This window comes from Mesoplodon mirus (assembly GCF_964341445.2).
Source record: "Mesoplodon mirus genome assembly, chromosome: 3".
Taxonomy (NCBI): domain Eukaryota; kingdom Metazoa; phylum Chordata; class Mammalia; order Artiodactyla; family Ziphiidae; genus Mesoplodon; species Mesoplodon mirus.
Window position 1 is genome coordinate 151899829 of NC_138978.1, and position 253667 is coordinate 152153495.

Here is a 253667-nt window from a genome sequence, read left to right on the forward strand (position 1 = left end):
CCTGAGTTCCACGCAAACGCAGCCTCCTTGGTTATCTATTTGCACTGGGGGCTGGAGGGATGGGGGAAGAGTCCAAAAGCCATCTCATGTGCAGAGCTCAGCTCAGCCTGGAAGAGGGTTTTTCCAGTGAAATGAGATTCAGTTACACCCAAAGTGAGAAAGAAAAGGCCCAGATAGATGAGGTTAAGACAGGTGCTCAACAGCTGTTCTAAAAGATTACTCTGCTACATCACACACAAACACATGCATGCACACACACACACACACACACACACACACACACACCCCATAGCTCCACTACAGAAAGTGTCGCTTAGCATCATCTCACAAACCAGGACCAGCCAGCTTGTGTGGGACCTCTCCTCCCTCCTTCTCTGCCCAATACATAGACCCAGAGACCGGAGTCGCAGATGGCTCAGGCCAGACCCAAGGGGGCTTGCGGTTCTTGCCCTCTCATAATAATTCCTGTTTTGAGCTAAGCTTCACAGTCATTCAGCCACGCAGGCCAGAGCAGTGGAAGAATTTGTCTTGCCAAAAAAAAAGCTAATGGGAGGTGAAATGGCATTAATGACAGTATAGTGTCTAGACAGGAGGCACTGGTCCGGAACTCTCTGCCCTGGTCAGGCCTCTCCTTGCCCAGCCTGAGAGCCACACACAAAGGGCATTGGTAACTTGGGCCCCCTTCAGCAAGGGCTCCAGAGATCAGGGTGAGGGTCTAGAGGAGAGCTTTCCCCAGTTGCAGCTGGGAGAGCCATCTTCAGATGGCTGGGGGCAGAAGAGAATGGTTCTCAGAAGGGCCTGTGAGCTATAGGGAGGTAGGTTTCCACTCAAAGGGAGAAAATTGTCTAACAGTCAAAGCTGGCTAATGATAACACAGTCTTCTTGTAAGGCGGTGAGAACTCTGTCACAATACATATTCAAACAGTACAGCATAGTGTTTGGGAGCTTAAGCCATGGATACATCTGGCTTCAATTCCTGACTGTCATTTACTCATTGTGTGATTTTGAGAATGTAACTTGAAACTGTTTGTTCACTGGTACATAAGCATAATAATTACCTCCTCAAATTTTGAGGCATATGTGAGGTTGGTGCATGTAAAGTAGAGTACCTCACAATAGTAAGCACTTGATAAATTTCAGCCAGAACTATTCTTATATGTAATAACAAGCAAAAACTAGGTGGCTACCAGTTGGGGGATGCCAACAAAGAGAGTCTCAGAATGGTTGGGGATGGAGTAGATAATCTCTGAGATCCCTTCCAACTCAAAGGATATACAGATCCACTCATTCATTTTTTTTCTTTTCCTTTTTCTCATTCAACAAATGAAACTACTCTGTGACAGAAACTATACTAGACCCTGAATAGACAAAGATCAGAGGATGCCTCACCCTCTTCCTTCCCTCTGAGAGCTCTTTAATCATTTCTTGCCTTAAAGCCCTCCCCAGCTGGTCAGAAGGATGAGATGTTGGCATGCAACACACACACACACACACACACACACACACACACACACACACCACCACACTGCTTTGCCCTCACCAACCTGACAAACACTGAGTCCTACACAAAGCACAGATGTTTCTACACTTGGCTTTTCATTCCTGTAGCTAGCTCTGGCTCATATGCCACCTCACAGGCTGTCTCTGGACCCTCCTGATGGCCCAGCCATGGCAGTAAGAACTCTCTGCCACAAACTGGTTCACCAGATACCTATTCCTTGGGTAAACAAGCAAACAAAGGGCTGCAGACCTCCACCATTACAAATGTGACCCTGGTTTGCAGGGACTCTCATTCCACTAGGAATAAGTATCTGTTCCAAGAGAACAAACCGTAGCCCCTCCATGGATCAGGAGCTACATTATATCTTAATTAGGAGGAAATCTGAGGCAATTATCTGAATTAACCAACATGGTCTAAAGCAGCCAACAGGTCCCCCTAGATTATGGTACAAGTCAGGAGCTCAGGGTTGGTTCCTGCTTTTGGAATGCTGGGCATTTAACAATGGCAGTAACCAGCTTGGTTTTGGTGAGAGGATGTGGCTGAGCTATGCCAAGCCTTCAGCCTGGCCACCACGGCCACTCTGTTCACAAGTCCACTGAGCAAACCCTGGGGGTGCTGAGGGAGAACCCTAACTAACATCCACAAAGTGGACCACCTTGTCCACCTGGCTACCAGTAGGAGCTTGGTAAAATCCACACGGAACACAAATAGTTTCATATTCTGTGCCCATTCTAAGAGGCCTGTCCACACATCTTTTTTCTAAACTTCCTTGTCACGAATTCTTGAATCTTATCCCTTCCGAGTTTGTGACCATCTGGCCAAACCATTAGTAAAGCACATGAATCAGTGAGAGACTTACCTCAGGCCATCTCTCTTTCCAAGTAAACTAGTCAACAAGTTGTCCTGCTCAAAGCACTCCCACTGGGCCGCATCTGTTCCCCATTTCAGGGGCACTCCAGAAAGAGCTCCAGCGCCAGGGGAGTTCCCTTCGGGTGGGTGTCAGTGTATCAGGCAGAGTTCTGAAGAGCAGTCTGGGCTGTTCTCCCCCTCAGTCACCTCCTCTTGAGGCCACAGGTGTCGACTGAGGAAGGGGTGGCAGAGCGGCAGTGGGCACCCTCAGAGCGTGAGTGACTTGTGACGAGAACTTAGATGCGCCACTGGTATTGGCGCAGTCCTGCCATTACCACCTGTACCTGATTACGTGCGGAGCGCCTCTGGGAAGCCTGAATTTATGACTTGTCAACCGTGATGAGTAGCTTTGGTTGCAAGGTCATGTGGTACCCAGTGGTCGGAGATGTAGTCTATCAGGGCTGACAACAAGCCAAAACTATTTCTCAAAAGAATAGTGAGCTGACAGAGTGTGCTTGTTCCCAAAGCCTCAGGACCTCCACTGGGATTGTGCTACTGAGTTTGCCACAGGTTCCACAGAGCATCCCAAAACTGGTCCCCAAAATCCAGAGACCGGCTCCGAGTCAAGATGGAGTAACAGAGTCAGGATTTACCCTCCCACCTTAAACAACCAAAAACCAGAAAAAATATATGGAACAAGTGTTTATAAGACATGACAGGGCTTCCCTGGTGGTGCAGTGGTTAAGAATCCGCCTGCCAATGCAGGGGACACGGGTTCGAGCCCTGGTCCGGGAAGATCCCACAGGCCACGGAGCAACTAAGCCCGTGAGCCACAACTACTGAGCCCACGTGCCGAGAGCCCGTGCTCTGCAACTAAGAGTAGCCCCTACTCGCCACAACTAGAGAAAGCCCGCGCACAGCAACAAAGACCCAAACACAGCCAAAAATAAATTAAAAAAATAAATAAATTTATAAATAAATAATAAATTTTAAAAATTAAAAAAAAAAGACATGGCATACCAGGCAATGAAGGGCAATGATCTCTTTGAAATGGGAAATAAATACGGTCATCCCTATAATTGCCCCAGCTCACTACCTTAAGAGAATCTCCAGGCCACAAGCGGGGAGAGGGAACCCAGATGGATCCTGATGGGCTTCCTGAGTTAAGGAGCTGATGCTGAGAGTACAAGGCAGGTAGAATTCATAGGACAGAAAACTGGAGAGAAAAGAGCTGCACAGAGGGAGAACTCTGGAGATCTAAAGCAAATCCCCTTCAGGTACTCAGCTGAGTGCTGATCAGCACGTACATATGAGGAACCTCTTCAAGGCTGGGGGAAGAATAAACCGAGGATTAAAGGGAACAGTGCTGAGCCCTCCCACAAGCTGGGAATAGTGCTGGTTCCTACAGGCCAGACCGGAAAAGCCCATGATTCATGAGCATTGAAGAGAGTACATAAAAGCATCTTGCCTCAGTATCTAGAGATGATTGCTTAGTTTTCTCAGTTGACATTTTGGGCTGTATTGCTTTATTGTATACAAAGCAATATACAATATTGTGCTTTATTGTACAATAATTCTAAATATTATATATCTTATAACAGAGCCTCAAATACATGAAGCAAAAACTAACAGAACTGTAAGGAGAAATTGACAAGCCCACAATTAGAGATTTTCATACCCCCTCTTAATAACTGATAGAACAAGTCAGATAATTAGCAAGGATATAGAAGATTTGAACAACCCTATCGGCCAACTTGACCTAATCCACAATTACAGAACACTCCACCCAACCACAACCAAGCATTGATCAAGTAAACAGGAAACTGTTATCGAGAGAGATTATCTTCTGGGCCATAAATAAAACTCAATACATTTAAAAGGATTTAAGTCATGCCAAGTATGTTCTCTGACCTCAATAGAAATAAATTAGAAATCAATACAGAAAAATTCCTAGAAAATCCCTAAATATTTGAGAATGAAACAACACACCTCTAAATAATCCTTGTGCCAAAGAAAAAGAAAACTAGGAAGTATTTTGAATTGAATGAATATAAAAACACAACTTATCAAAATCATTGGTTTCAGGATAGTGGGACTTACATGATTTTTATTATTAATCATAACAACTAAAATTTGTTGAGCAGTTACCATTATGTGCCAGGCATATGTAAGACCTTTACATATATTATCTCATTTAATCCCTATAAAATTTTCATATTACTAGGGTACTATTATTATTCCCATTTTATACATGAAGAAACAAAGGCTTAGAGAAACTAAAAATAATCATTGGGGTGCTGCTAAAGCAGTATTACGGGGGAATATACAGCACTAAACACATAGCTCAAAAAAGAAGAAAGGTTGGGGACTTACCCGCATGGTCCACTGGTTAAGACTCCAAGCTTCCACTGCAGGGGGCGCAGGTTTGATCTCTGGTCAGGGAACTAAGATCCCACATGCCTCACGATGCGGCCTAAAAAATAAAAAAATAAAAAACTCAGAATGAAAAAACAAATAGAAGAAGAAAGGTTTTACATCCATGCTCCAAGCTTACTTCTAACACATGATCTGCCTGTATCTGCCCCACAAGAGTAGGTGCTCTGAGGACTGCATCATGGATTGTATCCATCCTTAGTCTACAGACCCTAACACAGCGCCTGGTCCACCACAGGCCTCCAGAAACATGACTTGACCAAAATTCCACCCTCACTGGTCTCCCTATCGCAGGAGCTAGGAGAATGCCTCTGGACCTAGGCCTTCTATTCTGTTCCATCTGGAATAAACAAAATTCTGGCCCCATAACATGGCCCAGGGAGCCTCTGAGGACTGGCGATGGGCCCGTTCCCAAGCCTAGTCTGTGAGGGAAGACAGAGCCAGCCACCCTGACCCTTGAAAATCCACCGAGCTTTCCCACCACAGGGCTTTTGCACCTGCTGTTCCCTCTTCCCCTGGCTCTTCCTGTGTCTGGCTCTTTCTCACCGTTTTGGTTTCAGTTCATATCCTCAGAAGGGCCTTCTGTGCCCGTTACCTATAACCCCATCTTTTAGTATCATCACTGGGATTTTGTTTTGGATAACCACCCCTCCCCCAGTGGATCCAGTCCTGGTGAAGCTATCAATCAAGGTGGCTTGATCTCCCTTGGCCAAAGAGTTGAGGACTTTCTGTCCCTGGACTCACAACAAGAGAACACTGTTGGGGGACCTCTCTCCCAAAGGCTACCCCTGAAGAGACTGTCTATTGGTGCCACAAAATAACCCTGGTTCCTGTGCCTTCCCTTATTCTTTCTCTCTTTTACTCTTTCCCTTGATCCTGTGAATTCCTCTTATCCTTCCAGAAATTTCCTTTTGCTGAGTCAGCTTCTACTGCTCGCAGTAAAGAACCCTGACACTAGTGTCCCATCCTCAGTCATTACCTGTTTATTCCTCTTACAGCATTTTCCAAAATCCAAAATGATTTTTTTAAATGTGTTGACATGTTTATCGTCTGTCTCTGCCACTAGAATGTAAGCTCCATGTCAGGAGGAGCCTTTTCTGTCTTGCTCCCTGCTGTCCCCCAGCACCTAGCCCGAGGCTGAGGCTGGCACAGGCAGAGCCTCCAGAGGAAGGCAGGGCCACACCGCGGCCTGTGTCTCACTGCCAGGCCCCGAGGCCCACTGGCTAGACCACCAGCTCCGAGCTGTGTGAAAGGGGGCAGGAGAGGGCCATGGGAACCCCTGAGTGAGCTCCCACCTTTGAGTCAGATTCGAATTCTGAGCGGCAGATTCCAAGACCAGATCTCTCTTCCCCTCCCCCTTTGATCTCTACCAATCCTTGGTAAATCTTGAGCAGTGTCTTCTAAATCTTTAATTACAAGAAAATTGCAACCCAACCAGTGAACACAGGAACAGTGTTGATAAATATTTTAAATTGCTACAGCAGCAGATCTGAAGGGATTAAGAAAAGATATATTGGAGTGGCAGTTATTAAATACTAAATCCCAGTAAATGTTACCGAGCAGATACATAATGCAAACTCCTGACAGCAGCTCTGTTGCTGACAAGACAGGAGAGATATCTGTTCGGGGCCATGGTGTTGGGGGAGGGAGAGGCCCTCCCTGCCTGTGGCAGGGGTGTCAGGGGAGAGGACAGCATGGACTTAGCTCCCTTCCTCCCAGAGGTGTGCCCTGCCTCGCACACCCTCAGTGCCACTGTGTCCATGAAGGGGCAGTGTATGGTGTGGCCAGAAGGACAGGGAGAGTGACTAGTCTCCAGGATGGTTGTCCCTCAAGCCACCCCAGCCCTGACTCTTCCTGAGGCTCTGGAACTGGACCATTTGGGCTGTCACCACCACACAACCCTTCAGAAGGAAGGAAGCCTACACCCCTTCATTCATTCAATTCTCTCCCTAACCACTAATTCACCATTCACCTATCCCCCGACTATTCCTTAATAGATTCATTCATTTATTCATACATTCACTAGTTCATGCATTCTTTCACACATTTATTCAGTTACTCATGCATACACGAATTTACTTATTAGTTACTCACTCACTGGTCAAACATTTATTGAGCACTTGATATAGCTGGGGAGATACAGAGCTAAGCAAGACCCAGCCCTCACCCTCAAGATCTGAGAGCCTAGTTTTGGGGGATGGGTGGAGACCAGAAAGATAAAAATATGGCAATATAGTAGACTCCTGGCATTTGTAGATTCCATACTTGCAGTTTGACTATTCAATAAACAACCACAAATGTCTGTGAGTGTCAGAGATGTGCACTGTTGTTGAGACACAGATTTGAATTACACATGCACTGAGGCTGGTGTGTGGGAACGAGGAAGGTACGTGAAATGGTCTGGAGAAGCAAGCAGGGAAGCCTTCCTGTAGGAGGTGATGTTTAGGCACCATCTATATGTCAGGTAATTTGCTGTATGGCTTTCTTACTTATCATAACAATCCCCCAGACCATCTTAAAGATTAGAAAATCAGAGATCAGCTTGTCCAAGGTCACAGTGGTAGTGACAGAATAGAATTAGAACCAGAGACTACCTGACTCCAAAGCCAATGCACTTTCTACTACACTCACTGCTTTCCAGGGGGCCTAGCCAGGCACCCACCTACAGTGAAGAAGAGTGGGAAAATCTCCTCCCACTAAGAACAGCAAGACAAGTTTATTTTGTTTATTTACTTGAGATATAATTTATATTCAGTAAAATGCATGGATCTCAAGTGTACAGTTCAGTAAGCTTAGACAGAGGTATACAACCATGTAACCAATACCTAAGTCAAGACATAAAATATTCCCAACACCCCAGAAAGTTCCTACCAGCAGCCACCACTGTTCTAATTTCTCTCACCATAAATTGATTTTGCCAGTTCTTGAACTTCATATAAATGGACTTAAATGTATAAATGGCTTCTTTCCCTTAACATAATAAGAGAAAGTTTTAAAAAGGAACTTTTTAAAGGAGTTAAGGGGAATCCCTCAGAAATATCCAACACAATGAAGTGACATATTACCAAGTTCTGACTGAACTGTAGAAAAGGCTAGATTGGTTGGCACTTCCCAGGCCACTCAAAATCCCTAGTTCCATTTGCTTGCCTCAATCGTCTGCGGGGTGGGTATTAACCACAGAAGTTCAGGGGTCAGGCCCCCAACATTCTGGGAGCGTCTGACCCTCCTGGGCCTGTCCTCTTACCTCTTCTCAAGGTGTAAGCACCTGGGGCACACTTGGGCTGCGCTGGCCATCTGCTCTTCTTCTGCCCTGGGCCTCAGCAGTCACCCCAGCTTCCTGGGTAAGAAGGGCTCATTCCTATCTGGCCTCCAGATTACTTCCCTGCATTTTAGGCTGTCCTCTACTTGCCTGGCCACACCTTCCTCGTGTCTCCATGAAGCAGGAATCTAGACTGTTTCAGGGATTCCTACCCTTTCCCTAGAGGTTCTGGGCGCCATCTTGGTTCCGGCTTTCTAGGTGCCGAGCAGCCTCTACAGTGGACGCCATCTTTTCAAGGGGCTTCCGGCATCGCATCAGCTTCTCTGTGAGTCGGAACTTGCCTCGTGCCTCTCGTCTCCGTCAAAGCTGTGTTCTCTTTCTGGAGGCTCACCAGGTCCCCGTCTGCCATGTGAACAGTGTTTCTCTTAAAGAGCAGGGAACACAGAAATGGCTTGACTCATGCAAAGAACAAGTTAGCTCAGGGAACCAACCCTGTTGATTGTGGGTATGACATCCAGGTGTTCCCCAGAGAGAAGCAGAACATTCCCCAAAGCTGCTCGATTATACTTTCACCATCTGGAAAAATTACTTTTATATGTGACAACTGGATAGCAAAATTTTCTGATACAGGGTGACTGGGAAAGGCAGGGGCGGTTCTGGGGGGGATGGATTCCCCAAGTGTCTACAACTACAGAGACCCCAGATGTGGTCAGGACTGGGTCAGATGAGGAATGGGGGCAATGACCTTGGGGCCTCTTGAATGCTCCACTGTCTTCCCCTACAAAGGGCTGTGGCTGAGTCAGAGCTGCTGGGGATGACTGAATCTTTTAAACTGATGTCCTAGACATCTCAGCAGTAATTATCTCCAGCTTAGGCTGTCTCTACCCGAGGCAGCTCAGTATTAATGTGCCCTGTGGCAGCCTTCCAAGAGCCCCTCGCAAAGAACTCAGGCTTTGTCTCACCAATTATCTGCCTGTGCTGCTCATCCCAGAAGGAAGGAGGGGCTGGGGCTGAGTAGCATCTCTCTTCCAGAGTCCGTTCATCAGTCAGTCAACAGCCATTAAGGAGCCCTTCTGAGGCAAATGCCTATTTCATTCACTCTGATCTTTAACCACCTTCTCTCTCAGACTATTTCCTAGTTGTCTCCTTCTCTTTCTCTCTGAGTCATTCATTCAACAAAGATGACTTTAGAGCCCGATTTTCTGGGTTTTGCCCCAGCTCTTCCACTTACTAGTTCTGTGATCTTGGGCAAACCGTACCTCGGTATCAATTACCCACTCATGGAGTTATTGCAGAGAGCAGATGAGTTAAATGTGTAACCTGCTTTGGAGGGTTTCTGGCACATAGCACTGTAGATGTATTTGCTATTATAATCATCATTACTAGGTTCCAGGCATAGCACTAGCTCTGGAGATAAACAGTGACCAACAAAGAAATTCCACCTGCCCTCATGGACCTTACATCTTAGCAGGGAGCCGCATCTTATGATTGTGACAAGTGAAAGGAAGTAGAAGTACACGGGCTGGGAGAGATGTAATGGGGGTGGCACCTGAGCTGAGCTCTACCCTCCCCAAGGAAGCCTCATTGAGTTGACTTCAGAGGATGGTGGAAGTTGGCTGGACAAACAGTTGGGGGGCCTGAGGTGGGGAGGAGCATCTGAGGAAGTGAAAGGCCTATGTTAATGGAGTTCTCAAAGAGCAGGGCAGGGAGGAGATGAAGAACCTGAGGTAATCAGGAGACGTTGATGTAGGCCACGTAAAATTAGAGTCAACACCAAAGGCATGAATCACAAAATAAATAATTGATAAGCTGGACTTCACTAAAAATAAAAACTTCTGCCCTGTGAAAGGCAAATCAAGAGAATGAGAATACAAGCCACAAACTGGAAGAAACTATCTGCAAAGGATATATCTGATAATGGAGTGTTATCCAAAATATACAAAGAACTCTTAAAACTCAACAATAAGAAAATAAATAATCTAATTGAAAGATGGGCAAAAGAGCTGAACAGACACCTTACCAAAGAAGATATACAGATGGCAAAGAAGCACATTAAAAATTACTCTGGGGAGGGCTTCCCTGGTGGCGCAGTGGCTGAGAGTCCGCCTGCCGATGCAGGGGACACAGGTTCGTGCCCCGGTCCGGGAAGATCCCACATGCCGCGGAGCGGCTAGGCCCGTGAGCCATGGCCACTGAGCCTGCGCGTTCTGGAGCCTGTGCTCCGCGGAGGGAGGAGCCGCAGCACTGAGAGGCCTGCGTACCGTCAAAATAAAATAAAATAAACAAATAAAAATTACCCTGGGGAATTCCCTGGTGGTCCATTGGTTAAGACTCTGTGCTTGCACTGCAGAGGGCACGGGTTCAATCCCTGGTCGGGGAACTAAGATCCCACATGCCGCGCTGTACAGCCAAATAAATAAATTAAAAAAAAAAAAGTTACTCTATGTCATGCTAATTAAAACAATGAAATATCACTACACACTACACATTAGAATGGAAAATACTGACAACACCAAATACTGGCAAGGATGTGAAGCAATAGGAACTCTCATTCATTGCTAGTAGGAATGCAAAATGGTGTAGCTGCTTTGGAAGACAGTCGGCAGTTTCTTACAAAACTAAATTTATTCTTACCATGTGATCTAGCAATCTCACTACTTGGTAACCAAAGGAGTTAAAAACTTACATTTACACATAAATTTGCACACAGATGTTTATAGCAGCTTTATTCATAATTGCCAAAACTTGGAAGCAAACAAGATATCCTTCAATAGGTGAATGGATAAATTGTGATCCATCCAGACACTGGAATATAAATCAGTGCTTTAAAAAAAAAAGTGGGGCTTCCCTGGTGGCGCAGTGGTTGAGAATCCGCCTGCCGGTGCAGGGGACACGGGTTTGTGCCCCGGTCTGGGAAGATCCCACATGCCGCGGAGCGGCTAGGCCTGTGAGCCATGGCCGCTGAGCCTGCGCGTCCGGAGCCTGTGCTCTGCAACGGGAGAGGCCACAGCAGTGAGAGGCCCGCGTATCGCAAAAAAAAAAAAAAAAAAAGTTAATATAGTACAACTCAGTTGTTCTCAACCGGGGGTGATTTTGTTCCTCAGGGAATATTAGCAATATCTGGAGCCATTTTTGGTTATCATAACTGCAACTACTCATCCTACAATGTGCAGGACAGCTCCCACAACAAAGAGTTTTCTAGCACAAAAGTTGATAGTAGCAAGATGGAGAAACCCTGGTGTGACTGAATGTACCATGTATGTCTAAGGCAAGAGCATCATCATATAAAAGTAAGTTCTGTGTCTCCGTTTAAATGGTAATATTCTGGTGGTGAGAATTCTCAAGCATTGAGAGGAGTTGGGTTAGTGCAACCTCTCAGAAGAATCATTTAATGATATGTATATCAAGGTCCTTAAAATGTTCACTCTTAGATCCAGTAATTGACTTTGTAGAATTTATTTGTGGTAGAAAATCTTAATTCAGAGATATACACAAATATTTATACGGAAGGATGTTCATTGCAGCTTTATAATGGTGAAAAATGGAAACAAATATCCAACCATTGCATATATATTATGCAATATATTGTATTGCATCACAGAATAATATATGTAGAACTGAAAATTATGTTTGTAAAGATTATTTAATAACAGCGAAATGCTCATTATGTTAACTGAAAAACAAGAATATAAAAATTTTGATACATATATGCTATAGGGAAATGTATCAAAACATTAATCATGGTTATATCTAGAGAGTAGGATCACAGCTAGGTTTTGTTTTCTTAATTTTAAGAAATATTTTCCAATTTTTCTACAATGAAACATGTATTACTTTTATAATTAGGAAAAATTAATACCAAAAATGAATCCTAAAGTCAGAATTGAGGACAGTGTAGATTTATTCAGTTATCCAAAAATAAATATATACATCAAGAACCTTCCATGTACCAGACATCGTGAACAAAAGACAAGGCCCCTGCCCTCGTTGGGCTTCTAGTAGAGAAGGGGAAGCAGCCTGGAGTTTCCAACCAGTTTCAAATTCACCCTCATAGAAATCCTTTAAAAATACTTCATTATTAATAGTTAAATATCTACCATTTATTGAGAGATTATTGTAGAAGTATTAGATGTCTTACAGTTTGGATCTCATGATCTCTGCACAACACCCCAGAGAAATATGGTCAAGTCTTGATCAAGGTCACGTGGCTGTTGGCAGTGGCCAGGATTCAAACCAGACCCATTTATGCTGTGAACAAATTACCTGTCTAATCTGCTCCCTTCCTCAGTGGCTGAGCATTTGTGAGCCTGAACCAGGTGAGGTGGCAAATGGGGGTCTCCAAGGAGATTTTAGAAAGGGACATGCAAAGTAGGCCACAGACCAGGTATCAGGCTAACGGGCCAAGGGTCGGTTGTTTGTAGTGTCAGGGAAGGCGGCAGAGCCAGGGGTCAGCGACACTGTCACAGCGGTGCTTGAAGCATCCCATGGGAAGGAAGGATGAAAATCTCCCTCTTCCTTGGTGATGGAGAAGCCCAGGACAGGTGGGAGTGGAGAGACTGGGAAGCCCCAGCAGAGAAGCTACTGGCTTGGGATCACCGGGTTAACATTGTGAACTGAATTAAGTAACAAGAGTGGATGCCTGGAGTGAAGCAACTTGGCTGGTTTGTGCCCAGGACAGAGGGGATGGTATCTGCACTTCCAACAGCTGGCTGACCGGGTAAAACGCTCCCCTCAAAGCCCAGGTCACTGCAGTTGGCGGGGGCGTCCTGGTGCCTTCAGTGGCAGAGGCAGAAGTGGAGAAATACCAGGCAGCCTGAGCTGATTTCCAATCACAGTCTGGCTCCTTGGTTCAGATATTTTGTCCTGAGAGGCAGAGAAACTTCCAGGAAAAAGCCCCAGGCTAGGAACCCAGAGGCCTGAGTTGGAACCCCAGGTGGACCTCATGTCAAAGGACCAGACCTTGTCACACAACCCCCTGAGCGCCCATGTCCTCAACTGCAGACAGAGAATCACAGAGCCCTCCCTGCCCCTCCCGAAGAAGCCAGTTCTCTTGGGGCCTTAGTGTCCCCTTCTGTACAGGGGAGGTGATAACAGCACCTCCTTCTCCCGAAGTAACACATAACACCCGCCCTGAGAAAAAGCCTGGCGCAGAGGGACTTTGCTGCTACTGCTGTTTTTAGGCTAATTTGAGATAGATGTGGAAGTACTTTGAGAAACACAAAGCACTCCATGTTCAAATAAAAGGCGTTATTTCCATTCTTCCTTCTTCCCACCTGGGTCCTCAAAACATCCCTCTCACACCAGGCAGCTGCATTACTGACCGGTACAATCATCTCAAAACCTGCCTTGAGCTCCCTCCTGCCCCATGTTCTCCCTAATCTGACCACCCCTTCACCTGGCTGACTCAGACCCCCTCCCCCTGGCTGACTCAGACCCCCTCCCCCTGGCTGACTCTGAACCCCCTCCCCCTGGCTGACTCAGACCCCCTCCCCCTGGCTGACTTGCTCCTGCCTGGCCCACAAAGCCCCGCTCTGCTTCCTCTGCCCTGGAAGCCTTCCCTGACACCCCCAGACTGGGCCAGGGGCTCTTTCTCTGGGCTTTGCCAGCACCTGTGCTGACTCCCAGCTGAACATGCTGTAATTTTCTGTTTTCACCTTTTGTTTTGTTTTGTCTTTTTTTTAGTCTCTTGCCCTCACCAATTCCCCTCCCCTCCCCTCCCCACTCCCGACCCCCACCACTATGAGCTTCCTGTGCACAGACAGGTGTCCAAGGTGTCTTTGTGTCCCTGGAATCTGGCGAAGTCTCGGCATATGATTGTAGGCTCAGCAAATGTGTATGTATTTGAATGAATGGGTAAATAATGTAATGTATATGAAATCACTCTTGACAGTCTTAAGAATGATTATTTTTAATAGTTCATTCCACAAATACTCATTGATCACCTGCTATTCTTTGCAAGACCTTTCCTAGGTGCCTTAGGCAAGGCACATGAGTCCCTGCCCTCAAGGAGTTTGCAGGGGAATGTGGGAGAAGCCCTAGTGTAACTTTATTCCCTACAAACTACAATAGCATATATATATTAGCATAAAGATGTGCTATGAAACAGGCCCAGGCGACATGTGGAAGTACATTGAGGAACAGCTCTGTGGGGTGGGGGTGGGGGGCTTCGGGAAGGCTTTCTGAAGGAGGGGGTGGCTTGAGCGCTGCCTGTCAAGGAGCCTCTGCAAAGCCTGTGGCAGGACCCAACCCTCCCCCAGCCCTGGCCCATTCAGTTTCACAGCCTGGCCCTGCCTCTCTGAGGGCGGCCAGCCCCCCTCAGCTCCCTGAGGCAGCCACCCACAGACCACAGGGAGCCCTTGCTTGAGACCTCTGAAGCGCCCCCTCTGGCCAGGGCCTCAAGGCCAGCAGAGGCAGAAGTTGGTGGAACAAGGCTTTGGAGATACCAAACCCCGGCCCTGCCACTCACTGCTGTGTGGCCTGACATGTTGACTTTACCCAAGGCTCAGTTTGCTCATGCATAAAATGAGGACAACAATTGTAACTAGTGAGATGGTGACACAAATGAAACAATACATATAAAGAACCTGAAAATTAAAAAAAAAAAACTCTATAAATGTAACCTCTTTTTACCTCTAGGATCCATCAAACTGCAGTACTTCTCAGGCAGGGTGGGTCTCTGGGCCTAATGGGTGTGTCACTCAGACATCTTACAGGCCCTGCCCCTCCCTCTGGTCTTCAGGTTTTTCCTGGGATCCCAGGGAAATGATGCAGGTTAGTAAAGCCCAGACCTCCTAAATTTTACAGGTATATTTAAGAATCTCTCCCATCAGCTGGGTCAAGAATTAGCCTGTAATTAGACTGTCGATGTCTGAAAAGAGAGAATGGTCCCGTCTGAGCCTCTGACCCTGTGAAGCACAAGAGGGCAGGCAGAATTACCCCAGATGAGGAAACCAGGTCTGGAGAAGGGAAATGACTTGGCCAAGGTCACACAGGGAGCTAGCAGCAGAGTCCAAACCAAATCTACTCCTGCTTCTACCACGTAGAATTACTATCTGACAGGCTTGATGCCAGGGCTGGAGGCCCCAGCAAACACAAGTCACACCTACAGCCACCCTACCTAACTCAGGGATTGGTTAGGTTTGGGGGAGATACTTCTGGGAGCTAATCAGAAATGTCTAAAACCCTCAGCAAATAGATCTAGCTCTTAGCTCTGCAACTTAAAAGCCCTGAGACCTTGAGCATGTCCCTTTCCCTCTCTTGGTCCCCCCCTTCCTCCTTGTGGAATGAGGCAATTTTCCTTGAAGTCCCCAAGATGCCTTGTCCCCTGACTCTCCGGGGCTCCCAGCATTCAGCAGAGGGGGTGTAAGGCCAAATCTCCAGCCTTGACCTCATTGTCTTTCAAAGGACACAAGCCTTAGGAGTATCTGGCATTCATCCTACTCCCTGCCCCACCCCCTTCCTCTGCCTCCTGCTTCCCAGATGGATCTGTCCCTAGTCCCCTGGTTGTCAGTGCTGCAGCTGGCTGGCGGGGAGGGAAGGAAGAGGCCGGATTCATAACAGCCTTGCCTGTATCTACCAAGTAGATAGATACCCCACCCCACCCCCTTCACTCTGCAAACGTATCATCTCCAGTCACGCCTCTCCTCCCTGCACCCCATTCCCCAACCGCAGGAGCCTAACAGATTCCCAGGTCAACAGCTCTTTGCAGCTGGACCCTTTGCTGGGGGGATGGGAGCCCTCTGAGCTGCACATCTCAGGGAGAAGACGACTTGGGCCTCTGGTAACTGGGTCTCCCCTCTGTTCCATTTGTCCCTGTGCACGAGGTTGGTAGCAACAGTCACAAGTCACCTTGCCTGACACATTAAGGAGGACGCAGAAGCCCAGGAACGTTCAACGGCTTGCTCAAGTTCAGGGTAGGAGCAGGAGGGGGAAGCCGCTCACTCAGTGTCTGGGAGGCACCTGGCCAGGACACCAGGCCTCCCCTGTACCCACCCCACTCCCGCCATAGCCTCACCCAGTATGGTGGTTGGGTAGATATGGGGGAGGTGAACTCCATCTTCTAACTCAGTTTGCTGCGCGGATTCAGAGAGAACTCCAATTTCAAAACTGCCGGTGAGGAGTGGCAAACGGGGAAAAGATAAATCAAAGACCACACACACTAAAGAAAGGAGGCTTCAGACCCACTGATACACTCCCCCGGCCCCCTGCCAGCTCCCAGAGCCTGATACAACACCCTCTCCTACTGAATCTTTAATTAAAAGAACCAGGCTTACATGGGGATGGGTGTCAAGCTACATAATTAATCTGCACCAGAGACTGCCCCTCCTGGAGGGCTCAAACAGATCAAAGCTCCATCTGCGGAGCACACACTCTCCAGGGGAGCCAGAAGCAAAAAAAAGATTCGGAAAACCAAAAAAATAGATGAGGAAAGAGAGGAGACTTGGGAGTGAGGGAGTGTTTGAGGAATGCTGGACAAGGAGGGCACAGGGCTCCAGGCCACTCTTGTTCCCTCGTGTCTCTCTTCACCCCCGGCCTCAGTGACAGGACAGTTGGTGTCCTCAGCTCCAGGTCACTGCAGCGAGCCCCCTGTCTCTGTGCACCTGACCCAAATGAAGATCCCTCTTATGACTTCCTTTCATCTCTGTTCCCAGTAACTTACAACCCTCCCTGACCACCCACCTTCTCTTTCAGGCTTCCTAGCCTTTGCAAATCTGCCTGGAGCATCCTTGGGTTGGGTTTCTGTCACTGGCAATCAAGAGTCTAACATAAGAGAATGCTCACCTGGGGGCGTGGAGCAGAATGGATAGTTAAGTGTGTGGACTTTGGAGGGAAACTGCCAAATTCAAATCCTTATGCCACCGTTTGCTAGCTGTGTGACCCTGGGCAAGTCATTTAACTTCTCTGTGCCTCAGTTTACTCATCTGTCAAATTGGGTTGTAACAGTACCCAACTCACAGAGTTGTCATTAATGAGTTAATATCTGTAAATATCGGATTAGAAGGATACACCACGTAAGCACAGGCCGTTATTACTGCTATGACCACACCCCACTGGACTGACAGGCAAGGGCTCCTTTCCAAAGTATGTATGTGAGTTACTCATTCAGCCAGATGGGCCATGCCTGGTTCTGTAACCCAGGAGCATCCCCTTGTGTGTTGTCCTCCAAGGCCACATCTAAGAGTGGGAGGATTGGACCACCAATGGGGGAGGAGTTAAGTGAGAGAGGACTGCGGACAGAGAGAGAGGGGAGGGTTGGGGAACAAGGGAGTATGCACGTGGGACATCTAGGAAGTCCTGTCTTCCATGTGGTACCAGGAAAGGGACAGCCGCAGGCTCTGCAGAGGACAGGGCTGAGCTCTGGTCTCAGCGATCCTTGCAGGGGGACTTCTAGCCCCCTGAATGCGGCCTCCTATCCCCACAGCAGCTGGTTTCCTCCTAAAAAGTCTTAAGTCAAATATACCTCGCCACCAGAAGATTAATTTCTCTTCAGAGCCCCGCTTTGGTCTATTGGAGGTATTCACATTCCTCCGGCTCTCATAACTTCACTCTGTCTCACAAGAGCTCAGACTCCTGGCCTTATTTTGCAAATAGAGCATTTGTCTCCCATCCTTTACCTTACAAATTACTTACAAATTTGCTCCTCGAACTGAGCAAAAACATTTTAATCTGCCCTGTATAGGAAGGGAGGGAGGCAAGTGGGGAATGGGGTAGGATGAGGGATAATTAAATACATTCTGCTACGACATGAAAGAAGGAACAGCATAAAGCTTTTTTTAAAAAATTAATTTATTTAGGGCTTCCCTGGTGGCGCAGTGGTTGAGAGTCCGCCTGCCGATGCAGGGGACACGGGTTCGTGCCCCAGTCCGAGAAGATCCCACATGCCGCAGAGCGGCTGGGCCCGTGAGCCATGGCCGCTGAGCTTGCACGTCCGGAGCCTGTGCTCCGCAACGGGAGAGGCCACAACAGTGAGAGGCCCGCGTACCACAAAAACAAACAAACAAAAAATTAATTAATTTATTTAGGCTGCATTGGGTTTTCGTTGCTGCGCGCGGGCTTTCTCTAGTTGCGGCCAGTGGGGGCTCCTCTTCGTTGCGGTGTGCGGGCTTCTTATTGCAGTGGCTTCACTTGCTGCAGAGCACAGGCTCTAGGCGCTCAGGGTTCAGTAGTTGTGGCACGCGGGCTCTAAAGCGCAGGCTAAGTAGTTGTGGCGCACGGGCTTAGTTGCTCCGCAGCATATGGGATCTTCCCGGACCAGGGCTCGAACCCGTGTCCCCTGCTTTGGCAGGCGGATTCTTAACCACTGCACCACGAGGGAAGTCCCATGAAGCTTTTTTTTTTTTGCGGTACGCGGGCCTCTCACTGCTGTGGCCTCTTTCGTTGCGGAGCACAGGCTCCGGACGCGCAGGCCCAGCGGTCATGGCTCACGGGCCCAGCCGCTCGGTGGCATGCGGGATCCTCCCAGACCGGGGCACGAACCCGTGTCCCCTGCATCGGCAGGCGGACTCTCAACCACTGCGCCACCAGGGAAGCCCCCTTTGTTTTTTTTTTTTGGCCATAAAGCATTTTTAATGTGCTGCTTTTCCCAGTGAATTAACACAAACAATCCCTCTCTCCTATCTGGTACTCAGTAAATAAGACAGAATGACTGTCTTTCCTTGCTCTGATAAGTCGTAAAGTCCATGCAGCCAAGTCAGCAGTAAACCTAGTTTATATGCAGTTTTTGTTTTGGGACCCCAGGCCAAGGTAAAGAAAATATTTGTTGAAAAGAAGTGAGAATGTTCATTCACTGTCTGTGTTTGGTAGGGGGAGGGTCTACCTGGCTTGGTGTTGGGAACTGAAGGGTGGCCTCCCTCTCCTCCAAATGCAGTTCTCTGGTTTCCAGACAAACCAGGGTTAGGCTACCCATCCTTATGTGGGACCCTACAGGCAGCTCCAGTGAATGACCGCGATGTGGGACCTCATTCCAGCTGAGCACAAAAGTGTGCAGGAAAGAAGGGGAGATGCGGGCAGGACAGGTTCTGGCCTCAGTTGGGCCCTGCTCTACTCATTACAGATATTTCAGGCTCTCCCTAGTGCTGTGACCGGTCTGTCTGTCCTTGGTTCCACAGGGGAATCGCACGCAGATCCTGGTTACTACTTGTACATTGAGCATGCTGGGAGGTTCTAGGGACAATAATTTCTGAGTAAATTACCTAAGTGCAGAGGGTCTAACATGGGAGCTAGGAGAGCACAGAGCAGGGACAGGAAGTGGGAATAAGTGACTTGTGCATTAATCACAAAGCAATCAGTGGATGACAAGGGGCCCTGGAGCCACTGGGTCTGTCCAGCTGGACTCGACAGAGGGAAAGGTCACACTTGCTCCATCCATCACCAAGACACCCACATACCTGGCTTCCATGTGCCCAGGCCTCCTGTTTCTGCCTCAGCAGAGATGCTGCTCTGACCTGGCTCATTGTCCTTGATCCTCTGGTCCACCCCAGCATTCACATGCCCTGCCACACCTGGCACAGGCCACGGGGTCCCCTTGGCCAGCACAGTGCAGAGGAGGGCATGGCTTTGGCCAGTTAACCTTTAGGAAGCCGTTTTGGGGGTTGGCCCTCCTCAGCTCCCGAAGTCTGCACCCTCCTCTTCCTACACCTTGTATCTTCCTGGGTGTCACGTGGCAGGGAGAGAGGGCACATTCCCCACTGCTCTGCCACCAACTCACTCTGCTGATCCTCCCCAGCTTCCTCCTTCTCCTGTCAGGTCCATCCCTACCCCTCAGTCCCGCAGAGCACAGAGGACCCTGCTGGAGGGAGCTCCTTGCCTGCCTTCCCCGGCTCCTCTCTGGCTGTGCCCTAACCTCTTGGTTCCCAGGTTCAGATCAATTTGTTTCTGACATTATTTTCATGGCAAGTGTGCTAAGCCTTAAAGGGCATTTCCATTTGAACGGGAGCACTGTCACTGCCCAGATGTGACACTTGGCAGTGGATCTCAGCAGTGGTGACGGTTTGGGGGAGGAAAGAGTCTTGACTATAAGGGCTGGTTCATGGTTCAAATCCACAGCTCTGGATTCAGACCCTGGATTTCAATCTGGCACAACAACTTCCTAGCTGTACAACCTTTGGGCCAGTCATCTAACCTCTTCTAGTTCCTCAACAGTAACAGGTATAAACATACCCACCTCACAGATCAAGGAGAGGATTTAATAAGTGTATATTTTAAGAACCTGGTACAAGTTTGAAACTGTTCCCCTTTGCATGGTAAGGCTGGTGCTTCTGGCATTGGAGGGGGGTGAGGGGAGGTGAATCAAATTGTCCTCTGAAGCTGAATGCCAGGAGGGCAGGTTATTTTAAAGGTACTTGGCCCCAAATATCTATAGCACAGCACTGCTCTGGATTTTCACCATTATAGTCATTTTTCAGGGTAAGCATCATCGTTCCCCTAGGGTCCTCTTTTGAAATGTGAAAACCCTTGGGAAGTCAAAGTCACTAATACTGTACTGTGAGAAGTTTAATCAGATGATTTTGTTTATTTCATTGGAGAAAACACAGGGTGCCCTGCAGCTCAGAATCCAGAAGAAGCAAGGATTGTCCCAGCTGTGCAAGGCACATTATGTGCCAGGACCTGAGCCAGGCACTCGCTTACCCATGACCTCATTCCACTCTCACGACAACTCTCGGAGGTAGTTATTGTAAAACGGTAATTTTTTAAAAAGGTAACATCAAGATCTTGTACAAATATAAAATTAACACATGTCAATGATATCATTTAACTCATCAATTAATGAGGGATCTAGTAAGATGTTACAACTGCTCAAAAGAGAATCCAAAGCGCAGATGTACATAAGCCATCAGGAATGCTTGCAATTAATTTACTTAACAGACACAACACTGGTCAATATCCACAGGGCAATAATCGACTGCATCTCCACTGGATACAATTTGTATTTTTATTGGCAAAATCATTTGCACTATGATCAGTTTTCTACAATTTACAGAGTGGTAAAAGAGCTCAAAGACAATGGAAGGTAAAGATAATCCAAAGAGAAACTAGACAGGACACCCAATAACCTTTTTTGCCCATTTCAAAGTCTTTCACAACTTTTCCTAACATGATGACTATCCTCCTTTCATGACAAAGCAGAAACGACAGAGACGGGCACAGAAAGTGGAAAGGGAAAAGCCATCTAGTGCCAGCCCCATCGGAGTGCTGAGGAAGTCCATGACAAAGATGTCACATCTGGGATGAAATTAGGAAAATAAGAATGAGATAACTTTCGCATAAAGCTATAAGATTTTATTCAAAGGACCATCCTTTATTAGAGATTATCTCCTTCACACATTTGTGGCATTAAAATGTACTTTCCTTTATGAAAGGATGGCAGTAATATATGGTAGCAGTAGTTGTTCTTTTTTTTTTTTTTTTAATTTATTTATTTGGCTGCACTGGGTCTTAGTTACGGCACACGGGATCTTCGTTGCGGCACGCAGGATCTTTTAGTTGTGGCATGCGGGCTCTTAGTTGTGGCATGCATGTGGGATCTAGTCCCCTGACCAAGGATCGAACCCTGGCCCCCTGCATTGGGAGTGCGGAGTCTTAACCACTGGACCACCAGGGAAGTCCCGAGTAGTTGTCCTTTTTTTAATGTACGTGTTTGATGAAATAAAGGCTGGCAACCCTATGTAAGTCCCCATCTTAAAACAAAAATGTCATTTTTATCGCTGTGTTTTATTTTTAATTCCATTCATCTGTGATAGCCAAAATTCTGGAAACGCTGATCCTGTTCACAATTCTGAAATTTTGTGCTGTAGGTAAATTCCTTAGAGGATGATTTCTGAGCAATACTACCGAGGTCCCCTAACCTATTAGAGTTCTCCTTGTAGTGGAGGATGGGAAGCTGATTTGGACAGGGCATCCAGATATGAGGCTGAATAGAGAAGAAAGAAGAAAATGATGACCCATGGTCTGACTCCCAGGGATGCCAGAGGGAGGTTAAGATGGAGTCGAGCTAGAAAGTCACCTTCCCTGGTGCTGGCCTCAGAATTCGTCCTGTGCGTTGTGCTGCAGGCCTGCCAGCAGCCTTTACCTACACCATCCTCCCTGCCCGTAGCAGAGAAGTTTTTGAGGCTCAATAAAACCCGGCCTATGCTGGATGTGGTCCAGGAAGGATAGACAACAGGGCTTGGGACCACCTCCCTTCTGAGAGCCCACCCTAAGGCCTAGGGTATAGGGATGTAAGCAAAGTCAGGAAGGAGAGGGGTTACAGTCTGAAGCCAACGACTGACTAGACCTGGAGGACTGGAACAGAGATTTCCCGGCATGTTAGATATTGACAGTTGCAGCCTGGTTTTCAACTTCTCCGTATCAGGAGTTTCCTTGGCAAAGCCCTGCTGCCTCCCCCACATTTGCCTGCCCCACTGCTACAAGTCAGAAACAGCAGAGGCACTGCTCTGAAAGGCACGGTGCTGCCCGCCGGAGAGCAAGACGCCCTGGCGGCCCCTCCCCAAAGATCAGGGAGGGCAGGCGCTGGAGTTTGGGGTTTCATTCCCATCACCGTCCAGAGGGGAAGGTGGGTTGAGTCTGAAAGAGGATCCACAGACACAAGCATTCTGTGTTAAGTGCCTGCTTTCTGCTGGACTCACGGCAGAGAAAGAGAGCAGAGGGAAGGAGACAGTTCCTGAAGGTTTTCTTAAAAAGTGCATTTAAACTTAAGACTATAGTGCACCTGAACAGCTGGATTGGAAAATGGGTTGTTTAGCTCTGCAGTCGGTGTCAGGGCCCACTGGCTGAGAGAGAATAAAAGCTGTTTGAGTTTGTAAACTGCCAGGGCTATGAACCAAGGCAAAGGGCCTCTAGGGAGCGGGGACTCAGCGACCTCTTCTCTCCATTTCCACACATCATGGGGAATGACAGCACTGAGCTAAGGAACCATTGCCAGGGGCCTGGGCTGGTAGAACAACAGGCAGTGGTCCTGCTCTAGAGTTTTCCTGTTCTCAGCTCTGCCTTTAAGGAATCACAGCCCCAGAATTCCAGAATCTCAGATCCAGAGGGGACCAGAGATTGCACAGAATGCCCGCTTCAGCTCCCTGGACAGATGGTCCCCTAGCAGAGATGCCCAGTGCCCCAGGGAATGCTCACAACTCCTCTGCCCCGATGTCTGCCAGCTCAGATGGGTAGGATATTTCCTTCCTGTGTGTGCTGAAACCCACATCCCTTCCACCAACCAGCATGGTGGGTATATCCCTTAAATGGGAATGGCCCCTCAGATGACCTGACCCACAGGTCACAGACTACCCAAATTCACCTGCAGGCATTCTTTTCTTGGCCTAACCAGTGCTTAAAACTCTTTTGTTAAATCCAATATTTACTCCAGCCCCTGCACTCCCTGTTGTCCTCTGGCCCAGCCACTTTCCTTTTCTGTGAGACCCGGCTGGTCTCCAGAGGTACACTATGGGTTTTTGCAGTGACCATATGTGAAGAGCCTCCTTGGTCTAGTGTTCATTCCCTTCCTTTATAAATTAGCCTCTTCCCATCCAGAGCTACACTCACCCCAGGGATTTCCTTCCTCTTGTCCTGCCCTTATCTCCATCTTGTGACCTTTATTAATATAAAACCAACCAAACCAGCAGAGCAATTTTACTATTCTTTTTCCTGTGCAAGTGTATTTAAGTCAGTGGTTCCAATCAGCAGCAGTATCACCTCTACCCTACCTTCTGGGATTTGGGGAAACTGGGGGTGTTATCACAATGACTGGGGCAATTAATGCTTGGGGGCCAGAGATGCCAAGTATCCTTCTGTGCAAGGGGTAGTCCCATTAAAAAAAAAAAAAAAAAAAAAAAGCCCTCATGGAGAAACACTGATTTAAATGGAACTGGCTTAATTTTTCCCCTATATCTTTTATTTAACTTCTTTCTCTATGCTTCTTTAAAGTGGGGATAACTTATTTCATTCACAGAACACTACATTTCCTTCATAGGGTTGTTGTGAAGATTACACAAGATAAAACAAAACAGATGCCTGACACATCTGAGAATGTAATAAATGTTAGTGATGATGGCTGATTTTAAAAATTGAGTGGTGAGACAAGAACAGGTGTGTCTACCCATGGATCTGGAGTGTAGTCCTACTAGAATAGCTAGTCTGCCATTAACCAACCATGTAATTCTGACCATGGCATTTCTCCTCTCCAAACAATGAGGGGTTGTGTAGATTTCTGGAGACCTGTTCTTCCCAAATATTCTATGGTTCTGTGTTACTAATAAGATGCATGACATACCCTTTTGATTTTCTTTCAGGCTTTCCTAGTCTGGGCCAGCACTCCCAGGAACAATGTTGAAAGCTGATCTGAGGTTATATTTCCTCCTACATCAGATTAAAGGACAAAGAAGACAGGTAAAGAAGAAACAGTGTGTACAGGACAGATACACACGGGATAGCATTTCTTCCCTGAAGTCTGTGATATTTTGAGGGAGGCTGTTGGCTGGTGGCCTCAACTTTTTCCAGTTGTCTCCCTCCCTCAAATGGAGAAAGAGCTTTCTCTCCAGAAAACATCCTTTTGTGCTGATCACTAGACTCTCACCACAAAGGGATTCAGGGAAGCAGCTTCTGAGGCTCAGCAGTGAGGTAGAGGCTCAGAAATAGATCCCCCCACCCTCCCTTCCCGCCTGCTAGAAGGAAGGCTGACCATGATTGGAGGCAAGAGGACATCAAAGGGAAAAAACAGCGGTTCAGCTCATTTGAATAAACCAGGAAGAAGGGAACTGCAATAGCTTATTATTGAGAGAATAATTCGTACCTAGGTTACATATAGTGTGAGGAGATGGAGCATGGATGGTAGAAATTAACAAAATAAAAATCAGAAATATAATCTTCTTTGTGCGTGGTGTGGAGTTAGAGTACCACTTACTCCAAGTTTCTTACTTCAGATTTCCCTCCTGGATATTTGAGGAATCTTACAAATGATTCCTCCAAGCACCAGGAAGAAGAATATTCAAATAAGACTTGAACCTAGGGGGTTATCCTCAGGCAGATTCAAGTATGCTGTTTTAATGGCAAAGGGACCTTCCTCTTAGATTTTATAGATTGCTGGGGCCCTCTGGTGGAAGATAAAGGTTACATCTGCTGGTTAAAGGCCACAGATTTGCTTGGTCGCTCACGTTTGAGGAAGCTGCAGCCCCCAGTTCTGAGGTAAGCAAGAGAAAGAGGAAATATCAGGTGCTAAGTACCTCACAGGCGTTACTTCATTTGTTCCTTAACACTCTGTTTTCTAGGTCAGGGAGCTGAGGCTCAAAGACCCTAAGTGAGCTGCCTGAGGTCACCTGCTAAATAGCTAACTGGCAATTCTAATTCAATGCCAAGGATTCCAGAAATCCTGATGGTCACAAATGTTTTAAATATACACCACACACACACACACACACACACACAGAAGAAAAAGAACACAGATGCTGTTATCCCCAGAATGTGTCCCATATTTAGGTAACAGCTTTATCCAGTTTTAAGCCATGTACTTTGCTGGAGTTTGAATTAAGGTTTTTCAATACAGTGCACCAGAAGTTTCATGTTTCTTTAAATTGATTTGAATACATGGTTTATTTCCCACTTTTTTTTTTTTTTTTTTTTTTTTTTTGCGGTACGCGGGCCTCCCACCGCTGTGGCCTCTCCCGTTGCGGAGCACAGGCTCCGGACGCGCAGGCTCAGCGGTCGTGGCTCACGGGCCCAGCCGCTCCGCGGCATGTGGGATCTTCCCGGATCGGGGCACAAACCCACATCCCCTGCATCGGCAGGCGGACTCTCAACCACTGCGCCACCAGGGAAGCCCCCAACTTTTTCTTTTAAAGGTCAATGATGAAGGGGGAAGAGCCACAGAGGGAGAGGAAGCAAGATGGGGCTACCCAGACCAAATGTGTTAATTAGCCAAGCAATGCTTCATATCATTTCCCCTCTTTGGGTGTTGAAGAAAATGATCTTTAAGGACACGTTAACCTAAAAGATTTTTTTTGCACACCTTGCCCTAAACCTGAAATGACTGCTTATTCCTCTCTCCCTTCTTTTCTCCACCCCTGAAAGGTTTTCTGTGTATGTGTGTGGCAGAAACATTTGAGTATCTAACTGAAATCTAGGAGTCTAGTAGGACAAAGCAAAAATCCATTCTTATACTCATGACCTTGCCCCCAGCAACTGCCCACTGTTCCTCTCCCTCCCAAAACTTTCTATTATAATTACAGACTACAGCAGTGGTTCTCAGAATGTGGTTCCTAGACCAGCAAAACCAGCATCACTTGGGAACATGACAGAAACGCAGGGGCTTGGGCCCACCCACACATACTGGCCAGAACCTCTGGAACGAGGCCTAGCAATCTGCTGGCAAAGCCCTCCAGGTGATTATGGTGCTTGCTAAGGATTGAGAGCTACTGCTCGAGAACAGGGCTCTTAACCTAGGGTCCACAGAGAGTGTTAAGGGGTCTGAAAAAGTTCCTTGGGTTTGCATATAAAATTTTACATATGTATTTACCCTTCCTCTGGAGACAGGATCCACAGCAGCCACCTCTTGACCCCAAACAAGTTATGGACTACTTACGACCCTACAACTCTGTTTATGGTAAACATCCTCCGGCTTGCGCCCACAAACTCTTCTCTTTCCTCCACTTCTTTACCTTAAAAGATACCTGGCTTTCCCCAAAGAATCTTAGTGGTCATTTTCCCACACCTCATCTACCTTCAGTACAGGAGATGGGCCTCCCCTGTACTGCACCCCGACCATTATCCCTCTGCACGTAAGTCTCTGCTCTTTTAAGACTTAAACGTATTCTTCTCTTTTCTCCTCCTTTATTATGTCATCTGCTGACCTTCCAGATACCTTCCCTCATTCATTATAGACTTTGGGTTCCTATAGTCCTGCCATCATCCTGGGTGATATCATCATATGAATGAATGATTCATCCAACACCCTAGCCTCACAGGACTGTCACTGACACATCAACATCAAAGAATTTCACCCCCATAACACTTCAACCACTCACTCTGTGCCACGCCTGGGACTTGCCCTTACCTGGGATTGTACCAGACGGCTAAGGCTGAGTTACAGTGTGGTAACAAATCCCCAAATCTTGTGGTTTCCAATCAAACGTCTGTGTCTCTGCCCACTGCAGGCCAGCTGCAGCTCTGCTCCCTGTTCTCGCCCATCTTGGAGCCAGGCTGAAGCAGCAGCCCCCATCCTGGGGTGCACTAGCCTTGTGCTGAGAGGAAGCAGCAGACTGGCCCCCTCAATGGTCCCCAAATCTCTCCTCAGAAGTAACATGCTTCATTTCCACTCACATTTCATTGACAAGCCTGCTGCGAGAGAGGCAGGAAGCTCAGTCCTCTCCAAGGCCTGGTGGAGAGAAGAGGCAGACGTCTTTGAAGTCTTACTAGGACATCAATCTCTCTCAGAACGTGGCAACCTGTCTCTTCTGCTCTCGGTCCACTCCTACTATGCCATTCTTCCAATTTCATTAAGGCTTTCCATTTCCTATCAGCCCCCTCCTGGAAACAGTGAGAGTAGATACCCTGAACACTTAGTCAGTGCTGACTTGACATCTGTTATCCCGTGAGGTATCTGGGGCTTAGAGAAGCTACATAACCTGTCTTCACTTTCTTCTCATGATTGTCTTCTAGATTAGAACCATCACTTCAACTATTAGGGAAACCAAAGGACCAGGCAGAATTGCAAGCCCAGGTGGGGCACATGAATGTGTAGTAACAGCAGACTGCAAGTTGTGTGATTTTCCTCCTGCAGCACTCAGCAGCTGGACCTACTGGTTCTCAACCAGGGGCGATTCGCTCCTTAAGTGACATTTGCCAATGTCTGGAGACATTTTTGATGATCATAATTGGTTGGGCAGGGAGTGCTACTGGCTGCTGGCATCTAGTGAGTAGAGGCCAAGGATGCTGTTCAACATCTTACAGTGCACAGGATACCCCTCCCCACAACAAAGAATTTTCCAACCCAAAATGTCAACAGTGCTGAGGTTGAGAAACCCAGGTCTAGAGACGGGGTAGTCTCAGGCACTTGTCTTGCAGAAGTTTCCTACTCTGTTCTCTCTCCTGTTCTCCAGAGTATCGGTTTCAGACCTTCTCCATTCTCTTCAAACTCTTATCCCAACTACATCCTCTATCATATTCAACTCTCTCCTTCCATGCTTTCAGCTACAGTCTTCTCAGATGCCATTGTTTCCTCACCTAAAGGCCCTTGCGTGTCTCCTCTTATCTGTGACATTCCTCCCCACCTCTTCAAACTCCTATCCTGCCTTTAGATCTGTTTCTCATTTCTTCAAGGAGGTTGTTCCTAAACCCTTGATTAAATGAGGCCCCTCTTCTATATTTCTCATAGCAGCATGTATTTTTCCAACATAGTTCTTCACATAATAGTATGTGCTTAACTAGTTAGTTTCCCTAAGCCATGAGAGCAGGGTCCACATTCATCATCTTCACCACTGTATCCCCAGTGCCTAGAAAGTATAAGATACGTAATAGATACTTAATATTTACAGCCCAGGGCTTTCCTGAGTTCCTTTTCCATTTGAATCTCCTCAATGCACAAAATCAACACATCCAACTCATGATTTTTTTCCTACCTCATCACCACCACCAAAAATCTACACTTTTACCCATATTCTTTATCTCAATGAATGGCACCACCATCCACCAACTGTCCAAACCATCCTTAACACCTCCCTTTCCCTCACATCCACATTCATTCATGAAGTCTGTCACTTCCACCTTGATTTCTCTCAAACCCATGCACTTCTTTTGGGTTTTTGTCTCAGACACAATGGTTTTAACTGCTGACTCTTCACTTCTTAGTTGCCTTGGACATATTAATTTTGCTAAGCCTTAAATACCTCCTGGGATAATAGATGCCAAGTCAGCACATACTAAGTGTTCAGTAAATGTTACCTATTATTCTTTCCAGTTCCACTGCTTCGGAGTATCATCATTTCCAGCCGAGATTGCTGCCACAGCCTAATTGTTCTCCCTGCCTCTGATCTAGCCAGCACTCCAGTCTCTTATCAACAATGCAGCCAGAATGATCTTTCAGAAATGCAAATGAGATCATGTCACACTCCTGCTTAAAATCCTTTGATGGCTATCCACTGCCTTCGGGATAAGGTTCAAACTTGTTAGCTTGGCTTATCACATCTTCATTACCCAGCCCCTCCAACACTCCAGTCCCATCTCTCGACACTTCTCCAGTCACATCGTTTGCTCCAGTTATGCGGAACAACTTTATGTTCCCAAACAAGCCATTCTCTTACCTGCAGTACTTTCATTACTGCTTCCTCAGCCCATGTGGAAACTGTCTTGTCCCTAACTTGACTGGTAGACTGTTAGGCAACTTGAGGGAGTTTCCTTATTCACTGTGGTATTCCCAGTACCAAGCAGGCTCTGGCTCCTATTATCCCTTAATAACTTTATTGAACGAATTTAACTCTTATCCTTTATTTTGAAGAGAAAGCAAAAGGAAAACATTAATCAAGTGAATTTAGGGTTGGAGATGTACATAGCAAGATTATCCCTGTATCCCCAAACCTGTAATGACCTGAAATCTTTCTAATAGCACTAATGCTTTTTATACCTTTAGAGGTTGGATTTGAGCAAATTCTAGCAATCACTGGCTAGGCGTTCGTCTGCTAATGACAGATTAGCTCAGTTACTAGTTTCAGCTTGCCTTCTTCTAGCCTCAAGACTACATTCAGTAAGGATGATAAATCTGCAGTACCAGGAATTAAGGTGAGCAGGATACAAAACCCAGGAAACAAAACATGGTATACAGTTGTTATTATTAAAAAGTAACTTTTGGGGGCTTCCCTGGTGGCGCAGTGGTTGGGAGTCCGCCTGCCGATGCAGGGGACAGGGGTTTGTGCCCCGGTCCGGGAGGATCCCGCATGCCGCGGAGCGGCTGGGCCCGTGAGCCATGGCCGCTGAGCCTGCGCGTCCGGAGCCTGTGCTCCGCAACGGGAGAGGCCACAACAGTGAGAGGCTCGCGTACAGCAACAACAACAACAAAAAAGTAACTTTTGGGACTTCCCTGGCGGCGCAGTGGTTAAGAATCTGCCTGCCAGTGCAGGGGACACGGGTTCGATCCCTGGTCCAGGAAGATCCCACATGCTGCAGAGCACCTAAGCCAATGTGCCACAATTACTGAGCCTGCGCTCTAGAGCCGTCAGCCACAACTACTGAGCCCACGTGCCTAAAGCCTGTGCTCCACAACTATAGAAGCCACCGCAATGAGAAGCCTGCACACCGCAACGAAGAGTAGCCGCTGCTCGCCACAACTAGATGAAGCCGTGTGCAGCAACAAAGACCCAATGAAGCCAAAAAATAAATTTTAAAAAATAATAACTTTTTTTAAGAAGTCACAAAACATGGGAATGGTTGTGTGGACACAGAAGCTGGCCTCATCCTTGTCGCTAATGCTCCTCTTGCTTTTTTTGTTTTCATTTTTAAAATGCCATCCCTACTATTTCCACTCTCCCACCCCACCCCCAGGCCTCCTCATACAGGTGTATACTACCTATCTCTAGGGGGATATCATTTGTATGGCAGCGCCCAAAAGTTGTGCGGTGAGCACCAATCTGTGCCTACTATGTCACAGCCGTAAGCTCAGGACAACTGACCAGATGCTTTACCCACCTTAATGGCCTCAGCTACCAGGGAATGATCTTTTGAAAAGCATGTGCGTATTTTGTGACAAGCCCTCAGTACCTTTCACACTAGTCCCAATTCAAAAACACAACAAAACAGAACCCTGCACTTGGCACCTCTTCATAAACTCAGTAGAGGCAAATCCATTCTCACCATTTGAAATCTCTTCAGTAGCAAAGAGGGTGGTGGACAGGTTGATATATTCATGGGTTCAGAAGAGTTTGGCAGTCTTGGGCCAAGAAGAGGGCTTGCCTTAAATCATTCTAGACATGCAGGTGCTACTGTATCTTCTCTAATTCTCAAGGGCTCTAGTGGGGGAAACTCGACAACTCGCTGCCTTAGCTCAATGCTAAAAATACTCTGCAAAATTTTGAGGTTTCCTTCAAGATTGGGAGCCTAAAAATGAAATACAGCAATTACTCTAATAGTTAACTGTGTGTATGTTGATTGGAGGTGGGGGGGATTAAAAGTTGTTGTTTTTGAGTACAATAACTTCTATTTATTCTCTTCATTCCTGTCAGACCAAAGACGATATAAAGACAGAAGACAAGATTTTGCTATATACAAAAACAATTACATATTTCCCCAATAATGACACGAAATGGCAAAATGAAAAATATTTAATACACAAAAAAGCACAACAGAATCAACAGATATTAAAAGCATTATATAGTGCAAACACCAAAAAGATACAGAGCTATTAACTTAGTGGTGCTTATAAAGATTAGGCAAGAACTCATGAAAATATCTCCTTTTCTCATTTGGTGGGCTGGTCACTATTCAGTTATTTTAAATTGCCTTTTTCTTCCCATTTTATGAAACCACATTTGCTACTCCTATTAATTATGACTACCTAATCAGATATGTTATTTGGAAAATTGCATGCTTTCTGTATACCGACTGCATTTTATGCCATCTACTCAAGTGCATGTAAGACAGAATTTTTTATACCAAGACCATAGCAAGGCAGTTGTAGCTACTAGCCAAATCTACACACACACTTCTCTCAGAACCTAGAGGCAGAACTCTTCTAGACAAGAGCTCATGTCAAGCAAAGGATATCTGAGCTAGAGGCATGGGTAAAAGGAAGCAATATAGGCTCTGCTAGGCAGGCACAAAGGGGAGTTCGTGTTCAGCTTCCAGGACATGAGGTATTCTGAATATATACCCCAGAGCTTGGTCTACCAAAAGCGTAACAACTTCTAATATCTTATTCAAGGCAATTAGAGGTTCTATTGTGCTCCCACACTTAATCCCCACAACAAACTATGAGGTAGAAAGAGTAGTATGTGGACTCATTTTACAGATGAGAAAAATTGAGGCTTAAGAAGGTCAAGACTGGGACTCACCATGGTGGAATAATCTTACTCCTTATCTCTATCCAAGAGGCACTTAACAGCTCCTAGCTATAGACTAGGAGAGAGTTCTATTCAAGAGGCTGCCTTGCCAAGTGCTGAGGAAGCCAGAAACATTTCATTCCTCCTTTAAAACATGTTCTATAACTTTCTAAAGGGGGAAAGAAAAAACCAAAGGAGACATTTTGATTCGTTATGAAAAAGGAAGTGGAAAAAATGAGGCAAACTGTAGCGAACAAAATGTACACATTGCTATATTTAAAATGGATAACCAACATGGACCTAATGTATAGCACAGGGAACTCTGCTCAATGTCATGTGGCAGCCTGGATGGGAGGGGACTTTGAGGGAGAATGGGTACATGTGTATCTATGACTGAGTCACTTTGCTGTGCACCTGAAACTATCACAACTTTGTTAATGGCTATACTCCAATATAAAATAAAAAGTTTAAAAATAAATAAATAAAATGGATAACCAACAAAGACCTATTGTATAGCACAGGGAACTCTGCTCAGTATTATATAACAACCTAAATGGGAAAAGACTTTGAGAAAGAACAGATACATGTACAACTGAATCACTTTGCTGTACACCTGAAACACATTGTTAATCACTTATACTCCAAAATAAAAGAGTTAAAAATTAATAATAATCTTCCTGTAGGAAGAGGACAGGCTGACCTCAATTTCTAAATGCTGAGACAATAGGGGAGCTAAATCCCCTGTTGCCCCATCATACACACAAATCCTCAACTACCATTGTTTTGTACTAGTTGGTAGTTCTGATGTCACATCTTTCCTTCTTATTGCTAGAATTTACCACCTAACTCTGCAAGAGAAACAATCCCCAGGACTGGCTGGAAAAGAGGAACCTTATCTAAAGATACTGTAGTTACAACCACCCAAGGGGTAATACAGAAGGCCTTTGGTATAAAAGCAATATCCAGAAGGAGATAATAACTTTGAACTCCAAGAAAAAAGAGCAACAGGATGGAAGGAAGGAAGGGGAAATGTCTGACATCAAAGTACTTACTGTTTAAAAAAAACACAAAAAACAAAAATGCCTTAGGATAAGAAATTAGATGCTCTAATAAACTGTTATAATAATGTCAATTTGCCAAATTACAGCAAATATTCGAGAAAGGAGTTGCTCTGACAGCACTATTTGGCCCTTTTTAGGATCCTTGACCCATCCTGCCCCAAGAAATGAGGAGTTCTACTTGCTGTGCCATGTTCCCAGAAGACATTTAATAAAGATCCTGAATGAAGGAAAACAATCTGAAGAAGCAGCATCTTGGATTTCAGATAAGCTACCAAGATATACTAACTACCTCTTTCTGCAGATACACTTCTTTCTCTGTAACATTTCAGTCATTGAAAAGGCTCTTGAAAGAAGTACAGTAAACCCAAGTGTAGGTTTATTATAATATGTTCTTTAACAATGCCACATTCACCAATAGTAGAATTATTTGGGATTGCACTTTCATTGCATTAAAAGATCTCAAAATGCTAATAGGACATTCTCCCATAGGAGAGAAGAGATCTGTGGCTCTTAAAGAAAGAATATAGCAATGGCAAACAAGGAAAGCCCTGTCAACAAAAGGATATCTCAAGGCCATCTGAAAAACTGTCTTCAGATTAGGTCTGGGGAGCTATCTGAACCACTACCTCAGATAATCCTCATTTCCAGTTTAGCTTTAGGGTCCTCTATATTCCTCCTCAGCTAATCACAAATCTGGAAAATTCCAGCAAAGTAATCTCGGCATAGCGTATGGCAGTGCAAAATTTCAGACATTTGTAAACACTGTACATGCTACTTTTGGCACAGGGGAGAGCTTGCAGGTTCCTTTATCTTTGAAGTACAGATTGTAAACACAGCCAGTCCACAGACATTTTTAGCAAAAGCTTTAACAGTCTTGATAGTGTGTGCACACATGTACACCCATGAATGGAAGATCTGTCAAAATGAATTCTTTAGGACACGGGCCTGAATAATTTAAGCAGATATCTGGCTAAATGGAAAACAACAGATTCACAGTATCTAAAATCATACACTTTCAGAAGTTCATATAACTCTCTGTAGGAAAAAAATCAAACAGCTGGTTAACAGGTTTCCTCCTTTCTAAAGAAAACCAAGAGGTAACACTACAATAGCTTTGTAGAATGCGAGATCTTAACATTTACTAATTTCTCAGCAACTGTCAAAGGAGCCAACATTGCATCAAACTGACATTACAAAAGTTTACACATGATCCTGACCTTTAAAAATAAATTCTTACAAACAAAATAACGTCCCACAAAGCATTACATACATCTAAATATACATAAATTATTATTAAAACACAACTGAATATTTCAAATGCTTGGCAGTGATTCAATCTTATATTATACAACTTCATGGCAGTTTGGAAGCTGGCCTGGCTGGACACTGACCACTGTTCAAGCCTAGGATTGGGAACCTATGATATTCCATAGATGGACTGTGAAGAAATGCTTATCAGTTTAAAGCCTTGATCTACGATTTTTATAAAGTCTGATTGAAGTATTAAATACAAAAGCCTACCAAATATTATAATTACGGTGCAAGTAAAATGAGCTAACAATAAGAGATGGAAGACATTTTTAGCTATAATCTAGAAATTCACTGCTTTTCTAAGGATTTGTCATTTCTGCACTGAACATTTTGTCTGGGATAACAGTGTCATAAATATTAATTTATATAACTAAAATAAGAAATCTGATGCTAATGTGGGATGATTTCATTAATCACAAGTCTATGGCGTGATGCAGCAGAAACAATAAACTCCACTGACACCTACTTTAACAGATCCATTCCTCACAATTAAGATTTCAACCCAAGCATGGCTTACCTATAACTAGGAAGACCATAATAATTTCATGTCCAAAAGAAGACATTTGTGAATGAAAGGGGAGCAACAGAGATGAACTGGATAGGATGCTGAAAAATAGGGGTAAACTGGCACTGTCTCCAGAAAACCAGAGTACACAGTCACCCTAACTACAAAATAAATGGCAGTGTTTGGAAGTCAAGGGTTTCATCATTGCATAGCAGTAAACTCTGAAGTCTTCAAATACAAACCATGTCTTGCTTATCTGTACCGCAGTGACATTGAAAAAAAGAACAAAATCAAAAACAGATCAAGAAGATGGCTTAGGGCTTCCCTGGTGGCGCAGTGGTTGAGAGTCCGCCTGCCGATGCGGGGGACACGGGTTCGTGCCCCGGTCTGGGAAGATCCCACATGCTGCGGAGTGGCTAGGCCCGTGAGCCATGGCTGCTGAGCCTGCGCATCCGGAGCCTGTGCTCCGCACTGGGAGAGGCCACAACAGTGAGAGGCCCGAGTAACGCAAAAAAAAAAAAAAAGATGGCTTAAAGATTCTTGCGGGTAAAGAATTGCTCTGATAGTCCTACTTGGCCCTTTTTAGGATCCCTGACCCATCCTACCCCAAGAAGCAAGGAGTTCTACTCGCTGTGCTATGCTCCCAGATGACATTTAATAAAGATCCTGGATGACGGAAAAAAATCTGCAGATGCAGCATCTTAGATTTCAGATAAGCTACCAAGAAACACTACCTACCTCTTTCTACAGATACACTTCTTTCTCTTTAATATTTCAGTCATTCAAAAGGCTCTTGATAGAAGTACAGTAAACCCAAGTGTACATTTATTGTAATACTTTCAGCTCAAATGCGCAGCTTAAGATCTCCTAAGTAAAGTACTTACTGCTAATGGGGACAGTAAAAACCTAGGTGACCCAAGGGGAAAAGAAAGTAAGTAGAGTAACACAAGAGGATTCTGTGCTAGGCAAGGATGCACCAAATTAGCATCAAACATCTACACACAAACAAAAATTTTAAATTTTTTCTCAAGTTTTCTAAAAAACTGCAACTTTACAAGGAATCAGAGGGTACAAGTGCGGATCCCAGCTCTCCCTGCTCCTTCTTTGAGTTATCACTTGCAAAAGCAATTAACTGGCAAAAATAAAACAAAATCGAGGGCTATCAAACTATTATGAAGAGAGTAATGGCGGGGGGGAATTAGGGTAGAAAATTATTTAACTTTCTAAATATTTAGAGCATTTACCATAGTCTAACAAAACACTGAACAGTCTAACAAAACACTGAACTTGAAGAACTGGTTCTACTTACTGGGGTGAAAAAACCCTTGTCCCTAATGCCTGGAGAGAGCCAGAGACCTGAGTTTCATTCCCCAAGAAGAAAAAATCCTGGAGAAAAGAGTTCAGGTTCCTCTGCCATCTTTACTTGTCTTCTCAATGGGAGGAGTAACTTATCTGATTATATAAGAGAGCTTGACATTTACTGTGCCTTTTCTCTTTGGGGAGAAAGGGTTAAAGTCTCTGTTCTCTCTGAAGTCCTATTTTGGCTGCAACTCATATTCTCCAACAATATTTTAAGGTTATTAGTTGTTCCAAATTCAATAAGCACCACCATTTAACAAATAATTAGAAGGAAGCAAGTATGGTTTAAAGGTTTACTACAAGAGACAGATTCTAGTAATAGCTCTATCACTAGCTGTGACTTTCAGCAATCATTTATCCTTTCAGCCTCATGTGCAAAATAAAAGGCGTTGAGTAGATGAGTACATTCTGACTTTAAAGTTCTATGAGTTTAACAAAACTTCTCTAGAAATTAAATACAGTGCTAAACAAAGGGATCTTGTTCTACTTCTTGTACCTGAAAGCACCCTTCCTTCTAGGGCACGGCAGGGCTTCCAAAAGTGTCGTTTGTGAACTTGCACCAGCTTCTCAGAAACACTTGTTCAAATGGAAATCCCTGGCCCAGACCTCAGGGATCAAAGAGTCTGTGTGTGCGCGCGCACTCCTGTGAGTGTATGCACGTGTGTGTGTTTGGGGCTGGGGGTTGAGATGGGGGGGGTATAACAAGCAACACAGGTGATTCTTATGAGCCTTAACATTGATAATTCTAGGGCCTTGGTTTTCAAAATGACTACATTCATACCGGTACCCAGGCATATACCAAGATTTTTTCCACAGGGAAAGCAGACAAGAATATCTGTAAAGAAAACAACTTAAAGATCTTCAATTTCCATATGTATTATCCTAAGATTTACGTGATCAGATAAGGCCTCTTCAGAGCTATCATTTCTCTTTAATTACTTTCCTTTTCACAACTGCTATACTATTTTCAGAAGAAAGGCTGCCTCTCACCCATCTAAAATCTTACTATGGGGCATTGCCTCAGAATGTAAAAAAACCTCAGAGGCATCAAACAAAGACAAAAAACCCCTAGCGGACTCCCAAGAGACAGGAGGAAAGAGTAAAGCAAAGAGAGCTTTGGTTAAAAACTGTGTGCCTTATCTTTTTTAGAACTGTCGCTGAGAAGAGGTTGTGCCATAGATGTATATAATACATTTAACTGAATTAAAAATAAAGTCAAAAACTTTGACTGAAAATGAAATCTGATTTGGCTGATTAGTTTTATAATGAGGATAGGCTTTGTCAGTTTATATGACCTGACTTTTTCTATAAATTCAATCAGCTAAATCTACAGCTCCAAGGTTTGGGCAAAAATATCTTTAAAGGACATCTACAATATACTGGATGATACATCCTCTCTAAGTACTTAAATTTATTTTAAAAATTTGGAAGTCAAATTAAACATGTGCAAAAGGAAAACTAATCAAAGGTGAGAGCCATGAAATAGTGGAGCAACTGCCTGGAAAGTGGCACAAGAGAATATTCTGAGGTGACAGAAATGTCCTATTAGAAGGGAACACTTTGCTAATTATACCTCAATTTTTAAACTATGCAAAAAGTCATATATACTTTTTCAAAATTCTTTTTGAGGTACATTAGCAAAAATGTTTGCTACCACTGTTCTAGGCACTTTACAAAAATATTGGTTCCTGTGAACAATGCAACATAAAGTGATCTGCTTTATACATAAATTACTTATGTTTTTTCATTGTTAGCTTTAATATTTTTCTAATAGCCATCTTGGATTTTGAGGCCTAAGAACATTCCCTAACAGAAAAGAAGAGTAAGGAATAAAATTAACTAAAGAAATGATTAATCTTCAAGTAATTTGATAAATGAAAGAATGAATGTATTTCTATTTGTACTGGTAGTTGCTCCCTCCCAGATCCCCATCTTTTTTTTTTTTAAATAACTTTCTTTTTTTGATATCTTTTTTTCTTTTTTTAAATATTTACTTATATTTTTGGATGCACCAGGTGGGAATCTTCGCTGTGGCATGCAGGATCTAGTTCTCCCACCAGGGATCAAACCAGGCCCCCTGCATTGGGAGCGTGGAGTCTTAACCTCTGGACCACCAGGGAAGTGCCAGATCCTCATCTTTGAAGACAGAATGAAGTGATTAACTTCTCTTTTAATGTTAATGGTGTCTCCAAATTGATAATCTAGTTCGAAGGAACTTATTATCAAATTCCATATAAGTTTAGAAGCAAAAATATGTCCTAGAGTACAAATGTTTCCATGAATAAATGAAAGTATGAAATGGGTCACACTGAGTAGAGATGCTCAATACTGACATTTTGATACATGACCAGGCCCTGTTAATATCTGTCTGCAATTCACTGATTCAGCTATGCTATAAAAACCTTAATAACCAACTGAATCTCCTTCTTGCAAATAGGACATGAAGCCCCAGCCTTCTTTAATCTTCTGGCACAATGAAAACAAGTGACAAGATGGCCTGTCCTCCCATGAATTATGTTCCCGTCTCGTGGTCTTTTCTCACATAGACTACATGGCTTCAAGAGATTCTGGCAATCCTCCATGTTTTCTGTACCTGTTCTCTGCTCATAAAGGTTATCTGATTGTTCTCCCATGCTTGATATGGTCTCTTGGCTTTCAGAACTGTGAGCCAAATCCAAGAATTCCACTGAGTTGCAGGGGCCAAAAAGTTTGGAGTTTTCTTCCTTTACAAATATATCTTTAGGTCTAACAACTGGAGCTGATATGGTTCTTCTGCAGTCAGGAACATCAATTCCTTCATTTTCTTGCTTCTCAGGTATGGCAGTGATATCAGACGTGGAGAGAGAATGGGTTAACTTAGAACAATCTGAATACCAATCCTTCCTCAAGGCCCAGCAACGAAAACAGTACCTCTTGCTTGGAGAGTTAAATTTCTTGCACTCAGTACACTGCCACTCATCCTACAAAGACAAGTGCAGCCAATTAATACTCACTCAGTGGAGAACATGATGCTGAGAAAAAGGGAAAGTAGGCCAAATTCTCATCATCTCACACTAAGCTCGTAAGAATCCAGACATTCCACACCAGTGGTCTAGCTTAGAACTTGAACAAAGTCTATAGCTACGTGTAAATAAGTCTTGAGAAGTTTTACAATGATAGTGACATAATTGCCATTTCAAGCCAAAATTTGATGTAGCTAATCTTTTTTAAAAAGTTAAATCATTTTAGCTTTCTATTTAGTCTGGGTAGAAGTTACATTGTTTGCTTTTCCCCACTGCCTTCTTTTTAGGTCGTTTTTCTTTGTATAACTTACTCTTTTATTGAGCAAGAGGCTAAAGAATGAAGAAAAGATAATACTCTGTCATTCTTTCCTACTAATTAAGAAATGTTATAAAATTTGTCAAAAAGGAAGCTAAAATTAAAATGAAATTTGAAGACTACTACATTTACTCATGCTCTCTCACTGCTCTCAGGATCATAGGTAGCTAATTGTATGCCTAAATCACATTCTCTGAAAAATGAATGTTCTTGGCCTTGAACGCCAAGTAATTTTTTTCCTACTTCTCCATGTTCAAATTAGGAGATACCAGAGCTCAATGAATTTCAAATGCCTTTCTTAATTCAAAGGTAGCTACCTGGAACAAGTCAAGAGTATTTAATGTGGATAATTGCCTGGCTTTGACAGGATCAATGACTTGACACATGCTGACTTGATTACTTTCAGAACGAAGGCCAAGCACTTCAAGTTTAGAAGTCATAACTCAACTGCCTATACTGAGAGGCAGGGACACAACCATTTGTTAAACTGGGATGTTCTCCAGAGAGCCTCAGAACATTCTTGCCAGTTTAAGATCCTCAGATCTCATCTGAAATGCTATACAAATACCCAAACGAACTTCAAAGATTTGGAATTCATAATTGATGGTGTGTCACAGTCTAATTGGCATCACTTTTCTTTTTTAGTAGTACATACAATAATAGAGCTTATTAAATTCCATGGCATCTCTGAATTGATGAAATATTGTCTATTTGCTTAATAGGTTTTCTGGGCCCAAGTAGCCTCAAAAGTCTGATTAAGATGGAAACACTTATCTCTGCTACTTGTATTATGGTCAAGAACACTTAATGGACCAATATATCCCACCTTATTACTTAGCTATGCACAAATAATTTGCAATGAATTACCATAATGGTTAGCAGTGGTGGGGTGTGAGCTAGGGGGAAGGATCAACACTAGAGACAACCTAAAATTTTTATAACCTTGAACAGCAAAATGTAAAATCCCCTCCTTATCCTTCCCCCCACCACACTTCTTCCCACAGTGAGTTAGCTGAGGGAAGTACTAAAAGGGAAATGGGGAACTAGCATGAAAAGAGAAAAGCAAGGTATACATTTGAATCTAAACCTGAGTTGCCAATTGGTGACAAATCCACACCTGCTATCTAACAGCTTAATACTCAATATTCATTTATCAGCCCTCCATTAATAGAAACCTGTGTGGAAATTAAGCCATTTTCCATTTGTTTCTATTTAAGAAAGCACTGAAAGTATTATACTTGACCAAGAATTTTAGATAGCTTATAGGCCTATCTTTGGGATTACAGAAAGGTGTTTAGTGGGAAAAGCAGTACAGGACTATTTTGAATAACTGTGTATCCACTGCATAATGTCCAAAGAGTTTTGAAAGCAGGGAGAAAGGCACACAGAGAGGCATTTAAGTCAACCCTTTTCAAGGCAGGGAGAGGATTAGATCAACTCATCCCCTTCTCTTCTCAAATTCCAATAAAAATCTAACAAGATGTAAAGAAACCAATACCTCTTAACACCTAGGAAAGGTAGATAGAAATGGGGGATATGGCATTCTTCAACACAAGTGAACTGCTGGAACATTAACATCTGAAGATGTGGGTGGTGTAAAACAGCTCTTTTACTAGAAACTCATACCTCAGAGGTAACTTCTATATCAGTATCATCACTTATGGACTTAGAGTCCTCAAAGTCATCATTTTTTCCCACTTCAATCACCTGAGAAAGCAAAGACATCTCATTAGCAAGGTTTACCTATTTTAGATGAGGTCATTACCTGAGAGCAAAAAAAACAGAAGAGCTTCAGTTTAAAACTCACATTCTTCTCCCAACACTAGCACTTAAAAAGGAGACAGCTTATATATGAGACATGATTCTGTACATACCTAGTTGACATTTCAGTAGAATAAAGCACCCAGAGGGGTTACCAAATATCTTTGGCATTCAGAAGAGAGAGGGTTCCCAAATTTATGCATTTAAATAAACAATATCAGAGTATAAATTATTGAATGGGGAAAATTTTTATCTTGAGAATCTATGTAGGCATTCACAAGAATAAAACAGGATTACATGAGAAAATGGAAGTAAAAAGCACCTTATAAAACGGGAAAATTAGATGTGAAGAATGAAAACAAAGTACCTTTTACTTTTCATATTCAAAAGTAAAACTAGTTATGTGATACTCTTGACTGTCCTATAAAAACATGCCCATGGACCAGGAAAAAAAGTCAAGAAATATGGGAAGTGTCTTTTAAATTAAAAAATTTTAAATTCTAAAAATTAAAATCCCAGTTTTGTGATCCAATGAATGGAATGAAACCAATTATGATACAATTATGAACCACTGTATAGCAACTTTCTCACAAAAGTTCAAGTATTTTAAGTCCCTTCTCTCTCTATAGAAGTTTCCAATGTCACCTCTGTCTTCATTCTAATCACTTGTACTCCCTCCTAATGCTACCAAAAAATAACTAGCTCAACAAAGACCAAGCATCTACCTGCCTCCCACAAACATATCAGGATATCCTTCAGGGACCCAAATTACTATGAAAAACCTTTAAATTAAAAGAATGACCCAATTTAGGTCTGGTTTTTGCAGTATTTATTCAATGGATATTTACTGTGAATCTCATCCGAGTCAGCACTGGACCTGCTGCTCAATACTTTTTGAGACTTGAGCATATGCCCTTATGACTCTTTAACTTGGTGTGCTTACACCATGTGTACTATGAATTTTAACTCTCTTCCTTCCTCCTATTTAAACTCTAAAATATGTAGGAAGAGCTCATCTTTCTAGTTCCATTTAGGTATAAAGCAGGTATGGAAACTATTGAGAAGTCTAAGAAATAAAGATTTTTTTTTGCCCTACAGAATGTTGTGGCCATTGAGAACTTTGCCTTGTTAGCAAAGCAAGGTCTCCAGAAGAAAAAACTCCACAATGAGAGATTAGACAAGCAGGAAAAGGGTACCTTATTGCTTCTAACAAACTAGGAGCTTTACCCATGAAGGCCTATCCTATTTTTAGGACAGGCTTAGTTAACTTAATATAAATCTTGAAACTGGATATAGGAAAAGTATTAAAAAATAAAAAGGGGGGGATTACATGAGTCATTTGTTCTACAAAGCAGCACAGGGTCAGGTCACCAGATCTGAAAAGATTATACTATATGCGTGTAAATCCAATCAATGTGAAATTTTTCCACAACATACCTTTTTGTCTCTCACCTTCCCTACTTCTTCACTTGTTTGTTCAGGATCAGTAGCTTCAACTTTTATTCCAACACCAAACTGCTCTGATACTGACTCATTCAAAAACCACAGGTCATCTGTGGTGTCTGAAACAATGGCAGTACCTATATCCTAATATAAAGAAAACAAACATGAGTTTTTGTAGTCAGAGGTTTATTAGAGATGTTGACCCACGTAAATGAAGCCAAAACTCAATGTCCTCACACATCTCCAAAGAAGGCCTAGCCTTTCTTCTACAGATATGTATTCATTCAACAAATATCTACTTGGCAACTACTACGTATAAACCAATGGGTGGATATAAGAGCACCTGGCAAGGAATCTTCTATTTTAACAGTAAATCAGCCATTAACACCAGAGAAACAGCACTAAAGTGCTTAAAAGCTAAAAACTCGTAGTTGCTCAACTAAATAGAATCTATCCCCTACACTCCGTTCTGAGGACCTAGAAAACTTCTATTAATTGCGGCATATTCTTTCCTGTAATAGTCAGTGATGTTTACCAAAGAAATATGAGAAATACTGATGGTAACTCAAACCTCCTGTCTTCTTTCTGAACTTTTTTTTTTTTATTTTGAGGTAAAGTTGGTATATAACACTTCTTTCTTAATTCTTAAACAACTTTAAATATAACTTTCTTTCTACATTCATCAACGGACATTTTATGACGTGTGTTTTCTACAATATTCATAAGAGACAACTTATTACTTTGCCATTATTATACGTCCATTCACTTACTGAACAAATACTCACTAATTGCCTATCATGCGTCAGATACTGCCTATTGCTTCTATCTAGTCAACAGAATAGAGTGGTCAATAATACAAAAGCTCTGGACCTGTATTTCAATGGGGTCAAACAGACAACAGACACATAAACAAAATAAAATAATAGTTTTACAAAGTGAGAAGTAAAATGGAGAATATAAAAGAGCAGAATGGTGATAGCTTGAATTAGGCTGTGACAGTGAAAGTAATAAAAAATGGACAGTTAGATTTCAGGTATGTTTTAGAAAAAGAGTTGATAGCCTGAATGTGGTATATGAGAGAGAAAGAAATCAATGATATCCCTTGATACTTGGCTGGAATAACTGGGTGGAAGGCAGACTTATGAAAAAGGAAACGCTGAATAGGAGTGTTGGTTTAAAAAAAAAATCAAGAGTTCTGTTTTGAACATGTTAAATGTCAAATCATCTAAGTGTTGAGTAGGCAGCTGGATATGGAAGCTGGGCATTGAGGAGAGAGGTCAGCACTGAAGATACAGATTTGGGCAACACGTGCATAGAGATGGTACTTAAAAGTCATGGCACTGAATGGGAATTCTTAGAGGATGTAACGTATGGTTCGAGAGTAACCAAGAATGTTACTCTTTCAAAAGGAAAAAAAAGTTCCTCTTCAGATGTGAAATTCACCTGATTTGTCTGTAAGTCAGTTGAGCCATTACTTCTAGGTGTATAGTTATTTCTCAAGTTTCCTAAAAACCACCAAGGCAAGCCAGCTACATCCCACTCCTCAAACCCGAGGTCCAGTCTTGATGTCTCATCTTGGGTTAAATTTGCTACCAAGTCTTCATCTACAAAAGTCAAATGAAAAGGATGGTAACTATGTACACAACACTTAAGAATCAAGACTCTCTTTATAATACTTACAATCTCTTGTGTAAGACAGGTAAAAAGAAATTCCTCTTCCCAGTAAGAAAGAATCAGAAGTCAAGTACCTCTCTCAGTGGCAGAGCCCAAATCTCCTTCCCCCCGTTTTAGGCTTCATTAGCAAATAATGACACTAGAGATCATTCATCAAGGAATATAAACTCTGAAAGCATCCAAACAATGACATTGTTCTATTAATAAAAGGATTTCTAAATGGTCATTTATTGGCAATTTAAACATCCCTACCACTGTAATAACTAAAGAATGACTTGCTCTAGTACATGATACCTGACAATGGCTTGGTTCAGTGGACTGCAAGTGATGATGGCATAGTGGCCCAACCCTTGAGATAGAAACAAGGCGGTACAGACCATAATGGGCAATCACAAGGTTGCTAGGGCAGTCTCACTGGTACCACATATTTTCAGACATTTCTCAACAATTCATATGTTTTCATAGGTAACAACCACTATGAAGCACTGAACTCTAGGCTGTCCAAATAAATATATACGTATGTCCTTTCTGGATCAATAGGCTCTTTTGGAGTTAAGATATCTAAAATTTAGAAATACTGCAAATCCAAAACATATTAAGGGCCCACATGTTCTCAATAAAAGATCTCATGTTATACATCTAGACGATATTCAAGGGAGTTACAAACACAAGTTTGTTGCTACCACATGAAATTCTTTTCCTTCTTTCCCGTGTCCAATCTTTTTCGTTGTGCTTTTACTCTTTTCCTACTTTCTTACTCTCCTCTACCTCTTCCCAATGCCCTAGACATGCCAATGGCAACCAAAGGCATTTAAATGTGCTAAGACACATACGGTTGAAAAAATGTCGGCAATAAATGGATCCCTGCTAAAACAAAAGGTTACCCTCTCTACTTACAAATTATATTGTTCTTGCCTATTAAAAGGCACACCTGTGCTCAGGGAAACTTCAACTATCTTTTTCTTACTCATTGCTGAAATTATGCGAAACCTAATTCCTGAGAGGGTGCCATATTAAAGTTATCTTCAACTATTCAAGCTCTATAACTTCTTGGGAAGGGAATGAAAAGAGGCCATTCTTTCCACATATAAATATCCTGTCCTTTCTACATGCACACCTCCCTGAAAATACTAAGCTATTTCTTCTCAAAATTTTCATCACAAACTTCATAGAGTCTCTTGAATTGACTGTTCTTATATTCTAAACAGCCTTTTGAGTAGAAAATAAGACAGGACCTGTATTTAAAGAAACAAAATTACACATTTAATACCATGCAGACTGCAATAAGCTCCAACATAACTAGATAGTCCAAAATTCAGTTTATATTCAAATGCAATTTGAAAAAGACAATCCAGCATGATAAACAGATTAAATTTTAATTTAATCATTTAAAATAATTTCAGCAGCATAATTTTCTGGGATGTTACTAGAGGTCTAACCTGCCAATTTTGCAAGTGTGAGTCAGGTACCTATACTAGAAACCATCGTGCCATAAAATACCTTTGAGAAATTTATGATTTTACATTATCTTTGCAGGAAAATTTTTAGGAAATGCTTTATAAAGTAGGGTTTGGGGAAAACTTCCAAAATGTTGACCAACTCACTTAACCTGACCATACTATATCTAATATGAATGGCAAAGATCTAATGACGACCATCCAAGGGCAAAGGATGTACTAGGCTTCTTATGTCTCATTCTTGGCTGTGAGATATTAAGTATATTTTACCATCTTTGCAAACTTCAAAAAATCTATGAAAATTGGCCTTTGCCTCAAGAAGACAAATAAAAGTAAAAATTCTAACCAGATCAAATGTATAATAGGGATGCCAAGATTTAAAAGACCAAGGCAGCTGAGTTACCAGGTGGCAAACTGATAAATGTGTGGCTATCTTCTGTTAGCATGCTAGCTAAAGGAAGGGTCTTGCTCCAGCCAGTCATCACACGTTGCTAAAAAAGAACTACCACCTTCTTCAAAGTTAACAGTGGTGACTAGGGTAAAAAAAAAAAAAAAAAAAAAAGGTTTTCAGAAAAGAATGAAAAATAAGTATGACATATGCCCCCACTACTTCACATACAAAGAGACAGCATTACTATTTTTTGAGTTCTCTATAACGGTCTTAATTACTGCTAGTGCTTAATATGGATAGATGCCATTTCTAAAAGTCACCACTGGGACTTCCCTGGTGGTCCAGTGGTTAAGAATCTGCCTTGCAATGCAGGGGATGCCGGTTCGACCCCTGGTGGGGGAACTAAGATCCCAAATGCCACGGGGCAACTAAGCCCGTGCGCTGCAAATACTGAGCCCACGTGCCACAACTACAGAGCCCACGAGCTCTGGAGCCTGCGCGCCACAACTACTGAACCTGCGCACTCTGGAGTTCGTGCACCACAACAAGAGAGCTCGCGTGCCACAACTAATAAGCCTGTGCACCACAACTAGAGAGAAGCCTGCGCACCGCAACAAAGAGCCCACACACCGCAATGAAAGATCCCGCATGCTGCTGCAACTAAGACCCAATGCAGCCAATAAATAAATAAATAAACATTAATAAAAAATAAAAGTCACCACCAAAAAAAAAAGAGAGAGAGAGAGAAACAGAGAGAAAGAAGAAAGGTCTACATAGCCTTAATCCAAAACTTACCTTCTCTAGAATTTCTGCATTTATGCTGTGAGGTAAGCAGTGCGGGAATATTGCCTTCTTCAGTTCTTTTCCTGGAATTGGAACCTTCCTCTACACTTTGCTGAAAAGAAGGGAAAGGTGTCTCTCAGTGCAGTAGAAATGACTGTGACCAGGGGATGTAGCAGTTCCATTCTGGCTCACCAGTTAGTGTGCGACACAATGGGTTACGCACAAGAAAGGAAAACTCTGGAGTTCACAACAGTCATCAAATAAAGGCAACCTCTCCTCAACCCACTGTGGGGAAAAAAAATCTGCACAAAAGGCCAAAATCTACTGTTAAAAACAGGCTATCAATATAAAGCCTCTAGCCTACACAAAATTAGGCATAATTCAGAAAAAAAACATATACCAAGATGATCATAAAGTTTTCCCAGGTTTGGGGAAGCTTTAAGAAATGGCCTGACCTGAACTTAACTGCAACAAGCCTGTTAAAATTTAATAAAGCAATTTACTCAGACACCTACATACCTACACCATCACACACACAGGCACATACAAACCCTAAGAAAATGCAACTGGAAGAACTGAAGATCAGAAGTGCTACATCCCAAGGAAAGATTCAGAGACTGGAACTCTGTTATGGGCAGAACAGAGAAGGTTCACTCTGTCCCTAGTCTGTGAACTCCCAAGAACCTTTCTTGTTAAATTCTTACCGCATTCAGGGAAAGGTCTTGGGAGTCCAAGATCATAGGTACAGAGAAGGGGCCACTCTGTACAACAAAAGAAGTCACCGTGTGGTGATTTTACCTTCAGTTGGTCTTGACTTGGAATATCCATACTGTGATCCTGTGCGAGAGCGAGAGTCTGAGCAGCATCTGGATAGCAAGTAAAACAAAAGGAAAACCTTCCCTGGTAATAACCATTCTTTCCACACCAAAAGGACCTCAGCAAACAACCCTGGAGCCAGGTTTGGTCCCTAAAGATGATTCTGACCGGCCAAGGCTTTCATCCAAAAGGAAAGGAAAAATGAAAACTAATAAAAATGGCATAGATCAAGAGAGGCTATATTCAAAATATATTACCAAAATATAATCTGAAGAAAAATCAAAAATGACTAAAAAATGTTCTTCCATAGCACGCTTTCAAATTCAATACAGAAAGTGATTCCAAGCACGGAATAATGGAGAGTATTTTATCATCTATTCCTATAGGTGTATTTCCAAATTTGCCTAACTTGTTAACAATAAGAAAAAAAATTTGGCTTTTTAATTTAGTTTTTATTTTCAAGTGTTAAAGCTATACAGTATTATGAAATCTAAAAATCTGGGATTTTTCCCACTTGCTTTATGACACAATAGCATCCTCATGCATTCTAAGTGTCAATGATGATTTCACAGTTTAAATTCCCATCACCTGAATATAGATTAGTTTTTTTAATCAACCAGTCTTATTTTTCCCAGTTTCTATAGACATTTCCTAAGAAGGAAGAAGAAGTAGATAAAAGTTTTTCTCAAGGCCAATAAAAAGAAGCAAAGGAAAGAATAACCTGAAAGAATTTCTTAGATAGAGAAAAACGTATTTCAAGCCCTTGAAAATTTTTCAAGCAGAAAAGAAGATGAAAACTTAGCTACAGGAAAAAAAAGATGCAGAAAATGTAATAACCTGGATCACTCATTATATGAGGCTATTTGTAACTATATGCTCCCAAGTAAGTCTATCATGGATTGGGTTCATCAGCTACTATCAGGTCCAGAAATAAGACACTTATGGAAAATGCCATCCTCATCCAATAAAGACTGCCAGAGAAAGAATACAGATCCTACAACTGGTCTGACAATTGAGCTGTTTGGCACAAAGCAAACACTTTCAAAACTGTAATTATAAAGAGCATTATTTCTAGAAGCATTTTTATAGATAAAATAGAGATACTGAGAGTTTCTTTCAAGAGCCAGCATTTTCTGACCACAGCAATCTTTCAAGATCAATTAATATACAATGCAGTGAAGCATTTCTTTAATAAAGTAATTTGATTACTATCATTTCTAGTTCTATGTACTACCTTAGGTTAAAACTATTTGAAGCAAAAAGAAATTATCAGAGAAAACTATAATGTACGAGGAAATTTTAAAATAGATACAAAATTTGTCATATATATTTCATTTTATTAAAATACATGTGGAAATTTGGAGAAATGATTTATAAAGAACCACCTTCATTTCTTCAATCGTCAAAATAAAAGGTTTATCTCATTTGCAAAGGTATAAGACAGTTGATATGGAAGGTGCTTTTCTCATTTGTCCTTTCAAATAAAACACATGCAACCCAATTTATGAAGATCAGCAGATGGCCAACCATAAGCACTAATTTAAGTTCAAGTCCAGAACAGACAACCACTCAAAATTACTTTGGGACAATTTCCTGGTTTTGATCACTGCACTAAGGTTATGTAAGATGTTACCATTTGGGGAATCTGGGTAAAGAGTATATGCAACTCTTTTTAATACCTTCATAACACTTTTGTAAGTGAAATTATTTCAAAGTGATAAAGAACAAAGAAAATGTTTCAAAGATTTAATGTTCAGATTTTTTAAATGTGTTAAAAAAATTAATTGAGGCAAATTCTGTTACAAGCAAGGGTTAAAGAGACATCAATGTGTGGCACAAAGGAAAGAGCAAGGACTGGACAGTCACAAATATCTGCTCTATCCCTTATCAGTGGCATCTCATCTTGGACAAGTTACTCATTCTATTAAAAAAAAAAAAAAAGCCCTTAGTTTCTTCACCTCCAGACCTTCCTCACAGGGTTGTTACGAGGATAAACTGAAATGTTTGCTACAAAAATGTTCACTTTAATATATGGCATGTTAAATTCTGCTGAGGAAGTGCAAGAAAGAAAATGAGAGAGAGAAAAAGTGAAAATTATACCCACTCTAGATATTCAGAGAACACATCAATCAGAAAGCAAATTTTAGTCAAAGAATAGATAAGCAAATATAAAATTATCTGTGTATTTCAAGGCTGTAGTGACTATCCCTGGAAAACCATACTATTTCACAAGTGACTGAATTTCAAAAAAACGCTGTATCATTTGCAAGGCCTTCCCTCTCAAACAGAAATTTACAGCTGGGTGAAGTGGGCAGGCAAATGGCTCAGTGAAACCAAGAGGCTTCAAAATTCACTGTAAGTTCAAACTCACATTTCAATATGAGAGCAAAGTCTCTTTGCTCTCACTTTAAAGAGTAAGTCTTTATTAGGAATGGATTTTTTTCAAACTATTTGTTTCAGTAAGCTATTGAAAAATAATCTATCTAAAGGGATTACAAACTTGGGCTTTCTTCAAAGGACAACGTTACCTAAAATCTAATTTGAAACTCACAAAATGGCTTCATGTAGGAATGGAGAAAGAAGGAAGTTTCACTATTTGGAAATGAGTGAGAGGGTTACATTTTAGTTGTATCCAGTTTATTCGCTTATCTCTAACACACCATACTTCAGACCCCAAAGCAGCCAGTTTCCTGCACATAACTAATAAACTAAACTCAAAGGGTAGTATTTAAAAGATATAAAATCGAGCAAAAGGTTAGACAAATTGGCATTCAAATAACAGAAAGCTAAAACCTTTAGGTGAAAAGTTCCTGGGGGGATCTTTATAAGATGGATCAGGGTGACACCACATAAGCCCACAGAATCTTAACATCACTGAAAGAGGGATAGGTAGACCTTACAGGGCTCTGATGTGATGCAACAGATGTATAAAGCACCACCTATGAAACTTTCTCAACAGAACATTTAACCTTGAATCTATCCAAGCACTATTTGTTTACCAAAAACAGAAGAGATAGAGAAACATGTTAAACAACATCACAAGGATACAATCTGCAAACTAGAATGTGGGAAATTCTACAAGACAAATGATCTATTTCTTCAACAAATAAATGACATAACAAAAGGAGGGTTAAGTTTTATAGATTAAAAATACTTAACAGACATATCAGCCAAATGCAAAGTGTGGACTTTGTCTGGATCCTGATTTGAATAAGCCAAATGTAAAAAGACATTTCTGAAATAATGGGTTAATCATGCATGAACTGGCTATTGGATAGTATTATGGAGTTACTGTTTATTTTGTTTATTATTATTAATTTTGTTGGGTGTAATAATGGCATTGTAGTTGTGTTTGAAGGAAAAAAGTCCTTATCTGTTAGAGATTTTTTAAAAGCCTGTGTAGATGAAGCAAATATGGCAAAACATTAATAATTACTACATCTAAGAGGTGGGCATTAATTATACTAATCTCTATTTTTACTATATTTGAAAATTTTCACAATGAAAAGTCAAATAGCACAGTAGTAACATTCTGTGTGACAGGTATCCCTCCCAGTCATGCCAAGACAGCATTCAATTTCCATCTTGATCCTCCTTGTTTTCCCATGATTTGCCCCCTTGAACTCAAAATTGTGATAAAGACTGAAGAAATATAATGAGACATACCTGTAGTAGCAGTAGCTAAAGTGACAAGATTCTTTCTTAGCATATCATAGAGAGGGCTGTCAAAGAGATAAAATTAAAAATTAATCCCATGGTTTTCCATTAACATGGCATCTCCCAACATTCTCTATAACATATGAAGAGGCAGAATTTTTCCCCCAAAATAGATTTTATTAAATTATTTAAGTATCAACATGTTAATACCCAAGCCCTTGTGTTACTCTGCCCCCATTTTAAAAAACTAATTTACGTTTTATTTCATAAGCTAACAGTAACCCAAGTGGGGAGATTTCCTTCAAGACGACTTCCTTCTAAGAATTAAGTTTTACGTTTTATTGGGGAATGGAGGTGGGAGTCTTAGAAGAAACAGTCATCACAAAACTATAGAGAGAATGAGAACAATGACTTCTCAACTACTAATTAGCTTTTGACTAATTAGTCAATTGACTATGTAAGTTAATAACCATACACCCTGTGCAGCTGGAGAATGCCATGCAACAGGTCAGAATAGCTCTAATATGATTCTTATGAAGCCCATCGTTAACCTCAAACTGCCCAGCAATTCTACATTTCTCTCATCAGCTCACTCTTCCTCTCTCTATAACAACTGTTTCACAAAATCCTAATCCTGCCACATCAATCTCCCTCCTACCTAGGCCTTTACACATGATGTTCAATCTGCCAGAAGCTCTCCTTCAACCAGCTCCCTCCAACTGACTAATTATCCTTCAGCTCTCAACTCAAATATCACTTCCTCAAGGAACCTTTCTTCCACCCCTAAGATCCTAAATCCCATCCTCCAACACAGCCTCATGTACCTCTTTTTTTTTTTTTTTTTTTTAACAAATTTATTTATTTATTTTTGGCTGCATTGGGTCTTTGTTGCTGTGTGTGGGCTTTTCTCTAGTTGTGGCGAGCGGGGGCTACTCTTCGTTGCAGTGCGCTGCCTTCTCACTGCAGTGGCTTCTCTTGCAGAGCACGGGCTCTAGGCACGCGGACTTCAGTAGCTGTGGCAAGTGGGCTCAGTAGTTGTGGCTCACGGGGTCTAGAGTGCAGGCTCAGTAGTCGTGGCGCACGGGCTCAGCTGCTCCGCAGCACGTGGGATCTTCCCCGACCAGGGCTTGAACCTGTGTCCCCTGCACTGGCAGGCGGATTCTCAACCACCGTGCCACCAGGGAAGCCCTCATGTACCTCTTTTATGTAACACTTACCATAATACAATTTGACCAGGTATCGAGGTGCTAATTCGATTAAGATGGGGAAGAGGGTCTACTGTCTCACTCTACTCTTTAAGCTCCATAAAATTAGACACTGTGCTGCTCACTACTATGTTCTCAGTGCCTCACAATCACCTGATATATGTAGGCCCAACAAATATTTCGTGGACTAAAAGATTAAATAACCATTAATAACCTATGGAGATTAAGTGGTTAGGTATAAGCACCCCGAAAAGATAAACCAACCCTCACTCTTTTTACCTTGGATCTTTCACAGAGAAGCTCTGACGACCCAGTAGCTCTCCCAAAAGATCTCCACCACAATATACCATATGCTGCTCCTGCTGATCATAAAGCTGCTTCACCATTATATACTGGCCTAGGTAGTGCATGACCTACATGGGAATAACATACTATGAAGAGATCTGTCCAGCTGCTGCCCAAAACACAAATTAAATGAGGAGATAAGGTAAGTTAGTTTGCTAAAGAGGTAACATATAATGAACATGACTGTCAGTGCTTGTGTAAGGGGTCCTACAAAAGGACAGTGGCCCCCAGTTACTCGATTCATCTACTTATTATCATTCTGGACACTATCAGACCCTTACTTTTTAGAATAAAAATGTACCAGTCTGATAATGAGAAAAAGTGGTGAATTTACTTAGTATCCCCTTAATGTTCTCACCAGTCCAAGTAAAGGGGTCTGTTCTATTACTAGAAGTAATAAACTTTAAATGTGCCTGGATCATAAAAATATTTTCCAAGTCCAGGGGCACATAACTACTATAGGCTTTGATGTATGATCACTTAAGTCTTTTTGGCAAATGAAGTACAATGGTAATAAGCCATCAGCGCTGTAAGTGCATAAAACAGAATTTAAGTGTTTATCAAATAAAAATTTAGTCTACCTGACCTTTTTCACAGAGTTCACAAAATGGAAGGGAACACACACAAGTTCTTGATTCAAAATTTTTATGTTATCCAATTTTCCTCCAGCTGATAGATTTTTTAAAATTGCTTAATAGTTAAGTTCACTTAATGATAGTAGTAATTTTATCACAGATCACAAACGGACCAAAGCAGCTATCTTTATCTTTAGGCCCTGACTTCCCAAGAATTATTAGATATTTGCACAAAAATTTTCCCAATACTGTTTCCATTATATTGAAGCAATGATGCTCTTAGGCTCCCATCCATCCCAGGCAGCATGTCCCAATATTAATGGAGCTCTCATATCTAATCAAATATCTAGAGAAAAATAAGATGAGAAAGAACATCTACTATAAGAAAAAGGAGGACGGTTTGTTTGTTTGTTTGTTTTTGGCTATGCCATGCGGCATGCGGGATCTTAGTTCCTCAACCGGGATCGAACCTGTGCCCCCTGCATTGAGAGCGTGGAGTCTTAACCACTGGACCACCGGGGATGTCCTGGAAGTTTTATATTTATGTCTGTCCAACTTCCAGAAAAAAATAAATCCACTACAAGTATACAAAATAAGATCTTCAAAAACACTACCTCTGAATTTTTATATACTACTATTCTCATTATACCATACTGCCTCAATGCACATACTGATAACCAATATTTAAAAATAAAAAACTAGGAAATTCCTCTTTATGCACCAAGTAGTGTCAAGATTCATAATAAAGAGCTTACTGTGTAAACTGACTCCATCCAACATTTCCCCCCATAAAACATATGTGATTAACTCTGTCTTAATTCAGGCAAACTCTGCCATGCTACTGAAGGAGATAGCATAATGCATTATAACAACTTTATTGATATAAAAATCCACACTTTAATAACAGCTTGGAGAAAAGTCTTACCAGAATTTTAGATACAAAGTCCAAAATGACAAACTTAATTTAAAATGATAAAAGAAATATGAGTATTCTAGAAAATCTGAAATGCCTCCAGGTTTGTTTCCTTGAGAGGTAGAATGACTCAGGAGCATAGCATTGCTAACAGCTTTTATGAAAAGTCAAAAAGAAGCTTGAGAATTTTGTTTCCTCTGTTTAAGAAGGGTTCGATCTTCACCCTACTAAATCCAAGCAGTTCAAAGAGATTAACATTTTAATACTGAGTCTTCTCCACTTAAAGAATTCAATTTGTTTCTGTGTTAAAAGAAAACTTTAGAAACTAAATAAGTTATTTAAATGCATGTTTAAAATAACTCACAGTGCTCAAAAGAGTATTTGACAGATTTAAAATGAAAAACTACTGCATTTAATTCCTGCCTCACAGCATATCTTGTAAATCACAGACAGTGTCTTTTTTTTTTTTTCATTTTTTTTTTTGGCCACACCATGCGGCTTGCTGGATCTTAGTTCCCCAACCAGGAATCGAACCCGTGCCCCCTGCAGTGGAAGCACAGAGTCCTAACTGCTGGACCGCCAGGGAAGTCCCTCGATGGTCTTTAAAATAGAACAAAAGTTGCCTCTCCAGTACCACAGGAATAGAACTTCCTTTCTTAGGCCTGATTTCAGAACTATACATTCATAAGCTTCTATTATACTTCTCAGCTTTTCTTTAAGCTGAGAATTTTCTTTGATGGCTTACCTCTTTAACAGTGAACATTTCACCCTGTGCACCTGCTGCCTGCAAAATCTTCAGAAGTGGCAGTTTTGGTCGTACCTGATATAAACATAAAATAAATTTGCTATTTACATTTCAATTAGACTGGTTTCTGAACCCCAGGGGAAAAACAAATCTCCTTAAACTTTTTTTTTAACAAACCCTGGTTCATACTTAGCATCTAATAACTACAGAAGATCAGTTTATTACTTGTTAACTTCCTGAAAAATCACGTTTTCAAAAGACAACACGTTCACACCCACTAGGATGGCTATAATAACAGGAAAAAAGGAAAGAAAAAAAATAACCAGTGTTGGCGAGGATGTAAAGAAACTGGAACCCTTGTGCACTGCTAGGGGGAATGTAAAATGGTGCAGCTACTGTGAAAAACGGTTTGGCAGTTACTCAAAGAGTTAAGCATAGAATTACCATATGACCCAGCCGTTCCACTCCTAGGTATATATCCAAAAGAACCGAAACCAGGGACTCAAACAAATACTTGTACACCACTGTTCATAGCAGCATTATTCATAATAGCCAAAAGATGGAAACAACCTAAATACCATTGACAGACGAATGGATAAACAAGATGTGGTATATACATACAAGGAATAGTGACTTTGTTTGCCATCTCTTGACTCTGATTATAGAGTCTGTCTTTAGTCACAGAATTTAATTTTTTTCATTTTATATGATCAAATTTGTCTCTCTCATCCTCTTACAGCCTCCTTGGTTTTGTCTTTTTTTTTTTTAATATTTATTTATTTGGTTGCGCTGGTTGTGGCAGGCGGGCTACTTAGTTGTGGCATGCGAACTCTTAGTTGCGGCATGCATATGGGATCTAGTTCCCTGACCAGGGATCAAACCTGGGCCCCCTGCATTGGGAGCTTGGAGCCTTAGCCACTGCACCAGCAGGGAAGTCCCTCCTTGGTTTTGTCTTATTCAAAGTCTCTCTTATTCTAAAGTTTCAAAATACTTCCTAAATTTTCTTCTAATATTTTTTATCATTTCACTTTTTACATTTAAATCTTTATCCCTCTGGAATTTGTTTTTGTACAAGGTTTGAGGTCTTCATTTGCTTCCTTTCAGGGATGGCCAATTAAGTCAAAACCATTTATTACATAAGCCACATTTTCCCCCATCAAATCAAATTCCACCTTTATCATAAATTAAGGTACATAATATATATATGGTGCAATGTTTATGAAACCACAAAACAAAATTATGTATTTTATGTTACAGGAAAAGATCTGGAACGAGACACACCAAATTGATAATAGTGTTATCTCAGGGGGAAGGGACTTAGGCAGAAGAAGGGAGGAGATGGTCAAAGGAGTCTCTACAGATAAATACTTTATAAATACATGATAAAGATTAAATTTTTTATAAGAATACACTTACTATATTTACAATTTAAAACTGACTTTTAAAGAAAACAAACTATATACAATGAAGTGAGAAGGAAGACAAATATATAACTTGGCCCCAAATCCTCCACTAGCCATCCATACCCTAAAACAGGATAGGTGTTTAAAATGTGCCATTTTGAGCAATCTGTAACCTCCAAATATTTATTTAATCAATGATCAATTCAAATTTATGAGCATTGATACTGTTTACTAGTTTCCCTAATATGACATTTAAAAAAGGAATCTTTTCCGTTCTGAATGAAATCCTACCGTCAGTGAAGTCAGTTACATGACCCAATTTAATTTTTTAAAAACTTAAAAGAAAAATAGAAATGCCTAAAAATAAGTTACCTGATTGGTTTGTTCTGGAGAGATCCTGCAAGCACTGTCGGATGTTGAACAATGGGCAGAGGTGGAAAATGTTGTCATTTTGGCAGTGGTGAAGTGAAGTCTGCTGATAAATCTAAAAGGAAAAAAATTGTAAAATCTCTTCTAAAGTAGAAAATTCTCTTTAGGATTTATAAAAAAAAGCAACCAGCAGAAGTAAAAGAAACACATATATCACAGCACCCTACACAAGTGCAATATACCCATGCTGCGGTTCTTGTTACCCTTCTGATCACTTTCTAGTTCAGATCCTGCAAAAAACTGAAGAGCTTCACTAAGAGTAAGAACCATCTATTCTTCCCTCAAGTGAAGCCTGCAAGAGAAACAGGTTCAGGCATGCTCCAACCTCTACACTGATGATAATGAGTAAACTGTTTTAGCTGAAAGTGAAATTTGCAAGCATTATCTCCCCAGTTCTCTGGTATCTCCTCCTCTCTTGGACAGTGCTCAAGAGCACCCCCTAGGAGACAGATGCAGGGCTGGGGGAATTACCAAGATTAAGTAATAGATTTAAAGACTCCAAGAGCACCAAGGAAAACCTCTGCAACATGTTGCAACATGTCTTGGCAAGAGACCACAGGAAAGTCAGAGTCAAAATATTCAGTATCAGTTAAAGCAGCTTTTAAAATGTGCCAAGCCCAAAGAGTAAATACCTAAATACCTATAAAGAGTAAATACCTAAATACCTATAAAATGGGTTAAACCAAGGTGGACATACATCATCAAAGGAAAGATATAGCATGAACTGAAATAAAGAGTAAGGTTTAATTAAAGTTTTTTACCTTTTAACTTTTGTCCTTAAAAAAAAAAAGCTATAGAGAAGGAAAATAAATTTTTAAATAAACTTGAGTTTACCTTCAGAACTTTTTCTAGTAAAAAGGTGACAAAAGTCAGTGAAATTTATAAATTAAAAAATCAACAGAGTCTGGGGACTTCTCTGGCGGTCCAGTGATTAAGACTTCGCCTTTCAATGAGGGGGCTGTGGGTTCGATCCCTGGTCGGGGAGCTAAGATCCCACATGCCTCCCCATCAAAAATCCAAAACATAAAACAGAAGCAATATTGTAACAAATTCAATAAAGACTTAAAAAAAAAAAACTGGTCCACACCGTAAAAAAAAAAAAAAATCAACAGAGTCTGGTTTACAGATAACAAGATTCCTCACTCTTCTGAAAAGACTTACTAAGGACAACAAAGTATAAATTCAACCCTCCTTCTGAGATAGGAAGGGGGCAGGGCACAACTGTTAGGTAAACTGTTAGGTAAAACACTGACTGAAACCGCCCACCCTGGCCAAGCAAAGCAGTAACAATTTGCATGAGTTATTTTAGGACAGGAGATCCTTGGTAAGGAACTACCAAGCCACCACCAACCGGAATAATATGGGAAAGGTCAAAAGGAGAGAGGAGACGCCAGTCCACATGTCCTACTAACCTCCTAGAATCCTCCTCGCTGGAATCCATCTTGGCTGAGCAGTTGCGCGCCACCAAGAAACGACCCTGAGTCAAAATGATTGGCCAACCCGGAAACTAATCCCATCACCATAAAACCCAAGACTGGGCCTCCCTGGTGGCGCAGTGGTTGAGAGTCCGCCTGCCGATGCAGGGGATACGGGTTCGTGCCCCGGTCTGGGAGGATCCCATATGCCGCGGAGCGGCTGGGCCCGTGAGCCATGGCCGCTGGGCCTGCGCATCCGGAGCCTGTGCTCCGCAACGGGAGAGGCCACAACAGTGAGAGGCCCGCATACCGCAAAAAAAAAAAAAAAAAAAAAAAAAAAAAAACCCAAGACTGAAAGCCACTCGTGGCAGAGCAGTCCTCCTGGGTTCCCTTACCCTCCTACTCTGCCTGGGCGCCCCTTTCCAATGAAGTCTCTTGCTTTGTCAGCACGTGTGTCTCCTCAGACAATTCATTTCTGAGTGTTAGACAACAGCCCACTCTCGGGCCCTGAAAGGGGTCCCCCCTTCCTGCAACACAACCTTTGAAACAATGACACAGCCTAAGAACATGACATAAACTGATTAGAACCAACTAGATCCAAGATGGAGGACAAGTCGACTTCCACTAGACCTTGAGCCTCAGTATACACTCACTGTAACACATCAGCAAGCTAAATTACACCCCCACAGGTACCATGACAGTTCCAAGGCCGACCATAAAGGTCAGAAAGTAGGTGGTGGCCCAATTCCTGAAAATCCCCACCCCTTCCCCAAAATAGCTGGAATACTCCTCCCACTCATTAGCCTATGATATTACCCACCCCTATAAAAACTGACAACCCCATACCCTGCTGCCTCTCTCACCTTCTGAGATGGCCCACACTCTCTCTCTACGGAGTGTGTTTCTCCCTGAATAAATCATCTTTCATTTTACTACGGCTTGCTCTTGAATTCTTTACTGCGCAAAGCCAAGAACCCATACTCGGACTTGCCTGAGACCTGGGACGTGACCATCCTCTCATGCCCCACTCTCTTTCCTGCAACACTTCTATCAGCTTCCCTTGCTACAAAATGGGAAGTCAAACAGGATACAAGCATAACTTATAGGGTTTTTTGGTAAATTTATTTATTTGTTTGTTTGTTTATTTTTTGGCTGCGCTGAGTCTTCGTTGCTACTCGTGGGCTTTCTCTAGTTGTGGCGAGCGGGGGCTACTCTTCGTTGCGGTGCGTGGGTTTCTCATTGTGGTGGCTTCTCTTGTTGTGGAGCACAGGCTCTAAGTGCTTGGGCTTCAGTAGCTGTGGCACACAGGCTCAGTAGTTGTGGCGCACGGGCTTAGTTGCTCTGTGGCATGTGGGATCTTCCTGGACCAGGGCTCGAACCTGTGTCCCCTGCACTGGCAGGCAGATTCTTAACCACTGTGCCAAGAGGGAAGTCCCATAACTTGTCATTTTAAAGCAGCTAGCTTTTAACTGGCATTTCAAACCTTATTTTTAAAAAAACAAAAACAAAACTCATCTTGAGAACAAACCTATGGACACCAAGGGGGGAAAGCAGCGGGGGGGTGGGGGTGGTGATGGGATGAATTGGGCGATTGGGGTTGACATGTATACACTGATGTGTATAAAATGGATGACTAATAAGAACCTGCTGTATAAAAACATAAATAAACTAAACTTCAAAAATTAAACAAAAACAAAAACAAAAAACATCTCATCTCCCTAAACTTGCTAGTGCTATAGTCTCCCCCATCTCATTAAATGGCAGCTCCATCCTTCCAGTTGCTCACGTCAATGACCGTGAAGCTATCTTCGATTCCTTTTTTTCCTCACACTTCACACCCAGTCTATGAATAAATTCTGAAGCTCTATCTTCAATATATATCCAAAATCAAAGCATTTCTCACTACCTCCGTTATTACTACACTAACCAACCTGCCCGTCTCTGAACTGCCTTAGCTCCTAAAGGTTTTCTTGCTTCCACCCTTGCCCCTCTGGCTCTTAACCTCCTCCTTTTGTCTTTGCTCAAAATGTCATTTTATCAATGAGGCCACACATTTTAAAAACTGCAACTCCCAACCCCCAGTATTCCCTATCTCCTTCCCTGCTTTATTCTTCTTTTCTTCACTGTCCTTGTTACCAACCAACACACTATATACATTTTAATTTTTATCATGTAAAACATAAGCTGTAAGTGGGAAGGGATTTCTATTTATTTGTTCATTAATATAACCCCAGTGCCTAAACTGTCAATTATGTACATAGTAGAACAACAAGATGGATACAAATATTAATAATAGTTTGGACAGTTTCCAAAAATGGCCCCCAATAAACCACATCTCCCAACTGGCTACTCTACCGGACACCACACAAAAAGGCCACGTGGAGAGGCTCAGTCACCCAGCTGAGCTCAGCTTTCCAACCATACCCTCCAAAGTATCACACATTTTGGGACATTCCAGCCTCAGGTGACACCTAACTCCAGCTGCATGAGAGACTACAAGTGAGACCACCAGAACCAACGCATAGAATGGCATGTTCATCCCACAGAACTCAGCACATAGCATCATAAGAAATAAATGGCAAAGACTTATATAGAGCTTAATCTGTACCAGCACATATATTAATCCGTTTAATACTTAACTAATCCTATGATGTAGGCACTATTATTATCCTTACTTTATAAATGAAGCAAGAGAAGCACAGGGACATTATTTGCCCAAGATCACACAATTAGTAAACTGCTGAAGTCAAGATTTTAAACTCAGAACAGCTCTGAAGTCCCCACTTAGCAATATTTTTTTCCCATTAGACTTCAAGTACACAGAATTAATCACAATTCTTTCCTTCGATACACACTCTCATTGTTCATCCACACATGGCCCACTTTTACTTGAGTTTTCTTAATAATGCAATAAACATCCACAAACTAGGACTCTGGCAACAGTCTATATTTACCCATAAGATCCCCCTCCCATTCCCCTGACTCCTCCCAACAATCATCCTGAATTCTGTTTTGATTTTCTTCCCTTCCTTTTTATGTACTTTACTCCACCAAAATGGAATCCTAAAAAGTACATATGTTCATTTTAGCTGCTTTTAACTCACAAAAAGGAAGTATGTTGTATGTAATTTTAGGAATTTTTGTTTCACTAAAATAAATTCCTACTTTCGTGTCACCTGAGTTCCTTCATATAACAAAGTTTACCATTTTTAAAAATTTTATTGAATAGTTGATTTACAATGTTGTGCTTAATTTCTGCTGCACAGCAAAATGACTTGGTTATACATATATAAATTCTTTTTCATATTCTTTTCCATTATGGTTTATCACAGGATACTGAATACAGTTCCCTGTGCTATACAGTAGGACCTTGTTGTTTATCCATCCTATATATAATAATTTGCATCTGCTAATCCCAAACTCCCAGTCCTTCCCTTCCCTATCCCATTACCATTTTTAAATTTACAATTCAGTGACATGAAGTACATTCACAATGTTGTACACCATCACCACTATCCATCTCCAGAACTTCTTCATCACTGCAAACTGAAACTCTGTACTCATAAAACAATAACTCACTATCCCCTCTCTCCAGACCCTGGTAACCACTACCCAACTTTCTGTCTCTATGAATATGCCCATTCTAGGTACCTCATATAAATGAAATCATACAATATTTGTCCTTGTGTCTGGCTTATTTCATTTAGCATAATGTTTTCAATGTTCATCCATGTCATAGCATATTTTATGCTTTATTTACTTTGCTGTATATTTCCAGTGTGTAATGGACATTTGAGTTGTTTCTAGGCTTTCACTATCATGAATAGTACTATTAACGTTCTTCTACATGTGCCAAAAAGTATCTCGTGGGCATATCTACAAGACAGATTGCTGGGTTATGGCACATATGAATATTCAACTTTAGGATCTGACACCAAACTGTCCTCAAAGTGTTTGCACCAACTTATAATCCTATCAGCAATGTATAAGATACCCTGTGAATCTACCTCCTTTCCAACATCTGATGTCCTAAGACTTTTTAATTTTTCCCAATCAAATAGGTATGGGCTTGGTCTACAGTTCCCTGATCACTAATGATGCTATCTCTTTACATGCTTATCAGCCATATGTGTTCCCTCTTCTGTGAAATGTGTTGTCTTTTACACACTTTTCTAATTGATCTTGTTATACTTACTGATTCGTAATAGTTCTTTACATATTTTTAATATTAACCCTTTGTCAATTGGATGTCTTGCAAATATCTTCTCCCAATTTTTAATGTCCTTTCCATTTTCTAGAAGGTGGAAAAATCTTTTTGAGCAAAAAGTTAATTTTAATGAAGTCAAATTTATATTTATCAATCTTCTATTTTTTAGTCAATGATCTCTGCCTGGCTTAAACAATCTTTTACTCTCCAAGGTCTCATTTTCACCTAGACTTTCTACTAAGATTTGTGTGTGGGGGGGAGGGGGATGTCTACTAAAACTTTTTTTTTTTACGTATTTTTTTTTCTTTAATTAATTGCACACTTTGATCCACACTTTTTTTTTTTTTTTTTTTTTGCGGTACGCGGGCCTCTCACCGTTGCGGCCTCTCCCATTGCGGAGCACAGGCTCCGGAAGCGCAGGCTCAGCGGCCATGGCTCACTGACCCGGCCCCTCCGCGGCATGTGGGATCCTCCCGGACCGGGGCACGAACCCATATCCCCTGCATCAGCAGGCGGACTCTCAACCACCGCGCCACCAGGGAAGCCCTCTACTAAAACTTTTAATTTTTTTTTTTTTGGCAGTACGCGGGCCTCTCACTGTTGTGGCCTCTCCCGTTGCGGAGTACAGGCTCTGGACGCGCAGGCCCAGCGGCCATGGCTCACGGGCCCAGCCGCTCCGTGGCATGTGGGATCTCCCCGGACCGGGGCACGAACCCGCGTCCCCTGCATCGGCAGGCGGACTCTCAACCACTGCGCCACCAGGGAAGCCCTTAAATTTTTGTTTATGACATTTAAACCCTTAATCCGTCTATAGTTGACTTTTTTCTTTTTAGAGGTCAGTTTTATTCTCTTTCTATATGGATGGCCATTTTTTTCCCAGCTCAATTCATTGAACATGACCTTGACTGACAGCCACCTTTGTCGTGTATCAACACGCATAAGTGTTTATGAGTTTTCTATTCTAGTCTACTGGTTTGATCTTCCTGTCTATACAATTTGACACTTTTTTTTTAAATTTATTTTTTAAAGTTTTCTTGGCTGCGTTGGGTCTTCATTGCTGCACGCAGGCTTTTCTCTAGTTGCAGCAAGCGGGGGCTACTCTTTGTTGTGGTGCGCAGGCTTCTCACTGCAGTGGCTTCTCTTATTGCAGAGCACAGGCTTTAGGTGCGTGGGCTTCAGTAGTTGTGGCTCGCCGTCTCTAAAGCACAGGCTCAGTAGTTGTGACTCACAGGCTTAGTTGCTCGGCAATATGTGGGATCTTCCCGGACCAGGGCTTGAACCTGTGTCCCCTGCGTTGGCAGGCAGATTCTTAACCACTGCTCCACCAGGGCAGCCCCTGATACTATCTTAATTCTTATATCTTATCAGGATTCTTGCTATCCCACAGGGCAAGTTTTCCCCTCCCGTTCCTTTTTAGAAGTGACCAGCTATTCTTGGGGCCTTAACTCTTCTATATAAAATTTAGCATCATCAAGTTCCATGAAAATCCCTGTTGGGATTATGAATGAAATTACATTTAATATATAGATCAAACTGTTTTTCAATTCATTAACATGACATATTCTTCTATTAAGATCTTATTTAATATCTCTTAGAAAAGTTGTACAATTTTCCATTTAGAGGTCTAGCACATTTGTGTTAGACTGATTTCTAAAGTTGATATTGGTACTACTGTGATGCCTTCTCTTTCATTGTTTTTTAGTGGTTTTTGCATACATACAGAAATACAAGTGACTTTCAATAATCTTAAATCCAGTCACCTGCTAAACTTACATAATTATTTTTAATAATTTGTCTGTGGATCCTTCTGTTTTCTATGTAAATGACCATATCACCTGCAGATAAAATTTTATTCCTTCCTTTCCAATTCCTGTGCCTCTAATTTCTTCTACTCGTCTTACATTACTGCTTAGGACTGTCAATACAATGTTGAGTACACACGGTATCAGGCATTTTTGTCTCTGATTTTAAAGGGAGTGCTTCTAATGTTTCCCTACATAACATGTTTTCTCTATCTTTTTCTTATGGCTATTCTTTATCATTTTGGAAGGGTTCCTTTTGCTCCTCATTAAGAATATATCATGGGGACCTCCCTAGTGGCACAGTGGATAAGACCCCGAGTTCCCAATGCAGGGGGGTCAGGGAACCAGATCCCATATACATGCTGCAACTAAGACTTCGAATGACACAACTAAGGAGCTCACCTGCCGCAACTAAGACCCAGTGCAACCAAATAAATAAATAAAGTTTTTTTTAATGTGGTTAAAAAAAAACTTAAAAAAAAAGAATATATCATGGGCATACACACTACTACATACAAAATAGATAACAAGGCCCTACTGTATAGCACAGGGAACTATACTCAGTATTTTGTAATAACCAGTAAGGGAAAAGAATCTGAAAAAGAATATATATATAACTGAATCACTGTGTTGTACACCTGAAACTAACACAACATTGTAAATCAACTATACTTCAACAAAATTTTTTCAAAAAAGGATTGTATCATGGAAGAGTGATTTAGAAAATGCTTTTTCTGCACCTATTAAAATGATCATGATTTTTTTGGTTTTTTAATCTATTAATGTGATAAATTTTGAATTTCACTTATGGATTTTCTAATATAGAAATCCTCGCACACCTGAGATAAATCCAACTTGGTTTTGGATATTATCCTTTTTTGCATACTGTTGGTTTTGATTTGCTAATATTTTGTTTAGGTTCTAAAGTCTCTACTAGTGAATGAAATAAGTCTGTTATTTTCCACTGTCAAGTTTTTGTCTCATTTGGATGTCAGGGTTAGCTGGCAAATAGTCCCTATTTGTCTACTGCCTGAAAAAAAATTCTATAACAAAATTGAGATGTTGTAGTCTTTGAAAGATTTCTGACCTCACCTATAAAACTTATAAAACCCAGTGCTTTCTTCATGGAAAGATGAAGTATGTATGTATGTATGTATTTATGGCTGCGTTAGGTCTTCGCTGCTGTGCGCAGTCTTTCTCTAGCTGCAGCAAGCAAGGGCTACTCTTCGTTGTGGTGCATGGGCTTCTCATTGTGGTGGTTTCTCTTTGGTGCAGAGCACAGGCTCTAGGTGCGTGGGCTTCAGTAGTTGTGGCACGCAGGCTCAGCAGTTGTGGCTCACAGGCTCTAGAGTGCAGGCTCAGTAGTTGTGGCACACGGGCTTAGTTGCTCCATAGCATCCTGGAGCAGGGCTCAAACCCGTGTCCCCTGCATTGGCAGGCAGATTCTTAACCACTGCGCCACCAGGGAAGTCCTGTGGGAAGATTTTTAATTGCTGCTTTAGCTTAGTAAATATTAGATTATTCAAGCTTTTTTCTTCTTCCATTTTGTCTAAGTCTTCAAAATTGCTGGCATATAGTTGATAGTATTCTTTTAATCTTTATTTAGTGTACAGTTGCATCCTTCTTTCCATTCGTGATACTGTTTAACGTATCTTATTACTTCTTCTACTTTAAAAAATTTATTCTGTTCATTTCCTGATTATTATAAATTAGACACTTAGTTTACTCCTTTTATAATTGAATATTTAAGGCTAAAAATTCCTTCCCCCTCCTACGCCAGCACTACTTTTTTTATTAAGCTCATAGGTTTTGATACATAAAGTCTTCATTCTCATTCAGCTGTAGGTATTTTTAAATTTCCATAATTTATTTAATCCATGAATTATATAGCTATGCCTATGCATACTGTATTTCTCAAATGTATGTTTTTGTGATTAACCACTAATTTAGCAACACAGTGAGAAAGATCACCCTCTGCATAAAACTTGATCTTTGAAATTGTTACGGCTTTCACCATGGTCTAGTTGATGATCAATTCCATACTAAATGCGTGCAAAACTCTATGTTCATTAGGTTAAGCTTGTTGGTTTTTTACAATCTTCTATTTCTACCAATTTGTCAGCTTGACATACAATTAATTAAGAGATGTAATGAAATCTCCCACCATGATGGTGGATTTCTCCATTGATCCCAGTGTAGTTCTACCAATCTCACTTGATCTGTTGTAAGGATTTTTAATCAGAGGCATTCATGCTTTAAACTGCTATATCTTCTTGGTGAGTGATTAATATATAGTGATTATAATTATGTAGTGTTTCTTTCCATCCCAATTAAGACATTCTGTCTTAAAGTATATTTTATCTTGTATTAGTATGGTCATGCCAACTTTCTTTTAGTTAGTACTTCCAGGTATGTATTTCCCCAGTCTTTTAATTTCAATTTTTGCGTGCCCTTGTAAAAAGCATATATCTGGATTTTGAGTTTTTTAATCCAATTTTTCAATTTTTATCTTTGGTGAATTTAGTCCATTTATTGTAATTGATATAAATCTGTCTCTATCATCTTTTTTCTTTCCCTTTTTTTTTTTTTAAGAACAAGTTTTGGAATTTCCAAAGAGTTCTTTTTTTTTTTTTTTTAAATATTTACTTATTATTTGGTTGCACTGGGCGGGCGCCCTAGTTGTGGCTCATCAGCTCTGTAGTTGCAGCACGTGGGCTCCTTTGTTGTGGCATGCAAACTCTTAGTTGTGGCACGCATGTGGGATCTAGTTCCCTGACCAGGGATGGAACCTGGGCTCCCTGCATTGGGAGCATGGAGTCTTAACCACTGTGCCACCAGGGAAGTCTCCCCCACTTTTTTTTTTTAATATTTATTTATTTATTTGGCTGCACCGGGTCTTAGTTGTGGAACTTGGGATCTTTCAGTTGTGGCATGCGGGATCTAGTTCCCTGACCAGGGATCGAACCCCGGCCCCTGCACTGGGAGCTCCGAGTCTTAACCGCTGGACCACCAGGGAAGTCCCTGTCTCTACCATCTGAATTTAGCATTCCAGTTTGTCCTAGTCTTCCTTTTACCTTTCTTAAAATTGTATCTCTGTCTCCCTGCTAATAAGATATGAACTTTAGCACGATATCACTTGGACTTTAAATTCTGGAGTAGATATCTTTTTCTCTCTCTTGAATTTTCCTTTTCTTTTTTTTTCCCCCCTTTGGCCTTAGCCTTTACAACAATAAATGATAACAAGGTATCTGATTACCTTTATTTCATATATCTCTTGTAACATTTTCTGGATTTGAATCTCTCAGTACTTCACCTAGAACTGTCTTCAATGTGGGCCTTTAGGTGGCAATGCTTCCAATACTTCATATGCCTGAAAATATCTGTATCATCCCCTCCTATTTAAATAAATGTGGTTAGGTGTAAAACTCTAAGTTTCCCTACAAAACCCTAAAAACACTCTTTTGTCTTCTTGCATTTAGCGATGTTCTTCAAAACTCTGATGTCAATTCAATTTTTGCTCCTTTGTGTGTGATCTGTTCTTCCTGAGGCTCCTACAATTTTCTTTTGCTGTGATACACTTAAATTTCACTATAATGTGTCTAGAAGTGAGTTTTTCCTGACCTCTTATTTTTAGCACTCTAAGAAACCCTCCCATCTGGGGACTTTCTTTTTCCTTTTTAATTCTAAAAGAGAACAATTTTTCCATTATTTCTTCAATACTTCCTCCTTTTTATTTCTCTAAGATTCCTATTATTCAGATGTGAGTACCTCTACATCTATTCTCCTTCATTTATATATTTTTTTCTTTGTCCTTTTCTCGTTTGTTCTGGGAGATTTCCTCAATCTAGAATTCTAATTCATTCAATTGTATCCATTCTGTTACATCCATCTGATGTGATGTGCTTTATTTCAACCACTATATTTTTCAAGCCTACTATTTCTGCTTGGTTCTATCAGCCTCTGCTTATTCTTGTTTCAAGTTGTTAATATCCCTACTTCTTCTAGAATGATTATCAGTCTAACTTTAAACTTTTTAAAAATTTTATTTATTTTATTTATTTATTTTTGGCTGCATTGGGTCTTCGTTGCTGCGCGCAGGCTTTCTCTAGTTGCGGCGCGCAGGCTTTCTCTAGTTGCGGCGAGCAAGGGCTACTCATTGTGGTGGCTTCTCTTGTTGTGCAGCACGGGCTCTAGGCGCACGGGCTTCAGTAGTTGTAGCATGCAGGCTCAGTAGTTGTGGCACACAGGCTCAGCAGTCATGGCGCATGGGCTTCAGTAGTTGTAGCATGCAGGCTCAGTAGTTGTGGCACACAGGCTCAGTAGTCATGGCGCATGGGCTTAGCTGCTCCGCAGCATGTGGGAGCTTCCTGGACCAGGGCTCGAACCTGTGTCCCCTGCATTGGCAGGCAGATTCTTAACCACTAAGCCACCAGGGAAGCCCTAACTTTAAACTCTTGATCCATCTGTTCTATTATTTATGTTCCAATGAAGCCTATATATTGTTCTCCTCTTGAAATACCTGTGCTCTTCAACACTGTTATTTTTCCCTAGAGGACAGCAGCTATTCTCATAGGCAAAGCATAAGGGAAAAGACCAAATTCCAGCCAAAATCAGCCACAGGAAGCTGGAGTAAGGTAGGAAATGAACACTAAAGTAGAAAATCCCAAGCACCAGATAACCACAATCACTATCCATCCCATACAATCACTGCTCAGACCAAGGATTCACCTTTTGTTCCCCAGGGAGATACAGCATTATGATAGGGATTTGGGGAGACCTAAGAATTAAGAAGGTAACGGACAGGGCTTCCCTGGTGGCGCAGTGGTTGAGAGTCCACCTGCCGGTGCAGGGAACACGGGTTCGTGCCCCGGTCTGGGAAGATCCCACATGCCGCGGAGCAGCTGGGCCCGTTAGCCATGGCCGCTGAGCCTGCGCGTCCGGAGCCTGTGCTCCGCAACGGGAGAAGGCCACAACAGTGAGAGGCCCGCGTACCGCAAAAAAAAAAAAAAAAAAAAAAGAAGGTAAAGGACAGAGAAGTGACTGCCTAAAGTCAGTCATCACTTGTTTTTTTTCTCAGCTCCTCCTCACAAGTATATGCTTCTGTAATGCCCTGATTTACTCTTAAGGAGAGCTGGACTAGGGCTGAGTCACAGCAAGTGTAGAAAAAGGTAATTCCAAGGTAATGAGGCAGAAGAGCAACTAGAGCAGTATTCCAATAGTTCCCTTCTTCCACAGTTTTATTCTCCTACAGCTATGCCTGGCTGACTCCTGTCCTAGGCCAAAGACCCACCCTCCTCCAACCCCCACCTCCACCCCACAAAGCAGTTCAAAAAAGTCCACATCACCCATTTGTTTCTCACAGTATTTTCCTTTTATAGTCCCTCTAGGGATGATTTGAGAGAAAGGAGTCAGCAGTCATGCTAGTTCAGCATCTTAGTAGGAATAAGACTTGACCGCTTGGCAGCTCTGAAGAATTTAAACCTCAATAAGGGTTTAACATCTGGTAGAAAGTGTTGTGCCATTAAAAAGATACTGATATAAGGGCCATAGAAGTCCAGAGCAGGACAAATTACTTTTGATTGCAAGGCAGAGGAGGAATGAGAGGGAATGGCAATAGCAGTGGGAGGACTTTAAAATGGGAGAACACTGGAAAGAATAGGAGAGAAAAATATCATGAGGAAAGGAATTGTTCTCGGATATATGTGAGAAATGAAGTCAGTTGATGGGCTCTGAACCCAAAGCAAGATCTTGTCCCTTTTCCACCTGGAATCTGTTTTGAGTGCAACACAGTTAGATACTGTTAGTCTCTCCTTAGTACAGAAAACTGAGGCTTAAAGAAGTCAAATAACTTGCCCAAGGCTAAAGCTTATTCTTTTACTTTCAGTTTCTCAAACCAGAAAGTTAGAGTCATCTTGATCTCTCCCTCTTCCCCCATTATCACATCATCAAACTTTATGGATTTTAACTCCTAAATCTTTCAAAACCATGCCCTCTCTTCATCTTCACCACCAATTCCCCAAATCAAAAAATTATTTCTTGCCTGTGTCACTGCAATAGACACTTAACTGTCTCTCTAACCCCACTTCAACCCAAACTCCACACTACAGCCAGAAGGATTAAAAAACCAAAATAAAATAAACAATCCTACCCTGCCAGGCCTTGCTCCACTGCTTGCTACTCTTCGAAAAATAAAGAGCCTAGGCCCTCAGCACCTTGCCAGTCTTTCCAACTTACACTGCTCTTCCCCACACTCCCTGCACCTCATACACACTGATCTTTTAGTTTCTCAAAGCGGGCCTTTGTACACATTGTTCCTTCATTTTGAACACAGTTCTGTACAAGACTGACTCATCCTAAACCTTCCAGTCTCCAGTTAAATGTCATCTCCTCAACAATCATTAATAGGTGTTAAAACCATATAAGTGAAAGATTGGGGGAAGGGGGGACTTAAAAACACATTGAGCAGGCTTACAGCATTTGACCCACTGACCAAATTTATCTCTAGAAAGAGCAGCATTCACACATCGTGTACTTCAACAGGAAGCACCCAGTACCTCCTATGAAGTATTCTTGGCCCCCCACCCCCAATCCAAATCTAATCAAGCTTCTAGATCTAACTAATATGTGTTTGTAGGGGGAAAAAATGGAGGGTGGAGGAATAAGTAAACAATACTAAAAGCAGGCAATTAGCCAAATCCAGAATGTAGGAAATTCTATAGGGTCTTGGGTGCAGCATTATTGTTGAAGTGGACAGACTGTTATAGAGACTTAAAAAACACAACCCTAATACAATGTGTGGACCTTGTTCAAGTCCTAATTCAAACAAGCCATCTGTAAAATGTAATTTTTTCCTAAACAATCAGGAAATTTTGAATTATGTACTAGGTATTAGATACTATTAAGAAGCTGTAAATGGTAGTAGAAAGGCACTGTGGTAAATTTTTTTTAAATCCTAACCTGATAAGAGCTACATCCTGACATATTTAAAGGTAACTAAAATGACACATCTGTGAAACTTTAAAATATTTCATTAAAAAGGTGGGAGGGACTTCCCTGGTGCCACAGTGGTTGGGAGTCCACCTGCCGGTGCGGAGGACACGGGTTCGGGCCCCCCCGGGAGGATCCCACATGCCTCGGGGCAACTGAGCCCATGCACCACAACGACTGAGCCTGCGTGCCACAACTGCTGGAGCCCACGTGCCTAGAGCCCGTGCTCCTCAGCAGGAGAGGCCGCCGCAATGAGAATCCCATGCACCGCAACGAAGAGTAGCCCCCACTCGCCGCAACTGGAGAAAGCCTGCACGCAGCAACGAAGACCCAATGCAGCCAAAAATAAAAAATAAATAAATTAATTAATTAATTAAAAAATAATAATAATAAATAAAAAGGTGGGAAAATAGAAAAAACAATATTAAATTAAAACAAGAGGTTTTAATTACCTTATTGAATGGTACACAGCAAATGTGTAAGAAATGACAAAAATTCCATGTGTTTATCTATTGTATCTTGAAAAAACTAGTAATCTTGGAAATACTATTCCAGTTACCTCCTTGGTCAAGGCTTTTCTGACTCCCCAAAGGAAGCTGATGACACCAGAGCACCTCTATTAAAACACTCACAACATTATATTTATGTTTTTATGTGTGTCCCCTACTGGACTGAAATCACAGAGAGCAGGTACAGTCTTATACATCTCTCAATGATAACAGAAGAGTGGTTTTTACCCTACACTTAGTCCAAAAGACTCCTACACCTCATCTTCAAATCTCTATCTCTGAAGATAACTGTGATTTAAAGACTAATTAAAATAAAAGCTTCTTGTCAGAAGTCAGCAGAACTAATCATTCTTATCAATTCTTTAAAGCCCTAAGGACCTCTACTAAACACAAGTCTGATTGTCTTTCAACTAAATATGTAAAAGTAATAAAACCAACTGTTTTCTTTTAAAAAAAAGAAACTACCATTCAGATGTTGTTTTAGTTCTTACCAGGTCTGTTACACATCTAAAAAGGTGAAGTGTGTAGCAAGAGTATGCTCCAGCAGTTTGCAAAACAAACAATATGCTAGGAAACAACCTAAAAATCCATCAATGGGGAGCTGGTTAAAGAAATTCATGTATAACCCTATAATTTAATACTACACAAGCCCTTAAAAGAAAATATTATATGTATACTTTATGGAAAGCTGTCCCTGATGTTATTTGAAAAATTTAAGGTACACAACAGTAGACACAAAATGACCCCACTGTTGTTTAAAAATGCGAATATGTGTGGAAAAAGTCAGGAAGGACACAATACCAAGCAGTTAAGGGTAGCTAGCTTGAGGAGGGGACAGGTTAGGGACACGTTAATGGACAATTAACTTTACACACTTCTGTACTGCGTGCTTTTTTTTTTCCTTTTTAACAACAGGCAAGTAGTATTTTAGTTTTTTTAAAAACTTTAAAATAAAAAATTGTGATCCTGACCGTACTGTGAAACAAAATATTCCGAAATAAATACTTCTAAACTAAATTAACTTTTCATAGCAGGAATGTATGAGGAGGGAGGGGACTAAACCCAAACTGAGATGTAGTAAAATTTAATACCAAAAGGTACCAAGTTATCTTTGATACTTTTTCCCCGTGCCCACATCCCAAAGCATGGAGCAGCTTCGTAACTAATAGATCTTCCCGGATGAAGAAAAAGAGAAGCAGCATTTTCTCCGGGTGTCGCTTTAAAACAGTGGTTTTCAAACTTGAGGGTGTACAAGAATCAATTGAGAAATGTGCTGATTAAAATACATATTCCCGAGCCCCAGCTCCTGGTATTCGGTTAGGGGAAGTCTGGGTGTGGCCCCCAAATGAGCATTCTTCAAACAAGCATTCAAGTGCCTCTGAGACAGATGGTCCGCAGCCCTGAAGATTACTACCTTAAAATCTTGAAGACACCTCAAGGTCACTCTCTCCGCCTCCCTCTTTCCCACCTTTCCTCCAAAGTGCCTCAGTCATCCTCATATTTTGCGTCCAATTAAGCATCGTCCATCTATTTCGATTTGGTTTGTAACTTGTTGGCCGACCTACATCACGTCACTCCACCTCCATTTTTGTCCTCTGCTGATTCTCATCTTATAACCCTTCCTCCACCAGCCCTTCTTCCGCCCTGTGCGACCGTCCCCACGCCGCCACCCACGCCTCTAGCTCCTCCCGCCGGCCACCCCGGCTCCGGGGCCTGCAGAACTGGCCGTGCCGCGCCCGCTCCCCACTCTCCACTTCCCACCCCCGGCCTCCCGGCACCCCGCCGACTAAACCCAAAAGCCACACCTTACGGCCTCTCCATTAGTCGCTCCCCCGCAGAGCCCGGGGGGGAGGGGGCGTCAGTCACAGGCCCTAAGGCCTCAGCAGCATTTTGAAACGGCGAGTAGTGAGGGCGCAACTTCCGGCCTCGCCAACCCATCTCCCATAAGAGCTTCCGGTGAGGCCTCCAGAAACCATAGATGGCCAACTGGATGGCTAGAGAGGCAGAAGGCTGAGCCGTCCCTACCATAGAGTAGGTCCAGTCCGGGGAAAGAGAGTCGCAGGTCCTGGACCACTAAGAGTTGTGAGGTTTCAACAGAGAACATTTGAGGAAATTGCAGGGTCTTGTGATATTCATAGACATGTCCTGGAAGATCAAAAAACAGGGAGGGGAGAAAGCTAAAAGCATAATCAGAGGCCACCTTTTCAGCTCTTCAGAAAGCTGAAAAGCCACTCTCTCTGTTTCTCAGTGTTAACTTATTCATTCTTACTCCCCAGAGGTGGCTGGAGCGGAGAAACAGCATCCTACTGTTGTCGCTAATTGGGTGAGAATAAGCCTAGTATATACACGAATCACTACAAGAAATACTAAAAGAGAGATGCAAAGGACAATGAGGTGGGGCTTGTTTGGATCACACAGCCAGGTCATCTAGCCCGCTTTCTCCCAATACAAAAGTATCTTCAAACCTCTCAGGCAGGCTGTCTTCAACCTCTGCCAGTGCCAACTGGCATGACCTCCCACCAATACCTCATTTCGTTTATTTTAGGATGATTCTAGGTGTTAGAGGAATTTCTGGGCTGAAATACGTTATTTTGCCATTTCTCTTGGTTTCAGTTCCGCAGTTTGGAGAAGAGTAAGGCTTTATTCTTTCCAATATAAGTACTATTGGGTTTTTTTGAAGACAGTTATCATGTCCCATCTCTAACCCTCTCCTTTGTTTTTCTGCAGGCTGAAAATCCCCTCAGAACCTTCAACTATTTATTTGCCATGGCTTCAAGCCCCCTTGCCACCCTTCTGAACAAGTACATCTTTGTCCTATTTAAAATGTGGCTCCCAGAACCAGATATACACCCATGCAAAATAAAATGGGGCAATGACCTCTCTTAATTTGCACATTGCACCTTGCTCTATTTCTGGCATAACCTCCGATTTAAGTGGAGATCCAGAGTTCGGTAAATGAGCTGAAGAATTAATTCTTTTTTCACAGTTGCTCCCAGAGAGCTTTTTTGGGTGAACCACTGTCAACTATTTCTCCTCTCTTTTTCTGCAATTAATTTGAATCTTTGAAAAAATCCCAAACAGGAGTTTGTTTTCTATCTTTTAAATAGTACCTTGTTACTTTAGGTCCTTTCCTACTGTCTCCTGGACTCTTGGAATTGTGATCCTGTCATGCAATTCAGTTTGTCAACAAGTATTTGTTGAATATCTGCTGTGTGCCAAGCACCAGTGTAGAGGATTCTAAAACAAGTGACACCTGGAATCTGCCTAGAGGAGTCCTCAGACTGTCCAGGTAAAGAGAATGTGATAAATGCAATGATGAGCTGCAGTTAGCCTTGCCTGGAGAGTCAGGAGAGATTAGCTCTTTCACTTCTGCATTTTGCAAATTGTTGATTAACATATCTAACTTATTTTCATTTAAAGCCTTGGTAAATATGTTGAATAGGACATGATTAAGAATAGAGCTTTTCCCCTCATGGTTGACTCTGATTCATGATTAATTGTTCCTCTTCCAGGGTTATTCTTAAACCAATTATCCCACCTACTAGAGGTCAACATCTGGAAACATTCATCTGACCTTTCCCAAGGAGTTCATAAAACCTCATTAAATGACTTGCTATCATGAAAACAAATCATAACTATAGTATTTCTTCTACCAGTCAAGTAATCTTCCCAAAAAAGAAAATGAAATTGGCTTAACAAGCTCATAACTGACTCAGTGATCACCGCTTCCTTCTCTAAGAACTGTGCTCACAAACCATTTATTCAATAAAGAAACAGGAAATCTGGGTTTAGTCTAGCTATTCTAGAAAGGAGAAAGTTACACAGGTCTTCAGTTTCCCGATCTGTAACATAAAATGGCTGAATCAGATGACTTTTCTAAGGCCCATTGCAGCTTTAAAGGAATTAGAAGCCAATGTTATTGGTCTAGAGCCTTTCTTAAAAGTTATAAAGAGTGGGCTTCCCTGGTGGTGCAGTGGCTGGGAATCTGCTTGCCAATGCAGAGGACACAGGTTCGAGCCCTGGTCTGGGAAGATCCCACATGCATGGGGCAACTGGACCCGTTCGCCCCAACTACTGAAGCCTGCGCACCTAGAGCCTGTTCTCCAAAACGAGAGAGGCCACCACAGTGAGAAGCCCGCGCACCGCAAAGAAAAGTAGCCCCCTCTCACTGCAGCTAGAGAAGGCCCTCATGCAGCAACAAAGACCCAATGCAGCCAAAAATAAATAAATTTTAAAAAAAGTTATAAGGAGTTACTTCAGACATACAAAAAGGTATAGTGAAGAATATGATTTCCTTTTCCCCACCATTCTTCCTATAGAACAATACTTTACCTATACAAAAAAGTTCCCCGCAGTCCCTTCTCCGATGGCATCTCCCTCCTTCAACTGCAGAGGGAACCATTATCCTGAGTTTGGTACTTTCCCCTGCCATGCATTTCTTTAGACTTTTAGGTTATATACCTGTATATATTCCTTTCAAATATTTTATGCTTTAAAATTTTTAAAAATTTGTCTTCATGTTTGTCCCTCAGCACATTGTCTGTGTCCTAATCTCCTTTTCTCATAAAGACATCAGCCATATTGGATTAGGGCCCACCTGTATGACCTCATTTTCCCTTAATCATCTCTATAAAGAGCCTATTTGCAAATAGAGTGACATTCTGAGGTACTGGGGCTTAGAACTTCAACATATGAATTTTGAGAGGACACAATTCAGCCCCTAACAGTAATGAATGCACCACCATTTTTTTAATCCCATCTCTTCCTTTGACAAATATTTAGGTGTTTCCTATTGTTTGCTCTACAAACAATGCTGCTATCAACATTCTTGTATGTGTCTCCCTGTGTACTTTAGGGAGTAGAATTATTGGGTAATATACACATTACCAACTCAATTAGATCCTGATAAAGTGTTTCCAAGTGGTTGTAGAAGTATACACTCCTGAAAGGAGTGTTACAAGGTTTCTGTTGCTTCACATTTTCGCCAACACTTGTATAATAACCAAGTTTTAAAAAAATAGATGTGAAATGATTTCTCGTGGTGGTTTGATTTATGTGTCCATGATTATTAGTAAGTTTGAGTATTTTTTCATATTTATTGACTATTCATCTATAAATTGTCCATATCTTTTGCCCATTTTTCTATTGGTTTGTCTTTTTCTTATTGATTTATGAGTTCCCTATATAATCTGGATATTAATCCTTCTTAATTATATGTATTACAAATAACATCTTCAAATCTGTAGCTTGTTTTCACTTTTTGAATGTTGTCCTTTGAACAGAAGTTTTTTAATGAAGTCAAATTTATTCATTATTTTCTTTATTTTAGCTTATTTATTGTATATTATTTAAGAGGTTCTTTCCTGTCTATGAATCATAAAAACACTTTGTATATTTTCTTCTAAAAGTTCTAAATATTTGCTTTTCACATTTAAGCCTTTAACTCATTTGTGGTGAATTTTTGTGCATGTTGTAATGCAGAGATCCGATTTTACTTTTTCCATTACAAATTGAACAACAAATGTATGGCTCTATTATTGAATCTATAAACTGTGAGTCTATAGGTTCTTGAATTAATCTTTCCTTCCCATTTAACATAACCATTGAAGGTTTTGTAGAAGAATGAAGCCTTTAAGAATGAATAGGATTTCAAGAGGCAGAGGTGGGAGAAGTCGTTTGAAGAAATATGGCATAAATAATGAGGAGAGGGAGGAAGAATTAGAAGATTGTCTAAAAACCAGAGACAGAAAGAGTCTCCTTTGATTGAAATGTTGATTACTGTATAGAAGATTGGCACTGTATTGAATTACACTGTCCAATATAATAGCCACCAGGCACATGTGGTTTGAAATGTGGCTAGTCCTAATGGAGATGTGCTGTAAGTGTAAAATACACATCAGATTTCAAAGACTTAGTAGGAAAAACATAATGTAAAATATCTTAATAATATTTTGTATTGATTACATGTCAAAATAATATTTTGATATATTGAGTTGAATAAAGTATACAATTAATTTTATCTGCTTCTTTTTACTTTTTACTTTTTTAATGTGGCTACTAGAAAATTTTAAATTGCATATGTGGTTTGCATTATATTTCTATTAAATGGTACTGGCATGGGATGGATTTGCAGGCTGGAGTTTGGATTTTGAATGCTGCTATAAAAAGTTCCATGTGTTATTCAATAAGTAGCAGGGAAGAATCAAAGGGTTTTGAGCAAAGAAAGGTCAACCTAATATTCCTAATTTGATGACTCAACATCCCATCTACAGACAGCCACTTTTAGAAACCATTCTACCATTAGCCCTATGTGGATGATTAGCTCTTGTCATTTGATTCTTGCAGAGAATACTTAATATGGTAGTCCTTGTTATTGTTTTTAATGTAACATGAATGGAACAAATCTAATGTGTGTTCCTTTGAGTGAGAAATTGGGACATTAATGAGTCAACATTTTAATAGCTCCCCATTGCTTAGGGGATAAAGTTATTCTTTTGCCCAAATTATTAATAACTCATTATTGTCAGCTTTCCAAATTCTCTACATCTCCCTCCACTCCAGTCAAACATATGTTAAGCCTTAAATCGTAGCAACGTTTTCTTAGGTCAGTCTCCCAAGGCAATAGAAATAAAAGCAAAAATTAACAAATGGGACCTTACAAGCTTTTGCTCAGCAAAGGAAACCATGAACAAACCAAAAAGACAGCCTACGGACTAGGAGAAAATATTTGCAAATGATGAGGCTGACAAGGGATTAAATTCCAAAATATACAAACAGCCCACACAGCTCAATAACAAAAAAAAACAACAACCCAATCAAAAAACAGGCAGAAGGGGCTTCCCTGGTGGGACAGTGATTAAGAATCCACCTGCCAATGTAGGGGACACGAGTTCGACCTCTGGGCTGGGAAGATCCCACATGCCACGGAGCAACTAACCCGTGTGCCATGACTACCGAGCCTGTGCTTTAAAGCCTGCGAGCCACAACTACTGAGCCCATTTGCCACAACTACTGAAGCCTGCGTGCCTAGAGCCCGTGGTCTGAAAAGCCCACGAACAAAGCCCACACACCACAAAGAAGACCCAGTGCAGCCATAAATAAATAAATTAAATAAATTAATTTATTTTTTAAAAAATGGGCAGAAGACCTAAATAGACATTTCTCCAAAGAAGACATACAGATGGCCAATAGGCACATGAAAAGATGCTCAGCTTCGCTAATTATTAGAGAAATGCAAATCAAAACTACAATGAGGGGGTTTCCCTGGTGGCGCAGTGGTTGAGAGTCCGCCTGCCGATGTAGGGGACATGGGTTCGTGCCCTGGTCCGGGAAGATCCCACATGCCACGGAGCGGCTGGGCCCATGAGCCATGGCCGCTGAGCCATGGCCGCTGAGCCTGCGCGTCCGGAGCCTGTGCTCTGCAACGGAAGAGGCCACAGCAGTGAGAGGCCCGCGTACCGCAAAAAAAAAAAAAAAAAAAAAAAAAAAACTACAATGAGGTATCACCTCACACCATTCAGAATGGCCATCATAAAAAGTCTACAAATAAATGCTGAAGAGGGTGTGGAGAAAAGGGAACCCTCCTACATTGTTATTGGGAATGTAAATTGGTGCAGCCACTATGGAAAACAGTATGGCAGTTCCTTAAAAAACTAAAAATAGAGTTGCCGTATGATCCAGCAATCCCACTCCGGGGCATATACCCAGAGAAAACTATAATTCGAAAAGATACATGCACCCCAATGTTCATAGCAGCACTATTTACGGCAGCCAAGACATGAAAGCAACCTAAATGTCCATCGAGAGATGAATGGATAGAGAAGATGTGGTAAATATATACAATGGAATACTACTCAGCCATAAGAAGAATGAAATAATGCCATGGATGGAGAGACAAATATATGATATCATTTATATGCAGAATCTAAAATATGATAGAATGAACTTATTTACAAAACAGAAACAGACTCACAGACATAGAAAACAAACTTATGGTTACCAAAGGGGAAGGAGATTGGAGGGATAAATTAAGAGTTTGGGATTAGCAGATACACACTACTATATGTAAAATAGTTAAACAGCAAGATCCTAGTGTATAGCACTGGGATATTCAATATCCTGTAATAAACCATAATGGAAAAGAATATGAAAAAGTATGTGTGTGTGTATATATCTGAATTACTTTGCTGTATACCAAAAACTAACACAACATTGTAAATCAAGTATACTTCAATAAAAGGACAAATATGTGTTAAGCCTTATAGACAGTATGACTACAGTTAACAATTCTGTCCTACTTATTTGTATTGCTAAGAGAGTAGATCTTGAAAGTTCTATTACAAGAAAAAAATTTTTTGTAACTGTGTGGTGACAGATGTTAACTAGACTTATTATGGTGATCATTTTGCAGTGTATACAAATATCAAATCTTTAGGTTGTGCACCTGAAACATAATGTTAAATGTCAATTTTACCTCAATAAAAATTAATTTTTAAAAATATGTTAAGCAATTGTTGAAGGTTGGGTAGTGTCAGAGAATGATAGAAAGAACAGAATCCATGCAGTCTGATCTTGTTATATCTTTGCTATTAACTCTTTATGTAACTTCATGAATGCTTATTACATGTCAGACACTATTCTAAGCAATTTATGTAAACTATCTTTTTCATTCTTGCAATCATTTTATTGTCCTGAGACAGAGAAATATCTTACTCAAGATCACAGAGTGGTAATAAGGATTCAAAAAGGGGCAGCTAACTTCAGAACCCAGGCTTTACGTAGAGCATTTATCCTTTCAGTTTTTCAGTGTACATATATGCACACTTTAAAAGTTTTTTAATTGACATATAGTTGATATACACTATTATATTAGTTTCAGGTGAACAACATAGTGATTCAGTGTTTTTAGAGGTTATACTCTGCTAAAAGTTATTAGAAAATAATGGCTATAATTTCCTGTGCTGTACAATATATCCTTGTTGCTTAAATTTTTTTATTTGAAATATTTCCTCACTGAACAATATTTTACTATAATTCCCAAGTTGTGTTCTTTTATATATGATTATTCCCAAGTTGTGTTCTTTTATATATGATTATTAATGGCTGCATATCATTCCTTATTAAGGCTGTACCATAATTTATATAGCCATTTATGTCATTTACAATTTTTTCTAATTAAAATGCTTTGACGTTCTCTCTTGTAATCAGGTCTTTTTGCACATCCCTGATTATTCCTTTAGGACAAATTCCTATGAGTGGAATTGCTGGACCAGAGCAATCACTTCTAAAGCAGCTGGAGTTAAGCAGATGGAATTAAGGCAAAGCAACATCAGCTAACGAAAACACTTTAATGTCTCACTCTAAGCCCCACCGAGGGTAATTCTCCGCGCCAACCCTATAGCAAAGGGCAGTGCTCAGATTACTGGTGGCTGTGGAACAGAAGAGCCTCCAATGCCAAGATCAATAAAATGTCTTTCTGCTGGCAATGTTCAGCTTTCCGCTCTGGTTTAGTAGGATTTCTGCCCTCAAGGCCATTGGGGGTGACCTACTCCAGGGTTTGCGTCATGTAAAATTACTTGGACTCCATTAAGGGACCTACAGGACAATCCCACTACCCCTCTGCAGGGTCCTTTCTCCCACTTTATACTACACAGTTCAATCCAATAGCTTCAGAACAGCACATCTGTATTCTCTCTTAGAGAGATTCATTTTTTGTTGTTATTGTCGGGTAGGTTTTAGAACTGATATCCACCCTATTATCAATAGCATAACAGATCTGGTGTCACTACAACTCTTCAAAAGTGACATACCTCGCCGTTCTGTTAATCCTGGACCTGTTAGAGAGGTTACAAATCAAAGAAGTCTACCTAATAATGGTTATTGGGCACATAAGTGTCTCGCAATTTTGAGTTAACTGGTAAGGCTGTTGAAAGGTGCATGTTTTACGCCTTCTTGTTTTTCTTGGCGTATGAATACAGAGCTTTATTGGGCTTAAAACAGTTTCACAAAATGCCGGCGGAAGGAATCGATTACACAAGGTTCCTTCTTCTTCAGTAAGATACTGTAGTACGAATGCTTTTCGTGAGAGCCCGGATAGCTCAGTCGGTAGAGCATCAGACTTTTAATCTGAGGGTCCAGGGTTCAAGTCCCTGTTCGGGCGCTTAGACTTTATCGTTCTTTTCATTTTTGTTTTTGTTTTCTTTCTCAAGTACTAGAAACCTGAAGGAAAAAAAATTCCTTCCCGCTGGGAAACTACCATGCAAAACCTCCATACTCGCCAAGAAATTGAGTGATTTGGGGTAGTCGCTTTTTCTTCTCTGAGAATATGTTTATTTAGCATACTCCGAAATCAGTGAAAAATGAAATTGATTCGATTTAAGATAGAAGTACGCTGTGGCATTTAGATTTTCGTATATGTAGTAAACTAAGAAAGGGACAAGAAAACAAAGAAACGCCCGAACAGGGACTTGAACCCTGGACCCTCAGATTAAAAGTCTGATGCTCTACCGACTGAGCTATCCGGGCACCTCTTCAAAATGCTCTCTCTTCTTTTTACTTGATAGAATTCTAATAAATTGCTTCTCAGATTAAATTTAGGTTTTGATTAGTATTAAAGTATTTTTTTCAGCAAGATGAAGAAAAACATTCACTTTTTTATATTTTTCTCCATTTACTTAATACATATTTTCTTCAAGTTCTTTCATAGTTCGTGTTTTGTAAATTTCCAATATTTACTAAGCTCTCAAAACCAAGCGGTACTAAATTACAGAGATGGGCAACAAAGACGAACATTAAAAATTCAGACAGCTGCAACCTCTTTTTATTTCAATTCTTCTGTCTGCCATATATTACTTCCCTGATAGGACTTCTTAATTTTAGTTATAGTCTACTGAACCAGATTACAGTATTTTTCCCATATTGTTAATGAACAATATATTTCCCTTCACTAGATGATGTAGCTGTTAAACAAGCATTCCTTAGCACAAAAGAAGGAAAGATACATTTGATTCATGAATCGAGGAGCTAATATAGGAAAACAGAAGTGACTGTGGAAAGGCGGGTGTGAATTTAGATTGAGAGAAAGAGAGTTTAGACCTTTAATTTAGATTTTGATTCAATTTTTGCCTTTCTCCCTCTTCCCGACAAGTTTCAGTTTTCAAGTCAGACTCACAAGGTGAATCCTTCTAAAGTAGTATAAGTGTGTACCAGTGGAAGCAACATGGAGTATTAAGAATAAAAATCTCCAGATCAGCCTAGTTTTTCCTAAAATCAACTTCATCAACCCTGACGCATAGGGTGTGGAACACAGGATTATGAAATTTCAAGACTGATAAGGGATTTCATTTTTGTTTCTGGGAACTTGAGGCTTCTGAACACAATGAACAAAATTGCCCAGCCTCAGTTGTAGGAGTTTGTTTCCTACAATTGTCTGATTCTTTTAGAACAAAGACTAACAAACTGTGTGATCCTAAACAGGCCTGGGTTTCCACATCTATAAAATGAGGGAAATTGATTAGATGACCTGTAAGATACCTTCTAAATCTAAAATTTTACTACTCTATTACTTTTCCCACTGTGAATAAGATTAGAAGGAATAGACTCAAAATGCAACAGGAAAGAACAATTTAATTGAACAAACATTTATTGATCATCTGTTATGGCTTAGGTTCTGTGCTGGCTCTAGAGTCAGAGATATATAGGACACAGATCCTGTTCACATGCTTTAAATGCAGTAATAAGAATTCAAGTGCAGGAAGTAGCAGGAGATGAGAATGGACAGAAAGGCAGTAGGTATAAAATGAGGACAGGGGTCCTTAAGTTTTCAGGATCGGAGTTGAGTTTCAACAAGTAACTGTCAGAAGTATGCAGAGGAGATTGTAATGAGCCAGACAGACATTTATTCAGACATTTCTTGAGCACTCATGTGTTAGATACAGAAAAACTTTTTGCTCCGTTTGTTTGAATGAGATGTGGAAATGTATTATACCTAACTTTTTGTTTGTTTGTTTGTTTTTTATACCTAACTTTTTTTTAAGAAAGGGAAATGGTGTCTGTCCAGTGTCCTAAAGGGGCAGAAATAAAGTTTTTTTTTTTCCTGCCCAATGGCTTTGTTACATCATATTGCCTTTCCTCCAGGATAATAAACCATTTGTTTAAATACACTGAGATTAACTCATGAATTGCTTATTGAGTACCTATTTCCACAGCAGTGAGCTAGACACAGTGGGAAGGAAAACAATAAGTCTGGAAGGAAAATGAGGAATGAAAATTGTGTTTAGGGGATGGTGAATGAATTAATCTGGCTGGAATGGAGGGAGGTAGAGAGGAAGTGAGGGGTTAGAGACAGCTGACGGGTTTATTTCAGGTGAAGGAGAATAATTTTATCATATAGGCAACGGCAAAGTTTGAAAGTCTAATTGAAATTTGACTTGTTAACATTGTAAAGTCCCACCTGAGGTAGCATGAACTGAATCTGCTTTTGCTATGTTGCATTACAAAACGCCACCAAGTAGTGCTATCTTGTTCCTTTTTAGCATGAAATCTTCCTGGAGTGCTTCATCAAGCTTCTCATTCACATTGACTTATTTCTTATTTCTCCCACCAGAGGGCAGTCTAAACTCACAGATTCTATATTTGCGGAACCACGCCCCCCCCCCCCGCACCCCTGCAAGCTAAATTTCTCCCACTAATTTTTAAAGCAACGCTCTTTGCTCTCCTACTCATCAGACTCAACGGTCTTTGAAAATCGCCATCACCTCTGTATCAGAGCTGGGAAAGGGAGGAAGAAAGGGGTCCCCAAACCAATGCCTAATGTAACTGCCTACTCAGAGACCCAGTAGTTCACCATCACTGTATACAGTCTTTGAAGTCTGAGACCAGTACAAGGTACTGGGAGGATGAGTGGTACACAGAAGTTGTTCTGAAAAGTCTCCTTTTGTGGTTTTGGCCTAATAACTCCAAACTGAGAGCAGCCTGGGTTTCTGGTGGGCTCCCCAAGCTCTCTCCCACTACCCTCCTCTCTGAGAACACAGCAAGGCTAGCAACTCAAGGATCTCGCACAGCACCTAGAGCTCAGACACTGACTTCCTTGTCATTCCAAAGGGCATTTTCAGCCCTGCCCGCCTGGATGTCTCTGCTGCACTTGTGTCCCCATCCCTCTTTCCTGACACTTTCTCCTATCCTCCTTTCTGACACTCTGAGGTCTCATTTCTTCCTGCTATCAACCTGGCTATTTCTTCTTGATGATCTCTTTTGCAGGTCTCTTCCTTCTTCTATATGCCCACCTGGGTGATCTCATATATGCCCATAACCTTGTGGATCATCTATGAACTGAAGAGTCCAAAACTGATATCACTTGTCCACACCTCTACTTTCAATTTAGTTTCATAAATCCCAAGTCGGCTAGACATCCCCACCTAAACATTCTAGAGACACTGCAAATCCAACGTGTCCAAAATTAAAGTCATGGTTGCTCCCCCCACACCTGGGCCCTGTCTTACTACAGTCCCTCACGTAGTAAATGGCACCATCCACCACCAATTCCTAAGGCATCAAGTGGGGAGTAATTCTACATTCCTCCCCCTCTCTAATGATCCCTACACTCAATACATTATCAAATATTATTGATTTTTGACTTCCTGACTCTCTCTTGTACCTGTCTTTTCCTTTTCACCCCCCCTGCCCCAGCTTTGAGATTCTCTGATCTTGCACTCTGAATGTAGACATGGCCTCCTTGTCGAGCTCCAAGCCAGTACTCCTAACCTAGCAGGATGCCAATGGCATACTCCAATTTGAAGAAACAGTTTACAAAGGGCTGGCAGGGTATAGGACAACCACAAGGAACAGTGTGCAGTACCCAGGGACCAGCAGGAAAAGGAGTTTCCACTCCCTGGCTTGAAAGTCAAAGGAAGGGAGTAAGTGATTATGTAAATGAAGAGAGAAGAGGAAAAGGAAGAGGGAGGGAGAGGGGCTGAGAGAGAGGAGGAAGCACCTGGAGGGAAGCTGTGATCTTTGGTTGAGGGTGGCAGCCAGCCCACAGTGAACCCAAAGAGAAAGATCCTGAGGAAGAAATATCCAGACCTTTTTGACCTCCCTCCTCCCACTATCCTGCGGTGGCTCCCCACTGGCCCACCCCTTCTAGGAAGCCAGAAGGCCAAGAGTGGATCTACAGGGGCAAAAGGAAGAAAGACATGCAGTGTGTCTTCCAAGTCCTCCTGTGTAATATGCACGTCACTGATCACATCACTCCCAGTCTACACCCTGGGTTCTCTGTCGCCTACAGGACAAACCTAAACTTTTTGATATGCCCTGGTTGCTCTTATAACACAAAACTTTATCCCTACCAAAATGCTTTATAAAGCCTTTAATATGATCCCCCAGTGACCCAGGCAGGCCTGTTTCCTGTTAGCTCTTCCCTGAAGACTCTTCACTCCAGCAAATTTGGAGCATTGGTGGCTCTATGCTACTCCGTTCTCTTAGGCTTCTGAGCTTAGCCTGATGACAGGCACACAGTAAGCTGTCACAAATATTTGTGTTGTGATCAAGCAGTGAATGAGTGAGTGAATGAATGCATGCTTTTATCCCCTGTGGCTCTTGAGGATCAGGAATAGCATCATGTAGACATCATGATACATGCAGAGCATGCTGCCTGCAGTCAATAAATGGTCCATTACATTCTTTCCTTTGATCTTCACAACAGCCCTGAGTGGTAAGCGAAGCTGATGGAACTGTTGATGCTCAGAGGGTGAATTGGACTACCCAAGGTCACGGCACCGTGGGTAGAAAAGAAACAGGAGCCTCTGTCACATCTCCTTTCATGAGCTTCTCCTCCCATTGTCTCATTCAAGGTTGCCTGCAATTAAGGGTCCTTTGCATTTGCCCAGATTTCACCTTATATGAGAACAGAACAATATCCCAAGAGATCCTTCTGAATCATGAACTCACTTTTTATTTTGCTTTCTTCCCCTACATAGGACTTCCTCTGGTTATTCAAATTCCCTTCCCAACAAACATTTATCCTCCTTTGAGCTCTGGAGTCTCTTCCAATTCTATAAGTCTATGAATCTAAGACTTGTGTTGGGTTTGTTGAAGTCTCATATTAGTGAAGAAATTTTAAAAGGCCCCTGATCTTTTTAAAAAGGCCTTTCCGACACCCTTAAAAAAAAACCCCACAAAACTCCAGTGAACCCAAAACCGGCTGGAATAATAGCTTTTAACAAATACTTAAAAGCTACTAGGGGCAGCTTTGCAGAGAAGCTGCAGAAGGGGCAGGTTTGCAGATGTTTCCCTGGGAACCCTGGCTGCAGAGTCCTGGGTATCTGATCAGAGGCTGGGAGTCTTGAGCCTTAGATACCTGAAGGGGACTGCAGGGGAGGGAGGCTGAGAACCAGGTGTTGATCATAGTCTGGCAAGAAAGAAAGAAGGAGGGCCCTGGGGGAGAACAAGATTCAAGTTTTGAGGAAAATGTACTTTGAGATCAGAGATGATAGTTATTATGCAAACCAAATGCAAATGAGGATCTGGCCAACTATTTGTTTCTTTGGGTGGAGCCCTTAAGAAAATTCTTCTAGAGACCACTGCTCAAACAAAGGTACTGAGTCAAAATTTTAAATATAACACACTATGAAAGATTTTTTCCCCCTGCGATAGTTGGGTTGGAGGACCTACTACCGCCGCTCCCCCCTCAGGTTGTAGATTGCTATTTTCTGGGGCTCGGGTCAGAAGACCCACTAGGGCGAATAGAAAAACGAATGAGTTTGAATGTGCAAAGCGCCGAGACAGCTTCCCCCAACCGCCACCTCCATCCTCAAGGTAGTGTCTCTTTCCGGCATCTCTATTTTAATGATGGGGGGAAATTCCGCAAACCGATAACTGGACCTCAAAACTCTGTCACTTCCAGTAGAATGATTTGGCATTCATCTGACACAGAGCAAAGGGGTCCCAGCAGAGAAAAGTAAAGACCATCTGCAAAAACCCTCACGCAAGTGGGAAGTGGAAATCTTGGCTCTTGGATTCCCGAAGCACAACTCGACGCCGGCGCTTTTCTCTTCCCCCACGCACTGAGAGGGGAGGGAGGGAAGGAGGGAGGGAGGGAGAGGAGGAGAGGAGAGGAGAGAGGAGAGAGGAGAGGAGAGGGGAGGGGAGGGAGGGAGGGAGGGAGGGGAGGGGAGGGAGGTCAGGGTTCCAGGACCCGCCCCATCCTCCCGCTCGCGGCGCAGTGGGCGCTGCGGGCTGGAGCCGCGGCTGGCGGCTGCCTGTCCGGGCCGGGTCTGGACGAGCCTCACGTCGCCGTGCAGTGCGCCGGGTCTCCGGGAGATGGCTTCTCCCCTCTCGCCCGCTGCTCCCGCTATTGTCTCACCTGGGGTTGCCTGACTGCGGGCTCGCTCACGCTCTCGGCCTAGAGGACTCCCCGCCCCCGCCTCCCCGCCGCTGCGAGCTGGTCCTCGTGCCCTCTCCTGCCTCTTTGCTGCCCCGGGAACCCCGGGGCCGGCGCCCGCCGCGTGCAGCCCGGAGGGGTAGCGGCCCGGGAGGAGGCGGTGCGCGGCCGCCTCGCGTGGGTGCCGGAGCCGCCCGGAGCCGTGGAGCCAGCAGCCCAGGTCGCCGAGCACACGGCACGTCGGGTTTTGCAAGAAACCCGCGGTGAGCACAGGTAAGACGCGCACCCAGCCGGGAGCACCGGCCTGGGGTCTGCAGATTTCCCGCAGAGTGGAGCGAGCGGAGGTCAGGGGCTCTCCCTCCAACATGGCAACAGCCGAGGGGCAACAATGGAAGGAGCCGAAGGTTCCCGGTGGCGGGACGCAGACGCGGTGGGAACGGAGCTCCAGTCCCGGCGCCGAGCAGGTTGCCAGCCCCCACTGCTTGTCCGCTCCAGAGGTTTCGGGGCGTCTCGGACCCCGGGCACACTCTTCCCCACCCCTTTTCTTCTAAACACACTTCCTGGCTCCCAGCTGCTGCAAGGCGACCTGAACCAGCCAGTGGTTTTGGTATTTGTTTGTTTGTTTAAAATGAGAAATAAAAAGCAAAACCTGCCCTGGAGTGAGGGTGGTGGTGGGGTGCTTTCTCTTAGCAAAACCTGCCCTGGAGTGAGGGTGGTGGTGGGGTGCTTTCTCTTAGAGTGGGTGGAAAGTCAGCATCTAGCCTGGGAAATATATACATTTTTTTTTTAGCCAGATGGATAGTAGAATTGGCTTCTCCCTTATAAGGATACTGCAGCAAAAGGAGAAAGCTTGGGAGAGGGAGAGGGGCCCCCAGGCCTGAGTTCCGGAGCCTTGGGGGAGGCGCTGCTCTCCTGGCCTGTACTTGTCTCTCATTTTCAGCTCTTACATCGGTGGCTTTGATGCTGGGGAGCAATCGCAGCAGCAGGAAGCCCAAGGGAGGCTGCCAAGCTGGGGTGGGGTGGGGTAGGGTGGGAAGACCAGGGGCTTGGCAGGTTCCTGGTTTGTGGGAAGAGGTTACCAAATGTATGAGGTTAGTGCACACACCCTAGCTGGCTGAGGGGCGTGTGTGAAGAATCTGCCATTGCTCGAACCCCTTCAGGCCAACCTTCTTTCTCTCCATCTCCAACCCCTTGTGGGGTCTTTGTGGCTTCCCTGCCCCCATCCCACCAGTCGTGCCTGGGGTGGAATCTCTATTATCTCGACTGCCCTGATGTTTTTTCTCAATTCTATTGGAGAATTTTGTACCCTGTGCAGGCTGGACCCAGCATGGCCCAGATTCCTTAGCACACAACTACCCAGGGTCCCAGAAGTGGGCCAACATGCCCCTCCTTCTCTCTCTAAACTACCTGACTGTCTGGGTTGTGGCCAAACAGATGTAAGTAATTTGCACTGAATTCCAACCCTGTATCTGTCGCTGAATGAAAACTTACTGTATTGCTGCACTAGGCCTCGGAAAGATATTGGAAAAGAAATGGTCCAGGGCGTGGCAAACCTGATCCCCAAATACTCCTCCCTCCTCAGTTCTAGCTTTGGATCCCAGAACAGAGAGGTTATGATGCTTCAGAATTGAAGCTTCTTCAGAGCCTGGCGATCCCATCTGGGGTTGTGTCCATGGAAAAATTAAGTCGAGGCACAGTTTATAGCTCTGCCTGGCCGCCAGCGTCTGAGGAGATGGTGGCTCTGAGCCGGAACCCTGGACTGAAGCTGTGGCTGCTTCTCCTTTGGCCTTTGGGTGAGCCAAGGTTTGATTTCCATGGCTCTGAATTTACTGCTGAGTGTGCATGGGTGTGTGTGTCTGAATCTGATCAGGCTCTCAGCCCTGGCCAGAAGGGAGCTTGTCCATTTCCCTCTCCCTGGAAGCATTGGTGAGGGAGGCCCACAGGGTGTGCTGGGCTGAGGAAGGTTCAGTTTATCTGGGTCCTCAGGCTTTTCCCTGGGGTTCTCCTTTGGGATTGTCCTGGAATACCTGTGTCCTTGGCCATGATGTAGTGGTGCTCTAGCAGATACCCCACACCCTTGTGGGCCTTTGGTCTCCTCTCTGTGGTTTCCCCACCCCACCTAGGCCTGGCCCTTTGCAGGCATCTCATGTGTATGGTCATTCAGCCTGGACAGCCCTGCTAGCCAGCAGGAGTAAAAATGAGGGATCTCTGTTCCCTTTGGGGGTTTGTAACTGACCATAAATTTCAGGCTCCTCCTGTTCCCAGGATGTGAACTTGGACGTGATAATGTGGAGTAGTAGAGAAAACAGTGGATGGGTTCAGCGTCAGGAGGCCTGGCTTCCTAGCTGTGTGAACATCGACAACTTGTGAATTTAAGACTCAGTTTGCATATCTGTAAAATGGTGAAAAAAATACCCTTGGCTCGTAGGATTGTTTTAAGGATGAAATACACTGCTTACCATGAACTGAATAAAATCATGTATGCAAAAGCACTCTGAAAACCGCAGAGTACTATACAAATGTAGGTTATTCATCCTGAGTTTAGTCTCAGTAATGAGGGAGGGAAAGTTGGTGGGGATGGGGGGAGGGGTGGGAGGAAAGGGATATGAAATAGAGAATGTTCCAGAACCTTTCTTTTCTGACTAAGGGAAGAGTGATGTGACAAGGCCAAGGTAACTATTCTTTGGGTATTTCTCTTTAAAGGGTTGGTAGAATGGGAACTGGAAGAGAAGGGAAATCTGCTTAATGATATTTGTAGGAAATCAGGGGGAGACATACACCCCCAAAGGCTGGCTACTGTCTATAGACAGGGTAGTACTGAGTTGGCAAATAATATAATAGCTGACACTTACTGATGTCAGCCAGCTAGTAAATGACAGAGAAGAGATTCAAAGCAGGCAATCCCACTCCAGACCCTGTGCTCATAACCTGGGTACCACTCTCAGGGAGATATTGGGCCTTGGGAGAACAAAAAGGGGAAGCAGAGTTACAGAATTCATTCATACTGGATTCCTTGATTTGAATGCTTGTGAAATGTCACCAGACTGGGACATACCTTAGATAACAGAAGCCCTGGAGGACAAATTTCCTCCACCCAGCATAGTAGTTCCAGCATAGTACCTCCTTAATTCTTGCATTTCCTATGATCACATATAGCTTTAGAATTGGAAAGTCATTTTCCTGCAAAGAAATGACTCTCCCAAGGTCACATGATTACTAACAATGCTGGAACTTGCCCCACAGATCACTTTACTACTAATGAAAGGACCTATCCTTTGGCACTTTAGAATGTACCTGTCAGTGGCCTATCATTGACCCTATCGTTGTTGGGAAATTCTCTTCTCTGATGGTGATGGAATTCACTGTCCTCAAATCTCGATTTTGTTAAAGAGATTAAGGACACAGGACACCCGTGTTGGGGCAGAGGCTCTTGAGGTATGGAGAAGGAAGAGGAGAGGGGCTCCCAATAGCCCTAAGGCAGAATACAGAATCTATGACAAGGGATCTTTAGCAATTCATCTTTCCTCTTCTTGAGAACTTCCTGTAGTAGGTGTAGTCTTACCTAGCAGAGGCTTCATAGTGTTTCAGAGAGAAGCCAAAAATCATTTGCCTCTTTGGAAACTCTTTTCCTTCCTCCTTAACTTTCACACCTGCCACTCTTCTTTCTCGAAAACATTGTTCAACTCCCTTCCTCCTGGACCTTTCTCTCTTAACCCTAGCCATCCCTAGTCACTGTGAGACTAATCTCCTGGGCAGTGGTTTCTTTTCTCCTTGGCAGTTCTTCCCATCATGCTCTGTGCCTTCTTCTAATTCTCTGCCCCGTGGAGCCTGTCTTACAGGTTAGCTTCTCTTTCTGTATCCTCCCCACAGTGGAGGTGGGTGCCAGGCATGAGAGCTGTTCACACATGTTCCCCAGGCCCACCAGGAATAAGCTTGCATGGAGGCAACCTCTCCTGCCAAGTTCTTTCTCTCTTTCTATCTTAGTCTACTTGGTACCCTTGACAGCAAACCAGAAGGCACAGAGTGAGGGGAAAAGAATAGAGAGCCAAAGAGATTCCATTTTGAGGAAATAGTACAGTTTGCTTTGCTAGGGCGAAGAAATAGATATGAGCTCTTCCCATCTCAGGTCCAAATTAACCTAGAACCCAGATAGGAGTAATGGTGGAGCCCTGCCACTGTTGAGACATGTCTGAGAGCCCCACTTTCCTGAAAGCAGAGCGTCTGTCACATCCCTGACTTCCTTGCTGTCGTGTCTTCCAAAGGGTAAAAGAAGTTAAAGTACTAGGAGCACTATTACAGTGCATTTAATTCTGACCCAAAATGGAGAGAGTTTTTGCAAATTGGATATTACGGGAACCTAGGAGGAGGCAACTATATTTTCCCCAAAGTTTTATAACCAGGATGTCAGATTTTCACTTTAGAATTCAAGGAGGCAGATTGATTCCTTCCGTCCTCCTTTCCTTCCTTCCTCCTTTCCTTCCTTCCTTCCTTCCTTTCTTCCTTTCTTTTAAGAGAAAAGATGGATACAGTTCCCTGACAAGAGACTTTGAAAGATAGAGTGGTTCCAAAGGGTTGGCAATTCTCTGAAGTACAATTTTGATTATGCTGTTGTAGATGGTCCCAACAAGGAAGGCAAAAAGGAGCCACCTGAGGAAAAGTTCAACTACCGAGAAAGGCAAGAGCATGTGATAAAGAAGAATAGCCACCAGCACTGAGTGTCTGTCTACCCGTAGCTTTTCAAATTTTATCTTAATTCCACACCGCCCCCCCCCCAATCCTTGGAGGAAATGGATGATAATGAAATTGTCTCATCCCCATTTGCAGATGGGAGAACTGAGGTTAAGCTTAGGTTTAGATTCAAACCAAGATTAAGAAACACGGCTAAGATTGTACAACTAATGAAAGAAGAGCCAAAGTTTGAGTGTAGGTCAGGATACCTCTAGAACCTGTGTTCCTTCTGTGCTACACTGGAGGGACCTGTGAGGAAAAAGTGTCAACGAAGCCCAAGTTCTGCATGAGATGGGACTTCCCCAAGAGCCAGGTGATGGCAGCAAGTGTTCTTCTTAACGTCGTCTGTGGAAGAACTGATCACAAGGATAATGAAGGTCTGTCAGGTAATGTTTAAAAAGAGCTCATCCGTTGATTCAACAGATGTCTTGAGTGCTTACTTATGACTTTAGGTGCTTTCAGTGACTAGGACACACAGCCTTCCAGAACATATTGCTGGGTTGGGAACATAGACAAGTGAGTAGGCTGGGTGTAGGGGGTGGGGTAGTATGGGGTGCTTTGAGAACTCGTAAGCAGGGCATTTAGGGTGGTCAGACCTCCTGGAAGAAGTGAAATGTTAGCTGAGATCTGAACCATGAGTAGGCGTTGGGGTGGGATGGGGGATGAAGCGAGTGGTGAAAGAGGTGGAGGGAAAGTAGTTTAATTTGGCCAGAGGCATCGAAGGAGTTTGCATCTTACCTTTTATTCATCCATCCATCACCCGTTATGCATTGAATGTACGTGATGAACCTGACGCTCTCCTCAGTGCACAGCAGTGAAGAGGACAGACAAAACGAACTACCTGGAACAGTGCCTGATACATGGCAAGGGCTCAGTAAATGGTGGTGGTCACAATTATTTTATCATCTTCCAATAGCAGGTTTGTGCTAAACCCTAGGGATATAAACTTGAGTTCAGTATGGCCCCTGACCTTGAGGTAACCACATTGTACTCCAAAAAATGCAAGTGAATGGATGAGTTTCTTTACGTAGTGCAGTAATTCCATAAGCTCAATATGAGTCACTTGTCCTGTGGCTGCCCCAAGAGTTGGTGTAATCTTTTTTTTTTTTTTTTCCTGTACGCGGGCCTCTCACTGTTGTGGCCTCTCCCATTGCGGAGCACAGGCTCCGGACGCGCAGGCTCAGTGGCCGTGGCTCACGGTCCGAGCCTCTCCGTGGCATGTGGGATCTTCCTGGACCGGGGCACGAACCCGCGTCCCCTGCATTGGCAGGCGGACTCCCAACCATTGCCCCACCAGGGAAGCCCGAGTTGCTGTAATCTTGGGTAGCATTTCATAAAAGTATAGAAGCTAGGACTAGAGTGCTTAATATTTTGGGGGTCTCTAAATTCTGAGAATCTAATAAATGCTATGGAGTATCGACCTGGAAAAACCAATGACAATTTTGCCTTCCTCATTCAGCTTCAGAATCTCTGATGCTACAACGGGGAAGTGATAACTCTTCTCTGGGTTGGTCAGACCACCCTCAGAACACAGTATTTAACAGCTCTGTGCCACGTGTAAAACATTGTATAGAGCATCGTGAGGAAGACAAAGATAAATAGGAGGTAATTTTTTTCTTAAGATTGATGGGCTTATATCTATACAGTGCTTTGTAACTATAAAGTACCTACATGGATAGGTTGTTTTCATTCTAATCACCAGTGGGGTAATACAAAACAGTATAAATGCAGTGGGATGCATTAAAAATTTTACAGATGTCCGAAAGAGAGCAAAGTCACTTTCAGTCGTAGGAGATGAAAGAAGGCTCTAATGTAAGAGCAGGTATTTGTAGAGGGCACTAGCATGAGTGAAGTTTTGTGGGAAAACATGGGGCCCTGGAGAATGGTTAATAACCATCAGCGTTTTGGGGGGCATGCAGGGGACTGGGCTGGGACTCAGTGTGGGAGGTCTTGGGTACCTGATAAGGAAGGGGAGAGACAACGTTTTTATTGGAAGAATGACATGATCAGAGCTGTACTGCAGGATTCCCTGGCACCGGAGTGCAGATACCTCAAGGAGTCAGCAGGGGTGACAGAGAGGCTAGCTAGGACGCTCTTCTAATGGTCAGGTAATAGAAAGGAATAATAATTTTTTGGTGCTTAAGATGTGCTTTCTAAAGGTTATTTCACTTAATGAAAGTAATCAGAATCTTGGAAAGGAATGGACCAATTTGAGAGAGGTTAGAACAGAAAGGCTGAGGGACTTTCTTCCCTGGAGGATTTTGGGAACGGACAAGATTGGTTGTGGTTCAGTCTGGAAAGAGCACTTGAGTGGGGGTCTGAGACCTGCTTCCCGTTCCACTTCTGCCACTGACTACCTGTATGACTTCAGGCAAGTCATTTTTCCCCTGCGGTCTTTGGTTCTCTTATCTACAAAACTGTGGGTCTGGTTTTTAGGGTTTGTTTGCTTGCTTGCTTATTTATTTATTTGCTTGTTTTTTTCAGTGGCTTGAGACAGTGACACAGTGTGTTGGTGTCTGGGGAGAGCTTGGGGTGTACCAGAATGTCACCAATATCAGCTTGAACCTTTGATAAAATGCAGTATGCCTGGGTCTCCATGGCAGGATGGGAAAAAGATCTCAAACAGTTTTGGCCTCAAACAAGATTCAGTTTAACTTTTATTTATTTATTCTGATTTTAAATGTTATTTATTTTATTATTTGCTTATTGAAGTGTAGATGATTTACAACAATTTGACTCAGTATCTTTTACTATTTGTGTGACCTTGGGCAAATTACTCAGTTCCTTTTCTGTTTTCATAAAATAAGGATAATAATATGCACAGTTAAGGATTGTTACGAGGATTAAACAAGACAATACCTGGCACAAAATGCTGGGGTGGGTGGGGGAGGTCTGTTTCCTTCCTCCTGTTTCTGTGATGCTCGTATTCACTTAGCTTCCCTCTCTGTCCCCCCGCTACCCCAACCTACCTTCTCTTTCTTTTCACCAAAACAAAGTGTGATACCCTGACTCCAGGCACGACAGTGGACATATCCGTGTAGTACTAATTTGACAGACTTTGTAATGGAGTTTACATACATTGCAATGGTATTTCAGCAAGGTAGCTAAGGATGGTTAGTTCCATTATGCCTGCACATTCAGTCACATTCTGGCTACTCTCATCCAGCTGCAGGCATGCAGCTAATCCCTGCTGAGAATGGCCTCTGACTATTGCTACCCTGGTAGACCCCGACTGAGGGTCACATGGGCAAGGGGCCCCATATAGGTGGGGCTGGTGGGATGTGAGTGTGCTACACTGAGCAAGGTGGGCAGCTGGTCCGCTCTTCTGCTGAGTGTCCCCATGCTGGGTATAGACTTGGGCTCTGTCTCCCTTGGGACCTTCCCATGTGAGTGGGGCATAGCAGATGGGAGAAAGGCATTAGGGCATATACAGGGCAACACAGAAACTGACATGACCCCTCGTCTACTCCCCCATCCCCTAGGTCACTTCCTATTTAGAAAATAAATCTTCTTAACTCCTCCATGTGCAGAGATGCAGAACAGCTGTTTTAACACCATCCAAGGCGAATGTGTTGCTCTTGTGCCCCAGACACCGGTACCCCCATTTTAATCAGTCATGTCACCCACGCAGCATCAGAGTGTTTGGGAGACACTGAGAGAGTAAAAGAAGAAAGGACAGTTTGAAAGGGTTGACCAGGGAAGGTTTCTGAGGATCTTGAGTTGGGGTGGAAAGAGGAGAGAGAAAGCAGGAGGAAGAGAAAAGTGCCTCCAGCTGCATCCATGGCTTTTCAGGCCCTAAGAGTCAGGTGGGACAGGCAATAGGACTGGGGAGTCTAGACCAGGGCACTGGAACTACCAGTATGACAGGTCTAGGGAGTGACCAGGTTGAGGGGAACCTGGCTGGGATCCCCAGTGATCTAGCACTGTCAGGGTCACTGCTTTCTTCCCAGTCCCCCCATCTCAGTATCCCTTTCCCTGTGGTTTGGGGATTCTGGACACTGAGGCCATCTCAAAGAGGATCTCATTTCTCAGTTCCCTCTTAAGGCCCTGCATCCTGAGTGGGGTTTCTCCTTTGACCTTGGTAAGAGAGAATCCGTGGTCTCTCTCCCCCAGGGTTCAGTGTCCTTGGCTGACTCGGAGCAGGACATCCTTCCGGCCTGCTACCAGGAAGAGTGGAGTGGAACTTCATGGCTACTGGGTGAGGCCAGGCTAACAGCAGCCAAGGCCAAGTATTGGGGGGTCAGTGACTTAAAGGGACAAGCTGCCTGATGGGTAGCGCTTGGGGGAATTGTGTCCTGGAGAGGGGCAAGAGATTCCTGGGGCTCAGGAACTGGGACCAGGGGAGGCCATGGACAGGCAAGGCCTATGCCAGAGATTCACCTCCCCTACCTTTTTTTTTTTTTTTTTTTTTTTGCGGTACACGGGCCTCTCACTGTTGTGGCCTTTCCCATTGCGGAGCACAGACTCCGGACGCGCAGGCTCAGCGGCCATGGCTCACGGGCCCAGCCGCTCCGCGGCACGCGGGATCCTCCCAGACCGGGGCACGAACCTGTGTCCCCTGCATCGGCAGGCGGACTCTCAACCACTGCACCACCAGGGAAGCCCTCCCCTACCTTTTAATGGGTCATTTCTCCCAGTGCCACTAGAAATTTCCTTTACCACTTCCAGGTTCCCTTAGGTTGAGCACCCCACTCCTCAGACTCTGCTTTTTAAATGCAAACGTCCCTGGGAGGGACTAACACTTTGGCCTCTTAACACCCCTGTGTAAATAGTATCAGATGTTTGGTGGTGTTTTGTTTTTGTGTGTGTGTGTGTTTTTCTGGTCTTAAAGAAGAGGACTACTTGAGAGCTGACACCCCTTTCTTTTCCCACCCTGGTTTGTGAGGACCCCAGGGCTTCTCCACTCTGCCCTGACCTAGGAAATAACACCTGTCCCTGAGGCTGTCCAGAAGCCAGGTGACCTTTGGGCAAAGGCCTTCCTGGGCTCTTGTGTCTGGAGTCTCCTTCCCTGGCATTTCCCTCCCCGGTGCTCTCCTTGCTGGCCCAGCCTGTCCCCGAATGCTGGAATGTGGACAGGGAAGGCCCAGAGCTGCCCCTGGAGCTTAGAGGTCTGTTTTCCTTTTTCTTCTGGTTCAACTTTCCGTCTACTCAGAGGCAAAAAATATACAAATCAATGTTCACTGCAAAGTAAAGGAGCTGTTACAGTGGAGGATTATTGGACTGAATGTCAATATTATGACACAGTGTGAGTGTGTCTCGTGTTTGGTAATTCAATCATTGTTGCTTTTGTTGTGGTCACCCATTTACAATGCTTGGTGTCAGTTTATTTATCTCCTGTAAAAATAAAAAACAGTGTGTGTGTGTGTGAGTTGTGGGAAAAAAATTATTAGATTTATAGATAGGATAAGATTTGTAGTCTGAACTTAAAAGCTTAAAGAAAACAATACTTCATTGTTTAAAAAAAAAAAAACAAAAAAAGCAAAAAAACCACAACTTTCCGTCTACTTTTCTCAGGCTTCTTTGCCAGTGGCACTAAGGCTGTTACCTCGTGGTGACAGGTGGCACCTGTCAGGTGACAGCTTCTTCTCCTGCCCTTAGGGAGCTAATGAGGGAGTGAGTCGGAGGGTGCGGGAAGGTGTGCAGTTTCTGTGATTACCGTGGCTTTGGGTCCCTGGGAGTGACTGCAGTCTATCAGGGATTTTCTTGACTTGGGGAGTTGGCCCTAATTGCAGATATTCTCTATTACCAGACAGCATGTCAAGATTGCTAGTTTAGGGACTGTGGTGGCAGAGAGACAGTGGGCAGGGCTTGTGGACAGTGGCGCAGAGCCTACCTACCAGGAGGGCGGGAAGGAGCTTGCCCTGGGCATGGTGTGGCGGCTGGTCTTTGCTCCTCCGAGGTTCCCACGGGTGACTGGCTCAGTCTTTTTCTGCTTGACTGCCTTTTACCCTCTTCCGAGCCAAGCAGGTGGCTGTCAGCGGCCCACACAGCCTGTCCTTGCCCCCCGGCACAGGCTATACTATACTATACAGCCCCACTATACTGGGGCTGCTGGCCCCACCTCCTCTACTCTGTAGAACTGTTCTGGGGACCAAGTCCCTCGGTCCTCGTCCCAGGCTCTGGCACATCAGTGCCAAGTGTGTACTCATGGGATGGAGCGCAGGGCTGGGGCCATGGTTGTTTCTGAGGACCAGCACCAGGTAGCCTCCCCACACTGGTTCTGTGGGCCCTTCCCGACTCTGCCGTGGCTCCACCGTGAGACCCAGGGCAAAGTTGCTGACCCTTTGTGGGCCTCATTCTACTAGACAGTAGGACCCTGTCATGGAGAAGAGAGATTACCTTTTAGATGTCTAAGAAAGGTGCTACCAGAAAATAACCAAAGAATTGTTATAATTGAATGAATTGGAGACACTCCCTAAAGATCAGAGTGTTGATCCCCAGCAAAGATGTCATACTTTTGGAGGATGGTCTCACTGGCATTCTTCGGTAGACTCTGGTTAGTCTGATGCCTCTTTAGTTACCCTGAGATACATCCCCATCCCCTTGCAATGGGGTTGGGCTGTAATTTGAAGTCTGCTCAGGGCTGCCTCCTTCCTCCTTGCAGACTCTGATGGGTTAGCCCCACCTAGCTTGTGAGAGGACCTGGGGAGTCTGGACCTGAGCCGTGAGGTGGAGGACATTGCCTCTCATCTCTCCCCTCCTGTGAGTCCTCCAGGCAGAGCAGAGCCTTGCTGGCATTTTGGGTCCTCTCTTTGGCGCCCTGGCTGGACGGGAACAGCTGTGACCTGCTTTCTGGATTCTGCTTAATGGGCTGGCCTCCTCTAGCGAGTTTTCCCAGCCCACGAAGGAATCCTGGAGAACTGGATTCCAAAGGGCATGAGCCGGGGAAGCGGGACTGGAGATTCAGTTGGAGGTGACAGAGGCGACAGTCTGAGCCTTGCAGGAGCCCTTGGTTTGCAGCAAGCAAGTGGCACCGAGAAGGGCTGCTGTGTCCCCATGCCCTCCTCCACCCACTTTCTTACATCCTCCTCCCAGAGGGGCTGCCTTTATGCTTCAGGAGTCTGCAGGACCTTCAGAGAGGCTAAGGTTTCCTAGATGTTGCTGTTTGGAAATGTCAGGTTGTTTTTCTCATGTGGGTGGGCTGGTGTGAACTTTGCCTGTAAAGAAGTTTCCTCAGGAGTCCTCTCAACTGGAGGCCAAGATTATTAAGGGAAGGTCATCCTGGGAGCTCCTCTTTTCCACTGCCGTCCTGTCCACCGCCTTTCTCTGGAGGGTCGAGGAAACTGGAAGAGTAATTCCTAACCACCGTGCTCCTTGGAGGAAACCCGGCCGATCTGAATTAGAAGGCCTGGTTCTTGGGGCTGCGGTGGCTGAGGGCAGGGGGTGGAAAAAGCAGGAAGTGTGGACCAGACAGAGGGGAGATGTGGCTGTTCTGGCTTCTGGGATGGTTCCTGGCCAAGACCTTTCTTTCCTTTTTGCCAAACGTTCCATTCAGCTGATTGCCAGCTCCTGGTCCCGGTCCCTGCCATCTTAATCGCCAACTCTAGGAAGGAAAGTTTTGAGAGGAGCCACGAGCTGCCTCACCTCTTCCATCACTGACTCTCTTCGTACCCAGATCCCAAATCTACAGGGTGTGTGTTAGGAGCTGTGATCTCCAGGGATTCCGTGTGTGTGTGTGTGTGAGTGTGTGAGAGAGTGTGTGTGTGTGTGTGTGTGTGTGTGTGTGAACAGAACAGCTGCACAAATGGTTTCTGAGCCGGGACCGGGGACTCAGGACTCTGAATGCAAACCCAACTGATGTAACTGTGTCACACAGCCTCCTGTCCCTCTGCTCTCTTAGGACCCAGAGAGCCCTTTATTAACTCTTTGTCCACTTTGGCTTCAATTGGTGGAGAGCCCAGGGTGGGCCCAGGAAAGAGAGAAATGGAAAGTAAGTTCCAGTAGCAAAACTGAACCACATGGGGCTGCTTTTATTTGGCTGAGAGGATGCTAGAGAGGGGCTGTATGAGTGGGAAGAAAATGCAAGCAGTTATATTCAGTCTCCTCACATTTGGAATTAAGTGAGAACCACACAGAGAGAACATAGTTAAACAAGAGAAAGACTTTGTTGGTGAGTGTGACTCAGTGATGGGCCTGACATCAAAGAAGCTTGTAGAGCTGTATAAAACCTGTAAGTTTTCAATACGGAAGCAGGGATCAGCTGCACATCTGTTTGAGGCAGGGAGCTGACCTACTTGACTTATTGTTATACCTTCCTGCTGGAGGAGTCGTATTCCTGGCACAGGGCATGCTGACTTCCCTGTTGGAGCTGGGGCTGTGGGAGGGGAGAGGTGGAGCTGGGCAGCAGAGTGTGGAGTGAGGGGTGGGGGATGGGTACCTGGCTGCAAAACCAGTGGGATTTGGGGTCTGGGTAAGTGTGGGTGCTGGGGGTAGATAGGGGCAGGGTCCTCTCAGAAGAGAAAGCTCTGGGAGCCAAAGGGATTAAGTCCTTAACCCCTTGAACCATTCTGTCCTGAGAGGAGGTACTGAAGGTCTCTTCCTAGGGCAGTCCTAGAACTGAGTCATCTTCCCTTAGTAAAAACTACTAACAGGCTAGGGGCTTGAGACCCTCCATATTTTTTACCACCTTTCTCGATAGCTCTCTATTTCCCCTGCTCAGTGAAGATGGGTCAAGACGTGCAAGGTTCCCTGCTTTGTGCCCAAAAGGGGAGATTGAATTATTTATGATACATCTGTCACCTTTGTTAGACTGTAAGCTTCCTGGAATTGTGCCACGGTCATCTGAATACTTCTGGGTCTAGCATGGTACCTGGCACGTAGCTGGTACTCACCGCCCATTAGAATCCAGCTCTGTGGCTCAGGATTTGGGGAGATGACCGAGACCCATTAGTCTGTCCCAAGCAGGGTAGTTCTCATACGGTGCCCTCCAACAAGACAACAGGAAGCCCTCTCTACCACAGCTGGTGTCATCGCTGGACCCTGGGGCCCCCCCTTCTCTGGCACAGGCATGGAACAGAGCCACTTGAGGGAGTGCCCTCTCCTTTGTCTCCATGCTCTGACTCTGAGCCATTGTGTGGCTCTGCCCTGACCCCCTTCCTCCCCCCGTGACCTCCAGCCATCTGTTGGCAGCTGTGTGGGCTGAGTTTGGTGCCGCCTAGACCCTGGCACCGACCTGCTTGGCCATAAGCATGCCCTCTTCCTTTACCAGCTGACTGCCTGGTGCTCTTTGGGGTTCCTTTCCCCAGTTCCGTCCTGTCTTCCTGGTAGTTCTGAAACCCTAGTCTTTGATGTCAAACTTTGCTGCACATCTGAATTGCCTGAGGGGCTTTGAAATGTTCAGAATCCAGGGACTCACCCCACTGAATCAAACCCTCCAGGAGAGGGGCCAGGAACTTGTGTGTTTGAAGAACTTTCCAGATGATAATTACAAACATTCAAATGTGGACCCTTGGGCTTCCCTGGTGGCGCAGTGGTTGAGAGTCCGCCTGCCGATGCAGGGGACACGGGTTCGTGCCCCGATCCCGGAAGATCCCACATGCCGCGGAGCGGCTGGGCCCGCGAGCCATGGCCGCGGAGCCTGTGTGTCCGGAGCCTGTGCTCCGCAACGGGAGAGGCCACAGCAGTGAGAGGCCCGCGTACAGCAAAAAAAAAAAAAAAAAAAAAAAAATGTGGACCCTTATTAGATAATATTATTGTTAAATAATAACAATTCCAATTTGACGTATTGTCAACGTTAAATTTAGCTGGTATGCTAACTGGCATTGTGTTTACATCGGAGAATGTCCTAGTTCTGTAGAGATTCAGGCTGAAGTATTTAGTAGAAGTGAAGTGTTTGCATCTTAACATTTGAAAATGTTAAGCAGAGAAGGAGAAAATGTGCTCAAATGTGGGGAAATGTTAACAATTAGTGCATGCAGGTGGTGAAAGGAATCTGGCTGAAAATGGTCTTTCAGGTGGTTTCCATCTTTCTTTCTGAGAGATGGATACTAAAAGAGAACACAGCTAGGGCCACCAAGGTGCACAACTCCAGCAGGCACCATTCTCTTTGTTGTGGTAGAGGGTGTCATTCATGTAGAGTACAGTGTGTGGGTGCTCCGTGGAGTTGTGCGACAGAGCGGTACTGGCCCCAGCTTCTCTTCCTGGATGAGCTGCAGAGTAGCAAAGACCCAGGCCCTCGTCCACCCCAACTCTTTCCTGGGACCTACATGGATATTTGCTTTTTTACAGAATCCCTAGTAACCCTTGAGGACTCAGGGAATAGAGAATTTGTCAACTCAGCAGAGCCTGGCAGGGAGGGAACTGAATTGGGGAAGAGAATAGGGGAGGCAAGAAACATGAGGCTCTGATTCCTAAAATACTTTGTGTATCCCCACCCCTCCTGGAAGATGAAATTCGGGGCTGAGTTCTTAGTGGAAGCCAGCTCCCTTTAGCTGCAGGTGGTTGGGATTGGTTGCTCCTGCCTTCCCTCTTTCCCTCTCTGCATTTCCCCTGTGCCTGGCTGCTGCCTTGAACCTTCACCCCACCTTAGGGGTGGCTCTTCCCGTCCTGGTGTCCTGGTCCTGCGGGGGATGCTGCTTGTCCTGCCTCCTCACCATGGATCCCTCAGCATCAGAACCAGCAGAGCACTGCACTTTTTGGAAGGCGCAGCTGCCGGTGTAGCCCTGGGTGCAAGATGGGCTGGGCCTCCTCTGCACAGCTGACAGACAGTCTGGTGGTGTCCTGGCCGGGAGCCAGGGGGCCGGTGGTTAGAGAGGGGTGGCTCAGCTTTCCGTGTTTGAATTCCAGTCTGGGAAGAGCCTTAGGAGCTGGGCCTGCTGGATCTCCCTCGGGTCTTTTTTTTTTTTTTTCCCCTCAGCAGCACCGTGTGGCTTGTGGGATCTTAGTTCCTAGCTCAGGGATTGAACCCGGGCCCTCAGCAGTGAAAGTGTGGAGTCCTAACCACTGGACCACCAGGGAATTCCCTCTCAGGCCTTTCTTCTCTTTCCTCCCAGGGCTAACTTTGGCGTCCTCTGAGAAATGTGACTGAAGGGAATCAATAGGTCAGAATCAAAGAATCCCAGGGCTGGAAGGCACTTTCTGTGGGGGTCTTGTCTATCTACCCACCTGCATTTACAGATGCCAAACCTGGTCCTGTTAGTTGAAACCCAGTCCTACCTTTGAAGGATCCCCAGGGAAGGACACCACCTGCATCCTGATCACACATCTCTATGTCTGAGAATTCTTACCACCAGAAAGCTCTACCCTTATATCCCAGTTGAAGTACATTTTCCTCAGTGGAAATGAGGTGATTTTGGAACTTGAGGATCTTAGTGGGAGATGACAGATTCATACACATTTTATTTATTTATTTATTTATTTTTTGCGGTACGCGGGCCTCTCACTGTTGTGACCTCTTCCGTTGCGGAGCACAGGCTCCGGACGCGCAGGCTCAGCGGCCATGGCTCACGGGCCCAGCCGCTCCGCGGCCTGTGGGATCTTCCCGGACCGGGGCACGAACCTGTGTCCCCTGCATCGGCAGGCGGACTCTCAACCACTGTGCCACCAGGGAAGCCCCATACACATTTAATTTTGAATAAAATTTTTCAAGATGGTATTTGAGGTATATACAGGTTGCTATTGGGAGCATGAAGGTGGGGCGCGTTGTTGGATCTGGAGGTTCAGAGAAGGCTTCTTGAAGAACTTGATGTCAGAGCAAAGTCTGAGCAGTTAGAATCACATAGGCAAAGAGCGTTGGCAGTTGGGAAGGGCGTGCCCTGGAGCAGGAAGGTACTGCACGAAATCACGGAGGTATCAAATGCGTGGTTCTGAATGGTTGCAGATGAGAGGGAGATGGGGGCTGGTGATAAAGGCCTTGTAAAGGAATCAAATAGAGAGCCTTTGAAGGGGTTTAAGCAGAGAGTGAGATGATCAGATTTACACTTTAGAAAGAGCCCTCTGACTGCTCTGGGGAGCAAGCTTTAAAGAAGGAAAGATTAGGAGGAGGAAGGACTGTTTGAAGGCTATTGTAATAGCCCACGTGGGAGAAAATACGGGTTTAATTAGGGCAGCAGCGGTTAGCATAGAAGGAAGGACTCGATTTGGGAAGTATTAAGAGGAAAAGTTGGCAGGCCTTGGTGATTGGATATGGGGTGAAAAGGAAGGAGGAATCCAGGATGACTGTCGGGTTCCTAGCTTGGGTGACTGGACAGTGCCACTCACCCAGATGGGGAACCAGGAAGGAGGAGAAGGTTGTGGGAAGGAAATAAGAAGGTGATAGTTCAGTTTTGGACATCTGGGGTTTGAGATATGGGTGGGCATATCAACTTGACGGGGGAGAGACACATTTGGAATCATCAACACGCACGTGATGTGAGTGGGAGAACAGATGACACTGACCAGTGGGGTTGTCACATTAACAGAGGCTGAGAATGGAGTCCTGAGCCAACACCAATATTTCAGGGGTGGACAAAGGAAGAGGAGGACAATGACAGAGGTGGAGAACACGAAAAAGTCGTGTCATGGAAGCCAGGGGGTGGAGGATGTAAGGAAGAAGGGAATGGTCTGAGAGCCAAGTGCAGCAGCAATGTCTGGGCAGATAGAAATGCCTGTGGAACTGGGTGGCCTGGGCATGGTTGTTGGGGCATTTTAGTGGAATGTTGGGGGCAGAAGTCAGATTACAGTGAGTTGAAGAGTAAATAAGGGAGAATTGAGAAACATCGTATGTCTTCTGTGAAGCTTGACTGGGAAGGGAAGGAAGAACAGGGAGGGTATGAGCTGAAGGACAGAAAGGGAAGAGAGGGTGCTTAGGGTGTAGGGTTCTGGTTTTTGTTCCTTCTTCGTTTTCTTTTTAAGGCTAGAAGAAGCTTGATCGTGTTTATGTGCTGAAGAGAGAGACCCAGTTAAGGAGAAGAGGTGAAAGTACAGGAGAGGGAAGGGAAGTTGGTGGAGCATCATCCTGGAGGAGATCCAGTGTGTGGGGCAAGCACCCTGGAGGCTCTGGAGGCTTCTACCTCAGTGGGAGGTGGGGACCTGCTTTCCCTGAGACCAAAAGGAAGAAGGGGAGGCCAGGGATTTCCCTGGTGGCGCAGAGGTTAAGAATCCACCCACCAATATAGTGGACACGGGTTCGAGCCCTGATCTGGGAAGATCCCACATGCCGCGGAGCAGCTAAGCCCATGTGCCACAACTACTGAGCCCATGCGTCACAACTACTGAAGCCCATGTGCCTAGAGCCTGCGCTCCACAGCAAGAGAAGCCACTGCAATGAGAAGCCCGCGCACTGCAACGAAGAGTAGCCCCCGCTCGCCGCAACTAGAGAAAGCATGCGCGGCAATGAAGACCCAACGCAGCCAAAAAATAAATAAAATAAAGAAAAAAGAAAAAAAGGAAGGGAGGCCAAATGCCAGTGTGGTTAAGTTAGTAGGGAAGAGAGGCAGGAAGGCGAGAGAGATTATTTCCAACGGCCTCGGTTTTTCTCTTCACAGTGGTGCCTGGCTAAGACCAGTGTTACCACTCTGCTTGTCCCAGCTTGGGGCTGAAAATACAGTTGTTCTCTGGATTAAAAGGCTTAATCTCAGTTCACCTTTGAGCATTTATCTTGTGTCTCCCATCGAAAGTACTAGGCCCTGCTTTTCCTGGGCCCCGTTTCCCAACTCTGGGCAGCCAAGTTCTGGGTATCTTCATCTGCGCACCCAATTCCTTTGAATTTTAAATAAGAAGACTCCCTCTTACCCTCTGTGGATAAAAAGTAATCTATAAGGAGCTGTTGAAGCCTGGAGAAACTCAGCAGGCAGACAAATCAGCAGAGAGCAGCTTTGTTATGCCCTGAAGCTGGGCTTGGGCTATTCCATTATGGGGAAAATACTTCCTAAGACTCACTGAGCCAGGCTGTGCCTGATGGATGCACCAGGATCCTGGAAGGGCACCTCAGGTTAAGGGATACTCTTGTCCTAACTCGTTTGGGGTCTGATGGAACTTACCACCCACGAATCTATCTGAACTTTTTTCCTATTGATGCTTTCAATTTTCTAATCATGAGGAAGGACGTGCTTTATATGTTTGTTACCTGCTGGGTAACAGTACAATAAAATGAAGGATTTTTGATAATTTTATGAAATCGTGAACTTCGCAGCTGCTGGTGAGAAGGGTCAGAAACCACTTACTAAACAATCGCCTGCCCCAACCTAATCTGAAACACATACACACACAAGTCCATGGTTCTCAGCTTCGGCTACAGACTAGAATCTCCTGGGGAGTTTTAAAAAGTACCACTGCCCTACTGCAGACCAATTAAATCAGAATCTCTTGAGAGTACCTGGGCTTCAGTACTTTTAAAAAATTCCCCCAGTGTTTCTAATGTGCAGCCAGGGTTGAGAACCACTGGGCCAGCTAGCCTTGTTGTTGCAACTGTGCCTTCTGTGCCTTTTCACGTCACGGCTTCTAAAGGAAAAGGGTACCAACACTGGAGCGAATGAAGGGGCTGCTCGTGGCCAGAGGCAGCTGGCTGGCAGGTGGCAGGTGTTATCTGCCTGTCTGGCTTCCTAAGGGCTGAGGGAAATCAGTATTTCGGCACACCTGTACTCCATCAGGTGCCCGGGTCTCACCTGTTGGCAGGCTTTGTTTTATTGCTCATATTGGTGCATCTTGGGAGGATCTTAGTGCAGTCTGAGTAGCTGTTTCATAGGGCTTTGCTGTACTTTTCATTTATAGCTTTATTGAGGTATAGTTGACATATAATAAATTGTACATATTTAAAGTGTGCAACTTGATAAATTTTGACATATGTATATACCCATGAAACCACAATCAAGACAGTGAACATTTCCCTCGTCCCCAAAGTGTCCTTGTGCTCCTTTGTAACCCTCTTTCCACGCCTTCCCAGAGAGCCACTGATCTGCTTTCTGTCACTGTAGATTAGTTTTCATTTTCCAGAATTTTATATAAATAGAATCCTACACATTCATACTCTTTTGTCTGACTTCTTTTACTCAACATAGTTACTTTGAGATTCATCCATGTTATTGCATATAGCAATAATTAATTCCTTTTTGTTGCTGAGTAGTATTCAGTTGCGTGGACGTATCATATATTTTTTTTAATCCATTCACCTGCTGATGGACATTAGGTTGTCTCCAGTTTTTTGATGTTACAAATAAGACTGCTGTGGATATTCATGTACAAGTCTTTGTGTGGACATATACTTTCATTTTTCTTGGGTAAGTAATTAGGAGTGGGCTAGTTGAGTCATATGGTAGGTGGATGTTTACCTTTTCAAGAAGCTGCCTATTTTCCAAAGTGGTTGTACCATTTAACATTCCCCACCAGCAGTGTGTGAGAGCTGTCCTCTTTACTTATTTTATTAAAAAATTTTTTTAATTGAAGTATAGTTGATTTACAATGTTGTGTTAATTTCTGCTATACAGCAAAGTGACTCAGGTATACATATATATATTCCTTTTCATATTCTTTTCCCTTATGGTTTATCACAGGATACTAATGATAGTTCCCTGTGCTATAACAGTAGGACCTTGTTGTTTATTCCTCCTATATGTAATAGTTTGCATCTGCTAATCCCAAACTCCCAAACCTCCCCCGACCTGCGCCCCCCCTGGCAACCACAAGTCTGTTTTCTATGTCTGGGAGTCTGTTTCTGTTTAATAGATATGTTCCTTTGTGTCATATTTTAGATTCCACATATAAGTGATATCATATGGTATTTGTCTTTCTCTGTCTGACTTACTTCGCTTAGTATGATAATCTCTAGGTCCATCCACGTTGGAGAGCTGTCCTCTTTAAATTGACTGAAGAGCCCTTATCTCCATCTTTTCCTCTTAGCTGATACAAGGTGCCTCCTTCTTTCTTCGGGGTACCTGTGAGCGAGATGAGGATGGGATTTAGGGACCAGAAATGGAAACATGTATAGATGAATGGACGGGTGGATGGATGTAATAGATAAACAAAGTTGTCTTGGTATCTCTTTTTTTCCTCCATCTTTCTGTTTCTTTCCATCTGTTGTAGGCACTCAAGAAACAGGCAGTGGCCCGGATTATGTCACCCAGTCAGATTATTGACACGTCTCTTTTTGTGACTGAATGATTGATATTTTTCCTCCTCACTTGCAGGTGCCCAGACACCATGCCACAACCCTGCAGAACTGACCTTGCCAGGAAGTAGAAGACTTCCTTGTTTCCTCTGTCCCCCATCCTCACCATGTCTTCGACTCAGGGCAGTGGGGATCACTGGAAGTCACTGGAGTCTGTGGGCATCAGCCGCAAAGAGCTGGCCATGGCCGAAGCCCTGCAGATGGAGTATGATGCTCTATCCCAGCTTCGGCACGACAAGGAGGAAAGCAGAGCCAAGCAGAACACAGACCCCTGTCTCATCAGCTGGGATGAGCCCGTCCTAGACTTCTACAGCAAGCCAGCGGGAAGGCGGAAGGACCTCAAGCTCTTACGTGGTCTTTCTGGCTCTGACCCTACCCTCAATTACAACTCGCTCTCCCCACAGGAAGGGCTGCCCAACCACTCTACCTCCCAGGGCTCCCAGCCTGGCCCAGATCCCTGGCCCAAAGGCTCCCTGGCCAGAGACTATCTCTACATTTTTGATGGTTCAGATGGGGGGCTCTCTTTGTCCCCAGGACCGGGGGACACAGATGACTCTTTTAAGAAACTGTCCCCACCTCCTCTGCCTCCCCGAGTCTCTATCTGGGACACTCCTCCCCTGCCTCCCAGAAAGGGGTCCCCCTCATCCTCCAAGATCTCCCAGCCCAATGACATCAACACTTTTTCTTTGGTCGAACAACCTCCAGGCAAACTGCTGGGGCATCGGCTCCTAGAAGAGGAAGAGGAGCTGGGAGGTGGCGGTCCAGGGCGCCTACTGGGGTCCATGGACTACGACGGTATCAATGATGCCATTACACGGCTCAACTTGAAGTCAACCTATGATGCAGAGATGCTGCGGGACGCCACCAGGGGCTGGAAGGAGGGCCGGGGACTCCTGAACTTTGGCAAGGACACTCCTGGAAAACCTGTGGCCCGGAGCAAGACCATGCCCCCTCAGGTGCCCCCCCGCACCTACACCTCCCGCTATGCCAACCGGAAAAATGGGACACCTGGAAAGAACCTCCAGGTTTCTGCAGCTCCGGTGAGGACCTTATTGTGTTTCTTCTGTCCCCTTTCCCCTTGTCATTCAGAGATAGAGTCTCCCTTTCTTCTTTGCTGTCCAAATCACAGCCTGCTCCACACTCACCCCTTCAGTCCTCTCCTGCCCTCTGCTTCTGACATTGGGCCCCCCGGGCCATGGTGGGGGAGGGAAGAGGGACACTAGTAGAGAAGGCTCCTTTTCAGGGTCAGTTTTGTGTATCTTGGCCAAATGGTCCTTCTGGGGGCAGGCGTTCTGGAAGGCCCACTTCGTGATATAAGGACAGAACTGGGGTGAGGGGAGACACTGTTCACTGCATGGCCGAATGGCCTTGTGCACTGGGTGGGGGGTTCCTTCTGCTTTCTGACTTTCTGCTCTGCCAAAAATGCTGCATGGTGATGAGGTTCAGTCATGATACTAACCGATGTTTAGTGCTCACTAAGTCCCAGACCTGGTCCAGACCCCTCAGCAACGCTGCCTAATGATCCGCAGTGGCGCAGCCCTGTTCTGTCTCATTCCAAAGCTCCATTGTTCTCACTCGCTCGCTCGCTCTCTCTGCGTTACTCCCTGTCTCTCTCTCCCTCCCTTTGTCTCTCCCCCTGTCTCTCTCCTCCCTGTCCTCGTGGTGTGTGTGCTGGCGTGCACATCTCTCTCTCATTGTGATAAAATATACATACCATAAAATTTACTGTCTTAACCAACTGTGAGTATACAGTTCAGTGGCATTAAGTACATTCACACCGTTGTGCAATCCTCACCATCATCCATCTGTTTTCCCAGTGAAAATGTTAAGAAAAAAGTATGCAGTATGACAGTAATTATTTCACTTTTATCAGTATATAGTATAAAATAGCAAACTATCTGCCCAGAAGCATGGCGTAGGTTCCAGAGCAGCTTTGATCTTTTTCTGGTTTAAAAAGTGTCAGCAACATCTCCATGGGCGGGGCCTGAAGCCCGCTTTGTGTTTTGCACTTGGAAACCCTGAACCCCAGGGGAGTCGAGAGGCACCCCCGTGGCTGATGAGTTCTGTCCTAACAGCTTTCCACCTCATTCCCTCCCTGTTTCCTCCTTATTCCATTGTCTAAGGGACACTGGGGCTTTCCCACCTTGTGTCCCAGCAGTTGGGATCCTTCACAACTCTGGAAAAGCCACGTGGTCCTTCCTTCCTGTGCTTCGGCTAAGAGAGTCCCCCAGGGCAGAGGCAGCTCCTGGGTTAAGTCACAGCTCTAGAGCGCAGGGCTTTTTAAAGGACTTGCTCTGAGAGGTGGGGCTGTTCCTGCTATTTATAGGGACAGGGAGATTCTGTTCTGCACAGCTGGGCCTGCTTGCGCAGTGGCAGGCCACCCTGGTAGGTGGTCACCTCTGTGGCTCGCTCTCCTGTTTCCCCCCCACTCCCTCACCCTTCCCCCATCCCCTGTCTTGTTATCAGAGTTCTGGGAGGGAGCTTGGTCCAGAGTCTCCTTGAAGAAGCTAGGGCAAAGCAAAAAGCCCTTGCCAGTTCTTAGGGGGAAATGCGGCCTTGGTCTTCCCCACCCCAGCTTGGTGCAGGGGCTCATCCCACTGGGAGGGGGGGCCCCTCGGGCTCTCGACCTATACCACCGCCCCGCCTTCGCCGGGCTTCCAGCCGGAGGGACCCACCTTATCCCAGGCCTGTGGAGCCAGCTAAGGAAATGGTTGGCTCCAAATGCCAGCCTGGTACCCCTGCTGCCAGCCTCTGCCCCGCAGATCCCCCCAGCCAGCATCGGGCGATGCCATCGGGGCCTGCCAGCAGGGCAAACGTAAGTGGCTTTTGTTTTCTTATGGAGCCAGTGAGTGGTACTGAAAGGCATGAAAATGGCCCTCAGTCACCACTCTGTTCTCCACCCTCCTTGCCTTCCCCTCCTCTCGCTGTCTCTCTGTCTCTGTCTGTCTCTGTCGCTCTATCGCTCTCACTTTTGTGGGTTAGTTGCTGACAGTGGTACTATTGTTTTGACTGGGACACAGGCATGAACTTGGCAGAGCCAGGGCCTCCCATGCCAACTGCCCCCACGGCTACCCTCCCCTCTCTGCACCCCCTCCCTGCTCACCCAGGGGAGCAAGGCCAATGAGAGAGGGTCACTCAGAGGAAACAATCTGGATATTCAAATGAGGAGCTCAGTTGCTGCCATCTGCCCCGAGGGGGCGGGGAGGACAGGAGAATAGCCAGGGGGAGGCTGAGAGGTGAGGCGTTGCGTGTGTGCAGCCTGGCTCCCCGGAAGTATCCGCCTTTACCGGATGCAGGCCGGCACTCCGTCAGAGCTGTCGCCTCATTCCCTTGCGGTGGCCTCCCTGGTGGCTCTGGGCAGGCAGGCCGAAACCTGCCATGCACCAGCTCCTCCCTGCGGCTGTCCTGCAGGCCGTCCTGCAGGCCTTGTTCGAGGGCTGCTTTAGAACTCCTCATGAAAAAAAAAAAAAAAAAAAAGAACTCCTCATGGGTGACTGAAAACAGCTCTGTGGTGGGAGACAGTTTGAGGTCTTGTCTGTGAGAATCCCCACCAGCACACACATGTTCTTGGACAGGAAGTGGGGCCCAGGCAGGCTTCCTGACATTCCAGCTGTTGGGGACCAGAAGACTTGAGAGCCCGGAGGAGCTAAGCCTTCTATCCGGTTCTTTCCTGCCCAGAAAGCTGCTTTGACGCTTTCTTCCTCAAGTGGTACTTGCTGGGAAGGCACGTGTGTCTGAGTCATTGCCTCCACTCATGGTCTCTCGGTCTCTGAGTTGGGTCCCTGGGGCTTACTGTGGATGTTGAAGCTTTGCCCGGGGCTCAGCTTCCCTGGGGACTGTTTGGGCAACCCACTTGCTCTGGCCTCAGCGGTGGGACGGGGAGAAACAGCTGTCTGCTCAGCTCCGCTCCACGCCTCTGGGAGCATCCCCCAGAAAGCCAGCCCCATGGCCCAGCGTGCCGGGAACCACCTGACCTGCAGGGTTGAGCTTATTAGACACTGGCCTCTCGGGAAGGAGGTTCGGCCACACTCATGTCCATCCCACCCAGGCTTCCAGACTCAGCTAAGGCGTCAAGTACTCTTTCAACTTGGCTCTTGGTCTGCCAGGACGGCAGATAAATATATTCCTGGATTTCCCACATTTTTTTTATTCGTCTTTCACTGGAAAGTCTTTACACCTAGAGTTTAAGAGTTTAGGCCTAGGAGCCTGCGGGAAGGGGATGGCATGAGGGAAAAAGGCGCTGAGTAAGTTGCTCTTCTCTTAAAGGTGGGCTCCCGGCCCCATGCCGTCGCCAATGGCCATGAGTTGTTTGAGGTCTCAGAGGAGAGAGATGAGGAAGTTGCTGCGTTCTGCCACATGCTGGATATGTAAGAGTTAAAGACTGGGGGGTTGGGGAGGGTTGCGGGCGCTGGGGAGGAGAGTCACCCCTTTCAGAACTTTCTAGGGAGGAAGAAGAGCCATATTTAATACATCTCAGTTTACAACTATGGGATGCTTCCTGCAACCAGTATTTGCAGGCTTTTTGGAATCTTAGAAGTTTCACACTTTGGACAAAATTCAGGAAACCTCCGTCTAACAGTCAAATTGTTCCAATCACTTCAGGCTCAGTTGCCTTTAGGAACAAACACACCCCAGATGGAGATAAGAGTGTAATCTTATCTGGAGCTAAAAGAGAAAGGAAGTGGAAAAGTTTTCCATGGAAAGCTGTGTGGTTTTAAAACTATCCTTAATGTTCAACTCAGCTTGGGCAACATTTTGCAACTGTAACAGATGTATCAAGAACAGGGTTTCCCCCAGCTGCTTCCCCACTGCCCCCATCCTGGCCCACAGACCCACGGGCTGAGTGGGGACGGAGGGGTCCTTGGGCCTCAGGACGGGAGGTGCCAGCAGGCCTCTTGTTGACCATTCTCTTCTGAAGGCACAGCGACGGTCCTTCTCCCTCTCTTCCTGCACAGCCTCCGATCTGGCTCTGACATCCAAGACTACTCCCTCACTGGGTATGTCTGGAGCACTGTCACCCCAAGCCCGGAGCACCTCGGGGATGAGGTTAACCTGAAGGTGACCGTGTTGTGTGACAGCCTGCGGGAGCCCCTCACTTTTACCTGCAACTGTAAGTTAGTGGGGAGTCGGTGTGAGCATCCCTAAAGGTGGGGCAGGGGTGACGGTGTTTTGACTGTGTGGAGTCTTTTGCCGTTGATTCCCAGCCCCAAACTGTGTGTTTGTCTGCTTTATCAGGGTGTTGATGGCTCTGGGGGACGGGATCAGGATGAGCCCCACCTGCCCCAGGGCCCACCCCCTCATTGCTTCCCCTGCCTCGCCCCTTGCAGGTTCCTCCACTGTAGACTTGCTCATCTACCAGACCCTGTGCTATACCCATGATGAACTGAGGGGTGTCGATGTGGGTGACTTCGTGCTAAAGCCCTGTGGGCTGGAGGAATTCCTGCAGAAGTGAGTGCACTGGTGGGGACAAGTGGGCAGGAAGTGGCACCTGCCTTCTAGGTAGTAGGATTATGAGGGGGCTTCACCGGGGTGGTGCTGGGCTCGAGGCCTGGGGCTGGCAGCTCCCTGCCAATCCCACAGTCAGGACTCCTGCTTTCTGGGCATACTGTCAGCCACGTCGTACTTCCCCCAGGAGCTCGGTCTTCCAGCGCGGTTGGCTGGCTTCCTGAGCCAAATCTGCTGTGGAAAGAGCTTGGAACTGGGATTAGACAAAGACTAAGTCGTATCTGCTTGCAGACTTCTGCGTGTGGAGGGATGTGTGTATGGGGGCGGGGGAACTGTGTGGGGTAGCTTCTCCCGCCCTAGATTATGTGTGGGGTCTTTATGGCCAAGGGCAGGAGGAGGACTGGGCAGAAGCGCCCTGTGGAACTAGCAGTAAAAAATCCCAGTTGCTTTCTCCTCCCCCTTCCCCTGCCGACAAGCCTTTCCCCCACTGGCATGTGCAGCTGGTTATCCTCCTTACCAAAGGCTCGCCTCCAGCTCCTCTACATCCAGTGCCCTCTGCAGGGAGAAGCCTCCCTGGAAAGTCTGATGTGGACCAGTGGCAGCAATCCCCTTTCCACTGCCCTGGGACTCTGGGGTGCTGGGGTGGTGGGTAGGGGGATTGTATCCCTCAGGTGATACAGCTGTGTGACAGGCTGTAGAGTCAGCCAGAGGGCAGCGGATAAGGAAATAAAGAGAGCTGCTTTCCTCCCTAAGCTTCCAGTTGCCTACTGCCCACTACTACTGGCCACTTGGTGAAGCAGATCTCGGGAGTGGGGAAGGAGAGGCCGGTATCTCAGGTCTGAGGAGTGCGCGATGAGGGCCACCACTTGCTCTTTCTCTTATATGCAGGTCTAGATGCCAGGATGGTTGATCTATGGCTACAGCAGTTCTTGGCTGGTTTCTTTAACCTTAGGGATATTGTGGGCCCTTCCTGGCCTCTGTGCCCTCAACTGGAAAACTGACAGAAAAGAAGGGGGCAGGGCCCTACGTGGTGCAACTCCAGGGAGCACAGTTCAAATGTGTATCGCTCTCCCCTAGAGGAATAGAAGGGGCTCCAGATTCAGGGGCTCCTGGCAAAGAGCACCTGCCACTGTTGTAAGGGAGCAAGGGGCATAATGGGTCACATCAACACAGCTGGTTTGGGTTCCAGCTGCCCCTTGCTAGTTGTGGAGCTCTGACCCTCAGCTTCTTCTGTAAAATGTAGCAAGGGTTAAATATGAGAATAACCCAATGAGCAATCAGTAAATATTCCCAGGGAAGGACCAGTCCAAAGAGAGGATGCAGATTAGATGGATACTGTCATTTCCCTTGCAGCCCCCTAGTCCTTGAGCCCCCAAGTCCAGAGGTGGTAGATAAGCCGTCAGCTTCTGACATCTTGCCAAGACCCAGGTGGAGTGTTGCAGGCGAGGTGGAGAAGGATTGTTGGTCCTAGGGTCGTGCCTCTCCCACTCTCACTTGAATGCACACAGAGGAGGGCCTTCCACAGAGAAGGTCAAGAAAGTCCCTGGGGGACCTGTGTCCATCACTCTTGGTCCAGGAGCCCCCTCCTCCGCCAAGGCTCTTCTCTTCCCTCCCACGCAACAGAAAAGCCCAGACCCCTGAGCACAAGATGGCTGCCTTGGGTGGGGGTGGAAAGGACCCTCTGGGGGTTCCAGAAAGCTGCTAGCTCCCAGGAGGCCCTGTGTTTCCTACCCCTGCTTAGAAAAGGGGCTGACGCTGAGGGGGAGTGGCGGGTCCAGGATGCAGGCTGCTCTCAGATAAGAACCTTGAGACAGTCCCCGGGGAGGGTTGGGTTTCCTGCCACCACCACCCCCCCACGCACTTCTTCCTTCCTCCCGGGGCACTCCCACCAGCCCCACCCCACAGCCCAGCCTCTCCCACCCCCAGGTTTTGGCTGCAGCTCAGTCTTAGCAGGTTGGGGTCTAAATCAGAGACTTGGCGCCTCCGGATGTGGAAAACCCACTTACGTCCTAGCTGGACTGGACTGGCCTCCGGCCCAGGCACCTCTGTCGGCTTCTGCCCAGAGCCCTATGCTTTGCTCCTTTCCTCTCCATTTCTGGCCTAGATTCCCAGCTCTGCTGAGGAAGGAAGTCCCTTTCCGGCTTCTGTTACCCAGCTGCTGGGACATGGCCCAGGCCTGCAGTGCTGGCCTGCAAGTGGGACTTAGCCTGCCCCTTCTCCTCGGCTTCCTTTCTGACTAAGGTGTAATCTGGAGGGAGGAAGGGGCTGGATCACCGAGGGACTCCCTAAGCCCCCTTCTCTGAAACTTGGCTGGGGGGGGCGGGGGTCTCACCTGAGCAGTGGGAATAGCATGCTGGTAGTCTGTAGAGATTTACATTGTTATTCACAATCGCAGGACCCACAGAGGGAGGTGAGAAGCAGAACTTTGATGGGTTGGGGATAATAGACCTGGAATCTTGGTGGGTTTGGTTGGTTGGTCTCAGCACCCAGTTGGTAATGGTGGGGGATGTGAGACTTAGGATCACAGTGTTGGGGGGATAGTGTCACCCACTGAGCTCCACACCTGAGCCTGAGCACAGGCTGGCTTCTGTTGTGTCCTATGTGCCGAAGCCAAGAGGATGGGGTTTAAACACTGCCCCTGAGAAATCTCTCTGTTCCCCGCTCCCTCCAGAAGTTCCCACCCCTAGAGTGAATCAGTTATAATGGTAATAAATACCTAGGAAAGTCATTTTTTGTACAAACCAAGGGTTAAATGTAATAGGTGGCATTTCTTTAGACAGGCCTCTGTTTCTTTCCCCAAGCTCTACCATGACATCTCCCAAGAGCTAAGGTGGGGGTACATCACAGGTATACTCCCCCTTCACCTTTCCTCCCCCTTCCTCCTGTTTCTCTCTCCCTGAGGCTAAGGTATGCATTTCCCTTGAAAGTCCCAGTGAGTCCCCAGAATGCTAATGGCCTTGTCCCCCTGTCCCACCAGCAAGCACGCCCTGGGCAGCCACGAGTATATTCAGTACTGTCGAAAGTTTGACATCGACATTCGGCTACAGCTGATGGAGCAGAAAGCTGTACGCGGTGACCTGGCCCGGACGGTTCGTGTGTGGTGGGGAGGCTGATGGCTGCGTAGGGATGGGGAGGTAGTGGGCAGAGGGTGATATGGAATACGTTGGGTGGACATGCGGTAGGAGCACTGCGCTGTGATACAGGCACCACCCTTCTCTGAATAGGGCACTTCCTACACAGGTGAATGATGACCAGAGCCCCTCCACCTTGAACTACCTCATCCATCTGCAAGAGAGGCCAGTGAAGCAGACCATCAGCAGGTGAGAGTGGGTACCATCTTGGATGTGGCCCAAGCAGGAACCATGAGGGGACCCTAGCGGGTACCCTTGCTTGCCTTTATGCCAGGGCCAGGGGTTCTTGCAGTTGTTGGGGCCCAAGAGTCTTAGAGGAGAAGATCCCCACTTCAGGGTATGTTACATCTCTTCCCTCTGGTACTTTGCCACATTCTCCAGGTAGAAGGTGGCCAACCAGAAAGGACTTGCCGGCCTTCAGTCTTCATGGGACATAAGGGAAGAGTGGGAACCCCTTTAAACCAGAGTCTGATTCCTGAGCTGTGGAGAAGGAGGGAGAGGATGGGTCTTTCAGTACACTGGGTCTGTTCTGACATCTTCTATGACCTTTCCCTGTCCCCAACTCCCCAGGCAGGCCCTGAGTCTTCTGTTTGACACTTACCACAATGAGGTGGATGCCTTCCTGTTGGCTGATGTGAGTACAAATTCTGGGGCTGGCCCAGCTGCCCAAAGCTCCTCCCTTCCTCTCCTCCAGTCCTCCTGGGATCAGCTAACACTAAAGGGATCTGGAGTAGATACTGAAAATCTATTAGCAGAGCACTTTTTTTCATTCCCCTAGCACATGGGCAAACCAAGACTGCCAGCTCTTGGGCAGCTGGCAAGTGTGTATAGAAGGGTTCTGCTCCTCTGTAGAAGTAGGTCAGGAACCGTGCCCTGATCCTATCTCTGGAGTAGGGCATCTTCAAAGCTAAGGGACGTAGAGTTGTCACCCCGCTGCTGAACTGGAACGTGCACTGGAGTGTGCATCCTGTGAGCAAGGCCCAGGAACCTCTGATTTGAGAGGTTCTGATGTGCTGGTGTCACAGGTGGGAAACCGTCAGGAAGTGGAGGGTCCCAAAGGTAGGGAAGGGCCAGGACTCTCCTTACTTGGATTCACATGGAGTTTTAAGCCTCAAAACCATGAGAATAAACATTTGCTCCACATGTCGTGAAGTTGAAGAAAATCAGACGGTGATCTTCAAAAACAATCCCTGTCTCACTGATCCTGTTATAGTGGGCATCGTTTTTTTTTTGTTTTGTTTTGTTTTTTTGCGGTACACGGGCCTCTCACTGTTGTGGCCTCTCCCGTTGCGGAGCACAGGCTCCGGACGCGCAGGCTCAGCGGCCATGGCTCACGGGCCCAGCCGCTCCGCGGCATGTGGGATCTTCCCAGACCGGGGCACGAACCCGTGTCCCCTGCATCGGCAGGCGGACTCTCAACCACTGCGCCACCAGGGAAGCCCAGTGGGCATCCTTTTGGGAGAGTTCAGCTTTGTATCTAGCTCAGCCTTCCACCGACTACCAGAATCCCTTCTCTAGCAGCCTCTGCTTGAAAATTTACTGTGATGAGAGGGGAGTTCTCTGAACGCCTTTTTTTGCACTGGTCTGGCCCTCTGTTAATGGCTACTGTGGATGGAGAAGCATAAGAATTGTCTTAGCCTTCAGGGAGCTTGTGTTCCTGCCAGAAAAAATGGAATAGTAACGTAAAGCTATTAGTAGACAGAACAGGTTGGTAATGAGTTCATCAGAGGCTTTTGGAGAGTGATAGAGAGGGGGACTGTCCAGGGAAGGCTTGGGGAAGGAGGGTGGAGTTTAGCTGGTCCGTGATTTGCATTTACTTAGGTAATCAGGGTAGGACAGGTAAGGGGATTCCAAATGAGAAAACTGCAGGAGCCGAAGTGCAGAGGGCGGGACATGGCCATGGTCTGAGATGAGACCTATCTGGACATTCTTGACAGTAGTAGGAGAAATAAGGCTGTGTGGGCAAGTGGGCCCCCAGGGTGATCTCTTTGGTCCCCCTGCTAGTCCCTGTGGATTGATTTTATTAAAACTGCGTGTCTCTGGGGGAGACCCTGCATGTGTTTGTATAGTATAAACAGACTGTAGCGGACAGAGGGAGGCTGGGAATAAGGGGAGGTTCAGGCAGGATGGCTGGAAGCGCTGGGGAACGTGGGCTTGGCTCTTTTAATTCAGCAGGAGCTGTGTGTGGTTCACTAACGCTGGATGTTTGAAAATAAAGCATGGATTCCACTGGTTACTCCTGAGGGTCATGAGCCGCTACTCCTCCCGGCCCATTCCTTCAACCCTGTGGGTGCTGGAGGCTGAGTGCTAGCCTGCCAGCCTCACTGTGCCGCCTCCCACAGGGGGACTTTCCACTGAAGGCCGACAGGGTGGTACAGTCCGTCAAGGCCATCTGCAATGCCCTAGCCGCTGTGGAAACCCCTGAGATCACCAACGCTCTCAACCAGCTGCCCCCCTGCCCTTCCCGAATGAAGCCTAAAATTCAGAAGGTAACGGGGCCCAGAGCACTAGCGTGGGGAAGGAGGAGAGGAATCTTCCCCGGAAACTAGGTGACTAGGTGTCCACTTACTAAAAGGCTCTTCTCTCAACCTCCGTCTTTTATGTTTGAACATTTAGTCACAGGGTTTTTGGGAAATAGATGCCAAGTCTGTCACCTCTTCCTGAGGATGAGAGTGGGCTAGGATCTGCCCCTGGGACGGATTGCCGGGATCCCAGGCCAGCAAGGGCTTTGTTCACAGTCACTGAGGCACTGCCTGCCAGTTTTCGAACCCAGCAGGGTGCAAGACCAGAACCTGCCCCGAGCCGGGGATTTGGGACTCCGCGGCGAGGGCTGTGTGCTGTGCAGACGGGGCCAGCCAGCACGATGGGTGCTGTGATCTGTAGCGGGGCAGCCTGAGGGCTGGCGTGTTTCATCTGGGTGGACACGATGACTTTATCCTTGGTCTGGTTCACTGTCCCATCACACGAATCTGGTACAAACTGTTACTCTGTCCTCCCTGGGGAACCTCTGCTCCTCAAATTTCGGTCCAGTCTGGTCCAGATGAGCACAGCTGTGAAAAGCCCTTCTTCCAGCTGTGACGGAAAAGGCCATGGCCCTGAAGCTCCCCTCCCTCTCCTTTTTCCCCAATAGGATCCCACCGTCTTGGCTGTGAGGGAAAACCGAGGTAAGGGAGCTGCTCTCTTCATCCAGAAGGGGCAGCTGAAAACTGCAGTCTCTGCCCAGATTCCTTTTTCTCCCTGGCCCCCGTGATTTATGGGTCCAGGTCTGCCTCTGTGTGCGTATGTGTGTATGTGTTTTCCTATATGAGGCGTGGACGCAGCTGGAGAGCACATTTCTTTCCACAAAATGTTTTCTAGTTATTTTTACTAGTTATTCCTATGGTGTCCCTGGGAGATGGTGATGAGGCGGTGTAAGTGTGAGGGTAGGCGTGGTGGGGCAGAGTTAGCCCTGGGTTCCAGATGGAAAAACTTTCACTTGGGTAGGTTGTGAGCTCATAACCCCTGTGTTTCCAACTTTGAAGGGGCCTGGGGAGATGGTGATAAAGAATTTTTCCCTAGGATTCCCCCTTAAGTCTTTCAAGCAGAATGTTGCCCTACAAAGCTCATATCTCTAGGATTCTTGGTCAGTGATTCCCAATGTTTCAGATTTCGTGGACCAAAAAGCATTATTTTGGAGACCAACATAGAATGATCAGTTTTTATTTTACTAAGCAATGACTTCTTTGAAGTAACTGGTAACTATTATTCCCACTACTTCCTAAAAGAAAGGACATTTTACACTAAATGAGTAGCAATAAGTAAAAATAAGGACAATGTTTAAAATTGAGTGTCATTTTGTGAGAAGCTCATGACATGCTCCTGCTTTTTCCTCATTTCATCACAGATGGGTGCCTGCCATTTGGGGACTACTGTCCTAGGGTGTCCCATCTTAGCCAGTGCCATGACAACAAGATGGGGCTTGTTGAAGCCTCACTATTCTTCCTTCTGTCCCCTTCCTTTCACAGAGAAGGTCGTGGAAGCCCTGACAGCTGCCATCTTGGACCTGGTGGAGCTGTACTGCAACACGTTCAATGCAGACTTCCAGACAGCAGTGCACGGAAGCCGCAAGCATGATCTGGTCCAGGAGGCCTGCCATTTTTCTGGGCCCCTGGCCTTTACGGTCTATGCCACCCACCGCATCCCCATCATCTGGGCTACCAGGTGAGCACTGGGCTGAATGGCCTATAGGGAGCAAGCTGAGTTAGACTTCAGATGGCTTTTTCTGTCTGCATGTGACCCCACTGTCCTAAATTTAGGCTCTGTGGCATTATGGTGCACTGTGGCTGAGGGGATGAGCCCACTGAGAGGGAGACTGACGTGGGCTGGGACATCCCAGAGGAGAGAGAAAAGGCAGCAGTGGTCAGATCTTGTCACTCCCTCTCAGTGATGGCTGCTTAGGCATCCCTGCCCCCTCCTATCCAAGGCCAGCTGATGGAGACGCTGCTGCGACAGATGGCCGCTTCCCAGATCTGAGTGCATGCCTCACGGCCAGTGACCGCACTCCCCTGCAGATGTACAACGGGAGGGGGCGGGGAGGTGGGAGATGACCCTTTGTCTGGAGTTCCCTAGGCCTGCAAGGGTGGGTGGAGGAGGACGTTAACTTGGTAATCCTGAGCTCCTCTCAGGGTCCCCCAGCATCCCAGGCCTGGGGGAATAGGCCTTTGGCTCCACCCGACCCCCGCCCCTCTCTTCCCAGACCCCCTCCCCCTCCCTTCCCCTTCTCTCTTTGTTCCTCACTTAATGTATTCCTCTGGGCGATTGGCGGAGAACAAAGGAGGCAGCCTGGGAAACCAGGGCCTTCTCTGACCTCTTCTGTCAGGCACCTGTCACGAGCCGCAGGGACTCCCATGTGTTGGCATTCATTTCAGCATATGTCGTTTTTCATCCCCCACGCTTCTCACCTGCGCATGCGCATGTGCGCAGGCGCACCCCCAGACACCCCATGGGCTGGAGCTGGTTCTAAGAAGGAGGCTGCATGGCTGCTTCCCAATAAAGAAGGGAGAAAAACCAAGGGCTCAGCATGGAACCTGAAACTGGGCAGAGAGATCCAGATCGAGTTGCTTTTCCCGGAGCACACTTCCGCAAATCCGATTTGGCTGTCCTGTCCCTTGACCCCATGTTCCAGTCCCACAGATCAAGAGTCTTACAGGGGAAATGGAGTTCGGCATAGTTCGGGCGACTGAGATGAGATCTGGGAGCTGAGTGTCCTGACTTACGCCCTTTCTCTTGTAGCTATGAAGAGTTCTACCTCTCCTGCTCCCTCAGCCATGGCGGCAAGGAGTTGTGCAGCCCCCTGCAGACCCGAAGGGTTCACTTCTCCAAGTACCTCTTCCACCTCATCATCTGGGACCAGCAGTAAGACCTCCCGCCAGGCTCCAGTGCCCACTGCAGACCCTCTCAGCCTCCTGAATGCCCAGATTAAACCAGGCTCTGTCACGAACCCTAACCAAACAAGCCATTCAGACTCTTGAGACTCCACTTCCCTAACTCTTAAATGGGGACAAGTGTAATTTCTACCTCTCAAGTTGTTATGAGTTTCCAATGAGAAGTATCCATAAAGGCTTGTTGTAAACCATGAAGGACCATATAAACATTAGTTTTAATAATAATTCATTGTTTTGATCTTGTCTCCCTTAAAAGGTTTAACTAGTCTGAGGGAGTCTCATCTCCCTTCTTCCTAAAGTTCCCATGGAAGAGGGAGACGGGACCATGCTTTCTCCCTTATAAATCTGGAAGGGCAGGCTGTCTAGAGGAAAGACTAATGGGCTTAGAGCTATAGGAATAAGGCTCTATTTCTAGCTCTGTCTCTAGTCGTATGTCCTCTCTGGCCTCTTTGGGCCTCAGTTTCTCAAACTGTAAAATGGGGACATTTGTTTAACTCAGAGGCAGTTGTGGCACTGAAATGAGGTAAGACAGGTTATAAATATAAACATGAAAACACAAGCACAAGATAGTATCAACCACTGTTTATTAACAGTAATTTGCTGTCCGGAAGGTAGCCATCAGCCAAGCAAAACAGGAAGGAAATGGAGGCCAGGGTGCCTCGATGGTGACATTGTAGAAGTTTGTGTGCCTTGTGCCTTTTCTGTGCTGCTCCATCCTCCCTCCAGACAGAAAGCACCTTGTTTGCTCCCCGCAGCTTACTTTCCCAGACTGACTTATCTCTGAGTCCTTATGTGCAAAGCAGAACTGCAAATTCAGTATTTGGAGTGCAGATTAAAGAGATTGAGGAGGGTCCTTGGGGAGGCCAAGGATACCAAAATAGGTGGATGGAGAGTCTGTGGAAATCCTGGGAGAGATGGGCCATTTTACAGACGGCCAGTGGGAGAGGCAGACCTTTTCTCCTGTCTTCACACGTTTATGATTCTTAGAGCAATAAAGGTGTAAATAAAGTCCTTTAATTAAACAATCACCAGAGCCGGAGAGACTCCTTGGAGGCTGAGGATGGCTGCATTAAACGGCTCCCAAATTTCACCATCCCCTTGGGATTCTCTGGCCTCAATTACTATGTGTTTTACAGCTCTCCAGCCCAGGCAGACCTCACAATGAGCCTTAGACCCTTTCCCCACGGAGTATCAGAGGTGTGGAAGCAGCCCAGCATGTCCCACCTCAAGCTGCCTGCTCTGTGATCTCATTCTACTCCCTGTCTGAATCTCTGCCTCAAATCCCATAGGGCTGCTATCCTCCCTAGAGCCTTGTGGAGGGTGTCATGTCAGCGCTGCCCCTCCAGAGGCCCCGTGGCACCTTCATGATCAAGACCAAGGCATGTGGGAGGAGGCAGTGCAGTGCAGTCTTTGGGTGCCATCATCCTCTCCTTCTCACTGTAGGTGCAACCTTGGGCAGGTCATTCAACCCAAAATGGACATGGTCATAGGGCCTACGCTATAGGGTTCTTTGAGAGCAGTTGAGACACTGCAAGTAAAGTACTTGGCACAATACCTAGTACATGATAAATGCTTTCTTCTTTATCATCTTTGTTGTGTTCTGAGCTCTCTCAATTCGGGTTTCTCCGTTCCAAGTGACTGACGCAGTGACTGACACATGGGGATGTTTGTGCATGAAAGTGCTAAATGTCTATAGTTCCGTTCCAGTGCAGTAACCGCAGTGTCACATAGCAAAAAGCACCCAGTATATACACACATCACACAAGTGAAGCCACGTCCCCCTTTTCACTGATGAGGAAGCTGAGGCACAGAGGTGTGAGTAGTTGCCCAAGGTTGTGAGAGGCAGAACCAGGACTGGAACCGGCACGTCCCAGGAACGCTGCCCGGAGGAGTCAGCCCCTGTGATGCGCTGTTAAGGAATGGGTTGCAGAAGGGAGGAAGTTTAGGGCTACAGCTAACCTACTGGTTGTCCTGACTGACCCCAGGTGAAGGTCCGTGGGGGAGGTTTTAGAATACCAGATATACCCAAGGGCTGAGGAGAAGGAGCCTTGGTTGACGGTTTCAGCTAGAAAGGTTCCTCACTCTCTTTTTCTCTGGATGCCCAGCTGGAAGGCTCTTCCAGCTGAAAAGAAAGGGATCAGGACCAGCTCCGTCTCCTCTTTGCTGTGGGGTCAGCTGATTGTCTCCCTCACTGTAGCAGCATGGGGTCAGCTAACTCTCAAAATAGGCCCAGCAGCCTCACTCGGCCACTCTAGCCAAGCCCTGGCCTGACATGTACGCTGGCTGCTGGCGGGGTCCTAATTATAGCTGTGGGCCCCCATGGTAGAGGCAGCTGGGACAGGGCAGGGCCCTGCCAGTCTGGCGGGAAGGAGGGAGTGCCTCACTTACGCGGAGATTCCCCTGGAGGAGTGAGGGGCAGCGGTGGAGGGAGGCTGCTTGATCATGAAACTGCTAACCTTGGGCGTGGCCGCCCTGCCTCTGTGCCCTCTGGCATAAAAGCTGCTGGGCCCTGGGCTGGCCAGAAGGGTGTAACGGTATGGACTTTGGCCCAGGGACAGCTTCCCCGAAAGGTAATGTGGGTCCTCCCTCTTCCCACAGCTCCCCTCCCCTCTCCACCCACCCCACCCCAGGCCCTTATCCTGAACTTGGAGGGAGTAGCCGGGTGTGATTCAGCCGTGGGAGCACGGGAGAGACCATCTGGGCTTGGGTACTGGCAAGGGCTTCGGTGTCAGTTCTTTGGGCCCTGCCAGTTTGCCTTCTCACCACCCAGGGACTTGGAGGAGCCCCTTCTTTTTATCCCTTTGGCTTTGAAAATGTTTCGGGGTGAGAACAAACTATTTGTGTCCAGTGGGTTAGGAGAAGAAGGGGACACGGGAGGACAGACAGGTGGGAGGGCCGTGGGGGAGGGTGCGCTGAAGGCAGAGATCATGCTGCTGCTTCCTGGCTGCTCTCAGCCGTAAGAGGTGGGGGAGGGTTGGGGATTGTTCAATGGAGAAGGATTGTCAAAAGGAGCAACTTCTCGGTGACTCTGCAGAAATCCTAAAACAAGGGAAGGAGTATGGCTGACGGTATGGGGCCTGTAGACACCTGAACTCTAGGTGACTCTGGCCAAGTGAGTTCTGTCTGGTCACCGTGGGTAGCCTTAAAATCAGAGGATGTTTGTCTTACTCTACCAAGAGGCTGCAAAGACATATAGACTGTCCTCCTGCAGGCATCGAGTGGAGGTTTTGCCTGCAGTTTGGGATCTGTCCTGGTTCTGCAGGAAGGCTTACCCAGGGAGCATATCGGGAGGCCAAGTTCTCAGCCTCATCTTGACTTCCTGGGCCACCTGGCCCTGGAAGCCACAGGGGTGGCACTTCCTGATTTGGTTTCCTGTCCTCCCTAGGATCTGCTTCCCTGTGCAGGTGAACCGGTTGCCTCGGGAGACCCTGCTGTGTGCCACTCTCTATGCTCTGCCCATCCCCCCACCCGGGAGCTCCTCGGAGTCCAATAAGCAGCGGCGGGTGCCCGAAGCCCTGGGCTGGGTCACTGCTCCGCTCTTCAACTTCAGGCAGTATGTGGGCCCAGGGCAGCTTGGCCTTGGCAGGGAGGAGGGGATAGGGAGAGAGGCCTGGCCGCTGCGTGGGCCAATGCCCCTCGGGCAGGTTGGCCAGGTGGGGCTCACCGGCAGAGTCCATAGGGTCCCAGCCCTGGTGGAGAGGACCAAGGCACAGGACTGGTGGCCAGCACAATTGATGTAATCAAGAGCTACTGGGCAGGACTGGTGGGAAGGGGCATGGATATGCACGCTCAGGCAGCGTCATCTGGTCTTGTCATTGGAAGGAACTTAGAGGTCATCCAGTCCAGCTCTCTACATCATGAAGGCATCCCTGCCACCAGGTCACCCAGACCAGGGAGGGTGTGGTTAGTTTAGGAAGGCTTCCTGGAGGGGGTGGGTTTTTTATAGGACTTGGAAGAAAGAGAAGGCCGTGGTCTGTGGGGAGAATGAGAGAGAGGAGTTGGGCAGTGGCTTCAAGCAGAAAAGGCAGAGTTTTGGATAGGGAGAGCGGGAGGAGAACCATCTCCTTAGCGACTGGGTTTGTTGGCTTATCCCACCTTCCATCCTCCTTAGAGTCCTGACCTGTGGCCGGAAGCTTCTGGGCTTATGGCCAGCAACACAGGAAAGCCCCAGTACCCGTTGGAGTGCACCTAATTTCCATCAGCCAGATAGTGTCATCCTGCAGGTGAGACCCCAGCCTCTCCCTCCCACCGACCCATCAGGACCACTCCAGAGTTGGCTCCATGTTTTCCCTTTGAGGATTGGGCTGGGGCAGTAGGAGAAAGTGCGGAACTTTGCACGTGGGGTGATGAGACTGAAGCGACTAGGTGAACGTGGTTAGACCCGGAGTGGGAGGGCAAGTTCTGCGGAAGCTACGTCCCATCTCCTTGAGGTTAACTGATTTCAAGGAGCCTGAAGGCAGGGTCTGAGACCCTTGCCAACCAGGGCTCAGCTCTTCAGAGTTCCTTGTATTGAACCCTAATATTACTAATCTGAGCCATCCCCTCTTGGGGCCCATGGGGAAGCCCTCCCCGCAGCCACTCAGTGCTCTAGTGGGGTGGACCCATTCTCTGGGGACAGGAGGAGGAGCTGGTCAGGTCCGAGGTCTAGTTACCGTTTCTGGTTCCTTTTCTTATGGTCATGAGATGCTTTTGTATGGAATATGGAATATCAAAGTGCATACAGAATGAAAGCTCCAAGAGGCAGGCGTTTCTTTTTTTTTTTTTTTTTTTTTGCGGTACGTGGGCCTCTCACTGTTGTGGCCTCTCCCGTTGCGGAGCACAGGCTCCGGACGCGCAGGCTCAGCGGCCATGGCTCACGGGCCCAGCCGCTCCGCGGCATGTGGGATCTTCCCGGACCGGGGCACGAACCCGTGTCCCCTGCATCGGCAGGCGGACTCTCAACCACTGCACCACAAGGGAAGCCCGAGGCAGGCGTTTTTATCTGTCTTATTTACTACTCTGTGCCCAGGGCCCAGAACAATGCTCGGTACATATTAGGGTTCAATAAACATTTCTTGAAAGAAAGAATGTGGAACTCCCTTTGAGGACTGGCTCCCTGAGCTCTGACATCCATTTTAGAAGGATGAACATGGCAGCAGAGAGCAAGGGAACCCAGCATGGAAGGCTTCAGAGTTGGCAGAGCTCTCACCTGGCATGTGGTCCCACTTTTCATCAGGCAGTAGTGCCCTCCAGGACCACACTGAAGGCTCCCCAACCTGGGCGTGGAGGCTCCCAGTGGCTCAGCCTAATGATGCTTCTGTTCAGAGTTTGGCCTGGGGCCAGTCCCCTCACCTAGATGCATCTCAGCCCAACCTCTTCCTCACTTGACCGTTTTTCTTTCTCTCTCTTTGTTTCCTTCTCATTTTTCGCTGGAAGTTATAGCTGGAAGGGACTTTAGCGATCACCAAGTCCAACAAGGTTATTTTACAGACAAAGAATCTGAGGGTAAGGGAGGGAGGAAGGGAGGCAGGAAGGCTGGTGGGTAAAAGAAGAGCTGGAGACCCAGGTAGGTGGCAGCCCCACCCAGCTTCCTGTTCTCTCTCCTCACTTCCCTGATGTCATCTCCCAGATTGACTTTCCCACCTCAGCCTTCGACATCAAGTTCACCAGCCCCGCTGGAGACAAGTTCAGCCCCCGCTATGAGTTTGGCAGCCTCCGGGAGGAAGACCAACACATGCTTAAAAGCATCATGCAGAAGGAGTCCCTGTACTGGTGAGGCCCAGGGCATCCCCCATGTGTGACTCGGGCCTCCACTAAGTCTCTCGAGTTCTAACTGACCTTCTCTTACCTCCCAGCAGTTCCCTGTCCTCCTGCTTTGGGAGTCGAGGTGGGATAGGGTGGGCACTGCTGCCTAGGCAGGAAATGGTGGAGAGAGAGCTCTGCAGCCCCCAGACGTTTTTCATGAGCTGACCTTAGGCAAAGTGGAGAGCTCACAGTCAGGATATTAGATCCGGGAACACCCATCCCCACGATGGGGACTTGGCCCAGAATCAGCTTGCCAAGAGGACCAGAGCTTTGCCCCACCCCCAGATAAGCTGTGTACTATTTGCTGTCCACTGGGGCAGCTGGCCCCTATGCTTACCACCCTGCCCCCACCTCCTGCCCCTTCCACACCCACAGCCTTTGCATTTCTCTGGCCCTGTCACTTTCCAAAAAGGATCAGGTGTCAAGGCAAGCTGGCAGCTGTCAGGGGTAAGCGAGTCCAAGCTGATCTCATCCTTGGGGCTGCTTCTCTCACCAGGGTTGAAGAGGCTGGAGGAGCTGGTGGGATCTGGGCTCCCCACCGGCCTGCTCTCTCCTATACCTCTCTGGCTCCTGCATGGCCCTTGCACGTGGCAGTTGGGGGAAATGAGAGAGATGGGGCTCATCTCCCTCGTGTCTCACCCAGGGCAGCCAGAATCACTGAGTGACTGCAGACCTCCCCTGCCCCCACTCCTCTGCTGACCCCTTGCTTCATTAGCCCCTCAGCTCCTTTCTCCCATTAGACACCTGATCTCAGGCAAGACCCAATTAGCTGCAGGTCCTATAAAACCTCCAGCTGGCCCCAGGAAGCCCCAGGAGGCCTCTCAGCTGCCCAGACCCTGAGCAGTGGGGACCACTGCCCTCTGGTGGCTCTACTTGGGAGTGATGTCCGAAGGGCATCCTCAGGAGGGGTAGCAAAACCGGTGCCCTTGGCCCCTGCATGCTGCCTTGGTGTGAGATGTCCCTGAGTCAAGGATCAAAGATGCAATTTGGACCCTGGCTCCCAGAGTTTGCTTCACACATTGCAATCGCTTAGGGATATTTTTAAAATTACCGATGCCTGCCTTCCCCAGACATTCTGACTTAATTGGTTTTGGGTGTAGCCTGGACAAGAGGCATTTACAAAGCTCCTCAGGTGATTGTAACATGCAGCAAAGGTTGGCAACTACTGAATTGGAGTGTGTAGCATTCTCTTGGAGCGTGAGTACCTTACCCTCTGGCTGACTCTGTTGTCTCTCTCACCTCCCCCTACCACTTCCACCCCCAGGCTCACTGATGCTGACAAAAAGAGCCTGTGGGAGAAGCGGTATTACTGCCACTCGGAGGTGAGCTCACTCCCCCTGGTGCTCGCTAGTGCCCCCAGCTGGGAGTGGGCTTGCCTGCCCGACATCTACGCTCTCCTGAAGCAGTGGACCCACATGAACCACCAGGATGCCCTGGGGCTCCTGCATGCCACGTGAGTTGTAACACCCACCTTTCCTGACCACGTGTCCTTCCAGAAGCCAGGGCTTGGCACTGCCCATCACTGACCTGGCCAGCCCTGGGGAGAATGGTCAAGTGGGCATGGAAATTCAGGGCTTTTCCACTTCTCCTTTTCTCTTTCTTTATTTTATTCCACCCCCACCCCCCATATTATATTATGAACATTTTTCAAACATACAACAAGACTGAGAATTTAATAGTGAACATCCATATTCCCACCACCTAAATTCTAACCATTCACATTTGTTATATTTGCTTTATTGTGTATATACTGTCCATCAATACATCTTATTTTTTTATGCATTTTGAAGTAAATTGAGACATCATAACTCCTTCCTAAATACTTTAGCAAGCATAACATTAACTAGAGCTCAATGTTTGTTTACGTTTTTTTCTTTTGAGACAAAGTTTACATATAAGTCAGTGCCCAAGGCTTATGTGTACATTTGCTGAGATTTGACATATGCACACACCTGTGTAACCCAAACCTTATCACTTAGTTCTGCTCTTACAGTCCTCTCTCCCTTCGTTCCTCTGGGGACACAGGCTCCCAGTCTCAAACCCCTAGATGGTACCCAATGTTCTTGGTTTATTTTCTACCACTCTTAGTAATTAAAATGTACCTGATCCACGTATTTTGCCTTCAGGACTTATTGAGGCAAAGGTTTTGCTAATCTCTGCTAAACTAATTCTGGCTAGGTGTACTGGCTTATATATAATTTCATGATCTCTGTTATTTGCCTGGCAAGCTTTGCATTAAAAGGATGGTACCAAGAAACGATAATGCTTTGATCCTCACGCGGGCTCTTTGATGGTGGGATTTCTGGCACAGTGAGAGTCAAGGAAGAGGTCTTTGGGAGTGGGGTTGAGGACTTTGTCCCATTTTCTTGAACTCATACAGGGAGTGAGAGTGGCTTCCATGGCCCAAGGCTGACTCTGACCATGGACCAGGGCCATTCTCAACGGTTGCAATCCAGAAAAGGTGCTTAAGACTCTTCTAGTGGCTTTGGCAGATTCTGGGAGTCATTGCCATTTGTTCACCCATGGCTCTGAGGCTCAGGTGTGAGGGTGCTTGCTCACTCCTGTGCCTTAGACCCTGTGGCTGGATTGTCAGGGTCCTGGGCTCTATTTTGCAGGTTCCCAGACCAGGAGGTGCGCCGTATGGCCGTTCAGTGGATTGGCTCCCTCTCTGATGCTGAGCTGTTGGACTACTTGCCCCAGCTCGTGCAGGTGGGTGAGCTGGCCTTCCCTCCAGTTCTGATGGTCCCACCCCCAGGACCCCAAGACAGACTGCATCCTGCAGGGATAGCAGTTGGTGTAGATTACAGGCAATCAACAAAGCCTCCTGTTCCCTGTCTCCTACACAGGCCTTAAAGTATGAGTGCTACCTGGACAGCCCCTTGGTGCGCTTCCTCCTGAAACGAGCTGTCTCTGACTTGAGAGTGACTCACTACTTCTTCTGGTAAAACCGTGTGCAGGAAGAGGAGAGGTGGACACATCTCCTTCACTTGGGAGTGTTTTATTCTAAGCCTGCAAGGGTGGGGAGCTGAGCCATGTGGGTTGCAGTATGTGGCTGACTTACCAGGTGGCCTTGGGCCAGCACATTTTCCTCAGGGGCTCTCAGCTCACCCGCATGTAAGCGCAGTGGGGATCATCCCTGGCCCTGCCCTCCACCCACGCACGGCAGAAATACAAGGAGAAACCAGATGCAGAAGGGCTCTGAGCCCTATTTAAAGACAGCATGGGCAGACTGAGATATGGCTGAACACCTCTGTATAAGTTTTGCATCCAGAGCCTCTTTGCCTTCCCAAGTTTGGGGTGGGTCTTCCAGGGAGTCAGAGCTGGGTCTGACCACTCCTCACCCCCGCCTTGCCTGTTATCCTTTGAGTGTTCTGACTTCCTCCCTCCCTTTGCCTGGTAGGTTGCTGAAAGACGGCCTCAAGGACTCTCAGTTCAGCATCCGCTACCAGTATCTGCTGGCAGCCTTGCTGTGTTGCTGTGGCAAGGGGCTGAGAGAGGAGTTTAACCGCCAGTGCTGGCTTGTCAGTACCCTGGCCAAGCTGGCCCAGCAGGTCCGGGAGGCTGCCCCGTCTGCACGGCCGGTGAGTGGGGTGAGGCTGCCTCTACCCATTTCCGGTTCTGGGCCTCTGCAGCCAGTCATTAACTTCTTAGGCATCTTGACCAGCAGGATGGCACTTAACCATCTCTGGTGAGGGGCTGGAAAGAGGTGTCTCCCTAACCTACAGGCTACAAACTGACAGTCTGCAAGCTGGATACAGCCCACGGAATGTGTTCTCTTTGGCTTGCGAAGTATTAAAATTTTTATTTAACTGTTTACCTTAAAGGCTAAGCCCAGTTGTGTAAGTTGTTCACTGCACAAGAGCACCCAGCCAGGGAGATGCATGAGGGAAGGGATGTGGGAACAGATGTATATGTATGACTGATTCACTTTGTTATAAAGCAGAAACCAATAAAAAAAAAAAAAAAAAAAAGAGCACCCAGCCAGAGTGGGGCAAGTGAGGGCTAAAATTCAGTCATACTTTGTTCACTGTGCTGTGAGCCACGGCTCAGGGCTGCTACCATCCAGAGGGCGCACCTTTATCTGTTTGCACAAAGGGGTTGTATTAGTCCAGTGTTAGTGATCCTGGTTGCTGACATTGAAAAATTGGGAGACTGTGAAGTCTAGATGATTGGCTTTTTTGGCAACGGCCCGAGTGGCAACTCCTCCTTGGCCTGTAGCCCACCCTCTCAGTTCACCGTGGGCTGCTTTAAGCTGTTCTGTCATCCACCCAGTCTCTATAGGTGTTTGGGCTGTGGCCCAGGCTGTGGTGTGGGTGGGGCAGTCTTCCTTCTTCACCTTCTCCAGGAGGTTGTCCACGTCTCTCGGGTGACTGTTTCCATGCCAACCACTACTGGCACCCGCCCCTGGGAGAGGCCTGGCTCTGAGTGGAGCTTATGGGCCCCTCACCTCACCCCTGCTCTCCTTTCCCCACCAGGGGATTCTCCGCACGGGCCTGGAGGAGGTGGGGCAGTTTTTTGCCCTCCATGGCTCCTGCCGCCTGCCGCTTAGCCCCAGTCTGCTGGTTAGGGGCATCGTGCCCAGGGTGAGTGACTGGTAGGTTTGGGGCTCTCGGAGTGGGGAGGGCTCAGTGGAAGCCAGGTCCTCACTGAGCTGGTTGTCGAGAGAGGTGAGGAAGAAAGGCATATGTGGGGCCTCCTGCCAACGCTAATGTGTATGGACTTTTACCCGACAGCTCTGCGGGGTGGAGGAACTGGGTTGGGGGCTGGGGAAGTGCCTCTGCTGACGGTGTCGGGGTTGAAGTCCAGGCTGGTGATCGAGCACACCCTCTGTGCCTGGCACTGTTCTAAGTGCCTTCCTTTGGCTATCACATTTCATCCTCACGACTCTTATGAAGTCGGTACTGTTGTGAGCCCCATTTTACAGAGGAGTAAACTGAGTTATAGGTGGGACACACGACTTGCCAGAAGTCACACAACTAGTAAGTTGTGTGTGGAGTGAACTGAAGGGATGAGAGACCAGGCGCAGGAGCTGAAGTCATAACAAACTGAACCAGGGTGATGGCAGTAGGGAGGGAGGAAAGGAATATGGGCTCCGCAGAAATCTGGAAGAAACAATGAGCAGCAGCTGGTGGAGAGTTGGAGAGGCCGTTTTCCTTCCTGGCCCTGTGCCACCCTGACCCTCATCACTACCCTCTCTACTGTGGCAGGACTGTTCCTACTTCAACTCCAATGCAGTCCCCCTCAAGCTCTCCTTCCAAAATGTGGATCCGCTGGGCGAGAACATCCGTGTCATCTTCAAGGTGAGGACACTTCTCTCAAGCCTGGTGGAATGTAGATGGTAGAGAGAAGGAGAGGTGGGAATCCAAGGGTGGCAGAAGCAGCCTCAGGGCCATTCTCTTCCTGCTGGTCCACACTGATACTGCCATTTTAGTGTGTGAAAGACTATCGGGTGAAAAAGGAAATAGATTAATTATGTGTGGCCCCAGAGGGCTAGGAACAGTGTTGGGATGTGTAAGGAGGTAACTGACAGCTCAATATCAGAGGCGCTTTCTAGAAGGCAGAGCTACCTCAGCAATGGAATGGATAAGGTGCTGACCTGGCTGTCCCTAGAGTATTCAAGCTGAATGACTATGGCAGGCGTGCTGAAGAGGAAATTCATAAATCAGGTGCAGGTTGGACTTAGATGAATCTTAAGGTGCCTCTAACTGGTACATCCATGATTCTGAGGAATAAAGGATAGTCTCAGAGCGGACAATCCAGTGGGGGAAATGAAAGGCATGTGTGACTTAGTAACATATATTTGTTGTGTGTAAGTTCCAAATCCAAGGTGTAAACATTCAAGTTTTAAGGCTTTGATGGTCAGGAAGGCTGCATGAAGAAGAGGACCCTGACTTCAGTGTAAATGGGGACGTGGGGTTGGGGGAAGAGCTGGAACACCACACGGGCAAAATGTGGTTCCTGGCCCATCTCTGGTGTTTGACCGGGTGTGAGCAGGTCTGAGTGTGAGGTGGGAGAACTGAGCAGTCCCTGGTCACTAGTCTGGGCCAAGGTTGCCCTCCTGGGAGATCTGGGAGCTGGAGGAAGTGGGGGAGGTGGTTCCGGTCATTGTCTTCCTTCATCCAGTGTGGGGACGACCTTCGCCAGGACATGCTGACCCTGCAGATGATTCGCATCATGAGCAAGATCTGGGTCCAGGAGGGGCTGGACATGCGCATGGTCCTCTTCCGCTGCTTCTCCACTGGCCGTGGGAGAGGTCAGTAGGGAGTGGGCAGGGCTCTGACTGGGCAGCTGGCGTGGGGGGCATTCTTGCTTACTGCCCTTTTGCCATTCCCTGACGAGAACTGTGTCCTTCTCCAGAAAAATGAAAAGGGCGAGATTATCCCATTAGAAGCTGTGGAATGGCATTAAAAAAAGAAGGCAGAGGAGAGAGACTATTATAAAATAAAGCAGACTTGGAGACATAACCAAGCATACTGTGTAGACTTTGGATCCCAATTCTAACAAACCAGCTGTAAACAGATACTTTTTGACACAGTTGGGGGAAATTTGCATGTAGACTGGGTTAGACTATCAAAGAATGGTCGTTGAATTTTTGGATGTGATAATGGCATGGTGGTTATGTCCTTGCTAGTTATACTTGAAATACTTATGAGTGAAATGACATGTATGGGATTTACTTAAAAGTACTCCAGCTGCGAATGGGGTAGGGGGAGGGTGGAAGAGAAGAGGGGGAAGCAGGGCTGGGTGAGTGAAATAGATGAAACAAGATTAGCAAAGTGTTGATAATTTTTGAAACTGGTTTTGTGTGAGTTCATGATACCATTTCTTTATTCTTATATGTATTTGAAAATCCCATAGTAAAAGTTAAAACAAAAAAGGATCATGGCTATGAGCTGGGGGAACCAAAGAGTCACAGCATGGAGTATGAAACCAGGGGAATGATCTTTCCCCTTATTATCAGACTTTGTCCAAATGCCCTAGAGCTTAATTTACAGGGAAGCATCCAGCAAAGCTCTTGTAGTCCTCTCCTGACAGACACCTTCTCTCTGCTCTGGAGAGTGACTTGATGTCTCCCCTCACAGGGATGGTAGAGATGATCCCCAACTCTGAGACCCTGCGCAAGATCCAGGTGGAGCACGGGGTGACCGGCTCCTTCAAGGACCGGCCCCTAGCCGACTGGCTGCAGAAGCACAACCCTGGGGAGGACGAGTACGAGAAGGTAGGATTGAAGCGTGGGGGTGAAGCTGGGGTGGGATGTGCGTGACTCTGGCACACTGTGTTCCCACAAGGCCCACACATGCACAGAGAAGACAGCTCAGCTGTATTGGGAGGAAAGAAACACTCTTGGTTGGCTGGTGCCTCCAGATGTCTAGAGGTGGGTCAAATGACTTTTGTAAGCTGACCAAGAACATCCCCTGGTATCCAACTGGGAAGCCTTCGCTGAGTTCCTCTGGCAGATTGAGTTTGGAGGAGGGGGCCCTCTTAGTCACGAACCTATTCAGGTCCTCCTGTGTCCTGAAAGGAGTCCAGTGGTGCTTTGCAGAACAAGAGTTGGAAGAGTCTTTAGAGATCATTTTATCCAACTCTTCTTTTCATAGACGTGAATTAAGACTCACTCATTTGTTCCCAGTTATGGAGCTGGTTTGTGACAAGCATGTAACCAGAAGCCAGGATTGAGGATAGATATGAGACAGAGATGATAGCAAAGGTAGCTGACCTTCCTCAGGCGGGTCTGTACTGGGTGGTAGGGCCTTGGTGACCTGCTGTGTTCTGTGGCTGGTCCACAGCTTCATGGCTCTTGCCTCTGGGTTAATTAAGTTTAGGGGAAGGAATAAATCATAATAACCAAGCTCATAAGAGAATGGCCATAAATCAGAAGCGATCCATATACTAACTTATATTGATCAATGGCTTTTATCCCTGAAGGAGAACCTACGTGGGCAACCAAATTATAATCAGAATGTTGTTTAGTGAACATGTAATTAGACGATCTTCCGAGGCCTTAAATGTTTGCATTCCCCAGGGTTTAATTCCTGGCCTGCTGTGCTCTTTGTACTCTTCTCGTGCCAGCTCATCATCTCTTATTACTTTACCACCCACTTACTGATGACTTCCAAAGCCATTCCCTTTTCCCTCTCTCACCACCCGACTGCTGGACCTCTCCGCTTGTGTTGCACCTGTACGTCAAACTCAGTATAGGCAAAACCGAGCTTTCTGTCTCTCCTTGTCCTCTTGAAACCTGCTTTTTGTGTTTCTGGATGGTATGACTCTCTCTGTGCAGTCACCCAAGACAGAGCCATGAGTCTTCTTGATGTTTCCTTCTGCCTCTCCTCTGCTTTACCAAGCCCTGTTCCCCAGGTGTCTCTTGAATCTGTCCTCTTCTTACCATTTCTTTCAGCCATTTGCTTTCTGTCCCCTGAACTACTGGACTGCCCCCTCCTCCTTCCATTACCATCCTCTGCTGGATTTCAGAGTCTTTTTTTTTTTTTTTTTTTTTTTGCGGTACGCGGGCCTCTCACTGTTGTGGCCTCTCCCGTTGCGGAGCACAGGCTCCGGACGCGCGGGCTTAGCGGCCATGGCTCACGGGCCTAGCCGCTCCGCGGCATGTGGGATCCTCCCAGACCGGGGCACGAACCTGTGTCCCCTGCATCGGCAGGCGGACTCTCAACCACTGCGCCACCAGGGAAGCCCCCAGAGTCTTTTAAAATAAGGCGCAAACTGCTCATGTCACTCCTTTGCTCTCAATTCTTCAAAGGCTCCCTGTGTCCTAGAAGATGAGTCGGTCATCCACAGCATTGCCGCAAGGCCTTTTGTAATCCAGCCCTGCCTGCCCCTGTGATCTCATCCACCGCACCTCCCCATCTTATGATAATTTATGCTGTAGTTTAGGGAGCTACTTACATTTCTTCAATACCTTTAGACGATAGTATTTCCTTTGCCTGGAAAGCCCTTTCTTCCCTTTCCCATCCCTCAAAACCCATCCCCTGTATGTTGTAAATGTTAAGGTCCTCTACCCTTGGAAAGGAGTGATATTGTTTCCTCCCTCCCTCAACCCTATATACTATTTATACTAACATGTAGTTTTCAGGTATTAAGCAGCCACCATACAGAGGCACTGTGCTTGGTGCTGGAATTATGATCACTCCTGGCCAATGTAATAAAGAGTCATAATAAATATTATAAAAGCTTGTACAACAAGAATACACACAGAGGGAAACTAACTCAGTGTCTCAATGTTTAATATCGGTCTTTCAAAAATAGCTCTGAGCTCTTCTAGTCTTTCTGTTAGAATGATGCTGGTAGTTTCTTATGGTGCCTTGCAGGAGGAAAGAACTAGAGTTACTTGTCTCTTGGCCACCTACTCAGCAAACAGAGTACCTCCATCCTATAAGTGAAACCCCTTAAATCAGGAGAGCTCTCTTTATACAGTGAGACTTCCTGCCAGTAAGCAGCCAACACCCTGCATAACTTAGGTGATGAGACTAGTTATTTACTCTGTGGCAGAGTACAGGCATATAGCTGCTTTGTAAGTCGAACTAGGATGCCTTTCAGGTAGAAAGAACATCTGTGACACGAAGACAGGTTGATGGAGATGGTTAAGACTGGGAGTTGATGGGTTATACTTATTGAGTGGTTTCTTTTCAATTATATATTTCTCTATCATAGAAATCTCTTTTTCTTCCAGAAGGTACATTCTGTGATTTCTTTACAAACTTTCTATTCTTAACTTCCTAGGGATTAGTCAGCTGGTTTAATTTAACAAGTAGCCAGGGGATTTCTGTGTGTAGCTAGTGTTTTTTTTTTTTTTTCCTGCGGTACGCGGGCCTCTCACTCCTGTGGCCCCTCCCGTTGCGGAGCACAGGCTCCAGATGCGCAGGCTCAGCGGTCATGGCCCACGGGCCCAGCCACTCCGTGGCATGTGGGATCTTCCCAGACTGGGGCACAAACCCTTGTCCCCTGCATAGGCAGGCAGACTCTCAACCACTGCGCCACCAGGGAAGCCCTGTGTGTAGCTAGTTTTGAAGTAAGCCTGTGGAACAGCCAAGAGGCTGCTGAGAGATAAGATCCCTGGACCCTGGGAAAGTGAGAATACTAAGTTCTGAGTGAATGGTGCCTGTAGGGGCTCAATGGGGAGGAGTCAGTGCAGGCTGGTAAGATCTGGGAAAGGTATGGAGCTCAAGGAAGGTCCTTGAAGGCTGGGGGAAAGCTTGCAGAGGGAGGTGGGAAGGGCATGTGTTCTATGAAGATTTCTCTCATTCCCAACTTTGTCCATTCTTACTTGGCTGTGACAACTGTTGCCTCTGCTGATGAGTCTTTCTTGAGTTCTTGGGAATTCCAGAAACCTCACAAAGAGGATTTAGAGGATGAAAGGTGTCTATTCACTAATTCCATACATTTTTTACTGGAAAGACAGATAAGGGGGCAAATGCTGACCAGAAAAAATAAGGTAGATCTAACCCCTTACTCCCTCCCCTCCTGCTTTAAACTCAGAAATTGCTCTAACACATTTTACCAACTAGAGGTGTCTGATTTTCGAGTGTAAAACATCCCCTAGAAGTGTTAAGCTGCCTCAGCTCTTCCTTGGAGTGAAGTGACTAATTAGATTAGCATTCATCTGTTACCAAGAACAGTGGAAATGGGAGTCATACTGGGGGCAGGGAGAAGGACAGAAGAATTCTGAGCAGGGTCAGGAAGAGGCCCTTAAGTCAGCTGCCTCCTTGCTGTGCTTGAGTTAAGGTCACCACAAACAGTTGGGAAAGTTGTAAACATCAGTCTTCCCTGATTATGGGCTGGTCAAGTCTGGTCTCCCGGATCAGTGCACTGTCTTTCCAACCAGTTTCCCAAGGAGAAAGAAAGGTGCAGAAGGTGGTGAATTGCAGATAACGTGGTGGAGATATACTTATAAGCCTTCCATCTCCTTTTGCCCCATAAGATACAAGAGAAGTTTCTGTGTGCATCAGTGTGTAAGTATGTGATGAAGGCTGAACAGGCAGATGTGAGAGCTGTTGGACTCATGAGAGAGGGGCAGGGCTGGCTGAATTCAGTCTGGCTGTGCCCCTGGGGTCCCTCCACACCAGCTTTATGTCCCCTCCTCCCCTCTGCCTTCCTTCTCCCAGGCGGTAGAGAACTTCATCTATTCTTGTGCTGGCTGCTGTGTGGCCACGTACGTCTTGGGCATCTGTGACCGTCACAATGACAACATCATGCTGAAGACGACTGGCCACATGTTCCACATAGATTTTGGCCGTTTCCTGGGCCACGCCCAGATGTTCGGGAACATCAAGCGGTAAGTGGTCTCCTGAAGCCAGGATGTGCGTGTAGGCCAGGGAGGTCAGCGGAAATGGTTCGGAGCTGGAACACGAGCCCGTGATGGGAGGGCCCGCACTGCAGAGTGTGGTCCCTGGGCTGAGCAGCTTTGGAGAAGAGAAGACTGAGAAAGAGGTCAAGTCCTTTCAGGGCCTTGCAGAAGAGGGCAGGCACCAGCCATTGTCCCTCACTGCTGAGGACTGAGCAAAGGGAAATGAGCCCAAACCACAGCAAAACGGGATACAACTAGATATCCAGGGAAAATATCACTAGCTCACAGGCAAGGAACCAATGAAGGATGTGTTTGGGGATTTTTTAAGATTAAGGGAGGAAAAGAAAAACGAAAATGTTAGAGGAGCCACCTCTATCCATTTCACACAGGTGTTGAGGGATGAGGAGAACCATCCCCTGACGCAGCCCACAAAATGGGCTTCCTCCTTCATGTTGACCTTCTACCTGTATGTTCCCCTTGGCCCAGGGACCGTGCCCCCTTTGTCTTCACCTCGGACATGGCGTATGTCATCAACGGGGGTGACAAGCCTTCCAGCCGCTTCCATGATTTTGTTGACCTTTGCTGCCAAGCCTACAACCTCATTCGCAAGCACACCCACCTCTTCCTCAACCTTCTGGGCCTGGTGAGGAGCTCCATCCCTTTCTGAACCCCTCCTTCTTGTCATCTGGCACCATCTTTAAGACTCCTTTGTCTTGCTTCAAAGGATTTCTGGAGATCTACTTCTCTGAGCCCTAGGTAAAGGCAGGGCTCAGACCACCTGGGGACAATGGTGTCTGCAGGTATCTGACTTCCTGCTCCAGCCCCCCCAGTTCCTGTGGACTGCTAGCCACTGCCCACAGCATCTGCCTGCCACCCTCTAGAAGGGTTAGGGAGCCTAGCTGTAGAAAATCTTGCCTTATGGTAAGGAAGAAGCAAGAATTCCTTGTTGTTACAGGCACCCTCTCTTCTTCTTTGCTCTTCTAGATGTTGTCCTGTGGGATCCCTGAGCTCTCAGACCTAGAAGACCTCAAGTATGTGTATGATGCCCTGAGGCCTCAGGACACAGAGGCCAATGCAACTACCTACTTCACCAGGTAAAACTCTCCGTACGAAACAGTGCTGCCCACTCTGGGTAGTTAATTTCCAGGCTGCCGGATTGGGAAGAGCAGGGCTAGGGAAACGGGAAAGGCTTAGCTCCAGTGGCAGAGCTTAGAGTTGACAATATAGGTCAGTCGTCCCAACTTTGCCTTTGACTTGGGTAAATTATTTTACTTCTCTCAGACTCAGTCTCCCGTCTGCACTTGGGTGCTGACCTTTATATAGAGGTATTGCGATCCCCTACTTGCACTCTCACCATGTCTCGGTCAAGGATTTTGTCTATGGGGCAATGTATAGTAGGGATTTTGTACTAGTTTCTAGCTCTCTGGATCAGAACCTTCCCCCTTGTCAAAACATGGAATTCCATGGTTCTGTTTTCCCATATTTGACGTTCTTAGACACACTTTGTGTGAAAGCAGGGAAGTGTCTGTATACTAATGTCTACTGTTTTGTCCATTTTATTATGCACCCTTTTTGGAACTTAGCAAGCTAAATTTTCTCTGTTGGGTCTAATACAGTACCTTTCCTTTTGAACTAAAATCTCTGGATTGAGCTTTGTTTGGTGAGGTTCCATTGTACTGAACCTTGAAACTCAGTTTGACAACAGTATTTAGACATTTACATGGTGAGCCCACGGTGGCGTCCCTAATTCCTTCCTACCTTGGTTTAACTGTCTTTGGCTCAGGTGGGCAGTGGGGGGAGATAAGACCCCCAGGTTCACAGAAATAAACTGTATGCTGATCATTGTGTGCAATCATGCACTCTATGAGGATATCACACAGGGAAAATGATCTGATCTGAGCTGAGTATTAGTCTCAGGTGTCAGGGGATATTTCTCGAGATAGTTCTGCCAGGCAGTTGGGACTTGGGTGCGGGGTCACATCCTTTTCTTCCCATCCTCCTGCAGGTTGATTGAGTCCAGCCTCGGCAGTGTAGCCACAAAGCTCAATTTTTTCATTCATAACCTGGCTCAGATGAAGTTCACAGGCTCAGACGACCGGCTGACCCTTTCCTTTGCTCCCCGCACACACACTCTCAAGAGCTCTGGCCGCATCACTGATGTGTTTCTCTGCCGCCACGAGAAGATCTTCCACCCCAACAAAGGCTACGTAAGTGTTTTCTCCGATCTGACCCTCCCTTGCTCCCCACTGCCCCAGCTTGTTGGGGTTCTGACTGTTTCTTCCCTTCCACACTGTGGGCGCTGGAGTTGACTGAGCACCCTGTGCTGGGAGCAGTCACACACCCCTTCCTTCTCCACTGCCCAAGTGGCCTGCCTACAATCAGGGAGCTGAGTTGGATGGCTGTTCCCTCTGAGTCAAGGGTCTTGTGAAACAAGGATTCTTGTCTATCTTTGCTTTCATTTTGCTGCATATGTATATTATCTTTGTCTCCATTAGAGACATTTTTATCCTCTTCCTTCTGGAAAGCATAACTCCTCCAACACACATGTGCGCACGTGCGCGCACACACACACACACACACACTTCTGTCCCCTCACCTACCCCCTTCATTGGGTGTAGAGGGTTTGGCAGGGAGTATTCTCTAAGATTTGGATTTTGCAGATTTATGTGATAAAGGTGATGCGAGAGAATGCTCACGAGGCCACTTACATCCAGAGGACATTTGAGGAGTTCCAGGAATTACACAATAAGCTGCGGCTGCTCTTCCCTTCTTCCCTCCTGCCCAGGTAGCTGTTGCCTTTACTCTCTGCACTGAGGGATACTGGGGAGGGAGAGCGGATGGGGGCTGGGCAGGACTGCAGGAGTGACATACTGCCCTTTGGAGAAAAGACCTATGTCCTTGGCTTTCTCCTCCTGGCAATGAGTTTGATGACAAGTGCTCCCCCTGCTTGTCGTGCTCTTCTGAGGCTCTCAAGAGGTCTTCCTCCAGCCTTGAAAATAAGCTTGGGTCCACCTGCCAGGAAAGCAACCTGGGTCTAAAGGCAGGGGATTGACTGAATCTGAAGATTTTTCCAAGTTTCTAATCTTCTAAAGAGTAAAAGTATGTTTCAAATAGATAAACAAAATGCAGTGTATATACAAAATGGAATATTATTCTACTGTACGATTCCACTTACATGAAGCACTTAGAGTAGTCAAATTCATAGAAACAGAAAGTAGAATGGTGGTTGCCAGGGAGAGGGAGCAAATGGGGAGTTGTTTAATGGGTATAGAGTTTCAGTTTTGCAAGATGAAAAGGGTTCTGGAGATGGATGGTGGTGATGGTTGCACAACAATGTAAGTGTACTTAATTCTGAACTGCACACTTAAAAATGGTTAAGATGGGAGACTTCCCTGGCGGTCTAGTGGTTAAGACTTCCCCTTCCAATGCAGGGCCTGTGGGTTTGATCCCTTGTCAGGGAGCCAAGATCCCACATGGCTCGTGGCCAAAAACCAAAACAACCCCAAAAAACCATAAAACAGAAGTAATATTGTAACAAATTCAATAAAGACTTTAAAAATGGTCCATATCAAATATATATATATATTTAAAAAATGGTTAAGATGGTAAATTTTATGTTATGTGTATTTCACAACAATTTAAAAAAGCAATTTTTCAAGTGAATTTTTACCTTGATGGGGAAAACTGGGGGCTCCAGAGCCACTGAGGCACTTCTGGGGAGCTGTAGGACTCTGCTCAACAGTTTGGTTTTCTCATCCGGTGTCCTAGGAACTGTCTGGTGTGAGATGCTGCGTGTGTGTCCTTGGCACAGACCTGGGGAGCTGGGGGAGGCATGGAGTCGGGGAAAGGTCCTTGGGAATGGAGGCTGGTGAGAAATGCAGATCGGGTGACTGAAAATGCAAGTGAAATGTGACTAAATCCTGTTGCCTCTTCATTATCTTTCCCCATCTTCCCCCTCCTGCGTCGCCACTGCCCACCTGCCACTGCCCACCTGCCGTCCAGCTTCCCTAGTCGTTTTGTGATTGGCCGCTCACGGGGAGAGGCGATGGCGGAGCGGCGGAGGGAGGAGTTAAATGGCTACATCTGGCACTTGATCCACGCAGCCCCTGAGGTGGCCGAGGTGGGTGGCTGCCTCTGTTCCTGGCTGTCCCTGGCGCTGGTGGGGGGTGGGGGATGCGGACGGAAGCGGGTGGCAATCGTGGAGGGGACTTGGCTTTTCTGGGTCTGGAAGAGGTGGGTGGGTCGTGGCTCCAGCCCCACGGGACTATGCACAGAAATGCAGTGAAACACAAACATGCAGCTGGGCACGCGGAGAGACATGTCCGTGTTACGTGCTTGTAGTGAGAAAGAGCCTGAGGAAATGGAAGGTTTTGAGCAGGTTGAGTGTGTGTATCCGCCTAGATTTTTCTTTAAACAAATGGTACTATAATGGGCATAAAGACAAATACAGTCATCCGGAGTCCCATCAGCCTAAAAAACCATCTAACCCCACTTACGTGTTTCCTTCCTATTTATCCATATATAAATGTGACTTTTATAGTTTTATAGTGGTCATAGCTTAAATATAATGCTATATTCTGTTCTTTTTTCACTTAAGTGTTTATAGTAAGCATAACTTTAAATATGTGTACCAAATTAATACACCAACTTGCAATACCATAATCTCTTTAACCATTCGCTTCTTGAAAGATATTTAGATCATTCCCCTCCCCGCTTTTTTCACTATTAATGCTAGAGTGGGTATTTTCACACATTTTAGTTTTTGTTTTTGTTTTCCCTAATTGCTTAGTAAACATTCTCAAAAGTAGGATTCATGGTCTTTGTCCAAGGCTGGGTCAGGCATTAGTTCCCTGACCAGGGATTGAACCCTGGCCTGCCAGCAGTGAAACGCCAAGTCCTACCCACTGGACTGCCTGGGAATTCCAAGAACAGACTGCTTTTGACCTGATGTGACCTACTTTTATTTGATTTTTTTTCTTTTTTTTAAACTTTTGTATTATGAGAACTTTCAAAACATATAGGAAAATAGAGAAACAGTATAATGAATGCCTATATATCCATCACTTAAACAGTTGTTATTTTGACATGTTTGAGTCATCTATTTTTTATGAAATATTTTAAAGTAGATCACAGACATCGTGACTTCTACCCCTAAGTACTTACTGTGCATCTCTAAAAAACAAGGACATAATCTTACATAACTACACTGTCATTATATCACCCAAAACATAGTCCATATTCAAAATGTCCCTGTCATCTCCAAAATTCTTTTAACAGTTGGTTTGTTTGAGCCATGACCCAAACAAGAACTGCATATTACATTTGGTTGTCACATTTCATAGGTCTCTTTTAATGTGGAACAGTCCTTTTCCTTTTTTCAGTGGGCCATTGTCTTACTGAGGAATGACCCTGTTTTCTGATTCCATTCCAGTGTGATTTGGTGTACACCTTCTTCCACCCCCTGTCGCGGGATGAGAAGGCTGCGGGCACCAGCCTGGCTCCCAAGTCCTCAGGTACAGTGCCTTCTCTGTGACATTTCTGCCAACCTCTCTGAACCATTCCCAAAGGTCATTTTTCCTGCCCCTGCCTCTTCCCAGTTCTCTTTCCTTGACGTGTCTCTGTTCCTTTGCTTACTGGCTAGAGAATCTGGTTTCCCACTCAGGCTGTGGGTCCACAGCTCCTTGAGCAGATTCCCTAGGGACTGGATATCCTTACACACTGGAATTGGATAGACACCCCCAACCCAACTCTGAGTCATGTTCGTGGATGCCACTTGGCAGATCCCTGATGGGGGTATCAGGACTCTGATGTGGAGTTACCGGCAGGGGGTCAGAAGAAAACAGAAACGTCTGCCTGGCACCAGACGGGGACAGGGCTGGCCTCATGACCTTTCTTAGTTTCCTTTGTCCCTACAGATGGCACATGGGCCCGGCCGGTCGGGAAGGTTGGGGGAGAGGTGAAGCTGTCCATCTCCTACAAAAACAACAAACTCTTCATCATGGTGATGCATATTCGGGGCTTGGTAAGTGCATACACAGTCCTCATTTGGATCTTTATCTTTCTTCTGGTACTTTTCTGACTGATCAGACCTTTTCTGCCCCCCTCTCGTGAGAGTAACCACAAAGATTACTGAATGAATACCCAATGGGCCTGCTACCATGCTAGGCCTATGGTATGACCAAGCAATACTAGACACAGCGTCTTACTACCTGTGGTCTTTGGCAAGTAGCCCAATTACTCTTAGCCTCGTTAAAATGAGGATAATGTTAGTACCTATCTCATAGGGTTGTTATAGGGATTAAGTGAGATAATGCATGTAGAGCACTTGACATAGTGCCTTGTATTATTATTATGGTGATTATTATAAGGGAGAGGCCCAAGGGGCTTATTTCCTGGTTATAGAGGTAAGGCAGCCATGTGACATCCTTCAAGCATAATCAAGGCAGAGTATAATCACTACATTTTTGGTATGATTCTAAGAACCTTGTGAGTGGAAGGGGAAGGGAACTCTTACTGAATACTGCAATGTGCTGGCCTTTTGCAGGTTGGGGCATTAGTATGTAGCAGGAGGTACATGAACTTTGGAATCAGAGAGATCTGGGTTTCACTCTTACCGAATCATTCATTCATTTTATTCAACAACTCTTCATCAACTGCCTACTATGTGCCAGGCACTCATACATTAGCTCTGGATACAAGGGTAAACAAATAAAATCCCTGCCCTCAGGGAGCTTACATTCTAGTAGGAAGAGGCAGACAGACAAATAGTTAAGTTAAATATATGGCAAGTCAGATAGTGGTAAGTGCTCTGGCGAGAAATAAAGAAGAGAAAGAATACTGGGGTGGAATGAAGCTAGCAGCAATTTTGCAGAGTGACCAGGGAAACCCTCATTGATGAGGAGGTATTTGGGCAAAGGTGGAAGGAGGTGAGGGAGGGAGCCATGCACATACATCTGAGGGAGGATTACTCCAGGCAGACGGAGAAGTTCAACCCAAAAGCCCTAGTCAGGAGCCTGCTTGGGGCATGTCAGGAACCACAGGAGGAGGCCAGTGTGGCTGAAGCCCCTGCAGCAGAGGGAAGAATAGCAGATGGTGAGGTTGGAGAGGGCAGACCAGAGCCTTGGTCCCACAGTCAGGAGTGTGGCTTCTCCGTGAGTGAGATGGGAGCCCTTGGAGGGTTTTGCGCAGAGGCGTGACAAGATCTGACTTAAGTTTTAAAAGGATCAGGCTGAGTGAATCACTAATTGGCTGACCTTGAACAAGCAACTTAGTCTCTCTGACTCATTTCTCTACCTCTTAGGGGTTACTTGGATCAAAATAGACAAAAGATATTGGGCAGAGATATCTGGGGACATGATGGTTCATTCAGAACAGACCAAGTTATGGCATGCCCTGAGCATTCGTATACAAAGTATAGACTGGATATCATAGGCAATCTGATTGATGTTTTAGGAGGACACCTAACGTTACCATGGTAGGTGTTTCTAGCAGAATGCAATGAGCTGGGAAACATAAATTATTGTGCATTGCAAGAAGCTAGGGTCTGGATCAGGGAGGGATCACAGGAATGGTGATAGAGAGACAGATAGAAAAACCTTCATCTTTTTTTTTTTGGTTTTCATTCCCTTTGTAGCAACTGCTCCAGGATGGGAATGATCCCGACCCCTATGTCAAGATTTACCTCCTTCCTGACCCTCAGAAAACCACTAAGAAGAAAACCAAAGTGGCCCGGAAAACCTGCAACCCCACCTACAATGAGATGGTATGTGGAGAAGGTGCTGGGTGGGGCTGGGGTTGGCCGACTGTGCCAGTTTGCTAATAAAGTTGTATTGGGACATGGCCATTACTATTCATTTAAGTCTTGTCTGTGGCTGCTTTCATGTTGTAGCAGCTGGGTTGAGTCATCCTGCCATAGATCAGAATGTATGGCCTATAAAGCCTAAAATACTTCCTGTTTGGCCCTTTATGTAAAAAAGTTTGCTGACACTTAGGGTAGGGACTCCACAGCTAGGGCATGGTCTGTGGGGAGGAAGAGCCTGCTGGTCCTTTGCTGATAATGAGCTGTGGCCCCAATGACAAGCCTTCATTTGCTTGAACTCTGAGCTAAGAGCAGGGGTCTTTGTTTTTTTTTAATTTTATATTTATTTATTTATTTGGCTGTGCCAGGTCTTAGTTGCAGTTGCAGCATGCATGTGGGATCTAGTTCCCTGACCAGGGGTCGAACCTGGGCCCCCTGCATTGGGAGTGTGGAGTCTTATCCACTGCGCCACCAGGGAAGTCCCCCCAAGAGCAGGGTTCTTTAAAGCTTCCCTTGGGTTCTGTATGCTTTCTCTGTTCCCTCGGGCTCTGTCTGGTTGGGGAGGTAAAGTGGTCTCAGCCAGATCAGATCACACTACCACAGACTTAAGCATCTCCCCCTTCCATGTTCCCTGTCTCACTACTTCCCTTTCTTCCCAATTTTGCATTTGCAGCTGGTATATGATGGAATCCCCAAGGGAGACCTGCAGCAGCGGGAGCTACAGCTGAGTGTGCTGAGTGAGCAAGGATTCTGGGAGAACGTTCTGCTGGGGGAGGTGCACATCCGCCTGCGAGAGCTGGACCTGGCCCAGGAGAAGACTGGCTGGTTCGCACTGGGATCTCGAAGTCATGAGACTTTATGAGCCCAGCGGAGCCGTGGCCCAGGACCCCAGGCTCATGGCAGAAACGGGGGAGAGGACTCTCCCTGTTTGACTTGTCCCTTCCTTGTGTAGGGGCAGGGCCCTTGGTGGGGCTTCCCTCTGTCCCGGCGGATCGGGCCTTCGTGGTAGGAGGCAAGGAGAGTAAAGATGCTCTCTGCTATCCGCTCCTCTGCAGACTGCATTTGGGTTGGTTGTGATGAGCAGCCCCTTGGAGGCTGTGAGGGTGCAGCAAAGTTTTAAGTTTACCTTGTGTCAAGGGAGCAATGCCTGGTTTGAGGTGTGTGGGGTGGGCTGTAGAAGTAGCATTTGAGGGGAGGGTGGGTGGATATTTTTATTTTTATTTTTAAAAAATGAAATAGTAACGTTGTCCTAACTGGACAGGAAGCCTTGTGAGAAGGGACTCACATGTGCCTCAGAAGGCAAAAGAGGAATTGGACTTTTTGTATGATTGAGGTTCTTATTGGACTTTTCCCTAGGATTTTGTTTGTTTGTTGTTTTTGCATTTCTATCTATAGGAATTATTTGGGGAGGGGCCCAGTGGGCCCTCAGTTAGTGCCCTCCGTCTCTGAGGCAGGTCGGGAGGGACAAGGAGGGCTGCGTGTGCTGGACTGAGGCCTGCGCCACTGGGCCTTTCTGATTTTGCCTCCAAAGGAGAGCGATGTGATACCTACGTGTGTAAGGAAGGGCCTTCCGTATGGAGGTCTGCAGAGGACCTGTGTTCAGGGACCTGGGCTCTTTTGGGGGGAGTTTTTCCTCTCGTCTTCCCCTATTTTGCTAGGACTTGCCCTGAATACTGTCTTCTACCCCTCCATTCAGCTCTTCTAGGGGTCATCTGGTCCCTATGAATACGCCTGGGTGCTCCCCCATAGGTCTCTCCCTTCATTTTTCTCTGGTGGGATAAACTGCTGCCTTGGCCCTTAGGTTTGGTTTCATCCCAGGGTGTCTTGGCCCTAGGAATGGGCCTCTAGGCTGCAGGTGCCAGCGTGGCTGGCTGTTGGGTGGTTTCTGGGAAGCTTTCCTCGTCACCCACCACTCCTTTTGTTTTGCTGCTTTTCTCCCAAACTCCATTTCTGTCACATTTTTTTAATAAGAATTTCTCTCATTCTATGGGGCCATAAACCTATTTTGTCTGGAGCCAAAGGGATGCCCCAGCTGAAGAAAAGGGGTGCGGGTGGGGGATCCCATCAAAACTGTTGTTTTTTCCAGTGATTTTCTTTGGTTCTGAGGAGGCTGGATTGAGATGAGCTGGAAGGGAGAGACTGGGTCTCTGATCTCTTAATACTCTTCATTCCCTACCAAATGGATTTGAAATTCACTCGTGTGCTTTACTCCGAAAGGTTGTCTTCCTTGAAAAAAGGAGAGACTTTGAATTTGATATTAACTTTCTAAATTGGCTGGTTGTGCCCAGTGATTGGGGAATGGAGTTAAGTGGGGATACGATGTGGACTGTCCCTCCCCAGCTCCAAGGATCAGAAATTCCCCCTTTCGCTGACTCATTCCATAACTGGAGAAAGAAGCTCCATTCATTGAAGCCACAGAGCAGCAAGGAAGTTTAAACTTTTAAATTAAAACTGTCAAGGATAAAGCTGGCTGCTGTGGGCAGGGGTTAGGGGAGTGGAGAACAGAGGTGGAACTTCTCTAGATGAATGGACCAGAGATGTGTTACTGGCTTTTTGCCTGTAGCTCATTTTACTTTGACCCTCTATGCCCCTGTTAAAGAGGTCTGTGTACTGTACCCACTTCCCAGACATCCTTTATCTCCTACTTTCTCTGGAATTGTATTTTCTAATAAATGATGTTTAGAAAAACAGAACTATCATTTTCAAGATTTGTTGATGTTTAAATGTTTAGATTAAAACATCTGACATACAAGATGAAGATAATAATGATAGTAGTGTTGTCTCTACAAATGGTAACTTTTATATGCACTGGTGTGGTGCACCTGGCATTTCACACGCGTCAGCGAAATCTTTCCTTAAAACAACTTGATCAGGTGAGTATTATCATCCCTGGTTTACAGATGAAGAAACTGAAGCCCAGAGAGATTAAGTAATTTGCTTAAGGACATAGCCAGTCGGCCTTGGCTCTAGAATTTGAACCCAGGTTTATTTGACTCTTGAGTGTTTTAATATACATGATGTCATTTTTCATTGCAACTACCCTGGAAAGTAGACATGGCTCATTTGTTAATTCTGCTGACAAACTTTTACTGTGCTTACCAGTGCTACCTGGTGGCATGCCTCCATTCATAAAGAGTACAGACCTTGGAGCTGGGCCCTGGGCCCTGTACCAGGTAACCGGCTGTGGGTTACAAAGATAAATTAAGATAGTTCTCTGCATTTGAGAAGTTTACTGCCTAGTGATATTTAACCAACCCCATTTCATAAGAGAAGAAACAACCCCTGAGATGCCATGCAACGATTACGTTGTTAGAGCAGAGCTGTAGCCCAGAACTGAACCCCAAATGGAAGCTGGAGGTGACATGACCCTTGTTCAAGCAGTTTACCCAGAAGTTTTCAAAACTCTCCAGTGTGGAGTCATATTTCATGCTGGGAAGTTTTGTGGGGCTTCCAAGGGACTTTTAGTAATAACAGTAGTAAGTGATAACCTACCTGCTGTGTTTCTAAGTGGTTTTGAGGTGTCACTGCAGTTCTGGGCAAGTCCCAATGGACCTTTTAAAAGTTAGAACTTGAAACCGGCAAGAGTCTTAGTTAAGGAAATTTCTTGGCCAAATGGGGTAGAAATCTGAACCACCCAGAGGGAGTGGGAATGAGAGAGCTGGGGAGTTGGGGGAGAGGGCATGCCCAGGGAGAAGAGAAACAAAAGAAGCCCAGGAGACTGGATTTTCTGCGTTTAAACAGAGGTGGTAAAAATGAAGTAACTGGACTTGTTAGGATTTGGGAGCTAAGGGTTAGACTGGACTTGAAAAGTCAAAAGCAAGGCAACATTTTAAGTTGGGAGGTAATTCTGGTGCCTGGGACTTGTCTGAGGTGTCTGTCCACAACACTAACGGCCTTCTCTGGGTCAAGTGAGTACCAGGCACTGTGCCTACTAAGATGACAAAGGTGTGGATCCCGTCCTCAAGGAGCTCAGAGTCCAGCTAGGGAAGCAGACATGGAAACAGATGATTACAGTGCTGTGTCTCAGGGACAAAGGTGGAAAAGGGGAGGGGTGGGCAGGTGGAATGGGAGCTATTTGAACTGAGTTCCATCAGAACTCTGGATTTCATTCTTAGTATGATGGGGATGCCATTACAAGGTTTTGAGAAAGGGACTGCAGCACTCTAATTTATGTTTTCAAAGATCATTTTGGCTGCTGTTTGAAGCAAGAATGGAAGCAGTAGTCTAGGAGGGGAATGAGAGTAGCATGGGGATAGTGAAAGGTAGTTAAATTCTGGATATATTTTGAAGGTAGAGCTGACAGGATTTGCTGTTGGATTGGATGTGGGGTTGAGGCAAAGAGGAATTGAGGATGACTCCTAAGTTTAGGGCCTTGGCAACTGGGCGAAAATGACTGTAGGGGCATTATGGGATGGGGAAGATGGGCTTGGTGGATCACAATTAAGAGTTTTGATCATGGTAAGTTTGAGATGTCTGGACATCCAAGTAGAGAAGTAGGAGGATGGAATCTGAAACCCAATGGAGGGGTCAGTCTGGAGTTTAGAAGTGGAGGTCAGCATTTAGTTGGCATTTAGTGCCATGGAACTGGATGAGATCACCTAGGTTAGAGAGGCTAAAGAAAAAAAAGACACAGGTGACTGAGCTCTGATACAGGTCAACATTTAGAGGAAGAGGAAGAGTCACTGAAATTGTAGGGAAACCAAGGGAATGGTGTCATGGGAGTCTAAAGAAAAGTATTGTCACTATCCTAGGGCTGCTGTAACAAAGAACCACAGACTGGGTGGCTTAAACAACAGTCTCACAGTTCTGGAGGCCAGAAGTCCAAGATCAAGGTGTCAGCAGGGTTGGTTCCTTCTGAGAGTTGAGAAGGAGAATCTGTTCCATGCCTTCTCCTAGCTTCTGGTGGTTTGCTGGCAATCTTTTGCATTCCTTGGCTTGTAAGTACATCATCCCAGTCTCTGCCTTAATGTTCACACGGAGTTCTCCCTGTGTGTGCGCATGTGTCCAAATTTCCCCTTTGTGTTAAGACATAGTCATGCTGGATTAGGGCCCACTGTAATGACCTCATCTTAATTTACAAAGACCGTATTTCTAAATAAGGTCACATTCGTAGGTACTGGGGGATTAAGACTTCAATATCTTTTAGGGGAGTGCACATCAACCCACAAGTCAGAGAACTGGATTTGGCAAAATGTTCTTAGTGATCTTCATAAGAGCTGTTTTAATGAGTGTTGGGGATGAAAGCCACATTGGAGTAGCCTGACGACAGAATAGGTGTGGAGAAAGTGGAGACTGTGAGAACAGACAACTCTTGAGAAATTTTTGCTGTAGTGGTGTAGAAACTCGGAGGTGCAGGAGAGGTTTTCTTTTTTTGTTTTTTGTTTGTTTGCTTATTTGTTTTAAGATAGGTGATATTAACCCATGTTAATATGAGTGTTCCACCAGCTTAATGAATAAACATTGTGAAACTGTCTCAGTATAGGAGATGCAAAGCTGCTAAGGAACTATCTAGGGGGACTTCCCTGGCGGTCCAGTGGTTAAGATTCTGCGCTTGCACTGCAGGGGGGTGCAGGTTCGGTCCCTGGTCTGGAAACTAAGATCCCACATGACGTGCTGCCAAAAAAAAAAAAAAAAAAAAAAGGAACTATCCAGGAATGCCCGGCATGGATGAAATTTGCCATTACAAATAGGAAGTGAGTCAGTCAGCATGTCTGAGTGCTTTTCTCCAGCAATGGCTAGCTGCAAGGGGGTAGGCTCAGAATAAGTGGATAGTTGGGTTTCACTAGGGTTGGGGTTTTGCCAGAGAATATTGGTGTAGAGCACAAGAATGAAGGGTCTTTGCAAGGGGGTAGTTTTCATACTGAACCATGGAATTCATGCTTGGGTAAGGAGGGAAGTGAAGGAGGGTGATGAATCACAAAAAAGTGGTAATGGCAATGGTTTGGAGGTTTGGGGGGATGGGGGGCAGTGATAAGTACCTGAATAGGGATTCCAAGGCAGCGAGCTGGAAAGATAGGAGGTGGTTTCCGGAGTGTGGGATACTTGGAAAAAGATTTTGGAGGTGGTACTGACTGAAAAATGAAGTGAAAAGGTATACACCCTTTACCTCAGGTCCTGCAAAATCTTTAAAAATAAACATAATTAGCTGAGGTTTAAATTATCTTCTGCCAAAGTGCCAGTCAGCTGGACCGTCTAAAGACTTCTTGTCTTCACCAGCACGCACACAGCCCTGGCAACACAGCGCTATCTCTTGGAACAGAACTGCCCTCCCTCTGCTGCCTGGTTGATAGCGGGCTGCAGGAGATGGTTCACACTTTAGTTTCCTGCAGAGACTGACAAGGCAAAGTCACATATTCTTAGTTTTCCAGTACTTTATGATTGCATTTTTTCCCTTTAGAGCAACTTCCAAGGTAAGGAAGATAAAAAGTATGTATCCAATGACTAGATGGGGAAGGAAAGGCCCATTCAAGATGTTTTAAGGAATATTTGGGGGGAGGCTCATGGTGTTAGTGATAAATTTGAGAGTGGAATGTAAAAGTCTTGGCCACAAGGAAGATGCTATTATTTTAAAGTATTATTACGCTTCCATTCATTCAACAAACTGGCACTTATTATGTGCCAGTCAACATGCTAGGTCAGTGGTTCCTAAACTTTTTGGTCTCAGGACCCCTTCCTTTATACACTCTTAAGAATTGTTGAGGACCCCAAAGAACTTTTGCTTATGTAAATTATATCTATGGATAATTATTGTTTTAGAACTCAAACCTGAGGAATTTAAAAAATATTTATTAATTAAAAAATAATAAACCCATTACATGTTAACATAAATAACACTTTTTTTTTTTTTTTTTTTTTTTTTTTTTGCAGTACGTGGACCTCTCACTGTGTGGCCTCTCCCATTGTGGAGAACAGGCTCCAGATGCGCAGGCTCAGCAGCCATGGCTCACGGGCCCAGCCGCTCCACGGCATGTGGGATCTTCCCGGACCGGGGCACGAACCCGTGTCCCCTGCATCGGCAGGCAGACTCTCAACCGCTGCGCCACCAGGGAAGCCCCAACATAAATAACACTCTTAATGAAAAAATATTTTTTTCAAAACAAAAAAGTCTAGCAAGAAGAGTGGCATTGTTTACATTTTTTTCCAAATGTCTTTAATATCTGGCTTTATAAAAGACATCTAGGATCTCATATCTGCTTTTGCATTCAGTCTGTTGCCAGATCCCACATCCTCTAGAAGGTACATGTCCACTGTATACTCATGAGAAAATGAGAGTTAAAAAGGAAAATCGGCTTCCCTGGTGGCACAGTGGTTAAGAATCCGCCTGCCAATGCAGGGGACATGGGTTCGAGCCCTGGTCCTGGAAGATCCCACATGCCGCGGAGCAACTAAGCCTGTGCGCCACAACTACGGAGCCTGTGCTCTAGAGCCCACGAGCCACAACTACTGAGCCTGCATGCCACAACTACTGAGCCCGTGTGCCTAGAGCCCGTGCTCCACCACAAGAGAAGCCACAGCAATGAGAAGCTGCGCACCGCAACGAAGACCCAACACAACCAAAAATAAAAACAAATAAATTAATTAATTTATAAAATAAAAGGAAAATAGCAGCTTAGTATTATCATGAAAATATTTTTGACCTTGAGGATCCTCTGAAAGGGTCTTAAAATGGGATCCCCAGGGGTGCCCAGACCATACTTTGGGAACTACTGGCATACAGCCCTCAAGGAGCTGAGACCAGCAAGAGAGAAGAACATTTACAGGGATATATAGTGTAGTGCTCTAATAGAGTATAACAATATAATTCTGACTGGGAAGGTCAGCAAAGACTTCAAGAAGGTGTTGCCATTTGAGTTGGACCTTGAAGCATGAGTAGGTATATAACAGAGGAGGTGATGTCTTTCTTGGCTGAGGAACAGCGTGAATAGTGGCATGAAACAAGCCCAGTGTTCCTAGAGTATAACCTGCATGAAGGGAAGTTACTGAAGAGAAGGCTGGAAAAGTATAGTGGCAGGACAGACTGTACAGAGCCTTTATTCTGCAGGTGATGTAAAACAATTGTTAGCTGCTACATAACAAATATTAGCTGATGTTTGTGCCCCTACTCTATTGAGGGTAGGCACGATATTAGGAATTTAGTTCATTTACCAACCCACTGAAGCTTTGAGTATTTAATTTGCATACTTGGATCTCTTGGTCTATTATTAAACTGACTCCTACTATTAATACATTTTTTCTGAAGTTCTGAAGTTCTTAGGATTGTAAATGAGATATTTCCAGAGATACGGATAATAAGATAAAAAGGGGTTAACCGCAGAAATCGAGGACCTCTTAGTTTCCTAGAAAGAAGTGGCTGTTCTCTGAACAGTCCCAACAAAGAGAAGCAGCTGGCCGCCTCTTGGCTGCTAAAAGATCTTACTGCTGTCCCCAGTGCTCAAAACTGCTACACTCCCTCGGTAACAGATACTTGACTTCAGAGGTGTCGATTAAAAAGTTTTAGCAGAAATAAAGAAATGGACTAAGACCAAACTCACAAGAGAGAATCAAATGTAGCAACTAAGATTATGAGACATAATTTTTTCAAAGGATAATGGTCTGTGCTTCCTTCTTTGGGTGTTGTATCCTGTGGTTCTGTGGGCTCAGGATACAAATATGACTTGAATATGACTTGAATGGGAAGTATAAAAGAGAGTAAACAGTTCTGGGGGCTCCGTTTCTTTCCTTCTCTGTGACTCAGTCTGCCCCACCGAGGGAACTGTCTAACAGGGACACCACCTGAGAAACATGAGTTCACTTTTTTATGAGACATATGTGGGTTGGATGCTGAAAGACCTCAAAGCTAGATCCTAGGTAGAGCTAAACTGTTGGTTAGAAACCCTAAAACCGAGGGGGCAGGAATGCATAATGATTCATTTTTCACTTAAGACTTATTAATCACTCCACATTACTAGTGTTAACACCAGATATGTATCTACACAGCGTTTCCCAACTTTTATTATACTAAGATCTTAGGTTGATGATCTACTTAGCACTCAACAACACTGGAAACCCAGAGTGTTGTATAGATATATGCAAGTCTAAGATATCTGTATACACTTGGGTGTGTATTAGGCCATTAAAAGGCTTCCAGGGAATTCTCCACCTCTTTAAGCCGCTCCCTTTGGCCCAAAGGGCAGGGAGGAGGGGCTGGAGGGGGGTTGGAGGGGGGCGGTTTCCTAGGCGACCGCCGAGCAGCAAGTGCGCACGCGTAGAGCCTGGGCCTGGCTGATGCAATCTCCCTCGTGCGAGCTGCGTCTACCGAGAGTAAGGAAGCCGACAGGGACCTGAGCGAGGCCAATCAGCGGCCACAAGGAAGAGTGCGGAAAGGCCCGCCCGCCTGATCCTGCGAGTGACGTTCGGCCGCCCTGAGCTGGTGGCGTAGCCGTCCGCCATCCTTCGTCTCGTCCGCCTGCCTGGAGGCTTCCTGCCTCGGCGCTGGCCCTGCGGCCATTTTGAGCTTCGCTTCAACCCGCCCGCCGGCCCAGCCCTTCCGGGGTCGCTTAGCTGAGGGGCTTTTCCACGGTCAGTCTCTCCTGGCAAGTCGCCGCCGCCGCCGCGGAAGGGCTCCTATCTATGGTGGAGAGGGCTGGAGAGGACTAGGACACCTCCATTCCACCAGGATGGATGTCGCCTCGGCCGCCGCGTCCTTTGCCTGCCGTTCCGGACTGTGGTCTGCCGCCCGCGGCCGAAGCCGCTCTCCTCTGTGGCTCTTCTGTTGGCCCGGGGATCGGCCTGGGGCATCAACTCCGCCACTGGGCAAGGCTGAGACTCTGTAGGCCTTTTGGAGTCCCTCCGGCCGCCCGCCGCTGAGCTCCGCGTTCCTCCCTGAGAGACTTGCCGAGAACGCGGAGATGGAGCCGGCAGCAGACGGATCGCGGGAACGGGCTGCCCCGCGGGCGGACTCCCGGTTCCGGCTGCCCTTCTTCTTCCCTCGGCGCTCGCGACCAGGCACTTCCCAGTTCCCCGCACCTCCTGCCCCGGAACACTCCGGGGATTTCAAACTGGCTTCTTGTCCCCCGCCTGAGGCTCGGCGCAGCTCGTGGATGCAGCTGCTTTCCCAACTCTTCGCGCCGCTCCCCGGCTTGTTTCAGAAGCTGCTGATCTGGAGCCAGCTTTTCGGTGGGATGAGTCCGACCAGATGGCTAGATTTTGCTGGAGGCTACAGCGTACTGAGAGCCCTGAGGGCCCGGGAGGAACCCGACCCCCCCGCGGCGCCGAAATCTCTGAGTTCGCTGCGGCTCGACCCCTCGGCTGACGCGGCCGCCGTTCCCCTCAATTGGCTAGAGGAGGGCATCCATTGTCAGTGCTCGTCCCCAGATCTAGAATTGGAACTTAAAGCCAAGGGAGGAACTTTGGACTCCGCAGCCCACGCTTTTCTCCTAGAGCAGCAGCTGTGGGGAGTGGAGCTCCAAGCCAATCTGTTCTCCGGCCGGGAACTTGGCCCTTCGCCCTCCGGGCCTCTCAACGTTCAGCGCTTAAGCAATGCCAGCGTCGTCTCCTATTTGCTGCACCCCTCCTATCTGGACTGCCTGCCCCGGGTAGAGCTGAGCTATCAGAGCAGCGTTGGAAGTGGCGAGCTGGTCGATTTCCAGGCGCTGAGCCCAGAGAGCGGCTGCCTGGATGAGGTCCCGTCTCATCCCCAGCCGCTCAACGCGGAGATGGCTTGCGTCTCGTTGCAGGGATGTGCACCTCTCTCTAGAGAAGGGCTGCCCGAAATCCACCATCTTCGCATGAAGCGGCTGGAATTCCTTCAGCAGGCCAGCAAGGGCCAAGCGTTACCCACCCCTGACCAAGATCATGGCTACCACAGCCTGGAGGAGGAGCACAGCCTGCTCCGGATGGATCTGAAGCACCGCAGAGATAGTGCAACACAGTGTGTTCCCGCTGCTGGGGCCGTTCCCGGCACCGCTCAGGAGCCCACTGAGGAGAAAATAGAATTGTTGACTAAAGAGGTTCCCCTTGCTTTGGAAAGACAGGGCACCTCGGAAGCCTGTCTATCCTGTGAGGTTCCTACGGAGCAGGAGCCTGGAGAGGACCAAATAAGTGTAGTTGACTCCTCAGACATAGACGATGACCTTCCCATTTCTGCCAGACCAGCCTGTAGCAACAAATTGATAGATTACATTTTGGGAGGTGCAGCCAGTGACCTGGAAACAAGTTCTGATTCAGAAGGTGAGGATTGGGATGACGACGCTGAGGATGATGGTTTTGATAGCGATAGCTCACTCTCAGAATCAGACCTTGAACAAGACTCAGAAGGGCTCCACCTTTGGAACTCTTTCTATAGTGTCGATCCTTATAATCCCCAAAACTTCACAGCAACAATTCAGACTGCTGCCAAAATTCTTCCCAGAGACCCTTCTGACTCAGAGACGGATTTGTCTGACAAGTCTAATTTAGAAAATCCTCCCCGGATTGCAAGCCTTCCTGAGTCTCCTGACCATAATTCTGGAGAAGAAGATGACTGGGAATCTAGTGCAGATGAAGCAGAGAGTCTCAAACTGTGGAACTCTTTCTGTAATTCCGATGACCCCTACAACCTTCTAAATTTTAAGGCTCCTTTTCAAACGTCAGGAAAAAATTGGAAAGGCTGTCTAGACTCAGAGAGGCCGTCTGAGTCTATTGTGGCCATTTCTGAGTGTCACACCTTACTTTCCTGTAAGGTGAAACTGTCAGGGAGCCGAGAAAGTGAATGTCCAGACTTGGTACAGGGTGGGGTTCTTTCTGGAGGAAGACACACACATATCCAGAGAAAAAAGGTTTGTTTCTTTCTTTTAACATGCCTGATAATTTGTATTGCCTGTTCTCATGTGGTTAAGGATATCAGCATGACTTTCCTGGAGGCATAATAGTGCATATTTTTGAGGAAGGACTGCAAGCTCATATACTTGGATTGAGAAATGAGCCTCCCCCACCACCACCACCCTCCACTTCCCTCATTAGAGTGTTGTACCTGTCTGAATTGAAGGTGCCATTGTATAGATGTTAGCTCGAAGGTGCTGTTTTCTTTTGGACTGGCAGCTCTGGGCTGTTTTCCTCCAAGCTTCAACTTTTCACTTTTTTTTTTAAGAAACAGAAAAATTAAACCTTGTGTGTACACGATTTAATTCTAGAGATTGAGAAGGTCCTATTATAGCCATAGAGTTTTAAATGGTAATAAATGTGGTGTTTGCAGACACTTAGTGTTGCAGTTACATGATAACAGTGTCTTCATTCCTGTCCATTAGAACCCAAAGGGATGATGGTACCAAGTAGCAAGTCATATTTGTCTGGTTGTTTGCCATGAAAGAAAATACTAATTTCAGTATTAAAAACTTTTGGACATTTGGGATTTTGGTTGACAGTCAAAAACAATACAGGAAACAGTGTTGCCTTTTCTTGAGAAAGCAGTACTAGTTATCATTGGCCAGCTACAGGTTAATAATCATTTGTAACAATGATGATCACTTATTTGGTTTTCTTGAGTAGTTGCTTCCTGTTCCCAGGCTAGTCTTAAAACTTCATGGAGCATTTTATTTTACTCTTTCAACACATTGTCAAGTTAACCTTATTTTGGGAGTCTTTTGAATTGCTTTTTTTTTCTCTATTGTTTATTCAGCTGAAGTTATTAATTGGAGAGTGATCCCCCCAAATACACAGGGTATCTTTTATTGTGAAGGGAAAGTTTCTTCAGTTACCTTTACTTATATTTGGAAAGAGAAAAGTGTAGGTAAATTATTATTATTATTATTTTTGTGTGTGTGTGTGGTATGCGGGCCTCTCACTGTTGTGGCCTCTCCCATTGCGGAGCACAGACTCCGGACGCGCAGGCTCAGCAGCCAGGGCTCACGGGCCCAGCCGCTCCAGGGCATGTGGGATCTTCCCGGACCGGGGCACGAACCTGTGTCCCCTGCATCGGCAGGCGGACTCTAAACCACTGCGCCACCAGGGAAGCCCGGTAAATTATTATTGACCTCAGATTCTGCAGCATCAAAATTTCAAGTGGAAAGAACCATCCACTGGCTCCAAATGACCAGCTTAATACTTTGAAACTCTTCCAGGGGTAGAAAATGTCCCTAAATGGTGGTAATCTTATGTCTTAGCCGTAGAAGCAGAATAAGGCATATTAAAAATTAAATTTCAGTTTACACTTTTGTAAATGCTGTCATCAAAGAGTTATCCTCTATATTTTTAAAAGGTCCCTGACAAAATGACCTATTTAGTGAATAGATAAGAAGCGAAATGGGACAATGGAACGAGCACTTGGCACCTGGAGACCTTTGTTCCCCACCCCTGAGTAGTTAGGGCCAAGAGATTTGGGAAGACAGCCAGAGCTAGGAAGTAACTTGACCTCTCATGGCTTTGATTCACTTATTTATCTTATGGAAGTAATAATAATAATAACTATTGTATGAATTATTGTACGGTTTAAATGAGGTGAGTAGATAAAACTCAGTTAGTTGCCTTGCCTTTAAAATGGTAGCTCTTGGGCTTCCCTGGTGGCGCAGTGGTTGAGAGTCCGCCTGCCGATGCAGGGGACACGGGTTCGTGCCCCGGTCTGGGAGGAGCCCACGTGCCGCGGAGCGGCTGGGCCCGTGAGCCATGGCCGCTGAGCCTGCGCGTCTGGAGCCTGTGCTCCGCGGCGGGAGAGGCCGCTAGCAGTGGGAGGCCCGCATACCGCAAAAAAAAAAAAAAAAAAAAAAAAAAAATTGTAAAATGGTAGCTCTTTATTGTTCAGGGACCTCAGGCCAATCTCATGCCTCATTTTAGCTTGCTCACTGAATAAGACTGAGATGAGTCAAGTAGATGTGTCTCAACTATTACTATGAACTAGAAGCAACATTTATAAAAGATTATGTCTGCGATATGGTAAAATTATTTATAACCTTTGACTACATGCCATTCTTTAGGTATATGGGAATAATGGATAGTGCCTACTTCTTAGAATGAGGCTTTCAGATCTGGGAGTTTAAAATGCTTTGTGTCATGGCATAACATTGTGCAGATTGTGGAGCCAGACTCAGGGTTTGAGTCCTTATTGCACCCATAGAAGCTGTGTGATTTGGACAGGTCGGTTAACCTACCTACCTTGATTTCCTTATCTGTACAATGGAGATGATAGTAATACATACCCTGTAGGGTTGATATGATGATTAAGTGAGATAAAAATTGCTAAGTACTTTGAAAAGAGCCTGGCATATGATAACCACTATATAAATGTTTGTTGTTATTTATCTTGGTGACACAATGAGTAACACTAGAATGCAATAACTTTTAAGGTATTACATACCTACTAATTGTCCTCGGGGGCATTCCTTGGCGTGATGCAAAGGGAATGCAAGTAGTAGGTCACAGTGGGATTAGCTGATGTAACTATTGAACGTATTTTAAAACAAGTTTTTACTTTTGGTGTTTGATATCTTAAAAAGAAACTTCTATATTAGAAATTAAGTAGGGATTAAAAGGGACTGTCACTCTATGTGGTGATGTATATTGTAATATTCTCAATTTCATGTGTATTTAGTGATAGAATATTGAGGAGGAATACAAAGAGAGTTTTTTATCTTAACTACAGTCTCTCTTATAGTAACCTAACTTTAAAGATATGTTAATTTTGCTGCAGTTTGTTTACTAAGTAACTCTCTTCTGTATTCTTATTACAAAAGTAATAAGAATAATACTACATATTTATGATTCAAGAATTGGAAAGCACTGAAAAGTGAAATTTTTTTTTGGAAAAAGGAAGAATAGAAATAAGTGACGATCTTGTTAAAGCTTTTGTGTTGTAATAAAAGCATTGACTCCAGGAATATATTTCTGAAATACTTTGTTTGGAAACATTTGTCATTTGGAAGAGTATCACAGAATTGATTTCCCTAAAGATTAAAAAAAAGTAAAGATTAATAACATAGGAGAATTTCACTGACCCATCTAGATTCATTTTTAACACCAAAACCAGGAGGGGGTAGTCTGGGGTTGACCGGATAATGGATGCGGGATGGGACTATGTGTGTGTGTTGTGTGTTGTGTGAGAGAGAGAGAGAAGGAGAAAGAGAAAGGAATTAAAGGGACATTTGCCCACTGCTTTATTCAGGTGCCATCTAGTCAGTTAGAACCCTTCCTTCTTTCCTCCCTCCCTCCCTTCCTTCCTCCCTTCATTCCTTCCTTTTGCTTCTGTTATATTTGAGATTAAAATTAGTCTATATCTTTATAGGTAACCTTCCTTGAAGAAGTTACTGAGTATTATATAAGTGGTGATGAGGATCGAAAAGGACCATGGGAAGAATTTGCACGGGATGGATGCAGGTTCCAGAAACGAATTCAAGAAACAGAAGACGCTATTGGATACTGCTTGACATTTGAGCACAGAGAAAAAATGTTTAATAGACTCCAGGAAATGTGCTTCAAAGGACTTAATGTTTTCGAGCAATGTTAAGATGATGTGACAGCCTCTGGCCTTAGCAGACACTACCTCTTACTTGAGAGGTTTCTTTTAAAAATAAAAATTGGCAGCTGTCCTTTGACTTTTTTCTTGGAGGATATGCAACTTGGATCCAGTGACCTAGTTTAATATATTTTTTTTGCAACATATCCCACTCAGAAATGTACAGGTTTGAAGCCAAGCCCTGAAAATGAAGGATGAGATGGTGTGATTTCTAATCCTTTTTTGTTCAGTTGGATTTGTTTTTGAATGTTGTTTGCTTGCTGAAGTGAAAAGGGGACCTCTTAAGGTGTAATTTTGCACTTTGAAAACTTATTTTCTTGGGAAACAATATTTATAGGGTTTGAAGCCCATTTTTCATTCTAATTTAAATTACGTGTACCTGTCTAAAAACTTTGGGCTCTTTTTTCCCCCTGAACATTCTCAAATTAATGGGCTGTTATGTTTTCTCTCTCTTTTTTTTTTATTCCAGTAATTTGGCCCTTCTACTTCAAGGCTAAGAAAATAATCTTGTATATACTACCAACTTAAAGTACATTATCTTGTGTCATTGTGGTTTTTTTTCTTTCTTTCTAAAAATGACTGGTTGAAAATGTGTGGTGGGTTTTTATTTCTAGATTAAGCTCTACCTAGGATATTTCCAAGGACTGCCACAAAACCTATATGTGCAGTACTTTCTGTTACTTTGGGAAAGCTGCATATTTCTTCCAAATTTTAACATCTGACATACTTAATTTCTGTGCAAACTCTTTTTTGAAGAAGGTTCTGTATATGTTATTATAGTTCCCACTTGGGTGGTTCTTTGTGTCTTCAATAGGTAGAAATTGTTGTAAAAGACTCCAGAAGTAATAATTGCATCATAGTTGCTTTTAAATTTAAAAGCTTAGAATTTTCCTAGGAAGAAGATAGGAGACATCTCAGAGCAATTTGGTCTTGTTGTATGTGCTCTCAAAAGAAAACCAGTGTTATTAATATGCCTCAGCACCGTCACTTTTAAAACCTGTCAGGATGGCACTGCGCAGTTCTTAATTTTCCAGTTTGAAATGTAAAATGTAGACATCAGTCAATATCCAAGTTTACTGTGTTCTTTTTTTTTTTTTTTTTCCAGACCAGGGCATGAACCCGTGTCCCCTACATCGGCAGGCGGAGTCCCAACTACTGCGCCACCAGGGAAGCCCTGTGTTCTCCTTTTTTAATAGAGAAGTAATGGCAAGGCCTATAGTTTCAGGAAAGAACTATAGATTTAACAAATAGAAAGTCTTAATATCTTCAGCCCAAAGTTTACTTTTTGTTTTTTTTTCCACTTGAAAAAAGCCGATCTCTTTAATAAACAAAAGTGACAAGGTTCATTTTCCAAAGCAAACTACAAGCAGAAAAAAAAAAAAAGAAACTAAAGAAATGAGATTTTCCAGGTTTACCTTGACAAAAGTTTACTTTTGAATCAAGGTTTTTGCAGTGACTGATTGTGTTTGGTTTATTTAGCTAGTTCTACATGGTGTGCATTTGTTAGGTTGAGGGAATGTTAACCAACTCCTTAATGGTCTATTTTTGTTTCATGTGCCTCCTGTCACAGGTAATGGAAAACATGAATAGAATAGATGACCTCTAAATTTTGAACTTGTTTCAGAGTGGGGACAAATTTTTCATCAGAAGTGCTTGCAGGGTTACTACCTCAGTTTATAATCTACCTGGTCATTATTTTATTTGTTCGGTTTGCTCTAAGAACTGCCTCTAGTGTTAATATGTATATATATGTGTATATATATATTCATACATAAACACACTGAGAGTACAAGTAAAAGTCAGATTTTTGCAGAGCCCTTCTTCAATGTGGTTTGTGCCCCTGCATTTTAGGTAATCACAGGGAATGCATTTATAGAGTCTGGTATAACAACATGGAAATAAGCTAAGTTTCAAACACCAGCTGTGTCAGTTGGAAAGAAGGTGTCACTTGCCTTGAAAAGAAAACTTTGAAAATGTGTAGGCATTCTTTTAAAACCAGACTGAAGTATACTGTTTTCAGAGAGTTGTGTTTTGTGTTTCTGAAATCTTGCACCTCTGCATATATGAAAATAATGGGATATCTTTACATTTACTGGATTTTGGAGCATTGTTCCCTTGAGATTCCAACCTCACTACCAAATACGTAAAAGCTTGGTGAAGAGTTCTCCCATTTACTACCCTCCTTTGAAAGAAGTGATCAGGCGGTGATAAGGACAAAAGGGACCATTTTAAAGTCGGACAAGGGAAGAAACAATTCTTACCAGTTTCATTCCGATTCTAGTTGTTAGAACAAAGTTAAACCTTCAGTCTTAAAATCCTTGGAAGTTTTAACTGAACATTTTACATACCTAAAAGTCTTGCGATGGTGCTTTAAGTACCAATGTAGCATATGAAAGGCTTTGTACAGACAAGTAAAATTTCCTTTTCTGAGTGTTCAAATGTGATAACACCATCACGTCATCTTTAACTTGAAATCAAAACTATCAGATTTTATTTTTTTATTAATTAAGGAAGGTGAAGTTAGGGGACTAGAAGACATCTAAATTGGCTTCTACAGATCCAATGATTTAAATGTAACCAGTTTGTTGGGACTTTATAGCTAAAATTATATTTGTGTATATAACTGTTAGCTAATCTGTAAATTGTAATAAATATATTTGCAATTTTTAAATGTTACAAGATATTTTCGTTCAATTTTATATTGTATTTTACATTATTTTCAGTATTCCTGAGCAGGATTTCCAGAATTAAATCAGGTGTTTTTGTAGAAGCACTGTAAACTTCAAAGGTGCTGCACAAAATTATGTGGTTTAAAAAGGTTGTGACATGGAAATTACACCACAACTAACTGAAGCGGAAGGAATGGTAAGGGGATAAATATTATAATTGTAAACCACATTTGGTATTAGAAAAAAGAATTTAGTTCTTAGCGTATGAAATGGCCTTCTTAGAGAATGGGGGTTTGATTCTAAAATTGGCCCCAGCTATGTATTTCTTCTGCAAAGAAAACAGTAAAATTGTGGGCTTCCCTAGTGGCGCAGTGGTTAAGAATCCGCCTGCCAATGCAGGGGACACGAATTCAAGCCCTGGGCCGGGAAGATCCCCCATGCCACGGAGCAACTGAGCCCGTGCGCCACAATTACTGAGGCCCTCATGCCTAGAGCCCGTGCTCCACAATGAGAGAAGCCACCGCAATGAGAAGCCCGCGCACCGCAATGAAGACCCAGTACAGCCAAAAATAAAAACAAATTTTTTTTTTTAAAAAAACAGTAAAATAAACTATTCACAGAAGCAGTAAATTCGTATTCTGGGATTAGCATAGTGTTTCTACCAAGTAAGGGAATTCGGTTTCTTTATTTTGTGCATTATTATTAATGATAACCATGGTATTTGTAAGTCATGATGTTATGATATTGAATAAATGTGATGGTAACATCAGAAAAAAAAACTTCTTATCCTGAAAAAAAGATATTTGGGCTATAGCAAGCCTGTTCATGGACTAAGGCATAATAACATTCTTAATTTGGGCATTTGGATCTTCCAAGCTAATGAAAAATTATTAAAGGTGTATTTCTGAACTAGAAGGAAAGAAATTAACATTTAGTTGCAGATAAATCAATGTTTAGTACAGATTGAGTTGATGGCCCAGGTTATCCTTCTATTACCATCTTGGGGTTAATTTAAGCATTTTTGGCTATGTCTCCCCAGGAAGGGGAGAAAATATAATAATAGTCATGTTTACACCAAGCCAGATTTATTGTTATGACTATCCTGATATCCCTATAGAAGTTGTGCTGTGTTTCTTTTTTGTTCTACTTTAATAGAAAGTTTAAAGCAAATATTTAATTGCTGACCTCAGAAATTTTGATAATTACAGATTTGGGAGTTTGTTGGTCTCATTTGGAGACTTCCTTTGGACCTTTTAAAAATAAAAATGGAAATATCTTCATTTTTATCTCATTTATAAAAGTAATACAGAGATATAAAGACATCCTGGTACATTCTAAAGAGTAAGTATGTTGCTCAGCATACCTCTTTGAGCTAAGACTTAATTTCTTTTTATGTGCATGAAGAGGTTTTGATATTTCTTCATTCAACTGATTATGACACGGATGTTGGCTATTTGGAATATACCTACATTGTTTCTTAGGATTCTTATGGGCTTAGTTGAATGCTTTGGTCGATACAAAAAAATAGTCTTTTTCTCCCTGGATTTGCTCCATTGAGACTAAGTTTTTATTGGTTAATTATGACTTTAAAATACGAAGGCAGCATGATATCAAGCTCTGCAAAAATAGGTGTAATAAATAGGATAAATAGATCTAACCCTGCTCACTTTGAGGATTCATACAAGACCTATAATGCTTTCAATTAATACATATTAGTGACAGTTTTGACAGCAGGGAAGTTAGAAATAATTTTACACGTGGAATGGAGAACACGGTGGAGGTGGTAGTACTGTGTAACAATTTGAGTCACATCATTGTTTTACCATTGGCCAACTCCTTAATTTCACCAGGGAAAGATAGGGAAAACTAGATTTATGGAAAGTGGGTTGCTTGACCCAGGGAGAGGATACCCTGGAGATCTAATGAGAACATAGGTCTAGAAAGCTGAACTATAAGCGAAGATGCTTTGGAGCCATTTTTCAGGTTTTGTTCTTTAATCCATTACCCCTCCCTTTGTCTCAGTACTATCCTTTTCTCCCACTTTCCTCCTGCCTTTGTTTGCTGAACATTTTATTTTCACTACTGTTTCATAGATCCTTACCTAGAAGAAGAGCGATGAGGACTTTCACAGCAAAAGAACAGCACAGTTGCCAGAGGTGTGTTCATTAGCGATACTGTCCATCAAGAAGACACTGCACATTTCCCCACCAAAATGCTAGGTTAATACATACACTGAGACTGGATTAACTTTAAGAAATATCCCGAAGATGTTTAGGGTCAAAGAAAGAGGTGGTACTAAAGCTGGATTATGCTGCTTTGAGGTAAGCCTGTTTTTCTTAATGGGCTTCACACATTGGCTTTGAAGGCAGAAACCAGAGAGAAGTCCCAAAAGAATTTTGAAAAAGGCTCATCTAGATATATGTTCTGGAATGGTTGTTTTTAAAAACAAATTTCATCATGAGAAGACTGTTTGGATCTCAAACATCATCTCCAAGAGACCTCTGACCACCCTACCCTCCAACCCCTTTTCCCCACTATCTTTACCTTTTAAAATTATATTCACAGCCTAGGACTGTTGCTGGCACGTTATAGATAGTCAACAGATATTTGTTGAATGAGCTAATAACTTTTCCTAAAGTGAGTTCCCATATAGCCTTTACTGAGAGTTCATCAACACAGCCATGTCTGATTAGAATCCAATGTGCCTCAGCTGTAGATGATACGGAATCACAGAACTGAAGGGTCCTTAGGGAGAAGCTGTAGTAAGCTCTAAATTTGTAGAATGTAATTACAAATTTCAATTGTAATTGAAATTTGTGCTTAGGGATACCGCATCAATTAATTTGAGTGTCATTAACAAGGTGCATGTTAATTTATGAAGTTAATGTGTGAGCAAATCAGCTGAGACCTTTCTTTTCCAGAATTAAAGAGTACCAAAGTATTGTACTAGAGTACCAAAGTATTTTTCCCACCACACCAGAAGTTTCAGTTCTACTCCTTTTTCCGGCAGGTTGGCTTTGAGTTTCTAGAGATTCACTGTTGATTCCACCAGATGGCGTGACTTGCCATCTCGGAGTGCCTGACAGATTTCTTTAATTACTAATCTGATGGCTGTTGCTTGCTTGGAGGTCATTCCCTTGGTGTATAAACAAGATGGCAACTGCCCTGCTGTGCCTATTCTAGGCCTGCCTGGCCCATTGTGACTCCACCTTTTAGTGGTAACTACCCATCAATGGGGGCTGTTCCTTATGGGAGAACCAAGATTTGTATTTGAACACAAATAAATGAATTGATTCTTCCTGATTTACATGGAGGAATAATGAAATGAATATGACGATTTAGGAGATTGGAGGTGAGATATAGGAGGCTGATGTATGGATATTTGCTGGGGTTGTGTATTAGGGTTTTTCTAGTTAGGGTTTTATCTCACTTAACTATTTGTTCAGCATTCAGTTTTCTATTGCATTCCTGTGCATCAGGGCAGTCATTGTCAATGAGAGGAGAGAGGGTGCCGCATCGCTCGGAGCATGGGGACTCACCGTGCCTGATTACAGAATTATGCATGCAACTGGCGTGGAAAGAGGAAAAGAGCCTCAAGAACTATTGGTCTGGGGTTTGTGCTGGTGTTACCTGTTTCCCTCTTGGAGCTAGTAGCCAAGGCCAGGTGGATATCCAGGACTGCTCTTTTTTTTTTTTTTTTTTTGCGCCGTACGCGGGCCTCTCACTGCTGTGGCCTCTGCCGTTGCGGAGCACAGACTCCGGGCGCGCAGGCTCAGCGGCCATGGCTCACGGGCCCAGCCGCTGCACGGCATGTGGGATCCTCCCGAACCGGGGGCACGAAGCCCCGTCCCCTGCATCGGCAGGCGGACTCCCAACCACCACGCCACCAGGGAAGCCCCAGGACTGCTCTTTGGTAGGTTTGGTATTGGCTCCAAGGGGCTGCTCCGATCCGCTTCCAGGTGTGCAGAATAGAGGCCATTACATGTTTGCATACAATTTTCCTGTGCCTGCAGTGACTTTTCACAATTTTCACAATTTTCCTGTGCCTGCAGTGACCTTTCAACTGTATTATTGTGGTGCTTTTCCTTTCTTTTGTTTCTGAGTAGGGAGGGTAGGCATGTTTTTGCACTTTCAGGAATTTACATGGGAGTTTTTTACTTCTGTTTGCCATATTTTCTAGATATTCACCTCTGAACAGATTCCCTTCCCCAGGACAACCTACTGAAAGTCACAGCTTGATTGGCCTGGGGGGTGTAACCCAGTACTGCCTGAGAGATGGCAATACTTTTAGAATAATACTGAATTACAGAAGAAAAGTCCTGCTGGGAAGTCATAGGGTTGAAGCAGGTGCATATCCTTGCAATTAATTTCCCAGGTTGTTCTAGATGGGATGACAGTTACATTAGCTAATGTCCCTTCTTTTTCCCTTTTTCTCATTCAGTCATTAAAAAATTAAATTTATTTAAACTAAACAAAAACAACAACAACGGTTCACCATTTCTCCCACCCCCACCCCCACTTAGTCTCTGGCAAAAACCAATCAGTTATCTGTATCTTTGAGCTTGTTTTTGTTTGTCCAGTTGTTGTTGTTTTAGATTCCACATATAAGAGAGAGTATACGATATTTGTCTTTGTCTGACTTATTTCATTTAGCTCAGTGCCCGAGAGGTCCATCCAGGTTGTCACAAATAGCAAGATTTCATTCTTTCCAGTGTCCCTTTTTACCCCTTTCATTTGGCATAGACCCCCCTCAGGCTCCTTTGGGAATATTTACGTTCTGTCATCAGGTTTCATCTACCCTCTAAAGGCTTCCCTGCTGACTCCACCTCTATATCCTCAGAGCTCATTATTGTGTTTTTCAGTATTACAGCGCCCTGTACATGTTCTTATCACTGTTCATCACATTGAATTCTAATTGTGTTTGCAATTCCATTTCTTCCTGTAGATTGTCACCTCTTTGGTGGAGGGGTCCTCAGCACAGGGACCAGAATGCCTTAGGTGCATACTTTTCTTAGGTGTATACTTTTCTTTAACTCAAGTGACAATTTCCAGAGCCTCCTTCTTCCAATGAATAGGTTTCCCTACCCCACACAATAGTTGAAATTTATTAATTCAAATTAATTTAATTGCTTTTGTTTCAAAGAAGCAAATAAATGTGTGAAAAGTAGTGTAATCTAATGTAAACATTTTTATTTTTAGTACTTGAGATATTCTTGAGAAGCTAATATTGCTAGTGATGACTTTACACCTAAGGTTTTAAATCAGTTGATGTTATGTCTTCATTACTGATCTTTCAAGTGATAACATGAGGCTTACTGAAATTAGATCAGTGTTATGAAAGGCACTTCTTCATTAGGCAGGGCATCATTCGTATCCAATTTTCCTGGTTAAGAACTTCTTTTTTTTCAATCAGCCTATTGAGGTATAATTTACATATAATAAAATTCACCAATTTTAAGTGTAAAATTCAGTGAGTTTTGAGAAATGTGTCATGTAAACACTACCACAGTAAAAATATAAAGCATTTCCATCACTCCAGAAAGTTCCCTCATGATCATTTCTATTCAACCACCTCCCCAACCTCCAGCTTTTTGCAGCCATTGATCTGCTTTTTATCACTGTTTCACCTTTTCTGGAATTTTGTAAAAATGGTATCATACATACAGTATGTACCTTTTTGTGTCTGGCTTCTCTTATCCAATGTAATGCTTTGAGATTCATCTGTGCTGCTGAGTATATCAGCAGTCCATTCTTTTTTGCTGCTGAGTAGTATTCCATTGTATGATTATGCCACGATTTATTTATTCAATCACTAGTAGATAGACAGTTGATTTGTTTCAGTTTGTGGTTATGGTGATTAAGGCTGCTATGAACATTTGCATATAAGTGTTTCTGTGGACATACATTTTCACTCCTTTTGGATAAATTCAAGAATGATATTGCTGGATCAAATGGTAAGTATATATGTGTTTAACTTTATAAGAAAACTCCCAGTTTTCCAAAGTGGCTGTACCACTTGGCAGCACAGTATGAGAGATCCAGTTGTTCCATGCCCTTGCCAATACTTGATGTTGTAAATCTTTTTAAGTTTAGTTATTCTAGTGGGTTTGTAGTGACATTTTAGTGTAAATTTTCATTTCCTTGATGTTTAATGATATGGTAAAATATGTGTTTAAATCTTTTGTCCATTTTTTAAACCAAGTTGTGTGTGTGTCTGTAAAATATTTTTTCTTAGTCTGTAGCTTGCCTTTTCATTTTCTTAATGTCATTTGAAGAGCAATATTTTTAATTTTGCAGAAGTCCAATATATCTATTTTTTCCTCTATGCTCCATGAATTTTTGCCCTATCTCATAAATCTTTCCCTAACCCAAGGTCACAAATATTTTTGCTTATTTTTCTTTTCTGGAAGTTTTATGCTTTTAATTCTGACATTTAAGTCAATGATCCATTTTGAGTTAACTTTTGTATATGGTATGAAGTAAGGGTTGAGACTCATGTTTTTGCATACAGATATTAAATTGTTGAAAGGTAACCTTGGCACCGTTGTTAAAAATCAGTTGAAAATATACTTGAGTCTATTTCTGGACCCTCTATTCTATTTCAATGATCTGTATCTCTGTCCTTACATAAATGCTACACTGTCTTGATTACTGTTAACATTATAGTAAGTCTTGAAATCACTTCGTTCTTTTTCAAAACAGTTTTGGCTGTTGTCGGTCCTTTGCATTTATCTTTGAATTTTAGAAGCAGCTTATTAGTTCTACCAAAAAAAATCCCAGACTTACTAGGGTATTGAATGGGATTGCACTGACTTTATAGACTGACTTTACAGTGTTGACATCTTAGCAATATTGAGTCTTCTGATCCATAAACACTCTACATCTCTCCATTTATTTGGGTTTTAAAAAATTTCTATCAGCAATGTTTCATAGATTTTCATATACACTTATGAAATATATGAAATACACATATTTCTTTTTGTATATTGATCTTGTATCCTGTGATCTTATAATTTTTTACATAGATGATCACATTTTAGAATATTAACAGTATATGCATTTTAGTTCTTTTTTCTTGTATTATTGTACTGGCTAGGATATTTAGTACATTTTTTAAAATTCCCTCAAGTTTTCTTTTTTAAAAAAATATTTATTTATTTATTTATTTCGTTGCATTGGGTCTTAGTTGCAGCAGGCAGGCTCCTTTAGTTGTGGCTCACTGTCTCCTTATTTGCGGCATGCGAACTCTTAGTTGCGGCATGCATGTGGGATCTAGTTCCTTGACCAGGGATCTAACCCAGGCCCCCTGAATTGGGAGCGTGGAGTCTTAACCACTGGCGCCACCAGGGAAGTCCCTTTAGTACATTTTTGAATAGAAGCAGCGAGAGCAAACATACTTGCCTGATCATTAGGACTGATGATGTCTTCTCTTTCATTCCCAATGTTGGTAATTTATGTCTTTTTTCTTTCTTATCAGTCTGTCAAGAGGTTTATCAATTTTACTGATCTTAAAAAAACAGCTTTTGGTTTCATTGATTTTTTTTCTCTATTGTTTTTGGGTTTTGGATTTTTTTTTACTTTGCTCTATTTTGTGTTCTGGTCCACTGATTTCTGATTTGTAGTCTTTTTCCTTCTTTCACATTCTTTGGGTTTGATTTAATTGTCTTTTTCTAATTTCTTAAGGTGGAATTTAAACCACTGATTCAAAATCCTTTTTTCTTCTAATGTAAGTACCCAATGCTATAAATTTCCCTATAAACACTGCTTTAGCTGCTTCTCCAATGTGTTTACATGTTGTGTTTTCATTTTCATACAGTTCCAGATATTTTCTAAAATTTCCCTTGTGCTTTCTTCTATGAAGCACGTTTGAAGTATGTTAACTTTCAAATATTTGAGAATTTCCAAAATTTCTTTTTGATTTCTAATTTAATTACACTGTGGATAGAGAACATACTTTGTCTGATATTAATCCTTTTACATTTATTGACTCGTTTTATGCCCAATCATGTGTCTATCCTATAGAATGTTCCATATATATTTGACCAAAAAAAGGGTATTTTTAAAAATATATATAAACCAGCTTTTTAAAAAAATTAATTTATTTTTGGCTGTGTTGGGTCTTTTTTTTTAATATATAAATTTATTTATTTATTTATTTTTGGCTGCATTGGGTCCTCGCTGCTGAGCACGGGCCTTCCCTAGTTGTGGTGAGTGGGGGCTACTCTTCGTTGTGGTGCGCTGGCCTCTCAGAGTGGTGGCTTATCTTGTTGAGGAGCATGGGCTCAAGGTGCATGGGCTTCAGTAGTTGTGGCATGCAGGCTCAGTAGTTGTGGCTCACGGGCTCTATAGCGCGGGCTCAGTAGTTGTGGCACACGGGCTTACTTGCTCCTCAGCATGTGGGATCTTCCTGGACCAGGGCTTGAACCCGTGTGCCCTGCACTGGCAGGTGGATTCTTAACCACTGCGCCACCAGGGAAGTCCAAAAAGTGTGTTCTGATGTTGCAGGGTGACATGTTTTCTATGTGTCAGTTAGGTCAAGCTGGTTGATAGTGCTGTTCAAGTTCTCTATATACTCACTGATTTTCTATCTAGTTGTTTTATCAATTATTGAGAGAGGTGTATCAAAATCACCAGCTATAATTGTTGAATTGACTGTTTTATTTCTGCCTTCACTACTGTCATTATTTTTTTTAAGACAATTTTTTTTGGGGGGGGGTACGCGGGCCTCTCACTGTTGTGGCCTCTCCCATTGCGGAGCACGGGCTCCGGACGTGCAGGCCCAGTGGCCATGGCTCACGGGCCCAGCCGCTCTGCAGCATGTGGGATCCTCCTGGACCGGGGCACGAACCTGCGTCCCCTGCATCGGCAGGCGGACTCTCAACGACTGTGCCACCAGGGAAGCCCAAGACAATTTTTTAGAACAGTTTAAAGTTCACAACAAAATTGAGGGGAAGGTACAGAGATTTCCCATATGCCCCCTGCCCCCACCCCCCCAGATGCACAGCCTCCCCCAGCATCAGCATCCCCAGAGTGTAGACATTTGTTACAAATGATGAACCTACGCCGACATGTCATAATCACATAAAGCCCACAGTTTACATTAGTGTCATTCTGAGTATTGTACGTTCCGTGGGTTTGGACAAATGTAAAATGACATGAATCCACCATGACAGTATCACACAGAATAGTTCCACTGCCCTAAATAGTTCCACTGCCCACAGTTCCTCTGTGCACCCACCGCCTGTATTCATCCCTCCCTCCCCTTCCCCAGGCTCTGGCACCACTGATCTTTTTACTTTCTCCATAGCTTTACCTTTGCAGAATGTCCTATAGTTGAAATCCTCTTCAGATTGGCTTCTTTGACTTAGTAATATGCATTTAACGTTTCTCCATATTTTTTTCATGGCTTGATAGCTCATTTCTTTTTGGCCTTGAATAATATTCCATTGTCTGAATGTACCATAGTTTATTTATTCAGCACTGAAGGACATCTTTTGGTTGCTTCTGTTTGACAATTATGAATAAAGCTGCTATACACATCTCTGTGCAGGTTTTTGTGTGAAAGTAAGTTTTCATTTCCTTTGGATAAATACCAAGGAGTGTGATTGCTGGATCGTCTGGTAAAACTATGTTTAGTTTTTTAAGAAAGCACCAAAATGTCTTCCGAAGTGGCTGCACCATTTTTGCATTCCCGCCAGAAATGAATGAGAGTTCCTGTCGCTCCACATCCTCACCAGCCTTTCATATTGTCAGTGCTCTGGGTTTTGGCCATGCTGATAGGTGTGGAGTGGTGTCTCATTGTTGTTTTACCTTGCATTTCCCTGATGACATATGATGTGGAGCATGTTTTAACATGCTTATTTGCCATCTTTATGTTTTCTCTCTTTTTTTTTTTGGATTTTATTATTTATTTTTTATACAGCATGTTCTTATCAGTTATCTATTTTATATGTATTAGTGTATATATGTCAATCCCAATCTCTCAATTCATCCCACCACCACCACCACCCCCCACTTTCCCCCCTTGGTGTCCATATGTTTGTTCTCTACATCTGTGTCTCTATTTCTGCCCTGCAAACCAGTTCATCTGTACCATTTTTCTAGGTTCCACATATATGCATTAATATACAATACTTGTTTTTCTCTTTCTGACTTACTTCACTCTGTATGACAGTCTGTAGATCCATCCACGTCTCTACAAATGACCCAATTTCGTTCCTTTTTATGGCTGAGTAATATTCCATTGTATATATGTACCCCATCTTCTTTATCCATTCATCTGTCAATGGACATTTAGGTTGCTTCCATGACCTGGCTATTGTAAATAGTGCTGCAATGAACATTGGGGTGCATGTGTCTTTTTGAATCATGGTTTCTCTGGGTATATGCCCAGTAGTGGGATTGCTGGATCCTATGGTAATTCTATTTTTAGTTTTTTAAGGAACCTCCGTACTGTTCTCCATAGTGCCTGTATCAATTTACATTCCCACCAACAGTGCAAGAGGGTTCCCTTTTCTCCACACCCTCTCTAGCATTTGTTGTTTGTAGATTTTCTGATGATGCCCATTCTAACTGGTGTGAGGTGATACCTCATTGTAGTTTTGATTTGCATTTCTCTAATAATTAGTGATGTTGGGCAGCTTTTCATGTGCTTCTTGGCCATCTGTATGTCTTCTTTGGAGAAATGTCTATTTAGGTCTTCTGCCCATTTTTGTATTGTGTTGTTTGTTTTTTTTTTAATATTGAGCTGCATGAGCTGTTTATATATTTTAGAGAATAATCCTTTGTCCTTTGATTCATTTGCAAATATTTTCTCCCATTCTGAGTGTCGTCTTTTTGTCTTGTTTGTAGTTTCCTTTGCTTTGCAAAAGCTTTTAAGTTTCATTAGGTCCCATTGTTTATTTTTTGTTTTTATTTCCATTACTCTAGGAGGTGGATCAAAAAAGATCTTGCTGTAAATCAAAGAGTGTTCTTCCTATGTTTTCCTCTAAGAGTTTTACAGTCCAGTCTTACATTTAGGTCTCTAATCCATTTTGAGTTTATTTTTGTGTATGGTGTTAGGAAGTGTTCTAATTTCATTCTTTTATATGTAGCTGTCCAGTTTTCCCAGCACCACTTGTTGAAGAGACTGTCTTTTCTCCAGTGTATATTCTTGCCTCCTTTATCAAAAATAAGGTGATCATATGTGTGTGGGTTTATCTCTGGGCTTTCTATCCTGTTCCATTGATCTATATTTCTGTTTTTGTGCCAGTACCATACTGTCTTGATTACTGTTGCTTTGTAGTATAGTCTGAAGTCTGGGAGCCTGATTGATTCCTCCAGCTCCGTTTTTCTTTCTCAAGATTGCTTTGGCTATTAGGGGTCTTTTGTGTTTCCATACAAATTGTGAAATTTTTTGTTCTAGTTCTATGAAAAATACCATTGATAGTTTGATAGGGATTGCATTGAATCTGTAGATTGCTTTGGGTAGCATAGTCATTTTCACAATGTTGATTCTTCCAATCCAAGAACATGGTATATCTCTCTATATGTTTGTATCATCTTTTTCTTCCATCAGTGTCTTATAGTTTTCTGCATACAGGTCTTTTGTCTCCTTAGGTAGGTTTATTCCCAGGTTTTTTATTCTTTTTTTAAAAAATTTATTTATTTATTTATTTATTTTTGGCTGTGTTGGGTCTTCGTTTCTGTGCGAGGGCTTTCTCCAGTTGCAGCAAGTGAGGGCCACTCTTCATCGTGGTGCACGGGCCTCTCACTATCGCGACCTCTCTTGTTGCGGAGCACAGGCTCCAGACGTGCAGGCTCAGTAGTTATGGCTCAGGGGCCTAGCTGCTCCACAGCATGTAGAATCTTCCCAGACCAGGGCTCGAACCCGTGTCTCCTGGATCGGCAGGCAGATTCTCAACCACTGTGCCACCAGGGAAGCCCATTTTATTCTTTTTGTTGCAATGGTAAATGGAATTGTTTCCTTAATTTCTCTTTCAGAGTTTTCATCATTAGTGTATAGGAATGCAAGAGCTTTCTGTGCATTAATTCTGTATCCTACTGTTATCCTGTATTAGCTATAGTAGTTTTCTGGTAGCATCTTTAGGATTCTCTATGTATAGTATCATGTCATTTGCAAAAAGTGACAGTTTTACTTCTTCTTTTCCAATTTGTATTCCTTTTATTTCTTTTTCTTCTCTGATTGCTGTGGCTAAAACTTCCAAAACTATGTTGAATAATAGTGGTGAGAGGGACAACTTTGTCTTATTCCTGATCTTAGAGGAAATGGTTTCAGTTTTTCACCACTGAGAATGATGTTAGCTGTGTGTTTGTCATATATAGCCTTTATTATGTTGAGGTAAGTTCCCTCTATGCCTACTTTCTGGAGGGTTTTTTATCATAAATGGGTGTTGAATTTTGTCAAAAGCTTTTTCTACATCTATTGACATGATCATATTGTTTTTCTCCTTCAATTTGTTAATATGTTTTATCACATTGATTGATTTGTGTATATTGAAGAATCTTTACATTCCTGGGATAAACCCCACTTGACCATGGTGTATGATCCTTTTAATGTGCTGTTGGATTCTGTTTGCTAGTATTTTGTTGAGGTTTTTTGCATCTATGTTCATCAGTGATATTGGCCTGTAGTTTTCTTTCTTTGTGGCTTCTTTGTCTGGTTTTGGTATCAGGGTGATGGTGGCCTTGTAGAATGAGTTGGGGAGTGTTCCTTCCCCTGCTATATTTTGAAAGAGTTTGAGAAGGATAGGTGTTAGCTCTTCTCTAAATGTTTGATAGAATTTGCCTGGGATGCCATCTGGCCCTAGACTTTTGTTTGTTGGAAGACTTTTAATCACAGTCTCAATTTCAGTGCTTTTGATTGGTCTGTTTATATTTTCTATTTCTTCCTGGTTCAGTCTTGGAAGGTTGTGCTTTTCTAAGAATTTGTCCATTTTTCCAAGGTTGTCCATGTTATTGACATATAGTTGCTTGTAGTAATCTCTCATGATCCTTTGTATTTCTGCAGTGTCAATTGTTACTTCTCCTTTTTCATTTCTAATTCTATTGATTTGCATCTTCTTTTTTTTCTTGATGAGTCTGGCTAATGGTTTATCAATTTTGTTTATCTTCTCAAAGAACCAGCTTTTAGTTTTATTGATCTTTGCTATTGTTTCCTTCATTTATTTCTAATCTGATCTTTATGATTTCTTTCCTTCTGCTAACTTTTGGGGGGTTTTGTTCTTCTTTCTCTAATTGCTTTAGGTGTAAGGTTAGGTTGTTTATTTGAGGTGTTTGTTGTTTCTTGATGTAGGATTGTATTGCTATAAACTTCCCTCTTAGAACTGCTTTTGCTGCATCCCATAGGTTCTGGGTCATCGTGTTTTCATTGTCATTTGTTTCTAGGTATTTTTTGATTTCCCCTTTGATTTCTTCAGTGATCTCTTGGTTATTTAGTAGTGTATTGTTTAGCCTCCATGTGTTTGTATTTTTTACAGATTTTTTCCTGTAACTGATATCTAGTCTCATAGCGTTGTGGTCAGAAAAGATACTTGATACGATTTCAATTTTCTTAAATTTACCAAGGTTTGATTTGTGACCCAAGATATGACCTATCCTGGAGAATGTTCCATAAGCACTTGAGAAGAAACTGTATTCTGTTGTTTTTGGATGGAATGTCCTATAAATATCAATTAAGTCCATCTTGTTTAATGTGTCATTTAAAGCTTGTGTTTCCTTATTTAATTTCATTTTGGATGATCTGTCCATTGGTGTAAGTGAGGTGTTAAAGTCCCCTACTATGATTGTGTTACTGTCAGTTTCTCCTTTTACGGCTGTTAGCATTTGCCTTATGTATTGAGGTGCTCCTATGTTGGCTGCATAAAGATTTACAATTGTTATATTTTCTTCTTGGATTGATCCTTTGATCATTATGTAGTGTCCTTCTTTGTCTCTTGTAATAGTCTTTATTTTAAAGTCTACTTGTCTGATATGAGAAATGCTACTCCAGCTTTCTTCTGATTTCCATTTGCATGGAATATCTTTTTCCATCCCCTCACTTTCAGTCTGTATGTGTCCCTAGGTCTGAAATGGGTCTCTTGTAGACAGCATATATATGGGTCTTGTTTTTGGTATCCATTCAGCCAGTCTATGTCTTTTGGTTGGAGCATTTAATCCACTTACATTTAAGGTAATTATCGATATGTATGTTCCTATTACCATTTTCTTAACTGTTTTGGGTTTGTTCTTGTAGGTCTTTTCCTTCTCTTGTGTTTCCTGCCTAGAGAAGTTCCTTTAGCATTTGTTGTAAAGCTGGTTTGGTGGTGCTGCCTTCTCTTAGCTTTTGCTTGCCTGTAAAGGTTTTAATTTCTCTGTCAAATCTGAATGAGCTCCTTGCTGTGTAGAGTAATCTTGGTTGTAGGTTTTTCCCTTTCATCACTTTAAATCTGTCCTGCCACTCCCTTCTGACTTGCAGAGCTTCTGCTGAAGGATCAGCTGTTAACCTTATGGGGATTCCCTTGTATGTTATTTGTTGTCTTTCCTTGCTGCTTTTAATATTTTTTCTTTCTGCTTAATTTTTGATAGTTTGATTAATATGTGTCTTGGCGTGTTTCTCCTTGGATTTATCCTGTATGGGACTCTCTGTGCTTTCTGGACTTGACTGACTATTTCATTTCCCATATTAGGGAAGTTTTCAACTATAATCTCTTCAAATATTATCTCAGTCCTTTCTTTTTCTCTTCTTCTTCTGGAACTCCTATAATTTGAACGTTGGTGCGTTTAATGTTGCCCCAGAAGTCTCTGAGACTGTCCTCAATTCTTTTCATTCTTTTTTCTTTATTCTGCTTTGCGGTAGTTATTTCCACTATTTTATCTTCAAGGTCACTTATCCGTTCTTCTGCCTCAGTTACTCTGCTATTGATTCCTTCTAGAGAATTTTAAATTTCATTTATTGTGTTTTTTATCATTGTTTGTTTGCTCTTTAGTTTTTCTAGGTCCTTGTTAAACGTTTCTTGTATTTTCTCCATTCTGTTTCCAAGATTTTGGATCATCTTTACTAACATTACTCTGAATTCTTTTTCAAGTAGACTGCCTATTTCCTCTTCGTTTGTTTGGTCTGGTGGGTTTTTACCTTGCTCCTTCATCTGCTGTGTGTTTCTCTGTCTTCTCATTTTGCTTAACTTACTATGTTTGGTGTCTCCTTTTTGCAGGCTGTCGGTTTGTAGTTCCCATTGTTTTTGGTGTCTGCCCCAGTGGGTAAGGTTGTTTCAGTGGGTTGTGTAGGCCTCCTCATGGAGGGGACTGGTGCCTGTGTTCTGGTAGGTGAGGCTGGATATTGTCTTTCTGGTGGGCAGAACCATGTCCGGTGGTGTGTTTTGGGGTGTCTGTGAACTTCTTATGATTTTAGGCAACCTCTCTGCTAATGGGTGGGGTTGTGTTCCTGTCTTGCTAGTTGTTTGGCATAGGGTGTCCAGCACTATAGCTTGCTGGTCATTGAGTGGAGCTGCGTCTTAGCGTTGAGATGAAGACCTCTGGTAGAGTTTTCGCCGTTTGATATTACATGGAGCTGGGAGGTCTCTGGCGGACCAATGTCCTGAACTTGGCTCTCCCACCTCAGAGGCACAGGCCTGACACCCAGCTGGAGCACCAAGACCCTGTCAGCCACACGGCTCAGAAGAAAAGGGAGAATTAAAAAAAGAAAGAAAAAAAATAAAGTTATTGCAAAATAAAATTTTTTTAATTATTAAAAATAAAAAAATTAAAAAGCAATTTAAAAAAAAAGAAAGAAAGAGGAGAGCAACCAAACCAAAAAACAAATCTGCCAATGATAATAAGTGCTAAAAACTATTAAAAAAAACAAAAAACAAACAAAAAAAACAACAGACAGACAGAACCCTAGGACAAATGGTAAAAGCAAAGCTATACAGACAAAATCACACAAGTCCACCACCTCAGTTTTGGGATGATTCGTTGTCTATTCGGGTATTCCACGGATGCTGGGTACATCAAGTTGACTGTGGAGATTTAATCCACTGCTCCTGAGGCTGCTGGGAGAAATCTCCCTTTCTCTTCTTTGTTCACACAGCTCCTGGGGTTCAGCTTTGGATGTGGTCCCGCCTCTGCGTGTAGGTCAACTGAGCGTGTCTGTTCTTTGCTCAGACAGGACGGGGTTAAAGGAGCAGCTGATTCGGGGGCTCTGGCTCACTCAGGCCGGAGGGACGGAGGGGTATGGAGTGCGGGGCGAGCCTGCGGCAGCAGAGGCCTATGTGACGTTGCACCAGCCTGAGGCGTGCCATGTATTCTCCCGGGGAAGTTGTCCCTGGATTCCGGGACCCTGGCAGTGGCGGGCTGCACAGGCTCCCGGGAGGGGAGGTGTGGAGAGTGACCCGTGCTTGCACACAGGCCTCTTGGTGGCTGCAGCAGCAGCCTTAGCATCCCATGCCCGTCTCTGGTGTCCACGCTAATAGCCGTAGCTCACGCCCGTCTCTGGAGCTTGTTTAGGCGGTGCTCTGAATCCCCTCTCTTCGTGCACCCCGAAACAGTTTTCTCTTGCCTCTTTGGCAGGTCCAGACTTTTTCCCGGACTCCATCCCTGCTAGCTGTGGTGCACTGTCCCCCTCAGGCTGTGTTCATGCAGCCAACCCCAGTCCTCTCCCTGGGATCTGACCTCTGAAGCCTGAGCCTCAGCTCCCAGCCCCCACCAGCCCCAGCGGGTGAGCAGAGAAGTCTCTCAGGCTGGTGAGTGCTGCTTGGCACCGATCCTCTGTGCAGGAATCTTTCCACTTTGCCCTCTGCACCCCTGTTTCTGCACTCTTCTCCATGGCTCTGAAGCTTACCCCCTTCCACCCGCCTCCCCCCACCATCTCTGCCAGTGAAGGGGCTTCCTAGTGTGTGGAAACTTTTCCTCCTTCACAGCCCCCTCCCAGAGGTGCAGGTCCCATTCCTATTCTTTTGTCTGTTTTTTTCTCTTGCCCTACCCAGGGACGTGGGGAGTTTCTTGCCTTTTGGGAAGTTTGAGGTCTTTTGCCAGCGTTCGGTAGGTGTTCTGCAGGAGTTGTTCCACATGTAGATGTATTTCTGATGTATTTGTGTGGAGGAAGGTGATCTCCACGTCTTACTCCTCCGTCATCTTGACCTCAGCCTGTTGGAAGATTTTTAATCACAGTTTCAATTTTATTACTTGTGATTGGTCTGTTCATATTTTCTATCTCTTCCTGGTTCAGTCTTGGAAGGTTATACCTTGCTAAGAATTTGTCCATTTCTTCCAGGTTGTCCATTTTATTGGCATAGAGTTGCTTGTAGTAGTCTCTTGTGATGCTTTGTATTTCTGTGGTGTCCCTTGTAACTTCTCCTTTTTCATTTCTAATTTTATTGATTTGAGTCCTCTCCCTCTCTTTCTTGATGAGTTTGGTTAAAGGTTTATCAATTTTGTTTATCTTCTCAAAGAACGAGCTTTTGGTTTTATTGATCTTTGCTATTGTTTTCTTTGTTTCTACTTCATTTATTTCTGCTCTGATATTTATGATTTCTTTCCTTCTACTAACTTTGGGTTTTGTTTGTTCTTCTTTCTCTAGTTCCTTTAGGTATAAAGGATTGTTTATTTGAGATTTTTCTTGTTTCTTGGGGTAGGATTGTATTGCTATAAACTTCCCTCTTAGAACTGCTTTTGCTGCATCCCATAGGTTTTAGATTGTTGTGTTTTCATTGTCTCTAGGTATTTTTTGATTTCCTCTTTGATTTCTTCAGTGATCTCTTGGTTATTTAGTACCGTATTGTTTAGCCTCCATGTGTTTGTTTTTTTACGTTTTTTTCCCTGTAATTGATTTCTAATCTTGTAGTGTTGTGGTCGGAAAAGATGCTTGGTATGCTTTCAAGTTTCTTAAATTTACCGAGGCTTGATTTGTGACTCAAGATGTGATCTATCTTGGAGAATGTTCCGTGTGCACTTGAGAAGAAAGTGTAATTTGCTGTTTTGGATAGAATGTCCTATAAATATCAATTAAATCTATCTGGTCTATTGTGTCATTTAAATCTTGTGTTTCTTTATTAATTTTCTGTTTGGGTGATCTGTCCATTGGTGTAAGTGAGGTGTTAAAGTCCCCCTCTATTATTGTGTTACTGTTGATTTCCTCTTTTATAGCTGTTAGCAGTTGCCTTATGTACTGAGGTGCTCCTATGTTGGGTGCATATATATTTATAATTGCTATATCTTCTTCTTGGATTGACCCCTTGATCATTATATAGTATCCTTCCTTGTCTCTTGTAACATTCTTTATTTTAAAGTCTATTTTATCTGATATGAGTATTGCTACTCCAGCTTTCTTTTTTTCTTTTTTTTTTTTTTTTGCTGTACGCGGGCCTCTCACTGTTGTGGCCTCTCCCGTTGCGGAGCACAGGCTCCGGATGCGCAGGCTCAGCGGCCATGGCTCACGGGCCCAGCCGCTCCATGGCATGTGGGATCTTCCCAGACCGGGGCACGAACCCGTGTCCCCTGCATCGGCAGGCGGACTCTCAACCACTGCGCCACCAGGGAAGCCCTACTCCAGCTTTCTTTTGATTTCCATTTGCATGGAATATCTTTTTCCATCCCCTCACTTTCAGTCTGTATGTGTCCCTAGGTCTGAAGTGGGTCTCTTGTACACAGCATATATATGGGTCTTGTTTTTGTATCCATTCAGCGAGACTGTGTCTTTTGGTTGGAGCATTTAATCCTTTCACGTTTAAGGTAATTATCAATATGTATGTTCCTATTACCATTTTCTTAATTGTTATGGGTTTGTTTTTGTAGGTCCTTTCCTTCTCTTGTGTTTCTCACTTAGAGAAGTTCCTTTAGCATTTCTTGCAGAGCTGGTTTGGTGGTACTGAATTCCGCTGGCTTTTGCTTGTCTGCAAAGCTTTTGATTTCTCCGTTGAATCTGAATGAGATCCTTGTCGGGTAGAGTAATCTTGGTTGTATGTTCTTCCCTTTCATCACTTTAAATATATCATGCCACTCCCTTCTGGCTTGTAGAGTTTCTGCTGAGAAATCAGCTGTTAACCTTATGGGAGTTCCCTTGTACGTTATTTGTCATTTTTCCCTTGCTGCTTTCAATAATTTTTCTTTGTCTTTAATTTTTGTCAGTTTGATTCTTATGTGTCTCAGCATGTTTCTCCTTGGGTTTCTCCTGCCTGCAACTCTCTGTGCTTCCTGGACTTGGGTGGCTATTTCCTTCCCCATATTAGGGAAGTTTTCAACTATAATATCTTCAAATATTTTCTTGGGTCCTTTCTCTCTCTCTTCTCCTTCTGGGACCTCTATAATGCGAATGTTGGTGCATTTAATGTTGTCCCAAAGGTCTCTTAGGCTGTCTTCATTTCTTTTCATTCTTTTTTCTTTATTCTGTTCTATGGCAGTGAATTCCACCATTCTGTCTTCCACGTCACTTATCTGTTCTTCTGCCTCAGTTATTCTGCTATTGATTCCTTCTAGTGTATTTTTCATTTCAGTTATTGTATTGTTCAACTCTGTTTTTTGTTCTTTTTTTTTTTTTTTTTTTTTTTTTTTTGCGGTATGCGGGCCTCTCACTGTTGTGGCCTCTCCCGTTGCGGAGCACAGGCTCCGGACGCGCAGGCCCAGCGGCCATGGCTCACGGGCCCAGCCGCTCCGCGGCATATGGGATCCCCCCAGACCGGGGCACGAACCCGTATCCCCTGCATCGGCAGGCAGACTCTCAACCACTGCGCCACCAGGGAGGCCCTGTTTTTTGTTCTTTAATTCTTCTAGGTGCTTGTTCTTTAATTCTTCTAGGTCTTTGTTAAACATTTCTTGCATCTTCTTGATCTTTGCCTCCATTCTTTTTCTGAGGTCCTGAATCATCTTCACTATCACTATTCTGAATTCTTTTTCTGGAAGGTTGCCTATCTCCACTTCATTTAGTTGTTCTTCTGAGGTTTTATCTTGTTCTTTCACCTGGTAAAATGTCTTCTGCCTTTTCATCATGTCTATCTTTCTGTGAATGTGGTTTTTGTTCCACAAGCTGTAGAATTGTAGTTCTTCTTGCTTCTGCTGTCTGCCCTCTGGTGGATGAGGCTAACTAAGAGGTTTGTGCAAGCTTCCTGATAGGAGGGACTGGTGGTGGGTAGAGCTGGCTGTAGCTCTGGTGGGCAAAGCTCAGTAAAACTTTAATCCACTTGTCTGCTGATGGTTGGGGCTGGTTTCCCTCCCTGTTGGTTGTTTGGCCTGAGGCAACCCAGCACGGGAGCCTACCCAGCTCTTTGGTGGGGCTAATGGCAGACTCTGGGAGGGCTCACACCAAGGGGTACTTCCCAGAACTTCTGCTGCCAGTATTCTTGTCCCCACGGTGAGACACAGCCACCCCCCGCCTCTGCAGGAGACCTTCCAACACTAGCATGTAGGTCTGTTTCAGTCTCCTATGGGGTCACTGCTTCTTTCCCTGGGTCCCGGTGTGCACACTACTTTGTGTGTGCCCTCCAGGAGTGGAATCTCTGTTTCCCCCAGTCCTGTTGAAGTCCTGCAATCAAATCCCAATAGACTTCAAAGTCTGAATCTTTAGGAATTCCTCCTCCTGTTGCTGGACCCCCAGGTTAGGAAGCCTGACTTGGGGCTTAGAACCTTCATTGCAGTGGGTGAACTTCTTTGGTATAAGTGTTCTCCAGTTTGTGAGTCACCCACCCAGCCATTATGGGATTTGATTTTATTGTGATTGCGCCCCTCCTACCATCTCACTGTGGCTTCTCTTTTGTCTTTGGATGTGGGGTATCTTTTCTGGTGAGTTCCAGTGTCTTCCTGTTGATGATTGTTCAGCAGGTAGTTGTGATTCCAGTGCTCTCGCGAGAGGGAGTGAGTGCATGTCCTTCTACTCAGCCGTCTTGAACCAATGCCTTTTTTTTTTTAAAGGTTGCTCTTTATCTAATGGGCTAAAAGCCTGCCCACTTTGGAACAGCAACATCATCCTTTTTTTTTTTCTTTTCTTTTTTTTTGGCTGTGTTGGGTCTTTGTTGCTGCGTGTGGGCTTTTTCTAGTTGCAGCGAGCGGGAGCTATTCTTCATTGCAGTGCGTGGGCTTCTCATTGCAGTGGCTTTTCTTGTTGCAGAGCACAGGCTCTAGGTGCACACGCTTCAATAGTTGTGGTGCATGGGCTCAGTAGTTGTGACTTGTGGGCTCTAGAGGCTCAGTAGTTGTGGTGCACGGGCTTAGTTGCTCCATAGCATGTGGGATCCTCCCAGACTAAGGATTAAACCTGTGTCCTCTGCGTCAGCACGCACATTCCTAACCACTGTGCCACCAGGGAAGCCCCCACTATTGTCAGTTTTTGATTCATGTGTTTTGGGGCCCTTTGCTAGGTACATACAAATTCATAATTGTTCATATTCCTGATTTTATTCCCTCTGCGACATTTGGAAATGTCTGGAGACATTATTGGTTATTGCAACTATGGGGATGCTGCTGGCATCTAGTGGGTAGAAGCAGGGATGCTGCTAAATGTCCTACAACGCCTGGGACATCCCTTGCAACAAAGCTTTATCCAGCCCCAAATGTTATGTTCTGAGGTTGAGAAACACACTTTCTTTAATACTTTATACCCAAAGCTCTAGCAATTTTTCAAGAATAAACACTTCTCAGTTTGGGGGGCGGGGTCTGCTTTGGTTCATTTCCAGAGCCCTGAGATATTCCTTTTTGGCAATTTTGTCTAGTTTTATGTTTGCTTTTGGTGGAAAGGATTTGATAATCTCTTCATGCCACCATAGCTGTAAGTCTGACCATCCTTTTACTTTTAACCTATCTGTCTTTGTATTTAAAATAGGTTTCTTGTAGACAGTGTATAGTTGGATTTTTTAAATCCAATATGATTATGTCTGCCTTTTAATTGGGAGTATTTAGACCACTTATATTTAATGTTTTGTTTTCTATATGTCCCATCTGATTTCATTCCTTTCTCTCTCTTTTCTTTCCTTCTTTTGGGTTGAGTATTTTTTGATTCCATTTTATCTTCACTATTGACCTGTTAGCTATACCTCTTTATTTGATTCATTTTTGTGGCTATTGTAATGTTTAAATATATAGGTTAACCCATCACAGTAGACCTTTAAATGTGTACACACGCACACAGACACACACTTTATGAAGTGTGCTTTCATTTCTTCCCTCCTGTCCCTTATGCTACTGTTGTAATACCTTTATCTTATATGAAAGCTATAAACCTACAGTGCATTGCTATTATTTTTGCTTTAAATGGTCAGTTATATTTTAAGGAGATTGAAAATTTTCTCATCTAGCTCTTAAACTCTTTGAGTCCCTGATTTTGTGCTAGGTCCCTTGGAGTTAAAAATGTTAGATGTAGGGGACTTCCCTGGTGGTGCAGTGGTTAAGAATCTGCCTGCCAATGCAGGGGACACAGGTTTGAGCCCTGGTCTGGGAAGATCCCACATGCCGTGGAGCAACTAAGCCTGTGTGCCACAACTACTGAGCTTACACTCTAGAGCCTGCGAGCCACAACTACTGAGACCATGTGCCACAACTAATGAAGCCTGCACGCCTAGAGCCCATGCTCTGCAACAAGAGAAGCCACCTCAATGAGAAGCCTGCGCACTGCAATGAAGAGTAGACCTCGCTCACCGTAACTAGAGAAAGTCGGCGTGCAGGAAGAAAGACCCAACACAGCCAAAAAAAAAAAAAAAAATAGTTAGATATAGCATTTGCCTCCTCAAGTTAACAGTTTCAGTTTACCTTTTCCCAGTAACAATTCTGATATTGCTATTGGGAATACAATCTGGTATTGCTATTGGGATCATAATCATGTGTAATTTATCTAGTCATTTCTTTTTACTTGAGGGGTTAACATACTGGCTTATCATCTGCCTTTGACGCTGATCCTAATGTTACTTCGTCATGATTCTATGTTTCTCTGTACTCTTTCCCAGAGCACACATTCTTCTTTGCCTACTCCATCTAAGGGGAAGTTTGAAGGATCAGTCCCATCTGGTTTCATTCCCAGGGCTCTTTCCTGCTAGGAAGAGAACCTAGGCATTTGTCCAGACAGAGTTGGGCTTGAATTCCGGTTTTCCATTTCCACCAGCTGTGTGCCCTTGAGTAAATTACTTGAATTTTAGGGGGGGTCATACCTAAAATTTGAATAATAATACCTCTCAGCGCAATTGGGAGGACTAAATGTATGAAAAGCTCTTAGTATTGCATTTCACACATCATAATAATACCAAACGCTCACATTGCGTGTACTATGTGATATATGTATATATCTCCCAGTTTACAGATGAGGGACCTGATGCATAGTAACCTACCCAAGGTTATACAACTAGGGAATGGCAGAGAACTGGGAGTTAAACCCAGATTGGTTCCAGAGTCCATACCTTTAACTATAATTCTTCACTCATTCTCTTAGTAAATATTAATAGAAATAGGGTTGGACTTTGAAAAATAAGTACTCTTGATCAAGTGAATGTTGGGGAAAGAGGGAAGTTAAAGGATAGGGAGGTAAAGGACATTTCAAGTAGAAAAAATAGGTTTAGAGAAAAGGTAGAAATGGAAGAATATAGAAAGCATGTTGAAGAAATGACTAATAGGCTGGTCAGGCTGGGTATAGTTTCAATGGGATGGAGGATAAGATTTATTATGCAGGGTCTGAATGATAGAGTACTTTGAAGGTCATGCTAAGAGATTTGGTGTGTTTCATTCTACATAAAGCGTCAAGCCATCAAGGCAGTGACATGGTCAGATTGGTTCTTTTGGAATAACTCTTGGGTCTTTTGGCAGATGGATTGAACTAGAATTGAGAGATCAAGTAGAATGTCCTTGTACAAGTATAGGTATGAATTAATGAGCTCAACCAGAGAGATGGCTAGACTGGAAAGGGGGAGTCATGAAGGTATTATAGTTGACAGGACTCAGTGGCTGGTCAGATGAAGGAGAAGGAGAAATTACAATGGGACAGCTTTACTATGCTTGGTGACAAGGAGGAAGATGATGTTTAATAAGCATCTTAAATTCAATTGGCCAAAACAGAACTCATGATTTACACCTTCAAATCAGTTTTCCCTGAGTCCTCTTTATCTCAGAATATAGCAAAATCAACAATCACCCCATTGTTTGGCCCCAAAAACTTAGGGAGTAGTGTTACCAACTGTCCTGGTTTGCCTGGGACTTGTCCTGCTTTTAGCCCTGAAAACCCCATGTCCCAGGAAACTCCTCCATCTCAGGCAAACCGAGGTGGTTGGTCATCCTAATAGGTCATCCTAATCATAATAGAAGTCACCCTAGATTTCCTTCTATTCCTCATATTCTAAATCCAATCAGTTGGATATCCCTCCTTCCAGATATACCCTCTTTCCACCTCCACTGCCACCTGGTCCAAGCTTCCATCATGTCCCACCTAGAAGGAGTAGGTAATTGGATACTGTATCTGACGCCCAAGGGAGAGGTCAGACTCAGATAGAAATTTGGGAACCAGCAGCATGCTGGAGATTGCCTAGGGAGAGTATGTAGAGAGAGTACAAAAGCAGGCCAGGGTAGAGTTTGGATACTCCAACATCTTGAGGTTAAACAAAGGAGAAGTGGTTACCCAAGAAATGAAGAAGGAATAGCCAGTGAAGTGGGAGATAAACCATGGTGTCATGAAGGCCTGGAGAAAAAAAAAAAAAACTTCAGGAAGGTTGTGGCGGCCAACTCTTTCAAATGCTGCTATGTAAAATGAAGACAAAAATGTAGATTTAAAAGAGAGTCCCTGTTCCCAGGGAGTTTCCGTCTATAGGGAAACAGGAGAGTGAAATCCCATATACGATGAGTGCTGTAACAGCGATAAACACAGGATACCCAGCCAGTGCAGAGGGCTCCTTCCTGGGCTGCGTTTTGAAGGAGAAATCAGAGAAGAATTCTTCAGCATGAGTGGGCCACAGGCACAAAGGATAGTCAACTGTAAGGGTTCAGGATGGCTGGGGTGAAGAGGGGTGAAACAAATGGGGCACCCAGTGCAGGGAGGAGGGAGGGCCAGAGCTGTCAAACACATCAGAAGTGTCACCTATGATGAGAATGAAAAGGGTCTGTTGGATTTGGCAACCTGGAAGTAAGTGTTGATTTTATTTTTTATTTTTTTAATACATTTATTTATTTTTTTATTTTTGGCTGCGTTGGGTCTTGTTGCTGTCACAGGCTTTCTCTAGTTGCGGCGAGCGGGGGCTACCCTTCGTTGCGGTGTGTGCGGTGGCTTCTGCTGCTGTGGAGCACAGGCTGTAGGCGCACGGGCTTCAGTAGTTGCAGCACAGGGGCTCAGTAGTTGTGGCTCGCGGGCTCCAGAGCTCAGGCTCAGTAGTTGTGGCGCACAGCCTTAGTTGCTCCACAGCATGTGGGATCTTCCCGGACCAGGGCTTGAACCCGTGTACCCTGAATTGGCAGGCAGACTCTTAACAACTGTGCTACCAGGGAAGTCCAGTAAGTGTTTATTTTTGTCAGAGAATTTTAGCCATTTTCAAGAAGCTGTGGGGACAGAAACCAGATTGTGAATAACTGGGAGGTAAGGAATTAGACAATCACCAAGCACATAGGTCATTCCTTTAAGAAACTTGAAGGGAAAGGAAGGAGAGAGTGGGTGATAAGGAAGTTGGGGTGGGGTGTGGGCATGGGGCTGGGTTTTGCTGTGTTTTTTTTTTTAATGGTAGAAATCTTGATCTTCGTTATAGGTTTTCGGGAAAGAACTGGAAGAGGGGGAAGCTTGAAAATATAGGGGAGGGGAGATAACTGATGTTGAGTAAGATTTTTGAGGATCTGGTAAGGGATGGACACTTGTAAGAATGAGAACATGGAAGTTTAGCTTTGGATAGGAGGAAAGAGAGACAGATGGGTAGAAATATAGATAAGGTTGTAACAGTGGGCATAGGGAGACTGCAGTGAAGGTGTTCTAGGTTAAGGCTGTGCCTTTCTTATGGCCTTTATTTTCTCTTGGAATAATGATGGTCTGGTGCTGAGAGTGCCTATAGACATAGCAAGAGACTTGTGAAAGGCTGGAGAGTGTGAATGATAGGGGCATCAATTTATTTCATTCCTACAATAGCTTGATATGATATTTTTCTGGGCATTGGAGCAGAAAAAGTGGGCAGATTAATCCAGGGTGGGGTTTTCAGTGTGGGTACAGCTGAGGACACATGGACTAGAATACTGGTTAGTGAAGGGATGAAGTGACAGGCCATGAGTTTGGGCTGAACAGTGCAGGAAGTGAAAAAAGGCTTTCACTGATAGATTAAGAGGAAACTCATGAGGCTAAAGGTACAGCAGGAAGGCAAAGAATAGGTGTACAGGGAAGAAAGGAATGAGGGTATTAAAAGGACCAAAACTGTGGTCAGAAAGTAGGATATTAGAGTTTATGTTTTCCAAATTGGAGTAAATCTGAGCTGTGAGAAAGTCTAAGGAATGGCCTTGGGTGTGAGTAACTTATTGGAGTGGAGGTGAATGTCCCTGGAGTTGCAGAGATTAAGGTACTGTGAGGTTAGGACATTGGATAGTTTATTCACATCAGCACTGAAGTTACCCAAAGTGAGAGGGAGATAAGGGATGGAGAGGGTGATGCTGAACCAAAAAAAATGTAGGGGACTGACCAGCAGGTTGGTGGGTGGCAGAGACAGGAGGAGAAGAAATTGGTTGGCTGACGGCTGGAACAGTTTCAGTATCTCTATTCAGAGATAGAGGCATAATGGTGCTTTACAAGTTTATTGAACTAAACTGAACCAAAGTGCTGTGTTAATTCCAGGAAATGCCCAAGTCAGCACAGCTGCCATTTTTTTAGAAAAACCCCGGATCAGACATTAAAGTCAGCACAGAAAGAGCATTGCCTAAGCTGTAGATTCAAGAAGAGACCCAGAGAAGAAATGTCAGCAATGACTACTGGACCATTTCTCCAGGCTCCACCCAGCCTGCATATCTTGCCTTGAGCTGATGATTGACTATTTCATTCCACCCCTCCCCCTCAGGGAAGTTGCCAGTGCCAGTTCTTTGCTCCATGACACAGTCCTGGCAGGAGAAGTCAGACCGCCATCTTGGGCTGGCCTCATTCCCAGGAGAAGCCAGTACAGAGACTATGAGAGATGCGGCTGAAGGAAGCACATTTCAGGCGCTCCTCTCTAGGGTGAGCAAGGGCTCATTAGCTCAAATGATCATCTTCCCAGGGCCCTTCTCAGGCCAACTTAAAAATAACCTGAGCCATCTCTCCACCCTCGCACACAGGAGTACAAGTCTTTTCCTGCTCAGACAGAACCCACCCTACCCTCAGCCCTTCTAGAACACAGGTACCATCTGCTCATTCCCCCTCCTGGTGAGTGATGTGAATGCACTCAAGGCTCACTTCCAGGATAGTATTCTCTCTTGTTCTCCTCCTGCTTCACTAGTCACTTGTTATTCAGTCTTCTGTGTAGGTTCCTTTTCATTAACATGACCTCTAAAAGGTAGAGTATCCTGGTTCTCAGCCCTTGGTCTCTGCCTCCTCCCTCCCTACACTCATTTCCTTTGTTATCTCAACCTGCTTCATGGCATTAATACCATCTAATCGCTGAAAAAATACCAAATATCTCTAACTCCTGAGACAGACTCTAATCTCATATACCCAGTCACCTCCTTGGCATCTCTGCTTGGGAATCTCATAGGCAACTCCAGCGTAACACGCTTGAAGTTGAACTGGTTTCCCCACTCTCCCCTGCCACACCTGCTCTTCCTGCAGCCTATTCCCATCTTAGTCAGTGGCAACTCTGTCTTTCCAGGTGCTCAGGCCAAATACCTTGTAATCAGGTACTAGGGAGCCTTGGAAGTCAGCCTTGAGTGTATTCTCATCACTCACGAGGAAAAGGAATGTGCAAATCATGCTTCATTCTCTTTCTCTCATAGCCCAATTACAATCTGTAGGCAAATCCTATTAGTTCTACCTTTAAAAGATACCCAGAATCGGATAATTTCTCACTACTTCTACCCCCCAACACCATGAACCAAGCCATCATCATGTCTTGCTTGGATTATTGCAGTAGCCTCCTAACTGGAATCTGTCTCGACCCTAGTCCAAATAGCAGCCATAATGATCCTCTAAAAAAGTTGTTAAGTCACAATGATCATATTGCTCCTACACTCAAACCTCCAGTAGTTTCCCATCTCATTTAGATAACAGCTGATCTTCTTACAGTGACCTGGAATGTTCTGGCTTTCCTCACCCCCCCCACCCCCCACTAGTCCTCTTCTCTTACTACTCTTTCCCTCATTCACTGTGCTTCAGCAGCACAGGCCTCCTTATTTCACAAACACTCCAAGGATATTCCTGCCTCAGGGCCTTTGCACTTATTACTTCCTTTGCCTAGAACATGTTTCCCCAATGTCACATGGTTTGCTGTCTCACTTCCTTCAAGCCTCTGTTCAAATGTCCTTCTTCTTAAGGAGGACTTTCCTGCCAACCCTATATGAAATCTATGGAAAATAAGATAGCAGCATCCACTGCTCTCCTATCCTTTTACTCTTTCCATTTTTCTCCATAGACTCATCGTCCTCCGAGACTATGTATTTATTAAATGTAAATTCTGCGAGAGCAAGGACATTCTGTTTTATTCACTCCTGGATCCCCTGTACCTAGAAGAATACTGGGGTCACAGAAGGTACTCGATAAATATCTGCGAAACAAATGTAATTCAGTTCAACTGGCTGTAGGGAAACTTCAGGAGTCCACAATCCTCTGGTTACCAGAGCCAGTTCAGCAGTTTTTTATTTTAAAAAACGCCTCTCTCAAACCCTTATCAAATCACGACTTTAATCAAGCAACTAGTTTGTCTGGGCTCTTGCATGTTTACATAATTGTATATCTAATCCCAACAGAGAGGGCCTTGCCTTCTTTTCCTTTGCTTCCTGTTGGTTAGCATAGGTATTAAACACCAGCACTCAATAAAAATTACTGTTGTGGTTATTCTTTAGTAGAGCAGAGGTATCGGTTATAATCTTCTTGTAATTGAGTCTCTTGGCCAAATATGTTTAAATGATAAAGCAAATGTGTTGAAATACGCTTTCTACTGATCAGGTTTTCAGGAGGCCTGAGCTGTGGTCCTAACTCTCCTGCAGAATCACCACAACTCTGGGCACTTCTCCTGAGTTCTCCAATACCCTCTAGGGGGAAAGTGTGGGCTTTGACTGGATGGTCACTAAGACCATCTATTGACAGAGAAGAGTCTGCATTCTCAAGTCACTAGAAATGCAGGTGGTTATCTCACTGGCTTTCCCAAAGAAACATTGGTTACAACAAAGAAACAGGGACACAAGACACTGTGACCTTTGTACTGGTTAGGATTTTTTCAGTTGTTAGGGTCAGAAACCCTACTCCAACTGGCTGAAGCAAATAATGGTGTTTATTGGCACCTTACAAGTTGAAATTCCAGGGGTAGAGCCTCTTCTGGCAAGCTGGATCCTAGGGCTCATAGGATATGAGGACCCAGTATGTATTCATCTTCTGGCTCCACTTTCTCCTGTATTGGCTTCACTTTCAGCAAGCTCTCCCTGCATAAAGACCCCAGCAGCACCAAAATGATACCTGCCAGCTTCAAATCCAAGAGATAATGGGCTTCTTCCCAAGAATTCTGGGATCTTTTTAAAACTGAATCTCATTGGTCTGGGCTGAGTCATGTGTCCTCTCCTGAACCAATGGAGCTGGTGTGGGGGTGGAGGCAGCCCATCAACCCACGTGGACAGACAGTGGCAGAAGGGTAGAGGCCAAAAGGAAACTCAGGGGGCTATTAACAGAAGAACGGAGATTGAATATTGGACAAGTAAAAATAATGGACATTTGTTTCAGTCCTCATTAACTTATGATTTTCTTATAGGTACTGTGTTAATTTCCCATGTTGCTATAACAAATTACCTCAAACTGGCTGGCTTGAAACAACAAAAATTGATTTTCTCACAGTTCTGGAGTCCAGAAGACTGAAACTGAGGTGTTGACAGGGCCACACTCCCTCTGGAGGCTCTGGGGGAGAATTCCTTCTTTGCCTCTTCTAGCTTCTGGTGACTGTTGACATTCCTTGATTTGTGGTGGCATCACTTCAACCTCTGCCTCTGGGGTCACATTGCTTCCTCCTTTTCTGTCTGTCTCAAATCTCCCCCTGCCTTTCTCTTATAAGGACATGTGTCATTGAATTTAGGGCCCACCCAAGTAATCCAGGATAATCTCCTCATCTCCAGATCCTATTCTTAATTACATCCAAGTTAGGTCACATTCATGGGCTCCAGGGATTTTACATGGACAGCTTTTGGGGGGCTGTTTTTCAGCCTACCACTGGAACCAAGCCAGAAGCATAATAACTTTCAAGTGACTGATTTAAGCTTTCAAAATGTATGAGAGAATCAGAATCATTTCTAAATTTTGCTGATATATTTTATCCACATGCTTTGTTGCCTTTTAAAGAGATAAAATAAAATTTGCTGTAAGGGAAGAACAAACAACTAAATTTCTGACTTGATTGCAAAGCATGTAAGGTTTTCATTTCAACATACTAACCTCCTGCCCTCTTCCAGGTAATTGTTGAACCAATAGCTGTTTTTATTTGAGTTTTCTACTCCCTTTCTGCATTGTCTTTAGTTTCTTTGCCAAAATGTCTTTATTAGCAGTATCAATCCTGATCATAATTGATAAACAAGAACTAGAATGTAAAGAGTCACTGGTGAGAATACACCACAGTTAGAAAAGTATTTTCAAACTTGATTTCTTTTCGTATTTCAAATGCGTAAAAAATCTCAACCACTCGCTTTTTTTTTTTTTTTGTCTAGATAAATGTTCCAAGGAGCCCCAGGCTAGATTAGAGATAAACAAGAAAAAATCTTGTGAAGAAATCAGCAGGAGTCCTTACTCCTCAAAGAAGACAGCGGTGTAATACATGTTTTCAAAAATATGTCATTTTGTCCCCTATATCCACCCAAGAAGCCCAAGAAGCCACCCTTACTGGTTGCTCAGGTTGGACTGGGAGTGCACTGGTTGCTGGTATTTCCCTGGAGGCATCTTGGCAGCAATTCCGGTGGTTCAGATCCTCTGATATCACAGGGGTGCACAGGTGGCTCTGTGCTTTATCAGCGGGATGAGGCTTACAGGTGTTTCACAAGGCTGGGGACGGGAGACTGGTGAGGAGCCCGACCCTTTGACCCTCCCACCCTCCCCAATTCAGGGGCTACAAAGGGACACGGATCCTCATCTATGCTTCTCAGGTGCAGCTCTGCCTTACTGTCCAATGCAGCTTTCTTTACTAGAAACATGTAGGATCTGAGAAGGGAGAAAAGAGTTGGGTATTATGGGGTTTTGCTCCTTTTTGCATCTGGAGAATGGACTCCACTTAAACCTGGCACCAGGAATCAGCCTGTATATGTTGGCAGAATGAATTTCCAGTGTTGGAGGTAGAATGATGTAATGGGAAGAGCTTTGGCCTGGACATTGGTGGGCAGATCCTTGCTCAGTGACCTGAAGCTTCCCTTCCCTTCTTCGCTCTTCTGTTTCCCATATTTAAAACAACAGCCTTGGATGAGATGTTCTCTGAGGCATCTTCTGGCTTCAGTATCTATCAGATGTATACACATTACACCTAGGTTGAGCATCTGAGTTTCCTGGGAAGGCTCAGTGGTTGTTTCTTTTTCCAGAAAGGTCTCCCCACACACACCCTGATGTGCTGCCGATTATATTTATCAGGCCCCTAAATAGGGTCCAAAAGTACAGGACTGTGGTTAGAGTTAAGAGCCGTTTCTAGTTAGGACAGTATCAGTTGTTCATCAGATATAAATCCGGTGCCCCAGGTAGGTGCTGGGGCTATAAAAATGAATCAAATGGAGCCCCCGCCCTGAGGGGCACACAGCCCAATGAAGGAGACAGAGAAGTACCGAGGATTGCCTTACAGTATGATAAGCTCCACTACAGGGTTATTAATAAGGCTCCATGACACATGGAGGACGGACATATAAATCTGCCTGGGGTGGAATCAAGAATGGCTTTCTGGAGGAGGTGACACATGGGTGGACACCAAAGGGATGAGTAGGAATTACCTAGGTGGAACAGGCTTCCAATCCCTAGAAGGCACACAGTAAGTCTGCTCACTCGACAGAGACTTGCCAGCTGCCATGTGACACATTGCGTCCTCTAAAGACAGGTGTCTCTCCCATTGTCTAATTATTCCCTTGGGTCTGACACATGGATTAAGACAGTGTGCATCTAATTGGAGCCCCAGGGGGCAGGTCCTAAGTAAGCTGGGAAAACTGACTGGAGTCCAACTTTGATTCAGACCAGAGACAGCAGAACTGTGGGCTCCAGCAATACCATTTTTGACCTGCCAGTATTGAATGCTTGCAACCTGTACCACAGAACACATTCCCTCCTCTCTCTCTCTGTCTCTCTCTGTCTTTCTCTCTCTCTCACTCTCACTCTCTTTTTTTCCTTTCCTTTTCCCTTTCCCCTTTTCCTTTCCTTTTCTGGTGCAAATTAGGGGGAAGGGATATAAAAGCTGTTGGTTTCTGAGTGTGCTTCTAAGATCTCACTCTGATTCTACTTAGTCATGGTAGGCTTCTTGGAGGAAGTGCTCAGAAAGAAAGGTAAGGACTGGCTTGACTAATTAGTTTGACAACTTAGCAAAAATGGGCCCCTTGCTACTCACACCCGTGCACCCTTCCCTGCATTTGACCTGTGTTCCTCTACTAACCTCCCGCCAAGTAGAACCAGGTTTGATCACTTCCCCTTTTTTGGTCAGGTCAGGTTCGTGATTCAAAGCTCTTTCAGCCAAACTGGTTCCCCCGCGCCCGGTGTCAGGACTCGGGGACCCGCCGGGCCGCGACTGTGAAGTCCCCTCGGAGCGGCCGCTGGGCTCCGCCTTCCGCTCGCCAGGCCGGAGGTTGGGAGCGGGCTCGGAGCTGGGAGCGGGAGGCAACACCCTCGCTCGCACACGGCAACCTGCTCCCTTCGGGGAGGGATCCTCCGGCTCGCGCTCCCGCTCGCTCGGCCCCGCCAGCCTCCCGGCCGCGGGGAGCAGAGGGGAGTAAACCCTCGGCGCTGCTCGTTAGCAGTCCCGGCGAGAGGAGCGGCAGAATTACTCATGCGCTAATTGCCCCTCATTAAGTTAAGGAGACGGAGGGGAGCGCAGACTCCAGAGGCAGGAGGTGTCTGGGGCCGGCTCCGCCGCGCACGCCGAGCTCATTCAGCCCGGCCAGGGTTAAGTCTTCCGCTCCCTGCTGCCCGGCTGGCGGCCAGCTGCCTTCAGCGAGAGGCCAGAGTCCCTGCCAGGCACCCGGGAGGTACGCCGCGGGCCGGGCTGGACCGCATCGGACCCCCTCCCCCATCACCGCCTGGAGGAGGAGCAGAAAGTGGGGGGTGCGCGGTAGGCCCCCGCCCCCCAGCCCGGCGTCCCGGTGGGCAGAGAGCGAGAGGGTCTGCGGGACACCGAGATGGCCGATGAGATTGACTGGCTGGACTTGCCCGGCCGGTGGACCTACGGAGTTGACCGCGGGGGGAGAGTCTTCTTCATCAAGTATGTGGGTCTCCGTTTCATCTTCTCTCCCTCTCTCTCTTTTCTTTAAAGTTGTCTGACTTGAAAGGCAGCAGGGCTGGGGGCCGGCAGGAGAGGGTCGGGGTAAGCGATGGCTGGAACAGCAGGCATAACTAATAAGTTTATCACGATGCCTGTTTGAATGTGTCTCCCGTCTTTTCCCCAGTGGGTCAAAGTCCAGCAGAGGCTCAGCATTCCCTGCACCTGGAAAAGCAGGGCAGGGCAGGGCAGGTGCAGACCTTCCCCTCTCCCCTGGTCACAGGCAGGATGGGAACCCTGAGGAGGATGACTAGGGCCGGTGCCCAGTCTGCAGTTCCTTCCTTTCAGCTTTGGCCATTGACAGGGACAGGGGTGAGTCCTTTCTTTCTTGTGTCCACTCCCCCACCATTTCCTACGGGAAGACTTGGGCTAAGGGACAACATACCAGAAGACTCTGCCTCCACCGCCCGCTTCTCTGCATTCCCTCACCCCAGGACTCAGGGTTCCCTAGGTGGCAACCCCTCTCCCTCCTGCATCTTTATGGGGCTGTGGTCAAGGGGAAGAAGATGCCCACAGTACCTCCGGCATTCTTTAGAGAGAGGGAGGCTTTGCTGATCTCAGTAATATATTAGCACTGTTGTATTAATTACATAAACCAAAATGGCTCTGGCATAATCTCATTATAACAGAGTGACTCCGCTGGTGCTATTTTGGCCTACTTCTACTATAGGCTTCTTTTGCCACGATAGAAATTTCCCGATAATATAGCAAGTCTAGAAGCACAGCATTTGAACTGTTACCCACACATGATGGGTTTTCCCTTTCTCAAGATAGCCCTCACAGAACATTAGAGCTGAAAGGAGGCTTGGGTCATTGCAAATCCACCAGCTATAATCCCCTCATGTTTCAGACGGGAAGCGAGGTCTGCAGAGATTGAGAGTACTTTTCTGAGATAAAACCACTTGTTAATCAGAGCTCCGACCAAGCCCAGGCCCCGCTGAACTGAGTGCATTGCTTTCCCCCCTGTACCAAAGTGCCTTTGCAGGAGTGCAGGCAGCCAGTGGTTTCTTGTTGGTGTTACTTTTTCCACATTTGCTGTAGGCTTTTCTTCTGTAGTTATCATTACTGTGATCAAAATTGATGTAATTATACTGTCTTAGAAATTAAGTCCACTAAAGTTCTTGACCCTACGTCAGATTCTTAAATAACAGAACTTCTCCAGGATTTAAACTGGAGTCCCTTTGGTCAGTGGTTTGAGACTTTAGAATCCATAAGAATCACCCAAGGAACTTAGTTAAAAAGGCTGATTCCCAAGCCCTGCCTCCAAAGATTCTGTCCGAGTTAGAAGATCTGGGGTGGGCCTTGGAATCTGGATTTCCACAAGCTCCTCGGGCATTCTGACGAAGTGGTTAATTTGGCTTTTCTCATCTTTCTTCTCAATCTCTTGCTTGCCTTCCAGCTTCTTTTTGTCGTTCATTCTACAGACGTTTATTGAGTATCCGCTCTTTGTCTGCTGCAGTGTTAGGTATTGGGATAAAAACCAATAAGATACAGGTTTTTCCTTGAAGGTGGTAGAGAGAAAACACAAATAAATACTTATGAAGTAATACGATACATTCCAGAGGTATTTGCATGATGCTATAGGAACATAAGGAAGAAAGAACTAATGCTCTGAGGAGTTGAGGGGGGGGCCTCCCAGAGGAGGAAACATTTGAGCTGATTCTGGAGGAGAGAGACTAGAGTGAAAGGGGCCTTGAGGCAGAAGTCTTGTGGGATGGAGGGCACCGGTGGTTGCCAGAGCCCAGGTTATCTAGAACACTCTGAGAGGTTCAGCAGAGGTGGCTGGGGTGCTGCAGAAGGTGAGGCAAAACAAGTAGGAAGCGGGCAGCTTCGGAGAGGCCTTGTGTGTTAGGCTAAGGCATTTGAACTTGATCCCGTAGGTGATGGGAAACCAAAGGAGATTTTAAACAGAGGAGTGACATAGTTAGACCTGTGTTTTAGAAGGAGCTCTCTGGCAGCTGCATGGACGATGATTTGAGGGCTGAGTAGGGAGGCAAGAGGAAAAACTTGAGGTATAGAAAGCAGTTAGGAGGCAATCACCGAAGTCCAAAAGACTTGAATTAAAGCAGCGAGAATAGAGGGGAAGGGCGGGGAGAGGTGGGAGAAATCTTTAGGCGTAGAACTGAGAGTTTCCATTTACTCCCTGAATGTTGGGGAATGAGGGGTGAGAGGGGGAAGAGCTGAAGATAAATCTTAAAATTTTTAACTTGAGTTTGACAGAAATCACGAGTATGGGAAGAGGAACAGACTTTAGGGAAAGTACAGGTCCAGCCGGGAAATATTGATTTTGAGGTCCCCATGGGACATTCAGGAAGTGATGTCCCACAGGTGGCTGGGTGTACAGGATAGAGTTTGAAGAGAGAGGCCTGGGCTGGAGAGTCTTCTTGTAGAGCTGGGACCACCCCGGAGTGTGTGAGGGAGAAGACAGGAGGGTCCCCAGGCAGCACGGCATTAAAGGAAACGATAGAGGAAGAGAGGCCAGGCTGGAGGAGACCCAGGGTGCGGAGGTGGGCAGCACCACGGCCAGGGTAGCGTGCCCCCCAGATGGCAAGGAAGAGGGATGTTAAGAAGGAAGGGATGGTCAACCGTGGAAAAGCCAAATGAGCTTAAGACTGGTAAGTGTTCACTGGATTTAGGAACTGGGGGTGTTTAATGACCTCTAGGAAAGTGGTTTCAGGGGAAGGCTGGGAACAGAAACCAGATTGCAGAGGATTGGCGAATGGGAGGCCAGGAAGTGGGGACAGTTAGAAGGAACTAGTTTCTAACAGGGACGTTTGGTCATTAAGAAGAGGAACATGAGAAGAAAGCTAGAAGGGGAGACGGCATTAAGAGAGAGGTAGAGGGTTCAGACTGGGACACATGAACAGGAGTCGGGGCTAAAGTGATGGACCCGAGAGGGAGAGAGAAGTTGAAGATACAAATCTGTGATGCTCAATAGAAAAAGGGTCTAGAAAAGACAGGAGATGATGGAGACTGTGACCCACGCAAAGGGACTAGCCTTCAGTGGGAGAAGGCCACCTTTTCTCCAATGAGGAGACAAGCATTAAAGGATGGGTGGAAATATGGATAAGTTTGAGGGGGAGGTTGAGTGTATTGGGTAGAAACCTGCCTAATGGTTTCTATTTCTCTTGAGTTCAGAGATGAGATTATCCATTGAGAATGGGTGAGAGGGAGGGGAGGAGAGGCAGGCTTGGGACTTGAGGTTGGTGGGAAAGCCTTAGAACACTTGACAAATGGCAACTGATTGGGGCCCCTGAAGAAGATTATAGCTGGTGGATTTGCAATGACCCCAGTCCTCCTGGTTCCACAATTTCCCCACCAGCTTTGGGCTCAAAGCTAGAGTGGAGACGGTCTGTGACTGCATTGTTTTTCACCAGGGGCTGACGACTGGGGGGTGGGGGAAGGTCAGGGGAGAGGAAGTTGAGGGAATGGTGGGTTGTGCCCACCTCTGTGACCCTGTGATTGTCGGTGATGTCCAGGCGGGGTGGAGATAGATGTGAAGTCTGAAGGAGCTGATAGTGTGAGAGGAAGAAGGGGTCAGGGCCAGAAATCTCAGGGCAGCTGAAGAGGAGGTGCAAGGAGGTACCCCCTTCCTTGGCTTCCTCTTTCCCTGCCTCCCAGGACCAAAGCACAGACCACAGGTCATCTCCAATGGTGCACATGGCTCCAGAGCCCCGTGACTTTGTTTATTCTCTCTTCATCAGAGGGGTGGGTCATCTGGGAACGCTTTTCCTGCAGCTGGTGTTCAAACTCAGAGGAAAATTAGTGGAGTCGAGGGAAAAGAAAGCATAAATCCACACAAAGACTTGGACCCGAGTGTTCAAAGCAGCTTTATTTGTAATGGCCCAAACTGAAAACAACCCAAATGTCCGTCAGCAGGTGAGGGGATGAGCACATGAGGTATATCCTGCAAGGGAATGAACTACTAACACGTGCTAACACGTGGAAGAAAGAAAAGAAAGAAAGAAGTCAGACGAAGAAGCCTAGTTTGTATGACTCCACGTATATGAAACTCTAAGAACTCCAAAAAATGCAAACGAATCTATTGTAACAGGAAACAGATCAGTTGCTGCCGGGGGGTTGGGGGATGATAGGAGCCGGCAGGGTAGGAGACAGGAATTACAAAGGAATGCAAAGAAAATCTGGAGGGTTCACATCTTGATTTTGGTGATAGTTTCACAGGTGTACACCTATGTCAAAACTCACTAAATTGTACACTTTAAATATGTGCAGTTTATTGTATATCTTACTTTAGTAGAAATTTAGTGGCACCCTTCTTAGTGGAGTTCATTATATTAATTAAGGTATTAATTATTGAGTGGAGTCCCGTCCTGCACCCCAAGGCCCCAGCCTAAAGCCTGGGTGATACAGGTGATCTGGGAGTCCTCTCCTCCACATACATCTGGCTCAGGAAATATTGGTGTCCTTGGTTGGTGGGAAAGGTCAATGGACTCATCTGCCATGGCATCTAGAGCCCAGAGGATCTGCACTGCTGGGGAGCCCACCTTGCTGGGAGTGAGATGTTTAAAAAGAGCTTGGGTTTTAAGGGGGGGCGCCTCTAGGTCTGAATCCTGGCCTCATCCATTATTTGTTGTATGAACTTGGGCGAATTACTTAACCTCTCTGAACCTCAGATTCATAATCTGTAATATTCCTAATGTGAGGGACCATTGTGAATGGTGGTATACAGCCCTGCAGACACTCAGGGACTGTCAGTTCACCCAGCCTCCTCTTCTCTTATCCACTGAGAAGCTGCCAGTTAAGGACCTTCCGTGTACGTCCCACTTGGCTTCACCATTCACCTTTGACGTCACCTCCTTCTTGAAGCCTTCCTGCTGTTCCCCTTCCTTAACTCCATCCAGGGAGTACTCCCTTCTCTGATGGTGAAATGCTCTCTCTGCATTGCTATAGTAGGGATTATATAGCTCTTATCACATCATATTCCAAATATCTTTTTACATGTCTGTTTCCCCAGTGAGTTAGACGTTCTTTGAGGTCAGGGATCCAGGATTATAAATCTCTGAATCCCCAGAGTCTGCTCAGTAAATGCTCTGTGAATGTGAGTGAATAAGGCAGCCTGGGTGCCCCCCTGTCAGGTGTCTGGGATCAGACAATCAGTACTGATGTGAATGTGGAGATGGGTGTCCTCCTCAGAGAAGCCTCTTTTGTATCTGACATGTTCTTTCTGGTCTTCTCTAGTGATGAAGAAAAGTCAACCAGTTGGGTGCACCCTGGTACGGAATCGCCCATCCAGAGTGGACACTCCTCCAGCCCAGGTAAGGATCTCATCTGTCCCTGCCTTTGCAATCCATGAGGAGGCAATGACTTGAGGTGGCTGTGGGAACCCCCTACCCTGACTTTGCTTCTGACTTTTCCTTTCTCCATGGACAGACTCAGCTGAGCATTTGGCCCACCATGTGGGGGATTTTGCAGGAGAGTTGATGCTCACCTTGAGGTCCTTCCAAACTTCCAGCCCCATGACTAGTATCTGGGACTGACCTTTGAGGAGAAAGAGCTTACTCCTCTCTCATCCCCCTGCCCAGTCAGAAAATCCCTTCCATCCTGAGAGCTCCCGAACTGGGCAGAACCCTAGCCCCCAGTGCGGTACCATAGAACTTTATGCCATGATGGAGATGTTCTCTTTCTGTGCTGTTCAGTACAGTCACCATGAGCTACATGGGGTTACTGAGCAATTGAAATGTGATTAGTGTGACCTAGGAACTGAATTTTTTATTTAAATTAAATTAAATTTAAATAACCCCACATGACTAGCAGGAACTGCTTCACATTGAGGGGAACATGAAAGAAAAGGGGACAGGGCCAACACTGATTGCTTACTATGGAGAAGACTCCATTACTAGCCTTCAGGGACCTCCCAGCCTAGGGAAGATAGGACCCCTCTGGGCAAAGATGATTTCATTCTAAATTGGAGAGGTGGAGACACCAAGAGTCAGAAGGCCTGGGGTACTTCAAGTGAACAATCCATCCTCCTCTTTGGGATGCCACTATAGACCAATAAGGGGAGGGGTGGGAGCGACAGCGTTGGAAACCCCCTAACCCCCTGGCCTTCCAGCCCTTCACCCAACCACACAGAGTCCCGGTGACTCATGGTCGTGCTGGGTCAAGGTGTTGACTTGCCCAGGGCCTACTTTCTTTTAGATTCAGGACTAGAATCATTGTGGTTCTAGAGCCAGAAGGGACTTCAGGGATCATGGAGTCTGACTCCTTCATTTTAAAGGTAGGGAAATGGAAGAGCAGAGAGGAAGTGCCTGGCTCAAGGCCACTCCGTTAATAAGCAAAGCAGCGTTGGGGTTAAATGCATAAGTTCTAGAGACAGAGAGACCTGAGCTCACACCTTGGCTCAACGTTCTATTAGTGTGGTCTTGAGCAAGTGGTTTAATTCTGGGACTCACCTTCTTAATCCATAAAATGGGGATAGGATTATGACTCTCGAAAGGTTGTAGCACAGACTAGGCAACAGAGTCACTGTCAACAGTGGTGACTGCTATTGTGATTGTCACTATTGTATGTTTGACTTGAAGTGAAGCTTCCTGACCCCAGGGCTGGGGCTGTTTTCTTCTTCTGGGTTGGTGTTGGCTGTTTGCAGTTTGAGTCCATCCAGCTAACCATGACCTTAGGTAAGGCTAGAGGATGCATGCAAGTCTGTGAGCCAATTCTTTCATTTTCGTCCAAGGCTGGGAAGGGGTTAAGATGCCCCTGAAGCTTGCTGGGAGGGCAGCTGCCTTAGCGGGCACTCCGCCTGGACAGGAATATAAGCACTCTTGGTGTTGCCCGGGCAGAGAGGGCAGTGTGGAGGGCAGTTGCTGGAAAAGGCAGGGGACATAATCCACGCTGGCCTCTTTCCCAGGCACATCACACTGGCAGGATTATTTATGGTTCTGACCCAGTGGGGATCCCTCTATTTGGGGAGGCTTGCCAACCCACGCCCTTCTGAATGGGAACATCCTCGCACAGGGACAGAGGGGAACAAGTAGCATTTATGGGGCAGCACAGAGGAGAGAATGTGAGCTTTGGAGGCAGCAGACCAGACTCACATCCTGGCCCAGACACTTCCTGTGTGACCTTAAGCAAGTTGATTGACCTCTCTGGGTCTCAGTTTCCTCATCTGTAAAACTGTTTGGGCTGATGCCTATTGTATAATGTTGCTGTGCAGATTCAATATGCTGGTAGTGGTGAAATGTGTACCTTAGAGGAAGGAATCTCTCACTAAGTGGCAGCTGGTGTTATGATTTCTATGGACCAAGTCCTGAGAGGGAGGTGGGCCCGCTGGCTGCCTTGCTGCATTGAAACAGCAGCAGCAGCAAGTATGGAAATACACACCCTTGACACATAGGGGTGAGTGAAATGAGTGAACAAAAACTGGGCCCACCACTCTGTAGAACCCAAGCCCTGCTTTCCGGCAGCTTGTACCCTAAGGCAGCTGATAACATGGCAGGAGAGATTCAGACCAGCAGTGAATAGCCGTATTTTATAAAACCTCGTACACAAGGTAAACGTTTGAACTGATCAGAAAAGTGGCAGTGATTGTTGAGAGAATCCGTACCTGTTTTGTAATGTGTCAGCCACAGGGCTTTTGCACCCGCAAAGGAACGATCTCTACCAGTACCCTGCCTGTCCCCACCTCTGATACTGGATTCTCTCGGGTTTCTCAGAAGACCCCTCCTCCTCTGCCTTGGGTTTGCCAAGGAGGCAGGACTCTGCCAGCGTGGCTGTTTTGGGAGGGTGGGCAGAGGTGGAGGCTAACACAGTGCTCTTTGGAGAAGGAGTGGCTGTGTCTCTCTGGAGCTGTCCAGCAGGGGCTGCGCCCACCTGGAGGACTGCCTAGACGCTTCCGAGCCAAGGTCAGCTTCTTTGGCTATTCAGTCCTCTCTTGTTTTGCAAGTCAGTGATTCTCCATTCTGAGCATTTTCATGGATAAATTTTTTCGGAGGTAGTATTAAGAAAAAAATTTTTTAAGTCTCTTCATTTTTTCTGGGACTGATTTTCTGGTCCTTGGTGTCTTGTCCAGAAGCAGCAGAATCTGGAGGTAATAACACTGGTCTGGGATTTGAAGACTCGAGTCCTGGTCTAATCTTGGGTGCTAATTATCCATAAGGTCTGGGGCAAGTGACCCACCCTTGGCACCAGCTTCTGTTTCTGTGATATAAGCAGGAGTGATCCTGAGGACCCTTCCAGGGCAATCATCTATGCATTCACTGCTATATCCCTGGGGGTCAGCACAGGGCCTGGGACAGAGTAGATGCTCAATAAAAGTTTGTTGAATGAATGAGCAAAGCCTGCAAAGCAGTGATCTCTTTGGTCACTTTACTGCTCATTGATGGGGGATGTCCCCTCCACTGGCATCTCTCTTATCTGTTGGAAACACAGACTGATAGAAATAGTGGACGGAAAAGGGTGAAATTGTTGGTTTGAACACTACTGGCTTATCTATGAATTTTCCTAGTTCTCCTGGCCCCCATCCTTCCAGAGTGCAGATTGGGCTTGTGGAAGAGAGGGTGATTTTGTGATCTTGCTTCCTCACAGGTTTGCCCAAGGGCTGGGAGATGGATTCCACCCAGGAAGGAGCTGTGTATTTCATCAAGTGAGTAAAATGGAGTTTCTTTCTGGTCTTGCTGTTGGTTCTACCTTTGTCTTTGTACCTGATGCCTCCTTGGGCAGGGAGATAGTTAAAGGGTCTTGCTGGAGGCCTTGCTGGGGTCTGTGAATGGCCAAGAGATGTCAAAGCTTCCAAGTGAGCACTGCAGATAAAGCCCAGGGTGTGTGTGTGTGTGTGTGTGTGTGTGTGTGTGTGTGTGTGTGTGTGTGTCTGTTTGTGTGTATGTTCGTCCAAGAGAGCCAGTGTCAGTCATGGGAATTTTTCTGAGATGGGGTGGGGAGGGGTGAGTGGAGCTCTGGGCTGGGCTATGTGGGTGGGAGGGATAGAGTAGAGGAAAGAGGCTGTTCTAGAAGGAAATGAAGCACGGTGTGTCATGAGAGGTGGGAAGTGGAGCTGGTTGGAGGGTATGTGTGAGCTGGGCAGGTCAGGTGGTGGCAAGGTGGACAACGTCACTCTTGCCCACCTGGATGGGGGCATTTGCCATCCTGGGGGTGGCGGGTGTGTGTCTGGGCTCTGTGTTCCCCTCGGGGGTTGGTCAGAGCCCTCTGTTGGCTGGGGTAGCTCGTGTTCTCAGCAACTTAAGGTGCACCTGGGAAAGCTGCCTGGATGTAACCGTGGAAGCAGAAGGCAGCTCTTTGGGCTGGGGTGCTCCACATCTACCCAGCTAGACTTTTTTCCCTCTGCCATGGCCTGGGTCTCTCCACCTCCAACAGGGCTGGTCCTGGCTTTGTTCCAACGGGTGAGGCAGGCGTGCTCAGGCCTGCAGGGCTGGTGGAGAGCAGCTGCACAAACACCGGCGCCCGCAGAGGGAGCCCTCACCCAGCCGGTGAGGGACAACCTCCTTCCCGCCCTCCCTTCCTCCTCGCCTTCCTTGTCTGTGCGATGAGAGGTCCTCTTTCCATCTTCCACCTCAAGACCAGCCAGCACTTACATCAACTCGGCTGTTAACCATGTTCTTAAACAAAAACAACAACAAAAATGGACAAATTATCCATTTTGGAAGTTGTTTTGATATGACATGGCTCTTATAGCCTGAGCTTTTCCTGAAATTGAGCCAAACTCCTTGCTTCAGTTAAGACTTACTTCTTTTCTCCTTGAAGATACCACCTGAGTATTCCTTTATGTGTGCCTGGTTCTTGAGATCATTTATGAAGCACTTTCTTATTTATTTGTTTGTTTGTTTGTTTGTTTGTTTATGGCTGTGTTAGGTCTTTGTTGCTGCGTGCAGGCTTTCTCTAGCTGTGGTGAGCCGGGACTACACTTCATTGCGGTGCACGGGCTTCTCATTGTGGTGGCTTCTCTTGTTGCAGAGCACGGGCTCTAGGCGCATGGGCTTCAGTAATTGCAGTTCAGTAGTTGTGGCGCGTGGGCTTAGTTGCTCTGTGGCATGTGGCATCTTCCTGGACCAGGGCTCAAACCCGTGTCCCCTGCATTGGCAGGTGGATTCTCAACCACTGCACCACCGGGGAAGTCCCTTATGAAGCACTTTCACATGTATTTTTTTTGGCTGCATGTCATGCAGGATCTTAATTCCCTGACCAGGGATGGAACCCATGCCCCTTGCAGTGGGAGCACGGAGTCTTAACCACTGGACTGCCAGGAAGTCCTGAACTTTCACATGTATTACCTCATCTCATCAGTCTTTAAAAACTACTATGGTCTGGCCTTGTTCCCCTTGCTGCCCTCATCTCCCGCAACTGGGCAGCTGTGCTGATTTTCATCTTTCTTCTCCATCAGGCCAAACTCACTTTTACCTCAGTACCTTTGCATTTGCTGTATCCTCTGCCTGGGTGCACTTTCCTCCTATTTTTTTTTTTTTTTTTTTTTTGCGGTACGTGGGCCTCTCACTGTTGTCGCCTCTCCCGTTGTGGAGCACAGGCTCCGGACGCACAGGCTCAGCGGCCATGGCTCACGGGCCTAGCCGCTCCGCGGCATGTGGGATCCTCCCGGACCGGGGCACGAACCCACGTCCCCTGCATCGGCAGGCGGACCCCCAACCACTGCACCACCAGGGAAGCCCCTGGCTATTTTGTGTTCCACTCTGTCCTGGAACCTTTCTGGCACAAGATAGGAACCCAATATTTGGTGCGATGAATGAATGAATGAAAAATGTTGGGAGAGAAACAATAGAGGCATAATTAATTCCTCTCTACCAGCCCAGAGCATTCTCCTCAACACCCCCAATTCAGCCTTTCCAGTCCTGAACTCATTGCCTTCCCATCACCAACACCGGTTCCATCTTTGTCAGAAGTGCCACCAAAGCAGAACCTTCAGGCCCCTCCCCCATAGGTCCTGTCATTTTCCCTCCTAAATATCTCTCAACCCACCCACTTCTCATCATCCCCATGGCCACCACCCAAGTTCATGCCCACATGGGCTCTCACCTGGATCATTCTGCAGCTTTCCAACTCATCTTCCTGCCTCCAGGCCATACTGCTTGCAAGAGTGCTTTTTTCTTTCTTTTTCTCCTTCTTTCTTTCTTTCTTTCTTTCTTTCTTTCTTTCTTTCTTTCTTTCTTTTTCTCTCTCTCTTTCTTTCTCTCTCTCTCCTCTCTCTCCCCCCCATCTCCCTCCCTCCCTCCCTCTCTCTCTCTCTCTCTCTCTCCCTCTCTCTCTCTCTGTCTGTCTCTCTCTCTCTGTCTGTCTCTCTGTCTCTCTCTCTTTCTTTCATTTTGGATGCACCAGGTCTTAGTTTCAGCATGCACGAGGGATCTAGTTCCCTGACCAGGGATGAAACCCAGGCATACTGCATCGGGAGCGCAAAGTCTTACCCACTGGACCACCAGGGAAATCCCAACAGTGCTTTTTTCTACAATGCAAATTTGGTCATATCATTCTCCTTTAGACACCTTTCATGCTTCCCGTCAGTTATAGGATAAAATCTAAATTCCTTACTCAGGCACTTGAAAGGGCTTTGTAATCTGGCTCCGGCCCCCCTTCTCCAGCCTCCCCCCACACCCCATTTTGATGGACTAAATCGCTTGTGGTTCCCTTAACACACACCTCCATTCCATGCCCCCAGCCTTTCTTAGTGGAATTCCTCCTCTAACATGGCTTGTGTCCACCTGTGAACACTTGCTCTTCCTTCAAGACTCTGCTCATTGTGTCACTTGTTCAGGAGAGCCCACCTGTATTGTAATTCTTTGTTTATACATGTGTCATTTTCCCTAGATCAGTGGTTCACAAACTTGAGTGTGCATCAAAATCATCTGGAGGGCTTGTCAAAACAGATTGCTTGGCCCCAGCTATAGAGTTTCTGATTCAGAGGGTCTGAGACTCTGCATCTCTAACAGGTTCCCAGGTTATGCTGCTGCTGCTGCTCTGGGGACCACACTTTGAGAACTTCTGGTCTAGAATGAAAACTCATCAAGGGCAGAGGTGACATAAGGTGGCTGTAAGGTCCGGAAACATAGACAATATGATTTCATTTTGTATTGTGATGAAATGTCAGCTACCCTATCATGCATTCGCATCATTCCCAGATTTGGTGGCCACTCTGCAACCAGGAGCAGCTGTGGCCACTCTCAGAGCTGAGTGCTTTACTACATTTACAACTCATTCGATCCTCCAACGGCTTTATGAGGGAGGTACTGTCATCTCTAACTGTTTGAGAATGTAAGGAAAAAACCGAAACTGAGTCAATATGTGTTCAATGTCATGAAGCTTATAGAAAGCAAAGCTGGGATTCAGCCTCACGTCTGCCTGATTTCCTAGGCTGGGCTCTTAGCAGAATGCCACAGCTGCATCCAGCATCCTCGGTGCCTTGCTTGGACAAGGGAGGCATCAATAACCCCTGACTGAATGAGTGAGTGCGTGGATGAATGAATGATTCTGGCCCACTCTCCTTATTTTCACAGTTCCCTGCACAATCAATTCCTTACAAAGGTTTATGACATTCGGTTGGTGGGTGAGTTAGAAACTGAGGACCTCAGACATGGATCCCTAGAGATAAAAATAAAAGTCAGATATATAACTTGGGAAGCTGGTTTTCTCCTTCTTCTTCTCCTTCTTGTGTGGTTGAGTCAAATTTCAATGAGCAAATACTGATATTTGCCTGGGATCAGACAAGTATGATAATTGTGTGTCAATAAACTCTTTCCTTCATAGTGCTTGGGAGGTGATGCTCATGTTTCCACAGCTGATGTCATTGCTCAAGGCTGCCTGCAGTGTTAAAGGGGTCATTTACCAGAAAGCGTGGTGCAGGGAGAAGAGAAAAAGCAAAGGGTTAAAATGTGGGTAAATCCCACTGCAAGCCTGTATGCATGTACCACATATGTCCACTAGAGGACACCAAAGCACACATGACCGGCCCCGCTAAGGCCTCTATAGGGTGGCCTCAGTGGTGACTCCTCAGGCTGATTGGGTGGGTCCTTTCAGAGCTGACAGGGCCATCTTGACTATCCTCTGCCACATCTCAACCACTGTGGGTCTGGTAGACTTCTTTCTGATGCTTAAAGATCTGGCTGTGTAACACCCATCCCTGATTTTCTCTGGCCCCTGACTCCTTCCCCTGCTTCCTGCTAAAGCAGCCAGCTATGGAGCTTGCCAATTCTGTCTCCAAGAGTGCGTCTCTCTTCAGTTGGCAAAGAGAGCTATAAGGCAGGGACGTTTTCTGCAGAACCACACCCCTGATAACCCTTGTTCCCAATCTGGGCCCCACTGCTTCTCCCCACTGGTACGGTGCCCCCATGGGCCATGCCAGCCTGGCCTGGCACCTCCTCCACCTCAGGGAGTCCCACCCAGCCGCTGTCACTTCCTTGTTCTCGTCTGAATACTTCCTCCAAGAAGGGGCCAGAATGGGTTCTCTGCACCTGTGCCTCTGCTCAGTCGGGTGTGGTTCAGCGCTTTGCCAGGGTCTGTGGGGAGGGTAGGCGTGCAGGAGCCCAGGGCTCTGCCCCCAGGACTCGAGGGCTGGGCCACCGTGAGTCATCAATATAGACCCCAACCCGTGGGACCCGGAAGGAGGCAGTGTCCCAGGAAGTACGGTGGAGCTTCAAGAGCTGTTCTGTTGCCTCCAAAGGGCAGACAAGACAAAGGAGAGAGGTCCCAGGGCAGTAAATCTGCTAATGAGTGACCCGACTGGCTCTGCTTTCAGAAAGGCAAATAATACCCCAGAACAGTAAAGCATGAGACAGATGAAGAGAAAGGTGGTGCATGGTATGTGGCTCAGGGCAGAGAAGCCCCATTTGCAGATGAGGAAAACTGAGGCCCAACAGTCAGGTAGCTTGTTCAAACTCCCTCAGCTGGTAGGGGATGGAGCTAGGGCTCAAACTCAGGTAGGTCCTGAAGGATAACTCATCATATGGGGCTCCTTTTTCTGCTCCCCAATTGGTACCTTCTTGCAGGAAGAGAGCCATCTGGACGTGGCCAGTGAGGAAAGGGCGGGGCATATTTGAGGGGTAACGAATCAATCAATTTAGTGGCAACCAAGACTGTGTGGTGAGGGGTGGGGATGACACTTGAAAGGCAGGGAGGACCCGAGTGTTTAGAGCCTGTGAATCCGTGACTGAGAGTTTTGCACTTTCTCTTCCAAGCGCTGGAGGCCATGGATTCCAGAGCAGAGAAAGGACAGAGTCACAGAGGCACTTTCTTTGGAATATTCTCCCTCACACCCCCTCCTCACACCCTCCCCACCTGAGTCTTTCAGATAAGTCTCGCTTCTCCTCTGCTGGGTTAACAGAAAGAGAATTTAGATTTGGCGAAGGTAAACGATTTTCTCAGCTTCACCTCACCCATCCTTGTGGGACCTCTAAGACTCTCCTGCTGCAGCATCTCCCCCACCTCGCTCCGCTCCCCAAAGCGAAGGCTCTGCTCCCACAGCCATCCTCCCTCGGCCTCTCATGCCCCCACAGCCACCAGATCTCCCAGAAGCATCAACACTTCTGGCTCTGGCCTCTTGGAGGATCTAAGGGACTCGTCTGCAGCCCTTGCCCTCCGTCTGCCAGAGACAAAACCCTCCCCGTAGGCCCGTCTCCTGCCCTTTCCAGCTGTCTGAAGATTTTGTGGGATGGAGGCTGGGGTCCTTGTCCCCTTTCCCACCTTCTCTGTCCCCTCCTGGATGCTGTACTCTCTTGCCCCAGCCTTACTTCACTCCATTGGCTCTTCGAGGCCAGAGATCCCCCAGAGCCCCATGTCTTTGTCTGGCTGGGAGCCAGCTCTCCCCCCGCCTGTACTGGGCAGCCTTGCCAAGTCCTGGAGAGCCGGGGCAGGTGGGTTAGGCTTAATCGGTGCTGTCTGCACTGGGCCTGCATCCAGGACTTCTCTGCCCCTTCAGCTGGGTTGAACTCAGCATCTCAGCTGTGGTGGGGTGTGACTTAGGGATCCCCCTCCCCACTACAACAGCAGGTAAGTGCATGCTACTCTAACCTGGGATCCCCAGCTCCAGCCTGGCCTGCTTTAGGGTGGGAAGGATGGTCATTCCAGTAGCTCCCTCTGGGGTGTGTGGGAGAGGGGTGTAGGTCAGATCCCCTTAACACTCCCCTTCCCTCGCTCCTCCTGGACCCTGGGAGGAACTCTGTGCTCCTGCACCTTCCATAGTAGATTCTTTTTAAAGATAAAGGCTTCAGTTGGTGAAAATGAAACTTACACTCAGATCACATTAAAAGAGACCCATGGAGAAGGGAAATAGTTGTATTTAAGTGAAGAGAGGCTTATTTTTTAAAAATCAAGTTCATTCAAATAAACATTCAGGAAAGATCTAATAATCATGTGGGTGCGTGCTGGCAGCTGCCCTTATCTAGCCCCCGCTGACTGAAATATTTCTTTGTTCAGAAGTGACCCCAGGAACTCACTGGGGTCTCCAGCTTCTGGGTCTCAGGGGCAGGTAGGACCGAGACCCGGTGAGCCTGCCTGGAAGTTCCCGTGGGAATACTCCATTTTCTTTCCATCTTTCTGATCCTGGCTATGAAACTCAGTGTTTCTCCTGCACTTAATTATTGTCACAGAGAATCTTTCCAGCATCCACAGAAATGTGAAGAGAAGGAAACTGAGGCAGAGAGAGAGGGGGTGGGGGGAAGGGAGAGAAGAAGGGAGAGAGAGAGATCTCTGAATGGCATGGGCTTTTCTACAGCAGAAACAGGGCTGAAATCCTATTATCTGAAGCCCTCCTTTCTGCCTCTGACCCTCAGTAATGCAAAACACAGGTACCCCCAGCATCCTTGCCCAAGGTCATTGGAGACCAATTTGGGCTGAGGACCTAGAAGGTCCTGACATCTTGTAACGGACTCCAGTCAGCTCCAAACATGATTTCTTTAAATTCGCTGTGTGGGGTGGGGGGATGTGAGGGCACTAGGGCTCTGGCCAAGGCCTCCTGGCACCCAGAGACATGCCCATCTCTTGGGTAGACAGCCATGGAGACAAAAGACAACCACAGGCAGGCCTGGTGAGGCCCCAGATGCCAGCCCCCTGGGCAACTTCTGGCTCCCTGTGCTCTGGTGGGAGGACTGCAAAATGCAGCTTACACAGATGGTGGCCCAGATCCCCTTTGGGGGGCAGTCTCGTCGCAGTGGTGGACGGCCAGGAAGGCTGTGCTGAGGTACTCTGTTCTCACCCAGGCAGGCAGCATGGGTGGTTAACAGCTTGTCGCTGGTGTGGATGGAGTTAAAGCTTTCTGGGGACTATTTACTCCTGATCCTAAGTGACAGCTCGGGGAGGGAGAGTCACGTGGCCCTGAAATCCCCTCGGGAGACGATGGAGCATGCCCAGCTGCTTCTGCCTGGGAAAGATACTGGATTCTGCAGTCACCACAACAGCATCCTCTCCCTGCGCCAGGGACCTGCCAGCTGGAGAGATGACTGATTAGACCACATCAGATCCGAGCCCTGCTCCTCAGAAGGGGGCCCCAGGGGTGGGGAGGAGGACCTCAGCCGGCCTGAGCTGGGGGGAGGGGCGCCTGAGGGCTCGGAGAGTTACAGCTTTTCAGCGCCGGGCTCACGCCTCCGAAGCCGGTGAGTCTGTTTTGATGCATCATATAGATGAGGTGGGAGGAGGAAGGCTGGGCTCTGGTCAGGGCTGGCAGCCCGCCCGCCGCCGTGTGAGTCTGGGTTGCTGGCACTGCGGAGCCACTGCCTTCCGCATCCCTCATTCTTGGCAGTGATACTTAGGGATCATGGATGCTGAGAATGTTAATTATAGCCCTCTCTGTGCCCCCACCCCCACCTCCAGAACCCCCAGTAAGGGCTAATGTCTGAATTTATCACATTTGAACCGCATCTCCTGAGTGAGGCCAGCTTTGGGGCTGCCAGCTTCCTAGGGTTCAGCTGGGGCCCCCAGCCTGGCTAGAGCAAGGAGGCCAGCCCCACCCTGCTTCTAATCTTGCCAGAACAGTGAGTTTAAGGCCAGCACGAAGGAGAGATGGGGGTGTGGTCTGGGGGTCAGGCTCAGGTCAGCCCCAGGGACCCACTTCCTCAGTGTGGGAGGGGTCAGGGTGTGTCTTTTATGGGTCAGAGGTTGGGTCTTGAGTCTGCTGAGGCTCTTGAATTCCTAGGAGGTGTCTGACCTCTGGGGTCTCCGGTTTAGCCCTGAAGGAGCTGGAGCCCGATATGTGAGCATGGGGGGATGGGGGGATGGGTTTATAACGGTAGGACCAGGCTGCAGCTAGCAGAGCCTCGGGCTTATTGTGTGAGGCTCTGGGCAAAGGTTGAGGAAGTGGCAGGGTGGGGTGTTGAGAGGTAGAGTGGGGGCATTGAGGGGGAGAGTTAGACAGGAACGGCAGAGGGAGAAGAAGGGAGGAGAGGCTATAGGCACCTCCATAGGGGAGATGCTTCTTGCAACCACAGGCCAGCGGCGGAAGGGAAGAGAGGGGGCTGGAACCTGGAACCTGAGAGGGTCAGGGATGGGAGAGCCAGGAACGAGGGAGCCAGCCCTAGGGCGCAGGGCTGGGGTGGTCTGAGCGACTGAGGGGAAGGTGGTAGGACGAGGATGGACTCAGAGTCAAAGGGGGTCACGGCCTTCAAGGCTTGGCAGCTCCTCCCCAATCCCTATAGTCCCCTCGCCCACAGTCTGGCTCCCCTGAGGGTTTCCTGCACGTGGGGGTGGGAGCCCTGGTTGGACTGTCTCTGCCTGAGCCTGCTGTCCAGACGGCCACAGGGACATCGCAGGCAGCTGCCCTACGAATCCCCTAAATTCTGGCTTTCAGGCGCCTCTGCAGGAGCACGGAGCTTGGGGGATCCTGTGGGCTCCCACCTCAGAGCGCTGCATCTCAGCTCGGGCAGGAGATGAGCGATTCCGCTGGCGGAGCGCAGGTGGGAGGGAGGCCCCACGGAGGCCCAGCCTCTCCCCCACACAGGCGAGGCCTCCCTGGAGGAGCCAGACAGTGGCCCGAGGCTGGAGCCATCTCCAGGTGGGGCGGCCGAGGGGCGAGCCTGGCACTGCCTGACAGAAAACAAGCGCTCTCTGTGTCCTCACCAGGGCACAGAGGGCTAGGCTGCAGATATGAATTATTAAAAGTCCCTGGCTTTCCAATCAGCGGCGAGGTGCTAAATGTGTTAGCGCCGCTGTGTAATTAATCCTGGCTGGGGCTGCACAGGCTCGAGACAATGGGGGCCTTTTTTTTTTTTCTCTTGCCGGGTTTGGCTTTTTTTCCTTCTTCACAGGAAGGTGATGGTGCAGGACGCATTACACAGATAATTACTTTTAACGTGTCTGCCTGGATTATTGAGTTGGATTCTTCCTGCTCGGTGGAAATGAAGTAATTACCGAGGAAGTCAGTGAGCAGGCAGCCGCGTGGCCTGGGCTGACACCCGGCCTGATGGGCCTGAGCCCGTTTCCTCTGTCTTCCTCCCTGGCCTGCTGTGGGTCCCCTGAGGCCTTGGCACTGAGCCTGTGGGCCCCCCAGAGGAGGGTCAGGAGGAGGGAGCTTGCAGCGGGGCGTCAGGGAGAGCTTGCTGAGCAGCAGGGGCTGCGGCCGTAGCAGTGGGTCCTGGCTTTGAGAGGTTTCCCACGGTGTGCTGAGCTCTGGGCTGAGGTGCTTGGACATCAGTGCATTAGTGGGATGACTTTGGCAGGCCAGTCTCCAACCAGTTTGAAAAAAAGCCCACATAGGGCTTCCCTGGTGGCGCAGTGATTGAGAGTCCGCCTGCCGATGCAGGGGACACGGGTTCGTGCCCCGGTCCGGGAAGATCCCACATGCCGCAGAGCGGCTGGGCCCGTGAGCCATGGCCGCTGAGCCTGCGCGTCCAGAGCCTGTGCTCTGCAACGGGAGAGGCCACAACAGTGAGAGGCCTGCGTACTGCAAAAAAAAAAAAAAAAAAAAAAAAGCCCACATATTTAGTGAGGAAAGACACACTTTGGGAAACATTTAAAATAAACAGTGAGCAGAGAGGAAGCGCGTTGAGGATAGGCTGAGTGGGACCCTTTCCTTGGCAATCACTCAGTCCAGGTGGGCTCCTGCTCTGCGCCCACAGCTCCAGACGCCCTCCAAGCCCAGACCAGCCCTCTGTGGCCTCCCTGAGGGGAGCACCATCCTCTCCTGGATAATTCCAGCGACGGGGAGTTCATTACCTCACCAGGCTGCCTGCTCCAAGGTTAGAACATTCTATATGGAATCAAAATCTGCCCGCTTCTGTGTTCTGCCCTTTGGTTTTGATTCTTTGAAGCAGCACAGAGCAAGTCAGCTCTCTTTCCCACAGCGATAAAGATGGTTTTCTTCATATTTAAAATAGTGTATAATAGCCTTTGGATGTAATGTATTTTATGTAATCATATTTGTATCGGACATTTAGGTGGTTACCCTTATTTTCCTTTTACAGATAACGCAACATGATCATTTTTGTGCATGAGGCTTTTCCTGTATTTTGGATTATTTCCTTAGAATAAATCCCAAGACATAGAATTAATGTGATGGAGGGTATACATTTAAAAGATTACTATTCTGTGAGTATAAAAGTAGTACATAGTTATTAAAACAGAGAAAAACACATAAAGAAAAGATTAAAATTATGTGTAATTCTCTCAGAGATTTAGTGTATAATTTTAACATTTTGGTGTATATATGTTTTTATGAATTCATGCACAGACATGTGACTATATTATCAAAATACTGTTAAAATTTTGGACCAAGCATATATTTTTTTCACTTAAATAAAAAGCATTTTTCCACGTCATTAAGTATTCTTTTACAACATCATTTTTAAGTGACTATCTGGTATTTCATTATATACCTATTCTATTTATTTGTTTGTTAAATTGGCTCCTATGTTTATAAACAATGCTACAATGAACATATAAATATCTGAATCTTTACCCATATCAATGATTTTTTTCCTTAGGTTACATTTCCAGAAATGGGATTCCTACGTTTTAAAATATTTTGACATATTTTGCCACTTCCTTGTTCGAAAGTACTAATTTCCATTCCCAGGAGCTGCGTATAAGAATGCCTTTTTTTGCATGAGCATCAGCATTGACAGTTATAACTTTTTCAGTGTTTTAATTCATTGTTTTAATCCATTTGTTTGATTAGTAGTGAGTTTTAAAATTTTAAAAAGAGGTTTTAAAATATGAAGGGTCCATCTGTTGTCATTTGTTTGTTCAAGTCTTTGCCTTTTCTTAAAAAACAATCTAGTGCAGTTGTCAAGATCGCAGTTATGGGGCCAAACTCAGGTTGAATCTGGGCTCTGCCACTTACCAGGGATATGGGCTTGACCGTGATTTAATCTCTCTGTGCCTCGGTTCCTCCATCTGTAAAATGAAGATAATAATGTACCTCATCTCATAGACTTCTTACGAAGATAAATGAGGTCACATATGTAAACCACATAGAAACATGCTGAGCAAAGTGATAAATGTGTTTGTTATTATCTTACTATTGTTGATTTGCATGAGAAACATACATATCTGAAGCCAGTATCATGATTCCCCTCCCCGCAAATCCCCCAAGTCTCCCGTGTTTGAGGCTAGATGCCTCCAGTGACCACCACCCCCTTCCTCAAACTCTCCTGGTGCTTCACCCCAGGTTTGGTCTCACCAGCACAGAGCATAGTGAGACAGCCACTCCCCATTCCCAGGGTAATCCCCTGGAATGTCACACTCTGTAGCTTCTTCTAGCAGGTGCCTGGACAAGGGAGTTTGGCTCCTCTAGTGTCTTCTGGCTCCCCTTCTCCAGCCGCCCAGTCCCCCTGCCCAACCCCTCACACACTGCCAGGTGCACATCCTCTCTTGATCCCGCAAACCTACCCAGACTGTTCCCCATTCCTTTGAGCCTTCTTTGCACTTTCCAAAGTAGCACTAGCTGATCTGATAAACTAATTCTGGTCCCTGTGTTAATAAGAGAGAGTCAGTGCACTGCCTGCTGGGGTGTAGAGAGAATGCCCAGCTGGTATTTGAAGACATGGATTCAAATCCTGGTCCAAATTAGCAACTGTATGATTTGTAGCAAATTGCTTAATCTCACTGAGCTTTTGTTTCTTAGTCTGAAAAATGGGGTTAGTATCACTCTACCTGCTTACCTAGTTATTAGCTAGATGAGTAATATATATGAAAGTGATTTGTAAACTGCAAATAATTACACAAATGTCAGTTATTATTAGACATGGTATTTGAACAATGTATATCAGAAGGCAATGCTTTAACTCAGAGGTCAGACAGGTGCGGAGGTGGGTCAGTAGGAAATATGTTTAGGGCAGGTGGTATCCAGGGTGACTGTGAAATCCTCCCAGGTCATTTAGTCTCTGTAAAGGGTTGGTCCTTATTGTGTGAACCCAGGATATAGGGCTGGGCAAGTCAACACTGATCTGACAAACATGGATGGATGCTGAGGCTTTCCTCCTGCAGGGCTTGGGAACCCCCTCCGTGAGGGAGGTGAGGTCCCTCCCTAGCTCTGACATCACCAAGTCCACTCAGTCTGACTCATCATTACCTGAGAACCCGAGTCTATAATTGCAGGTGCCAATTTGCTTTTAATTAGCCTAATGCTTGCAATTAGCTTGTTAAATTCAACCTGGCCTCTGGTGGTGAGGTCATTTTTCTGATTTTGCTTGGTTCCTGGGGCCTCATTAGCATCAATGGGCTATCCACAGACTGCAGGCCAGCCCGCTGGCCTCGCCTGAAAGTGCAGCTGCCTAGCTGGGGAATTGAAGAGGTCATAGCAGGGAAGGAAAATCTGCTTTTGGTGAGGAGGGGTGGGAAGGTGGGGTGGGAGTGTCCTGATGGAAGTGTAGTTAGCCTTGTTGGAATCACAAGTGGGGTCCAGAACCCAGGTTCCTTCATTCTAATCCAATGTTCTTCCGCTTCTGAGCCTCAGTTTCCCCATCTCTAAAATGGGAGTAATAATTCCTGCCCTGCCTGCATCACTGAGGTTCAAATGAGTTAATGTAGGAAGTGGGTGTGAATGTAAAGCAACATGAAATTGCTTTATCACATCAAAAGTGGAAGTTCTTTAGAATTAGACAAGTGGTCCCAGTGTCCCTGGACACCAGTTCCTGGTCACTTCTCATGATGTCCCATAATTCCTGATTCCATTGTCTTCTTATCTTGTTCACTCTCCCCCAAACCATGCGTGATTTGAAGGCATTGGCACATAGCAGGTGCTCAATAAATGTTGTTTGGATATGTAAAGATTTGGAGGGGAAGGAGTTTGGCCGAAGGAATAGGCAATGGGGAAACAGTCATGAGAAAGCCTTTGATGGCAGTGGTGGGGGCCATTTATTTCCTGTCCTCCTCAGGCGTGCCCCCCCACTCCACTACACTGGGCTGCTTCAAGGCAAGAGATAGTCTTATTTGTTTTTGCCTTTGTGATGTTCCACACAGAGCCAGGCACAGAGCAGTTGTTTGATAACTGCTTTTTGACTGACTCACTGAATGAATGAGACAGGGTAATGTGGTAGAGAGAGCATGGAATTAAGGCAGATGAACAGGACTTGGAATCCCAGCCCCATTACTTTCTTTTGGCAAACATTTACTGTATGCTCATTATGGACCAGGTACTAGGTTGTGAAAATGAATTTTTAAATTCACAGTCTAGTAAGGGAGCAGACGTGTGTGCAAATGATTGTCCTGTATATGATAGAGACATATGTTGCATTTGTTGGTGGCCAAGAAAGAGAGCGATAGACTCTCCCTGGAGAGTCAGGAAAGGATTCCTGAGGAAGGGCCTGAAGCTGGGTCTCACCAGTTTGGGAAAGTTGCTTAACAGCCTTGAGTTTCAGTTTCCTAAGCTCTTGTGTGAGGAGACTAAAACCTCGTTTATGGAGGTAAGGATGAAATGAAATAAAATAATATGAATAAAACATCTGGCACCAAATAATCTTTTAATTTAAAAATGTTTTCTTGAAGCCGGGCTGGGTACTTGGAGGAGGTACACTAGCCAGGGGCTCAAGGAATTTCAGAAGCTGATTTGTACAGCTTCATTTTAGCTCTGCAAGTTAATACCTGTGTGACCTTGAACAGGTTCCTTAACTTCTCCAAGTCTCAGTTGCTGTGTCTACCAAGTGGGGATAACAAGTTTGTTATCTGGATCAATGGAGAGACTTCAGGCAAGGTACCTGGAACATGCTTGGCGCATAGTAAGTCCTAGAAAATAGTAGCTTTTCCTTGTTATTATTACGAGCATATATCATGGAGAGACTACGTCTGCACGCCGACACACACATGTTGCATGCATGCTGATTCCCAGATATGCTCAGAAAGGGAGGAGGGTGAGGGGGCCCAGGGTTAGGCTGGGTGATAGCCAGTTGCTGCTCAACTGAGAAACCTTCCTCAAGGTGAGGTGACCAGAATTCTGCTGAAAAGTTTGGAGGCTACCAGGCTTGAGTGAGAGAATTGGGTAGGTTGGTTATAGCTCTTGCCCCCAGCTGGGGGAGGCTGTCTCATGGGAAACTAAGAAGTAGCCCCCTAACAGCAGGAACTTAATTCCCTCAGGCACGTAGGCCCCTCGGTCTGGGCCATTCCTGCAGGCAACATCCTAGTGGCTCTGTCGCCCGGCCGGTCCCCGACCTTCCTAAGCAAGGCAGCTTGGCGGCCATGCTGGGTTGCCATGGTAACTGGCAGCCTCCCAGCTGGGTTGCCCTGGTAACCAGTTAGCTAGTATGGGGGGAGGGGGATGGTGAGCTAGGGGGAATCAGCCTCAAAAGAGGCAGAGAAGGACAAGGGTGGGACCAAGAGGAAGACAAATCCCAGATGCCCCCAGCATAGCCCTCTTCTCTCTCCCTCGTGGGACTGGGAAAGCCAGAGAAAGGCAGGTAGGAAAGGATGTTGTGTTGTTTCCTGCCATGTATGAATGTGTATTTTGTGGTATGCGTCATCTTGGGCAATGCAGGACGTTTGGAAGATTTGATAGGGCAGCGCAGGAGCTCTCTCAGGCCGTGACAAAGGCAGCGAGGTCCAGAGAGGGAGCCATGGACTGTCCAAACCTAGGTCTCTATCCTGGTCAACCCACCCCCGGACAACTTAACTTCTTTGAACTCCGGTTTCCTCATCTGTAAAATGTTAACACAGACCTTCAGGGACATTGTTTGGGACAGTGCCTGGCACTGTCAATGATGGTTCCCCCCTCACCTTCCTCACTGATTTTCTATTCATTGGATGCTTTCCAGCCTGTGAACAGCTTGTATTGGAGGCCAACCCTAGTCCGAGCCCAGCACAATGGGGGCAGGGGGTGGGAGGGTTGGAATTCTTGAGAACCCAGAGACATGGCTGTCAGCCTCAAGGAGTTTACCATCCCAATCTTCTGAGGGCAGGAAGCAAGTTTATACAGGTGGGAACATTTGCAAGAAAGTTTTCAAAGTAGGACCTAATCGAAATTTTGACTGCCACCAGCAGAAATACATTTTTCATCACAACCCAGCAAACACGTGTGCGATACGCTTACTGTGTGTGGTGCATGCTTTGTGTCATATTTGAGTCTAGTCTGGTCTATTTGTTTTAAAAAAAGATATCTTGACCCTTCGGCTGGATTTCATACCCACTTTTGGGTCACTGCCTTCAGTTTGAGAAACCCTGGGAGAGAATCCGAACTAAAGCTCCTCAGGCATGTATAGGACCTCGGGCTTCTCCCACCTTCCATGTGTGAGGCTGTCTGGTTGGATCCTTACAATTGCAACCTGTGAGGTAACTGAGGCTCAGAGATCCTATGACCTGCCCAGGGTTGCAGATCAGAGGTCATACGATTGGCCCAGGGTCGCAGAGGCAAGGCTTGAAAGGGGGTCTTTGTGCTGAATCTGTTGCCCATTTTCATTCTTGCTGCAAGAGGAATTGGAGGATTCTTCTTACAAACAGAGAAACCAGGCTCTAAAGATCCCAAATGAGGGCCTAGAGCTGAGCCTAGGCCTCCGTCCCTCTTGTCTGCTGGATGCCGAGGGTGCTATGAAAGATGAGGCTGAGCCTGAAGCGGTCTGGGTGCTCCCTCTGTGTCTGTGAGGGAGAAGGGGCGAGGAGGGGGATGGGCCTGGCTGCACTGAAGCCGCCCCCCACGAGCTTTCCTGGGCACTGAGCTTGTGTCAGTGTCCTGGGGCTGCCTACAGACCCAGGCTCCTGGGAGATTTTCTGATAGGAAAGCCTTAAGCGAGGCCCAGGAAAAGCCAGTTTTTAATTGTCCATCTCCAGCGTGACGAAGGAAGTAATAGCAGGAGGCCGGTCAGGTACGGCCTCGACCACAGAGTAGGCTCAGGTCGGGGAGCGCTTAGTACCCAGAGGTGAGGAGTGTTGAACCCCAGGAGCACCGCCCCGGGCAGAAACCTGCCCCTGTGAATACTTGTGACAGATTCAAGATCAGGCCCAGAGTAAGAATCAGAGTGTGTGGAGGAGTTCACAGGGCTCGGTTCCGTTTTCAGCTGTGCTGAGAGAACGTGCCTGTTTCTCTGTGTCCCAGGACCTGTGTCTCCCGTCCTGGAGGTGGGCCAGTCCTCCTCTTCCGGCGTGGACTTTGCCCTTTGCAAACAGCAGAGCAAGGTGCTCACAGCTGAGGCGCTTCGTTTCCGTTTGGGTGTGTTCCCTTTGCAGCGTCTACACAGCCCCTCCTGCACAGGCTGCCTGGTGTTGAATGGAGGCCTGCGGAGCAGCGGTGGGGCTGCAGCTGTGGGAGGAGAGGGCCGGCTTCAAGCCTCTGCCCTGGTCCTCTAGGCTTCATGCTGTCTGACTCAGTGGCCAAAGTGATGAGCATCCACGACCCCAGCCCCTCATGGCCAGGCTGCTGGATTCAGGGCCTTGGGCCAGGGCAGTGGGTATGTGACTAGGAATTCTGCTGGGGCTCAAGTGGGGGTGTGTTTCTTTCTGAGGCTGGGTGAATAGAGGCTGAGAGATGGTGGGTTTCCAGTCAGGAGAACTGATGCCTTGGGATCATACAAGGAGACTGTGTTCAGTGCTTGAAGATGAGCTGATTCACGTGGGAGTTGGATGAACATGTGTCTTGTAAGATGAACTGATTCACGTGGGAGTTGGATGAACATGTGTCTTGTAGGGACCCCTTATCTCTACATCCGTGTGTTCTGTGTATGCCCAGTATGCTCTATACTAGCTTGTCCAGGGCGACTTGATTACCCCTTTTTACTTATGAAGAATCTAATATTTCTGAGATGATGGGCACTCATCCAAGACCACGTTGAGACGTGGGGGAGGAATCAGAATTGGGATTTATGGTTTTCTGCCCCTCATGTGACCCAAGTTTGAATGCATGCATATTAGCCAGAGATAGTGAGATAATGGAGATGGGAGTGAGAGGGGGGGAAGATGTGATTATTTTCCTCTACTTTGTTATGACACCCCCAACAGTCACGGCTCATTTTCGGCCTCTCAGGGCTGCCCCGCTGGCCTTCTCCAGGTGCCCAGACTCTGTGTCCTAGGAGGGGCAGGAGGTAGATGCTGCTTCCTCTGGAGGAGTGAGGGTGTGTGCATGTGTTACTTACAGGTTCATGTGCATGTAGGAAGGGGCTGTCAGCTGCTGGCAGCCCTTCAGACCATGTAGAAAGAAAGTCACAGAGATGCTGAGGAGAAGGCTTGAAGGCAGAGCTGAGCTGCAGGGGGAATCAGGGACCATATGCGGTGCCGGTCCTTACAGCTCCCTTGGCCCACATAGTGCTGGAGGAGGGCGTTATCTAACCAGGCAGCAGCTCCTGCAGGAGCCATAGCCTCCTTTAGCAGTGCAGGCCTTCTCTGAATCCAGAAACCAATGTCCTCATTTTTTTTTTTTTTTTCGGTACGCGGGCCTCTCACTGTTGTGGCCTCTCCCGTTGCGGAGCACAGGCTCTGGACGCGCAGGCTCAGCGGCCATGGCTCACGGGTCCAGCCGCTCCACGGCATGTGGGATCTTCCCGGACCGGGGCACAAACCCGTGTCCCCTGCATCGGCAGGCGGACTCTCAACCACTGTGCCACCAGGGAAGCCCCCGATGTCCTCATTTAAACCAACTTAACCCTCTGGTGGCAGCCGGCAGGGCGGGCTTAGCTCATTCTCTTCTTTCCCCTGAACTCCACTCCCAGGTGTTTCTGCCCTTCCCCAACATCCCCAGCATTGTAGTTACTTTCCATGTGTGTGTGTGTGTGTGTGTGTGTGTAAATGTGAGTGTGGAGAGAGATGGGGGAAGTTGGGTGAGCTTACTTTTCCTAATGCCTCTGATCCCACTATTAAGGTCAAGTGATTCAGCCCAGAAAGGAGGGTTTGTGTAGGGAACCTGCCGCAGGGGCAGGGAGCAGGGCATGGGGTGGGAGAAGAGGGGACAGGAGGGATCATGGTTGATGCTGCTGTCCTGTTCAGGGTGATGCTTGGCACACGAGCCACGTCCGTCAGCTCACTAGGACTTGTGCTGTGGGTGAGGCTATACCCAGGGCAGCATGCACATGGGTTCTGAGGGGGACCAAGATGTAGATCCCACAGACCTGCCTCATGGCAGCAGATCCCAGACGTGAAGAAGGCAGGCAGAAGAGGGAGAAACTGAGACCTCCGGCACAGTGGCGATGGGGAGTGTGGAGAAGGTTGCCAGTGGAGGGAAGCCTTGACGGGAGTGGGGCCGAGGTCTGAGAAAGGAAGCCTGGATCGGTGTGGACAGGGCCAGGCTCAGTTACATGTCGATGGGCTGCCTCTGGTCAGCTGTTCTGGAGGCAGAGTGGCAGAGTGTGGCGACTTAGAGAGTGTCTAGACCCCAGAAAGGACTTTCTAGAATCTAAACGGAAAACATCCTGATTGAGCCCAGCATCTTCCAAATCTGGTGTTGTCAGTACCAAGGCCAAGTCATCAACACTTGTGTACTTATTAAGTTATATTTTCAAAAGTGTCCTTTCATTGGCTGAAACAGCCAGTTGGAAATAGAAGTTGCTCTGAAATATTTTCTTTCACATATGTCTTTCTGATAAATTTGTATTTCCCCACAGTAATTAGCATAGTGTCTTGAAATAGTAGGTGCTTGATACATACCTTTCCCCACCTTCCTTGGGCATTATCCTTGGGATGGGGCAACATGCAAGACAGTAAGATATGAAGATGCTGTCAGCCCAGGTCCTTTTGTGGGCTGAGATTTCAGATGATTTCTCTTCCTCTGGTTTAGAGCCAGTCATTGGCTCAAGGATTTGCAGGGTGGAGTTTGATCGTATTTCATCCATCCTTCTCTGCCTTTCCTCTTGGAGACGTGGCTTCATCACTCACTTCTGGGGTACTTGGATAATGTAGATAAGGTGCTGGCCCAAAGTATAATTTGAGTTAGGAAACATTGACCTCTTTCATACTTTTTATGATGACTCTCTATATTCTTAATTATCTCTTTGAGAAGGAGTGAGCTATTTTCAGCCAGTTTAGAGGAGTTTATCACTCCCAAAAGAACCTCCTGAGATGATAACAGGTCAGGGGAAGGAGGTGTCAGCAGGAGCTCATTTGCATATTTGCCATAATCCTTCCTGTGGCTCAGTTTACAGGCATCGTAGGCAAGTTGTAGTCTGGGCATAGCTGTCATTTTCTCTCCATCACATACACCGGAATCTGTGGGCAAGTCTGGGCTAAATGTAGCTCATTATAAACTCTGTGCTCAGATGTCAGAGCCTGTTTTTCCAGGTGGAGAGACCAAGACAGGAGAGGGACCTAGAGTCTTAGGCTTGGAAGCAACCTTTCATTTGGTCCAAACTTCCTCCAAATAGCAGCACCCCAGACTTGTGATCAGCCAGCACCGCTTGAACCCCCAGTGACTAGGAGCACTGCTCTGTGAAGCAGCTTTTTCTGTTGTTGGACAGCTTCAACTCACATCCTTCCTTGATGCTGAACTCAAACTTTTCTTCTCTACCATCCACCCTTTGGTTCTAGTTCAGCATCCTGGCCATCCTGATCATTCTTTTCTGAGCTCACTTGTTTGTCATCATTTCAAGAGTCAGACCAGTGTTAAGAGACAATATGACACAGTGGGAAAACATAGGCTCCAGGATTCATCTGCCTGAGTTTGCACCTGGTTTCACACTCATCAGCTCTGTGACCCTGGTTATAATCCTAACCTCTCCAAGCCTCAGTTCATCCATCTGTAAAATGTGGATAATGATGGTACTTACCTCATAGAGTTGTTGAGAGGGCTAAATGAATGAACACATGTAAAAGGCTTAGAACAGGGCCTGGCAACTACAAGCCACCCTGTGCATGGTAGCTTTTTATCTTCTCTTAAAATAAATTGTCTAGACTTGAACACAGTATTCCAGATGTGGTCTCTTCAGCGGTTATTTTCCCGTGGACAGCTGTTAGGTTTAGATCTCCCCTCTTCTACATAAAAGATGTGATCTGCTTTAGAGGGAAGGCCATTGTCAAGGGGAGCCCAGAGCGTCCCTTCACATTTGTTCCAAACACACATGAACCCTCATTGATGCAGTCTGGTCATTTTTATAATGCTACTCTATATCTGGTGTTCTGTTTGGAAAATACCTTGACCCACACTGGTCTGAAGTAAAATCCCCCCCCCCACCATGGGTCTTTTCTCTCTCAGTGGGTCTCTTTCACTCTTCTCTGCTCATGTGATGCACTTGCTTATCAAGTGAGCTGAGCTGAGCAAGTACTGTTGGAACTTCCTAACCTCCAAATTCAGCTCCTCCACTTCTCAGGGTTCCCGGGCTATAGGGGAAGGGACACAGATGCCCCAAACATATTCAGAGTGCCTGGTTTCACAGGTAAACCTTTGAGACCCTGTAAATCCTTACTCTTTATAGGCCAGCTGCCTCTACATCATCTGGGAGCTTGTTAGAAATACAGAATCTCAGGCCTCACTCCTGACCTACACAATCAGAATCTGAATTTAACAAGGTCCCCTAGGAGTTTCATATGCACGTTAAAATTTGAGAGGTACTGCTCTACATTATTCAACTTGGGGTAGAAATGAGGGTGAGGTGGGGAGAATTCTGTCTTCCAAGATCTTGAAATCAGTCTTACTGACGAGGCTTCTAGGGACAGGCATAAAACTATTTCCAGGATATTTGATCACTAACTGTCTACATGCCCTGTTTGCTTCTTGGACTGCCAATAATAGGGTTTTTATAAAACACTCATGCATTTTAAAAAATATATAGGTTGTATTTGTGTTTCCCCATTTTATTAGTAACAAGCTGTTGAGCATATTTCAAAGCTTTGAATTATATGTACAATTGGAATCTTTTAAATGATAAGTGTAGGGTTTTACATTTATGATATATTGGGTTGGCCAAAAGGTTTATTCAGTTTTTTCTGTAAGATGGCTCTAGTAGCACTTAGTTGTCTTGAACTTCAATTTGTTAGATTGTATGTGACAGCTGTCATGTCAGCGTGCATGTAAAAAAAGACTTATCAAAATTGGTGAATTATTGTGTAGCCATTTTAATGTTGATGATGGAAGGAAAAAAGCAACATTTTTGGCATGTTATGCTTTATTATTTAAAGAAAGGTAAAAACGCAACTGAAATGGAAAAAAAGATGTGTGCAGTGTATGGAGAAGGTGCTGTGACTGGTCGAACGTGTCAAAAGTGGTTTGCGAAGTTCCGTGCTGGAGACTTCTCGCGGGATGATGTTCCACGGTCAGGTAGACCAGTTGAAGTTGATAGAGATCAAATCAAGACATTAATTGAGAACAATCAATGTTATACCATGTGGGAGATAGCTGACATACTCAAAATATCCAAATCAAGCATTGAAAATCGTTTGCACCAGCTTGGTTATGTTCATCTCTTTGGTGTTTGGGTTCCACATTAAAAAACCTTGAAGAAAACCTTTTTGACTGGATTTCCACATGCGATTCTCTACTTAAACATAATGAAAACGTTCCTTTTTTTAAAACAAATTGTGACAGGCAATGAAAAGTGGATACTGTACAATAATATGGAATGGAAGAGATCGTGGGGCAAGCGAAATGAACCACCACCAACCACACCAAAGGCTGGTCTTCATCCAAAGAAGGTGATGTTGTGTATATGGTGGGATTGGAAGGGAGTCCTCTATTATGAGCTCCTTCTGGACAACGAAATGATTAATTCCAACAAGTACTGCTCCCAATTAGACCAGCTGAAAGCAGCACTCGACGAAAAGCATCCGGAATCAGTCAACAGAAAACGCATAATCTTCCATCAGGATAACACAAGACCGCATGTTTCTTTGATGACTAGGCAAAAACTGTTTCAGCTTGGCTGGGAAGTTCTGATTCGTCTGCCATATTCACCAGACATTGCACCTTCAGATTTCCACTTATTCCTGTCTTTACAAAATTCTCTTAATGGAAGCAATTTCAATTCTCCGGAAGACTTAAAAGGCACCTGGAACAGTTCTTTGCTCAAAAAGATAAAAAGTTTTGGGAAGATGGAATTATGAAGTTGCCTGAAAAATGGCAGAAGGTAGTGGAACAAGAGGGTGAATACATTGTTCAATAAAGTTCTTGGTGAAAATGAAAAATGTGTCTTGTATTTTGACTTAAAAACCAAAGGCACTTTTTTTTTTTTTTTTTTTTTTTTTTCCCGTACGCGGGCCTCTCACTGTTGTGGCCTCTCCCGTTGCGGAGCACAGGCTCCGGACGCGCAGGCTCAGCGGCCATGGCTCACGGGCCCAGCCGCTCCGCGGCATATGGGATCCTCCCAGACCGGGGCACAAACCCGCATCCCCTGCATCGGCAGGCGGACTCTCAACCACTGCGCCACCAGGGAGGCCCCAAAGGCACTTTTTGACCAACCCAATATTTCATTTTTGTCAGTGTTAGGCCAGTATTTCAGTATGTGGAATCTTGATTCTGCCATAAATTTGTTAACCATCCCTCCTGGCCTTGTCAGGAGCAAATCTGGTAGCCTTGCCTTCTGAGTCTTTATGCAAATTGTGGATGAAACTGCGGAACACGGCAGGATCTTGAACAGACCCCTGTAGTGCTCATTCATTCATTCAGCCAGCCTTACTGAGCGCAAGAGCTGCATCCTGCATTCCGATGGGTTGGTTTGAGCTCTGGCTCTGCTTCCCTGCTGCTCTTGTCACCTTTGGCGGGGTATTACCATCCCAGACTCCTGTTTCTTCATCTGTAATTGAGGAAATTGGAGTAGTCATCAGGATTCCAGAGGTGCCTTAAAGAAATGCACGTGCCTGGGCCTCCTTCCCTCTCCCCCAGAGATCCTAATTCAGTTGGTCTGTGGTGGTACCCAGGTATTAGTATTTTTAAAAAGCTCTCTAGGTAATTCTCGTGTGAAGCCAATATTGAGAACCCCCGGACCAGATATCTCTAACTGCACGATCTGCCGCTCCGATCTCAGAGGCTCCCTGGCAGCCTGATAGGCATCTTCCGGGGCCTCTGGTCCCACAGCCTGAGCAGTACTGGCTGGGTCTGTGATAGGAGAGATGGCTTGTTGTGCTGGTGTGGCACAGTGGTCAGGTGCTGGGCAGGCCATGCAGAACTGTAGGGTATCCTTGTCTTCCCCAAATCCCTGGGAGAGAGCTTGAGATGCCTCGTGTCAGCCACTCGCTCCCCTGCCCTTCTCCTCTGGACAAAAGAATTATCTTTGAGTTCTCTGACATTAGCTACTTTCCTGTGTTTCGGAGCTTGCTGCTTAAGAAAAATAGCCAAAGGCCAGTGTAAGTCAGTTTCAGCATCAGCTGGACAAGATGGCTCCCTGTCTGATTCCTCTCTTTGTCCTCTCTTTATGTCCCCCTGTAACTCAGGAGGCGACAGCACGTCTGAGACCTTCTCTTACAGGTCTTTCCCCTCATGGGCTCCCACAGGCCAAAAACCGCCCCACGTTGGAGCTGTAGCAGCTCCCGGGAATCCTGCTGGCAACACATGGATGCATGCAGACTCCTCTGACTTGGCACTGGGGGTCAAAGCACTGGCTTGCCTAGCTTGGCTTATTTGGGGCAAGACTGGCCTCTACCCTGGGGCTCAAGATGTTGCTTTGAGCATCCCTTCACTGCTTCTGGGGTAGGAGTGTGCCCAAGATCTGTGTCATCTTGTCCCATCCCCTTCCTCCCCAGGGTCACTGATGTGTACCACCGCTGGATACAGGGAGTGTCTCTGCAGTGGGCTTGTTAATTTGCGCTTCAGCTGGCTGATTGACTCTAATGCGGGTGAACATTTATTTACCCCGGCAGCGCCTCTCAGACAGCCGTTAATTGCAGGCACAAGGGAGACAATAATTATGGGATAATGGGTGTCTTTTGTGGGAGTCCTTCTCCTTGCACTGTGTCAGCAAACACGGAGGGTTTGTTTCCTAACATTCAGCTCCCCTACTGGAGAGATGCCACAGCTCCATTCCACTCGCTCCATTCCTGTCATCTAGCCCCCACCCCTCCCCCCAGGGTTTTACCCACATCCCCTGGGTAACATCTTCCAAAATATCATTTCCTAATTCCCATGCAGTCATGACCCTATTTTTAGGACTTGTAAGGTTGAATTGGTGCTTTTTAGAAAGTAGTACCTTAATCAACTTTGCCTAAAACAAGGGTAAGTAAATACTAAACTATGTGCTTTATTCCATGGGCCCTTCTGATCTTTGTTAATATTTTTACGTAGTTATACTTAGCGTGTAGCTATTGTCCTGTGCCATGCATTTTTTTGTTTAATGTTATTTTATCCAAACACCTCCAGGTATGATGATGGTCCGTAAATTTTTCATTTTAAATAGCTGTAAATAATTCTGTCATGTCATTCCATTACTGTATTGCTTTTCTCTTATTACTGGGAATCTGGGCTGTTTCCAGTTGGTTGCTATTATGAATAGCTCTGCTATAAACATCTTTATATGTTACTGATTTTTTCTCCTGGTTATTTCCCAGGGGGTAAATTGAGTTACGAGTTATATTGATCTGGCATCATGTTTGGGAAGAGTTGAGGGGAGTGGGGAGCTGGAGGCTACTGGGAGAGTTTAACCGATTCCCTCCCCTCCATCTCCCTCTCTTCTCACCTCTTTTCCCATCCATTTCTAGTAGGATTCTTGCTCCATCTTCCCTAGTAACAGCCCAGGTTAGTGAGGTGGAGACTGAGTGCTCTGGCAAGAAGTGCTGCAGAGTAGACCACCCCAAAGGGTAGCGGCTTAGCACAACAGTGATTGCTCCCTCAGGGTTCTCTGGGTTCCCCAGGCTCAGCTATGTGCTTGCTTGGGTTGTCTCCTGTCCTTGCAGTCATCTGAGGGCTGCACTGGGCCAGACAGCCAAGGTGACTCCTCACATGGCTGTCCTCTGGGAGCTCAGCTGGGGCTGTCAACCTGAGTACCTACATGTGGCCTCTCCATGTGACCTGGGCTTCCCTCAGTGTGGTAGTTGGTTCCCAGAAGGAGTGTCTCAAGACAGAGTATTCCAAGAGACCCAAGTGGAAACTTTAAGGCTTCTTATGCCCTAACCTCAGAAGTCACACAACGTCACTTCTATTACATTCCATTGGTCAGACTGAGTCCTGGGTGCACCCAGATGCAAGGGGAGGTGGAGAGACTCTATCCTTCAATTTGTAGCCATCTTTGATCTCTATTCTTTTTTTTTTTTTTTTTTTGTGGTATGCGGGCCTGTCACTGTTGTGGCTTCTCCCGCTGCGGAGCACAGGCTCCGGACGCGCAGGCTCAGCGGCCATGGCTCACGGGCCCAGCCGCTCCGCGGCATGTGGGATCTTCCCGGACCGGGGCACGAACCCGTGTCTCCTGCATCGGCAGGTGGACTCTCAACCACTGCGCCACCAGGGAAGCCCATGATCTCTATTCTTAAAGACGGAAAGCATGTACTGATTAGTATCCTATGAATCCTATTAGCTTCTGCCTTCAGAAAGGCCATATGAGAGACCTGGCCCCTTGGTTTCCACTCTGAATCCTGCCCATTCTCAGGCTTAGAAGTCATGTGATCTCTCCTCAGAGCCTTCCCTGGTGGCCCCAAAGGCGTCAGATCTGTCTTCCTGGTCCCTCCTCTCTTCCCTTTCTAAACTCCCAAGGCTCTGTATCTGTGTCTGCCCTTGTCTTACACAGCTCTGATCACACATCATAGCATTCAGTTATTTATGGGCTTGGCTTGGTAGGTTGTAAACTCCTGTCCCATTCTTCTTATTAACCTCCACACCCTACCCTAAAGACCTAGTAAAGTGCCTGGCATGGAAAAAGGGCTTCCAAAATTCCATTCCCTTCCCCCTTTTCATACGTTGGACACTCCATTGTCTGCTGAATGAATGAGTTATTTATCTTAATGAAAGCGGGGGTAGGGGAAGAGGACAAACATTTACTGAACTTAGTATGTGGAGCTTTATATGAATTATCTTATTTAATTTTTACAACAACCTGGGAAATATGTAGTGATATCCCTATTTTACAGATGGTAAAGCTGAGGTTCAGAAATGTTAAATAATATGTCCAAGGTGACAATCACTGGGTCACGGAGGTAGAAAATTATAGAGCCTAGGTCTTTGGGAACTTGGGGCAAATGTTCTCTCCTGTACATTTAACCTCTTGGAACCTTAATTTATCTATAAAACAGGGAGGATAACACTTACCTCATAGGGTTGCTTGGATGAAAGGAGATAAGACATGCCAAAGATCCAGTGCTTGGTGTAGAGTAGGCATTCACTCCCTGTTGCCTGTCATACATGACTTCTTGTTTCGGAGGGTTTGACAACACTCTGTACATTTGGGATGCTTTATGGCTAGCGGTGTAGTTGATGGAACTGCCCTGTTAACATCTTTGTGTGTGTGCATTGTTCGCCAGCACATACATAACTGCTCTGGAACATGCTTCCCAGTTACTCCTCCCCTCCCCCTGGAGCACCTGGGAGTCATTTCCCCTGGATTTTCCTCTGGTGTGCACCCTCCCACCTTCTTTGTAAACATAGTGCCCACAGCCAGGGCTCCAGTCACCCAGGTGGCTTCCCCTAGAGCAGCTGAGCCTGGGGATTCCACTCTTCCATATTAATTGCTTTTGTTTGGTCTTTGAAAATTAACTCCAACAAGAGCTCATTAGTTCTCTTTCTTTTTCCTTATCCTCATACTCACGTGTTCTCTTCACCTCTCTGCCCTGTTTCCAGTTTTTGGTCTCTCTCTGTCTCATCACATACAAGTACCCCATTCAGGATGATTACACAGTGGTGATGTTTCACTGGGTGAATTATTATATAAACTTGAAAGGAGATTGCCTCATCATTCTCTGGCTGGCGATGCTGCCTGGGAAAGGAGGAGCTGGCTAGTCCGGGCGTCCACTAGTCTGGTCTGGTCTTCTGTCCCTTCATTCCAAGCTCAGTTTCATCTCCCACTCCCCTGCCTGGCCACTGATATATAGCATTGAGTTGCCAGAATCGCAGATGGCAGAGAAGGTTGGATTTTTTTTTTTTCTTAACTCTTCTCATACCCTTCCCTCCAAAGATCCAAACTGAAAAGGCTGGAAGTACAGAGAGACGGCAGTTACTTAAAATTCTTTCCTCCCTGCCTCAGGTTCTTCTTTCCTCATGATGCTAGGTATTTGGTAGGGCCGCAGGGCTTAGGAGAGGGGAAATGGAAGCCCTGTTAGCAAACCACCCTGCAGGAGCCATGGAGGAGGCCTCTCTAGACCCTGCTGTCTTTATAACTCTGGGCCAGCAGTAGCAGGAAGCTTGTCACAGGCAGTTGCTAGCTTTTGTGATTCTGTTCCAGTCTGATTCTGTTCCTGGATGCCTGGAGTTTGACAGATCTTCAAGTGCAAAAAAAGCATTTCCTGCGTCCACATGGATGTCCTTTATGCTTACAAACTCATGATGGGTGAGTGAAGTAAGGAGGAGGAGGGCAGACCAGTTACAAGCTGGTCCAGTGCATGATTCTGAATGCTACTTCCCACCACACACACACACACACACACTTTCCATGAAGTCTGGCCTAATGGCCTTAGCCAGAAGTGATCTCTCCTTCCACTGAATTCCTCTGGCACAGTGACTTGTAACACTTACAGGAAATTTATGCTTTTGGTTGTAGGGTGGAAGTAGAAGATCATATTGGACAAATCAGGGCTGGATTATATAAGGCCTTGCATCTCGAGCTAAGAAGTTTAGCTTCTATCCTGTAGTCAGTAGAGATACATTGAAGGTTTATGAGCCAGGGCATGACTGAATTATCATTTGAAAAGGGGAAGGGGGGGAGTGGGGGATGGAGGTGGGGGAGACGGGATTCAGAAGCACTCTTTCATCTCCAGGGCAATGGAACTGGGGATTACATAGTTCAGGTGGGTTCCTGGGTCATATCTGTGTGTGTGTGTGTGTGTGTGTGTGTGTGTGTGTCTGTGTGTGTGTGTGTTATGCGGCCCTCTCACTGTTGTGGCCTCTCCCGTTGCAGAGCACAGGCTCCGGACGCGCAGGCTCAGCGGCCATGGCTCACGGGCCTAGCTGCTCCGTGGCATGTGGGATCTTCCTGGACCGGGGCACGAACCCATGTCCCCTGCATCGGCAGGCAGACTCTCAACCACTGCACCACCAGGGAAGCCCTGGGTCATGTTTAAGTCTGTAGTTTAAAGACAACATCATGGACAGGAAAGATTGGTTGGTGATGGAAGTTTCAGATGACAAACCGAGAGCTATTTCAGGGGCTTAGGGGGTGAGGTTGGAAATCCAAGTCTTAGGATACATTTGAATTGGTGAGTGGAGGCAGGAGGGTTAGGGTTAAGGTTAGGGTTAGGGCATATGGGACCAGATGGGAGATTAGGTACAGGACCCCTTGGAAAGCTCCTCTGACACTAGAGAGGTTTGCATCCCCACGTGTAGGAGATTTTGCCCTGTGCTCTGGGTGCTGCTCATGTGTTAGAACAGTAGGACTCAGGAAAGGTGAGCTCTCAGGGGAGGGATCAGGTGTCCCCCTGGAACACCTTAGAAGCACCTCTTAAAGTGACCCAGCAGAATTGTTTGCTGGCCATCAAAGTAATTGAGGTGAGGTGACAGGGGGACTGTGGCAGAGCAGTGGCTTGGGGGTGTGGGAGATTGAAAAGAAGGTGCAGATATGCCCACGTCACATGTGTACCATCATTCCCCCTTGCATGGCTAAGAACAGCTGGCCCTTCCGTCCCCCCTTCCTGCCCACACAGAAGAGGGGAAGTGGGGGAGTGACATGATTCCTTGTCTGTCAGCTTTCTTCCAAGGTCACTTTTGTCTCTGCTCATCAAAACTGACACCATCTTTCTGGCACTGCCATCCCTCGAACTGGGGCTGCCCAGTGTTTCCTGAGTGTCTTCTTGCCTTAATCTGGTTTCTCTGGCAGAGGGCAGAGAAGGGTGTAGCTGCCCACTGCAGCATCAAAGATGCATTTGAGAGATGGAATCCTCCTTCAGACTCTAATCCTGAGAAACAGCCTCCCTCTCCCCACTCCCTCCCCCAAGAGGGGCCTTCTCTAGAGCCTTTCTTTGGTGGGGAAGGAAGGGAGGAGCTTGGTCCAAGGGGCCCAGCCTGGGTGTCTATACATTGAGTAGAGCTGTCTGCGGTGCTGGGCTGAGGCCAAGCTCAACACGCCCCCAGCCCCACCAGCTGTACCAGCCTTCCATAGCCTTCCTGCTTTCCCTGCCTGGCTGGGAAGCGGGTGGGGTTGTGGGGGTTGTCTGTTGGTTAACCCTTTGGGGGCCAAGGGGAATGAAAGAGTCCAGGAGGAAAGTGTCTCTCTGTCTGTTTCCTAGACAGGTGGTCTCATGAGACCAAGTCTAGAATGGCAGGCCCAGAGCCTTCCTCCAATGGTGACTTTACGGGGAGTGCAAATATATTTCAGGGATAATTAGAAAAGTTGTTTGGATGGTCGGGAGCTTTTACTGACTCTTTTAGCTCAAAGATTTAAGATTTCATTGAACAGGATGAAAAGGGGACTTTGCTTACAACTCACCTTATTGCCTCCCCAACTTGGCTTCTCCCTCTGAGATGGGGGGAGCTATGCTGTTTGTCTTATTCCCCTGCCCAGATGCACGATTGCCTCATGAGAGCTTTTTCTGGCACCTGGGCTGAAGCATGTCTAGTCCATAGAGCCTGCTCCACTCCATCCCAGGCCTGCTCCCAGGGAAGGCTCTAGAGACAGGGGATTCTCATCTTCCTCCACCTCTGCCACGATCAGCATCATATTACTCTTGCCCATTTATGTTCGAATCCTGGGGAGAAATGGCTCAAGGCTGGACCTCTCAGAACTCAAAACCTCAGAAGGACTTTGTAATTTGAATAGGCTGAGTAAGAATTTGTTGTCGATCAGGAGCAAGATGAGTGGACATTTCTTAAATTTTTAAGGGAATTTATTGCCAGTGAAACCCTGAACTTGCCATAGAACAGCCTGCGTTTAACCCCTGAGGCCCCTGAACTCTTGGTTGAGGTAGCCCTTCAAGGGAGCTCTTTCCAGAGAGGATGAAGAGTAGCACCAGGGGGGCCCCACCCAGAGAGCAGGACCTGTCCTCCGCATTTAGTGTTTATCCTGCCCCCTGAGAGCCAGGCCCTGGGCTGCCTGAGGGGAGAGAAACAGGCTCTGAGAGACAGAGATGGGGTTCCTGTCCCGCCTTTGGCATTTCCCTAAGATGTGTAACTTCAGATTACTCACTATCCCCTCTGAGCCCCAACTGTTTAATCAGCTGAGGAATAGGGATAAAAATGCAAGGCTTCCCTCCTTTGGGTTCTGTGAAGCTGCAATGGGAAACAGTCTGTGTGTATAAAGAGCAATGTGCAAACGTCAGAGATGATTATTTATAGCATGATTCTTAGGAGAAGCAGAGAACGCTTGGAGTCCTGGGTTTGAACTCCAGTTCCCCGTGGAAGTTCCTGCAGCCCACAACTTTCTCCCTGGAGGAGTAAAGGAGAAGCAACCCTTGGGGTATGAATTGCCTGCTCCTCCAAGCCACCGTGCTCTAGCTCAAGCCTGGCGGTTAGAGAAACTCCGGTCAACCCACAAATACCAGTCCCAGGGCCAGATCATGCTACCCTGCCCCATCCCTTACTTGCCATCCTTCCTGACTCTCCTGTGTCTGCATTTTCCCTCTGATGGGGCTGGGGGACCTCTGCTCTCCTGCGTAAGGTGCTGAGGCCTGGGGGCCTCAGTGTTCTCTGACTTGGTTTGTCATTTGCCTTATCCTTCTTTGGGATGGAGTTGCAGAGCCTGACAGAAACCCACTCCCTCCTTCCCAGGTGTGGCAAGAACTTTGTTTATGGTAGTGATACGTCGCATTTATGGAGCGTGGCTTCCTCTAGGAGTCCAGAGCTCTTGTCCTTCAGCGCACGCTCCCATCGCTCTGCAGGCACGGGCTGAGCAAAAGGATCACGGTAACTTTATGACGAAGACTTGGAGCTGTTCAGTGACTTGCCTTAGGTCGTAGCCAGCAAGTGGCAGAGCCAGGATTTGAGTTTCAGAGTCGGCACTGCCTCTGGGGTTAGTTGCAAGGTCCCTCGACTCTCAGTTGGGGGACTTGTGGTCCACTTGCCCAGGGCCTAAAGGGTGAGGATAGATGCCTGCTCTTCTGGCTTTGGTGGAGGTTGACTCCAAGGTAACCTTGGGTCCTGTGGTCCCTGAAGGTCAGTGAGGAGGTAGGAGGCGGTCATCTTGTGACCGCCGAGCATGGGCATGAATATGGAACAGGCACCTTGGATGAACGCTAAGTTAATCCTGTGTCCCCTTCAGCAGTGTGTCCCAAAAGGGCGGGCTCTGGCAGACTCCCTTGATTGGCCACTTGGCCTGAGGTGGAGCCGGCCCCTGGCACTCCTCCCCTCTGGAGGCAGGTGGGTCAGTCCGCTGTCTCTCTCCAGGAGCAGGCTGCCGGGAGGTAGGAGAGGACCATGGGGCCACGAGGTGTGTCCGACAGCTGGCTCCTGCATGCCCGTCCTGGGCCAGGGAGGCAGGGAGCTCTCTCTGAGCAAACTGGGCTGGGAATGGTCGCTGGGACCCTGGAGGCCAGGGCTGCGGGAGTGGGGTGGGCTGTTGGCTGACCCATGGCTCTGGTTATGTGGTCCTGCGGGCCTCTGGAACCTTCCCCACCCCATCTCTCTCGCCTCCCTCTTTACCTCTGCTTTCTTTCTCCCTTGCTCTCTTATTCTCTTCTCTCCCTTTTACTCAGTTATTTCCTTGGCAGATCTGAGCTCTGGAATGTGCCAGTTCTGGTGCTCACCCCTCTACTTCCTCCCTTCTAAAGGCTTCTGCAGACACCCCGTCGTACCTGGCCAGTTCCTTTCCCTCCTGAATTCTGCGTCCCCTCTCCCTCAGCCTTGTCTCCTCTCCCAGGAGCTCTGCGAGCTGCAGCACCAGGAAGTGGTAGGGGAGGACCAGCCTGGGCGGTGCCAGCTGTTTGCCCAGGGTGGGGTTGGCCACAGCCCGGGTCCCTGGGCTGAGCCAGAGTGTGGGCTTGGGCGCTAGGCTCTGCAGCGGCCTGTCCTCCCCACTCCTGCCTTCTCCCTCCTCTGCTTCCCCGTAATGGAAGCGGAAAGGCAGCTCAGCCTTTGATCCGGCCTCTGCAGATGCTCCTTCGCGGGATGCCAGTTCTTTTTCAACCCCCAGGGTAGTGAGAGGCTAAATTCAGCATGGGACTGGGAAAGCAGGGAAAGCTCTTCGTTTCCAGCTCTGAGTCAGGATGGTCTGGGGAAGAGCCGGAGTGTGGCGTTCCACCTCCAGAGAGTTAATATGGCTCCACTGCTGCCTAGTGGTGGGACCTTGGGAGGGTTGCTTTCTCTTCCGTAGCACTAGCTCGACCTCTGTCAGAGGCCTGAGGGGATCCAGCTGTAGAAAGTGAGGTGTAAGTTGTTGCAGTGATAGTACTGGAAACGGAAAGGCAGTCTGGGGGGGTCCTCTCCCATCCTGTTCTCAAGGGTGGGAGAACAGAAGCCAGAGCCAGTGGCCTGGCCAGTTTGGAGGAGTTTATTGCAGTGTGCTTATATCACCGCAGTAAGGATCATGGAGAGTCTGATTTTTACTTTAAAAAAAACTTTTTTATCATAGAAAACTGCAAACATAGACAAAAATAGAGAGAATAGTGTAGTAGCCCTCATGCACTCAAGCTTCAGTATTTTTTTTTTTTTTTAAGCTTCAGTAGTTTTGAAGTCATCTCATGGACCATCTTGTCTTAGGTACACTCCCAATCCTTTCTACCCTCTGATTATTTTGAAGCGAATTCTAGACAGCTTATCATTTCATCTCTGAAGATATGGATTCTTTAAAAAAAATCATTATCACACCTAAACAAAATGAACAATTCCTTAATATAATGAAATATCCAGTTAGTGTTCATATTTCTCTGATTATTGTAAAAATTTATTTTCTAGTTTTCTTTTTAATTTGGCTCCGAATAAGTCCATGTATTGTGATTGATTGCTACAGCTCTTAAGTCACTCTTAATCTATAGGTATTCTTTTTCTTTCTCTTGCAATGTTTTGCTGAAGAAACTGGGTCATTGGTTTGTAGAGTTTCTCACATTCTCGATTTGGCTGACTGCATCCTCATCATGTCATTTAACATGTTCCAAACTTGGAACATGTTAGGGCTTGGTCAAACTCAGGTTCCTTTAATTTATGTATTGGAGGGGCAAGGATCCCTTGGTTGTGGTGTGTACATCTGTCAGGAGACACACAATGTCTGGTTCTCTCCCCTTTTGTGATATTAGCAGCCTTGATGATCATTGCCTAGATCCATTCATTCATTACAGGGTAATTGCCTATTAATGACTCTCTAATTAGACATTGCTTCTTTCATCCCACAGTAAGTGATCTCTTACTTTGGAAAGAAACCTCCTTCTTTGGGAGGTGTTGCTGTGGAGGCTGAGACCACATGGCAACAGGGTGGCCCACTCCCACCCGTTCTGGTGTCTCTGTGGATTGGTAAGGCAGGTGTCTTATAAATGCCAGGTTGGGAGTCTTGGAAAGAGTCCTTTGCATCTCTACAGTGTTCAGTCAGATTTCAGGTTTTTGTGTTGATGGAGGGAGTGAAAGCCCGGGATACTCCGAATAACTTTTCCAATTAGCTTTGATATACAGTTCAGCCATATTGAATCAGATTAATTGTCAGACACAAACCTTCCCTGACTATCTCCTATACCCACCCCCTAGCTCATACTACTATCACCGACCTGATAACTCTTTATATTTGTATAATAGTTGATAGTTTGCAAAGCACACACACACACACACACACACACACACACACGAGATGGAGGCGTTGAGGTCAGCTTGCTTGAGTGTGGATTTTGATCCAACTTTCTAACTGCTTGGCCTTGGGCAAGTTAGCTAAATTCTCTCTGCCTCAGTGTCTCCACCTACCTTACAGGGTAGTTATGGATATTAAATGAGATAATGTAAACAAAGAGCTTAGCACAGTGCCCAACACATAGTAGGTGCTCAGTAAGTGTCAGCCATTGTTATTTTGAATGATCTGCTCAGAGCAATCCAGTATCTAGCTGTGAGATCTGCAGACACTGTACAAGAACAGAGCAGCAGCAGACAACTGAAAACTGACCGTATACGTAGGACTGTCTGCTAGCTCTTCCAGGAGCCACCGATAAGGAGGTCCAAGCAGCATTTGATAGCAGTTTCGTTTCTTTTCAGCTTAGCCAGAGTCATCAGAAAGTGGCCCAGGGCTTCAGCCCAAATTTTAAGGATGATGAGGTTGTATCCAGAGAAATCAGTGACCTTGCTCTCAGAAACACGTGCCTCAAATGGGGAAAGCAATCCAGCCACCCTGGCTCCCTGATACCTGCTCCGTCCCTTCCTTAGGAATGGGAGCAAGCGGGGAGGGAGTGGGAGGCCGTGGGGTTTGGCTTAGACTTGCTCTTGTATTTTTCCCTTTTGGAGGCCTGGCTGTTTCTTGCCCTTGAGGAGGCCCCCTGAGGCCTTGGGCCTAGAGAGCCAGGTAGATGCTCCTCCTCCCCGGGAGCTTGCAGTCCCCTGGGGCCTGGCACAGCTGCTTGCCCATCTGCCCATGCAGATCAGAGATGGAAATCTGCAGTTAGACAATTAGACACAGCAACCTGCCTGGGCAGAGGAGGAAGCCTACTTACGAGGTGCCAGTCAAGTGCGGGACTTCCAGTGCTCTCCTTGGCCTAAGTGGGCCAGAGACTCCAGGCCGAGAAGGGCTCTGGCAATGGGGCTCATGGAAAGAGAGGAGACTGGCAGGCACCAAGCTCCTTTGCTCTGTGTGAGCTCTTTATCACTGGCTGGTTCCTATAACTCTTCAAGTGCTGGGCGGTGTAGACAATAGGACACCATTTGTGGGCCTTGAGAGAGACAGAGAAAGGAATGGAGCTGAGATGAACAGGAAGTGAGGCCTCAATGGGAAGGACAGGTAGGAAGGCTGGGCAAACAGTGAGCATTGCACTGCTTTCTTAGGCATCAAAAAAAGGAAGACTGGAACTTAATGAACAAAATAAATTATTACATTTCTGTTTCACTGGCTCCTGCCTTTTATATCCTTGAGCTAGTTCTTTTGCTGGGAGCTCAGTCTTGTGACTCAAGCATGTGAGCAGAGAGTGGCAGAGTTTCCATCCCAGGCAGAAGAGAAAGGGGGAAGGGAAAGACTGGGGCAAGGCAGAAACCCAAGTAGCTGCTTTGTCCATAATTTCAGACTACAGAGGCTGCTGTTTGGAGCTGGCTTCTGCCTGGACCAGTTCTAAGCAGAGGGCCCCAGGGTCTGGGCAGTAAGCAGAGTTCAAGGGCACAGAGCCATGAACATTTGGATCATACAGCTGGAATGAGGATGCTGGGGGCCAGTGGACACTGAGTGAGGTCGGATTAAACTTTCCCCCAGAGTCCTAATGCCTAACTCTGTGCTGGCACACAGAAGGCACTCATGAAATATGAATTGAGTGAATGAATGGATGAATAAATGAATGAAGGGACCAGTTAAAGAGAAGGAAAAGGGGTTTGACTACATTTCTCCTTCGACCCTTTAAAAATTCCCTAGCTTGATCCTTAGGGTTTGGACTTAGGTCTAAAAATGGTTGTTGTTGGAAATGTGTTGTAAATTGGAGCAAAGCTTGATTATCTATCCCACAGAGCACTGCTTTGTGAATTAACCAGGATTTGGGCTTTCTTCTTTCCCTATTATCTCCACGTCTCCGCATGTGCTGACTTGGGTGGGTCCGTGGGGGCACAGGGTGGGGCAGCCATATTTAGATTAGACCTTAGATTGAGAGCTGGGAAAAATCTGTAGCTTTCAGCTCCCTGAGTCCTCCATCCCTCCTTGGGTTCTGAGTCTGCGTCTCAATTGCCTGTTTCTTTCCCAGTGCTTTGCACATAGTGGGTACTGATAGGACATTTGCTGAATAAAGAAATACTAAGTTGGCAGAGGCAGGAGGGAGAAGCCTTCTCCATCCTAACTTCTTAGGCCCTGTTCCTTCTTCCCGGCCTTATAATGGAGCAGACTGCATTTAAGGGACAGAGGAGGTAAGTATCCAATCATGCCCTCTGCTATCCATGAACTCAGGAGTCCAGTTTGAGCCTGGGCTCTGTTTCAGCTGGCAGAAGGGGCATGGAACTGGAGCCTGCCCTCGGCCCTAGAGAAAGTCGGCTACAGCAGGACTGGACACGTCGAGTGCTCAGCAGCCTGTCCTACAAAGCAGCTTAGGAGAAAATTAAATGGATTCAAGCCAGGGGAAGCTCAGCTCACAGCACTGGACTCATTAGGTAGGGCACTGGGCAGGGTGAGGAACAGGGGGCACTGCCCTTTTTTGTGCTCTGTCCAGTCTGTAAGTTAATGACAGCTCAGCTGTACTTGGCATTGGCAGCCTGGAAATGGCTGCTATTGCCTCTCCCCATGCCCATTCTTGAATCCCTTGCTTGCCCTGGCCACTGAGATCTTGGTAGGATGAAGTGACCTCTGGGGAAAGCCAGGAAGCAGAGTCCTGCTCCATGGCGTCCTCGTGGGTTTGCTTGCAGGCTACCCTAAGAAATCACCAAGAAGGAACTGTTTCAGGGATCAGGGTCCTGAGCAACCTTAGTCATCTTCTAGCAGATTTTGTCCTCAAGCTTAGAAGGCAAACTTATCCAGATCTTCTAGAGGAACTAAGGCCCAGCAAGGCCAGCATGTGCCCAAAGGCTCCCTGGGAGGCATCTGGGCACTTGGCCTCGCAACCCTGGGACCCAAGCTCTCAATATTTCTGAGCATCAGGATCCCATGGGGTGCCAAACCAGAGGCTTTTTAAACATGTGAGCCCTTCTTTAGGGTGACCAGTTGTCCCGATATGTCTATGTTTTAGCACCAAAAGCCCTGCATTCCGGGAACCCTTCTTTGTTGGGCAAACTGGAACAGTTAGCCACCAATCCCTGGGGATTCTCTGCGCCAGCCCTCTAACCCCGGTTTGCATTTCTCTGCATTGCTTAAATCACGGGGAACATTTCTTCCTGCCATCCAGCTTCTGTGGGCTGATCCTAGAGATCTGAAGGCACAGATAACTGGGCAGAGATGTCACCTACCCAAGGTACATGAGGCACTTCATCCCCATTTCTCAGGAGCTTTAAGACAATCAGAATAGTTGCTCCTCTCTCTGCAATTGGAGCAACTGAAGCACGGCCTGGAGGTGGCTCCTGCCTGTCTGTCGCCAAGAGCTCTGACCAGATCTCACGTTTCTGCATCTCTTCTCCTCTAAATAACTTCAAACATCCTCTAGTCCCTGGTCTTCTGTACCCTAACATGGTCCCTAGGCCAAAGGATGAACACATGTACAGGTGACACAACACCCTCTTAATAACTGGAGAAGCTGAAGTCTATGGAAGGTTTAATAAGCTTTTGGCCCAATATCACACAGAAGCACTAAGATCAGAATCAATGTATAATTCAGCACCTTTAGGCACAAATCTTCAGCTTTTGCGATTTCTGGAGTAGTCTCTCCTGCTTCAAATCAATTCTTCTGAATTGTATCCCTCCCAGTTAAGATTTCGTCAGAGAAACTTGGCCTCAGAGAAGATTATTTCTACATTCTCTTTCTTTGGCCCCTGTCCCTGTCTTGTTGGTGGTGAGACTTTTCCCGTCTAAGTGTCAGCCTCCTTTCTGATAGGGGCTAAAAATAGCCAGAGCTGGAGTTGCCTAGCCCTGTCCTTCCCATCCCCTCCCATAAAGGGGTTATTCACTGAGGCCCCTCTCTTTATCCTATTTATAAATCTTTCCAACATGTCTTTGTCCCAGTGACAGACACTACTCTACCCTCCTTAACCCTGCCCTCTCCTTCAGCCTTGGTTGAGATGCTAGAAATTTCCTTCTCTCCTCTGTTCTTCACAATTCATAGCCCTGACTCTTACCAGGCCTGTTTGACCATCAAGTCAGAGAGAAGAGCTGCTTTTTGGGGACAGGCCCCCGGGGTCACGGCAGGACTCTGGGATGTAGACACTGGAGAGGACTCAGGAAGTCCTTGTGCAGCTGAAACACCCCCGCCTCCCCACACCCGCCCCTGCCCTGGGCTGGATTTTCATTACACTTCATTACAGCCAGGGGTGACTCATGCAGAACCTTGGGGCCCAGGGCAGCAGTGTGACTTCAGTCTTCACTCAGCACTCATCAGAACACTCATTCAGTGTGCTTGTAATGGGAATTGAGTGATTATCATGGATGGCAGGAGCATATGACCTGCACTTGGCTAACGTGGTCAAGAGCACAGCTCTGGAGTTAGTCTGCCCAGGTTCCATCCAAGCCCTGCCACTCTGGGTTTTTAACCTCATTTTGTCTCATCTGTAAAATGGAGATGATAATAGTCATCTCAAAAGATTGCTGTGAAGATGAAGTGAGTTGCATTTAGGATTATGCCGGACACAAAGTGTGCCCTCAAATAGCTTTTATTATTAGCTAGCTCCTACCCTCTGCCATTTGCCTCTCTAGTAAGTTGTTCATTCATTTGACAAATATGTACTGAGTGCCTATTATGTACCAGGAATACAAGGATAAACTTGTTCAAAGTTTCCGGTTACACGAGCATTTTCTAAGGCCCTCTATTTTTGCTTTAGCCTCTTTCTTCCTCAGGATCTATTGGCAGCAACTGAGGTTGAGAAATAGGTCATCGCTCAGGTCCCATCTAGCTCTTGATGACCCTAGTCTGCATGGTGTGGAGCAGGGTTTTGTGTATAGGTCACTCTCCTTGGGAGTCAAAGGACCTGAATTCTGTTAAAGACCTGGCTGGTAACCAGGTCATATCATCCAAGTGACCTTGAACAGGTCACTTCATCTTCCTGGACCTCAGTGTCCCCATCTTTCAAATGGAATAATAACGTCTTCCAGCCTTACCTTGTATGGGTGCTGTGCCGACAAAATGAGATAATGGATGCAAAAGCACCTTGCAAAAGTAAAGTTCTTTGTAAATGACAGGTGTGAGGATGACAAAGAGGGAACCGTTTCCAGAGAACTCCCAATCTAACTGCGGCAGTGGGCCTCCCCCAGGAAAGGTCCTGAAGGTAATTAACACGGGTGCAAGAAGCTCCTTGAGGGCACTGAATGTCCAGTGCCTAGCAGAGTGCTTGGCACATAGTAGACACACAATAAATGCCTGGCACATAGTTGTAGGCCTTTAGTAAATGTTTGTCAAATGAATGACTGTAACGAATTGCTCTGTCCCACGTAGTTGCAGGGAGGATATTAAGTTCTGCGGAAATGCAAACGAAGTCAAGATCAGCGTTGGGCGTGGTCTATCAGGACAATGCTGGGACTAAAGTCACACCATTTAGAGCCTTGAGTTAATACATCATTATTAACTGCTTAAGAAAAAAAGAAGTCTGGGCACACACAGGTGCTCATTTATTTGCATGTTTAAACTGGGCAGCATGAGACTAAGGGCAAGGGCTGGTCAGACCGACCTGAGGTCCTGTCTAAGCTCTGCTGCCTGTTGTGTGAGTTGAGCAGGTTTTTCAACCTATTGGGACCATCCTGGAAGAGATGATTTAGATTTAGGATGGGAAGAAGGAGGAGAACTTGCATCAGTAAAATGACACTCCATGAGACAGGAAGGGCATTTGCAAAGTCCCCAGGGCCAGTTAGCTTGGTTTGAGTTGGGGTGGGGGGTGGTCACAGAAGAAAGGAGTAAAAGGAGTGTTGTAAAAGGGTGTTGGGGAAGAGCCCTTGAAGCCCAGGCAGAGGACTTTGCATAGGCAGTAGCCACAGCTAGGTTTTGAAAGAGAAAAATGCTTGGTAGGGGAATGTGGAAGAGCACGTTTGAGAAGTTGATTGTGGCTGGTGGGGGAGCAGACCACAGGAGGCCCGTTATCTGCTGTTTGCCCATTAAGGACAGAATCCCAGTGGTTGATAGCTCTGGATAACAGGGACTGTGGTTGGAGCTGCAGGGGCCTGGGACCACCTGCCAAGCAGCTGCTAATGACACTTTGAAGATGGCAAAAGCTGGATGGCAGCCCTCTGCCATGCAATTTCACTGGCTTCTCCCAGGCAGAGTGGGGAGCTGGCCTGGCTTTTTAGTTTTGGGAACTTCTGTTGCAATGGGAAAGGAAGGGAATAGAGAATTTTGGAGGCTGCCTGGGCAGCTAGGACTAAAGTCATACAGTTTAGAACCATGAGTTAATACATCATTATTTCCTCCTTTAAAAAAAGAAGTCTGGGCGCACACAGGTGCTCATTTGTTCACATATTTAAACTGGGTGGCATGAGACTAAGGGCAAGTGATGGTTGGACCAACCTGAGGTCCTGTCTAAGGTCTGCTGCCTGCTGTGTGACCTCAAGCGGGTTTCTCAGCCTCCCTGGGCACCCCTTTTCTCATCTACAAAGGCCTTTGTCAGAGAGTTAATTTGAGGATTATAAAAAATTGTGTGTCTAAAGTACTGAGAGTTTTACTACATAGTAGTATGTAGTAAAGTTCTCAGGAAGTGGTCATGGTTTATGTTTTTAGTGTCTTCTTCCCAATATCCTTTCGTCTCCTGCTAAGGGAGAGGAGGCAGGAGCAGGTACTGCAGAGCCCCAGAGGCAGCTCCTGGCACCTGCTTTTCCTTACTCTGCTGTAGGCTGGGCTCTGTGCCTGCACTGTCCTATGCACTGGGGACACCAGACGTGAGGCTGCCTTTCTCTCCTCTGTATCCTTGTACCTCACAGTGCCTGGCACAGGGCAGACATTTACTAAATGTTTGTTGGATGGAAGGTGAATTTTTTTTCTTTTTTTTTTTTTCCTGAGTTGTACTTTACATACTGTCTTTTATTTATTTATTTTACATCTTTATTGGAGTATAATTGCTTAACAATGGTGTGTTGCTTCCTGCTTTATAACAAAGTGAATCAGTTATGGAAGGTGAATTTGACATGGTCCTTTAAAGTTCAAAGTCTAGCAGGGAAGACAGACTTATAAACAAAGAATTGAGAAAAATAGACTAGATGCACAGAGGGCTTTGCAAACCCAGAGGAATGAAGACTGCCTGAATGGAAGTCAGGAGTGGCTGGCTGTAGGGGGCAGGTTTGGGCTCCACCTTAAAGTATGGGTGTGTGGGTGGAAGGGGTGCAGCTCAGGCAGAAGGAACAGCACGCCTGGAGGTTGAGATTCACGAGGCAGCATGGGAACTGGAAATACATCAGCATGGTCGGGGCTGAAGCACAGAGAACATTTCAGGAATCTCGGGGTAGGAGGCCAGAAGGTGATGTGGCTTGTAAAGATCTTTGGCAGCTCTACCCAGGAGAGTGGGTTTAATCCTTTAAGGGTTTGAGCAGTCATGGATCACAGTTTGCTTCCTCTTTTCTCCCTGCCCCTGTCCTTATGGCCCTGCACAGATGAGTCACCGGAGGATCAGAGAGGCTTGTGGCCTGCCTGAGAGCACACAGCACATTAGCTGTAGGGTCAGAATGAGAGCTCAGTGCCTTGGCTTCCACTGACTGTTGCTTTATATAGTGGACTGTCCTTGTGGATGCTCCCCAGGACCATCAGGGCAGCTGTGGCCTCCAGCTAACACTATCCCACATTCTGCCTTGCAGCAGCTGCCTTGTCCATTCAGAGAGCCCGGTGCGATTGAGCCCGGACCTCCCTCCCCCGCCCAGTTCTCTGGCACAAAGGAGAAGCCACAAGATCCGCTGGAATACCTTCCTGCTTCATTTCCAGGTGCCTGGCTGCCTGGCATGTGCCAGATTTGGCTTGAGGACTTGTTTTTCAAAAGAGACTGGGCAGGATTTGCAGAGTGTGGTGGCATAATTCAGGAGTTTGTGGAGAAAGCCAAGAACCCCTTCTGCCCTCACCTGCCCCTACCTATCCCAGAGATCCAGTCCCCAGAGTTTGCCTTCAGGGCCAGCGTGCCTTGCAGATAAGAGGTCTCCACAGACACATATGGAGTGAGCAATGGACCACATGGGAAGGGGTTGGGGACCTGGTACTTTCCAGAAAACGAGGAGGAGCAGTGAGGGCCTCACAGGGGCTCAGGCTGAGCAAAGAGTCTCCTTATCTCCTCACCCCAGGGAAATTCCAGAGAGAAGCCAGCTTGTTAAGTTATGGTTTCCAGTTGTTTGCCTGAGTCATGCAGGAACCAAGCCTGTTCAGGAGCCCCCTTCCCACAGAAGCCGCCCCTCCCTCCTGCCTCAGGGAGGTGGGGTGGGTGTTTGTGGGGAATCCAGATGGAGGAATGTGGCTTCTTCCTCAGGTTCCTGTGGCACCAGATCCTCACCTGGGGAGCACCCCCAAAAGCTCACCCCACTTCTGGGGCTGGGCATCCAGTGGAGGGGCCTCCCCAGCCTGTGTTGCAGGCCCCCATTCCCCTGAATCCATCCCCATCAACCAGGACAGGAATGAGCCTCCATTTAACAGGTGGGAACAACAAGGCATGGGAGGCAGTGCAGCGTGGGAGCATCCGAGAAGAAACGGCAACGGGCTCTGCTCGCTTTCTGGAGGTGGGAAAGGAGAGAAGGAAGGACAATGGCGTCCTGGGAAACTGCCGGGCCTCCCTGGCAGCTGAAGGCCACCCCCTTATAAGTGCTCCTTAATTATGTCCTGGACAGGCTCTGGGGGGTGCAGCCTGTGTCTGTGCATCCCCGTGAGACTTAGATCAGCCGAGGGCCATGTGCCATGGTCTAGTCCCACTGGCTTGAGGAGACATTATCTCCTGGTACCTGCTCACCCATCCTTCCCCCCTCACTCCTGCCTGCCTTCCTGCTTGCTCCCCCATCTTTCCTTTCTCCCTCCTCAGCCCTCCCTCCCCCTTCCATTTCTCTCTTCTCCCCCCTCCCTCTTTATCCATTCCACTTTCCCTGCCTTCCCGCCCTTTTTTCCCCAGACGTTTATTGAGAAATCACTACCTGCCAGATACCAGGAATACGAAGATGAATAAGGCATGGTCACTGCCCTCGAGGAACTGGGGGAGACAGATACACAAACAGATCATCGCAATATGGGATGATGTTGTGGCTCAGAAACGCCTGTGCAGGACAGGGAGCAGTCACTTCTGTTGGGGTGGGAATGGGGGATTGCTAGAGGAACTGCAGTTCCTACCAGTTCCAAAAGGAGCCTGGCCTTGCTGGGACCTGCCCTCACTTATATTCACAAAGTCTGTGACCAGGAGCAAGTCCCTTAACATCTCTGGATCTCAGTTTTCCTATTTTTTTTTTTTTTTTTTTAGAGTGTTTGAGGCTTACTACAGAATGAAAAGACACAAACAAAATCATGGGTTTGGCCTAGTAGGAGGCAGTGTTAGCCAATTCTCATTGGAGAGGACGGTGAACAAGGATGCTGGGAATTTCAGAGGAAATGGTCCATGAAGCTGGTGGGAGAGAAGCGGCTGCTCCTCCTCTTGCTCTGTGGAGGGCCGTGGGCGGACCCCGGGAAAGAAGAGGCTTCATTCAAAATTACAGTCGTGTTGTCTTCTTTTGTCTCTCCTCTTTCTTCCCACCAGAAGTATCAGCTGGGTTTGATGAAGCCCATGGTTGGTTCCAGAGAGAAACTGCTCAGATTGAGTACTTAACACATATGGTTAGAGCCCTGTTAACCAACTTCATTTCCCCCAACTATTGTAGTAGAACTCTCTGGACTCTATGATGGGACCCTGGGGGTACTGTTTCCCGAACTCAAGCCATTAGAAAATTAAATTGCTTGGCCTTGAGGTGAGTGCAGATGAAGCACCTCTCTCACGAACAGGGCAGCCTCCTCAATGGCAGAAACTTTTTAGGTCTGGCTTCCCTTTCACATGTGAGAAGGTGGTGTCAGTGTGAAGCAGACAGTGTAGTATAGTGGGTAAAAGTCCAGACTTGGGAGGTAGAGTTCAAATCCTGGCTCCACCTACTGATGAGCTGTGGGGCAAGTTAACCTCTCTGTGCTGTTTCCTCACTTGTAAGACGGGAGCAGTAATACCTACCCCATAGATTGTATTGAATTAAGTGAGTTAATCTGGAAAGCCCTTAGCATAGTGCTCTCAGACGCTTGTACTCACCCTGCTCAGGCTCATGTTCCTCAAATTACCTAAGCCTCTTTCCCTGAAGCTATGTGTACAAACACTCATGAAACTTATGAGACTTGGGAATCTGACTCTTAGCATGTATTGTCTTTGGAGAGACACTTCTTAGCTTTCCCCACAGCAATGGATTTCAGTCTTTCCCTCCACACTACAGAAAGATATTTACCATGTAAGCACAGACACACACACACACACACACACACACGTATGTATAAAAACAGAAATTACACTTTTTTTTTTTTTGCGGTACGCAGGCCTCTCACTGCTGTGGCTTCTCCCGTGGCGGAGCACAGGCTTTGGACACGCAGGCTCAGCGGCCATGGCTCACGGGCCCAGCCGCTCCGCAGCATGTGGGATCTTCCCGGACCGGGGCACGAACCCGTGTCCCCTGCATCGGCAAGCGGACTCTCAACCACTGCGCCACCAGGGAAGCCCAAAAATTACACTTTTATATAACACTTGTGCCAAACACCTTTCCAAACGCTTTATGTATGTTAACTAATGTAATCCTCACAACAGCCTTATGAGGTGGACACTGTCAG

General features: G+C 45.7%; 3 protein-coding genes across 7 annotated transcripts; 2 read left to right on the plus strand and 1 right to left on the minus strand.

Annotated features, from left to right (window-relative positions):
- Positions 1 to 31312: 31312 nt before the first annotated feature.
- MDM4 (MDM4 regulator of p53) lies at positions 31313 to 74019 on the minus strand. Of its 5 annotated transcripts, XM_082615425.1 has the most exons (11): positions 73924 to 74019; positions 57142 to 57253; positions 55367 to 55441; positions 53068 to 53201; positions 51593 to 51648; positions 47909 to 47976; positions 47123 to 47222; positions 44249 to 44409; positions 42800 to 42949; positions 41228 to 41308; positions 31313 to 39243 (listed from the first exon to the last, which is right to left on the minus strand). In XM_082615425.1, the coding sequence occupies exons 2-11, from the start codon at positions 57217 to 57219 to the stop codon at positions 38671 to 38673; spliced, it is 1476 nt and encodes a 491-aa protein (XP_082471551.1). In that variant the 5' UTR covers positions 57220 to 57253; positions 73924 to 74019; the 3' UTR covers positions 31313 to 38670. The 5 variants fall into 5 exon arrangements, 3 of the variants coding, with proteins under 3 accessions (XP_082471551.1, XP_082471552.1, XP_082471553.1); XR_014293521.1 differs by lacking the exons at positions 31313 to 39243; positions 41228 to 41308; positions 42800 to 42949 and having other exon boundaries at positions 44273 to 44409; positions 47909 to 47947; XM_082615426.1 differs by lacking the exons at positions 53068 to 53201; positions 55367 to 55441; positions 57142 to 57253; positions 73924 to 74019 and having other exon boundaries at positions 47909 to 47947.
- A 14502-nt stretch (positions 74020 to 88521) lies between these two features.
- Positions 88522 to 150869, plus strand: PIK3C2B (phosphatidylinositol-4-phosphate 3-kinase catalytic subunit type 2 beta). Its single transcript, XM_082613236.1, has 33 exons — positions 88522 to 88766; positions 109322 to 110342; positions 113569 to 113669; positions 114258 to 114412; positions 114630 to 114750; positions 117725 to 117836; positions 117988 to 118067; positions 118449 to 118512; positions 120221 to 120367; positions 121009 to 121042; positions 121883 to 122078; positions 123150 to 123272; positions 126687 to 126854; positions 127413 to 127524; positions 128910 to 129052; positions 130350 to 130538; positions 131701 to 131794; positions 131932 to 132026; positions 132486 to 132666; positions 133561 to 133668; positions 134293 to 134385; positions 135209 to 135338; positions 136168 to 136304; positions 140203 to 140372; positions 140871 to 141027; positions 141369 to 141478; positions 142390 to 142591; positions 143045 to 143169; positions 144387 to 144504; positions 145816 to 145897; positions 146300 to 146406; positions 148018 to 148146; positions 148856 to 150869. Exons 2-33 carry the CDS (start codon positions 109410 to 109412, stop codon positions 149042 to 149044), a joined length of 4905 nt encoding a protein of 1634 aa, XP_082469362.1. The 5' UTR covers positions 88522 to 88766; positions 109322 to 109409; the 3' UTR covers positions 149045 to 150869.
- Positions 150870 to 157443: 6574 nt separating this feature from the next.
- PPP1R15B (protein phosphatase 1 regulatory subunit 15B) lies at positions 157444 to 167591 on the plus strand. Its single transcript, XM_082615430.1, is given in 3 exon segments — positions 157444 to 158011; positions 158014 to 159977; positions 163412 to 167591. Coding segments are annotated over 3 exon segments (2355 nt in total). The 5' UTR covers positions 157444 to 157842; the 3' UTR covers positions 163634 to 167591.
- Positions 167592 to 253667: the final 86076 nt, after the last annotated feature.

What these genes read in the sequence shown, in the direction of transcription:
- MDM4 (XM_082615425.1), bottom strand. Translation starts at nt 57,219, where the DNA reads ATGACAACATTTTCCACCTCTGCCCATTGTTCAACATCCGACAGTGCT. An exon ending in TTTAGCTACTGCTACTACAG is followed by an intron (nt 47,977 to 51,592) that starts GTATGTCTCATT and finishes CTTGCTATCCAG; the next exon opens with ATGCTGCTCAGACTCTCGCT. An exon ending in ATATAGAAGTTACCTCTGAG is followed by an intron (nt 39,244 to 41,227) that starts GTATGAGTTTCT and finishes TTGTCTTTGTAG; the next exon opens with GATGAGTGGCAGTGTACTGA.
- PIK3C2B (XM_082613236.1), top strand. Translation starts at nt 109,410, where the DNA reads ATGTCTTCGACTCAGGGCAGTGGGGATCACTGGAAGTCACTGGAGTCT. An exon ending in TTAGGGGCATCGTGCCCAGG is followed by an intron (nt 133,669 to 134,292) that starts GTGAGTGACTGG and finishes CTACTGTGGCAG; the next exon opens with GACTGTTCCTACTTCAACTC. An exon ending in TGATGCATATTCGGGGCTTG is followed by an intron (nt 146,407 to 148,017) that starts GTAAGTGCATAC and finishes TTCCCTTTGTAG; the next exon opens with CAACTGCTCCAGGATGGGAA.